This window comes from Panthera pardus, unplaced genomic scaffold, assembly GCF_024362965.1.
Source record: "Panthera pardus isolate Hobbes unplaced genomic scaffold, ASM2436296v1 HiC_scaffold_6, whole genome shotgun sequence".
NCBI lineage: Eukaryota > Metazoa > Chordata > Mammalia > Carnivora > Felidae > Panthera > Panthera pardus.
In genome coordinates, this window is record NW_026526991.1 from 20,894,121 (window position 1) to 21,124,532 (window position 230,412).

The 230,412-nt window shown below is 38.2% G+C and overlaps 3 protein-coding genes and 1 long non-coding RNA gene across 9 annotated transcripts; 1 reads left to right on the top strand and 3 right to left on the bottom strand.

The window, feature by feature from the left end:
- Positions 1 to 3,848: 3,848 nt before the first annotated feature.
- GAS2L3 (growth arrest specific 2 like 3) lies at positions 3,849 to 44,137 on the bottom strand. 2 transcript variants are annotated; one of them, XM_019446563.2, is made up of 9 exons: positions 44,017 to 44,137; positions 29,885 to 29,932; positions 23,740 to 23,908; positions 22,262 to 22,377; positions 20,261 to 20,402; positions 15,387 to 15,450; positions 14,317 to 14,455; positions 9,788 to 9,895; positions 3,849 to 7,878 (listed from the first exon to the last, which is right to left on the bottom strand). In XM_019446563.2, the coding sequence occupies exons 2-9, from the start codon at positions 29,906 to 29,908 to the stop codon at positions 6,565 to 6,567; spliced, it is 2,076 nt and encodes a 691-aa protein (XP_019302108.1). In that variant the 5' UTR covers positions 29,909 to 29,932; positions 44,017 to 44,137; the 3' UTR covers positions 3,849 to 6,564. The 2 variants fall into 2 exon arrangements, with proteins under 2 accessions (XP_019302108.1, XP_019302109.1); XM_019446564.2 differs by lacking the exon at positions 44,017 to 44,137 and adding an exon at positions 30,869 to 30,938.
- Positions 44,138 to 51,687: 7,550 nt separating this feature from the next.
- NR1H4 (nuclear receptor subfamily 1 group H member 4) lies at positions 51,688 to 125,888 on the bottom strand. Of its 5 annotated transcripts, none has more exons than XM_053895090.1 (10): positions 125,522 to 125,888; positions 108,313 to 108,444; positions 91,713 to 92,078; positions 77,229 to 77,381; positions 75,221 to 75,354; positions 73,049 to 73,147; positions 72,638 to 72,737; positions 68,855 to 69,001; positions 53,745 to 53,858; positions 51,688 to 52,301 (listed from the first exon to the last, which is right to left on the bottom strand). In XM_053895090.1, the coding sequence occupies exons 2-10, from the start codon at positions 108,389 to 108,391 to the stop codon at positions 52,063 to 52,065; spliced, it is 1,431 nt and encodes a 476-aa protein (XP_053751065.1). In that variant the 5' UTR covers positions 108,392 to 108,444; positions 125,522 to 125,888; the 3' UTR covers positions 51,688 to 52,062. The 5 variants fall into 5 exon arrangements, with proteins under 5 accessions (XP_053751065.1, XP_053751066.1, XP_019302106.1 ...); XM_053895091.1 differs by having other exon boundaries at positions 77,241 to 77,381; positions 125,522 to 125,885; XM_019446561.2 differs by lacking the exons at positions 108,313 to 108,444; positions 125,522 to 125,888 and adding an exon at positions 99,300 to 99,435.
- On the top strand, positions 123,855 to 159,620 carry LOC109265397 (uncharacterized). The gene is made up of 3 exons (XR_002079163.1): positions 123,855 to 123,981; positions 133,103 to 133,207; positions 159,356 to 159,620. It is a non-coding gene; the product is annotated as an uncharacterized LOC109265397 (long non-coding RNA).
- Positions 159,621 to 170,507: 10,887 nt separating this feature from the next.
- Positions 170,508 to 218,845, bottom strand: SLC17A8 (solute carrier family 17 member 8). Its single transcript, XM_053895300.1, has 12 exons — positions 218,131 to 218,845; positions 202,605 to 202,857; positions 195,136 to 195,254; positions 192,959 to 193,073; positions 190,808 to 190,895; positions 186,841 to 186,927; positions 186,107 to 186,246; positions 185,833 to 185,982; positions 184,706 to 184,838; positions 178,104 to 178,214; positions 173,629 to 173,756; positions 170,508 to 171,623 (listed from the first exon to the last, which is right to left on the bottom strand). Exons 1-12 carry the CDS (start codon positions 218,229 to 218,231, stop codon positions 171,279 to 171,281), a joined length of 1,770 nt encoding a protein of 589 aa, XP_053751275.1. The 5' UTR covers positions 218,232 to 218,845; the 3' UTR covers positions 170,508 to 171,278.
- Between the last annotated feature and the right edge of the window lie 11,567 nt (positions 218,846 to 230,412).

The window sequence follows — 230,412 nt, forward strand, 5'->3', positions numbered from 1 at the left end:
CTTCTCTTCTGTGAAACTGCAGCTCTGTTATTAATGTAAGTAAGAAATCCATAACTTCAAGGCCTCTCTTACTACTGCCCTCTTCCCCTCTCCTCTCCACAAATAAGCAGGTCATGTCTGCAGACTTCTTCACACCCTAATCTGATGTATTCTCTGGAAAAAATCTACTTCACAGTAGGTAGGTCAACAACATTAAGCTAGAGGTTCCCTTACACATACTGATGCTTATTGCCTTCAGTTAAGGGGGATTTCCTTCCCTCCCTCTTTCCTTCCATAAACATTTAGGCATTAAATACAGGCACCGAATGCAGGAGATGCAACTATGAACAAGTGAGACATGGAGTTCTCATCCTAGGTTTGGTCAGGGATTTAGATAAATGGGAAATTCGTGTTTGGTGCAATGTATTGACAGGAAAGATAGAAGCTGGGAAGAAAGTACACTGGAGGAATCCAACCCAGGCTTGGAGGGTCTGAGTTTCTGGGTGAGTGATGTTTACACTGTGACATGAAGGTTAACTGTGAGCCATGTGAAGGATGGGGGTGAGGGAAGGAATGTGTAGTCAAAAGAATAGTGGCTCCAATCTCCTGCTGAACTATCCTCTGGAGACACGGAACTATGCTCCCTTCTTAACTTGCCCTCTGAGCTTCTCTGATTTCAAAGGCTATAATTTTCAACAGTGTGGACTTTTTTTTTTTTAACTTCGAAGGAGACCTGAGAATTCATGAACTTCAAAAATGTTCTTGCTGATGCTTGAGGCAAACGGAAACTACTGCAAATTGCTGTTTAAGGGCACTTACCTTCCAAGGATGTGGAGAAATAGGAACACTGGTCCCCTGTTGGTGGGAATGCAAACTGGTGAAGCCACTGTGGAAAACAGTATGGAGGTTCCTCAAAAAGTTAAAAATAGAACTACCCTATGATCCAGTAATCACACTGGTGGGTATTTGCCCAAAGAATATGAAAGAAAACATGCATTCAAAGGGACACGTGCACTCCTATGTTTACTGCAGCATTATTTACAATATCCAAATTATGAAGTAGCCCAAGTGTCTATTGATAGATGAATGGATAAATAAGATGTGGTGTATATATACAATGGAGTATTATTCAGCCATAAAAAAGAATGAAATCTTGCCACTTGCAATGACATGGATGGACCTAGAGGGTATTATGCTAAGTGAAATAAGCCAGTCAGAGAAAGACAAATACCATATTATTTCCCTCATATGTGGAATTTAAGGAACAAGAGAAACAAGCAAAGGAGAAAGAGAGAGACAAACCAAGAAGCAGACTCTTAACTATGGAGAACAAACTGATGGTTACTAGAGGGGAGGTGAGTAGGGGGATGGGTGTAATATGTGAAGGGGATTAAGAGCACATTCATCATGATGAACACTAAGTAATGTGTAGAATTGGTGAATCACTATATTGTACATTTGAAATGAAGATAAAATTGTATGTTAATTACACTGAAATAAAAATAAAAATAAATAAGGCACTTGCCTTCATCTTACCTCAGTGCTTGGGATTAAAATTCAAAATGTCACATTCCACTCCTCTTTTCAATAAACACCACAGGTTGGCCTGTTCTTTCACAGCTATTTATTGCATTCCAGAGCACCCAGTACAGTGCAATGAATCACTGAAGAGATCTACATACACAACTTTGTATCACATTTTCAGGGCGGTGTAAGAGAGATCTATTTATTCCTTTTGGAAGAAGCATATGAACCCTGCTCATTCAGAGGACAATCACTTATTCTTAAATGTTGTTGGGTTTTCTTTTGTTTTCTTAATGAAGTTGCTAAAGCCATCTACAATGTAGTATCTTCTACCAATATCTACTTGCATTGCACTGCCAGGAAACTGATTTTAATTGCTAATTTTAGTATTTTGTGCTAGATTTAACTTATTTTTCTTTTATTCATTCATTCAGCAACATTACAGAGCACCTCAACTTCATCACATTGTCCTACATCCAGTGCTTTGAACATAGTTAAGAACTTTATAAATATTAAACTAAAAACATACTAATCTTTAAACCTATTCAAGCTTAGAATACTTAAAGAGTAATTCAAAAAGCATTAAACCAAGACTTTTCTCAGAAGAAATAAAAAAGCAGGATGTGGATCTTTAAAAAGATGCCATTTAAGTCCTACTTTCTTTATCACATTAACATAAAGAACAAATCGAATTTGGGGAAAAGTGTAAATAGGCAAAAATAAATTTATCCTTCAAATAATATTCAGTTAATCAATCCTAGTAGGTATTTTTATATTTACTGTCAATTTTCTTGAGCCTTAGCATCCTCCACTACAAAAAGAGGATTCATTAATTAATTTATTAACAAATATGTACTGAATGCCTATTATATGCCAGGTGCTGGTTTAGGCTTTGGGAATATAGTGGTAAACAAACGTGCAATTCCTGTGTTTATGGTGCTAATATTCTCATGCAGATAATAATACTAATCTCATAGGATTATTCAAAAGATTGGCTATTAATGTAATTACCTGTTTTGTGACTTGCAAAGTGCTTTGTAAATCCAAGACTCTTGAATGTGATAACTGCCTTATTCCTCGTTCTAGCTCCACAACTCAATAGGTGTTTGAGTGGATACAAGTGTAGCAACACTATCACATTTGACCACTAGAGGTCCTCCACAGACATATCCAACATTAATCCATTCTATTTATTATATTCACTCATTCCAGTATGATAATTTACCAAAAGTCATTTAAGAAAGTTGGTCATATTAAACAAAATTTATTATATGAAACACGAAGAGACTATCCACAAGAGGTTAATGATATTAACCCAGGTATCACACCATGCAGTAAGAACTGTGCTGTCCCTGGCTGAATGCTGCAAATTAAGAAAAACTATATATTGTTTTATCACAGCAGTCTTGCAAAAAGCAAACCACTTCATCACCATATATACTTCTTCTAAGACAAAGCAATGTCAACCTCATTTTTAATGACTGTATGGTATTCTATTTTATGGCTATACCAATGTTAGCATGTGCTATAGTTAACAACCTTATTGCTAAATCCATGCATGTATTATTTCTTCAAGATCAAGTATTGTGTTTTTTTGCCAGAATAAAACAGTGTATTTACAGGAAAATAACTATAAAATATCAGTTTACAATCTCAGATTTACTGGTAATTGTTTTTTAATGTTTTCCTAATATTTCCCCAAATTTCATAACCTCATGACTTTAAGTTTAAAATTGTACACACAGGTTTTCCTTACAAATAGTTAGGGAAATATAAGAATTTTGCCTAAGTGGAATTTTTTTGTTTTCTTTTTAGGAACATCACAAGAAATACATATTGAACACATATTGAACTACTTTTTATAATTGCTCTGATCATGAATATACAAAAACATGAGTATTTCAAGGCTATTCTCACTGTGTCTGAGTGTGTAATTAAAACAGAATTCCAGGAACTGGAAATTCCTCCTATCAGTAGCCTTCCATTAACACAATACTTGTGTAATCTACAGAACTGTGCTTTAATAAACAATAAATTATTTCTATTATCTCAGTTATCATTAAATATGAGTTTAGCCTTTACTGAGTCAAACTTCTAGGAGATACAGCAACTTAGGGAACAAAAATACTGCTATTTAACAGCAGAATCTTATAATCTCATGGGAGTACTGAAATGAATTTCATATGTGTAAAAAGGACAGTTTAAGTAGCAATAAAATCAAAACTATTCTCAAATTATGAGTGCTTAATATATGTGATTATGAGTGCTTAATATATGTGATTTCTCACATGAACCAAGTGATCAGAATGTATTCACAACACACAAAAAAGCAAATGGAGAACTCGTTTACGTTTAAATTTTAATACTTGAGAAAATATAAGTTAAAATCTGATACAAACACTGCTGCATAAGAAAATGTGCACAAATTTGGATTCAAATGGAGTCATATGTGAACCTGGATGTACAAATGTATAATAACCACTTATCATTGAGGGCTTTAAGACTAATAGATTTTAAAATCAGGTAGAGATAAATAGATTACAGAAGGAAGAGCAATTTTTTCTCAAAAAATTTCCCTTATCCATTAAGAATTGTAAACTCAATATGGAAAGGAAAGTTAGAGGTCACTTAATTTATCAAGGTATTTTGAAGACATAAATCTTAAACAACTGCTGTAAGCCCAAACAATCTAAAAATGATCAGCATTTCATTTTCCTTTGAAGATCAGTTTGATGTATCAGTCATGTTAACAAATTATAGCAAAGAAAAATAAAAACTCATTCCATCCTTTTTTGAAAATACATGCTATTTCTTCTGCCAGGTGCTTTAACAATTTAAGCTTAATACTCATTTTATTAAATATGAAATATGAAAAATCTTTTAAAACCTTGTATTATGAGTAAGAAGAAATGAAAACTTTCCACCTTCGATATTGTATTTTAAAAACTGTGAAAATGATTAGAAACACCAGTTTTTTAAAAGCATTTCAAAATATATTTGAAGAAAGTATCTTTCAGCTGTTGCTTATTTTAAAAAATCTTTATGTTGGAAGGGTAAGCTATATATAAATAAAAATTCATTCAAGATGAACATGACTGGAAAAATTCCCTACTGATGACGAACAGGGCCATTTGTAAATTAACTTCCAATTTAACAACAACAACAAAATTCTTGGAATTTGTGCCAGATGCCTGTGGGATGCTTTTATTCCTGATTACTCTCAACACAAAAGTTACTGTTTACATACTGTAAAATTTACTTGGATTCATAGGTTGGTTGTAATATCATATTTTTTTTAAGTTCTAGAAGTTACTGATAGAGAAGAATTCTTTGACCTTATGAGGAAATAAACTCCTTCTTGAAGGTAAAATTCTTCCTCGTTGACAGATACATTAAATATTTCCGATCACTAAAAATGTAAAGCTTCCAGCACTTCTTGAACTTGATTTCACTTTCCAAAGACGTAAATATTCCCTCTCAAGGCCCAGAGCAACAGAACGAAACCAAATATTTGGTGACTGTCTCTTGTAAGAAGAGAAACATCAATTATTCCAAAAATGAGCCGGCATATATCTCTGATTTTAACTATATTCCTCAGACAAAAGGTCACTTCATTTTATACAAAGTTTTCTTGCTTTATAATCTGTAGAATGTTAGTAGTCAACTTAAGATGCTTATCTTATAATTGCACCTTTGTATAAACCATTATTTTTCTTTAGACAACACATTCTAGCTTAAAATAGGGAAATACAAACCACAATTTTGAAAACAATAACCTATGATAACTGATAACACTATAAAGTTCATAAGCACACCCCCCAAACTTCTGAAAGTACATTAATACTTTTTTTAAATAGTCACAATCCCTTGAAAAATTATTTACATTTATCTTAGATCAATGGAACCTATGCGGTCATTACATGATGTGGATATGTTCCTTGGAGAATCTGCTTACAGAACCCAAAATGCCGCACATGTACTGTCCACTTGCCATTGAAAAACTGAAAGCAGCATGACATTATTAAAAAAAAAAAATAATGTAATTGAAAGGATCTACTTAAAATTGGCATTGTGCTATCTAAAGAAAAATAACAATCACATGAGAGAATTTTTATATAGCACCACCATAAGATTCTTTAATAACACCTTAATTTTAAGGCTGTTAAAACATAATTCTGATGTTAAAACATTATGTTAAAGTAAAAATTCATATCTGCACTCATAGGAAACTATAATAAAAATATTTTTAATATGCTAAAAGTTACTAAATCAGTTTCCCCTTTCACATTGCACAACACCCATCTAAAAGAGGTGTACATTTTATAATGTCTTGTTTTTTTACCAAATTTCAGTTTATATTTCAATATTTTGTGTTTTTTTACCAAAAATATTACAAATTTTTTACCAAAAATATAATAAAATATTACCAATATTAAAATAAGCCAGTCAAAAATCAAAAACCTGATTTGGAAAGCTTGAAAAATTTTAAGTAATAGGATTCTACCAACCCTAGAATAACGTCCAGCTAATCAACAGCAGCAGCCACTAGTACTTAGTATTGTTCAATCAGGCAATCCTGATCAAACAATTAAATTAGGTGCCTTTTGTAAGAAAAATGCCAAACCGTTGCTAATTTTAAGATGCAATAATTAATATTTAGAGCACCACTGTTGCCATTAGCCAGTATGTAACCTCCATATTTAATACACATTAAAAAATATAGCAACTATAATTATAACTCTAGTAGTGTTATTTAACTCTACATTTCCCTTAAAGGGCAGACATTAACAAAGATGCTATGAATTGAAAATCATATAAATGTCTATTATTAATAAGAACCTTATAGCAATTTTACAACTGTCCGCCTCAAAAGGGTACCTTCTGGTGAATTCAGAAATGTGAATTCTGATCCACCTTCCACCTCCATCCCCAACCTCCAACCCCCATCTTACTGTGCCTAATGTCTGAACCTACTTGGACAAACAGGAGAAATTTTTAAGATGTGATGCTAATACATTCACTCTTTGACTTTCCTGTTTTCTTAAAATGACACATTTGTGTTTACTTTCTAGGTTTCTTACTTCCAGTCATAACAAAATAATGGTCATCATCTTCCTTTTTCTTTGCAGTATGTTTTTTATCACCGCCAACTGCTTCCTTGCCAGATGAGGGTGGTTTCCTGGTTGAGGCTGGGGCTTTGGCACTTTTTGGAAGCCCTTTAGCTAAATACTGGCTCTTAGTGGCAGTCTGTGCTGACTTTGGTACAGTCTGTGTCTTGACTGAGGACTGGGGAAGACTCACAATGGACAGCGGGGTACGGCCAGGGGACTTCGAGGAGCTGGGTCCTATCTTCTGGGATGTACTTTTATTTTGAGGCTGCTTTTTGGCAACTGAAACCATATTCTTATCTTTCGATTCCTGTGCAGCTTTTGCAGGCACAACTGAGGATACCGAGAGTGGCTGCTTTAAATTCAAGGCTGACTTAAGTTTCTGTGTTGGCATTGCTCTTGCTTGTGGGGCTCCATCAGATGGCTGACACCGTGTTCCCAGACCTGCAGTTGTAGTTTTGGAACTAGATTTTGTAACTTTTGTAGGGGAATGGAATGAAGGGGAAGGTTTAGGCCTTACATGGATATTTGCTTTAGGGAGCTTTGGACCCTTTGATGATGAATCTGAATGTGCAGCCGAGTGAGATACTGCATTATCCCTGGAAGATACATGAGTGTGTTTCAAATGCTTTGGTTCAGTTTTTCCAGAAGATTTATTTGGCAAAAGTGCAGACTCAGGCACATCTCTGGGTTTCTGGGCCATAGTAAGCTTGACCTTAGGAGTACTGGGTGATGAGATGCATTTAGGTGCAGTTCTGGATGAAGCTGGTGAAGAAGTACTTTTACCTACTGGATTTAAAGAAGGAAGTGAAGACGATGCATTGTTTGAAGGCACTGGTGGTTTCTTTACTATGCCTTTTGAAGATTTGAGCTTAAGATGAGAAGACACTGCTGGAGTATTTGGCAATTTAGGACGGACTGACACAGAGCCCAGATTCCCTCCTTTTGGGGAAGATGCTGGCAGCAGCTCAGCCGGTGGACATGTCTGCTTTTCTTTGCTCCTTGGAATACCAACTGGTGTGCCAGGTTTTGATTTTTGTTTCTGAAACATGCTAACTGCTGACAAAGGATTCATTTCAGGAAGCTGAGGTGTTCTGGCAGATGAATCAGGTATACTTTCATTAGCAACTCCTTTTTGAAATGCTAGAATTTTTTGTTCTAGTGTAGCAAACTGCAATATGCGACAGGGATCATATTTAAGCAAAAATCCTTGAAGAGTATCCCAGCCTCCACCAACACGGACCATGACGTGTTTTCCATGAAGCATCTTTCCCCCAAAAGAAAGTAAAAAGTAAAGCTGTAAAACTGAAACGTTCAGTTACAATTCATTAGCAGTCACAATTTGTGACATCTGTGATCTATGAAATTCAGAGTACTTGCCAACAGCTTCACTATAAATTGACAGCCTATTCCTTACAATATTAAAATAATCAATTTAATTCATACTGAATCATGCAACAATATACGTCTTCTAATTTGTAAGAAAAATATTTGCACATAACTCGCATCCAAAAATCCAAATTACAAATATACACAAGTGTAAGGGCAATATTATTCAATAAAGAATGAAATATTGAAGGAAGAAAAGAGAGAAGAAAGATGGAGGGACAGGAAGAGAAGTGAGGACTTACAGAAAGTATGCATCACAAAAAAGAAAAAATAATTATGGGAGAAAGATAAAAATGACTAAAACTTGTACTTTAATTGTTTTAATGTTTATTTATTTTTGAGAGAGAGAGAGAAGGAGAGAGGGAGGGAGAGAGGGAGAGAGAGAGAGAGAGAGAGAGAATGAGCAGGGGAGGGACAGAGAGAGAGGGAGACACAGAATCCAAAGCAGGCTCCAGGCTCTGAGCTGTCAGCACAGAGCCCAACACAGGGATTGAACTCACAAACCGTGAGATCATGACCTGAGCCAAAGTTGGATGCTTAACCAAATGAGCCACCCAGGTGCCCCATGTAGTTTACAATTTAAATAAATTACTTTCATATACATTTTAGCAATTTAATATTGCAAAAACTTTGATATAATTTATCATTTATAAATATATTTATATTATATTATATTATATTACATAATATATTATATTATATATTACATCATTTATAAATATATTTATCATTTCTTCTTTGTATACAAGAAAATTTTGTATTTTCTGAGAGATTGAGGAAATAGTCTCAAATCACACAGCCTGGCCTGGCCTCAAACATACCAGGCTGCCCAACCCAAATGGTGTTTTTGTGCGGACAAGATGCATCCTGGGTCTGCCAGCACAGCCCCAGCTGATTTTCAGGCCCCTATCCATTCAGCAGGCAAATATTCTCAATTATTTGAGATTGCCCTGCAAATTTTAACTTAAATCCCATGCTCTGTGCACCATCACTGTATCAGACTGCCTTAAAAAAAATAAAGCTAATTAAAAAGTAGAAAATGCTTGGATGTGTTTCTATGTGAGTTGGGTGGGTTGTGAGTAATGATAACATATGAAATAACAGAAAATATGGATGGTGAAATTATCTTTTAAAAACTTTTATATTCTATTCCTAAATTGGGAATAAAAGAGGTCTAGTATCAGAAGTAGACAGAATGCTCAACAGGTGAAACTTCTCTTTACCAATAAAGGGGATGGCCAACCACCTGTAGGTTGCAGATGGGGCGAAGGAAGGGAATGAAGATGCATATCAGGATGGTGGTATATGCACTGATGCTGTGTCAGTGCAAAAAGGTTTTACACTTAAGACCCAATCTATACAGTATTATAAGCTTCAGTGTTTCTACTTCCTTTTCTTATGACTGATATTGAAACTTACTAGATGTATTGTTTTGCTTTTTTCTTCTCATGATGGAAAATTATGCCTTTTTAGAAAATATCAAAAATGGAATACATTACCTGAAGTATACAAATATTTCCCCCCCAAAATTATATTCAATGTCTGAGTAGTCTTAGCTATCCTGTAGTTAGGAGTTTGTTGTGTTCAAGGTATCTACCCAAACTCATTATACGCTCATGAAAGCAAGAATTCCATATTTTTCCTGTAGAGTAAAATTCTTCCATTAATAACACGCTCTATTCCAATTTTTTAAAAATTAAAAGAGAAGCAAAAGGAACTTGGTAAAGCAATAAATCCAATTTCAAAACAAGATCTGTATGTAAATAGAATGTAAATGGTGGACTTACTCTTATAAAGAGTATCTTATCCCCAAGTCGGTACCGTCCTTCAGATAAGTACTCAATAGAAAATCGGTGGGAACAACTACAAGGAGGGTCTTCAGCAATATGTTTAACCTAAGATTAAAAATAAACAAAATTTAGTGCTTGTGACAAAAAATATTTTATTTAAGATTAAAATGCAAGGTTATTTGATAAGAAAATCAAACTCAAAGATAAGAATTTAAAGACAGTTGAGCCATTTATCTCTCCTTTACCTGTTGACATATATTGGGATATGTTTTGTTTTTTTTTTTAAGTAGCCTCTATACCCAACCTGAGGCTTGAACTCATGATACCAAGATCAAGAGTCACATGGTCTACCAACTGAGCCAGCCAGGCACCCTGACAACTGTTGAGATTAGACATTAACTAATCTAATAAAAGCTGGCAGTGACAGTCTTTTTTTTTTCTTTTTTTTTTTAAAGTAGACTCCACACCCAACGTGGGGCTCGAACTTAGGACCCTGAAATCAAGAGTCACATATTCTACTGACTGAGCCACCCCCAGCTGCCCCAGTGATGAAGTCCTGAGTCTCTCTCTCCTCCTCCCACCCTACCTCTTTCCCTCCCCCTCACTCTCTCTCTGCCCAAGTGCAATCAGGATCCTAGTGCTTTCACTGACCACTGGAGAAGTTCTAAAAGTGTGTACAACAGTGAAGTCAATTCAAAACACATTACAACACATTAGGAAATACATGAATTCATTTTTAAGCTTGAATTGTTTTATGCCCTTGATTAATATATCTTTGTCAAATCAAAGACAGGCCACTCAGATAAAGCTTGAGTAGGAATTCTCCCTTGTTCCTTAACACCATGCTAACAGTGGAGGGAAATATCTAGATTCTTCCAAAGTTACTGTTTGAAATAAGTAGAGGCATATTTATATCTATTCACCCAAACAGGGTGAAATTCTAAAGAATTCAATTCAAGAGGCAATTTTTCTAAAAGTGCTCACTGTGTTTCAATAGTCTGCTAAGGAGATGAGAGTTGGAGAGAAATCCCTACCTCTATCCCTCAAGGAGCTTACAGATTTTTACCTGCAGTAAACATCTAAAAAATTACAAAAACTGGAATATAAAAAGAAATTCAGGAATTTTATATTTAAAATGTGGACATTATAATAAATTGATTAAAAATTAAAATATTTGTTAAGATATGTTTGATTGAAAAAAAGTTGCATATCAGCCACCATGGAAAATACTTTGTTTTCCTAAAATTACATTTTTGAAAAAGCAAGGCCATGAATATTTTTCTCAATTACTTGTCACACACAGCATATCTAAACAAACTCATTTAATTGAACTTAGGCATGACGTTAAACCAAAATCTCTTCAGATATGCCCAATTTAGCTGAGCACTAATAGAAATGTATGATTGTCTTCATTATCCACCCAACGTGAATAGCCACAGGTGGATTCACCAGGGCCTGATCAGAAGGGTCCAGAATTTATCTCCCTACATAATTCATTTAACAAAATAATATGATCATAAATAGAACTTATTTTCATAAGCCATTCAATTGAGTTTATCTTGTTCATAGCCTGGTATATGTGCACATGTGCACACACATAGTGCATGCATAAGATGGCTAAAAATAAAGTAAGTATGGGTAAAGAATTTACCATTATTAGAACCATTTACACATTAGTTAACCAAAGTAATCTAAAAGGAGGTATTTTTTTAGTCACTACTTTCTATCCATAAAGGTTTCATAGGCATACAGAATTATAGTTGAATACAGCACTCTAAATAATGAATCAGATGATAATTGTTCCTTATTTTAAACCTGACCCCAAGATTTCTATAGACCCCATATGTATAGGTGGACACTGAATGTATTCACGCAGCACATATATATTTGGAGAAATGTGTTCCTTTTTAGTTTTCACAAGAATGTGAACATGAAAAGTCACTACTTTCTTGAAAATATCCAAATACCACTTACATTCAGCAGTAAAGATTAGCGTTGATCCACAATCTAAATAAAGGGGTAAGCTTAAAAGAAATGAGCTATGGGTAAGAAGTGTTCTCTTCTGATTTCATCTATTGCATAATTAACATTAAAACACTAAAGGACGGGGCGCCTGGGTGGCTCCATCGGTTAATGTCCAACTTCGGCTCAGGTCATGCTCTCACGGTTTATGAGTTTGAGCCCCGTGTTGGGCTCTGTGCTAAGAGCTCAGAGCCTGGAGCCTGCTTCAGATTCTATGTCTCCCCCTTCTCTGCCTCTCCCCGGCTCGTGCTCTCTCTCTGTCTCTCAATAATAAACAAACATTAAAAAAAATTTTTTTAAGTAAAATAAAAAAAAAAAATAAAACACTAAAGGAAACAGCTAATGAAATTAAAATAATTTAAAAAGGTACTACTCTACTATCGATTATGTACTTTTCACAAATATTTTTCTTATTGCTATATAGTCTTCCGAAGGATCACATACAATGATTATTCTGTTAAGATAATGATTCTAATTCACCTACCCATTGACCTATTTGAGAATATTTATATTGCTTCCAATTTCTCACCATTATAAATAAACACAATAAATACTTTCATGCATTCTACTTTTTTATTCCCCTTCAATTACAACAAAAAGGAAAGAAAAACACTTTTGTGGTTCTTGATATCCATTTGTCAACTTGTTTTTCAAAAGTTTACATCATTTTCCATCACAAGTAGCAATCCCTAAGTATAGTTTTACCAGAATTTACCAGCACCAGATTTCATAATTTAAAAAAATTTTACTAATGAGGCAAATTGTGTGTCTTAATTCCTTGATTATCAGCAAGTTTCAACACTGTATTTTTCTCTTGTGTGAACAACAATCTTTGCCCATTTACCTTCTGGAAATGTTTTTCTTATCAAACTGTGCATGATCTTTATATAATAGGGAAATTAACACAATGTACTTCCTATTTAGTAAAAAAATATTTTGGGGCACCTGGGTGGCTCAGTTGGTTAAGCATCCAATTCTTGGTTTCGGCTCAGGTCATGATCTCACAATTTGTGAGATCAAGCCCTGCATTTGGCTCAGTGCTAACAGCACCAGAGCCTGCTTGGGATTCTGTCTGTCTGTCTCTCTTTCTCATTCTCTCTCTCAAAATAAATAAACATTTTTTAAAACTTTACCAATGTTTTCTTCTTTATCATTATTTTAAATTATATGAAATTGAAAATGTTTTACTTTTTACCTACTACATTATCACTGTGTAACATACTGACATTGGCAGTCATCAGATAAATCAATAATATCATGTAGGTAAACATATTTTGGCCTGGTAAAGAGTATTCAGGTTGACATTTTCTTAATCTGTCTTGCAAGGATATCCAAATGTCTTACTATAGACTTTTATTACATTAAACAAAACAATCAAAGCAACACTTTCTAAATGTTTATTAGTAATGACTTATTCATTATTTCTTTTTTAAAAAAATTTTTTAATGTTTATGTATTTTTGAGAGAGACAGAGTGTGAACGGGGGTGGGGCAGAGAGAGGCGGAGACACAGAATCCAAAGCAGGCTCCAGGCTCTGAGCTGCCAGCACAGACCCAGATATGGGGCTCAAACTCACAAACTGTGAGATCATGACCTGAGCTGAAGTCAGATGCTTAACCGACTGAGCCACCCAGGCGCCCCTTATTCGTTATTTCTTAAATAATTGTGTACATTAAGCACTTTCATAAATACTACAGTCTGAAAAAGACCTTAATTCTAAGCAACAGTGGAAGCAGAAAGAAATGTTTGCTACTCAGCTCACCTCCATCATTTACTAGACTACAGTCATTGCAGAAGACCCAGCCTGAGCAACTGCAACTCTAACTTCTACATGATGACGAACAGGTCAAGTTAAAAGGCTTTCCAGTTGAGACCCCTTATCTAAAAGTCTGCATATATTCTGTCTGGGCAACATTCACAAAAACCCCATCAATTTGCTCCCACAGCTATTCCTCCTATATTCTTCAAGTATCAGTGTACCATTTACATAGAAACCTTGGAAATCACCCTAGATTTTCTCCCTCATCAGAATTAGGATTCCTTCAATTCTACCTCTAAATACGTCCTATAATTGTTCATTCTGCTTCACCTTCACTACTGCTGCTTGAGTTTAGGTTCTCATCATCTCACACCTGGATTATTACAATAAAACCAATATAATCTCTACATGACCATGAGAGTAATCCTCATAATTTGCAAATCATATTATAATAGTAACATGTTTTAAACAAGAATTAATACATTCTTTGGCCTACAGTACCCTTCACGGTGGATTCCAGCCTATTTGCCTCTCCACTTCTCAACTACACATCCATCCCTTATCTTAAACAAGAAACAACAAATTACCTTTAACAGATAGTGCCCTAAACTCACCAGGGACTGGAAATTAGTACTGGTGTATGTTCTGAATAAGAAACATTTTCTTTTAAATGGAACATCACCTGTGGCAAACTATGAGACTTTGACATATCATAGTTGAGAGAGAAAATAGAGTGATTACTTACAGCTTCATGAAGTTCTTCATGCTGACAGCATGATTTCGGAATGCTAATGGAATCTTCAGGCCCAGAAGTATTAAGTAAGGTCTCTTCCAGTTCAATTTCTTTCTCAAGTTTTACTAATACTGGCGGCTCAATCCCGTATCTGGAAACCAATTAGGAGATCTCATTATTCAAGAAAAGTCTGACCCAAACATTTCCCTGCATATCATGACAGGTGATGTTTTATTTTTAAAGTGAAGTCCTTATGATTCTCTTCTACCAGTTGTTTCACTGGAACATCTGGAAATGCTTTTTAATGTCTCATGGACTGCCAAAAATTTAAGATATAATCACATCATACTATATATTTGTACTACTGGATGCTCCCAAATTTCAACTGGGATCCCAAAAGTCAGTGACCTTTAAAGTCAGCTCAAGAGTTAGGGTGACTGGGTGGTTCAGTCGGTTAAAGTCAGCTTGAGAATAAAGACGGGGCTGAGCCAGGTATGGAGGACACCAAGCCTCCACCTTCTTATCAGACCCTCTTTGTGTCCAGAGGATTTGTCTTGCCTTGAAGTGCTAAGAGTTTTACATGCTCTTACCCTATTCTTAGTCTAAAAACTTTAAGTAACTACTTTTACAGTTTAATATTAAATGAAGGCAAAGTATATGGGTGAGCAGATGTTGACACATGACACAGCTCACACAAATAGAACAAAGTTAATATAAAAAAAAAAGGAAGAAGAAGAATAAATAAGAGATTAAGTTATTTCAATCAAAAATTCTTTTCTTTTAGGGATGCCTGGTGGTTCAGTCAGTTAAGCATCCAACTCTTGATTTGGGCTCGGGTCATGATCTCACAGCTCAGGAGTTCGAGCCCCACATTGGGCTATGTGCTGACAGCATGGAGCCTTCTTGGGATTCTCTCTTTCCTTCGCTCTCTGCTCTTTCCCCACTCTTTCTCTCTCTTTTAAGATAAATAAACATTTTTTTAAAGTATTTTCTTTTATTTATAGAAATAGTGTTCTATCTAAAATAAAGTAGTTTTTAAAAAGTTTATAACATTGAAGTTCTGAAATAATGTGAATGCATACCTTGACACAATTCGACCAATTTCTAGAAGACAAAGATACACCTGTCTTGGGTCTTTGTGCAAAACTGTGAGAAAACAAGACCACATATTTTAAAGGGCAAAATTAAATAGGGAAATGTATTTCTGGCATGGAAGAAGTAAAAGAAAAGAATAATGAAGACACTAGGTTTACTTGTATGGAGACTTAGAAAAGACATTTTTATTTTCTCTACATATTATCATCTTCCATAAATTTAAAAAAAACTGGCTAACAAGAAGAAAATGAAAACTTACCATGTACCCAAACTTGTAGCATTTTAGGTCTAAACACCTAAGATCTTAGTAACATTAAATTATTATATTTCAGATCTCTCAATAAGAGATATTAAAAGATATATCACTTCAATTTTATTCTAAACTCTCTTTAGCTTAGGACTATGTGTTAATGACCTTCTCAAACTTTTTCAAAAACAGAAAAGAAGGAGCACTTCCTAACTCATTCTATGAGGTCAATATTACCCTGATACCAAAGTCAGACAAATATATCACAGGAAAACTAAAGACCAGTATCTTTTACGAATATAGATACAAAAATCTTCAATGCAACCCTGAAAAACTAAATCCTGGAGCAAGTGGGATTTATCCCAAGAATGCAAAGTTGGTTGAACATATGAAAATCAACCAATATAATGCACCATATTAATAAAATAAAAGAAACACACAATTATCTCAGTAGACACAGAAAAAGAATTTGACAAAATCCAATACCCTTTACTTGAGAAGAATTAGAAGAAGGAGGAGGAGGAGAAGAAAAGACTCAACAAACTAGGAATAGAAGGAAACTTTATAAATCTGAAAATGTACATCTTTGAAAAATCCATAGTTAACATCATTCTTAATGGTAAAAGACTGAGAATCTTCCTCCTAAGAATAGGGAAAAGATGAGGATGTCCACACTCTCCTCTTCTATTTGGAATTGTACTGGAGGTTCTAGGCAGGGCATGTAGGCAAGAAAAACAAATAAAAGACATCCATATGGGAAAGGAAGAAGAAAAACTATCTCTATTCACAGATGACATTGTCCTTTGCATCTAAAATCCCTAAGGAATTTATTAAAAAAAAAAAAGGCAAACAAGCAGGTTCAGCAAAGTTGCAGGATACAAGATGAGTATACAAAAATCATTTCACTTTATATACTAGAAATAAACAATCTGAAAATGTAATTTAAAAATAATTCAGTTTGCAATGCTTCAAGAAGAATAAAGTACTTAGGAATAAACTTAATCAAAGAATTGTATGACTTGTTTACTGAAAAGTACAAAATATTGTTGAAAGAAGATACAAATAAATGGAAAGACATCCTGTGTCCATGGATTGGAAGACATAATATTGTTAAGATGACAATACTCTCCAAAACTGACCTACAGATTCAATGCAATCCCTATCAAAATTCCAATAGCCTTTTTTAAAGAAATGGATAAGCTGATAAAATTCATATAGAATTGTAAGACAGAATAGCCAAAATAAAAACAAAGTTGGAAGACTCACATTTCCCAATTTCAAAACTTACTACAAAGCTACAGTTAAGCAAGACAATGTGTTACTGGCATAAGGATAGACATATAGACCAGTGGAATGGAACTGAGTGTCCAGAAATAAATCCAGACATTTATGTTCAATTGATTTTCAAAAACAGTGGCAAGACAACACAATAAGGAAAAGAACAGTTTTTTCAACAAATGGTGCTAGCACAACTGGATGTCTACATGCAAATGAACGAATTTAGACCCTTACTTCACAACATATACAAAAGATAACTCAAAATGGATCAAAGACCTAAAGATAAAGGCTAAAACTATAAAACTCTTAGAAGGAATAAGAGGTAAAAATCTGTGTGGCCCTGGATTAGGCCATAGTATTTTAAATATGACACCAAAAGCACAAGTAATCAAAGAAAAGATAAACTGAACTTAAAATAAAAACTTTCATGAATCAAAGGACACTATCAAGACAGTGAAAGGCAACCCAAAGACTGGGTGAAAATATTTGCAAATCATGTATTTGATAAGGGCCTATTATTCAGAATAAATAAAGAACTCTTACAAGGCAACCAAAAAAGATAAAAGACCCCCCCAAAAAATGAGCAAAAGATTTGAATAAAGATTTCTCCAAAGAAGACAAATAAAAGGTCAATAAGCCATGAAAAGATGGCCAATATCATTGGTCATTAAGGAAATGCGAATCAGAACCATAATAAGCCACCGCTTCACATCTCCACTAGGATAGTCATAAAAAACAACTAAATAACAAGATATGAAGGTGTGTTTCACCAGTGGGAATGTAAAATGGTGCAGTCACTGTGAAAAGTTTGGTAGTTCCTCAAAAAGATAAACATAGAATTACTACGTGATTCAACAATTCCACTTTTGGTATATCCCTGAGAGAATTAAAAACATACATTCACTCAAAAACTTGCATACAAATGTACATAGCAGCATTATTCATAATGACCAAAAAGAAAAAACAATCAAAATGTCTATCAGATGATAATGTATTTTAAACAATGCAGTATATCCACACATAGAATATCATTCAGCCACAAAAAGGAATGAAGTACTGTTGAATGCTACAACATAAATGAAACATGTTAAATGAAAAAAAGCCAGACACAAAAAGCCACATATGTTATGGTTCTATTTATACAAAATCTCCACAATATGCAAATCGATAGAGAAAGAAAGTAGATTAGTGGTTGCCAGAAGATGAAGGTAGGCAGTAATTGGGACTACTTGTTAATAGCTTTGAGTTTTCTTTTGTGAATGATGGAAATGTTCTGGAATTAATTAGTGGTGAGTGTTGCATCACACAGTGAATGTACTAAAAACCAGTTAAGTGTACATTTTGAAATGAAGAACTTTATGTTACATGAAGTACCTATCAATTTTTTTAAATGCTATCAACAAAACCTATTATGCTTAAAATGGTTAAGATGCTAAGTTTTGTTCTGTATACTTTAGCACATTAGAAAATTTTGTTTGATTTTTTTTAAAGGAACCCAAATGTTAACCTAATGGTTCAAAGATACTTAATGAAAAACAAAGTCAGAGAAACAAAAACCTTGACCATTAGAACTCAACTAAATGCACCAATACGGTAGTTGTGGATCATCTACCTTTCTTTTCTTGTCCTTAGAGTTAAAAACTCTAGGAAACTTCTGAACCCTAACAGAATAATGGTATATGTGATGAATAATATGCATACTGACTTCCCCAATGGAAATGGCAATTGTTCTTTGATTTATGAATATTATCTATTATATAACCCAAGCACAAAGTATACTCTTCCAAAGCAATAGCAAGGCCTTATTTTAATTTAAAATTCATACCAAAAGGAATGTGTCCTGCAATTTTTATTAAACTTGTTTCTCTAAACACTTAAAAGTACCTTAAAATAGCATGTTTGCTTTTTTAATTGTTTTCCCTAGCAAAATGTAAAAAATTAAGAGTCTTATCTCTGAAACTTTTAGAAAGTAAAAACATTAGGTCATCAGTTCAATGCCTAGAAATGAATTAATGTTACTGGCAGTGCTTTATTTAGTCTTATACTGACCTTCAGGACAGTCAGAAGATGCCATCTACTTAGAATGAGAAACATACAATTTTATATCCTTTCAGAAACAAAAATTAGAAAGTAGAGACTTCAAAGCATGTCCTCTTCCCCTTGATCTCTACAAGCTGTATAGGACATTAAATCAACCTCATTGTCAATAACAATCAGCACACCTGGATTAAAGCAGGGTGAAAATGAGGGTAAAATAGTAACTCATTACATTTTTTTTTAATTGTACAGTGGATAGGAATATCCAGAGACATATCAAATGGGTAGCAGTGGGAGCAGCCTACTCTATGTGCAGGCAACAAGGGTGTGCTCAGTGAGAGAATTTATTTTGTTCTTTTTTTAGTTTATTTTCTCAGTTTATGTTTGATATGAAACTATGAACAGATGGTTACCTAATAGCCTGAGTCTTTGCTTAAGGTAGTGGAACTAGTTACTCCTTTTTTTTTAAGTTCAGAGAATTTTAAAACAATAATAAAACCGTCTAAAAATTGGTTTGTTTTTTATTATCACCATGAACCAGCAATTCTAAACAATGTCAGCGATAAAATACTTGTCTCTACCAGGGCACATTACTACTCCCATGACCCTCGCCAACCCGTGGTACACTACTGTTCCTATCAAAACATTATCAATTCTATATGTGTATGTATATACATATAAAAATGCTTTGAGGAAATATATACATATAGTAATCTAAAACTTAGGTATCTAAGATACCTAACACTTTAGTCCACACAAATGCTTCTACTAACTTAAAGTACATGAGACAATATGTCAGTAATTCTTCAGTAGAACATGACTTTTTAAAATGAATTGTCAAAAACATGAATCCACTTAGATAATCAATTTGTCAGCTACTGTGTATAAGGTAAATCTAAATACCACCATGAGCATAAACTATTTGGCCTTCTGTTATTTCTATAATTATTCAGTTAAAAAGAAATTACTAATAATTTAGACTTTGTAGAATAATTCTCAATGAAAAGATTCATTAGTAAAGGATTAGTCCAGAACCTTCCCTTGAACAACTCATTTAGGAAGTAAAATATTTCTACAGCATTCTAAATATATGAGATCTTTAACTATAAATGAAAAGCCTAATATATATGGTTTAGAATCTGACTCTCCAACTGTTTTACATATATTTAAAGTATAAATTTTTCTAAGAAAATGAGATATGGAATTTGAGTCCTTATTTGGGGAAAAAAAAAAATTAGATGTGAGGCATACAAAAGTACCCTAATAAACATTAAACTCAATGATAACAACAACACTTACCTAAACCTTCAGATTCAAAGAGGTAAGTCTCATCAACCCCAATGTGCCTACACCAGTGAAGGAAGTTTGCAGTATTGTCTCTAGCAAAGAATGAACCTGAGACAGCATCTTTCTTACAGGGCACTTTTCTCATTGGAAAATTCTGGAAAAGGTGAAAGAATAATTTCAAAAATGCAGATCAAAAGTATTTTTATTAGATATCCATTATGATATTACTAAGTAAATGTTTGATGTATTGAATGTCACTTAAAAGTACACATTAGGAAGAAAAGATATTTTCAAAAATTATTTTATTTTACTTTAAATATATTTCAGAAGATGATTCCTAGAAAATCAATCTAGTCAAAACTAGCAGCAGGATTAAGCATCTCTAACCTCTTTCTTCTTAAAATGACACAGCAGTCTTAATTAAAATAAAAAAATGACAGTCTAATAATTCCAAAGCACATCTAAATGTCTCTCCATATGCAGGTAAATACAAACACAAAATTATTGCTATGTTAAAGGTTAATGTTATGTTAACTCAGTTTTGCTCATTTCCTTATCTGCAGAGTCATAAATATGGTTCTGAGTTTCTTGGAGAGACTGTCAAATAAGGAAGTAGTAACCCATTCTTAATTCAGGTTCTTTGAAAACTGATGGTCTAAGTTTTATAGAATCCTAATTCTTTGACTATCTGGACCAAGAATAGTTAGATAATCTTGCTAAGGCGGAGTGGTTTTAGTTCTGTTTTAAATTTTTACTTGAAAAAGCAATTTATGCATAAGATTTTTTAAAATGCAATAGGCACCATAGGGTATAAGTCTTTCTCCCACTTCTATCACTCAGTTCCTCTCTTTACCTAGAGCTAACCACTATTACCAGTTCCTTATATACCCTTCCTGTTGCTGTATTTTCCAGAATTAAAACTGTCTTGTGAGTTTTTGTAATTGTCAACTGAAATCTTCTCACTCACATGTTAACAAGCATCGCTACGCACAGAGTATACATATCTGCACCGACAGAATGCTACATAAACATGCTAGGCTGCAATATGATTTGTGTATGTGCACATACACACTTAACAGTAGGCTGTAGGCATCTTTTGGGGTGAAAAATAACAGATTAAAATAGTCATTTCTAATGAATGGATAATACATTCCACTCTGTTTAGGTACCATAATTAATTTTTAATAATTTCTTTATTGATAAGCATTTAAGCTGCTCTTAACTTTTTTGCACACTCATTTGTGTGAATTTGTGGTTATTTTCCTAGAATAAATTCCTGGGAGAATTACGTTATGTATCAAAAGATGTGCTTTATTTTCAGTGTGCTGTCTATCACCCACTGTCTCCCAGCAAGATGATACCAATTTATATTTCTACCAACACTGTGTGAGGGTCCAGACCCCACATTCACAGACCTCAGATCTCATCAGTGACCAATGTCTGATGAAAAGAAGAAACCTCATCTACTTCAAATCATGAATTTAGGGTCAATGGAAGAAAAATGTCTAAAAAAATTATTATTCATTCAACCAAATTATAGAATTTACCATCAAGACGATATATATATGGAGAATATGATGATGATGATGATAATGCTGATGATGGTAATAGTAATGGTAATAATAATAATAATAATAATGGCCCCAAACTGTGTGCCACGGACCAACACAAGCTTTTTTCTCATTTAACTCTCACAAGTGAGAATACTGTTCTCAGGAACAGCTAACTAGTTACTGGATATTAACTTACACTAAATGCTAAGCTAAATACCATCCATACGTTACCTCATTTAATTTCACCAAATCTTCACAAATAAATCTAACAAGGTAAATGTCAATACCTCCATTTTGCAAGTGAGAATATTTTTTTCAGATGCTCAAAAAGATTAGGTAAATTAACGTCTTGTAGATACTTGGGTGGAAGTTCACAACCTTTCAGACATGATAAGAAATGTACATAAACAAACTAATATGTACACAGGTATAAAGTCACTACTGTCAAACATGTTCTTACCCCAGGATCTTCAGAGTTGCATGTTTTCACCATGTTTTGAAGAACATCAATCAGTTGGCATAGTAGTACTCCATTATCAAGTTCTTCCAATAATCGTTCTGCCTTAACTTCAATACCTAAAAACATATTTTAAAGTTAAGATCTACTAGAAACAGTAAATTCAAACAATATGGTTAAAATTTAATTAAATGTAATTAGATTATAGCTGAAACACAAAACAAATTTAGATCAGACCAAATATTCACTCTTAGAAATTACCGTTAAAATAGGTAAACTACATGAAAGACAACTGAAACAAAAATATCTGTGATATAGAAGGAAAAATAAAATGACCATTTATTTCATTTTTTAAAAACTAGAGTGTTTTATTTTTCAATATTAACTGTTAATGTTAAGTTTTGATTCACTGCACGTTACTGCTTACACAAGAAAAATATTCTCTTTATATAAGATAGACATTGTTACAATTTTAAAATTATAGGTAATAACATAACAACCACCCAGGGAATACCATCTTTTCACCTCTCAAACCTTTCTTTAGAACCATTATTATTACTTAATAAACTTTAAAAAAAAATTACCAAATCATCAGGCTGATAAAAACTGTGCAGTTTTTTTTAATTATCTTGAGAAGGCCATAGATAAGCTTTATATATTCCTTTTCACAAAAACTTTGGAGTGCTACATGAAATTTTGCATTTAAAAAGAGAGCTTTAGGGGGCATGTGGGTGGCTCAGTCGGTTAAGCATCAGACTCTTGATTTCAGCTCAGGTCATGATCTCAGGGTTCATGGGATGGAGTCCTATGTCAGGCTCTAAGCTGACTACACAGAGCCTGCTTAGGATTCTCTTTCTCTGTTTCTCTCTCTCTCTGCCCCTCCCCACTCATGCTTGTTCTCTTTATCTCTCTCTCTCAAAACAAATAAACATTTAAAAAGAGAGAGAGAGAGCTTTTTTTCTGGAGAGAAAGTTCAGAGCACTCCTCAATTCTAATTGAGTAAAGAAATATGATGCCAGATATTCTCTAACCTGACACTTCCTCCTAGGGTTTACATGCCTCTACTCCTCAATGCCTCAGAAATAGCAATCATTTTAACTACAGTATATATTCTACTCAGAATTTCATTCCTTATATAAGATTAAGGTGGGGGAGGTCAGTAATATAGACCCCAATATCAGACCTATATACCTTAAAAAAAGATTTTAACATTAACAACTGAAATGTTAATTATTCAAAGATCACTACTGACCCCTTCTGTTAAGCCTCAAACTTCCTTACTATCCAAGTCCTAAGGTTCAGGGTGAATTGGAATATTTCCCCAACTAGAATGTAAGCTTGTTGAGAACAAGAATATCATATATTTCCTTCACTAAATTATCCCCAGGCTCTGGAACAATCACTCCCCATCAAAGAGTAAGATTCTCAATAAATATTTATTAAATAAAAAATACAATTTTGAGTATCTTTTCAGGCCTTACCTAACAAACCAGATAGCCATATTGACAGATCTTCTTGCATGGGCAACAGGGTGGCTTCATGCCTCACAGCTATCCACTCATCATACTGACAAACATCAGCCAAACCTGGCCCATGTCTGGGGGTCAGAGGACTCCGCGGACTTAGAGGCAGGTCTTCTCCAAACCACACCTAGAGAAAAACACCAACTTTTTTAAAAGTCAGCATAACTCACATCTATATTTAAATGATGAATTATAGACCATATATTATATACACATATACTAAACTGCAGCAATTCACAGAAATTTATAAACTAGAAGCAAACTATTAATCTAGACACTCGAGATATTTTCAGTATTCAATACTGTGGTAAATATAAGTAAATCCCTAATCAATGAATTGATATCAACCAACAGGATAAAGTCCAACAAATACCATTTTCCTTCACCTGCTAGCTAAGTTTAATAAGTTACTTGATCAGGGGTGTCTGGGTGGCTCAGTTAAGTGTCCCACTGGTTCAGGTCATGATCTCGCGGTGTTTCCTTCTCTTTCTGTTCCTCCCCTGCTCATGCTCTGTCTCTCTCTCTCAAAAATAAACAAACATTTAAAAAAATAAGTTACCTGATAAGACCTCAGCTTCTCAGCTCTAAAATGGGTTAAGATACATCTTTGTAGTGTCTAGCATTGGGCCTAGCAGTATTTGTTATACAATGGATAAATGAATGAATAAATGCATAAATGACATTTTATAAACTTCTGGTCATTATATAAGCATTATCTAAAAAAAAATCTAAATAATCTGATTTTTGCATGGCCCACAATCTAAGAATGGTTTTTACATTTTTTTTCTAAGTTTATTTTTGAGAGAGAGAGAGCAAGCTGGGGAAGGGCAAAGAGAGAGGGAGAGAAAGAGAATCCCAAGCAGGCTCCATACTTGAATTCCAAGTCAGCATAGAGTCCGATGCAGGGCTTGAACTCACGAACCATGAGATCATGACTTGAACTGAAATCAAGAGTTGGACGCTTAACCGACTGAGCCACTGAGGCACCCTGATTTTTACATTTTAAAATGGCTGTTATATAAGTACCTACATAATTTGTTATATAATGATGTTATATAATAATGATGTTATATAATAATGTTATATAAGTACCTACATAAGTACCTACATAAAAGCCTCCATTTTGCCTATTGGCTCATAAAGCCAAAAATATTTACTAGCTGGCCAATTCCTGGTTAAGAATAAAAATTGACAGAAACATACTGTCAATCCGACACTCACAAAAATTTGAAATACAATTAGATATATTTTAATATAATATTATTTAGAGAAAAGACTATCATCTCTCAACTCAGGAAGGGGTATTTGAGCCCAAGTGAAGTGATGAGGGGTTCTCACAGGAGGGAATCTTGAAATGGAGGATTAGGCCTTGAGTGAGATAAGAGAGTGTCCACACCTGGGAAAAGCCCTGTGCTCGGTATCAGAACCTGAGTAGGATGAGGGTGTCCACAGGGGAAGATGAGGGAACAGCCCAGTGCAGGGTGTCAGAGCCCAAGTGAGCTGAGAAAGTCATCAATACAGGGAGCAACAATGGGAGACTGGTTACATTCACAGGGATTTATCAAATGGGAGCCAGTTTTCTCACTGCCAAAGAAGAGAGGTATAACTCTTCTACGGAATGAGAGAAAACTAGAATGAATCCTATGATGACAGGAGTATCTTTTACCAGAAAGCAAAGAAGGGCTCAAAGAATGATCGGGACATACCAAAATGACATAGATGTTAGCGTAAAGGGACTTCTACTGGCTAAATCAAGAGCAATTTGAGCATCAAACAATGATATAAATGGATTATAACACATTGAGTAAAATAAAAAAACTATTCTTTCATATAGATAAAAATATATGAATAAACTTGGATTTTGATGAGGAATTAGATGTTTATATAGTTTCAAAGTACTTCCCCACAAAATGCTTATTACCAAGAGAAGAAAGAATAATTTTACAGTAGAGAAACCTGACAGATAGCAACTTAACCAAGTAACAAAGGTAAACACCATCAATAATGGGACAAATCAAAATCACATTCTACCTGAAATGATGCAATGAGAAAACACAATATCCCTCTGTGATATTCCTGACAAAGATGCATAACCTGAATCTAATCATGAGAACAGGCAAATTCAAACTGAGGGACATTCTACAAAATAATTGGTCTATAATATTCAAAAGTGTCAAGGTCATTAAAGAAAGCAAAGCGTGAGATACTGTTCTAGACTGAGACTAAGGGACATGGCAGCTAAATGTAGCTTGTGATTCTAAACTAGACATTATGGGGACTACTGGCAATACTTGAATATGGTCTGAATATTGATTGGATGGTAGTACTGTACCAATGTTAATATCCTGGCTCCAATTATTTTATTGCAGTTCTGATAGGAAGATGTCTTTATTTGTGAGAAATACACACTAAAGAATTCAGAGGTAGTGGGTCATTAGATTGGCAACTTATTCTCAAATGGTTCAGCAAACAAATACCTCTGTTCTACATTTAAAGCTACTTTTCAGGCTTGTGATTACTTTAAAATAAAGTGGTTTTTTTTTTTATGTTTAAAAAAAGAGGTATGAGTATAGGTAATACCAAGTGAATCTAGTCCTTTCTTGATTTTTAAATGTAGATCATTTTCCTGCTAAAATATATTAAACTTATTGAGGTTTATTTAAGGCAAGTCTTACTACACCAAATCAAAATCCACATCACCATTGTTAATCCAGACAAACTTTGGAGGAAATGAAAGAAAGAAAGAAAGAAAGAAAGAAAGAAAGAAAGAAAGAAAGAAAGAAAGAAAGAGCTGCTTTCAATCTCCTATGATGAGAAACAAACACATTAAAAAAAAAAATCCCAAAGGCAAAGAAAGAAAATGAACACAAGAGGAAAACAGGAGTAGTGAAACTCAATTAAAATATCCAAAGACAAACAAACAAACAAAAAACCCATAACTTATTTCAGGGCTGTTATTTCAGGAACTAAGGGTAGAGACTGGAGAATGAACTCCTAAATATATGAAGACCCTATAAAGTTTTAGGAAAAAGACAAGATGTCCTTTTTATTTGTTTCTCTGAATTCTCTTACAATTATTTCAAAGGGAGTATAGCAAAGATTTACTACCTAAATCTTCCTTTCATAAGCATGTCTTATTTCTGTTTATAATCCCAGAACTCAGTAGAAGACATAGCACATGGTACTAAGTCACATATTTGTTGACTAATTGAGGATATTAGCAAATGACTCTGTGTACCATCAAAATCAAGACGCATCTCACATTAGAGGGTATTTCATAGTCAACAGAATCTTATTTGTCTTTTAACCATTTGGCTGAGCTGGAAAAAAGGCATAGCATTTGCAAATGTTTGTCAAGGAAAGATGTGCATTAGTTAGAAAGGTGGTTTTGAAAAAAATCATCTGTGAAAATGGAGAAGTTAATATTAACAAGTCATTCTAATTTCTTGCCACATTAGAGAGAAGAATACTTGGATTCTCCTACTATTGCCATAGAAGATTCTATAATAACCTGGGCTGGTCAGTACCATATTAATGTTGTTAAAAGTTAGATGTAAATAGCAGAAACTGTCTGTGTAAAGGTTGTTCTCAAACATGCGAAAGCTGTCATATTGCAAAGATTCTTAATCCATAGGTAGTCTGTAGATGAACTTGAGTACATATATAAACAACTTACATTTAGGCAAAATTTTATGCCTACATACAAATGGGCCTTTTCTCAGTTCATAGCTTTTTGTCAAATTCTCAAAGGGGACTATGACACAAAAGAGATTAGGAACTATTGTTCATTTGTAGACTGTATGACTATTTACTAATCAGAATGAAGGATATAAATTAAAAAAGAGGGACAAGGAAGATCTTTTTTTTTTTTAAGTTTATTTATTTATTTTGAAAGGGAGGGGGTGAAAAGCAGAGAAAGGGAGAGAGAGAGTCCCAAGCGGGCTCCACGCTCAATCCCACAAACTGTGAGGTCATAACCTCAAGAGTTGAAATCAAGAGCTGGATACTTAACTGACTGAGCCACCCAGGTGCCCCAAGGGAAGATCTTAATGTATTAAATTAATAAGAAATCAATTGACAGGTGCCTGTGTGGCTCAGTTGGTTAAGCGTCTGACTCCTGATTTGGGCTCAGGTCATGATCTCACATTTTGTGGGTTTGAGCCCCGCATGGGGTCTCCGTGCTGACAAATGTAGAGCCTGGTTGGGACTCTTTCCATCTCCCTCTCTCTCTGCCCCACCCTGTCTCTCAAAAATAAATAAATTTTTCAAAAAATAAGAAATCAATTAATCAGCTATCTGATGGATGTCTCCTCTCTACAAGGCACTTATGAATATGCAACTGGCTTATATAATTAGCTGAGAAAGAGGTGAAAATCCTACAAAGTTCTCACATTCATCAGAGAGAGAATCAAAAAACATCCATGAGAGATGTCAAGGGTACTCTTATAAAGAAATAATAAAGATGAATCTGTAAAATCTGGATCAGAGAAGATTTCATAGGACTTTAAAACAAAACTCTGAAGAAAATTAGCAAGAAAATATTAATGGCATTAGAATAGAATGAGAAAAACATGATCAATGTGGCAATGATATAAAGCACACCATAAGGAATCAAGAAAAAACTGATGACATTTCTGAGACTTGGGTAAAGAGGTGAAAAGAGGACAAATAGAAATAATCAGATGAAAAAATGGTATTAAAAATGGTTTTGAGTAATGAAGGAGTTTTGAGCATCCTCAGTGTGGGTTTGAGAGGACTCAGAGGGCCAGAACAAGACCTTTTGGAACACTGCCATGGACTTCCAAGTCCCAGAAGGAAAAAAGTATAATAGAACTCTTTATTAACAGAGTGGAGGATACAGCTGCATAGTACACACAGGAGGGAGTATAAGCAGGATCATGTTCAGAGTTGCTAACATTTGATAAATAAATCATCTTCTCTAGGCTTCACTCACTGCCATCTTTCTAAGAATGAATGAATGAAAGAAAGAAAGAAAGAAAGAAAGAAAGAAAGAAAGAAAAGAAAGAAAGAGAAAGAGAGAAAGAGAGAAAGAGACAGAAAGAAAGAGAGAAAGAGAGGGAGAGAAAGAGAGGAAGGGAGAAAGAAAGAAAGAAAGAAAGAAAGAAAGAAAGAAAGAAAGAAGAGAAAAGAAAAAAATACTTTCAAGATACAAGTTTAATCTCCAGTTTTATATCTGGAGAATTTTGTTGTACCAATGATGCAACCAAATTTTGGAAGTGTCTACTATGCAACGTATATTCTAGTAGGCACTTTGCTCATGTTCCCTCATTGATTCCATTGATTTCCTCACAACGACCCTGAAACTTAAGTGCTATTATCTTTACCTTGGAGGTAAGGAAGCAGAGACTCTTAGAGGTAAAATAAGTTGCCAGAATCTCACAACCAAGAGTGGCAGACCCAGAATGAGAAATGATTGATTTTAAAGTTCTCACTTTGCAAGGCAAATTTTATTAATAGCTGCTTGCATCTTTATAGGTAGAATTTCAATGTGATTTTTATCTTTAAGATTCAAGCATGTTCTATTTATATCAAAAGAAAACATTTAGAAGAATATAGAAACAATATAGCAAATACCAACTCTGGACATCATTCAAATTTAAGATTATTCTGGTTTGTCTGTTTATCTTGCCTCCCCTGACCAAAAAGCAAACAAAAAAACACTAAATTTTAAGTTTTAATGCCTGGTCATTTACAGTCATAACAGGGCACAGAGACAACTGTATAAAATAAATAATTTATAATTCTTTTCATTGATAGCTCTTTTAATTACAAACACATAATAAATTGTAAGGAGAGGGAAACTACAACATATTCCAATTCTCTTCCCTCGGTAGTATAAGTAAGATGGACCCACAAATTCTAAGGAACTTTTGAGTCTTACAAATATTTAATAAAAAAGTTAAAATTAAAATCTTTTCAGAGCTAGAAAGTTAAAATATATTAATTCCTGTAACTAAAATTTGATACTTAAGAAACTAGTTCCTTAAACACATTTTGTGATAATTTTAATATTTTACTAATTATCATAAATTTATTATAATCTCATAATTTAAATACATATTTTTCCAAGAAAAACACTTACTTGAATTGCAGGTTGCATGGCCATCTATGTTGAAATGAAAATGCTTTTCTGAAAATAGAACAAAACATTAATATGCAAATAGTGGTAGCTTTCCTACTCCCCCACCTCCAAATTACGAGGAATCTGCTTTAATCTTCCATTTAACTGAAAACCTAAAACTTTTTCTTCTATTTGGAATAGTTTGACTGTAGGAGAATTCAATTATCACCCCTAGCTTCTCACTTACGAAAGTATTCCTCATTTAAAAGAGGAAAACCTAAAACACATTTAATATGTAGTTTCTGGCATTGATATCAAAGTAATTCTTGAAGCATCTGGCGAGTAAAATAAAACTGACAATAAAACTTAGCACATATAAAAGTCTCCCAAAAATTTCCCCTATAAACATAATGTAAACTGTAATGCAAACATAAATATCACAACTGATACCGAAGTCAAGATAAAGAGATCGTATAAGTTCATCTGGACTTTGTATAAAGTCACAGGCTTAACCATTAGCTTCTTCTGCCAGACAACAAGGTAATAAAGACAGACAGCAATTTTAACTATGAAACAATACTCAGGGACTTTCTATAATAATTCTACATAAGCTATTTTATCCATAAGGTGCTAAAGACAAAAAAAAAAAAAAAAAAAAAAAACAACCAGAAACAAAAAACAGCAATTTTAACTCCAAAGTACTATTTTTGAAATGTGTAAGAAAAAACTACAATTTAATTAATTAAGTTAGGTTAATAAAATTCTTTAATGTATTTTTAGAAAGGAAAAAAGTTGAAGAGTTTAAAAACACTCACAATAACATAGACAATAACATATAAAATTTAGGAATATTGATTGCTTATACGAGCATAATATACTAGTCTATTTTTTATTGTAAACCACCATTAAAACATTCTAATAAAAAATATAAAATGGTTTATAAAGCTATAATGCTATCAATTTCCAAGGAAAGTTATTTTCTCCTCTAAGATATACCAAACATACCACTTTTCTTTCAGGAATATTTCTGCTGGTACCAAAGTTGAACTTGAGCTAAATCTAACAAAAGTCTAATATTACATCACGTTTTCTTTGCGGGAAGGCAAAGGACAGCAGAATGTCCTTTTTGATGTCATTTTTCCTTCCCTCTACCATAGCAAAAGGCCAAAGTACAATTGAGCATTACTAATAAGCTTGTTATGCTTCCCACGAGCTAATTCAGTGGGGAATACATTTTCCTTTAGCATAAATAATCCTTTGTCCTCAACAAAGATCCACAGTAAGAAGCTTCCGAGACCATTTTTTAAAAATGCAGCAAAGAAGCTGCTCCCATTAAAATAAGGAGTCCCACATAATCAGACAAGAGCTTTAACAGTTGGAACTGCCAACCCAAAACAAAAGAAGGCCTAAATTATAAGGCGTGTGCAAATCAAGAACAGTGACACATTCACAAAGAAGCTATCACAAGAATGTTTAGTAGTTGCACTTTTTATGCAAAAATCCAACAGAATTCGTTTTATGAAAGAAATCAAGAATTTGTGCACAACCTTCAATCACTTGAACTTTAGCAGAAGAGTCTTTTGTATATATATTTTCAAAACATTCTTCTTGTATAATGCAAAGAACTACTTTTAAGATGACAAAATATGACCATCTAAATTACCTTTAAAAAGAGATTCTTTAATAAAATCGTACTCAGATAAGCTATAATGTATCTTCACATAGGAAAAATTATCACATATGCAAATATATATTTTATTGAGAAATTTTTATAAACTGAGATGTATCAGTAAACCATCAGTTAATTAATGAGTAGTCACCATGTCCCAGATACTAAGAGCCAGTTGTAGATATTTTCTAGTCACTTACTATTATCTTTCTAAACCATTTTTGTGTCTCAGGCTTTATCCCAAGAGTAGCATCTATTCTAGAGTTGGCCCCGACCCCAGTCTGCATCATAATTATGATTCTTGCTTCTCACTCATTTGATTACCTATTCTCCTCTTTTCTATCTTTCCCTAAAAGTCTCAATCTCTATTTTTCTCATATAAACCAATTATGCTGAGTCAGCAGCATTTTTTTTTTTTTTTGGGGGGGGGGCTGCATCTTAATTAGCAAATTATTGCCTTTATTTTGTTTTGTTTTTGTCTTTCTTCCTTTTGGGGGGAGTCTATTTCTATTCTTTGCCAACTTGAGGAAGTCCTTTCCCTTAGATTTGGGCAAAAAGACCTCTCATGTGACCAAGTCCAAACTATACTGTAACACTGCTGGGAATCATTCACAAGACCAGGAGCTTATCCAGAGATCATAAGGGAAGAGTACTATACTTAACCTTTAAAATCTGGGGAAAACAAAACACAGAAGGCACTCACCTACCTGAAACTTGAATAGGATTTGTACCTAACCCACTTACTCATCTTAGAAACAAGATCAGTCATGAGGTCCTTAAGATCATTTATGGTAAGCCTCTTCATACCAATTTGACTTCAGATCATGATTGGCAAAAATGCCAACCTGTTGAACTGATCCTTTGTCCCATAGCTGTAGGCTCTGAAACCGAGTACATGTTTATTCCTCACCCAGGTTACAAGATATGGCAGGAGAGCATAAAGTGGCAAAGCTCATTCCTGGTACAAATCAGGGGGCCAATTTAAAAAAGAATGGCAAAAAAGCAAAGAAATAAGGTAAGTTTTTTTCAGAAAAATAATGATATTAACTGCACCGTACCACATATCGTACTCAGACACCAGATTATTGCCAAGATACATAAGCTGCAGGGATATGGTAAATTCCAAAGTTGGGATAGTGGGATAATGTTTACTGCTGAGGAGAGGGAGGAAGATGAGATTGAGGAGAAATGGCTTTCAACTGTACTGGTAAGATTTTATTTCAAGATAAGTGGTGAGAACACAGGTGTTATACTAGTCTGTACACCTTTCTGTATGTCAAAAACCATGTCATCATTTTTCAAGGCTTCATTTAGAAAAATAGTTGTAAAAGATATCCTCTCTGATTTGTTCAGGGGGAAAAATGTCTTAGCTTTAAAATTTTGAGTTAAATATTTTCTAATTGCCTACTAGGGAAAATAGAAATGTTATAGTCATACAAAACATATTTCACTTTTTTAATGTGTTCTAAAACAACTCACCATAGAGACACCAGCTATAGTAGTAAAAAATAGCAGACACATCTGGTTTGAATTCCAGGTCTAGCATATTAACTATATGACCTTGGGATTCTTAATTTCTCTGATTCTCAGTGTTCTCATCTGTAAAATGAGATACCACCACCTCCTTCATATGGCTATTATAAAGATTAAGTGAGATGATACATATAAAGGACCTGACAGATAACTAGCACTTAACAAATTAGTTGGTATAATTAATACTGTGATGAGACATAATTATAGTTTACTTAACATAACTTATCAAATTAAAAAGAGATAAGGCTAATAACGCTCAGAAATCATTAAACATAATATGGATAACTTATTTTACTAACATAAATAAATATAGTTATAAGTGGAAGCAAAACCTATAAAATGCCCATGTCATAATTGGGAGGATACTCACATATTAATTTATGACTCACAATTCTCTTGGCTAGAATAAAAGTCTTTAGGAATTTATCTAACATAGGCCCTTTGCTCCATTCAGCCTATCTCCTCATTGTTCTCCCTCAGTTTCATTCGTTTCTGTGGCTATATTGCGGTTCGGGCTGTATGCTTTTCCATGTGGTGTATACTCATTCATTTATTCAACAAGCATTTACTCTTCCTCTGCAGTGAACTAGCACCATAGGCAAGAGACACAGTAATGAATGTAACAGACGTGTGACTGCCCTTACGGAATGAATACACCAGTGGGAAGGTTTAGAAAAAAAAAAAAAAAAGCAACCACACAAATGAATACACAGTGTTAAATCATGATAACTGCTTTGAAGAAAAGAACAGGGAAGGAAACAGCTACTTTAGACGTAGATTAAATGATTAGAAATGGTTTTGCTGGACGGAAAACATGAATTTGAAGAATGATAGGATTTAGCCAGAGAAAGAGAGGAAGAGTTCTAAGTATAGAGAATAATTTTTGTAAAGACTTTGAAGAGAGAATGTGGCACATACCTAGAACTGAAAGAAGCAGGTATGGCTGAAGCATGGAGAATGTGTGGCTTAGGATGGGGTTGAAACATTAAGCAGCAGCCCCATCACACAAGACCATGTTGAGGAAATTAGATTTCATTTTAGGAGCAGTGAGAAACCATGGAAGAGCTTTAACCAAGGGAGAGACGATCTAACTCATAGTTTCAAAAGAACTCTCTGAGGGGGAGAGAGGAGTATGGGAGTGAAATAGTAATGGGTTTAAGAGAGAAAGTGGGAAGGAAACCGAAAGGGGAGTGGGTAGAGATGGGGAAAAGAACCAGGGGAATCAATGAAAGAAGGAGACAAAGACAGGGGTAGAAACAGTGAGACCATATAGGAAATGGGAGCATACAGGAAATGAGGTGGAGAGGTGCCTAGCAGAGGAAGGGTTAGGAATCTACTGCAGTACTGCAGTAGTTTGGTGACAAATGATGGTGACTGAACTAGAATGTGGATAGTGTCTCTACTCAAGAGAAGTGGATGGATTTGATATCCACTTCAGTTAGAACCAAGACTTGATAATGGTTAGAAATGGAGAGGTGGATAGGAGGGATGTAAGGACAGAGTGAACTATTAAGAATGACTCCCAGGTTTCTGGCTTAAGCAACTGAGCAAATAGTTAGTGGGAGATGAGGATGATGGGGGTCTGAATAGATCAAAGCAGGGAACAGAGTACTAACAGGTCAAAAGTGCTGTGCTTTGGTCATGTTTAATTTGAGAAGTCTTTAAAGACAGCCAAGTGGGAGTGTCGATCTAGCAGTTGGAAATACTATTCTAGAGCTAAGAAAAAAGTTCAAGGAGGTAGAAATTGTCAGCAACTACTTGGGAGGTAAAGCCACTGAAAAGAATGAGATCATCTAAGAAAGAAATGGAGAAAACAGTGATAAAGGCCTAAGAACAAGTCCTGACAAAATCCAACATTTAGACATGAGAGGAGTTAGCAAAGGACATAGAGAAAGAGGAGTTGAAAAGATCCCTCATCTAAGATCATCTCAGCTAACCGGGCTTATAATTTATTACCTCCTCCCAGTAGCCTTCCTGACTGGTCTGAATTACTTCTGATTTTATCTTTAACTCTTGAATTCACATAGCATTTCTCAATCACGTCCTTTACACTGCTTCATACCATTTTGTATTATTTCTGTACATTGCTTCACCAACTATAAGTTCCTGGACTGCTGTTGGAAACAGTATTGAAAAAAGTATTCAAGCCTAAAGTTTAGGAAACATTTTTGGTAGGAAAAACTTCAAAATCTCTGGGGAAAACTGGGTTGTCTCCCTTCTCCACACTGCTTTTGTTGTAGAACAAAATGTGACAGTAGGTTAGAAGTGGCTACATAGTAGACAAGTATCTACTGGGAGACCATTTTTGGTATTCTTTATTATTTTCATTTATTATGTAACCTAAATTGATAAATGATTTTGCCTTTCACCCAGCATGTCCAAAGTGAAATATGTACAGTGGTTACTGGTTAAGGTACCAGCAGGTCAAGTGAGATGCCTTAGAATCACTAAGAATAAGAAAACGACTAAAAATGGTATATAGGCAAAGTATCCAAGTGAAAAGGACAGAATAGCTGTGCCAAGGGGCAAGGATTCTGGAAGCAATGTGCTACTCAGGAATTTGTATGCCTCAGTGGACAGTACATTTTTATTACATCTTAAATAAACTCCATTTGTGGTAGACAGAATAATGACTCCCCAAAATGTCTACATCCTAATCCCCAGAATCTGTGTGTGAGCAAGATGTGCTTTACAGATTAAGTAAATTAAAGACTTTGGGATAACAGATGATCTTGGTGAGTTCAATGTAATCACAAGACTCTTTATAAGAAGGATGCAGAGGCCAAAATCACTGATAAACATAGATGCAAAAATCCTCAACAAAATATTAGCAAACTGAATTCAACAATACATTAAAAGGATCATACACCATGATCAAGTGGGATTTATTCAAGGAATGCAAGGATGGTTCAATATGCACAATCAATCAACATGGTATATACCATGTTAACAAACTAAAAAATAAAAATCATATAATCATTCAATAGATATAGAAATAGCATTCTAACAAAACTCAACATCAATTTATAAGACAAACTCTCAACAGACTGGGTATAAAGGAAACACTACATATCAAAGGTCATATATATCAAGCCCATAGCCAACATCATATGGTCAAAAACTGAATGCCTTTCCTCTAAAATCAAAAACAAGACATGGATCCCTACTCTCTCTACTTTTATGCAACATAGTATTTGGCAGTCATAGCCAAACCAATTAGGCAAGAAAAAATAAAAATATCTAAACTAGAAAGAAATAAAACTGTCACTATTTGTACATTACATGATATTACATATAAAACACTGTAAAGATCACCAAAAAATTCTTAGAACTAATAAATGAATTCAACATTTAGACAAGAATCAATACATAAAAATCTGTTGTTTTGCCCCATGTCAGGCTCTGAACTGATGGCGCAGTGCCTGCTTGGGATTCTGTCTCCCCTTCTCTCTGTCCCTCCCCTGCTCATGTTCTCTCTCTCTCTCTCTCTCTCAAAATAAATAAACTTTAAAAAAAAATCTATTGTTTCTATACACTAATAATAAATTATCAGCAAGAGAAATTAAGTAAATAATCCCATTTACAGTGGCATCATAAAGAATAAAATACCTGGGAATAAATTTAACCAAGGAGGTAAAAGATGTGTACAAACTGAAAATTGTAAAACATTGATGAAAGAAACTAAAGAAGACACAAATATATGAAAAGATATTTCATGCTCTTAAACTAGAAGAATTAATGTTTTTAAAAGGTCCATATTACCCAAAGCAATCTACAGATTCATTGCAATCCCTTCCAAGATTCAAATGGCATTTTTCACAGAAACAGAACAAACAATCCTAAAATTTGTATGTAACCACAAAAGGCTCCAAATAACTAAAGCAATCTTAAGAAAGAAAAACAAAGCTAGAGACATCACTCTCCCTGTTTTCAAAACTATATTACAAAGCTGCAATAATCAAAACAGTATGGGTAGCTATACTTGCGATAAGTACAGAATAATGGATAGACTTGTGGAATCACTATGTTGTACACTTGAAGCTAAAGTAACAATGTGTGTTACATTACACTTCAATAACAACAACAACAAAAACAGTATGGTACTGGCATGAAAACAGACATACAGATCAATAGAACAGATTAGAGAACCCAAAAATAAACCCATGTTTGTGGTCAATTTTTAACAAAGGAGCCTAAAATATGTTATAGGGAATGAACAGTCTCTTTAATAAATGGTGTTGGGAAGGGGCACCTGCGTGGCTCAGTCAGTTAAGCATTCAACTTCGGCTCAGGTCTGATCTCATGGTTTGTGAGTTCAAGCCCAGTCAGGCTCTGTGCTGACAGCGTGGAGCCTGGAGACTGGAGCCTGCTTCAGATTCTGTGTCTCCATCTCTCTCTGCCCCTCCCCCCACTCGCACTTTCTCTGTCTGTCCCTCAAAAATAAATACACATTAAAAAAAATTTTTTTAATGATGTTGGGAAAACTGGACAACCACATGCAAAAAAATGAAACTGGATCACTATCTTACACCATTCACAAAAATTAACTCAAATGGATTAAAGGCTTGAATTTGAATGTAAGACCTAAAACCATAAAACTCCTAGAAGAAAACATTGGCAGTAAGATCCTTGACATCAGTCTTGGAGATGATTTTTTGGATCTTACTCCCAAGGCAAAGGCAACAAAAGCAAAAATAAGCAAGTGGGACTACATCAAACTAAAAAGCTGACGCACAGCAAGAAAACCAACAACAAAATGAAAAGGCAACCTATGGAATGGGAGAAAGTATTTGCAAATCATATATCTGATAAGGGCTTAATATCCAATTCAACTCAATAGCAAAAAAAAAAAAAAAAAAAAAAAAAGGAAAGGAAAAAGAAAAAGAAAAAGGAAAAGAAAAAGAAAAATCTGATTAAATAATGGTCAGAGGACCTTACCTTTACGGACATTTTTCCAAAGAAGACATACAGATGGACAGGCAGCAAGACATCATGAAAAGACAACATCACTAATCATTAGGGAAATGCAAATCAAAACTACAATGAGATATCATCTCACACCTGTCAGAATGGCTATTATCAAAAAGATGAGAAATAACAAGTGTTGGTGAGAATGTGGAGAAAAGGAAAACTCATGCACTGTTGGTGGGAATGTAAATTGATATAGCCACTATGAAAAACAGTATGGAATTTCCTAAAAAAAAAAATGAAAATGAAAATGAAACTACCACATGATCCAACAATTCCGTTTCTGGGTATTTAATCAAAGAAAATGAAAGCAGTGATTCAAAAAAGATATATGCACCTCCATGTTCACTACAGCATTGTTTACAACAGCCAAGATACATAAACAATGTAAGCGTCAACTGATGGATGAATGGATAAAGATGTAGTACACAAATACAATGGAATATTACTCAGCCATAAAAAAAGAATGAAATCTTGCCATTTGTGACAACATTGATGGACCTGAAGCGCATTATGCTAAGTGAAATAAGTCAGAGAAAAACAAATGCTGTATGATCTCATTTATAGGTGGAATCTAAACAAACAAACCAAGCTTACAGATAAAGAGAACAGATGGGTGATTGCCAGAAGTGAGGACTAGGGGGTGGGCAAAATGAGTAAAGGGGGTCAAAGGATACAACCTACAGTTATAAAATAAGTAAGTCATGGGGATGTAATTATAGCATGGTGACTGACTATAGTTAATATTTTATTGCATATTTGGAAGCCGGTAAGAAAGTAGACTTAAAGGTCCTCATCACAAGAAAAACAATTATAACCATGTATGGGGATGGATGCTAGCTAGATTTACTGTGGTGACCATTTTACAAGATATACAGATATCAAATCATGTATATTGTACATCTGAAACTAATATAACATGATATGTCAATTGTGCCTCAATAAAAATAAATACATTTTATTTTTAAAAAGGATGCAGAAAAGTCAGAGAAGGCAAAATGAGAAGCAGAGAGAAAAAAGGAGATATCATGATGGAAAAGAGGCAGAGAGGGAGACAGATTTGGGTTGTGTCACTGAGGGCTGTGACGATGGAGGAAGGAGTCAGGGAATACAGGCATCCTCTCAAAGCTGGAAAAGGGAAAGAAATGGACTTTCCCCTGGAGCCTCCAGAAAGAAGGAAGCCCTGACAATATCTTTTTTTCTTTTTTTAGCTCATTTCTGATTTGTGACCTCTCAAACCATAAGATCATACATTTGTGTTGTTTTAAACCACTAAGTTTGCGGTAATGTGTTCTAGTAGTAATAGGAAAGTAATACACATCTTAAGTGGAGAATGGAAACTGCACCCAGAGGGTCAAGACATTTGGTCTGAAGAAAGTGATACACATCCAGAACATGATTAGAACATATAGCGAGCCCATCACGTTTGAAGCAATGAGGAAAATGGCACCAGTTGTAAATAGTATGCTAAAATATAAACAAAACCAACCAAACAAAAAAACATGCAAAATTTATAGGTGAAACCCATTGTGCTATGCATTGTCTACCATCATCATCATCACTATCATCATCACCACCAAAGGGCCCTGCCTCTGTGTAACTGAGATCATTTATTCATTTACTCACTCATTTAACATTTACAAAAGCTTCCTGTGTTTACTACAGGGAACAGCACCAACATTCGCCAAGTTAAACAGGTCATCCATGATTCCTTCCTCTCCCACGCCTCCACCGCCTCCTTGAATCCCTCAGTCAAAACAATCTGTGACCATATCTTATTGCTTGTACCTCTAAGTTTTCTCTTCAACATCTATGGCCACCTCTCTAGTTCAAGCCACCATCACCTCTCTCTAGCTTTACTGAAACAGCTTCCAATCAGTCACCTTTTCTCCAGCCTTGGAAGTCTCCAACCTGCTCTTCACGTACTACAGCCAGACCGATCCTTCACAAACACTCATCTGAGGACACCTTACTACTCCCCTGCTTAAAACCCTTAATGACCCTCCGATGCCTTCAGGATAAAGCCCCAACCCCCCCCCCCCCACAAAGCTAACAAAGCTTTATAGGTTCCCGCTAGCCTCTTCTCTTGATCCTCACACTCCAGCTATACTGAACTTCTTTCAGACCCTTTGAGCATGCTCTCTCATCTCTGGGACTTTGACATGATGATCTATCTACATGCAACAATCTTTCTCCTCCTTTCCTCAAGACTCCCTCCTACCTATTTCCAGATTCAATTCCTCTAAGAAAAAAAAAAAAACACAAAAAAAACCTCATGAACTCCCTCCCCACTTTAGGGTACACAGCAATCAATACATGCTTCTATTTTACTCTATACTTTATAAAATAAGAATCTTGGGGGGGGGGAACATTCTCCATTTCTTCTACTACAATAATAGAAATTAGTGCTAAAATTAATACCAGACTTACTCCTAAATACAATAAATGTTGCATTTATCGCTAAAGGGAACATGAAACAATAATGAAGTAAATCTGTGGTACATGCATTTAAGGAAAAAGCAGCTTCCAAAACAGATGAAGACTCAAGAGAAAGAAATAAGATTCTTAGAGCTTCATAAAAAATCACGTTATTTGCAAAATTATAGACTGTTCATTTGTTGGGAGTCTTTGCTTTTCTATTTGAAATTTTTCTCTTGCAATGTTTCATAGAGATTCCACCTGAATAACTTAATTTTATGTTTGATAGAACTATTCATTTATCATAAAAATTTTTAAACAACTTACAATCAGTTAGCCTTTATATATGATAAACTAAAAGACTCTATGGAAAACATACACATACACAAACACTAATATAAAGAAATGTAAAAACAACATAAAGCATCTATTAACAGGAAGGTGCTCAAATAAGTTGCAGTACATTATTCAGCCACTTGAAAAAGAAAGAGATATAGCTACTGCTATGAAACGATGTCTATTATACGTTATGTGACCAAAAGCAATCTGCAGAGCACTATGCATGTTATTAGGATCACAATGTTTTCCAAATTGGGGGAGGGAAGGTGTGAAAAAGAAAAACTCCTGCACAAACAAGTTTTTCAACAGCCAATTTTATTTTTAGAATAAAAAATAGTAACAAGTCATCCATCAAGAAAAAATAAGTCATTATGTTTAAAATTCTATGTAAAAGGAGTTCTTCACCATAGCTAATATTATACTGTTACAGAAAAATGTATGGTGTGTGATAGTAGGCAGAAGTCTCTATTAGTCAGCACTTCAGCAATATCTATCATATGACTGATGGTCTTTGTACTATAAATTCCTAAAAGCTTTCAACATCAAAGATGAAATTAACATTTAGTGCATTCGCTACATTTTATTACCTTCTAGTTCTTTGGAAATTAGTGATTTATAAAATACATGGTAACTCTGTTAAAACAAACTACTCTGTAGCAAAGTAATAGCATGAGAAAACTTTTTAGAATGAGAAACACTGAAGAAATACAATTGTAATTACTGCCTTATCTTGTAAGCATGGCTTCTGAGGCATTTCTCTGTGGCAGTTAAATTTCAATTAAAAATGGGGAAACTGGCAGTGGGACAAACTTACTGACAGACTCAAGCTTCCTACTCTCTCAAATTCCATGTATATCACATGGTTCATTAGGTATGTAAAGGTGTATCTGATATCAAAGTATAGAAAGCAATAGGTAACAAGAAAGCAAAACACATGCACACATTCACGCAGACATACACAGACATGTTACTGTAAGAAAGTAAAATCTAACAATCCATATTAACCTTAATCCCTTACTTTCCTCACCAACAGTAGGCTTGAAAATATTATTGAAATAACTGAACTTTCTTCTCTTATCTCCAAACTTGAGATTTACAGGGGGGGAAAAAAACAGTAGAGGAGTGCTGCATAGTAAAAATATAGTGAATACACAAAAGCTAAATGGAAAAATACAAATTGGGAAACATTATTTCTAAATTGGCAAATTCTCCAAACACCACTGGACTCATTTAGTGTTTTAGTAATACCACATTTGTTACTGACTTTATTCTCTTATCACACACTTTGGTCTACCATCACAAATTATTTCATTATTTTTTTTTAATTAAAGAAGTGTTCAGAATAAACCTATGCCCATGGCAGAAATGAACCTGGGCCATACAAACAACTCTGGGCAGAGAAGTTATATAGTGCTGGGAATATAAATGAAGGGCGGTGTGACACAAAGAAAAGCGTGGACTGAATTCCAGGAGGACTTAGTAGGTTATTTGCTTTCTCTGAGCTTCAGTTTCCTCATCTATTACAGGGAGATAACATCAACTACATTACAGGATTACTTACAGGTTTAACAATAATGTAAGTTAAGCACCTAAAACACATACCTGCACATCCTAGGTAATAATGAGTCTGATAAATAGTACCAGTACTTAGTATGTGCCAGATACTATTTTTAATGCTTTACAGGCATTAAATTAATCAATGAATGAGAACTCATCGATGCCTCTGGCACTGCCTTTACCTTCTGCTCTCTCAGCCCTTTGGGTGTAGCTTGAAACTTTCAATACAAATTAAACAGCACAGAAATAATAATAGCTCTGTGCCGGGCACTGTACTAAACTATTTACATGGATTATTTCATTTAATCCTCATAACAACCTTTCCATCAATAAGGTAGGGAACTAATATTAACCTTCTTTCACAGATTAGGAAACTTATTTAGCCTTAGAAAGATTAAACAACTTGCCTAAGGTCACACACATGGTAAAACCTGATTTCAGAGCCTGAATGTTTAGCAACTCTGCTATGCTGAAAAGAAATATTACTTTTAATTCAGTAATGTCAAAATAGCAGAGGCATCTACTATCCAAAGTCGGTTGGCTTTTAACGAGCTTTTGAAACAGATGAGTCAGACAACTTGTATCAGAATCTACGCTAGAAAATTCTCATCGGTTTCCACTTTTTCATTCAAATCCATTCCAATCTCCTCCCAAAGAAAATCTGAGGTGGTGAGAATTCCAATTCTTAACAATTTAAGCGCCAAGAGAGGTGATCAAACAGCAGTTCACTAACTGCTGATCTTCTGAGAAAGTAGTTGTTAGCGCGCTTCATCCGAGCAAAACAAAACCCAAAGCGTGACTTGGACTGGGCCTGCAAAAAAAAACACCCCATCTCTTCACTTAAAGACTGGATCAGCAACTCCACCGTGCGTCCCGTAAAGCACTCTTAAATCCATAAAATTCAATCCCTGGGTTTGAAAAGATTAGTTAGGAACCAGGAGTGACTCCACGAGGAAGCAAGCTTTCCAAGTTCTCCCTGGATTTCCAGAGCAATCTACAAGTCTTCCCTTTCTTTTGCAATCCTCCCCCAAGGCAGCCCTCCAAGCTGAGGGTTGCAGGTGGGAAAGCAGAGCCCTGCCCGGACCAGAGAGAACAAGTAGGGAAGAAGCTGTAAACTTTGCCGGCAGGCAAAAAGGAAGGTCTGTGTCACTCTCTCTCCAAGGTCAGTAACTTCATTCATTCTTCCAAATGGTGGTGTTGAGGAATCAAGTGACCCTTATCTGTGCTACGCGCTTGGGGATAAGGGTGCCCCCGGAGACCCTCAACTAAACTGCAGGCTCTGATCCCTCTCTAGATTCCAAAGCGGAGCGGTAAAGGCGGATACCTCTTTCCCCACCTACTGTGTCTGCACCTGCCGTCCCCCCGCCCCTGCACACCTGTTGCCCCTCACGCCACACACAAGGGTCGGCAGGGGAGGGCAGGGGAGGGCAGGCAAAACTTCACCTTGACAGCCCCAGGGACCAATCAGACGACGCGAACTCTGCGGCGGGCCAATCGCAGAACGTCTTGGATCCCGCAGCCCCAAACAAACCACCGCTTGGACTCCGCTGAGCGCGAGAAGGTGGGGGGGGGGGGGGGGGTCCCTCGACCGGCTCCTGAGGGGCAGCAGCCCCTAGAAGGCGAGGGAAGGCTCGCGAGTTAAAAAGAAGGCAAACGGGGAAGTACTCACTCGCCCTGGCGCGGGATGGTCACTTCTTCCTGCGAGGTGACATCTCAATTCAATCTGTGCGGCGCCGGCACGCCCCTGACCAACCGCCGCCGCCTCCGCCTGAGCCTCCGGGCTCGCAGCGGTTCGCCGCCTGTTTCGAAAGGACCAATCAGAAGGCGGAGGGAGGGCGTGGCTGGAGGCCCCGCCCCGACCGCCGGGAGCACGCGACCGGCGCGCGCGTCTCAGTCAGCCCAGGGTGCCCCGCCTTCCTCCTCTTGGCGTCTCTTGGCGTCTCCCAACTCTGGTGGCCAAACCCCGCTTTTTTTTTTTTAATTTTTTTTTAACTTTTATTTGTTTTTGAGACAGAGAGAGAGCATGAACAGGGGTGGGGCAGAGAGAGAGGGAGACACAGAATCGGAAGCAGGCTCCAGGCTCTGAGCCATCAGCCCAGAGCCCGACGCGGGGCTCGAACTCACAGACCGTGAGATCTTGACCTGAGCTGAAGTCGGAGGCTTAACCGACTGAGCCACCCAGGCGCCCCGCAAACCCCGCTTTTCAACCGAAAGGCAAAGTGGCTCGGTCACGGAGCGAGTCCGCGCATCTGGCCCCTACGCGACCTCAGCAGCCCCGATATTTGTCCCGATAGGCATAAGAGGTGAGGCAGCATCGCCTCCAAACATCCTGAAGAGTTGCAAGGTAGAGTTCAAGGGCGTTGCCCTGAGTTTTATTCACATCTGTGAAGAGCCCTTACCAACCCTAAGCCACTGGAGATCTGGCTGTACTGAGGGCGCCACGGTTTCCGGAGACAAACTGTCACCCAGCAGGAATGGGAGTCGCTTCCTGACAGAGGTCCCTCTTCCTGTGAGGGGTTGGTGGTGAAAGATGGAGAGGATCCTGTAACTCCCAGTCACAACTGGAAGCAAAAAGAGGATGTTGGCTCTTCAGGAAACATACCAGGCAACGGAGTAAAAAAAAAAAAAAAAAAAAAAAAAAAAAAAAAAAATTTAACCGTATCACAATGAGGGACGCTTATTAGCTGCTGTGAGGGCTTAAATAACGCAGAGACTGGAGTTCGATGTAGCAATAAAGAGGTCTCTAACTGTAACTGGCTTGCTAATAGTGAAGAAGAAAAAAAAAAAAAAATCAATGGCCAAAAGCCTGGAGGCCCAGATCCTTCCCCTCTTGTTGGATTTTGTCAGGTCACGTCACTTCCCCGGGCCTCAGTTTCCCATCTGTAACGTGAGGGGGTTCCCCTGGAGTGAGGTTCTCTCTCTAGCGTTTATGCCTTCATTCACTCAAGAACAATGAGGAGGTTCTGCTGCTGCTTTGCTGAGGAGACTAAAATGAAGACAGTCCCCGCCTCCAAAGTGCTCAGCGGCCTGGTACAGGCTGAGTGAAGGTGTGCCAGAGAGGAAACCCCCAACGGTCACGGAGGGTGACCATCAGAGGTTCAAAAGGAGCTGAGTTTTGAAGGATGAATAGGAATCTGCCAAGAGCGAGGATAATTGGGAATAAGGAGTGCTCATCACGTTTCCAGGGATGTGAGAGCATCTGGAATGTTCTGGGAATTGTAGTTTTGAATGACTAAAGTTTGGGGATTGGGAGATGGGTCACGCTGGAGGCGTAGGCACGATGAAAGGCCTGGTAGGTGCTCAGGAATTTAGAATTTTTCTTGGAAGTCGTTTGGGATTGGCTATTAAAGGGGTATGAGGTTTCAGAAAAAACAAAAAACAGTTTCCAAGGATTTTTGAAGAATAGAATAAGACTGGCGACAATTCCCCCCCCCCCCCAAAAAAAAAAAGTTAGCCATCGCCTAAACTAATTCAAAAGTGATACAGCTGGAGAGGAAGAGGTCTCTGGAGATACCTAAGAGGCTGACTTATCTGGACTTGGTTACCATGTGACAGCGGTGCCAATCTAAGGAATGTGGGGAAAGAAAACTGCATTTGGGTTTCAGTTTGAAGTGTGGGAGGAACATGCAGGGTGGTTAGTTCTGAAGTGGTTTAAACTGGCTGATGCAGGAGACACAGATTTGAGAAGTTAATTCGATAAATATTATCGAGTACTTGCTCTGCGCCAGACTCTCCTAGCACAAAGGGTCCTGTTCTCACAGAGCTTACGTTCTGGGGTGGGTGGGTCAGATGGCCATTCAAACCTTGACAGTCTAAGTGGTAACTGAACCTGATGCCCTGGAGTGGTTGCTCCTTTTTGACTAAAGTTAATCCCAGAACCCTTTGCTCCCCCTGAGTGCAGCAGATCAATTTGCACAGGCCCTGCTGTTCAAATAAACACATGTTTTATAATGTTTCTGTTTAAAACTAAAGGACAGTTTGTCACGCGACATCATTTAGCCAAATTTTGAAGTGGAGTTGTAGCTTTAAGTTGGATTTGTTGGGGCCTAATATAAAAATCTGGCCACTTCTCTACAGAACTTTTAAGAGTTGTTTGACAAGTCGTTCGTTTTTTTTTTTCTTACACGCATACTATGTGCCTAAACATTTGAATACCACTTAATAAAAGTTGAAAGTATGTTGGACTCCTATATGTACTTTCTCTCCCTCATACACACACACACACACACACACACACACCACTTAGTATTTCTGAAGCACATACTGAAACTGGCAACAGGATATTTCATGCTTGCTTTCTTTTTATTTTCATTGTGTTTATAGCTTGTCTTGGTAACTTCTGTGCCTTATAAAGATATAAGACAGTGTGGAAGAAAGTGACTCTGCAATCAAAACGTCTATGCAGGGGCACCTGGGTGGCTCAGTCAGTTAAGTGTCCAACTGTCCAACTCTTGATTTCAGCTCAGGTCTTGATGTCACAGTTTGTGAGATTGGGCTCTGTGCTGACCGAGCAGAGCCTGCCTGGGATTTTTCTCTCTCCCTGTCTCTCTGCCCCTCCCCTATGTGCTCTCTCTCTCAAAATAAATAAATAAACATTTTTTTAAAAGTCCATTAAATCACTTTAAGCCCATATCCTTCACTGAATAAATGTATAGATTGGGTGAGGAGTTCTCTTCTAAATTCTTTGATTCTTGGTGCTTTTCCCTTCTGTTCCCTTCCCTTCTTGTGCTTTTCCCTGCTTTTTACTTTCTGTACAAAAAGAAAGTTCTGTTGCTTTCTACATCTCACTTTTACATTAACTCCCAGTTGGTAACCCACACCCTAAGTGCACTCACCATCTTACCTATCTTGATTTTAACACTGCAATTACTAATTGAGGGTTCCACTTAATGAGGTACAATCTACTTTCATGTGTAGATTTTCTAATTAGTGGTTGGGTTAATAGACATATTTTAGAGGTCCTTATTTTACTTGAAATTGCCATGGTTAGAACATGTACAGCAAGTCTCACCAGTCTGTGTCCATCAGATGACAAAGTCTATTATAAGTTATGACTTTGCCAGAATTATGAAGATGTACCTACTTTAAGAAAGTACCATGCTTGGAAATCTAAGTTTTAAAAAAAGTTATTACATTAGGAATAATCATTTATCTGACTAATCAAACATCTCTACAGAATACAGAAGAACCTTCAAAATCATATGCACCTTGGATGTTGAGATATGATTTGGCTTTTTCACGGCCCTTTCAGGGCTGGAATGCTCTAGTGCTTAAAATATACCATAGTTGCAAAAATAAGTTTAAAATGTATTAAGAACTTAGTGTGAGACCTGAAACCACAAGAGCCCTAGAAGAAAACACAGGCAGTAATTTTTCTGACATCAGCTATAGCAACACTTTTTTAGATATGTCTCCTGAGGCAAGGGAAATCGCAAAATAAATTGGGACTACATCAGCACAGCAGAGGAAACAATAAAACTGAAAGGCAACCTATGAAAAGGGAGAAGATATTTGCAAATGACATATCTGATAAAGGCTTAGTATCTAAAATGTATAAAGAACTCAGGCCGCCTGGTGGCTCAGTCAGTTAAGTGTTTCAGCTTAGTTTCAGCTCAGGTCATGATCCCAGAGTCATGGGATTGAGCCCAGAGTTAGACACTGCACTAAGCATGGTGCCTGCTTAAGATTCTCTCTCTCTCTCTTTCTCTCTCTCTTTCCCTCTCCCCACTTTCACTCTCTCTCTCTCTTTGAAATAAAATATATATACTCAAAGAACTTATACAACTCAACACCACAAAAACAAATGATCCAATTTATTTTTGACATACAGATGGCCACAGACACATGAAAAGATGCTCAACATCACTAATCATCAGAGAAATTCAAAATCACGATGAGATATCACCTCACACCTGTCAGAATGGCTACAGTCAAAAATACAAAGAACAACAAGAAAATACAAGAAATACAAGAAACAAGAAGTGTTGGCAAGGATGTGGAAGAAAAGGAACTCATGCACCATTAGTGGTAATGCAAACTAGTGCAGCCACTGTGGAAAACATTATGGAGGTTCCTCAAAAAATTAAACATAGAACTACCATATGATCCAGTAATTCCACTACTGGGTATTTACTCAAAGAATACAAAAACACTAATTTGAGAAGATTTACACACCCTTATGTTTATTGCAACATTGTTTACAATAGCCAAATTATGGAAGCAGCCCAGGTGTCCACCGATAGACGAATGGATAAAGATGTGATACACACAGAAGCACACACATGCACACTTACATATGTATGTATATATATGTAAGTATATACAGTGAACTATTATTTATCCATAAAAAAGGATGAAATCTTGCCAGTTGCAACAACATGGGTGGATCTAGAGAGTATAATGTTAAGTGAAATAAGTCAGAGAAGAGACAAATACCATATGATTTCACCCATTTGTGGAATTTAAGAAAAAAATGAACAGAGAAAAATGGAGACAAACCAAAAAACAGACTCTTAACTACGGAGAACAAACTGGCAGTTACCACAGGGAGGTTGGTAGGGGAATGGGTGAAATAGGTGAAGGGGATTAAGTGTTCACTTATCTTGATGAGCCCTGAGTGATATATAGAATTGTTGAATTACTATATTGCATACCTGAAACTAATATAACACTGTATGTTAGGTATACTAGAATTTTTATTTATTTTTCATTTTTTTAATATTTATTTTTGAAGAGAGAGAGAGAGAGAGAGAGACCGAGTGTGAGTGGGGGAGGGGCAGAGAGGGAGACACAGAATCTGAAGCAGGCTCCTGGCTTTGAGCTGTCAGCACAGAGCCCGACGTGGGGCTTGAACTCACAAACTGCGAGATCATGACCTGAGCCAAAGTCAGGTGCTTAACTGACTGAGCCACCCAGGAGCCCCTGGAATTTTTTAAAAATACCGTAGTTGTTGCTTTTTTTGTTTTGTTTTGTTTTCTTTTGATTGATTAGTTGTTTTGTTCTGCATTTTGTGGCAGCTGCTGTTGCATTTAATGTCTTGATATTTTTGGGTATCAATCTATGGATTATGTCTCATGTGAAGTACTGGATAAAATTTGGGGGCAATAGAAGTCTTGATTTATTCACAATCAATTAAACTACTCATTCAGCAGATAGTCTATTGAGAACCAACTACATTAAAAACAACATTAACCTTATCTTAAAGAAATGTATATTATTATAAATATATATAAGTAATTCAATGATATAAAATGTTACAATAACAACAGTTGTGATTAATACTAAAATGTTCTATCTATGTAGTGGGTGGAATAGTGTGCCCCCACGCCCAAATTCATGTCCATCTGGAACCTCAGAATGCGAACTTATTTGTAAATAAGATCTTTACTGATGAACTCCCTCTTCAATTTTGAGAATTTGCTAGTATGGCTCACAGAACTCTGGAAACAGTTTATTTACTATTACTGGTTTCTTATAAAGGGTACAACTCAATAATGGCCAAATGGAAGAGGCACAGGGTTGGGTATGGGGGTGGGGGAGAGAACATGGTGTTTCCATGCTCTCTCCAGCACCCTGTACCCCAGCACCTTGATGTGTGCACCAACCCAAAAAACTCTCCAAACCCATCATTTAGGGATATTTATGGAACATCCATTACACAGGCATGATTGATTAAATCCCTGGCCACTGGTAATTGACCTCTCCCCACTTCAGAGTATCGGGATGGGGTTGAAAGATCCAGCTCTCTAATCACAAGGTTGGTTCCTCTAGCAAACCTCTCCCCTTCTGAAGCACCTAGATTCCAGCCCCCCCCCCCATCACCTTATTAGCATAAACTCAGGTGTGGTTGAAAGGGGCTTGTTATGAATAACAAAAGATGCTCCTTTCACCCCTATTAGGAAATTTCAATGGTGTTAGAAGCTCTGTGTCAGGAACCAGGGACTAAGCGCCAATATGTATTTCTTATTGTATCACAATTAGTTTTCTACATGACAAGCATTATTATTTGCCATTACAAGGTCTTAACTACGTGAATAAATCCACACTTACAGGAGAAACTCTTAGCTCTCTTCCTTCCAGCTCATTTCTCACCACCTTCCGTACAGATGCCTTGTGATCTAGAAACACCAAACCACTCTCCTTTCCTAAACTGGATCTCATCTTTCACGCATTCAGAAATTTACTTCTCTATCTTAAGTATCCTTTCTCTACCAGCCCTCTTCCTTGGTGAGCCTGCAACTTCCCACTTGCTTTTCATTCGGGAACTAAATCCCTTGAGATGGTAGGGGCTGGTATCTTCATTTCACAATGGGGAAACCGAGGCTCAAGAAGGGTTGTGCACTCTAGATCTCTCCCCAGATTACTTGTGCTTTTTAACATCTGCACAACTCCCTACCCTTTGCTTTTGTTCCTGCCACCCCTTCCACTTTAATCCTCCTCCCTTTCACCCTGATCCATGGAAGTCCTGGCTATCTTTCCAAGCCCAAGGGAAATCCCACCTCCATAAGACTTGCCCAGTGAGCCCATAAAACTTGCCTCTGCACTTCTTTATAAACCCCTCCTGGAAGTTACTTTGTCCCTGTAGGGATCTTTACTTAATGGGGATTCAAGTTGCAGCAAGTGGAATCCAACTAGTACTAGCCCCAACCCATTCCTCTTTCCACTATGCTTAGGACTTCAGGGTTGCTCTAATATTTGAATACAAAAAACCTTTTGCATGCTAAGCAAAGCTTCATTTTGACTGACTTCAGGAGAAAGGGAGATATAAGCCCATTACTTACAGAAGTGTTTTATTGTGTTCACCAAAGGATAATGGGGAGAAGAATGCAACAGTATAACAATGAATGAAGGAAATGAAGGAATTCCTGCTCTGGGGGAAGCATACAACAGCTGTGCACCCAGCTGTAGGAGTGTTTTCCAAAAGCAAAACAAAACAAACCAAAAAAAAAAAAAAAAAAGATTGATTATACGCACTGAAGCCAATAGTGAGTACTTTTAAGAGAGAAAAGGGAATATTCCATCACTGGAGTTATCTGCATACTCTGGATTTGTAAATACTGCTTCAAGACCCTAATTGTGGAAAGGGTTTGCTTGAGGGAATACTTCATGTGAGAATCATTAACTTTTCTGTGTGCTATCTCTTTGAACTTCAAATGAAATAATCTGAGGGCTATTACAAATAAATGAATATTCACCAGGGCTTCTTCAAGGATTAGAAGAACACCATTTGTGCTGTGAGAGTTTACCCATCACCCCACCCGGGGGCCCCATATGATGTCATTGACCATTTAAAGAAATGAGTTTGTATATTTTTCAAATTTTGTTCTGGAAGAAAAGCCTGTTGCCATTATGCTCAGTTTATTGCCAAAATTGAACACAACTCTTTTATAAAATATATGCAACAAGGTAAGATAAAGAGCAAAATGAAATTTTCCCTATTTCAAAAGATAGAAGTGAAGAATGATCAGTTTGATTAGGCAAACAGGGCATGCCACTTAGAGTGAAAGAATCCCTGAAGCCATGTAAAATACAATGTAAAGAAAGTAATCCTATCTAGCTTCATATTTACAATGGTAGAAGTTACATAATTACTGCATAAATATTCATCAAAATTCTTGTGTGAAACCAGGTACAAATGAAATAAAAGAAAGTTATACATCAGATTTATATTATAAGGAAAATAAATCACTAGATGCTGTTGCTCCTGCAATGCTCATCACTGCACATCCCAGATTTCACAGAGAAGTGGGGTGAATTTGTGGTCATTTACTCTCCAAGACATCAGCATCTCGGCATGGTGATGATTGAATGTCCGCAACTCAGTCAGTCGACCCAGGAGACAGGCAAAGTGTTGGGGATTTTCAGGCTGATAAATCTTGCACAGCTTTTGTAGCACATCAAGCAGTGGTTCCTGAAGCTTCTCTACTGCCTCTCTGTCCTTTATGTATTGTCTGTCTGTTTTGAAGTTTAAAATAAGACGACAAAATAAAAAAGTGGAAAAGTATTCATTTGGCATAATAATAGCAATGGTAACTTTCTTGCAACGTAAATTACAAATGTGCACTTCTAAATGTACAAATAACATATTCAACTTGATGAATTTTCACACACACACACACGTATATATTCATGTAATCACAACTAGATCAAGATATAGAACATCTACTGGCCCACCACAGAAGCCTCTCTAAATTCTCCTTTTAATCCATGCCCCCAAAGGTAACCCATATGGTAGATATAAGCATCATTTCTAGTGGGTGTATTCTAAGTAGCAGAATTGCTAGGTCATAGGGTGCATATGTGTGTGTGTGTGTGTGTGTGTGTGTGTGTGTGTAGCTTTAGTATATATGGCCAAAAACTTTTTTAATTATAAGTTTTATGGTAAAAAAAATTAAGTAACAACTAGTTTCTGCCTCAATATTATATATAAAAATGGTTTAAGGCTAATATTGAAATATTGGAAACATCCTGAATACCCAAACATGGTAACAATTAAGTAAGTGATTGTACATTAATATGATAAATATGATGGATACATATATTTCAACAAAGTTTTACCAATATAATTTTTTAATGACATGGGAAAATAAACTTTAAAGAAAAGATACTATGCTCTATATTATGTTAAAAAAGATGTAGGGGCACCTGAGTGGCTCAGTCAGCTAAGCGTCCAACTCTTGATCTTGGCTCAGGTCATGATCTCACAGTTCATGAAATTGAGCCCCATGTCATTCCATCTCCACTCTGATAGTGCAGAGCCTGCTTGGGATTTTTCTCTCTCCGTCGCTCTCCTCCTTGTACTTTCTCTCTCTTTCTCTCAATAAATAAATACATACATACACACATACCTACATACATACATAAACTTTAAAAAAAGTAAGTTTAAAAAGGATGTAATTTCCTTTACTTCCCTGTTCAAATTTCAATCCCTTAGAAAAGCCTTTCCTGCCCACCAATTATAACATTCTGCTGCCACTTTCCTTCCTTATATCCTCATCTTTATAGTTGTTTTACCATTACCACCTCCTGAAAGTTATTTTTGTTTCTTCATTTATTGTCTTTCTCATCCTACTAGGATGCAAGCTCTATGTAGCTATATTTGGCCTGTTTCTTTACTGCTGTATCCTCCATTGTCTGGAACCATGTTTAGTACATAGTAGGTGCTCCAAACTCAATTATTCAGTGAAAGACTTTAATGTTTACAAGAAAGGCTGGGAAGAACTACACTGAAATATTAACAATGATTCCATTTGAGTAGTGGAATTACAGGCCATTTTATTTTTTCTTTATGCCTCTGTGTCTTCTACACTTTTCTTTAAGAAATTTTATTGCTATTATACTGGAGAGGGAGGAGAATAAACAAAGGGCATAAAGATAAAAACATAACAATAAAATTACCTGGAGAGAGGATAACAATTGCTGTAAGCAGAGCATACTCTTCTTGAGTCATTTTCAATTCTGCAACACTTTTATAAAAACTAAACATAGGTGTTATATACTCATCAGAGATACCTATGGGGGAAAGATGAAAAATTACAGAGGCATAGTTAAATTTTTGAGTGACTAAAAAGTGAGAAACTACAAACATATATACATGCACATGTTAATATTTATGCACAAATAATGTCTATATTTTATTTGTCCAAAGGCAGGTCATTGCAAAGAAGGTCAGTTAACAAAATCCTCAATATATAACTTAATCAGTGATCTGTGTGTCCTTGATTTCAGCAATGCCTTTATTTTAGTCACTCCTGTCCAACAATAAATCATAATGTTCTTGAATCGCCCAAAGAATCTCCCAACTTCACCATTTTCTGGATGGGGCATGGTTAATCTTTTTAATATTAATATCTATTGTGGGGAATAGGCTTAAGAATTCCCTGAGCTTGCACCAATGGGTTAACAAGGCTTAGAGCAGAAAGTGGCCACAGGGCAAAAGCGGCCCAGTGTAGAACAAAGAGTAGAGCAGAAATCTGCTTCCACAGGACTAAAGCTTCCTAGAATAGGTAAACAGGTGAAGAGGGCAAAAAAGACCTCCTCCCCACTGGCCCAACATGGCAGAGAAGTAGGGGGATCCCGCATCTCTCAAACAAAGAAGTTCTGAAGCCAAAGGACTTTGAACCCCAACAGTCTGGGAGGAAAAGAGACTGAATCTACCAGGAAGAAAATGGGACAACTTGAGAAACAATAGGTGGGTGATTGTGAATTGGGGAAGATAAAACAGGCCACATAGACATGGAGGGGAGGGATCCCCTTCTGCGGAGAGACAAAAGGCAGAGAAAGAGCAGCTGGGGAAGTGTAGGACTGTATCTGGACAAGAGAAAAACCTCGGACTGGGACTGAGGAGGGATCCTATCTCTAACTGCAGGGTTTTCTTCAGACTGCAGCTGGCTCCCTGTTTGTGCACCTGGGGAAGAGGGGAGCCAGCCCTGGGTTTGGGGGTAGATCAGGGGAGCAGTCTGCAGTAGGAGAAAGTGGCCCCCTCTCAGGAGCACTGTGGGAAAAGGCAAAGCCTGCCTGCATCCACCACCCCCAGTAGAAGGCAACCCTCCCTGAAGTGCTGCGGCACAGACAAAGTCAACTAAGACCACATATTGTGCCACACAGAGAGGTGCTTCCCCAGTGTCAGAGCGCATGGAGTGGGTCTTTGATTCCCAGCCAAGTCCAGGATAAGGGGAGTTGGTGGAGCGAGAAGGACAGCCCCGTCTGGGCCCATGGCACAGTGAGGATGACTCAAACGGAGTCCACCGGGTCCATGGAGAAGAGACTGGGGGATCACCATTCCCCCCCCCACCACCACCAAGGCAGGGCTTCAGGGATCATCCGAGAGCCCCACAGTGGAGGCAGGACCAGCCTACACCAAACCAAACCATGCCCCTCCACACTGGGTAACTGTGTATCTACTGGAGCAAGACAGACCCTGTTTAACCAGAGAGACAGCTCCTCTAGACCAGTGCTGCAGCATTGCCTGGATTAATTCCAGGTCAATTCTGGATATACAGATATATTCTCCCCGCCATTTTTCCTCCTTATCTCTTCCCTCCTCTAGGGTGGTTACCCTGGTTATTGGTTTGTCTAAACAGACAAATGAAATCAAAGGCATCAAAATTAGCAAAGACAAAGTCAAACTTTCACTTTTCACAGACAACATGATATTCTACATGGAAAACCTGAAAGGCTCCACCAAAAGTCTGCTAGAACTGATACATGAATTCAGCAAAGTGGCAGGGTACAAAATTAATGTATAGAAATCGGTTGCATTTTTATACACCAATAATGAAGCAACAGAAAGAGAAATAAAGAAACTGGTCCCATTCACAATTGCACCAAGAAGCATAAAATACCTAGGAATAAAACCTAACCAAACATGTAAAAGATCTGTATGCTGAAAACTATAGAAAGCTTATGAAGGAAATTGAAGAAGATACAAAGAAATGGAAAAACATTCCATGCTCATGGATTGGAAGAATAAATATTGTCAAAATGTCAATACTACCCAAAGCAATCTACACATTCAATGCAATTCCAATCAAAATTGCACCAGCACTCTTCTCGAGGCTAGAACAAACAATCCTAAAATTTATATGGAACCACAAAAGACCCCAAATAGCCAAAGTAATCTTGAAGAAGAAAACCAAAATGGAAGGCATCACAATCCCAGACTTTAGCCTCTACTACAAAGCTGTAATCATCAAGAGAGCATGGTATTGGCACAAAAACAGACACATAGACCAATGGAATAGAACAGAGACCCCAGAATTGGACTCACAAATGTATGGTCAACTAATCTTTGACAAAGCAGGAAAGAATATCCAATGGAAAAAAGACAGTCTCTTTAACAAATGGTGCTGGGAGAATTGGACAGCAACATGCAGAAGAATGAAACTAGACCACTTTCTTACACCATTCACAAAAATAAACTCAAAATGGATGATGGACCTGAGTGTGGGACAGGAAACCATCAAAACCCTAGAGGAAAAAGCAGGAAAAAACCTCTTTGACGTCAGTCGCAGCAATTTCTTACTCGACACATCTCCAAAGGCAAGGGAATTAAAAGCAAACATGAACTATTGGGACCTCATGAAGATAAAAAGCTCTGCACTACAAAGGAAACAACCAACAAAACTAAAAGGCAACTGACAGAATGGGAAAAGATATTTGCAAATGACACATCAGATAAAGGGCTAGTATCCAAAATCTATAAAGAACTCACCAAACTCCACACCCGAAAAACAAATAATCCAGTGAAGAAATAGGCAGAAGACATGAATAGACACTTTTCTAAAGGAGACATCCAGATGGCCAACAGACACATGAAAAGATGCTCAACGTCACTCATCATCAGGGAAATACAAATCAAAACCACACTGAGACACCACCTCACGCCAGTCAGAGTGGCTGGAATGAACAAATCAGGAGACTATAGATGCTGGAGAGGATGTGGAGAAACGGGAACCCTCTTGCACTGTTGGTGGGCATGCAAACTGGTGCAGCCACTCTGGAAAATAGGGTGGAGATTCCTCAAAAAATTAAAAATAGATCTACCCTATGACCCAGCAATAGCACTACTAGGAATTTACCCAAGGGATACAGGAGTGTTGATGCATAGGGGCACTTATACCCCCAATGTTTATAGCAGCACTTTCAACAATAGCCAAATTATGGAAGGAGCCTAAATGTCCATCAACTGATGAATGGATAAAGAAGTTGTGGTTTATATATACAATGGAATACTACTTGGCAGTGAGAAAGAATGAAACCTGGCCATTTGTAGCAACCTGGATGGAACTGGAGGGTATTAGGCTAAGTGAAATAAGTCAGGCAGAGAAAGACAGATACAATATGTTTTCACTCTTATGTGGATCCTGAGAAACTTAACAGAAGACCATGGGGGAGGGGAAGGGGAAAAAAAAAGTTACAGAGAGGGAGGGAGGCAAACCATAAGAGACTCTTAAATACTGAGATGGGGGAGAAGAGAAAGTGGGTTATGGGCATTTAGGAGGGCATCTGTAGGGATGAGCACTGGGTGTTGTATGGAAACCAATTTGACAATAAATTATATTTAATAGGAGGGCACCTGTAGGGATGAGCACTGGGTGTTGTATGGAAACCAATTTGACAATAAATTATATTTAATAAAAAAAAAAAAGACCTCCACAGCAAGGCAAAATTACCTGGAGCTAATCAGTAAAAACAAAAATAAATAAATAAATAAATACATACATACACACACACACACACACACACACACACACACACACACACATAAATGCCTTGTTAACCCTGAGATAGCATCCTCCATCTGTCTTATCCCCTAGACAAGTTAAGGTAAACAGACATGGCACCTGGCACCTGCAGTAAACAGCCGTCTGCTCGGTGCTGCAATTCTGTTTTGTATTGACTGAAATCCCTAATACCACATATCTTTGAAAACCCCTTTCTCTCACACACTTGAGTTAATGATCACTGTTTTATTATCTCTTTTTGCACATCCATCACGTTTGTAAGCCTTCTGATCCTAATAAATATGGAGCAAGGACCCTTACTCGGGGCTCTTGTCTCCTCCCGAACATTAGCCTCTCTTGTATTCAATTCTGTGTCTGCTGTCTTGCTGGACAAGAGAGAACTCCAGAGTCAAAGTTTGTGACAATCTGTAATTAAGGTATAGGTAGCATCTTAAATAATCAATAAAAAAAAATTACTGTTCTTAAGCCCAGAAGTATAAACATCTTGACTTAATACATTGGCTAAGATTCTTCTCAGTTCCAGTGCTTACTAGGGCATTGGTACTTGGCTGTTCTCTTCAAACTTACATGTCTAAAACCAAAGATACCATGTACAGAACTAAACTCATCTTCCTCCAAATCCACCTCTTTCCTGATATTCCCATTCTCAGTGACATATCTTTACCCATACACTTTCCCCTGCCTGACAACTGAGATTTGGCCCTCTCTCTAACCCAGTTAGGTGCCAAGTCCTATGATTCAGCATGATAACTCTCCCTAGGTGTTCTCTCTCCTCTCCACAACCTCTAGAATTGACTTAGTTTCAGTCCTTATTTCTTTTCATCCGGACTGCCTCCTCAGTCTTCAGTTTGGTCCCAGAATCTCAAAATTCAAATCACACCCTGTCTCCTCAATTTTTACAAATCTTCAAAAACTCTCAGTGGCTTTTGGCATAAATGTTCTTCCTTTTTACATAGGAAGCTCCAAGACCTGTACCCACCCACTACTCACCTACCTGATAATAGTAGTAATAGTAGGATCCATATTTATTGAGTACTCATTATGTATTATACACTGTTCCAAGCACTTCTTATGCTATAATTCATTTAATCTTCCTAATACCTCATGAGGTAGGTGCTGTGAGGTTATCTCATTTGCCCAGAGAACCACAGCTCATGATTGGTGGAAACAATATTCAAACCATGGATAGCTAGCAGGCTCCAGAGTCCTGGCTTTTAGCTGTCACTAAGCTGTACAACCTTTCTATCACACAGCCTTTACTCCAGCCATGTTTAGCCACTTGGATCTCCCTAAATAATTCATACTGCTCAGTTTTGTTTTTAAATTTTTTTAGTTCATCTATTTTGAGAGGAAGAAAGAGAGCACACATGAAGGGGAAGGGCAAAGAGAGAAGGAATGAGAGAATCCCAAGCAGATTCTGCACTGATAGTCCAACACAGGGCCCACAAACTCTAAGACCTTGACTTGAGCCAAGATTGAGAGCCAGTTGCTTAACTGACTGAGCCCCCTAGGCACCCCCACACTGCTCAAGATATTCTAGCTGGAATATCCTCTGTCTCCTTTATCTAGATGTAACTCTTCATAATTTAAGGCTCTTTTGTGTCACTTCCTCCACTCATTCAACAAGTATTAACTAGGTGCCTGTTCCTGTGCATGACTCCATTCCAGAAAAGTTTTGACAGGGGAATTACAGAGACAGAAAAAAAGAAGAAGAAGAAGGGGAGGGTGGGAGGAGGAAGAAGGGAAAGGGAAGGGAAGAAGGGGAAGGAGGAGAAGGAGGGAAGGATTGGGGGAGGAGGAGAAGAAGGAGAATGAAGAGGAAAAGGAGGAGGAAGAGGAAAAGGAGGAGGAAGAGGAAAAGGAGGAGGAAGAGGAAAAAGAAAAAAGACCATGGGTGGGCAGGGGGTGGGGGAGACTGATACGACTTATGGATGAATTAAAATGAGGATGAGATTCCCTGAATTGTTCCACACTAAAATAGAATGCTGTATCCCATCCTGAAGCAGACCTAGAGACATACAGCTTTGGTCAAACCAAAGTAGAATACATTTGGATTCCAGATGCTAAAGAGCATAATTATCATCTAATATTCTGCTTCATAGAATCAGAAAGTCTAAATCCTTACCTTGAGAATAATCTAAAGAGTCTTCCCAAACTGAATCCCTAGTCTTCCTCTCTTTAGTCAAAATGCCACACTTTTCTCCCTCCTTTGACTTTTGATTCTTTAATCTACCCAGTGGGCTCTCTTAACAACAGTGTCTTTGTTAAGCAATTTGGGTATTACATCATGTGGAAGATTCCAGCTTTTACAGATTGATCCAAATACCCATCACTGAATTAGATACAACTTAAAAATGTAGAAGGTGAAGTATGTGATCCTGGGAATACCAGTCCTGGTTTCCAACAAACATAGAGGTTAAGAGTTAGTGAGCCAGCTCTGAGTTTGAAATTTGACGTATGATTTGATCTTAGTCACAAAACTTAAACTCCATAAACCTCAATTTCTTCATTTGTGAAATGTGAATTATAACAATAAGAAGCTGTTATATTGTATGAGATAATATGCGTGGAGTGCTTAGCATAATGCCTGGTTAATAATAAACCCTCAATAAATGTTAGAGCAAATACTAATAATAACTATTATTGTTATTCAGGAAATTGGATTAATTTTACTTCAGTAGTTCATTTTAATCTCAGTTCATCTTAATTTTAGTTAGATTAAGCTCATGTACTTTTGTGTTTACAAAGCTACATTTTTGTTTTGTTTTTATATTCTGCACTTTCCTAGAGATGAATCCAAATTGGCCGATCAGAGATTTGCTTCAGTATTTTTCTAGGTGTTAAAGCTTAACTACATCTATATTTTCTTGGCAAGGGTGTTCTATTTCACTTTAAAAAAGAAAAATGGCAGTCTTTAGGCTTTCTTCAGCATTCAGGGACTACGCCCATCATATCTGGCTACCCAAAATAGTAATTCATGATTCTGCTATTTTAAAAAATAGTTTACAAGGATATAGGGATAATATTAAAGGCAGCTGATTTGAAAATATTTAAATTTTAGAAATTATCTTTGACTACCTAATTTTCTATTTTGTCTTTCTTTTTTTAAATTTTTTTAATGTTTATTTATTTTTGAAAGACAGAGAGTAAGCAGGGGAGGGGCAGAGAGAGAGAGGGAGACACAGAATCTGAAGCAGGCTCCAGGCTCTGAGCAGTCAGCACAGAGCCCAACGCGAGGCTCAAACCTACGAACTATGAGGTCATGATCTGAGCTGAAGTTGGATGCTTAACCGACTGAGCCACCCAGGCGCCCATCTATTTTGTCTTTCTAAATCCCCATTAACCTACCAAAAATGCTACCTTCATTAGCGACCTCATTATTGTTAATAGTTTTCAGGAAAAAAAAAAAGTAAAGATGTTGGTTATGATTGTTCATATTGTACATGTTCTACAAGCCAACAGTGAATATACATTATAAATGTAAGAAATAGAATGTTATAAAAATAAATTTCCTACAGGATAGATCAAATATAAATCTGCTTTTGGAATTAGAGTTAATAATCAGAATTAACCACAGCACCATCAACAAAGGGGTATTTTAAGTGTTTACGAACCAGCAATTTCTAACCTAAGAAATGTAACACTAACATCATTCTGAAGGGGCAGTCTTTTCTTGATTTCCTGCCTCCTCCTCTCTGGAGACTTGCTTAAAGTTTTGTTTTTTGCTCTTTTGCCCAATTAGCTGATTTTTGGTCACAAGGGGGGGCTATTTTCTAACTTAAGGACAAAGACTACTGTGGAAAAGTGCAAAGTTGTAAAAAAAAAAAAAAAAAGTTTGTTTGCACTCCTGTTTCTTGTTTTGCCTTAAAAAAAAAAAAGAGGTATGTAATTTATAAATTATTTTAAAATCAGAAATATTCCTTGAGAGAAAAACTATTTGATAGAATTAACTCTGCTATTTTCAGTTATTTTGAATGTAAATGTCTTTCATTTCCTAATTATCTTCCAAGTTTTGACTGGGAAAAAAATAAAGCAGAGGGGTGTGTATGTGTGATACAAGAATACGTATTATGTAAGAAAATTCCCACCCCTTCATTGAGGGAAAGAAGAGGAGAAAAGGAAAGGAAAGAGTGTGTGCTGACAAACAATTTCTGAGATTGATAGTTTGGACCTAATTTTAAATACCAATAAAATTATATTTGTCATGTCAAAGATCTATTTGAATGAAAACTCATAAACTAAAATTTATTTTTTTGTATTTATTAAGTTAAAAAAAAATTCCTGGTATTTTAAATACCTCTATCTGATATATTATAATTGGTTTGATCAAGATAGACCAAGAATCTTATTAAAAATGATACTATTTGCTCAAAACCATATAATTTGACATTTTTCTAGAAATGATGCCGCCCCATAGCATAGAAGTTAAGGTATAAGTCTCTGACATGGCACACAAAGCAATGTTTGCTTTCTGCTTTCCTTCCAAACTAAGCTCTCTCCATCTAACTACTCCATCCAGTAGTTTCCCTATGAACTAATGACTTCCACTCTTGGTTCCTGAAGCTGATTCAGGTCATTGTCTACACAGCTTATCTACCTCCCCCGACCCTAACCTAATGGCCATGTACTATGGCAAAGACAGATTGAAACTCCAGCCCAAGGTCCAGCCCCCCCTTGGTCTCATTTCTCTTGTCAGAGGTTGGTTAGTCAGTGACAGTACAATTCTGACCAATGCGACAAAGGGGAGTCTACTCAGGAGCTCTCAAGAAAGATTTCTACACTCAGGAAGAGACCATTAAGTTTCTACATTGAGTTTCTTTTTCCTTTGGCCATTGTTGCACCACATATGATGCCTGGAAATGCTCTGGCCAGGAAGAGAATCAGCCTGAGGGTAAAGCCAATACACCAAGAATAGCAGAGCAGAAAGATGAAAAAAGACCTATGTTTCTGATAATGTGTTGATCCCTTTAATTAACCAATTTTGCTGTCACCCTTCCTCTGGGTTTTTCATTTGAGTCTATGTCTTTACTTTTTCAGGCCATATGGAATTGGATTTCCTGTGATTGTCAGCCAAGAGCATCCTAACAGATAGTTCCTCTAACACATAAGATACATTTTTAATGTTTTCATGCTTTTGGGTCTGAAGTATAAGGTAGGATCCCTGTGAGGCTAGGACACACCATTCATTTTTCAAGGCAACATTCAAATTTTGCTTCCTCTGTGGAGGTTTCCCTGTCACCGGGAAGCATAATTATTTTCTCCCTTCTGTAGGTTCAATTCTATTGCATGTATCAGAATTCATATCTCTTTCCCATTAGAGTGTGAAATGCCATAAAAAATTTTTATGCGAACAGGAACTAATGCTGTATTCCCAGTGCCTGACACACTGCCTGACCACTAAATGGTGCTCCATAGATGTTTCTTATCCACCTCTGTATTCTCAGTAACTATCATCCTACTGGAGACATGGTTAAGAATAACAATTGTTTGTTAAATTGGGCAATATTATGTTTTGCTAGTTCTTTTCAACGAAGGTCACATAGTTCTGAGATGTAATGGTGGCAAGGGAGGCCATTAGACAATGGAAACATTTTCATGGTGTTAAGAGATTGGACCCTAACCTCTACTTCAACTGCTAAATTCTACCTAGTGAGTCATTTGTGCCATACTGTTGGCCTTAAGTAAAAAGCTGCCATCAGATTGGCAATTCAAAAAATAACTACTTTCAATATAAAAGATTTAATCTGAAATACTTAATAAACACTTTCCATTAGCCCTAGTGGTTAAAAGTTATCTGGCTAAATTAGATCTTACTGGTGCTTAGGAATTGCCAGTGTCTGGATTGTCAAGTTCCAGATTCATCTCAACAAAATTCACCAATTTTTGTATGACAAATGTGTGCCATGCACTATGATAACGCTGGGAATAATCTTCTAGCAGTTAATGGATTAATGGAAGGGGCAGATACATAAATAAATACATAATGTCCAATACTGGACAAGTATAAAAGGCTTAGGGAATACAGCTGAGAGCCATTGAAAAGGCTGACTCTTGTATCAATTTAACACTTTCTCTTATTTTGAAAAAGATTTTTCCTACAGTTTGAATCCCAAATTTTTCCATGCCAAAACTACCACATGACCACTATGAAAAACAAAATGAGAGGTGTTGAGAACTCCAAATTTTGACTTACACATTTACCTTTTTTACAAATATTCTGCCATTTGTTCTTTACATTTCCAACCCTTTTTTCAAAGTCAGTATCTGAACTGATAATCAGCTTACATCTTCTTCTTTAGAAAATTTACTTCTTCCAATTGTTTTCATTTGTTACCAAAGCTAAAGCAACGAAATCATATGTATTTAAAGAGCAGAGACATAAGCACAGTATACTACATGGAGCACAACTTACTATGCTACTGTAAACTAGTTACAACTCTACCATGCTAATAAGGATGTCTCATTTCTCTAACCTCCTTGATCCTATTTATCATTTACTTAAAACCAATTTCAAATTGCTACTCATTGCTTATACTTTCTCTCTCAACCAAAGGGCAGGAATCTGTGTTTTACTAGGTCTTTGTATTCCCTACTAGCTGATAGTAGAGCAAATATTAGGCCATGGTGAGTGAAACATATAGAAAGAGTACTGAGCTTTGAATTGAATCACCTGTGTTCATCTCTTGGCAATCTGCTGATTAGTTGTGTGTCTTTGGGCAGGTCAACCAGCCTCTCTAAGCCTGTTTCCTCATCTATAAAATAAAAGCAATAGCACCCACCTTCTGGGGCCACTGTGAATACAATAAGATGATGTGTATAAAAGGAAAGCATTGAAAAAATCACAAGAGATATTGTCATCCTGATAAATACAAATAAATTGAATATTTCATTTATGTCTGTTATGGGGATCAAAAAAAGACCAAAATATACCATAAATTTCAGTGGTTATTTATATTTGAAGTTAATAGAACAAGTTACATTGGTCTGTGAAAAGTTATTGCTCATTCCCTTAATGTTAAAATAGAAAATCATTCAATGTTAGCAATTATAGTGTTGTCATATTTTATCATATGATTATTCCTATTTTTAATAAATATTTTAGCTTTAAAGCCTAGTTTGCATAATACTACATTAGGAATAATATAATTGAGGCACTAAAATTATATGGAAACAACCCAACCACAGGTTATGTCAGATATAATGTTCTGAAGCTTCAATTAACATATATAAACACTGTAACCCTCATTAATTAAATGTATCTCAGGAGACAGTATTTTTGTGTATGTAATTGAGAAAATAATAGCAAACAAAAGAGTATGAATATGAAGAAAAAAAAGAAATTTCACATTGTATTCTTTAAAAACTTCTGTAGGCATAAACAGGGCAACTTTGAGATATTATGTTTCTCTAGAATTAAAGGTACAATAGAAAGAATATGTTATATTTGCACAAGAATAAAAAGTTATTCTGAAAGGTCATCTTGCAAGATCATGGTTCTATGTGGTGTGTGGAAGAGGCAATGTTCTGAAAATCCACTGGGAGAAGCAAATTCATAAATATTAATAAATGGAAGCATCATTATAGATAATAAAATATGAAGCAGCATGCAAGTTTGAATGGTTTTTATTGTTACAATATGTGGTTGATGTTTGGATAAAGTAATCTATTTGTGAACTGGAGGCATGCATATTTATTTATACAGTTCTTCTTATGGAAAACTTCATTCTTGAACTTTTCTGAAATTTGCAAAATCACAAGTTCTGAAACCTATGCTAATCAAGCAAGTTTTTTTCTTTTTTATTACCTATTTTTTAACCTGCAAGACCCTCACCATTTCTCACCTAGTTTTTGCACTGATTTCTTTATAGGGACCTGCTTCTTATCTCAATCCCTCCAAACTTTCCTTCATATTACTGCTCGAAAGATCTTTCTACAGTACTGGTATGGTCATGTCACACAGGCTCCGAACATTACAGAAGACTCCCCATTATATAAGAACTACATTAAACTACTTTTGTGGTGTTCAACATCCTTAAAAATCTAGCGGTTACCACATTTCACCTTCACAAATATTATTTTTAGCAATATCAAGGTATTTGTGAGTCCTCTACATGGATGCTCTCACATACCTCCTCATCTTTGCACTTGTAATTTCTATATTACTATAATTTAATGGATATATCTCTTGGAATGCCATTATCAGGCTTTTGTGGCTTGACAAGTTCCTAACCATGATTCACTTGTCAACTTTGCAAGCCTTTTCTGACTCACCAAGTAAGCTCACATAGAAAGGCAAGCACATCTTTATGCTTCTATTTCATTTTTCAATTTTATGCTTCTATTTCATATTTCAACATACATTCCTCATAGTCCTTATTACACTGCACCTTGATTTGGAATCCTTTGCTTATAGCTCTTTCCCACTAGTCAGTAAGCTCCCTGAGGACAAAGACATTTCCTCATCTCCATACCCTCAATAATCACACAGTGCTTAGCACAAAGTAAGTATTCAATGGATATTTGTTGATTGGAAAGATCTCCTTTAATGTGCCTATTGATCAGTAACTTATTTTCCTCTCCTAATCAATGGCCATAAAGTTTCAGTTAAGCAAGATAAATAAGTTCTAGAGATCTACTATACAACATTGTACCTATAGGCAACAATTCTGTGTTGTATACTTAAAATTTTGTTAAGAGGATAGATCTCATGCTAAGTGTTCTTACCACAATAAAAAAAAAAAATCAAGATACTCAAGGAGCTGCCTGCCTGACTGGCTAAACCAGCAATCAGAAATATTGATTAGTTAAGAGAAGGCAACCAGTAAGGCTTATACAACTAGATGGTGCCATGGAGGTTACCTGATTCAATTCTTCTCCCTTACTCCCAGCATCCTGGACAGATGGATGGAGGGACGGACGGACACACACACACACACACACACACACACACACACTGTACATTCCAGAACATGTAAAATAAAATCTGTCCAGGACAAGAATCTATATTTCTTTATAATACACTGTCTTTCAAAAGGTGAAAATCTCCAACAATCTATTTCTCAGATCCTTTCCCTTCTTTCCATTTCTTCTGGCAGCACATTCGTGAAACCTTTGCCTTCTGACTGGTGTTGCTGGAAGATTTGTAAAGCATGATGTTGATGTTTTTCCTCCCCTGCTCAAAAATCTTCAGTGTCTCCCTGTTTCTTTTTTTTTTTTTTTTTTAGTGTTTTATTTTTAAGAGAGAGAGAGAGAGAGAGACAGACAGACAGACAGACAGACAGACAGAAAGTGAGCAGAGGAGGCGCAGAGAAAGAGGGAGACACAGAATCCGAAGCAGGTTCCAGGCTCTGAGCTGTCAGCATAGAGCCTGACACGGGGCTCGAACCCATGAACCATGAGATCATGACCAGAGCCAAAGTCAGATGCTTAACTAACTGAGCCACCCAGGTGCCCCAGTGTCCCCTATTTCTTATAAAATAAAGAATAAAACCTTTAGCCCAGCATTCAAGGCCCTCAACCATTTGATTCTTTTTAAAAATTCTATTTCCCTTTAATGTAACCCTTAATCTAAATACACTCAACTATTCATTCTTCTTTGAATGCATAACCTGGGCTTTCTTGCCTCAATCCTTTGCTTGGGTTGGTCCTTCTTTCTTGTACCTCTATCCTAAATATCCACATCTAATACCATTCAAGGCCCAGTTTGCCAGTGAAATCTTCCAGAGCCCTACCAACTAGGAGTCACCTTTCTCTCAGTTCTCTTCCACATTTTTTTATAACTACCTATGTAAAGTTCATGTCTTCCTACTAGACTGTAAGCTTTATAGGAGAAGGAACACATCTGATTCCTCTCTTTACTGCCTCCATAGTAGCTTGCCCTTAAGTACATGTTAAACTAGTAAATCAATGATATATACAAATAATGCATATTTTAAATGTATATTCTTTAAATCTATCAATAATGATAATTATACTTTCAGTGTTTAAAAAAACACAATGACTATGGATGGCTGCTTTTAAAAAATAATTTCCAATTTTTCAATTATTTTTCTTATATAACAAATGCAGAACTTCCTACAAACTTTCCTTCCAACCTCTGTTCTAAAACACTGATTTTATAAGTACCTAAACTTTGTTCTAGTCTTTCATAGAAGGATACTTTGGGAAGAAATGATCTTGAGACATCATTTCTTCTCATTCATCTCTCCCCTCCCAACCCATATAGAAAGTATCTCAGGAAAACAAGCACTTATCCTATTTTAAGACTCTTCTAAGATAAACTGCACAGAATTCCAGGAAATGTATTGCAATGTCTCTTAACCCTTTCTGTCGCAGTATTCCTCCATAATAAGTTCAACTCATACTATTATTTCATTTTGTCTCTTGAGAGGCATGTAGCATAGTGGCTTAGACACACAGCTTCTGAAGTCAGACTTCCTGTCTGTCTCTGGGGAAGTTATTAACCACTCTCTGTGTCAGTTTCCTTATCGATAAATTTTGAATAATAATGGTACTTATTTCATAAGACTTTGCAAGATTCTGATGAAATCATGTATGTAAATTATTTAGAACAGTGTCTAAAACCTAATGATAATGATATATAAATGTTGCTATTAATAATTCTTTTTATTTTGCTTTGAATAGAGATGGATAATAGTTTGAGCCACAGTCTTTCATACATGAAGATTTTGAACAAGTGAATTTTTTTTTCGACTGAATAATCCCAACTCCTTTATGCTATGTTTTTTTTATCTAATTTTCCAAACTTCTAAAAATTCCTCCTTTGGCCCTTAATCTTAGTATAGGGCAAAGAGTATTTTTAGTATTTTGCTACTACAACAAGGACATGTGAAGCAACCCTCTAAAAGCCTCATCTAAGGGCACCTGAGTGGCTCAATCAGTTAAGCATAAGACTTGAGCTCAGACTTCAGCTCAGGTCATGATCTCACTGTTCATGAGTGTGAGCCCCACATCAGGCTCTGTGCTGACAGCCCAGAGCCTGGAGCTTTCTTCAGATTCTCTAACTCCCACTCTCTCCACCCTTGCCCCACTCACACTCTATCTGTCTCTCTCTCAAAAATAAATAAATATTTAAAAAATTAAAAACAAAAAGCCTCATCTATTTAACACATATCTTTTTAGAGTCATTCACCATACTAGTCACAATGCGAATGTAACTTTGCATAAGATAGGTAAGAAGCCTGCCTTCATGGAATGCTTACTTGCAGGAGCAAACTCTTTACCATTAACCAAATCACATACCGCTCCTCCGAATTCTTTCTTCCAATAGGTCAGCATGTCCAGCTGGAAGCTTCTTATTGAAAATCTCAGCTGAACGGAGGAACATAGCTTCTACTGCAGACCCTTTCAGCAAAGCAATTTGATCTTCATGGTCCAAAGTCTGAAATCCTGGATGAAGATGATAATCAAATCAAGTATCAAGGAACTGTGAATGCTATATAACAATATTTCATCATCATTATCATCCCCATTGATAAAACATTTCCTTAAAGTTATTTTGTAATTGTTTTAAGATTGGGTAGTCAGGTTGAGTCACTAAAAATCGATTTTTCTGTCCCAAATAGAAGCTGACTTTTATCTTATTGAGTAGTTGTACAAGTTGTACAAGTTGGGTAAAAAAGAACGTCCTATCCACACCAAAAATACATATAATGGCAGTGAAGGCTGATTCAAATGAAGTAACTCAGAAGTTAGAAGCAAACAGATTCTCTTTTAGCCATTATATTAGTCACATCTGGTGATACAGGGTCAACTCTGAAGAATGGAAGCCTCCACAGACCAGAAAAAAATCTTTACATGTATCCAGCCATGGGAAGGAATTGACAACCTGAAGGAATATAACACCACTTGGAAATCCAAAGTCCTTATCCAGGCTTGTATGCCACAGTCTCCAGCAGCCTCTCTGACATCATTTCCTCCTCTTCCTTTCTCTCACTCACTGTGTTCCAGCCACACTGACTCATGGCCCTGCTGTGAACATACAAGTTTGCTTTGCCTCAGGAGTAAATGCCCTTCCCCAGCTATCCAAATGCTTTACTCCCTCCACTATATGCAGAGACCCTATATTCAAGGTGACCCTACTAAAATAATACTACTCCCCATAACTCACTAGCCCCTATCTGCTTTATTTTTTTTTAATGTTTATTTATTTATTTTTGACAGAAGGTGTGTGATCAGGGGAGGGGTAGAGAGGGAGACAGAGAATCTGAAGCAGAGTCCACACTGTTAGCACAGAGCCTGACACAAGGCTCGAACTCATGGACACAAGCTGAAGTCAGACACTTAACCAACTGAGCCACCCATTAACCCCACTAGTTTCTTTATTTTTACTCATAGAATTTACCACTACCTGACATAATAAATTTATCTGCATATTTGTTCATCGTTTGCCACCTCGAATAGAGTATAAACTTCATAAGGGCAGAGACTTTGCCCGTTTTGTTCACTTTTGTATCCCCAGTACCTGGCACATAATTGATATCCAAGAATTATTTGTTGAATAATTGGATAACTGAATAAATGGGAAACAAACATAAGCTCCTATGCACATGTATACATACACATAACACACTTATGAAGATAAACTAATACCATCAGGGGCCAGGTGGCTTAGAAAAGTATTAAATAGAAATGGGAATTTAGAGAAGAGAGTAATGTTAAGGTTTAAGAATCACTATCTTAGGGGTGCCTGGGTGGCCCAATCATTTTAGGCATCCCATTCTTGATTTTTGCCCAGGTCATTATCTCAGGGTTCATGAGATCGAGCCCCGCATCATTTGTTGGGCCCTACTGACAGCATGCAACCTGCTTGGGAAATTCTCCCCCTCCCTCCCTCTAACTAACTAACTAACTAACTAAATAAATAAGTAAATAATTCAACTTAAAAAAAAAAAAAAGAATCACTATCTCAGAGCTCCTTTGAAGGCAGAAGCCATTCCTGCAGGGTCTCCAGCACCCTGGACAGTGCCTGGCACAGGTCGTGCACCATGAACTACAAAATGAAATGATTCATCTCTTTAACCCACACCCTTTCATTATTGGTATTATATCACTATTACTGTTATTTTTATTAATGTTGTCATTTCCATAATTATTGTTAAAATATTAATTTTAACTATATTACTAGTACTGTTAAAATTTCTTTCTCAGGAGTTTTGGTCTTTTATTTCCTATTGTATTTTTTTTCCTTCTGTTTTCTCATTTTTAAAAGTTTATTTTTAAGTAATCTCTACAGCCAACATGGGGCTTGAAACTCACAACCCCAAGATCGAGTCACATGCTCTCCCAACTGATCCAGCCAGGTCCCCCTGCTTGACTCATTAAACACACATTAATTATACTCTTTCCTCCCCCTCAGGAACTAGTCTAAGCACCGGAAATAAAGAGATGTGTTAGATATTGCTGTTGCTTTCAGATAAGCTACCTTTTATGAACAAGATTTTTTTCTTCAATTATTTTGTGGTTCAAGACCAATAGACCATTTGAACTGAAAACCTCTCTTTTCACAAACAACCAAAAATATATTTCTCCCTTTCCCAATTCCTCCTCCCACACCTTTCACTCTTGAATAATCTTGTTTTTGATCAAGATTCCCCTCACCTTAATTAGCATATAACAAATTAAGTTCCTCTTTCATTGTAATAAAGAAATGAGAGAATATTAATGTTAAAATGAAAATGAGAACTTCCTCCTCACATTTTATGAGTTTATGTAGGCTTATGTCTATTCATGACACTTTAATAAAATAATAGCATGATGCTGGCCAAAGAAGACAAATTAACCTAATTAAAATCTTACATCAGAAGTTACCTTCTATAATTTAATATTACAGTGCTGTGCTGTTATACAAGGTATTTATTATACTCTTCCAGTGCCCGGCTAGCTCAGTCGCTAGAGCATGAGACTCTTATTATACTCTTCCAGATCATAGAATTCTATTGTACTAATATATTTTTAAAACACTGAAACAACTTAAATCTATTGGCTGAGATAGCATTGATAATGTAGCCAAAGGAATTGGGAAGCTGAGAGATAAGAATCTTGAATTCCAGTTTCTGTACTGGCCCCATCCAAATGACTATAGATAAATTCCTCTCCCTTGTCCCACAATATATTGTTCAGTAAGCTCTATTGATTTTTGAATCTCTCTTCATTTTGTTTCCTCTTCCATCTCCCAGTGCTGTTGCTTTATTTCAAGCCTTCTGCCTTGACTGATGCAGTAGCATCCTAAATGATCCTCCTGCCTCTGGTCCCTCCTCGTTCAAATTCATCTTATACAAAATGGAACAAGTCATATCTGTATTAGCATAAATCCCATCACTTCCCTCTCAATATAAACAACAACAAAAAACCACCAAAAACTCTTTACCATTCAGGGGATGAAAATTAAATTCCTTACTTAAGCCCTTGTTAATCTGACACCAACTTAACCTTATGCCTAACCAAGGAGTCTACCACATTATGCTGTGGCCACATTGAATTTTTCCATCTCTAATAATCCTATTTTTGTTCATGCCTCATTATATTTTCACAAGTAGATCTCTTGTCCTGGAAGGTTCCTTCTATTCCATACCACCAGGACAACTCCGTTTTCTTTTAGACCCAATTAAAATATGATTTTCTTTGAGGTCTCCCTGTCTTTCTCAGGTACAAATAGCAACAACTTCCTCTCTGTTCAAACAGCACTTTGTATATACTATTTTTATTATAGCCTTTCTTAAATCACTTCCCTTGAAGGCAATAGCTACATACTTAGTATAGAATAGGTATCAACAAGTGCTTGTTAAATGAATAAATGGATGAATGACAACTTCACAAAGTCTCAATTTCTTAGTCTATCAATCTGGAAAAATAATTATAAGTGATTTGAAATATCCTATCTGGCTCTAACCATTCATGTCTATAGTAGTTAGACATATTAATTTAAATCAGATGTGAGATAATTTCTACTTTATGACCAACAGACCTGACTTTCTCAGTGTCACAAGAATATTGCACAGTATAGCATATACATGTAAAAAATACCTGGAAGTTTTTTTGTGAATTCTACGAGAATCTGTACATGACTGGTAGCCATTTCAGTTAAAATGAGAAAATTTTCTTCTGCACTGAATTCTTCTTTTAACTAAATTTTAAGAAGAAAAGCAAATGATTAATAAGTAGATAAAAGGATAAATCAACACAAAATCATTAGACTAAAGAATAAGATTTGGATAATAAAATTTAAGATCGAGCTTATATTTTTCAGTTCCTTGGAGAGAAATTACTATTACCAAGATAGATATGAAACGTCTTGTTCTTTGTCTAATGCTGCTAAAAGTTTAAATGCATAACTTAAATTCTCAGCTCTAATTATTTCAAAGTAACAAATTCATATATAATTTATATAGAAAATATTAACTTTCAACCTATGCATTTTTAGATATTTGTACGTACAATTTTATTTGTTATTTCCTGAGGCATCCTCTGTTTGCTATATGAATCCATAATATAATGAAGAAGATTCTGTTGATCTGGGGTGAGTTCAGTTTTCTCCTACACTGGCAAAAAAATAAAAGGTATTAGGGAGGGTTGTTATAATGCACTTTTTCTATATGCACATTCATCTGGAGTATACTAATCTCAGAAATTATTGATAAAAGCCCTAAATATGGCAGGAACTATGCACTCTGATACAGTGTGCACTGTAATGGCTTACTCTGGGTCCTTGGTCAAGCATATCACAATTCACTAAATGGGTCCCAAATTGTTCATTTTTCTATCTGTAAAATAGGGATAACAAAATATTCATTTCATGTATATCTTGGGGATAAATAATAGTCTAGATCTGAACCCTATCAACCCCATTCATAGAGAAGTTCAGTGAAAGTTCAAGGGTTAGTCACTAATGAAAAGTTCCCACATATAAAATAGAGAATCCAATTAAGGGCATTCATATAGGGCAGGAGTTGACAAACTATGGCCCATCTACCAAATCTACCTGACTCTACTGGAACACAACCACGTTCATTTGTTTATGTGTTATATACACTCCTTCTACACTAAAACAGCAGAGTTCAATAGTTGTCATGGAAACCTTGTAGCCAAAGCCTAAAATATCTGACCGTTTACAGAAAAAAAAATGTTTACCTAGCTCTGAAGTAGAAAGTCATCAATCTGGACAATTCAGATGCCAACTATCACTTTCTCCTTTACTAGCACATTTTGAAGAGTGTGGATAATTGTGTCAGCTCTTTGCTTCCTTATACCAAAAAGTGTTATTGATGAAGTACTATGGCAAAATAACACTTTGATATAAAATTATTTTTTTCTCAAATGAATGTAAAATACTATACTTGGAAAACTAAATGTGGATGAAGTTTTCTTTGTTAGTAGTACAATCAATATTAAGAAGAGTGTGACTTAAATAATCATGGATTTTTGTTTTCTCAACTAATGGCAAATTAAAGTTCCTCCATATACCCTGTGGATTATCACAATGTGTTTAGTTAATCATCCAAGATGCTGTTCCTCTATTTTGTCTCAAGTTGTTCAAAGAACTTCTTGCAAAAGAAATTTGAGCATAAGAAAATTGTGAGTTCATTGGGAAAGGCTTCCCTCTGTTGTTCCACAGATGTGTATCCACCCAATTTTACCCATTGATAGGGACTAATCAGCAAACCTCTACTGAGTACATCTCCTTCCCACTGTAGGCCTCCCTTCTCAATGACAGGGAAAAGAAAAAGGTCATCAAAACTCAACCTGAAAAATCCATTCTATACACTGAACTAATTCTACTGGCAACCTCTTGGTAGTAGGAGTGGAATGGAGCCAGAGAAATGGAGAGCTTTCACTTTTTTACCTGATTTACTGCTATTATTTGAGTTTCTAGACCAAAGCAGGTATTACTTTCTTGATTAAAAAGAAAACTATTTAATACACAATTGAAATGAAATTCTGCTTGTGGCTGTGGCTCTAATTTTAAAGCCTCCCAACCAGATCACTGATGTGGATAACAAAGGCAAAAGAAATATAGAAAAAATTAAATTTCCTTTGCAGCCCATTGACAAGTACTTGGGACAGGCAAGGTGACCTTCCTCCAGGAACTCAACTGCCTCAATGTTAATACTTCACTAGAGGCAAAAGGCAACCTTTGCTTGACATTAGCCCGACCTCCAGGATCCTGTAAGTCTTCTTTAACATATAAAAATCCCTTTGGAAACTTCCTTTATCTCTACCCACCCCCAAAGATATATGTTAGCAATCAACCTCCAAGCATTTGCCCACTGATATACATCTGAAGGGTCTCATGACAAGGGTTTACTAGACAATATAAATGACCCCTGGAGATCCTGGACACTTGCTTACAAATTCCTTAGAGACTAACCTTATCTCTAACCCTCTCCCAACTTGAAAGTGTATAATCAATCATTTCTCATAATCCCAGTGCTGCTCTTTGTGCCCACAGGTCCTGTCCCCATGCTTTAATAAAACAACCTTTTTTTGCACCAAAGACGTCTCAAGAGTTATTTGACTGTTCACTCCCAAGCTGCAACATTTCACATTAATCACTACATGCCAGAAGCTCAGCTCCTTCTGGCTTTAGCCGACACCATTGCATGGTATTACCCTGCATGACTTAGTCGTCGAGGTCACTTGTCGCAAATCTCGACCTTCACTGTCTTCATTAATGGTCTGATCTGCATGCTGCTTCACATTTTTTCTTAGTCGTTTAGATTTACACTGAATTTCAGTTAACAAGCCTGACAAAATAAAAAACAGAGACTTCACCATGAAGTTCTAGTGGGTGTGTGGTCATGAGGCAGCTGATGTGTAGTCTGCTCACATCTGTGCAATTTGGCACAGAGCTAATTCTAGCCCTTTTGAATTTTAAGACTTGGACTTGAACAAGAAATTTATCCCTCTGTGAGTCTCACTTTCTTCACTTGTAAAACAGAAGTAATATGTACCTAAGAGTTTTGTGTAGATTAAGTATAATTGGGTCTTCTTTAAAAAAATGTACTTTATATAAAGAATTTGTAATACCAAAGCATTGTAGAAATGCAAGATATTCAGTAAATAAAAAGGGAACGACACCCTCCCTATTCCTAGTCTAGTGGACCCTGAAAGCTAGTGTTTCACAACTAATACTATTCTCATCCATGTTTATATAACTGTACCATCAAAAGCATATTCAGTTTCACATTAAACACACATAAGTAAACATGTGCTGTGTAAAACAAATGTCAACATCCTTCAGAGAAAATTTTTAAATCTTGTTAATTTTCAGAACTGTATAAATTATTGAGAACATAGAGATGAAAATAAGTCAAGGGGACTTTGAAATTTTCTTCTGAATAATTATGCAATATCATCATTAATTTACACTTAACAGAGCTATAAAAAATAATGCAAAACAATCTTCCATAGTCCCATTTAACCTCCATATTCTCCAATGTTAATGAGAAATTCCAGGAATTTCTTTGTCCAGGGCATTTATTTTACAAGATCAGATGAAAGCTCTGCATCTGTTACTGGACAAGTTTGTGTTCATAAATAATATGATAGACTTCTATAAGTGGAGTGTTGAAAAATGTCCTCAGTGCTTCCGTTGGAACAAGTTCATATTTAAGTGATGAGCAACATGAACCATCCAGTATCAAAGTAAGCGTTTCCATTGCAGGATTGGATTCCAGCAGTCATCCCTCTTGCAGTCTCTTGTTTCATATGCTAAGAGGAGATAGTGATCATCTACTATAAAACTTTCATCCACCAGAGCTGGATTATTTACACTGACCTATTTTTCCCCCTCATGCACACATTATTTCTCTGGGTCCATCCCAGTTGCTTGTACAGTTTGGGAACAATAGAATTGGAGTCACCTTCCAAAGGCTTTTATTCCATGTGGCATTCCCTCCCTGAATGTTATCATCCCCTTGGTGACATTTGTTTGTCATTTGTTTTTTGAGGAGGAATGGACCATATCTCAAAATCTGAGTGGTCTGTAGAATTTGCAGAATGAAAAATTAATACATTATATACTAGCATGCATTCCAAATTGATGAAGATTATGGTTCCTCACAAAGCCAGCAGTTAATACAGTGTCTCTTTATCAGATCAAAGGGCCAAATTATATTAAAACTCACAGTAGTTAATTTCCTGTGTAAACCTATACAAATTGGTTCAAAGCTGCACTAAGAGAAGAAGGACTACTAATAAAATGACTTGGTTTAAAACTCTATTTAGACAATTCAGAGGCAGTTATACTTTATAAAGCATTCTTAATCTTTCCCACAACTGTGAATGTTTATGCTAATTAAACAATAAGAAAGATATTAAATCACATTTGGAGAAAACTTTTAGACTGCTATCATTCTTGGAAGCTACTGTAGATTAATGCCACCTCACTCCACATATGATTCCTTGCAACAATGAATAACAAAAAAGTGTTTCAGGTGAACAAAATGCTCTTTAGCTGACACTTTGGACAATTTCAGTGGTTCATTACCCTTTTCAAGAACTTTGATGGCTTAGTAAATCCCTTCTTTAATATGTGAAGTACCATTCTAATCATGTGAGTTACCTGCCATCTGCCTCCTTAGATTTTTAGTGGAATTTAATTGCTTGATGTGAATACCTGTATACATACATTCAGCCAACATTCCCATCTCTTTGCATTTCCTTAGGCGACACTCTTGGCACTTTCTTCGCATGTACATGTCCATCACACAGTTGCCCCCATTTTTACACTTGTACACGGCATTTTTGGTAATGCTCCTCCTGAAGAAACCTGTGAAAGAAACACAGAAAGGAATAAAAAACTATCCTAACAATTTCCACTCAGAAAAACATATTAGGATTAAGGGATGCCAGAACATTTTCTCAGGAACCCCTGGCAAACACCCAGGCAATCTTCAGGTGGACTGGTGACAGATAACTTCAACTGTACTGTGACTTCCAGCAGCCTGCTGTTTTCAATCTCTATCTCAAAGATAAAGACATGTTTGAACTGTAGCCTCTCTTAGAGAAAATCTTGCTTTTTTTTTTTTAAGAATGGTTACTTTCATTACATCTTTACTGGAAGACCATTGTGTTCCAGTGAGCTCTAGATGCTGGTGGTCCGAAGGCGAGTAAGTCATCCCTGCCCTCTTTGAGTTTACAGCCTAGTGGAGGGCAAAGCCATGCAAGCAATCAAACAAGTGAAATTAGGTGTTCTTGGTCTGTGCTGGGGCAGAAGAGGGAGGGAGAATGGTCCGTTCTGGGTGAAGAGATCAGACTTGGAAGCAAGTGTTGCGCTAATCCTTGCAAAACAAGTTGCTGTTTACCAGGCAGACTGGGAGAGGTCACATTCAAGGTTTCAGTTCAGTTCTTAACATGCCCAGCCTGGTGCAGTAATACAAATGCCAACCTTGATTTAAAAGCAAACACCTCCCCTGAGATGGTGGAGCCACCATTGCCAGCCTGCAACAGTTAAGCTGCAGGTGGGGAGGAAACACAAATGCCTTTCTTTCAGTTTCTTTTTTCTCCCACTTTCTACTTTTACTCTTCATCCTCCACCTGGCTAACCATAATTTCTGACACTTCCAGACTCAAGGTGGAGTGTGAATAAGGAGAGGATTTGCGGAGGCATGGGAAGAAGTGACAGGAAAGTGCTTTCTTGGCTGGCTTGTGCCCCGCAAGTTTCTGAAATTGACTCCTTCTCTCTTGGAGTTGGGTTCTTTAGAGAATGCCCACCACTGGGATCCATTCCTTTGCAAGTCCTCAATGAGGACAAATACATCTCTATTCTAGCCCAGGGCTTCTATCTCCTTCTTCCGCATGTAGGAATTTGGCAATTCACCACCATCCTCTGTACTCTGGGTCCCTCCATGTTGCCTTGTCATGAGCTGATGATAATGACCCCGTGCCAGCTTTTTTTGGTCCAGCAAACTGCGGGGAGGAGAAATCTCTCCCACTTACCCATAAGCAGTCAGCCACCATACCTCCTGCCCTTTCAACTTCTCAGGTGAAAGTCAGATGCCAGTCTCCTGTGTCCCTCAGCCATAAGGGATACGTATCAATCTCCTCAAGGGATCCTGTTGAAGACCCTTTCATTGCGCCTGGGGCAGGAGGGCCTCCTTACTGTATAGATTACACCTGAGAAGGGTGGGACACATTCTCCTAATTCTCACAAAAGTACCATACTTTCAGTGGTGGTCCCCAAGGCAGACATCTGTATCCCATCTGCCCACTCCTTTGCAATGGGGAATGGGATCTATAGCACACTAGTCACATGCTCCAAAATCTTTAAAGAGTGTACTCTAGAATTTCCAACTCCTGCACACTTCATACCTCAAACTAGGTGAGGTTTTAACCATTTCTTGACTACTGACTGCAAGATGGGCTCACTTTGGATGTAGCAACTAGTGCCAAAACTGAGATAGCAAGAGCCTTTCCTATTTTAACAGACTGTCAGAATAGCTAACATTTATTAAGCACTCACTAGTTTTTGTTCTATTTCACCTGTATTTAGTTATTTAAACTCCATATCAATTTTATGATGAAGATAATATTATATGTCCCCATATTACAGAATGTGGGAAAATGCACAGAGAAATTAAGCATTTTGACCATGATCACATGGTTAATAAGTGGATTAGGAGGATTCAAACCCAGGCAGTCATGGACCAAAGGCCACACTCCCAACCACTATATCATAATTGTCTCCCTTAGGTTACAAGAGAATAGAATAACAATATTAAGTACCTACCACCTGAAAGCTACATTCTCTAACCTGGGAGACGTCCAGATAAATAAGACAACCCTTGTCCTCAGAGTTTCCAACTTAGAAGACAGAGAAGAAGTACATTTACAGCATAATATAAGATAGAGTGATAGGATAGCTAATTAAGTAATAAATAATTGGAATGTAGATGAAAAAGTGATCATTTCAAGGCCGCATTATATGCTTATGAACATACTGTCACATTCAGAGGAGGCAGCAATTCCATCACAGACATGGAGATTTGTACATTTGTTATGACAATTTTTCCTGCAGAAGGCAATAAAAATTTCTTCTAGTAAAATAAATATGACAATGTCTCAACACCTAGAAATCAAGTGTCTTGAGAGGAAAAGGCATTATAGAGTCTAGGAATGGCCCTGATTAATTCCAGTTAGGGGAAATCAGAGAATTCAGGAAGGAGTAGAATTTGAGCTGGATGTTGAAGAATAAGTAGAGTTTTGAAACATGGACTGTGAGGGAGGAAGCACAGTCTGGGAAATGAGAAAAGGCAACAAGTTATGGAAATTCCAGGGAAGAGTGGATAGTCTATTTTGGTGGAAGGGTAGAATGTAGGGAGAATTAGTGAGAGGTGGGTGAGGGCATGTAGTGGGACAGAATATAAATGCCCTTTAATGCCACAATTGAGTCTTTACCGTGCAGAAAGAGAGAAACCATTAGAGGATTTTGGAAGAGGGTGTGACCTAATCTCCATGTTGGGAAGAATCCTTGGTGCAAGGTGAAGAAAAGTGGACCAGCCCAGAGGTTATTAGTGCCTGAACTGGCTGGAGGGTGAGAAAAGAGAAGAGGAAAGGGAGGAACTCATGACTTGGTAACTAGTTCAACATAAAAACAGAAGCAGAAGGAAAAATTAGAGATAGCAAGGTTAAAAAAAAGTCATAGACTTGCTTGTGAAATTGTCAGCTGGTGTAACTTTCAGTAGGAAAGATCTTACCATTTTCCTAAATGTCAAATCCAACCACACAAAGTCTAAAAAAAGATTTTGTGCTTCAGATCAACATTGATATTGGGAGTGCAAATACCAAAGCATGTATTTTAAAAGAGACTCTAGGCAAGGGAAGGAAGGAAGGAAGGAAGGAAGGAAGGAAGGAAGGAAGGAAGGAAGGAAAAATGTATTTCCTGGTACCAAATAATTGAGCTCAATGACCATATTAGTCGACCTGAGTCAGTCTTCCACAAATATTCAGCCCTTCCCAGGAATGATTCAATTTAAAACCACCATAGATACTGATAGCTCAATAGTTAACAGAAATAAACCTCCTTATTCCAAGATGAATCAAAGGAACAGTGCTAAGACAATTCTGCAGGTTTTTTTTTTTAACTCTGGTATTAACTGAGAAAGAAATCATTATCATCTCAATAGCTGAATTAATTAGCTTTCACTCTTAGGTGGCAACACAATACTATCATTATATCACTTAAATATGGGTACATATACTATATTTATACTTATGCAAATCATCCATACACATACCTCTGCCTCTATCTTGTGCATATTTAACAATGCCCAGAAAAGTCATTTGAAAATGAATGGAAAGGAAATTCACTGAGGAACAGAGGCTTCCTGGTAATGAAAGATGAATAGACAGACCTGGCATTGCCATCTGAGGAATGTGTAGTGCTGGGGGATTCCTGGAGAATGTCTATAGGATAGTAAAATGGATCCCTCAAATATGCATAATATTGCACATTCTGCTTCTCTGCTTCTTTATACAGATATAACTCACATACCATAGCCTATTCACAACTCCTATATACATATGTGTAAGTGTGCACACATATGTGCACACAGTGCACATGTACACATCAGACTCTAGTGACAGTAGCTACCCATTACTTTGAAATCAATAAAATATTGGCTGTTTAAAACTTTGAGGGTTCCCACACGTTTTACACAGCAACAAATGCACAGAGCTGAATAACTAGTGATCTCTACATCCAATATGGCTTAAATAGAGTCAGGCTTTAGGTCTATCTCGGCACACTGTAGAATAACAAGGACTCCTCCACCCTCTTATATAGAACTTACTTTGTATCAGGCAGTGTTCTAAACACTTTGCTTATGGTGATTCATTTACTATTCATAACAATCCTATGAAATAGATTCTATTATTATCTCTCTCTCATAACTAAGGAGACTGCGTTACAGAGAGATGAAGCACTTGCTCAATGTTCTACAGATAATAAATGGTGGAACTTAGATCTGAACCCTGATAGGTTCAGTTCCAAACTCTGTGTTCTTAACCCCTCTACATTAGGCTGTCTTTCTAGTAAGGAGTTCATATTGCTAAAAATGGTCTTTAGACATTAATCTCCCCCAATCCCACACCAAGTGTTAAGTGCTCCATGGTTTCTTCTCTATATCCAAAACTGTTCAAAACACCCTATTCCCCTCCTCCAACCCAGGTGTCTTTTCCACCACAGATTCATTATTAGGAAACTATGCATTGGCCACAAACTAGAGAGGAGGGAGCCGATATAAAAAGGTAAGCTTTGGTGTCCATCACACAATTTCTTAAAGATCTCAGTGCTTCTCCTTGAGCTGCTTGCTGAAATTTTTAGAACTTGATAATAGACTCCTGATCACCTAGTAGGAGCTGTTTCAGACTATTATTTTTGAAAAAGCAACCCTCACACTTCTGAAATGAAATTGATGAAAATTATTATTTTTTAAGCTTTCTTTTAATTCATTAGTTAACATACAGTGTTATATTAGTTTCAGGTGTAGAATACAATGAGTCAACACTTCTATACATCACCCAGTGCTCAGCATGACAGGTGCACTCCTTAATCCCCATCACCTATTTCACCCAGCCCCAACTCCCTCCCTTCTGATAACCTTCAGTTTGTTCTCAATAATTAAGAGTGTTTCTTGGTTTCTCTCTTTTTCCCTTTGATCATTTGTTTTTGTTTCTTAAATTCCACATATGGATGAAATCATATGGCATTTGTCTTTCTCTGACTGACTTATTTCACTTAGCATTATACTCTCTAGCTTCATCCACATTGTGGTAAATGACAAGGTTTCATTCTTTTTATGGCCAAATAATATTCCATTGTATATATATCTATACACCACATCTTCTTTATCCATTCACCTATTGATGGACGATACTTGGGCTGCTTCCCTATCTTGGCTTTTGTAAATAATGCTACTATAAACACAGGGGTGCATGTATCCCTTTGAATTAATGTTTTTTTTTTTTATTTTTTTGAGTAAATACCTAGTAGTGTGATTACTGGATCATAGCGTAGTTCTATTTCTAACTTAAAAAAAATTTTTTTAATGTTCACTTATTTTTGAGAGAGAGACAGAAAGTGAGCAGGGGAGGAGCAGAGAGAGAGGGAGGCTCAGTATCCGAAGCAGGTTCCAGGCTCTGAGCTGTCAGCACAAAGCCTGACATGGGGCTTGAACCCACAAACTGTGAGATCGTGACCTGAGCCAAAGATAGATGCTTAACTGACTGAGCCACCCAGGTGCCCCTATTTTTAGCTTTTTGAGGAATCTCCACACTGTTTTCTATAGTGGCTTCACAAGGTTGCATTCCCACCGACAGTCCAAGAGATTCTGTTTTCTCCACATCCTATCCAACACCAGTTGTTTCTTGTGATGAAAATTATTATTGACTAGTTAATGCTAATAGTAATTTTAAGTTTTTCCCCCTTTAATCTGTTGGGGAGCCATACACAGGCAAAAAAAATTCATCTGACTTTTCCAACACTTACTTTTACCAACTACAATCCCTACTGACTTTTTTTCTTAAATAAATTTTTTAAAGGACTGACTTTGAATTACTTGGGGAAGTTGCCTAACATCCTTTCAAAGTAGTCAAATCTACAAACAACTTAGTAGCCAAAGGACATGCATCAAACTTCTATACTCCCTTCAGTCAAAAATACCACAAAGTAAGAAAAGTTCATGAAATAGCAGTCTCTAAGAGTTAGAGTACAACTCCCTCAGTGTATCAAAAATGTTGATGAATCTCTGAAAGCTAGGAAACAGAGTAAATTTATGAATAAACATTGCCCAAGACAGGTGAAGAATGTAGGATTAGGAGTAATGGAGGAAACTCCAAGTTCAGATACAAGATGCTCATGGCCTACAAGCATTCAGAAGGAGTCCTGTCCTAAGCCAGGAGTTAGCTAACCACAACATGAAGGGAAAATTCCACCCCTTGCTTATTTCTGCATGTGCTGTAACCTAAGAATGGTTTTTACATGATTAGCAGTTGGAGAAAAGAATTTTGTGGTATGTAAAATTTTTGACAAATTTTAGTGTTCATAAATAAAGTTTTATTGGAACACAGCCAAGCTCATTCATTTATATGCATGTCTGCTTTCACATTACAATGACAGTCAAATAATTGTGACAGAGACCTTAGTACACATGAAGCCTAAAATATTGACTATCCGGCCCTTTACAAAAAGTTTGCCATCCATCTAAGCCATGGATGGTAGTAGTATTTGCACGCAGTCTCAAGCAATGATATAAACCAGAGTGGGAGGGCGATGCTCAGGAGGAATGGCCTAGAAGACAAGGACTGAAACATTCTATCCAACACACATCTTATCCTCCCTCCAGATTGCTAAAAGCAGCCTGCACAAACACAAACAGCTTCCTCAGAGGGGTGAACAGGGAATCTCAGAGACTCCTTAATGACATGACTGTCCTTTCTAAAGTCATTTGAGAAGTGCCTTTGTGGGAGTTTGCCTGGAAGGCAACTCTTGAGTCTATTCCTCCTTTCACCTTAACCTATTAATAGAAGGTACAGGGTCAAAGTGTAAGACACTGCAAGGCAAGCTTCCACAAAGGCCCTTCTTAAATTATATATTTTAATGCTCTTGTATATCACAATTAGAAATGAAGACACTTAGATGCTTCATTATTTTTTAAAAGTGATATGACTAGTGATTGTCATTTCTATGTGTGCAAGGGGCTAACAACCCTACTTAGTTACTCAGAGGATGGTCTATTTTGGGGTGCCTGGGTGGCTCAGTCAGTTGGGCATCTGACTTCGGCTCAGGTCATGGATTTCACAGCTTGTGGGTTCGAGCCCACGTTGGGCTCTGTGCTGACGGCTTGGAGCCTGGAGCCTACTTTGGATTCTGTAGGATTCTGCTCCTCCCCCACTCACTCTCTGTCTCTCTCTCTCAAAAATAAATAAACATTTTTTAAAAAGAGGATGGTCTATTTTGTACACAAGTGAGTGTTGTTCAATGATTCATAGTTGTGAGTGCTTTGGGAAAGTATATTGGTGGAGAACACCAGGAGATCATTCTGTCAAATGACCAATGGGTTTAGATTCACCATCATCTAGATTTCATTTGGTTTTCTCTTTGTTGGTGTGTTTTTTCCTTAAACACAGAACCAACTTTTGAAACACTCATTTTCCTTGCATATGCTTTAGTGTTGAATGTCTTCAGAAAGTCACTGACAAAAGGATACAAGGAAGGACAGCACAGAGGGCAAAGTATAGCTCAGGAGTCCTGGAGATTTGACTACCCATTCTACCCCAATCTTTTATAGCTGTGAGGCCTGGACAAGTCTCTGAGTGTTGGTATCTTTATTCGCAAAAAGGAAATGATAATACCATCTACTGGAGCCATTATAAAGATAAATGAAATAAACAGTCTATAACAGAATGCCATAACAGAAACAAAGTCATTATTTTCCCCAATTTGTTTGAGCCCATTAATGTATATTTTTTCAATAATTTTAGCAATGTTAATATGAAAGGATAATTTATTGAGTGATTCCCAAGTATGCTTTGTTCTTGCTCCTGTTGTTTTTTGGGGTCTGTTTTTTTGTTTTTTGGGTTTGTTTTTTGTTTTGTTTTTGCTGCTTTGATTCCTCTCTCTCTCTCTCTCTCTCTCTCTCTTTTTGCTTTTCTTTCCCATCCCAGGAGGAGAAAAGATAGGTAGCTATCTTTCTACATTTACTTAATAAAACAAAAGGTAAAGTCCCTCTCTAAAAAAAGAGATAACTGTCACATAGAGTTTTTTTCAACCCCTCATTGAAAGGGTTATACTTGATCATCTCAAAGATGATAGAGGTGGAGGTCAGCGCTTTTATTGGGAAAATGAAGGGAGGGGTAACAATGCTCTGCGTTAGCTTGCTTTTACCATCTTTAAGAGCCATATAGACTCCAAGGTAGGCAAACTCCAGGAGTTGAAGGCTTATGCCAACTAGAGGGTTTTTTTAGTCCTACTTTCATATTTACATATTGCTTATGTATTTAGTTTAAACATTTTTCCTTGTTTAAATGTAATTTTTGTCTTAGGTTTGTCTTGCATCATTGCTATATATTTATTTGAAATTTCCATTTTTGCCCACTGGAAATCATCATATTACTATTTAAGGATGTTCTTTTTGATACTATTTCGTTGCTTTTATATTTTTTAATCTTTTTTTTTCTTTCTTACTGTTTTCTCTTTTTGTCTATTTTACATAAACTGTTTCCTTGCTTTGCTTTAAAATGGTGATGAAGAGAACTGGAATTTTGTCTGTTTTGTTCACCATTGCATCTCCTATGCTTAGAATAGTGCCTGGCAGGGGCACCTGGATGCTCAGTCAGTTAAGCGTCCAACGTCTGCTCAGGTCATGATCTCACGGTTCGTGGATTCGAGCCCCACATCATGCTCTGTGTTGACAGCTCAGAGCCTGGACCCTGCTTTGGGTTCTGTGTCTCCCTCTCTCTGCTCCTCCCCCACTCACTCTCTGTCTCTCTCTCTCTCTCCCAAAAATAAATAAACATTAAAAAAAATTTAAAAAGAATAGTGCCTGGCATATGGTTGCTGAATAAAGAATTGAATTAATGAATTCAAACTCTCAGGAGCTGGAGACTTAACTAATTAATTAATAGGAGGAGAGATAGTTTTGAAGATAGTGTATGATCAAAATTTGGGAGGCCAGATGAATAGAATAACAATAATAAAATTGTAAGAATTCACCAATAAAGCAGCAATAACTAAGGCTTACTGAGCACTCAAGTGTGCCAGGTATTGAGCTAGATATTTCAAAAACAATGCCTCATTTTTTTTTCTTCACAACAACTCAATGATAATAATAATAAGAGTGGACATTTACAGAGGGTTCACCATAGACAAGTACTGTGTTAATTGCTTTACACACATTATCTTCTTCAATCTTCCCACCAGCCTCTAGGTGCCTACCTCAAAGGGATGTCCCAAAGATTAAATGAGTTTGTACATGCAAAGCCTCCAGATAAAGCCTGCACATAATAATCATTTAATATATCTTATCTATGAGCAGCATCACCATCATCCTCCTCTCAAGGTCTTCCTCCTCCTCCTCCTCTTTATTATTATCCTCATTTTATAAGTGAGAAGTCTGAAGCCCAGACATATTCAGTAACTTGGAACAGCTGGGAAGAGAATCAGCCATGGGGGAAGGGTCGGATGATATCCAGGTCATCTGCTGTCAGAATCCCACTCTTGTGATTTTTTAAAAAGTTTTATTTATTTATTTTGAGAGAGAGCGAGAGTGGGGGAGAGGCAGAGAGAGAATCCCAAGCAGACTCCATGCTGTCAGCACAGAGCCTGACCCAGGACTCAAACTCATGAACCATGAGATCATGGCCTGAGCCGAAATCAAGAGTCAGATGCTCAACCGACTGAGCCGCCCAGGTGATTTTTAGAACACTTATTACAAAATGCTTCCAACGCAGTAAAATAGCATAAGCCCCACCCCCTTGCATCACATTCTAGTTTGACCTATAGAGTTCATTAGGGTTATTATCAGATCTCATAAAATCAGACCCCAAAGTCAAATAGGATTTCAGGAGGTTTGTGTGTGAATCAGGGCACCTCAGCCCTGACCCATAAACAAAGTGCCCACTGCAAACACTCTGCATCTATTCTACATACCAGAATAGTTTCTGTAACTATTGAGTCTTTTCTACAACTTCAGAACTAAGTCAGAATGTGTTCGAAAGGACAACAGGTTACCCATTTACTCATAAAATGCCTTTTTATTTTTTTTATTTTTTTTTCAACGTTTTTTATTTATTTTTGGGACAGAGAGAGACAGAGCATGAACGGGGGAGGGGCAGAGAGAGAGGGAGACACAGAATCGGAAACAGGCTCCGAGCCATCAGCCCAGAGCCTGACGCGGGGCTCGAACTCACGGACCGCGAGATCGTGACCTGGCTGAAGTCGGACGCTTAACCAACTGCGCCACCCAGGCGCCCCATAAAATGCCTTTTAAGATTTCTTTCAATTTCTCATTGGTAGGTGCAGACTCCTGGCCTGGAGATGAATGTGACTGACAGTGACCTATTTAAAAATGCGGTCATTTGAAATTTCCAGTCAGATGCAGATCAGTTTTGTTAGTTGAGGCTTGAAGTTTGAATCAAAATTCATCCCCAGACATTAGCACATTTTCGTATGTTCCACTGATAACTGGGGGAAAAGAAAGCTCTTGATTTAATCTAGTGCTGAGCAAATGGCAGTCATTGTCAATGCGTTATACTTGTGTTCTTGCAATTATACTTTTAAAAATGTATTGCAATGACTCTCATTGATGCCATAAATATCTACAATAAAGCATACATTAAAATTAAAATATTTCTAACAGAAACAGATATAGAGACCAATGAAATCAGGATGTTAACCATGATCTTTGCTTTGTTTTTAAGTTTTTAAAAATTTTCTCGTGTGTGTGTGTGTGTGTGTGTGTGTGTGTGTGTGTGAGTATCACAAGTCTGACAGATCTGCAGTGAAGTCTTAAAGGAAGAGAGCTCCCAGGATCTTTAAAATATAAAAATCTGGGGTGTTGGGTAGCTCACTCACTTAAATATCTGACTTTTGATTTCAGCTCAGGTCATGATCTCACAATTCCGTGAGTTCGAGTACCACATCAGGCTCTGTGTGGGACTCGAGCACAGTGCCTGCTTGGGATTCTGTCTCCCTCTCTCTCTGCCCCTCCCCTGCTCTCCCTCTCTCTCTCTCAAAAATAAATAAACTTTAAAAAATCTTATAAAATATAAAAATTTAACTGAATTCTACAAAGACCCTGTTAAATTGATATTATCATTCTTTGCATATTGGAGGCTCAGAGAAGCAAAATAGTCCATAAACTAAGGATTGGCTAGCTGGATATCCACTGTACCTACTTCTAATCTATCATACATTCTCTATCATAAAGGCAAGACATTGGACACAATCTTTCCCAGACTCCCTTGCAGCTAACATTGTGCATATGATTTAAGCTCTTCCAGACACATGCCCTTATAAGACTGTTGTTTCTGCTGGCAAGTAGGATTGTGGAATTGTGCAGCAATATTGGGTTCCAGCTGCTAGCTTAGAGGATGTTGAAAAGCAAGACACAGGGCCTTCATCATGCACATGTACAGATTTAGCTGGCACGCCATGTCTCTAGAGCCAGTGATTATGGTGGAGGCAGCTTCCTGGTCCCAAGATGGCAGCTAAGGTGGTGTCTTTCTGGAACCAACAGTTCTGTGTTAGCTTCCTGTTTCCCCATCTTGTTGACTATAGCAATGGCCCGGGCAGGCCGGTTCTGCAGTGTGTGCACTAAGCATCCTCTTGGAGACTCAGCATAGAACCTGCTCCTCTGCCCTTCCAACTTCTTCTGCATTCATTCCTTACTGCTTGAAGTTTTGGTTTCTGTTTTATTTCACTGAACTCTGACCGATATATTAAGTAACTTGCATACTCAGCCAAGAATTACAGAGCCTAGATTCAATGCATGCCTGTGAACCCCCAAAGTTCACACACTCTCTTTGATGGAAAGTTAAAGAGTAAAACTGACTTTGTATCTTGTAAGCACAGACATGCAAGGGGTGCCAGGTGAGGGGACTGGGTTGGCCAAGCTGTTAGGCCTTCCTGGCATAGGCTCCTGCTTCTTCCCCTTATACTCTACCCTATGCTGTGAACCTCCTACCTATCCACTAAGCCAGGATCATTTTCATTTGTTTCCTCAGGAGAACATATACAGAGCACAAAGGAGCTCATTATTGGTTTTTAGTCACCACAATCTGAGCCTTCAGATCCCAGACACTAAATTTCCCCAAGTTGGGAAGGGTAAATTAAGAAAGAAGAAATTTAAAAAAAAGAGTCAAGACATATATTAGATACGTGAAAAGCCCTGAGTTCTGTCCTTCCCCTCTTCACGCCCAGACTGCATCCTGGGATGCTTGTATTGAAAGATTATAGAAACTCCATGTCATTCAGGAGTTCTAGAACAGAAAAATTCTTGCACCCTTCCCCGGAGACAGCCCGGAGAGGCACCAGGTGTTGCCTGCACACTGGGTGGCAGGGGAGCAGATGAAATGGCTTCATGTTTTCTCTGAGCAGCCAGGTCTTCCAGCACGACACTGCAGGAGCATCGGGAACCCACCCCACCTGAGTTGCAGGACAGCAGGCAGGCCAGACAGGAAGGAGGAGTGTACTCAAGACCCCGGGATGGAGCCTCAGAGACTTTTCCCACTGATCACCGCAGACCAGCTAGAACAACACCCAGCAGATGCTGGACTGTGTTAACAACACTGGAGACCAGAGTCCCACCTGCAGTGCCCAATACCTCCCTGACCCTGGATAATCACAGAATTTAGACAAAACCCCAGAGAAATGTGAGAGGTTTTTTTTGGTGGGGGTGAGGGTGAGAAGAATAATCCTAAATTAAATGAAATAAAGGCTCCACAAGGGCTTGAAACTGAATTCAATCCAGCTACACAAAATGAGTTTATGTTTCCTGTATACATGCCCTGACTCTTGTGCTCTCTCACTATATAGCTTCTAGTTAATAGGCTGATACTCACCCTCAAGAGTCATTGGTCCAGAACAAGGTCAGCAAACTACAGCTAGGCCTATGAGCCAAATTCGGCATGCTGCCTGTTTTTTTTTAATTTCCTTACCTATTTTTGTAAGTTAAATAAAGCCATGGCTATGCCCCTTCTTTATGTGGCTCTGTTTGCAGAGTTGAGTAATCGCAAGAAAGACCGCTAAAATATTTACTCTCTCTTTACAGAAAAAAAAAATTGCATACCCTAATGTAGCACACGGGCTCATCCTGGCCCCATCTCATCTCCTCCCTTGCACTCTGGTCCTTTTGCTCGTACCACTGGGGCAAAGTCTCAAGTCAAAATCAATGAAAAAGCTCTGCTTTTTTTTTTGCTCTTAAAAATTATATCTACATCCAGCTCCAGCTTTTCCTTCCTGAACTTGCCCAAGAACAACTTCTTTTTTGACCACTTTTCTGTCCCCTTCTGTCCTATGACCCTGCACTTTCCTGGTAGCCCCCCCCCCCCCATCTCTGGCTTTCTTCTATACCCTTTAGGGGATTCTCTTCCCCTGCCTGCTTTTAAAGTCGGTGTTTTTTAGGGTTGTCCTAGGCACACTGGTTTCACTCCAGTTACCCTGGATGCCCCAGATTCTTCTCAGGAGGACCAGGTTTCTCTAAGTGCTCATCTGTAAGGAGTTGAGCCGACCCAGGTTACTGACTTCAGGAGTCTATTTCCTTGGCCTAGACAATACCAATACTTTGGCCACTGAATTAGTCAATACTAGCCTTGACCAAATAGCTCAAAGAGTAGAATGATCATTTAGTAGGCAAGGATTAAAAGACATGGTAGCCAAGTGGTTAATAGCAAATGCTCTGGAGTTAGATTCATAAGCTATGCTTTTGAAGCTCCACCTCTAATTAGCTGTGAAGACTTGAGTAAGTTGATTAACTTCTTGTGCTGCACTTTCTTCATCTATAAAATGGGAATGAGCATGAGAACTAATAAGTTTACTACTGAGGTATAACAAATACATTATATAATAAAGTATTATTCTCCTTGATCTTAATTTTAAGAAAAGGAAAAGAAAACAACCTTAGGCTCTGGGTGGCTCAGTCAGTTAAGTGTCCGACTTCGGCTCAGGTCATGATCTCATGATTCGTGGGTTCGAGCCCCACATGGGGCTCTGTGCTGACAGCTCAGAGCCTGGAGCCTGCTTTGGATTCTGTGTCTCCCTCTTTCTCTGCCCCTCCCCCACTCACACTCTGTCTCTCTCTTTTTCTCTCAAAAATAAACATTAAAAAAATTAAAATAAAAAATAACAACCTCCCACCCCTATAAAACCCACAATCCATAAATTCTTTTTAACCATGTGTAAGGTTATAAATAGGAAATAGTTTGTTTATATATAAGCTAAATGCTCTAAAAAGGCTTTTCCTAGAAATCTGTAACAGGTAGGAGCAGAGGAGGAGAAAATGGGAACTTATCTGGAAAAAGGGAAGAATCCAGTCTGAGATATCTCAACAACCAACACAGTAAAACTTGAACAAGGAGAAAATGACCAACCAAAGAATCTTACCTTTGCACCCCTCACAGGTCAGCGCATTATAATGGTATCCAGATGCTCTGTCTCCACAAACAACACATAATTCATCCCCTTTTATTCTCCCCGTTGTTGTACCCATTCGAGCCTTTTTTGTTACAGGAATCTCTGCTACCTCAATCTCTCCCTGGTAAAGAGTCTCAGCTGGCATTCGCCTGAGTTCATATATTCCAGGAGAATACCACTCTTCAGGCTGCTGGGGGTAGAAACCCAGGTTGGAATAATAGGACGATGAGGAAATCTGTGGTTGAACTTGGGGAAATGGAACATTGTTGTATTGTGAGTATGGTTCCACTTCTAGATTCTGTCCCAAAGGACCTGCTGCTTGTTCTGTTAGTACACCTGAACAAGAGTAACAAAACTGGAATTAAGAAGAGACAAAAATTTAACTATATAAATATTAACAACTTTTTTACAGCCGAAAAACACCGTAAAAAGGACTTAATGACAAATTACAAGCTCAGAACAATATCCACAACATAAAAGACAGACAGAAGACTCATATCATTAATATGTAAAGAGCACTTGAAACCAATAAGAAAAATTCAACAGCCTCATGGAAAGAAAAGATAGAGAATATAAATGGACTGCCCGTTTTTAGAAATACAAAGTGTTTTTATAAGCATACAAAAATGCATTCACCCTTACCAATAATTAAATTTAAATTTAAATTTAAATAATTCTCGGATAATTTCAGATGTGTGATGCTTTAAACCATGATAGTAAACATTTTTCTCTTCCTCCCTTTGGACTTCCCTTGGTTAGTCCAATATATAAACTGCAATATAAAATATGATCATGTTCATCCTCAAATGAGTAAAGGTTAAAAATGCTCGACAGAACACACTCTTAGAAAAGCAAACATTCTTGGAGGGTAATTTTTCACTATCTTTCAGCATCTAAAACTCTAATACTCTTTTAACCCAGCAATTAGACTGCAAGGAATTTTTTATTTTATTATTTCATTTCATTTCATTTCATTTCATTTCATTTCATTGAGGGAGACAGCATGCAAGTGGGGGAGAGGACCAGAGAGAGAGAGAGAGAATCTTAAGCAGGGGCTTAAGATGCGGGGCTTGATCCCACAACCCTGGGATTATGACCTAAGCTGAAATCAAGAGTCAGATGCTCAGCTGACTGAACCACCCAGGCACCCCAAGGAAATTTATTTTAGAGATAGGTTTGCATCTGGGTGAAATGTTTCTGTAAAGATGTCCATTTGCAGGAACATCTGTAAGAACTATAATCAGAAACAATTTAAATAGCCACCAATAGGAGTCTGGTTTAATGAATTACACGATGTGATGCACTGAAATACTATGTAAATATGAAACAATGATTTAGATCTATATGTATTGATAAAGAAAGGTTTCTGTGATGTGCTACTATTTGAAAAAATTAAGCTACAGAATAATGCATAGATTTATGTGGGTATTGAAAAAATAATGTGTGTGGTGTATGTGTGTGTGTACAAGGCAGATTTCTGTATGATACAGAAGAAACTGGATGATGGGGACTGGAAAGTGAGATTGTTGACTTGTTCTTGGGATAGGAGGTTGCATAGTATTTACACTGTTTGTACTTTTGCCAAGTATATTTGTATTTTAATCATTATTTTAAAAAAAGGAGGGGCTTTAAAAAAAAAAGAAAAGAAAACAATGCAGTGCCTGGAATTGACTATGGTTCAAATACCAGTCCTGTTACTTATTTTCTGTGTGCATGTTGGCAATTTATTTAATGTCTTTAAGGATCAAATTTCTCTTCATAAAATAGGGAATAATACCTATCTCATTAGTTTGATGTAAGAATTAAACAAGATAATGCAGGCCAAGCACTTTGCTAAATGTTGGGCACACAAGGAGTGCCTGATAAGTTATAGTTGCCATTAAATTATTATTAATAATAATCATTATTCCTACCACCATTATTACAAAATGAGACTTTTATCTATAAAACCTCTAGGTATTAGAAAACTATCAGGTTGTGAAACTGCTTCTATTTCCTAGAAGCATAAACTATGACTCTTTAGAAAATAAAAACATTTAAACTATGCAAAGCACTAAAAAATTTAATAAACACAAATAAGATATGAGAGTGTACAAATGTGTCTGATTCTTCAAAGCATAGTCAGGCAATCCTAGACTGAAATTCCAACTCCATCTCCTATGAAGAGCGGGACTCTCAGGCACTGATGAACCCCAGTTTTGATAGCAGCAAGCCTGAGATGAAAATATCTCTATCAAGGGTTTTGCTGAGGAATGAATGACATAATACAGATTCACAGTTCTTCACTGGAAACTCTTGCTGTCATATGTGTTTTGGAATTCAGAATTGTTTGTGTTTTGGAACAGAATATAGTGCTATTTTTCCCAGCGTGGTCTGGGACAGAACTCAGAATCAAACACAACACTCTTTTCCAGAGTGAAATGTACACATATTCTTACTAAGGAATAAAAAAATGCCATAAATATCCTCACATCCGTTCAGGTCAGGTTTTGCCACCAAAGAAGTTTGTGTCAAACTTTGGATAAAACATTTGGTTTTTAGAGCATTTGGAATTTACAATTGTTGGTTAGGGACTGTGGATCTATGTATCTATACATGTGGAATATTTTGTGCGGTGCTCAAAAAATGATTGTAGATGTGTTGTTATTACTGCTACAACTACTACTGTCAGAAAACTCTTAGAGCTTCCCTCCTAATGCCAGGCACTTGTGTATTTTCATCTCTCTCTCACAAAATCTTAGGAGGTGAGTAACATCATTATCCTTATTTACAAAGGAGTAGCCTGGGGCACAAAGAAGTTAGGCAACTTTACTCCTACCTACCCGAATAGCTAAGATTTGAACTTTGGTAGTCTGACTTCAAAGCATCACTTGTCTCGGATAATTTCAGATGTGTGATGCTTTAAAGCATGATAGTAAACAGTTTTCTCTTCCTCCCTTTGGACTTCCCATGGTTAGTCCCTTCAATGCCTCTGCTTGCAAGTAAGCTGCAACCAGGTGTGCAAGGCTCTGCATGATCCTACCTTTTATTTTCCAGCCATTTCTCATGTTTTGACTTCTCTATTCCTTGAATGTATTGCTGCTTCCAGACTCAGGACCTCCCTTCTCCTCACCCCTACCCTTTCCCCCTGCCCCCCGCCCCCACACGACTCTTTCCTGAGCCTGGAAACTTCTGCAACACAGCCATCCGCTCACAGAGCTTCATCTCACTATTCTCCGCTTATCTCTAAATTTATTTTTCAGTATAAGCTTCTCTTGGGAAGTCTTCCCTGGCATTCTGCTCCTGGGCATCCTGAATCTAGTTACATGGTACTTACCTATCCTCTCTGGGCTGCCCTTTGCTCATCTGTAAAGAAAAGACTTCATGTTGGATGACCTTATAGTTCTTTATATCTAAAATCTCCATAAGTATATGACTAATAGCCTATAGGCATAAGAATTCAGGGATCTTCTACAATGGCAGTGGGGAATATATGCATAACAAAAGTTTGTTAAAAAGAATGCTTTCTGCATTGACTCAGAAAAAGATTGCTGAAGCACAAAGTATACACTATCTGGGCAAAAATTAACTTCCTGTCTTTTATGCCTGACTTCTCCATATAAAACTAGCATTGAATCAGTATATCTGACAGACAAAAAGTTTCGGCAGTGGTGCTTTGTCTTATTACCACAAAATGGAAGAGTATGAAAATATGATATTATCACAGCAAAAAGAAAAGATAAAATATAAGCAAAATCCTGATCTATTTCATAACCAAATATGACTAAAATTTGTAGAATGAATAGGTTTGAAAAGAACTGAGAAGCATTAAAAGCATTAGTTTCACTTACACTTATTCCTAGATTTTGTCCTCCAACTGATCTTACCCCAAGTCAATTACCTGTCCCCAGACCCAGCCCCTCTCTTTCTGTAGGTCCAGCAAGGTTGAGCAATTTGCCTGAGGTCAAACAACCAATTAATGATAGAATCTGGATTTTACAAAATCCAAGGAAATGTGTAGTTTTTTTCTCCTCACGTGACAATTGCAAGATCTCTGAGCACTGTTTCAATAAAACTAATATTATTGTAATCAATAGACACAATATACTCCCAAGTAAAGTCAGAACATGGAATCAGTGTCAAATGTCTTTGGAATCATTTCAAGTAAAATGGAAAGTTTTCACAAAGACATTGATAATATTACATGAAAACAATGAAATGTAAGAATATGAGAACAGCACATCATATTATTAAATAATGTTTCTATTCTCAAAGCACATCCACTTCTAGTATTTCAGTGTCCCCACCAAATCTTGACAGAGGAGAAACAATCAGTATGCAGGCAACTTATAGTAAAAAACCCAGCGTGATCAACATAACCCAAAATAGTGAGATTAGAACAGCTTCCATCATGAACTCACTGACAGGCTTCAAACAACTGCCTAACATTTTTCTTTTTCATTTTTTTCTGGGACTATTAACACCCAACCTTGCTATCTCATGGGTAATTCTGAATATAAAATAAAGTACTTGAGAAAATGTTTTGATATGTTGAATGCCATAAAAAGACATGTTTGCTTCTAAAAGAACCTAGCAAAATCCTGATTTTAATGATAGTTGACTGACAGTTAATTAGTAATTATTAACACTTAGTCTGTTTTAATAACATAAGTTATAGGATACTTCTTTCATTTATAAATATATACTGAACACTTGTTATTTGACAGGAACTGTGCTAGACTCTGAGGATACAACAGTGAACAAGATAGAGATAATACAGACACAAAGGCCCATCCCTTCTCTGTGCATGTGTTTGTGTGTGGAGAGATGTCAAGGGACAAAAACAAGTAAATGAATACCAGAACTTTGTGATAGGACTTTTCACATCAGATGTGGAAGGGGCAGAGAGGTAAGTCAACTTTAAAATATGCTTTCTAAAAAGGTGCATTTATTTCTACTTTAATACAATTTAAAGGGAATATATATATGTATGTGTGTGTGTATTATACATACATACATACATATATATGTATTTGTATGTACATATATATGCATATATATATGTACATATGTATGTATATAACACATATATTTGGATTTATCAGTGCTTTTCTGGAATCAGTCTAACAAGGAGAGGGACAATTTGGATTCCTTTATGACAGGGAATGTTCCCTGAGAGTTTAGAAAGAGCTTTTAAATGACAACACATGAATAGACATCAGGGGAGTCTGAAATCCCCTGCAAAAGGAAAGCAAAACTCTTTTGGGTAGAGTCTTTAGCATTTAATAGTTTTTCTAAAGGAGTAGAATCTGACCGAATTTTGTGAGATGATGGAAATGTTTTATACCTACCAATATGGTAGCCACTAACCATATGAGAATGTGGCTAGTGATATTGAGAAACTGAGTTTGAAGTTGTATTTAATTTTAAATAATTGAAATTTAAAAATTTGTGGCCACATGTGCCTAGTGCCTACCATATTAGACCATACCTCTCCAAGGAGTGTGTGATTGAATCCTTGGGTGCCCAAATGGGAGAATCAGGTTCATGTAATAATGATGGCACTTTGCCATGATCTCAGTTTGTTTCTGAAGAGCCTGGAAAGCGTTCACATTATATCCATTATTTTACTCCTGGCACTATTTTACTCTTGACCATAGTAAACATTTCATGACTGCTTGTTAAAATGTTTCATGCATGGAAAAATTGCCTTCTATGCCTTCCTTTATTTCCTAATCCAATGTTTCTTAACTTAGATGATATGGCTTCATTTGTAAGCTGTCTGCCATTCCTGGCCTTTGTGATGTTGGTGCCTTTCCCTGGCTTGCCAGCTGACCACCTCCTCTGTGAGGCCTGTCCTAGCTCCCCTCGATTAATCTCCCCTAGAATTAATCTCACCTACTGTCTGTACACACTTCTATTGCAGCGCTTAGAAGCATGGACTATTGTTTGACTTGTTTACAGGCTTATCTTCCACGCTAAACTTGAAGTTTAGTGACATACAGGTTTACCAGGGCCCTTCTGCATGCACAAATCTGGATTCAATTCACCTGCAATTTGCTAGATGTATGAATTTGGGAAAGACATTGAACTTTTTTAAGCTTCTCTTCCTTCCTTTATAATGTGGAATAAACAACCTGGGTGAGAGGTTGTAGTACAGGTAAGCTAAGGCAAAGAACATAAACTGCATAGTGCTGGATATAGCATAAACATTCAATACATTTTTTAAAATTTTTTAATGTTTTATTCATTTTCTGAGAAAGAGAGAGAGAGAGAGAGAGAGAGAGCGAGCAGGGGAGGGGCAGAGAGAGACAGAGGGAGACACAGAATCCAAAGCAGGCTCCATGGCCCGGAGCCTGATGTGGGGCTCAAACTCATGAACCATGAGATCATGACCTGAGCTATAGTCAGACATTTAACTGACTGAGCAACCCAGGCACCCTTCAATACATTTTTTATTGTGTGGTTAGCCAGTGAACTCTTTGGGGAATATATTAGGTTATATTCCTCTCCTCTTTTTTTTTTTTTTTTTTTTTTCTCATTCCTGGCACCTTACACACAGCCTGACACAGTACGCCTAATAAATGTCTCTTAAATGGAAATAGTGGAAAATTTGCTTCTCCTGCCTTTCAACTAACTTCCTAAGTACAATGCCAGTCATTTTTGAACATCATATTTAAATAAAATGTTATGCTGCCATGTCTACAATCAGAAATAGGCTCAAAATTATAATTATTGTAAAAATGATTAGAGTTTCTCTTTTAACTGAAAATTTAAAAGGTAAGAGTCTGTTTTGAGAAGAATATTAAAATAGACAATATTACATTATCAGTCTATGTTTTAATTATAATCTGTGCTTTGCTTCAGAGAAAACAAACAGCCTAGGCCTAAAGCTGAACTCTTTACTCATCTAATTTTCCACAGACTTGGGAGAAATCAGCTGTGAAACTAGTTCAGTACATCGATGTTTCTCAATCTCTTTTTATTTTTCTCACCACAACAATAGTTTGAAATACATCTTATATCATGACCCCTGTATACACATAAACATATGTAGAACTAATTGAAACAAAATTTCTATGAAATAACACTTACCCCTACTTCTTGAAGTACACTCTGACATTTCTATTCTATTCTACTCCTATTCTATTCTAGTCTAGTCTAGTCTAATTTTTAATACTGGTTATAAGCCCCAAATAGACTTCATGATCCACTGGGGTCTAAGACATGCCATTTTTAAAACACTGCATTAAATAATGCACTTCAAAGTGTTTTTTCAAGTGTCTACAGGCATTATTGTTAGAACTGTCTAGTGTTTAACTTGAAAAAATCTTGCTCATTTTACATAATATTCAATGAAGAATCTTAAGAAAAAATACTTAGATTTTATCTCAATGAGATATTCACCTGCCTCGAATCCTAAAAAATCACCCCACCCCAACTTCTCACCCAGTCTTCTGGCTCTGACTGAGACATCTTTGACATAGATCTGTTGCTAAAATCTCAAACAAAAGCCCCCACACTTGCTCAGCCCAGTTGTGTAAATTTGACCAAGACCAATTGTGAACAGTATCCTACCTTTATCAGGCTTCATGCTCATCATTTCCATGACAAATCTTGATGATGTGTGGCTATGGCGAGGACTACTTTGAATTGGATATTCTAACCCCTGAAACTGCATTACCATTCTTAGCTTATTCACAGCAACTGAAAATGAGACCAGGTAAGGAGTGACAGAGGCCAGAGGTTGTATGGTTTACTGATTAACTTCATTACAGAGCAGAATATTTGTAAATGTTTATGAGAAAAGTCCTCGATGCCAAGTTGCCTAGTAAACTGGAAACCAGTCTCTTGGCTTAATTTTGGGGAGTACTTTCCAGTTTCAGAACTTAATATGTAGAATAGATTTCTGGTCAGTGGCCCTAAAAGTGGATTTGGGATCAATTGACATGCTCTAGGTCTTGACATTTGTTCCTATCAAAAGACTACAGAATAATTTAATTTTATGATGTCAGGAAACAATAAAGCATAATGCTTAACAGTATAAGGCCAATTGATCTGGGTTTATATCCAGTGTTATTGGTGGAATTGTGTCCCACCCCCCACCAAATTGGTATGTTGAAGTCCTAACCTCATCATGTGACATTATTTGGAGAGAGGGTTTTTATAGAGGCAATCAAGTTAAAATGCAATCATGAAGGTGATCCCTTATCCCATATAACTGGTGTCCTTATATAAATGGGAAATTTAGAACAGAGACAGTATGAAGAGACACAGGGATCTACAAGCCAAGGAGAGAAACCAGGAACATACCCTTCCCTCAGCCTCCAGAAAGAATCAACCCTGCCAACACCTTGATTTTGGACTTTTAGCTTCAGGAATAGTGAAACAATCCATTTCTGTTGTTTAATCCACCCAGTCTGGGACTTCATTAAAGCATCCTTAGCAAACTAATACATCCAGACTCCCTTGGTACTCACTAGCTCTGTGGACCATGGACCAATTCCTGAACCATTTTCTGCCTCCATTTCCTCATCTATAAAGTGGGACTTATAACCATAAAATCTCATAGAGTTAGTATGAGGATTAAAGAAGATAATATTGATGAAATGCTTAGCACAGTGGGTGGATACATTACATTGATGTTATGATTCTTCATCTTTGGACTCAGGTTGTAGGGTGGCTTGCTTACTGAGTAGAAATAGTTTCTACAGCACAACTGGTGGATATCAAGCTTGTGACTGTTGCTTATTTTTTGGAAGAGAGGGCTCTAGAATAGGAATTGGTAGGACTAGGGTTAAGCTCACATTTAATGCAATCAGACACCCTGTATAACCTTAGGCCAGTCTCTCAGCTTCTCTGGGCCTCATTTGTCTACATCAACAGATGGTAAAACATAGATAATAATTCCTGCCCTACTTCCCTCATAGACTTGTTGTGAAGATAAAAACGCAATAAATATGAAAGCTGTTTCAAAGGCAATAGTGATCTGTACAAATGCAGTCATCATTGCCAAGACATTTCAACAGCTTTCACGTGTTTACAAAGTGGTTCCACATGCATTACCTCATTTGATCCTTCTCACATCCTCTGAGGAAGGTATTATATCTGAGGCCCACTATCTTCTACCCTATTTTACAGACTCTACAAGGCAGTGACATTGAGTGATTTATCTAAAGTCATGCAGTTAGTGAGGGATGAAGTTAGAACTTTACCCCAGGTCTTCTGACTCAAAACCCCGTGGTTGAAAAACTGAGGCACACTTGCCCTAGTTGCCAAGAAAGGGGAAAAGAGTGATAATGCATGGGTATGTTTCAGTTCAGCTTGCCAAATCACTTACCATTTGCAAAGCTATTCTCACTCCTCAGTCTACTTCTGATTTCATTCTCCTCTCCTCACAACCCCAGAACTATCCTTGCCTTGAGAGGATCCTGGGTGGAAGAGCTACCCAAAGGATTTAACCAGGACAAATTATCTCTGACTTTTCAATTTTAATAATTCTCTACTGACTTTTTAACTGGTCAAACAAATGGGCTTCTTGCCCTCAGAAACTGCTATACTAACAAGGAAATGAGTAGGACAATTTAGCTGATCGGGGAAACAGTTGTTGCTGAGTGACATTCACACACAATATTCTCATAATAAGGCTGGTTGGATCCCTTTGCTTCTTTCTCAGTGATGACCAACTGCCTCATGTTATTTTTTTTCTAAAAACACATTATTCCCCTGCTGTTCTGTGCACTGAAATAGTAACCACTAGTCATATATGGCTACTTAAATTAAAATTAATTAAATTAAATTAGAATCAATTCCTCAGTTACGCTCGTCTTATTTTAAGTGTTAATATGTGGACAGTAGCAACCGCATTGGACAACGTAGATCTAGAACATTTCACCATCACAGAAAGTTCTATTGGTCCTATTGCATAAGGTACTTGGGAACAATGTGAATGATACATCCTTCCTGGTAAGTCGGAGAATGAGCTACGAAGCCTTGAAATTAGGTAGTCCCAGGTTTTCTGAGAACTATCCTTTAGAGGAGACTTGACCAATATACTCTGGGTGATGTAATCTCATTGGAAAGACCTCCCCTGAGAAGGCGAATGTGAGTGTTCTCTTAGCCTGGATCCTTAACCATCCAATTCTAATTCCTTGTCTTGATTATATTTTGGTTTCCACTTAACTACCTATGGAACTTTAAGCAGATTATTGAACTTTTTAAATCTCCATTTTCTCACCAGTAAAGGAGAATAGTAATGGCATACACCTCATAGGAGTGTTGTAAGAATTAATATTAATGGTGGGGCACCTGGGTGGTTCAGTCGGATAAACGTCCAACTTGGGCTCAGTTCATGATCTCATGGTTCATGGATTGGAGCCCCGCATCGGGCTCTGTGCTGACAGCTCAGAGCCTGGAGCCTGCTTTGGATTCTGTGTCTCCCTCTCTCTCTGCCTCTGCCATACTCGTGCTGTCTCTCTCTCTCTTTCTCTCAAAAATAAATAAAACATTTTTTAAAATTTTAATAAAAAAATAAAAGAATTAATACTAATGGCAAATAGTTACAGAGTACTTGTGATGTGCCAGGCATTCTTCTGAGAACTTGATTAAATAAAGCAAGTCACTTGCATAAAGTTAAAGGACCACATACCAGTAAATGACAGAGATGGACTTGAATGCAGGAAGCTTGCTAACTAATATAGAATAAGTATGATATCTGACATATAGAAAGCACTCAAGAAATAGTAGCTGTTACCATTAGCACAATTCTTTTTATCCCTGTAAGTGTAAAATTTTCAGTCTGATTTTATATTCAACCTTTCTCAGCTTGGTTATTCTGATTGCCCTTGAGATTTGTTTCTTAGCCTACAAGGTTGAGCGCAAGGCCCTGGATGGCAATGGAGTCACCCACCAGTTAGCCACTTTGTAATTCTTCATCCCACTGCATGCCTTCTCCAAACTATTCAGCCCTATCAGAAGAAGCACTGTTTTGTCTACTCTATTTTGTAATAAGGAAAGTCCCTGTCAATACTTCTTTACCATCTTCCATTTCTAAACTCCACCAACAAGGGTTACCAGATCTGAGATTCCTGGGAGTGCAAAATCCAAAGCCATAGTGAATTAGTAAAAACTTAGATATTGCATAAATCTGCAGAAAAGATATGGGTAAGAAACAGTAGTGACACAATATTTACATTACACTAAAACAAAGCTCCCGATTTGTCTGAGCCAATGGTATCTTTTCATCTTCTGTAAACTTTCAGCTTCAATTTACCCATCACATCAGAACTACATTCACTTTAGTTGAACTCAGTGAGATTAAAAAAAAAAAAAAAAAACAAAACCTGAAGTGAAATGTCAGAAATATTCCACAAAACTGCATCTTAAGACCTTTAATTGTATTTTAAAACATCTGACTGACTCTGTAACACCTGAAAGATTCTTTTAATTTAAGCAAAAGACATAAGCAAGAATAAGATTCTAAAATGAATATCTTTTAATAAAAATAGAACTACCCAGGAGCACCTGGGTGGCTCAGTCAGTTAAGCATCTGACTTCGGCTTAGGACATGATCTCTCAGTTCATGAGTTCAAGCCCTGTGTCTAGCTCTATGCTGCCAGCTCAGAGCCTGGAGCCTGCTTTGGATTCTGTGTCTCCCTCTCTCTCTGTACCTCCCCTGCACACACTCTGTATCTCTCTTTCTCTCAAAAGTAAGTAATCATTAAAAAAAATTTTTTTAATAAAAAAATAAAACTACCCAGAGAAAATGGACATAAACAGCTGAGGGAAGCACAAAGTAATGACAAATAGCTAAAGGAAAGGAATTATTCGGGATATGCCTCCTGCCACTTGCTGATCCTCATTCAAAATAGGGCTTTGGAAAGACTATTAGATACAAATATAAAAATTAACATAAAAACACAGATTCCATAGCTATTGTTAGCAAACCATAATACCAAGATGAGACAGAACAAGTGTTTCCTTCCTTAGGGCACCTGGAAATTTATTTCCATGCTGTTGGGTTTTGTTGGCTCCTTGAAGATTCTTTGCATTCAACAATGTTAAGATAAATAGCACTTCCTTCCCTTAATGAGTAGGGTGGTGTTTATCATTTCAACAATTTAAATAGTAACAACTACCTTGAAAACTCTGGATTAATTATGTTGTGTGATGCCTTCAGATTTACAAAAACACTTTCAACACAGCCATTCAATTCTCCCAACAAGCTGTAATGTGTCATTATTATCCCCATTTACAAGGGAGAAAACTAAACTTCAGAGTGTCTCAATTGCCTCTTAGACTTTATTTCTTTAAATTTCATTGCTTATTTCCACTCACAATCAGTGAACTTTTCCCAATATCACTGAGCCAAAAGAACCAGAATTCACTGCACTAAGAACATTAGATGTTGGAGCATAAGACAGTACCTTCTCTTGCTTATGCTGTCCTATTGTTAGAATGCTTTTTTATTCATCTGAAATTTTGTGATTTTTTGAGTTCTTAAGGCACAGTTTGGTAAAAGAATACATAGGTTTTATTTAACATACTATTCACCATGTCAAACTGTGGGAAGCTGTGGACTTTGTCATGATTACCTTTTATTGTGCACTAATTGCATAAAGATCCTGCCTTCTTCATTCATCAGAGAAGCCTTTCTCAACCCACTAAATTAATCTTTGACCAAGTTTCCTGGCTTATAGGATGTCCCAAAGGAAAGGAGACTTATCTCTTTTAGGTCACCATGTCCTTCCATTCTGAGTCCTATATGTGGATTGAGTTACCAATGAGCTAGATTCCCATCTGGATTTGTCAGGGATGTGTGGTAGCAGAATAAATTAAACGACCTCAGAAAGTGATTCCAGTCTCATCTCTACAATTCCATTCTGTCCCAGCTTCTTTCCTTCTTTTCTGCAAGAACCAGTTTAAGAAAACAGAATCTATAAAGCAAATCTGCCCCATCCCCCCTCCAAATCTTAGCCTTCCTTTGAATATTTAAACTGATTTAGCAGAAAAATCACATTAATACTGTATGGCAGACCCCTCTGGTGGCGGTGTCACATCCTGAAGCCCACCCCTCATTTCAGCTGTAGCCACAGCAAGTGATCACACATGAGCTCAGACTCACCTCATACTTAGTCTGTCATTTAAGGATCATGCTGCATATCTTTTTGCTTTCTGCTCAGAACTTCTCCAACACCATAGGAGGGAGACCACTTGGCCTGATTCCACTGGGAGTAATAAAGGCACAACCCACAAGTGCCAGGGAGTTCATGCCCCCAGGGGTGACCCTGTTAGTAACTGCCCCAGTCCCTGGTTCCTCAGAGGACAATCCTCTGTGCTACTCTCAGGGGAATCAAGATCCCCTTGTCCACAACAGGGACCCTCATAACTCATCTCATGTTGGTTTTCCTCTGTCCCCGTTTCATGACTCCAGTCTTTGATTTCTACAACCCAGGATCACCTCTCACATAAACTGCCTGTGCGCAAGTCCTTGCTTCAGGCTCCTGTCTTCAGGGTAACCATTTATACATGAGGAGATGCGCTCCCATCACCTTACCCAAAGCTTCAGAGAGTAAGGGGTCCATAGCCATCTCTAGAAGAGGCTGAAAGTTCTCACTGCAGAGGTAATTAGTGTCACCGGTGCCCATTAGTGAGTACTTATCAGTATTTGCTATATAATCTTACCAGCACCTTCCCACTGTCTTAACATTGGGATTTCATTATGGCCTTTATAGTAACCTGCAGGAAGGAGGACCATGCCCAAGGCCACCTTAGAAGTCACGTCATGTGCCAGATAAGTGCCACTGAGTCCAGGTCACCGCTTTCTAGCACAACTATAGCAACTTGTGGATTCAGATGTTAAAACTAGACAGTGGTTCTAGAATTCCCCATCTAATCATCTCCTTTTACTCATGTTGGTTAATGGGGATGCAGGGTCCAAAACCAGTTGTCTAGACTCTTTCAATGACCCTAAATAAAAATGAAAAGACAAGGCCTTAAAGTCCATTGCAGACGTTGGGCTTTTGCATTTACTATTTCCTCTGCCTAGAATGTTCTCCTTGGCTTCTTGTCTTTCAGTCTCAGCTCAATTGTCAACTCCTCAGAAGCTTCCCTTGGCCACACCAGTTAGAGCAGTCCCATCCTTCCAGTTACTGTGATATCACCCTGTTTTATTGTTTTCATAGCACTTACCACTACCTCATGTTATTTTGTTTATTTATTTATTTGTATGCTTATTGTGAGTCTACCCTCCACTAGGATCTTGCCTGTCTTTTTCCCTGCTTTATTCCAATGCCTGGTATATAGTTGGTACTCAATATTTGGGTGGAAGAAATGATAGCTATCCATATGCTATACAATTAACCTCACTTTCCTTTGTTGTAACAACATGATAGCTGGTTTTCATTACACAGACCATTGGAAAAGAGTTTCACTCTCCAGCTAGTTGAGTCCATGGGTTAATACTTCCGAGTCTCTAGCATATCTCAAAATCCAGGAGTGGTGAGTTAGGCACTGTGGGTTACTCATCCATGGGCCATAGTCTTTTCCCTGGTGCTCTGAATCCTAAGCTCAGGATGGGAAGCCCAAAGAATCCAACAGGCTCATCAGGAGACAAAAGAAGACGGGAGGAGGAATAAGGAAATTAAAATGAAAGTCTCCAGCCACCGCTTTGGTGTACCTTTAGCTCAGATATGTTGTGTGGAGTGAGACTGAGCTCCCAGGAGGAAAGAGATGTGATAAAAATGCTTAGGGCCAGCTCTAGAACTTAATGGAGAAAAGGAAAGCATGTCCCAATGGCCACACTGGATATTAATTTACCAGGAGAGAAGACCAGATGAAGATTTGAGGAAACTGCTCCAGTCAGGAATAACAGCTGTGCTGGTGGCTTATGTGTCTTATACTATGTATTCTCAGAAATCTTAAATGACTGTGTTAGGAAACAAATTAAGAATGTGGTCTAGCAAAGGAGAGCTGGAGGAAAAGCAACACTGAAAGCATGAGTTACAGTGCTTCCTCAAGCAATCATTTCCAGATGCTTCTAACGTGACAGCACCTTCACAAATTTTTCTCTATCTGCTCACATCTTTTTCACCTCATGGCTGATGAGGTGAGCCTTCAATCTAATAATGTGCTTTCTCAGAGATCCTACCATGCAATCATAAAATTTCAGTGAAGTGAAAAAATAATCTTAAGTGGAATTTTCCTTAGTCTATGATATACATGTACAGTTTTAACTATCCTGTGAGTTCTGATTAGTAAGACAAAAATTATAAAGATGTCTATGCAGGTTGTTTTCAGGACTCATAAAAGGGTAGAACAGAAGTAAATGGTCATGTAAATGGACATGGAAGTAGGCACCGTTGTCTTTGAATGCATCCATAGGATGAAGAAACGCCAAATGGAAGCAATAAGATACAGCACTTATGTCCCAGAACTGGCATTTCATAAATAATTACTGCTGCCTTTGGTCTCTCTGAGAGTTACTGATAAATATCTCTTTTTCTCCCTAAACCTCTTTTCTCCTTCCCTTTTATTATTTATTAGTTGGTTCTTATTTAGCAAGTGCATACTAGGATTAGTAAAATATGGTCACTGCCCTTAAATGCTCTTATACTGTATGGTACAGGTAGATATGTAAACAGGTAATACAAATAATGACCTCTCCTTGGAAATGACCCGCTAAACCATTACACACTAAGATGCTAATGACTACTGGGTAATAGCATAAGCTATTAATTAATATTGTTCAAGGTTGTCTGCAAACAAATAGGCAAGGATGTCATGCCTTCAAATATTGCATTTTGTGGAATTATAAATGTTTGCATTTTCACTATCAGAGTCCATGGTCCATACTTTAATGTAGAGTAAAAAACTGGGAGCATCCAAGCCTCCCAGAAGGGCTATTATACAGAAGGGAATTATTTTAAGAGTGGCAGAAAGCTTCCCTGCCCCATCTAAAATATTGCTGCTGTTGAGTCTTTGCTGATGTTCTCAACTGAAACTATAATGAGAAGTTTTTTCATAAATGCATAAAGTGAAGCAATATATCATTTTATGGTATCATCTAGTTACAGATCTACTGAAAACAACTTAGTACAGATTGTCCTCAATCCAATTTAAATGACTAATCATGACACTGTGCCATATATCCCCCAGCATGGGAAGAAGAGTAGAAAGGAAACTTATTGCAGAACTATAACCTAAGCAACCCCAACCTTTTATAGGTATAATATTAAACCATAAGAAGCATGATTTCATACTCTAGTACATGCTATAATACTATCAGAATTAGCCTGGAACAGGAATCTGTTTCTACTCCCAGCTCTGTTAATTATCTAGCCTCATGGCCTTGAACAAGTCACAAAGCTCTCTTGCCTTGCAGCCCTCAACTATAAAAAAGAAGACCATCAGGCTCAATAAATCCAAGGTGTGATCTGCCTCTAACCTGGCATGGTATCTAATGTTTATTGAGTACTTAGATGGAACAAAAACTTTTCTGGGTTCTGTTGGATTCATCATCTAGGCTTTTTTCTCATGTATTTCCCAGTTGCACTTTATTTTCACTTATATTCAAATGAATTTGACAACTTACCAAATAAATTTTCAGAAAGAGAAAATTCATCCGTGACAGGTAAGTGGGAGTGTTCGATGAGATTCATTTTTGATCCCATCCAAAGTTCTATTTAAAATATCCCTTTGTTACAGTAGTCTTCAAAAGAAAACTCTGAAAGACAAATAAGTAGTAGAGTTTGAGGAAGGGTGGGGGCATAGATATTTAGTTAAAAGAGAGAGGGAGAAAGGGAGCAAGCTTATACACAGAATAGCAAATGGATCTGTTTGTAGACATTTTGCCAGAGCCTTTCTGTACATATCTATTCTCAGTATTTATCATTTTTACCCCTCATTTGAACTTACAAATGACCAGGATATGTGCTTTCAAAAGAGATACTCTGTAATGGATCTGGGAAAACACCATATGTTTTCATTTAAATTTCAGCACTTGAGAAATTTGTACAAGATTTGATGACATTTTGGTTGTGTCTTTATTTCTTTTACAAGTAGAAAAAAACGGAAACAAATAGAAAGGCTTTGATTAAAAATGGGATAAATCAATGACTTAATCTCTTAAACCTTATTCCTAAGTTGAACAGGTATTTCCAGACACAAAAGTGATTTAAGACCATTTCCTTCTGGAATTTTCTTTAGTAGGCACTATAGCAGCAAATGAAAAATTCACAAAATGTTCTCACAGGATCTTAATTTTTGCTTTTTAGAGAAAATTTCAGAGGCTTGCATTTTTCACTCTCAGGGTCTATCATGGTCTTCTATTTACATGGGATAGAAAAAGTTATGGTAAAAGGAAAAATAATGGTAAATCTCACCAAAGTGTCTGAAGTTTCATACTGAGTAATGTCCAGAATGAATCCAAGAACCCAAGGGAAGCAATGTCCACTTTTAGTTATATCTTTAGGCCTTCCTTCCTTCCTACCTTCCTTCCTTCCTTCCTTCCTTCCACTATGTTTCCTACTTTCCTGAAGAGATAACTTGAAAGGTCAAGTAATGAAAAGTTATACAATCAGAATTTCTTTTCCAAGGCTGTTTTCTAAGGATGATTTTTTTAGACCTTTTTATCATGTCTCTACTAAGAAATCATTTTGTTTACAAATAAATATTTACATTTGCTATTCAGGAAGAGCATATAGAGTTTCTGTTGGACAAATTTATTTCATTATAATGTCCCTACTATTTATGTCTCTATTTCTTTCTCTTTCACTCAGCAGAATGTTCCAGTTCAAGCAGAAGTGAGTTTCAGATACACTAGGCTTCTGGTAAGGTAGTCTACCAGACTATGCTGATGCATTCATTCATTTATTCATGCTTGCAAAAAACATTTACTGAGGATTTATTCTGCATTAAGCTCTGGGCTGGATCTTTGGCGCTAAAATGGTAAAAGAAAAAAAAAGTATCCACGATCTATGACATCAAGCTTAATAAAGAGATTAAAAATAATCACACATCGGGGCACCTACGTGGCTCAGTTGGTTAGGTATCCAACTTTGGCTCAGGTCATGATCTTACAGTTACTGAGTTTGGGCCCCGCATCTGGCTCTGCACTGACAATGTGAAGCCTGCTTGGTATTTTCTGTCTCTGTCTGCCTCTCCTCCACTCTCTCATACATGCTTGCTCTCTCTCTCTCTCAAAATAAATAAATAAACTTAAAAAAATCACACATATACACAGACAATTACAGATTGTCATGAAAGCTGGTGATAAAGCCTAAGATCAGTATGCTCTAATAGAGAGGTTGGGGCATGAAAAGGTGCCAAGATAGGGAAGTAACTGATGAAGAAGTGGTTTCAAGGGCAATTTTTATAGAGGGGTGGCTTCAGAGGCAAGAAAGAGAGAGAACCTCCTGCTACAGGATACAAAGCCCACTGTGGGAATGCAGACAAATCTGGGTCCATCTGGTGAACCAATGGCATGGCCCTACCAGAATCTACTCTCCAGAAAGCTAAGGGACCTGTTGGGGGGAAAAAAACCCATTCTAAAGTCAGAGGGAGCCAGGAACCTTCATCCTAAAGCAAACCTTAGTCATTTCAGAAATGTGTAATTCTCAATGTAGCACGGTTTGGCCAAACTATACTGGATTCAAAAGGCCTTCCTGCCACCCTAAGGTGAGAGGGAAGGCTATAAATAAAAATGAAATCTAGAAGCATTGAAGTATAAAATAGAGGTAGGTCCTTCCAACAGAATGCAACAAGTAGGAGAGACTACTCATTCTCATGCAACTCTGGCACATATCACAGTGGAACTTTGACCCCAAGAGGACCAGGGCCTTTCTGGGGCAATTGTGAAATAGCAGCAGCACCATAGGTATCACCATAACCCATGGAGAAGGAGAGGAACTGTGACTGCTGGTTGGGCACTACTCTTACTCATGGACACAAGAGGTAATGGAAGAGACAGCCAGAACAAACCTGATCATGAACAAACATGAGGAGACCCTAAGGCACTTCTGAAATACTTGGACTCTGATAGAAAGCTGAAGGTCCTGAGTAATAAACCAGTAAAAGATGAGTTGTCACTATTTATAAGACCTCATTCATACTAACAAGCCAGTTGTGGACTAGGAAAATTCAACTTTTAATATGTGTGTATGAATTGTTTAGGTAATATTCACTGTGTATATATTAATATATAAATTAATTGTGTATAATCATTATGTATATGTGTCTGCATATTGTATAATAAATGGATTGAAAAGCCTCCCCAAAATTCAAGCAGCTATTCTTCTAGATAGAGTTCCTCCTCTGGAATAGGAAATTCCACAGTTTCCTTCCCATAATAGTTTTCAGGAACCCACAATATAGAGTTAGGAATTTCTCCTAATTTTCAATCCAAATGTATACTCTGTAATAACATAAGACCCTTTTCCTCTGGTCTTTAAAAAAATCAGGGGAGATTTTAGTTCTTTGACTCTTCCCTTACATTTCCCTCTGTGCTATGTTTTTCTCATATTTGTCTTTTTCAGCTTTCAGTCATGTTCATCAAGCTCCCTCATACCACATGATAGCTCTGTAATATTTTCCAGGTATACTCATCTTTATTTTGGATTCTTATATTTTCCTTCTTATATTTTACTCTGTATGTTCATATAAACTTGGTGTCTTTAGTTCAAGTGCCTGGCACATAATAGGCCCTCAAGAAATGTTGGCTCAATTAAATGATCTGTATTAATTGCTTCTCCCACTTAGTTCCGCCAAATTCCCTGCCATTTGGCACGCTCTTCCTGGAGAAATGGTACAAGATAAGGAAGAGGTTCTCCTATTATTAGCACAAAGGACATAATTTGTCAATCTCTCACCCAAATGAAAGTCCAATTCCCCAAATTCTGTAGCACTTGAGTTATTATCCCTGGCTGGAGATCCACAATATGGGTGCCCCTGAGTAGCTAACAAGAGAGCCCTCTAGAATCTGGAAACAGTTGGCAGAGTCTGCTCAAACCAGATTTGTTGGGTTTATGATTCCTCAAGGGACTTAAAGAAAAGGACACTCTTTAATTTTTGAAATGGTAATGCAAGCATATGGTAAGCAATTCAAACAGTACACTGAAAAATTAGTCTTCCTTCTAGCTCTGTTACCCATTTCCGTTACCAAGTTCAACTACAATGGCCAGTTTCTTGTGTATCCTTCCAACACTACACCCACTCTTAGCATAAAGGGCCCTTAAACAGTGCCTTAAATCAGGGTTTGGCAAACTATTGCTCACAGGCTAACACTGGTCTGCCATCTGTTTTTATACAGCCTGCAAGCTAACATGGTACTATACTTTTGGATGGTTGAAAAAAATCAAAAGAAGGATATTTCATAAGACATAAAACTTATATGAAACTCAAACATAACTGTTCATAAAGTGTAAGTGGCACATAGTCACATCCATTTGTTTATAGAATATCTATGGCTTCTTTCCCCCAGAAAAGAAGTTGGGTAGTTGCAACACATACTATATGGCCCACAAAGCTAAAAACATGTATTATCTAGCCCTGTGCAGAAGTTTGTTAATCCCTGCCTTAAACAAATAACAAAATAAGAAATCTTTTTAAGTAAGTAAATACAGGCAAACTATGAATAAATGTAATGATTGCCTTGGGGGTATAAACTCACTTATATACATCTCATAATAGTACGGTCTTCTTAGCAGCTCCTTACTAGGACTGGCGACTTTAGCCTTACCTGGTTTGTCACGTAATGAGCATCTACCATGTCCCAAGCGTTTGACAATTGTTTCCACATATATTATTTCTTTAATTAGGGTTACTTCTATGTCCTCCTTTCTGTAATATTTTCCACCCCCTTGTTAGGGGAAGAATTGCAATGGAAAGCCTAAGTCCCAGGAGACCCCACACCTTAGCTCTGCAGTCTTTTTTCCCCTCAAAACCTCCCTTCCATAGAAGGAGTCATATTTGTAGGTTGAGAATAAGCAATGAGTATTCTTTACACTAGTGGCCTCAGAATAGTTTTTGTTCATTTATCTCATATAAAATGGTTGAAAAACAATATACTCCATCAACACATTTTTTGGTTTATATCCATAGTTTTTCACTTAAAAGTTGCAAAAAAGTTAACTTCTGACATATTATAAAAATTGACATTTTATGTGTTATTACATTATTCTCAACCCTATTCAATTACTCTTAAATCTACTCTTAAATACCACACCAACTTAATATCTTCCCTTATCCTTCAAAGAAACACTCCCTTATCCTAAAAAGTGTTAACATCTGGAAAAAAATTTTTTATCATTCCTGTTCCTCTCTGAGTTCACATTTCATTCCACTAGACTGCAGAATCTTACTCCAGCGTAGCACATTTTAATGATTGGATGTCTATAATTGATTATCATATCATACTTTTCTGTAACTAAAACATGCACATAAATATGAATTTAAAAAGTCTAGTGAGCTTAAGATTTTTAATGTTTAAATAATAAATATTCTGGATTGAGTTTATTACTAATTATTATCAGTGTCCATTTCATCAAAACTATACCTTGCCCATTAGGCTTTCTCTACAAATAGCATGGATCTTTCTCCTTGGAGCTAAAGAGCACAGGTAGAGAAAGTCTGTTGTGGATGAATGAGCATGCAGATGAGAAAGGAAGTCACCACTGTCAGGCACCAGCCACACAGCCAGCAATGACTAAGCACAGCATTAAAAGAACACCTCCTTGGGGCGCCTGGGTGGCTCAGTCGTTAAGCGTCGGACTTCAGCTCAGGTCACGCTATCACAGTCGCTATCACAGTCGCTATCACAGTCCGTGAGTTTGAGCCCCGCGTCGGGCTCTGGGCTGATGGCTCAGAGCCTGGAGCCTGCTTCCAATTCTGTGTCTCCCTCTCTCTCTGCCCCTCCCCCGTTCATGCTCTGTCTCTCTCTGTCTCAAAAATAAATTAAAAAAATTTTTTTTAATTTAAAAAAAATAAAAGAACACCTCCTTAGAAATACAGTTAAAGGTTCTGTTTAAATACTGAACTTTAAGAAACTATAGACAGAGAACCTAAAAATTCTCTGGAGTTAGTAATAAAAATGCAGATCACAGAAAGCCATTATTTCTATTCAGATAAATTCATGTGTGTGTTAATACACAAAGGATTGAATTTAGAATCAGAGCAAAGAAAGAAAGATGTCTGAATTTGCACACAGACTTCCCTACCTTTCTGTTTTCCTGAAAAGTTAACATTTATTTTTAAATGAAAGTATTTTTAAAATAAAAGAACCATTGCAGAAAATTCAGACAATACAAAAAAGCATTTGAAAATGCCAAATTGCATTCTATAATCTTTTTTTAATCTACACTCCCAGCAGCATTCGGTAAGAGTGCCTGCCTTTCTCAGCACACCTTCCTTCAACAATCTTCGCTAACCTGATAGGTGACGAATCCTATCTCACTGTATTAAATTGCATTTCTTTGATTATCAGTAAAGTTAAAAAAGACTTTACATCTTTTTTTCTTTTTACTTCTTTGTTTTGAGAGAGAGAGAGAGAGACAGAGAGGGCATGTGCCCATGAGCTTGGGAGGGGCAGAGAGAGAGGGAGACAGAATCCCAAGGAGTCTCCATGCTTTCAGTACAGAACCCAACACAGGACTTGATCCCACAAACTGTGAGATCATGACCTGAGATGAAATCAAGAGTTGGATGCTTAACAGACTGAGCCACCCAGGCGCCCTTTTACATCTTTTTTGTCTATATGTGATAGTTTCTTTACATTTTCTGTTTATGTTCTTTGTCATTTTTCTATGGAAGTGTTCATCTTTTTTGTTGACTTATAAGAGTTCTTTGCATATTGAATGTATTCCTATTCTGGAATATCTGGAATATTTACTACAAACATTTTTATTTGCTTTTAATTATCTTCACCTGAAAAGTTTTTCCGTTGTATGTGGTTAAATATATCAGATTTTTTAAGCTTATTTTTATTGCTTTTTATTTTTAAGTTTATGGTACAAGGTGAGTTTTCTCAGAATTGTTTGTTAAATACTTTTTCCCACTGATCTATGCTCCTTTTATTGACTCTAAATTTAGTTTCCCATTGATCTCACAGTTCTATCTTGTACCAATATTATCCTTCCCTATTAAGGTTCATTCTTTTTCAGTATTTCCTAAGATACTCTCATCTTTTTATTCTCTGTAGTAAATAATCATATCTTGTGTCACATTCTTTTTCTAAAAAGTTTCTTTAGGAGTTTGAGATGGTACCAAACCTATATATTTAGGTAGGAGGATTTACCTCTTTATAATATGCAATTTGCTTTTCACGGGCAAGTATGTCTCTATTTACTCAAATGTGCTCTTATAGCTCTCAGTTTTGTAGATTTTTTTCCATGTATGCCCCAATGTCTCCATGGACACTCCTCTGTCATTTATCTTTCTCCTCCTCATGTGGTAATTAATGAGTTAGCTACATCTGTCATCTTCCCCACTGTAGCACAGGATTGTAAATTCGAAGAAGGCTGGAGTCACAACTTATATTTCTTCTGTGCCCTCCTATCACACCTGGTAGTGCTACACATACACAGAAGCAACAGCTGTGGTCTAACAGAGAATAGGGATGAGACGTGAGATTAGGATGGAGAACTATGCTGACCTTCCCTAGCTTCATGTATGACCTGGGACTATTCACTTAACACTTCCTTCCCCATACTACACTCTGAGCTTCAGGTGAATGAAAACTTAAAAGTCTAAATTATAGGGCTGCTGTAGAGATTAAAAGGTAACCCTTCATAAGTGTTTACATATATGTATGGGTGACATGTACACAAATGTTCACTGCATTGTTTCCAATAGTAAAAAATTGGAAACAGCATATATGTCCATCAACAAGACAATGGACAATAAATAGTACATGTATAATGCAGTAAGTATATTCCTAAATGCTATACAACACTTAAAGCGAATGAACTAGGACTATCCATATGTATTCATATGGATCAAACTTAAAACATCTTGAGCAAAAGAATCAGGTTACAGAAAAATACAGTTTGATAAATGCATATAAGTTTAAAGATATGCAAACAATGCTCTATATTACCATTGATACTCTAATGCAGGGGTCAGTAAACTAGGATTCATGAGCCAAATGCAGCCTGCCAAAGATCAAATTTGCCCTTTTGTTTACATATGTCTGTGGCTGTCTTCATGCAACAATAGCAGAGTTAAGTAGTTTTGACACAGTCCATATGGCCTGCAAAGCCTAAAATATTCACTATCTGGCCTTTATAGAAAACACTTGTGATCCCTGCTGTAACCTCTAGAGACACGTATGGAAGTGTTGAATCCACATTCAGAACAGTGGCACAGAAAGACTGGGTGGGTACATAAGGGAATTTCCACAGCATCTATAATACTCTCCTTAAGCTGGAGGGTAAATACAAGGAGGCTGATGATATTACTCAATTTTTTGCATATGGGAAATATTTCATTATGAAAAAAGACTGAATGAAACCATGTATGTGAAAAGCTTCCTCATCTATGAAGTTACACAAGTTCATACAGGATTCTATCATTCTTAAGGCTCTGAGGAGAAAGTATTCCTTTCCGTAAAATGTTTGGGGACTCTGTGTCAGTGTGGAGCTAGTGGAAATGCTGAGCAACACAATGAGATCTATGTTCAAGAGTACTCTAATGAGAAGGTGGCATGGGCAGGGTAAGCAGTAAAAGGAGGAAATTTGCTGCTGAAGTAAGATGACTTTATGCTTAGCACAGTGGTGTCTGGATGGATGGAAAGGAAGAGACTTGAATAGAGCAGATATAAAGGAGGAGCCAGGACAGAAAGAAGCCTAATGATTCAAAGTTTAAGCCTTGAGTATTTGTGGGAGCAGGGATAAAATGTTTATTTTACTTTATGTTTATTTGTATGGTGCTGCAACCTAAGTCTTAACTTAAGGACCCAGGAATAGTTTCAGAAATGGTATGCACTGTTTGTTTTTAATGTGATAAGACACATAGTGACTGGTAACTTGGACTCCCACTTTCTAGTTATCAATTTTTACTTGTTTAGATCCTGCGTGTGACAGGAAGTTCATGGTATGTAGAGCTTTTCTGATGCAGCATAAACCATGTGCAAGTAGAGATCTTGGAAAGACCCTGTTCCAATTAAATAGCTTTGACTGTGATTTAGAAGAATCTCAGTTTTCAGAAGATGAAGATAAAAACTATTTATATATGTTGGTTCCCTATGAATTCTACACACCCAAGGACACAGTCCTTGGGGACATTTTTCTCAGATGAACCCAGTTGTTGATGACAAAGTATACCTTTTGTTAAAAATGTAAATCATTCTTAAATAGCAGGGAAAAAGTAAACTTTTTCTAGCTATCATTATTTCATGCCCAGGGGAAACCCTGGATTTAGCCCAAAGTCTGGAAGAATGTTCTTAAGAGAAAGGAGCTCTAACGGAGCTCCTTAAAAAAAAGAGAGAGATTTATCTTTCCAGGAACTTGGTTTTCCCAGAAGCACTCAAATTTAAGTCATTCTTTTCAGGGTAAAAATACAAATTTAATTTAAGGTAAATAGATCTTTCTCAAAGTCCACAGAGATTTATAGGACAATCTGTGGCCAGTACCAACCACAGGTCAGGCAGGATAACTGCAAGTCAGTATGGCCATTGTGACTACATTATTCTGAGAACGATGCCCTATAGGAACCAGACCATATTTATTACTATCAGAGTAGTACATATTTGGGGAGATATAGATTAAAATAATATCTACCATACTATGAGTACTCAGTATATGGTAGCATCATCCATGCTATGTTATCTCATTTAATCTATAATGAGCCAAACAAATATTAACATACATACTTTATAGATGAGAAAACTGAGGTTCAAAGAGATTAAGCAAATTTTTCAAGCTCACACTGCTAGTAAAAAGCAGAATGGGGACATAAACCCACATCTAGCTCTAAATTCATGCTCTCTCGTGTACTCTCCCACCAAGACTGTCACTAACCACTTACCAGCCCCTAGTAAGGGTGAATCGGCAGTTCTGCAAGGTCACTTCTGCCTAAGGCAGTCAATGTGTTCATATGCACATATTAATGAAGTAAGCCTATACAGGGCTTGCCCATTATATTGTTTCTTCTTTTGTATTTCTAAAGTACCCACTTAAAGGTATATTTCCTTGAGGCATTGTGAACCAAAAATACTTAAGCCAACCAGACCTCGACAGCCCTTTGAGTTTCTGTGCTCTGGAGGTTACACAATGGTGCCTATAGAGTGGCTGAGCTTTGGGGCGCTCCCGGGTGGCTCAGTCGTTTAAGGGTCTGACTTCGGATCAGGTCATGATCTCATGGTGTGTGGGTTCGATCCCCACTTTGGGTTCTGTGCTGAGAGCTCAGAGTCTGGAGCCTGCTTAAGAATCTGTCTCCCTCTCTCTCTTTGCCCCTCCCCAACTAGCGCTCTGTCTTTCAAAAAATGAAAAAACGTTTAAAGAAATAAAAAAGTGGCTGAGCTTTATTTCCAGCTGACTATAAAAGTTGAGGCCCTGAGAGCCAAGAACTTGACAGTGAGTACCCTTCCATTCTGTACCTGCTCCCTGCTGGTCTTGCTCAAACTCCAGACTGGCTTCTCAACTACCTTCACTAGCACTAACCTTCAGGAGTCTTTGATACCACTTGGTACCTCTTCTTGTCACAGTTGTAACTCTGTCTTTGTGTTTGTGGTGAGTGGTTGTCTATCTCCCCCACTGGACCATCAGCTCCAGGAGAACTCACATTGGACCTCCAGTGCCTAGCAGACTGCCAGGTATGTATTAGATACAAAATAAATACTTACTGATTGAATGAATTAGAGGGTGGACAAATAAACTAACTGCACACACATATGAAAAAATGAATAATATACCTTAGTAGATAACCACCTTTAGAGTCCATCTTGTTTGGGCCACAGGACCATTAGTGAATCGAAATGTACAACAGCAACACACATAGAAACTGAAGAAGGATTTTTTTTTTAATCACATACAAAACCTGACAACTAAGGCTGCTTTCTCACAATGAAGCCCTCATTAGTGAACTGTATCCATTCTTGTTGGAAATCTCTTAACTATTTTAAATGCAAATTGACCATCCCATAAAATAGTTTTAATAATTCTCCCAAATCTCCTTTTGTTAATTTCTCTTCCCTCAGAATTATCAGAAATAGTTTTGTGTCTTCTTAATGTTTACTCTTCGTAGTCAAGAAAGCTGTCTCTTTTCCTCCATAATCTTCTATAGTCAGAATGGTCAAGAAATTATTTATGCTTTCTCTATTACTGACCTATCATCTATTTTCCCAAATAGTTCATTAGATCTCCTAAAATTTTATGATTATTATTTATGTAAATTATTTGTTATTTGTGAAAGTAGACACCATACATTCTTCCATTCTACACTCCATTTTGCAATGTTAGTTTGCCACTACCCCTCAACAGATGAAGTCTATTCTCCAGCCCTCGAACATGAGCTGATCTGGTACCTTTCTTGACAAGTAGAATGGTGAACACAATGCTATGAGACATCTGAGTGAGACCTTAAGAGAACTTTGAGCTTCTTTTTCTCATCTAGGAATGTTGCCCCGAGAGTGGCACACTATGTATAGATGCCCTCAGATACAAAACCTTTAGGACAGAGAAGTCCAGATATCCCAATTGTCCCAGCTGACAGCCACATCAAAACTATAGGCATATTTACAAGGCCATCTTGGACCTTCCCTTCCAGTTGATCTTGTATCTGAGTAAGTCCCTGCAAAAATGTCAGAGAACCTACTCAGCTGACTCATAGAAATATGAGAATTAATGAATCATTATTCTTTTAAGTCAGTATGCTTTTGGGTAGCTGTTAACAAAGAAAAAAATAACAGATGTAGAAGCAGTACCTGTAAGAGGGAGGATGTAAAAACAACAACACAAAAAGGGCTAAAACATGTGGCCTTGGCTTTGGGATTAAGGGTTGGGCAGAGCCTAGAAGGGCAGTAAGGAGACTGCTTTGGAAATTGGAAGAACAGTGAGAAAATTACTATAAGAAACTGCAAAGGGGATGGATCACTTTTTATAGTCATGAAAAAATTGGCAACACTGTCACCTGTGGTAACTTGGGAGATGGAGTGTTTTCTAATAAACTTGTAGACCTGATTGAGGAGATTTCTAAGGAGTATAATGAATGTGTCAGTTGGTGTTTTTAGCTATACATGATAAGGTCCATAAAGAAAGAGATGAATTAATGAAGGCACTGTTCATTTTCAAGTAGAATTTAAAGTAAAATGATGCATTCAAGACATGCTAAGTTGAAAAGTAAGACTGTTTTGCATTTTTGGTCTCTCCATCTGGCAGAAGATTCTCAAGTAAGAAATGGACAAAGGGTAAATATCAAATCATGGGTGTGGCTGTAAGATCCTTGCTAAGAGTTCAAAAAATTTAAGGAGGTGCCTAATAGATATTCACATCTAGGTAAAAAGGCATTCTAGGTAAACGGGCATAATCCCGTTATCTCATAGCATTGTTCCATAATCGCTTGACATGTCCAAAGTAGAAAGAAGCCTGTCTCAAAAAATTATGGATGTAGGTTTTCAGGCACAGAGTAAGTCCTAAAAAGGCTCATAATAAATCCATAAAGTGTTATGCAAATTGTTCTAGTGAGACCAATGCTATCTTGAACCAAAAGCTGATTTTGCATTTTTTCCCATTACTGAATGAAGTCTATTTCATCAAGTCTATTTCATCACCCCTTTAATGAGCTGTTATTATTACAACTTTCTTTGACCAATAGAATTGTTTGACTTCTGAGGCTAAGCCTCAAGAGACCTGTGACTTCTGTTTTCACCCTCTTGGAATGATGGGCTGAGGCCACCATGCCATAAAGAGGCCAGGAATGAAATACTCCAGGAGAAAGAGACTTGGTCATTCCAAGCATCCCAATCAACAGCCAATATCAGAGACTTCAGTCATGGGAGTAAGACCTAGTTTATCTTCCAGTTGAAATCAGTTGCATGATTGAGCCCAGGAAAAACCAGCAGAAGAATCACCTATCCAACCCATAGAATTACAATAAATAATAAATCATTATCTTTTTCAGCCATTAAGTTTTGGGGCAGCTTGTTATACAGTATTAGATAACTGATTATAATCCCCCAAATGAACAATATGGCATGCTGGCTTTTGTCTCACTGGTATCTAAAGAAAGTGAGTATTTCCTTTAAAGTAATATATTTACTCTTGGGGCACCTGGGTGGCTCAGTCGGCTGAGTGTCCAATTTTGGCTCAGGTCATGATCTCACAGCTCGTGGGTTTGAGCCCCACATCAGACTCAGTGCTGACAGCTCAGAGTCTGGAGCCTGTTTCGGATTCTGTGTCTTCCTCTCTCTCTGTCCCTCCCCTGCTTGTGCTCTGTCTCTTTCTGTCTCTCAAAACTAAATGTTAAAAAAAATTTTTTTTAATAAATAAAGTAATATATTTACTCTTTAAAAATGGTATCTCAATGTCAAGTTCCAATGTCAATGCCAAGTGAATTCATTTACTCACCTATTTATTCAGCCAATATACATTTATCAACCCTGTGTCAAGCATCAGATATAAAGACAAAAAAAAAAAAAAAAAAAAAAAGAAAGAAAGAAAAATCATGATCCTTCAGGAAGCTTAGTATAAACATCAGTCAAGGAAACCCAATTAAAATAGTGTGGGGGCTGCTATGACAGAGGTAAGCATAAGTCCCTTCAGGAACATAAACAAGGACATTCATTTATTCAACATTCATTAATTCTCCACTATGTATCAGACTTTGATTTAGACCTTGGAACTAGAGTGAAAGATGAGAAAGAAAAAAAAATCAGTACATTCTAGTGCAAGAGATGGATAATTGAAAATAAACAAAAAGTGAGATTTCTACTAATGATAATAAGAAAATAAAGGGGACAAGTGATAGCACGATGCCATCGGACACTGTTTTGGACAGTGGGAACCAGGAAGAGCTCTCTGAAGAGTGGAAATTTAAGCTGAGAAGTGGAGGATAAGCAGCAAAGCTCCAAGGCAGAGTGGTCAGCAAGTTCTGCGAGCCAGGCTCAGGACACTGGAGGACAGCAAAAGCCCAATGAAATGAGTGAGCAAAGGGAGAGAACAGGAGGTGAGGTCTGAGAGAAGACAGCTTTCATATGGCCTTGTTGACTGTGGTAAGCAGTTTGGATTCATTCTAAATGGGAATCACTGGTGGGTGTGAAGCATGTGACTAGGAAATATTTCTGAGGGTGGAGGGCTGCCTCTTGAATTTAATCCTGAGTGGGCACTAGACTAGGAAGAAGGCATGCAGTGGGATGGCTATAGGAAGGGAAATAGCATGCTGTGTGCAGCATTGCAACAATGCTAGTGGATTCAGCTGGCATCAGTGGGGGAAGAATGACCTACCTCTTCAAGACATAGTGTCCAGAAAATTGACAATTCCTTTGAGGGAAAAAAAAATTAAAGCTTTGTACCTTGTATCATTCTTACAAATAAGTCTCAGGTGGATTAAAAACTTTAAAATTATAAAACTATTGAGAGAAAATATAGGAAAATACATTCATGACCTTTATGAATGTAGGGATTAAGAAGAATCTATTAAATAATAAATAAGTAGTAAAAGAATAAATTTGACTATGTTAAAAGAAAAAAGAAAGAAATCAAGACACCATAAACAGAGTTAAATTTAGGAAACAAACTGGGAGAAAATGTTTACAGCATAAATAGCAGCCAAAAATTAGTCCAAACCATACATAAATAACTCCTATAAATAAAAACAGAAAGGATAAACAATCCAAGAAAGAAATTGGCAAAGGATATAAAGAGGAAAATTCACCAACAGGAAAACAAAAAGCCAATAAACATACAAAACATCTGAAATTAATTAATTAGAAAAATGCAAATTAATGTTAACTAGACAGCATTTCCACCTATCAGATTATCAAAATATTTTGATAATATGTATTTTTACAGACTACTAGTGAGGGCATAGGTTTTAGTCTTTTTGGAGGGCCCTTGAGCACTGTATATTAAAATAAAATACAATTCTAATACTTAAATATGGCTCCTGGATAAACCTTTGCACACATGCACAAGGATGTTCATTGCAACATTGATTCTGTTTAGAGTGGGAAGTAAAATCTCAAAGTTTATTAGAATTTTATGTTGAAAAATAAAAATTAATCAAAATCTATATTGCATTCACACATATTAATTTTTAGTCACCAGAACTCTGTTGTAATACTTGGACCTAACAAAGAAAAAATATGTTACTCTTTCTATGCATTATTTCACTTTGCAACCAAGTTGCATTATATTATTAGCACTGTATTGACACAAATTTATAAAAAGGAGAGAGGATAAGAATAGAAGACACTCCTTTATTACAAAAATTGGAAAGGGGCAAAGTGAGGGAGAAACTAACTGCCTGTGGAGGGCACAGGGATTAGAGAATGATAGCGTAGGGAGAGAGAAGAGAAAGATGGGTTGGTATTTTTATGTAGAGACGTTTGCCTTCCCATGCAACTAGGTAACTAAAAACACTCGTATAGTATGTGGCCACATCTCCACTGGCAGGAAATAACACCACAATAGGAAATAACTGGGAAAAAGAAAATTGGTCCTATTTCTTTCGGCCCCTTCATAATCTATGTTGCTAGGATGTAAGAGGAAAATGAGACTATTAGTGAAATGAAGGGGAAACTCTTCCTATCAAGAAAAGAACACATGCCTTCATGTTTTCCTTTATTCATTCACCTGAGGACAATGTGAGCCTTTTAAAATCTATCACATGGTGATGTGTATTCTCCAGGCTTTCATAACCTGCAGACTCTATGAACCAATAGCAGTGCTGAGCTCCTCTTGGACATCCCTAATCACAGCACCATGGTGGGTTCGTGGAGTCTTTAATTAAGATACTCTTAACTGAAATCTCCAACCAGCATTCCCAGACTGACCTCTGGGTTAAAGCAAATAGTGCTGAAACTTTCCACTTCCCCTACTCATGGTGTAGTCACTAGAAAACACCCTACGAGGCTTTGGGAATCTTCACAATTGTGCTATGGCTAACGCATCACCTCTGTCAGCTGAACTGCTTGCAAGCAGATCCTCCTCCTCTCCCATAATTCCAGATTTCAAGTTTTCCCAGCCTCCAACAATGTCAGGGGGGCAAGGAAAGGACTTTGGAGTCAGACTCCATGTTCGGGACCTGTTACTTCCTAACCATGTCATCGTGGGTAAGTTATTTGTCTTCTTTCATGAGGCGCCTGGCTAGTTTCAGTTGGTAGAAACGTGATTCTTGAACTCAAGGTTGTGAGTTCTAGCCCCACACTGGGGGTAGAGTTTACTTAAAAAAAAAATGAGTTGTCCTCTTTGAGCCTCTGTTTGCTCATCTGAAAAATGAATATAAGACAAAATTCAAGTAGGCTTATTGTGAGATGGGAACAGGCAGTTTTAGTAAAGCCTGTGACCTGTTAGTAGACACTCAAAGCCAGTTCCATTACAAACTCATGAAGACACACACACGTTTCTTTTCCTTTCCTTACAAAGTACTCAGGGCCTCACAACTATAGGGTGTTCCATTACAATCTGACCAGATTTGGGAGGTGTAGAGGTGTGGGAAGACCAGATTACATTACTTCACCTCTCCAACTATGGTGAGAGGGCAGAGGAGCCTAGAGAAAAACACTGCTGCAAATAGTGAGGAAGGGTCTCAGGACAAGAGTGTGTTGTCCCTAGCTGGTACTTATCAGCTACCTTCAAGTTGCATCAGCCACATTGCAACATTCTCAGCAAAACAGAAAAGTCCACGGTGCAAATGGCATAGGTCCATAATTTGGAGTGGGGCAAGGGGAGCAGTGACTCAAAGATGAAAGTGTCTACCATTTCATAAAATCACAGCTAGAAACCCAGTGATAGTTCCCTCAACATCTTTCTCTACTTCTCTTGTTAATACTGCCGAAGTCCTTCTAAGGCAGTGCCAGTGACACATCAAATATCTTTAAAACTCAGGTGAGTTTCCCAGAGAAAGAATCCAAAGTGAGTCATGTGTATCCCCTCCCCCCTTCTAAATAAAAACTCAGTTAAAAGAAATGATCCAGGCTCACCTTTCAGTTGCTTAATTCACTGTGGCAGTAAGCAGACAATGAGATGCCTTGTCTGTAGATTCAAACCTTGGACACTTTTAATATTGAAGTTCTTCCTAACATTTTCCATCTTTTTTTAGTATTTCCATCTGATATTAGTATGATAAATGGAGAGCAGGTTTACAACCGAAATCAAAAGAGAAAGCTTTTAAACCTACTCTTCTCCTAGGAAAAACTTTTATTTTAATTAAGAATGGCTTAAATATTGTCCTGTCCCTAGGTCCCAAGTCATTTGATATTAGCAATATTCCCAGACTCACAGCAAGATCTGATAAATCACCAAAATAGAGCATAATATACAGGTCAAATTGTCTATGGAATCAGAACAGAAAACATTTCTGAAATTCACAGTCTCTGGTGATTCTCCTGGGTGACCACAATGTTTAAAAGATATCCCTAAATAATTTGTCAATAAGGTAAGCAACTGTTAGACCCATTAACTCCTGCTGCTTTTTGTTTGTTTTTAGTTTCTGTTTCTCTCCCTTCTTGTTTTCAGGATTTTACATCAAACTCTACTAACAGAATTCGTTCATCGACCACACTTCTTAACGTTAAAGAAAAATTTTAAATGATAACTTCCCCTCTGTTGCCTTGAGATAGACACCCCCTCCCAGAGGAATTAGGTACTCACTTGGATTGTCTCAGGTCAGAGATGAACTTTCAAGGCCCTGGGAGGATTCTGAGTCCAGTCTTCCTTCAAATCGCAGCAATTCTGCTACAAATGTTCAGAACCTGGGTTTGCATTGGGGTGAGTCCAGGAGACAGTGTGGTGAGGAGGAGGAGGAAGAGGGGAGAGTTCTAGTAAAAGCTGTAGATGATCACAGGCGGCCTTCCGGCTCAGCAGCAACATCTCTTCCTTGGCTCTGTGCCTCATGAACACAGATTAGTCATTAACAATCCTTTCCCTGATAAATGATATAAACATAGAAAGGAACCTTGGGAGAGCCTCGAGATTCCCAGGACAAACTCCCAGAGCTCCAGAGTAGGGAATGGGACCCAGTCGAGGAGCCCTGAAACTTGCCTTTTAAAACATTTCTCCTCAGACTGCCTGCAGGATTCTGAGAACCCAGGTTTCTGCACCAAGGCCTTAAACTGGAACTGTCCTCTCCCCTCCCCCCATCCCCAATTTCTTTTAATAGCTCCACCACCTCCCAGGGACTGAAGTTAGCAACTGAGCCTTCTTGACCCTTCCCTCTCCAGGGCCTCCTATATCAAGTAATAACAGATTCATGTGGATTCTATCTTTGGAATGTCTCTTATTTCCAGCCCACCATGTTCCTCTGCTAATTTGGGCCTACCACAGTCTCCTTCTTGAAGAACGGCACTGGCCTCATATCTCTTTTCCTCTTTTCTTTCTCTGCTTTCCAAGTTGCATAGCGGCATAAAGCGTGGGCTCTGGTCAGATGCCTACTTGTTTGTCACAGCCCTTGGCAAGACACATAGCCTCTCTGAGTCTTAGCTTCCTCATCTGGAAGATGGAAATGGAGTATTTCATGGGCTGTGGTGAGAATTACTTGCATAGTTAAAAATGTGTAAAATGTTTGAAAAAAAAATACCAGCAGGCGCACAATAAATTTTAGCCATTATTATTTCTTTGCTTTATCAATTGAACTAATATTGATTGGTTGTCTGCATACCCTGTACCCAGCAAGCACCCTGCTAGATGCTCTTCTAATCAAAAACCCCCAATGGGTTCCCATTGACTACAGAATAATTTTTAAATGCTATGGTTTGACATTTAGAACCCCTTCCACCGTCTGACAATCTAGCCCTAATCTATCTTTCTAGCATTTTCTCACATCCTGTCTCTCCATAGACCTTAACTTCTTGCCTACATATGCCAAGCTCTCAGACCTCCATGCCTTTGCACAAGTTCTTCCTTTTGCTTAAATCACCTTCCTTTCATATCTTCATGTCTGCCAGGCCCACCATAATTGCTGTGTTCTCCCTGAAGCCAACCCCATTCTTCATCTGTCTCTATGCTGCCCACCAAACCCTCCTCACTCTTTATTTGTAGTTCCCTCAATGTCCCTTAATTCTTCCAACCTTGTCTATTAATGTTACCTACTTATCTCTTTTACAAGAACAAAATTTCTAAAGGACAAGGACGGTAGCCAACTTGTGTTTGTATCTGGTCTTAGCATAGTACCTCTCATAGCAAAATGGTTGCATAACTATTTGTTAGCTAAATCAATGAGTGAGCTGAGAAAAGAACAATTTTCCAGAGTAGCACACCTGTGCACACACATGGGTGTGTGTGTGTGTGTGTGTGTGTGTGTGCGCAAGCACCAGTGTTCCCAGTAAAGTTAGTAGAAGGTCTACATTAAAATCTGTTAGGAATGGTAGATTTTACTCCTCTTGTTAAATAGCATGTGTTAGTCCTACAGGTTCACACTCCTTATGCCTGTGGACTCCCTATATACTGAACCATGCCCCCAGACACACCCCTCATCACAAGGAAGAAGAGAAACTTAGCCCTATAAATTACCCCCTCCCATTTGGAGAGTCTGTGGTGACACTCACCCTGCTCTGCAGCTCTGGGCTGCCCGAAGGACTCCTGCATGACTCCCAAACCAGTTCTTCGTGGATGGCAAGAGCCTATGCTATGATTTCATTCTCCCCAGTAGCAGTGGAAGGTGATGGTGGAGGACACACACTCTGGAACCTATCACTTGTGTCCGAATCTCAGCTCTGGCACGTATGAGCTGTGTGACCTTAGACCTTAGGATTTTATTTAACATCCCTAGATCTCCTCATCTGTAAAATGGACATATAATTACTACCCACTTCACGGGGGTTATTATAAAGATGAAATCAATTCATATGTGCTACATGCTAGTACATCTAGAGAATCTGATACCTAGAAATGCTATCTAAGCATTAGCGATTATTGTTTTCCCTAGCATTTCATACTATCACATCTGCCCAGCTGGACTAGAACTGAAGGAGCTCAGGTGTCTTGAGAGTGAAAGGTATTGAGAAGAAAATTTCAGGCAAGGGTAACGCAGCAGCAAAGCTCTGAGCCAGGAGGTAGCTTGGAGAATCCCATGAAGTAAAAGAAGGCCAGTGTTTTTCAACAGAGTATGGAGGACGCATGAAGAGATAGGGGTAGGGGCAGTAGTATGCCCGGGAATGTTTAACAGTCAGCTCTCAGGGAGGTGAGTACATTTAAAGACACATCCTCATGTTTCGCCTTTTTAGATATAACAGATGTGTAACATGTTTCACAAATAATAATAAAACATAAAATTTTTGTGTATTGTAAATTCCATGTAGCCAATTGACTCTCACAGAATGCTTTTAGTTAGCTTGCTGAATTCTCTTGTATTGGTAACTGGTTTTCAACCATGATTTAATAAATGGAACTGCATTCTAGTCCACTGATGCTTTCCCTAGTATATTTGCTGTCATGAAATCACGTGTGCGACGTACTGTTGAACTGTTACTGTCACACAAATTATATTCATTAAACTGTACCCTCTTTCAGCTCCAACATATATGTTGCATCACTTAATCAGCGATGCAAGCAGCTTCTTTGATGAATCAAATAATCGTTTTCAGACATCGGAAGACATTTCTTCATTTTTGGGTGTGTGCTCCTCACAATGTAAAGCTACAAGCATGAGGTGCTTTTAAGTTTAATCTTTACTATTAACATTTTATACTCAGCAAAATTTTCTCTAAAGGGCCAAAAAGTAAATATTTTAGGTTTTGCAGCCACATATGATCTCTGTCAGATTTTTAAAAAATATGAAACTTCTTATTTTGCAAGCTGTACAAAAATATCCGTGGGCCGAACAATCAACAAAGCAATGAATCAAGTCCTGATTTATAGATTTTGCTCATTTCTGTGGTGTAAATATTCTCATTGTAGCCACACTATCAACAAGATGTTACTCAACCCAAGGTTGGAAAGAAATGTACAGTGGCACATCATTATTTAGTATTTCTACATTACAGATACAACAGATGGAATTAACCACAAGGGCAGAGATAATTGTAAAATATAGTAAAATAACTAGCATGTGATGAGTTTTGAGTATTTATTACCTCTGTTTTTAAAATGTATTTAATTGTACATTTATTTAATTTTTAATAATGGCTATATTTAACAACCAACTCAAAAAGCTCCTGAAAATTTACCAGTTGTCTCTTATGAGCTGGGACAAGCCAACTCAGCACATCACTGGGGGCATGAGGGCTTCTTACATTCAGTCCTTATTAGTTAGAAGCTAGGAAGTATTACCTCCATTTTACAAATGAGGAAACCAAGGCTTAGAGATTCAGTGACTTGTCAAAAGCAACAAAGGTGGGCTTTAAACAGCTTTGTTTTCTTCAAAGCTGATCTAGTTTCTCCTATACTTTATTCTACTACTAAGCCAGGCAAAGTGAGATCAAAATATTTATGAAATGCTTATCAGAACTGGGATATTTTAATTAATTGCTGAATAGAATACAGATGAGGGAAGTCATTAACATATTGCTAGTGATCAATTCTGGTATAGTATTAGGTATGCAGCAGAAAAACCATTCTGTCACAAAAAGATCTCTATTCATAGAAATTAATATTTTTTGATTAATGCTTTGGCTTCTTTATCTGCTAGAGGATTCCTCCTTTTTTTAATTGAAAATTCCCCCCATCTACCCTAATGAATGAGTTTCTCACAGATCAAGGATGATAAAAGATCCTGAAGCAAATGGGAAGCAGAACAGCTACACTGTGAATATTGTAGCAAGGGTGCAACCTAACCTAGGGACAGGAGGTGTGTGTGACACCACAGTCAGAGAACAGAGACAGGGCACTTAGCTTCACAGGGCAGTGACCACAGGGGGGACACTGAAAAGCACAAAAGGAGAGAAGGAAAGAGAGCATGGATAGTCGAGTTGGCCTCTTTCCCCACTGGCTCACTCCTGGATGTGAGTGTGAATGTCTGTCCCAACACTGAACTGGTCTTAGCAGAAGTGTGTGTGCAACAATCCTTATACTACAGCCTTAAATAACTTCTTTTCTCTGGTTAGGCACCACAACCCTCAAGAAGCTATGCTCTCAAACCAGAGAAAATTTCTAAGACCTAGGACAACATGGTAGGGGCAGTGGCAAAAGCATGGGCTAATCTAAAGGTCAGGGACGTAGGTTTGAGTCCTGACTCTGGTTTTGTCATATGACCTTGTGCAAGTCAATCTCTCGATCTTAGTTTTCTCCCTCCAAAATAATATAATAATGGAAAACGATGTCCACAACATAGGGTTATTGTGAAAATCAACATGAAATATCGTATGAAAATGCATGGTATAAAAACAGCAAAGGGAAGCAACTGCCAGGCACCATCAGATGTGAAATCTTCTAGAAACTGGAAACCATACAAGAGTCTGACCCATCTCTCTGCCATCACCTTTTTTAAGTGACTCCCTAAAGTCATGGGGTCTACATTGCGGAGATAGCCCTCTTATAGATGGTGAAGAACATAGCTGAACATTTATCTGAACCCAGACAACCAATCTTAATAATCAGAACCTTTTAAAAGTAAAATATTCATAACCTGTTTTAAGATGTAATCCATGAGAAAGAACATTACTATATTGTACTTAGGAAGTCTCAGGTTAGTTTCTCCATTCATCCTAGATCAAATGCACTTTGCTTTATGTATCTTCCTTGCCCCCCCTTTTTTGGAGGAGTCCTTTATTGCTGTTGTTATTGTTTTTAATTCATAAGTAGCAATGGTAATTGTAGAAAAATAGAAAATACGTATAATCATAAAGAAGAAAATAAAATTCACTTATATTCTTACAACCTATAGAATCATAGAATATACTATCCATACTGATCTATTTCCTTCTTAACTTTTAATGCAAATAGATATATCACAACTTCTCATCTCATAAAAATGATATCATATGGTATATACTGTTCTGAATCTGCTTTCCTCCTTTACTGTATCATAAATATTTTAATATCACTAAATCTTTTCTTTTACATATAACATAATTTAATGACAACATAATATTCAGTTCATATATATATATATATATATAGCCCTCAATTGACCAATTGCCTACTATTGAAACTTTCACTTGTTTCCAATTTTCCTCCATTATAAATAATATTGCAATGATCACCCTTTGTACCTAAATCCTTAGATTCTAAATCCTTAAAATCCTTAAGATTCTACAGTAAACTTAGCAAACTGATTCCAGAAAGATTGGGCCAATTTATAGTCTCCCAATAGGGTCTAAATGTGTCTATTTCTTGCCCTTTGCCAGCAAATGGGGGCCTTGTTGGTTCTTCTCTTTTCCAGAGGAAATGTCCTATGTGATGCCTCCCATCCTCACTTACCCCTCCCAGTACAGAAGCAACATGGACATTGCAGCAGTGTCTTTTGAACTGTGTGACATGACCCATTAGTGGTTCATAAAATCAAGTTAATGGGTCATGACCAGCATTTATTTGTTTTCAATGAAATAGAGCATTTGTTTAAAATAGTATAGCAAATATCACCATTGCAAGTAGAAAAGTATGTACCAATTACTGGAGCTTTTGTTTCACTTACACATGTACATGTTGATGAGGCCTAGATTTCAATATAAAACAGTTGTAAGATCACAGCGTAGATCTAACTAAGCACTGGTTAGTCAAAAGATCATAGAATCCAGGCTGATGGGGTATAGATTCAGGGCATAATTTGGTGGGGAAGGAAGCAAAGGGAATAGAGAAAGGACACACATTCCATTTATATTCCCTGGTAGGAAAGCTATCTTTCTTCAATGGGGAGAAATCTACGTTATTAATGGAAATGTGATAGAACTCTCAGAGGTACACAAAATTAGCTACTTAAAAAAGTGTAACATAAGTCATGGTTTTATAGTAGGTGAAATTATAAATTTCAGGGTGGGACAAGTAATCTGTACCTGTATCTTCTCCACATATTTCTGTCACATTATGTCTATAGTTTTAGATCCAGGGGCGCCTGGGTGGCTCAGTTGGTTAAGCATCCAACTTTGGCTCAGGTCATGATCTCACAGCTCGTGAGTTGGAGCCCCACATCAGGCTCTGTGCTGACAGCTCAGATTCAGATTCTGTGTCTCCACCTCTCTCTGCCCCTCCCTTGCTCATGATTTCTCTCTTTCTCTCTCTCTGTCTCTCAAACATAAATAAACATTAAAAAAATTTTATAGTTACAGATCTGCCTCTGCTTATTCCACCAGTGTTTGGGGGGCAACTCACCTTATCTCTCTAAGCCCCAGCTTTCTCACCTACAAAATGAGGATATTCAACCAGATGACAGCCAAGGGCCCTTCCACATCTGCGGTCCCAGGGATCTGTGCTGTGCTGATCCATTACAGCTTTCAGTGGCCCATTAACAGGAGCTGTTAATTGCATGGCTGTTCATGAGCATGCGATCTATGCAGTCATACAGGGTCCCTCACTTAGAAGGCCTTGTGCTTAAGTTGAATGCTTTATTGTCATTGTTTTGAAAATTCTTAATAATTTTTTGACAAAGGGTCTCATATTTTCATTTTCCACAGAGCCCCACAGATTACATAGCTGGTCCAGTCTATTAAGTCAGACAACATGAAGTCTTCCTGATAGGAACATGGAGTTCTTTCCTCCGGCACTGCTGGGAGATGACGCAGTGGCTCTCAACCCCAGTGGATAAAGTACAAGCTGCTTAGAGGGTTTATGACTTGCAAAAGTCTGCGGTGCACTACAAACAACACATAAGGGATGCTGTTTAGAACTTTTGTTCTGCCCAAGGCTTGTGTTCAATTGTTCCAGCCCCAGCTGGAGTGGATTGTCCAAACCGCATTCAACTCTTACAAAAAATAGTCTTAAAATAGGATGACCCATTTAATGCCATGTGCCGCTCTACGGGTTAATTGGATGTGAAACATTCACAGCAGGTTCTCAATAAAAGATATAATAGAAAGATGAAGGTCAGTGTTGGGCCTGAGTACTATATTATGTCCAACCTGCATTTTAAACCCAGAAGCTGCTAAAAAGATGATTAATAGGTAGAATAAAGAAAACATTTGAGGGCATGGTCCATTTTATATTTGAAAAGGCCCCCATCTGTTTGGGAAATTCAACTGATAGCTCAATGGTAAGCTATCTTTCTTCAATAGGGAGAAAGCTACTTATCATCAAGAAGGCATATTTTCAGAACTTTATAATGGTGGTGACATTGTATTTACACTATTCATTTTGTTTTTCCAGGGACCAAATATAGACCATGACAATAGAACAGCATCAGATATGGTGAAAATCATAATGCTGGTCTCCTTACAAAATCATGATACTGAAACAGAAGAGGCACACAAGGTACTTAAAATGTCTGTCTTTACACATAGAACAATCATTTATTAAACATCTGGTTTAATAAAGACTTTGTTCAACCTTTGCAGAATTCCCTAATCAGCATGGTCCATGTGAAAATGTTATCTATTTTCTATACCCTCAAAGCACTCCATGTTCACCCCCCTCCATGCACTTTTTATTCATTATTGCAATTGTTTATTTCCTCATCTGTCTCCTTTACTAGTTTGTAAGCTCCTTGAAGGCAAGTCCTGTGGTGGTGTTTTTTTAGTTTCTCGATCTCTAGTCCTCACACAGCACCAAGCCTATTACAGGTGCTCATAAAATCTCTACAGTTAACTAAAAGAATGAGTGGCACATTATATATGAAGAGCTTTTACAAATCAATAAGAAAAAGGTCAACAACACAAAAGAAAAATGGGTAAAGTACATGCAAAGATGATACATATAAGAGATTGCACAAATGACTGTTAAACATATGAAAAGACTTTTTTTCTTCAAATTTTAAAATTCTAGTTAGTTAACCTATAGTGTAGTATTGTTTCAGGAGTAGAATTGAATGATTCATCACTTACGTATAACATCCAGTGCTCATCACAAGTCCCTCCTTAATCCTCATTGCCCATTTAGCTCATCCCCCCGCACCCCCCCCCACACACCTCCCTCTAGCAACTCTCAGTTTGTTCTCTATCGTTAAGAGTCTCTTATGGTTTGCTTCCCTCTCTTTTTTTCCAACATATAAAAAAGACATTTAAACTCAATCATAATAAGAACCATAGTAAAAGACAACAAAGGATATATAAATGGCTGATAACACATAAAAGACATTCATATTCAATCATAATAAGAGAAATTCAAGCTATACTGAGATATCATTTTTCACCCATCAGATGGGCAAAGATAAAAAGAAGTTTGCTAACATATCATGCCAGTGAGGATGAAGAAACAAGTACTTTCACATATTGCTGGTGGGGATGTATATTGGTACAATCTCCAAGTAGAACAGATTGCAAGTGTATATAACCTTTTACCCAGTAATTCCCCTTCCCGGAGTCTATCCTAAAAGATACTCACTCAGATGTGTGAAGTGATACTTGAACACAGTGCTAAATTCACCTAGTATGCTCCAGATGTACTGTACTGATGATTAAAATATTAAAATTCTTATTTGTTGGGAAACATAGCTGTCCTGAGCCCACCCAGCCGCCTACTCCTGCCCTGCCCATCCAGCCCCTTCCCCAAACCCCAGACCTTGCTGCAACCAGGCATTTCAAAAGAACAAACTGAGGGTGGATGGAGGAGGTGGGTACAGGATGGGCTAGATGGGTGATGGCTATTAAGGAGGGCACTTGGTGATGACCACTGGCTGTTGTATGTAAATGATGAATCACTGAATTGAATTCCACTCCTCCAATCAACATTGCACAGTATGTTGGCTAACTAAAATTTACATTAAAAAAAAAAAAAAAAGAAGTAACACCTGATACTGCAGGGGCCTCCAGGACCATGCTTCAGCACTGTGGCCAGCCTCATTCTGATTGATTGGTGCTTGTGCTGTAAGGGTTGTTATATATTTGGATAGCACTCCTATGTCCAAGGCTGTTCCCTGAAGCATAGAATGCAATAGCAAAATTTGGGAAACAACCTAATCAAAAGCTAACATTTATTGAGAGCTTACTATGTGCCACTCACTGTTCAAAGCACTTTACATTGATTCTCATATTTAGTCCTCACAACAGGCCTAGGATGGAGGTACTGTTATAATTCCCATTTTATAGATGAGAAAAGGAGGCACAGAGAAGTTAAGTAGGTTAACATATAGCCAACATCATATACTAATCAGTGATGAACCAGAACTCTGTCAGGGTAGTCTGATTCCAAAGCCTATGCTCTTAAAACAAAATGTGTTTCAGTAGAGACAGGTGACATTAATTAGGGTATACCCATGGAATAGAAACTTATACAGCCACAGAGAAGAATGGGGAAGCTCTTTTTTTTTGTAATGTTTATTTATTTTTGAGAGAGAGTGTGTGTGAGCTGGGGAGGGGCAGAGAGAGAGAGGAGGACAGTTTCCCAAAAGGGCTCTGCACTAAAGGCAGAGACACTGATGCAGGGCTTGAACTCACAAACTGTGAGTTTATGATCCAAGCCAAAGTTGATCACTTAACCAACTGAGCCACCCAGGTGCCCCAGGGAAGTGCTTTATGAACTCATAATTGATATAGCATTCAAGCTAAACTACTCATTGTAAAGAAAGTACAGAAAAATGTGTGTAGTACTTATCCAATTTGTGGATACACACATGTGTGTATATGTATTTAGATACATAGACATATATATGTATGTATACATATATGTGTGTATACACACACACACATATGCACACACATAAAATCACAAATTGGATACGTAGGATGTGTCTGAAATGATATATAAGAAACTGGTAACACTGGTTGCCTGCTTCTGGGGGACAAGGTATTAGGAAAAATGTTTGCTGTGTGTACTTTTTGCACCTTTTGGATTGTATACTATATGCACATACTGCCTGTTTTAAAAATTAAACTGCAAATTAGTGTTTTAAATGAATGATATGTACACAAAGATTCTGAGTCAGAAAGTCAAAAGGGCTTAGAGAGAAATAGGAAAGGTGCCCAGGTGGTCAGAGGTGAGTGAGATTACACCCTTCTGGTCATCAGGCAGAGCTGAGCCTTTAAAGAAGGGAAAGTTGTGAGGATATTCGGGGAGTGGGGGAGGGCAGCCTGCTGTGGGGCAGGTAAGGGGCCTGTGATGAACTTTAGCACTCAGTGAAGACTGTGTGTCCTCTCTGGATGTGAGTACATGCATAGGAAGCCAAGATCTGGGTGTGAAGGGTCTGGGAGGAGCCCCTGAGGTTGAATGCAGATTAGAAATCAGCCTTTTGTTGCCCATTCTAGGGAAGTTCAGGGGAACATAAACTAGAAGTGCCCAAACTTTGTCTTGTCTCACATCCAGGGCTGGTAAGGAGTTAAGCTGTGGAGCCATTCTCAAAGGACTGGACAAGAAACAAAGAAGTAATTGAAGGGTTGGTGGAAAATAGGGCTGAGGAAAAATGGTCCAAGGAGCTGATATTGTTGGTTCTGAAGGAGGACAATTACTGTCCCCTTCTTGACGACACATCATTGTCATTGGGAGGGTGACCAGCTGTTCTCTGTCACCACAAAGGAGACAAAGAGGAAAAGGGTTTCAACTGTAGCATGAGCAATCTAAATTAGATTCAGAGAAAATCTTTCATCAGAAAAAAATTAAGTTGTTAAACACTGAGGGAACAGACTCCGAGAGAAGATATGGTATCACTATCCTTCCCTCTAAATTAGACCTAATGGTGTAGAAGCCAAGCTGCACCTGACTCAGTCATCGTTTGTGTATCCAGTGTCTTCATCTTAAGCTGTGGGCAGCAACACCAACCTCATAAAGTTGTTAAAAAGGTTAAAAGAGAGCCTGTGTGTAAAGCATTTAGAACAAGGCCTAATATACAGTAAACACTGAACGATAGCAGCTATTGTCCTTCAGGGTAAAATAGACAGTGTCTACTAACCATGAAACTCTTCAGTGATTTAGATGGTCACTTGGGATGGTCCCTGGTGGTCTTTTGAATTCAAGCAAATATCCCAGTGCTTCAATGGTTTTATGTCCACAGCTTTATAAGGAAATTCTAACTTTTCTGGAATAAATAGTAGACCATTCATCTCATCTGCTTTGGTTGTAAAGAGTTCTGATGTCAACCATATTCCCAGAAGTCACATTTAAACAACCTCACTCTCTGGGGAAGTGCAGACCACAGTTGTTCAAATATTTTGAATTGGGACCCAAATAGTAAATAAATTTCATACCTCAATGCAGACCACAAATGCACACACACACACACACACACACACACATTCATATATGTGTGACTGAAATAAAAGTTCATAAACAAAAATGCTTAGGCTTCTATGTGTCATCTATTCTGATATTTTCTATTTTATTTTATTCTAATTTTTAAAACACTGATCTTGACCCACTAGATTGATTTCATGACCTGCCAATGGATTGTGACCCATAGTTTGAAAAACTTGTGTCAAGTCTAAGAGCATTGGGCAAGTTTCTGAATTGTTCTGGGATCTACTAGAACAACTATAAAAAGAAGATTAAAGTATCTATATCTTGGTGTCTTATGAAGTTTAATTTAGAACATCAAATACACTGGACTTCACTTTTATTTAATAGACCCTCCTCAATTAAAGTTGATAATGTCATTAAAATGGCTGCCACGAAGGCTCTGCAGGCTTGGGTCCTGGCCCAGAGCCCATTTGCTGTTATTTGGTAGGTATCCTCCCAAGTCAAGGTGCTTGGTTTCCTCTCTGATAACAAATGCTCATCAGCAAACCAGAAAAGAATCTAGAACAAGGTGAGAGGTGGCCACAAGCAAGAGACCAAAGTTTTCCCCAAAATATGAGAGGACTCTGTTTAATATGAAAACCCAGAAGAGAGTGAGTGTTGGGGAGCTGCAGAGAGAGGTAAATTGTGTCCTCTTCTTTCATGTAAAAGGCAGGGTAGGACAGAATATATTTTAGAGGGAAAAAATCTGTTCCAAGAGGCAAAAATACAAAAAATAACTAAATATTTTGTTTCTTGAAGAATCCATGCTGGGGCACCTGGGTGGCTCGGTCAGTTAAGTGTCTGACTCTTGATCTCAGCTCAGATAATGATCTCCCAGTTTGTGGGTTCAAGCCCCATGTCGGGCTCTGCACTGACAGAGTAGATCCTGCTTGGGATTCTGTCTCTCCCTCTCTCTGCCTTCCCCCTCCCCAAAATAAATGAATAAACTTTAAAAAAATCCATCTTGGGTGTTGAAAAAATTACTGGAAAAAGCTCTTCCTTCAACTACGACAAATGAAAGAACTATCAGTGCCATTTGAAATAAATTGTCAGAAAGAAAGAATGGGCATTTCACCCATAAACACGTCCCCTTTTACCCGGTAGTTATGATTCCTTGCTTTGAACCCCAAAAAACTAAATACAAACAGTTTTCAAATTTTGTTTCTATCATGTTTATAACTTCTTATCATGAGCTGTGAAGCAGGATATTAATGGGATATATGTGTGTTGTCCCTCTATTCTCCAGTCCCTCCAGAAAAGCCACCACTCTATGCAAGTAGATAGATCTTGTGCATTTCCTTTTCTTTGCCTACCCACCCCCATGGTCCCATATATCCAACTGGGGAAAAAGTAGAAAACCCCTGAAAGACCTCTTCAAAAATATTTTAATGGTAACCTGAGAGGAGAGAGAGAAGAGAAGTGACTTGTGGGCAAGATTTAGAATTTTAGAGATCCTGACTGAGAGGAATATGGTGCCAACATTACCATCCTCCAAACATAAATCAAAATAGAAAAAATATTAACCCATAACATCAATAAAAAGAAATCCAGTTAAGGGTGCCTGGGTGGCTCAGTTGGTAAAGCATATGACTTTGGCTCAGGTCATGATCTCACAGTTCGGGAGTTCAAGTCCTGTGCGGGGCTCTGTGCTGACAGCTCAGAGCCTGGAGCCCGTTTCAGATTCTGTGTCTCCCTCTCTCTGCCCCTCCCCAGCTCATGCTCTGTCTCTCTCTGTGTCTCAAAAATAAACGTTAAAAAAAAGAAATCCAATTACATTTAGATTTCTTTTGATCAATAAAATGATTTTTTTGTAATATCAATTCTTCTAAAAGTGTGTGTGTGTGTGTGTTTGTGTGCACCCAAGCCCCTGCATTGCTAATACTCTAATTGACTATTCAACTCTTGGGTTTATTTAACACTTAGTGTTTTAGAGGAAAGATATTCTCAAGATTGTAAAGTAGAAGATTAGTAATAACTCTCACTCTGCCATGTGTAGTGAGGGGACTTCCAAGAAATGACTCCAAGGGGTTTCTAGAAAGTCTGGGCTTGAGGCCCAGGGGTTCCAAGCCTTGCCAAAGATTCAGGCACCCTGCGTGTGGTGCAGAAACCAGTGAGCTGCAGAGAAGGCCCCTGCAGTCTGGGACAATGGGTAGCCCCGTGGTGAACACTGTGGATGGTGTCCCATAATTGATGAAGTTGTACTATGTATAAGAGCTTGACACAACACTAGAGTAGAACCCCAATAATGACCAAGACTGATTATCGTGACAGCTTGGAAGAATGGAAAATAGGATTATTTTTCACACACTTGAGTTTCTCGCCAGCAATTTAAACTTGCTCACTCCTGGACCTGACATCTTAGTGACACCTCTGCAGATGTGGCTGAAATCTTTCTTCCTGGACCATGGAGCCTATGGCCTTTGAGAACACTTCTACCAATGTCAGGCAATTTTCTCCCCTGGTCCAGCTCAGCCAATTAGACTTTATACCCTGGGCATAAGTTGTCAGGTTGGTGTCTTACAAGCAAGACTTGAGCAATAGGCAAAAGATGAGCTGAATACCTATACCCATCTCTTGGGTTTTACATTTCAGAAATGAACTCATACTCCCAATACAATAATACATCATCATCTGTTATATCGAAAGGATATACGGCAAGGTGACACTTTAGGGAGACACATCTCACTAGAAAATGAAAAACTGTTTCAGACATAAGATGCTCTCAGCCCATCCCCCCCTTTCCTATTGGTAGGCAGAGGAAGGGAATGTGTCTGTATCAGATTTGGGGATCAGATATCACAGATGAGGCTGAAAAGAGTGAAAGCTTTGTTCTTTTAACAAAGCCCATTTTCAAAATATTGTCCCTCCCTGCTACTATACTTATCAAAGAGAATCAGATTGTCATCAGAATGAGGCCCGGTATCATTTTATAAAGAAAGTAGATCATTACTCACTGGATTTTAATTACTAGGTTTCATTTTGTCGATGCCACCTCCTTTCATTTTTTTTCTCCTAAAAGATCTCCTTGGAAGTTTCTTCCATCCTTTCTGATTTTATGATTCCATATCTTATGAATATTAAATACTTGGTTTATTAACATTTTTTCTTAATTGATTTTTAAAATTCAGTGCTAAGCATCAGTCTCTATAAGTCACTTTGGTAATATCTTCTCTGTGAATCTATAGTCATTGGTTAATACAACCAATCATGGGCTTTTTCATTAGTGGATAGTTTATTAAAGTGTTATTCTTATAGCGTAATATTAAAGCATCTATCCACAAATGTGGGCTTCCCTGGGCTCAATTGCTAAACGTACTATATTGAAAAAGCAAAGCTACTATCTACAAGATAAAATGAGCAGAATGTGTCTATAACAATCACATATGAAATCTAAAGTTATAATCGGAGCTGGAGTTCCTCTTCTTCCTCCGAAAAGGTAAAATGAAATAAGATGGAGAAGGTAGTTATGAAAATCAAATCAAACAGATCTTCAGCAATAGTAGAAAGGGGAACATGTGAATTATCATTCAGACCAATGAGGGTATTGGAAGACTGGACCCCTCATCCTCAGGGGCAATGTGATATTAGAAAGATTTCCAAATCAGAAAACTTGATGCATGGTGTAATGAGGATGAGTACAGTTATGGGCACAAGCACTCCCCACTTCACCCTAATTCATTCATTCATTTATTCATTCAATCATTCATTCAATACATATTTATTGAGCCCTTGGTCTGAGCCAGTCATTGGGCATACAACAGAGCACAAAACTGATACATTTCCTATCTTCATGAAGCATATTATCTAGTAAACTCCAAATCTACTTTATATAAACAAACACCATGAAAAAAATGTGTAAAAACAAAAGCAACTGAAACAAACTTAGACCTCCCTGACTGCAAATAAGAATCAAAGAAAACTAGACAATCATCATCATACTCATTATGTCCTGACCTGCCATTTTACATATAATTACCCTAGTACTTAAAAAACTTTTTAAAGTAGATCCTGTTACCTTCTTTACAGCTGAGGATGCTGAAGCAGGCTAAGGGACTTGCTTAAGCCAAGAGCTAGAAGGTAGCCACAAGACCCACAACATTCTAGTGCCACACTCTTTCCCTGTACAGGGATGTCTTCTCTGGGCAGAGGGCTTTTCCTGCAACTGAAAAACCAGACTCATCATATTAGAATAACAGAAAGAGGCCTACCTAGAGCATATTAGCTTAACTCTTCATAGAAATGCTTCATAAGGATTTATCATCTCTTTTAGAGATGATATTAGATCATCTATTAGAAAAATAACTGTTATATATACATCACTTCTGTTTCTTCTAAAATACTGCAGTTGAAGATATCATCATTTACCTTACCTCTATTATTAAAGACCACACAATAACTTGTTTTGCCAAGCTTCCATGTTTTCTTACATTAGATATATAACTCATCATGGTTCCCTTTTTGCTCTAGCTTCTAGGAACTTCTAAGCTTAAAATGTCTGATTTTACTTTAATTCACTCATTTGTTCACTCAACAAACATTTATGGAAAATGATTACTTTAGTGTGATTATCTTGTCCCTGCCTCAAAGGCTTTTGATTTCCTTTTTATCTTTATTGTAATTGCTTTTCTATTATATGTTTATTATAATGTATTTTATTACATGTGTTTTTGGGAGTAGGAGAGAGGGTATAAAATGTAAATGATTGACAGCTAAAATGGTTTTACTGTAAAAATGATAGAATCTGGGATACACTGTAGTAGCTGTGACTGAGAGCACAGGGCTTAGGATCTTATAGTCTCTGGGTTCAAATCTTAGTTCTGCCCCACTCACAGTGTAAACTGAGACAAAATACATTTTCTGAGCCTCTGTTTCATAAAATGGGACTAAGCATTCCCACACAAGATGTTTCTAAAAACTAAATAGGATAATGTATATAAAGCATCTAGCACTGCATGGCACATAGTGTTTATTAGTCACTACTTGTGATTAAAGCAGGTAAATACACAACAAATAATTCTACCCATAAATACCCAGTCTCTGAGGTAGGTTGAGGTTGGTTTCCATGGAAAATAAGTGGACATTTTTAAAACCTCAAAATTTAAATTAATTTTAAACTGCTTCCCTTTGGTCCTCTCCAAGATTCTCGGCAATGTTCCATCACCCCTGGTTGTTGAGCCCTCTTGTCTAATTATAAACCAAATTCTGGCTTGTTAGCAGAAAAGATTTTCTCAGGCTCTGTTCTATAAACAATACCAGAAAAATCACAGATGCTTTGAAAACTGGGAGGGCCCTCTAGTCTGCAGTTTTTGGGGTTTTTTTTTATCTTAAAGATCCCACAAATGAGTCTGGCTTTAAATTTTGTGTATTTGCTATCAATAAGCACAGTACCTTATACTTTCCTCTTTGATAACATGAATCACACTTTCTTGTTTATGTCCATGTCTGCCTCACCCATAGGAAACGTCTTGAGGGTGGGTAGTATTTCCCATTCCCCATTCATCCCCAGTTCCCAGCCCAGTGGCAGGCATATAGTAGGTGCTCAATAAATATTTTCTGAATCAATGAACGACTTACCCAGTTAATAAAAAGCTGCATTAAGCCAAGGACCATATCTAATACATTGTGTTATCTTCCCATAGCACCTATCATTGTGAATGAATGAATGATCATTTAGCTGAGTCCACTTGAGATACAAATAAATTTTTAAATAATAATCATTTAAATATATATTTTTTAGCTTAAGCCACAAAATAATAACTTTTTAAAATCCCAGAATCAATTTTTGGAGAATTTTCAAAACCACGACCAGCATTTAAGTTTGGAATTCTTTGTGACTATTTTCATCAAAATTCTCAAACAAACCTTGTGAAGAAGTTCTCACAGTATTCTGGTGTGGAGTCTTGGTGTTGTACTTTTTCTCCTAGTGATAGGGGAAGCTGGGACAGAGAGGGGTGAATGGACTCTCCCAAGATCAGAGTGAGTTTAGTAAGGTCTTCAGCTGGAGCCTGGGTTGTGTTCTTCCTAGAACTCAGGTCTACTTCATATCTAGAAGATGTGAAAGAGGACTGCCAGGGGTTCATTCACTATGAACACCCAGGAAACTATAGAGAAATTACTCTCCAAAGTTGGGTTCAAGGACACCAAGCCCATGGAGGGTGATTCTGAGTGCCTACATCCGTGAACTGTTTCACTGTTCTTTATCATGCACATTATTGACTTGCACATGAAACTTAACCCCTTCCTAGATTCTAACCCATACATAAAACCCAGCCTCACAGAGGCTTTCTTTAAATGGCAGACCTGATAAAAATTTGGAGAGTCTAGATTCTTTGTCAAGTAACTTGGTACCCCTCCCTTTCTCCTCTTCCTCATACCTTCATTTACCCATGCAGAGAAATATCCAAACTCCTTTTATCCTACCTTCTCTTCCTAGACTTTGCCCTGATGCTTTTATTTTTATACCCAACTAACTCATAAATATATTTCCCTAAACAATACACTTCCCTTTATAAGAAGAATCTTGTACCAGCTGTTAAAGAATGATTTTCACCACTTGGGCAGAGATTCCTAATTATTTCCCAATATCCATTCTCCTTTCATAAGCTTAAAACTAGAACTCTTGAATTTTAACTGGGCACATGGACACCCAGAACAAAGACTTTCTCAGCCTCCCTACGTGCCAGGTGTAATCATGGAACATAAGCAGAACTAACATGAGAAACTTACTAGTATTCCTTACAAGGAAGGAGCATGTCCTCCACTTTCTTTATATCTGTTTCCTATTGGATGAAATGTGGACATGATGGTGAATGCTGGAGCGGCCATCTTGGACCACATGAGGAGGTTGTATGTTGAGAATGACAAAGCAACAAGATCAAAGGAGTCTGGGTCCCTGCCAATGCAGAGCTGCTATTTTAGTCCTAAACTACTTAAACTCAGACTATTGTGTGAGGGACAAATAGATTTTTCCCTTGTTTAAGCTACTTTTATTTTGGTTCTTCAAGGCAGCCATTAAAACTATATCCTGCCTAATACACCTCTTTACACAGATATTGGCAAACATAAGCAACATCAGTAAGTACTGTGACAGGCATTCTAATCAGATTATCCATTGGAGTAAGCCCTGCTCATTTCCTATTGCTTTTTTTGTTTTCCTTTTTCATGTAGACTCATTCTGCCAACTCTTATCAAGTTGACAGATCTCTATTGTTTTGGTTATAAGTAAAAAGCTTAGCATTTTATATGAAATGGAATTTTTTCAAACATTTCCAATTAACACTGCATGCTTCTGAGTTTAGCATTAGTTTACATTTAACTTAAATTTAAATTTTCTATTTAAATTTTCTATTTAAATTTCAATAAGCTTAAAACTTTTCTTTAAGATTGTGTCCTTCTATAAATGTTTTAGAATGAAATCTTCAACTATGCAGAGAAAATATTTTTTAAACTCCAAGAAATCACTAATCAATCATATTCAAGAAATTTTAAGGCTTTGTCATACTTGTTTCATTTAAACTTTATGTATATTACTCTGTGACTTGCTTTTCCATTCAACACCAGGCTCTATTTCATTCATTTACATTCTCTTTTATAATTATCCTGCAATGTAGCCATCCTCCCATTGATGAACATTAAGGTTGCTTTCAATTTTTCACTATTCTGATCAATGCCAAAATGAGCATTCTTACGTTCTTACATCTTAATTCCGGGGTCACAGGTTCAGATGTTTTCTAGGATATGTCCCTGGAACTGAAATGGTAGCACTATAGTGTATGCACACTTTCAACATTAATAGACTTTACTGAATTGCTCTCCAAACTTGCTCTACCAATTATACTCTCATTTCTCTACATCTTCACTGACATATGATATTGTCAGCTGTTTTACTGCCAATATGATGAGTACCAAATGGTATCTCATTTTAATTTTCATTTCTTTGATTACTAGTTAAGCTTCTTTGACATTCAGTTTTGCTATTCTGTGACTTGCCTCTTAATATTCTTTGCCCATTTGATTATTGGGTTGTTTGGATTTTTCATTGATTTGTAGCTAAAACTTTACATATTTGGAATCTTCAATTTTTCTGGTTACATGCATTACAAATATGTTCTCCTTATGGGCTGTCTTTTAACTTTGATGCACAGAATTTGAACACTGTAATGTTGATTCTGTTTTACTATGTATTGTGCTTTTGTCCTGATTAACCATACAAATATCCTTCAATATTTTATTCTAAAAATTTTTAAGTTATTTTTTTCAAATACAGGTCTTTAATCCATGGAGAAATAATATAAATTTGAATTAAAAATGTTTAATACTGGGAATACAAAATTATACCTTTTTTGACAATTGAAAAATTGGCAAAAGAAAAAAATTGTGAAAAAGTAGAAATGACACCCAAAGTATCCACAAAAAAGATCAGAAGTAGCTGAAAGAATTCTGTCATATGTATTGTTTCTTTTTATGTAATTTTAAAGTATTCCCTGGATCCTTTCATCCATTTCTCATGCAACATATAAGCCTCAGCTTATGTATCAAGCTCATTTTATGCCCCACTCCAGATCTGCTCATCCTCACATATCCTGCAGCCTTGGCCACTTGCCCTTCTTCCCAGGCTGGAGCAATCCCAGAGATGGCTCACATCCCAGCTGCTGCCACCATCACCTCATATTAGGTTATGATCCCACATCTCCAATTTTCTCATCCTCCCTAGAGATGAAGGCTGGGCTTAAGCACAGATTCCTCTGCGCCAGCTGTAAGGGAACTGCAGCAGGTCCAGGGTGCAGCCCCAACCTACTTTTCCCAGCAAGTGTTTGCCCAAAGTGAGAAACTCAGTGCCCTGTCGGGCAGGCTTTTCCCAAGGAGCAGAAGATGGAAATAGGTTTCAGATAAATGCCATGCCCTTATTCTTCTTCCACAGTGGACTGTTCTAAGAAGCAATGAATCCATGTGACCACTCAGATGTCCCACATTAGCTAGCAATGTTTTCTTTAAAAAAAAAAAAAAAAAAAATTAACGTTTATTTATTTTTGAGCCAGAGAGAGAGACACAGCATGAACGGGGGAGGGGCAGAGAGAGAGGGAGACACAGAATCGGAAGCAGGCTCCAGGCTCTGAGCCATCAGCCCAGAGCCCGACGGGGGGCTTAAACTCGCAGACCGCGAGATCGTGACCTGAGCTGAAGTCGGACACTCAACCGACTGAGCCACCCAGGCACCCCTACTAGCGATGTTTTCTTGAGAAGGTGTGCCTAAGCTTGGCAACATACCAACTTGTATTGCTTTCCCTCGTTCTCTGCCTTATTCCCATTTATCGCTCCCTCTTGCATTCTTAGGATTGCATCCTATTCTCCAATAAGCACTGGCATGAAAGTTTTGCTTCATACTTTCTTTTCCACACTAAGAGAGCTTGCCTAAAATTTTCAAATGTGTATTATCCATCAGTAACTAAAATTTATAATTTTTATTAAAACTAGTAAGCAGTTTTGGATTTGCATGTATGACCCATTTCTAAGGCCAGGAAGTCTACTGGAGAACCTCTAGGAGAGATTTTTTTCCCTCAAAAAAACAGAGAGCCACATAAGAATAAAGCTCTCATCTGCCTTCAAAACCCTCTTCCTTCCCACTTTAAATGTGTTATGTGGAAACCTGAGGTTTGGAGCTTTAGTGGCCATCTTGAAACTGTGAGACAGCCTTGGGAATGGCAGAGCTGAAAGGTAGAAAGAGTATTGGTACCTGATAACATCTCTGAATCCCTGAACTAACCCTGGAACAGACTATCTCCCGACTTCTTGTTCTATAAGATGGTTCTATAAATATCATCACTCTTAAGCCATTATTGGGTATTGTGATGTTTGCAGCCAGTCTCCCTAAACAACGCAGACATCATCTACACACAATAATTGGAGCAATAGGAGTGGATGAGACCAGCAGAGAAGGCCTTGGGTAGGACTCCAAAAAATGCCAATGTTAAAAGGACAGACAAGAGAGAACAGAATCCACCAAGGAGTGTTAGAAGGACTAGCTCAGATGTTAATAATCCCAAATAACAAAGGCAAGAGTACTCATAATCTAGCAGCACCACAGGGAAGAAATGTAACTGAAAACTCACAATTTAGCTCTTTAATTGCAAATCTGTTTAAATATTTGGCCAAGATAAGGTGGAAAACAGGAACCACAGGTTTTTATCTAAATAAATGTTGTTGTTGTGTTGTTTTAATTATGGTAATTTTATTCTTTTTTTCCCCATCCCATTATCCCCATCAAGAATTCGAATGGAGTCATTCACTGATAGATAAAGTGAGTATCTTCAAACTCCTTGCTTAAGAGTTTCCTATGGGTTTGGGTCATGAAATTCAGTCAGCCCTGGAGAAATAATTGCCTGTCAGCATGAAGCCAGGCTGATGAGTAATTCTGACAATATCACACACCAAATTAGTGAACTGGCCAACTTCAAATTTCTCAACTAGCTACTGTTTCTGCCAAGTTTTTAATTGTGAATGGACGTGATAAGGTTATCCCTGTCTCTTCACTTAGAATAAATATTTGTAGACTCACTGACATTGCCCTGCCCATATAATGCATTTATTCTGTCATTGTGTTAATGGTGGTTTAAGGATAAATACTCTGCTAGACCAAAGCATAAAAGATGAGATCGGGAAATACTTCGTGGGAGATAATAGTGCAATTTTAGAAATTTTTAAGGTAAACTAATTTAGCACTAGGAAGAAGAAAGGGCCTGGGAAAGAACTCTGGAGTCAGAGTTGCTGTTGAATTTCAGCCCTGTCACTTGGAAACTGTGAGAAATTAAGCAAGTTGCTTGGACTCTCTGAATCTCAGTTTTTGCTCTGCCAGATGGAGATAATATCAACTCCATAGGGTTGTTCTGAAGACTAAATGGTGTCTGAAAAGAGCTAGCACAGTGCCTGGCTTATAGTACATTTTAATGAATAACTAAAACTCCTAAATCAAAACATTTACAGATTGTTTTTAATATTTAAGAGATTATTGAGGCTAAATATCTATTAACTACATTGCAAAAACATTCTCCCAAGCAGCCTTAAATTTCTTAACTTGTATATAGTGTTTTTCTTTGGGCAAAAAATTTCCACGTTTATGTCGTTGTGTCTGTCCACTTTTTTCTCTTTATGGCTTCTGTGTTTATGTCTTGCTTAGAAAACCATTCTCATTTTCCAGATTTTAATATGTTGCCCCTTATTTTGTCCTAATACTTGAGTAGTTGCATATTGCAATAATCAAAGATTTTGTGTTAGATTATGACCTAACTTTTTTTTTCAAAATCAATATCCAGTAATCTCACTCTTCTATTGAAATGACAACTTTACCAACTTTACCATAGATTCAATTCTGTAAATGTATACCTCCGTTTCTAAACTTTGTCATCTGTTTCATTCATCAATTTATCTATTTCCACATAAGTACTACATTGTTTCCATTAATACTGCCTTATAGTATGCTCTAGTATCTGGTAAGGCAAGATCCTCATTATTCTTTTTTCTCAAAATATTTTTTATTCTAGCACAATTTTTTTTTAATCAGATGAATTTAAGAATCAATTTATTAGTTTTCTTCCCCCCCCCCCCCAAAAATCCAGCTGTAAACATTATTGGGACTGGATTGAATTGATATGTTTATGAAATTCAGTCTTCCCATCCAGATCTATTCAAAATGTCTTTTGTAGCCTTTAAAAGAGGTTTCTGCACATTTCTTGTTAGGTGTATTCATAGACATATTTTATAGTTTTTAAATTATAAGAACAATTCTTGTTAGGTTTTTGATCCCCATTTTATAGTTTTGTTGCTAAGATAACAGGAAGGTTTTTTTTTTTTTATACTTTCTAATTGGTCATCACTGCTATACATGGGAAAGCTATGGTTTCTAGCTTCTTGTGTGATCAGGTGTGTGCTCTTCTGAATCTTTATATTAGTCTTACTAGTTTTTCCACTGGTTTTCTTGAATCTTTAAAAACAGAACATCAGATTTTTACAAAGAGTGACAATTTTATCTCTTCCAATCAAATATTTATACTTTCTTCTTTTTCTCATTATATTGTATGTTTTAAGCTCTCCAGTATAATGTTGAACATAGTGGTGATAATTGGCCTTTTTGTCTTGTTTCTGACAGCAGTAGGAATTTTTCTGATGTTTCACCATTAGGCATAATTTTTTCAGATTCTACATTTGCTGAGAGATTTGATGAGGTAGAGGCACTGAGGGTCATCAAATACCAGTGTCTATCTACTTGCATCTGTTAGCAAATAGCTTTTCGAATGCTGAAGCATCCTTGTATTCCTGGGATAAACCCTACCTTTTTGTGAATTTTGTTTCTACATTGCTTGATTTAATGTACTGATGTTTTGGTTTTTTCCCATTCATGTGTCAGTGGGTGAGCATAAATTTTCCTTTGTGTGTGTGCTCTCTGTGATAGTTGTTGAGTTACTGTCTCTCAGCTCCAAACCCACCCTTCTATACTTTGATTTGTGAGGCTAGAACTCTGCAAACCGTATTTCTGCTGTCAGCTGGCTTTTTATTAGGTTCCGACTAACAAAGGAGACTGCAGGGCTAGAAGAGGAAGAGGGGATTTACTCCTTCCTGACAGCTTGCTGTGATATTCCTGTTTGCTCCATTTCCTGTGTGTGGTTTCCTGGCAACCGCACCACTTCTTCACCCAGGCAGCAGCGGTGCCTTCCCATGGCAACAGCTGAATCCAGACTGTAGTTTTATTCAATACTTGCAGAACCAGCCTCAGCATGTTCCACACCCCTACTCCACTACATCCTAGACACCAGCACCAGTGGGACAGCAGCCTCTCTTGAGAGATCTGAGTTTCAGTTCAGGGGGACCTCTTCCAAACTTCTATATTTTAATAAATTTAAGTTCTTCCCTTTATTTCTTCATGCCCTGGGGTGGAACCTGTTTTTTTCAGTTGCTACAATTCTGATACCTTAGAGTTCACTTTCTATTCTTTCAGTTACCTGGGTAACAATTTTACATCTAGTTATCAATTCTTTCCATTATTTTATCATTTTTTCAATAATTAGCAAGGTTTCGGTCTCCTGACTAGACCGTCACTCATCTGCTACCCTATCTGGCTTTTGGTAGGGTCTGCTAGCCTCTTTGAATGAGTTGGAAAGCTTTCCTTATTTTTTCATCTGTTCCATGAAGTTTAATGAAACTCTCCTATAGATACTTCTGGGCCTGGTGCCTTTTAAGAGCTATATATTGAAACTAATTTTTAATTTCTTCTATATAGTTCTATTCAATTTTTCTATTTCTTCTTGAGTCAATTTTGGGAATCTAGATTTTCCAAGAAAAGCATCCATTTCAACTTAATTTTCAAATGTGTTCCTATTAAGCTATTCACAGTATTTTCTTAAAATTCAGTTATCACTCATATTTTAATTTGCCTGGTTATAGAATATTAGATTCAAAATCAAATTCCTTCAGGCTTTTGAACATTTGGTCCACTGTCTTTTAGCATTCTGCCAATGAGAAGTCTGTTACCACTTAGCTCTTTTCCCTTTTGTAAAGAAAGCTTCCCTTTTTCTTTCCTTCTTTCTCCCTCTATAAAAGTTTCCTAATTTTTTTCTTTAGAGTGAAGGAAATTCACTCTAAAGTGAATTTTAGAGTGAAGAATTTTAGAGTGAAGAATTTTCAGCAGATTGATTTTGTTGCAAAAAATTTTCTGCTTGTAATTCTCTGTAAAAATGTGTCTATTTCCATGTAACATGTCTATTCACTTCTAGAATTTTTTTCTGTTGTTTTGATAATTTTTTATTATTTGCCTTCTCTGGAAATCTTATCAGATGAATGTTGGACCAGCTTCCATTCCTGCCCATGATAGGGTAATAGGGATTGAATTTATGCTCTTGCTTTAAATGATTAGAAAACTGGACAAAATATATGAAACAATGGATGTTAGACATTGGATAATAGAATTTAGGACTATCATCTCTAAGAAAAGTGAAACAAATTAGGTGATTGTTATGATTGGCCCAGCTTACTTTGGGGAGGCAGTTTCCAGGCCATAATGCAGGGAGGATGCTGTGAAACAGAAATAACTTGGCAATCTTGTTAAGTTGGGTAGTTCAGGGAACTACCATTGCTTAGCTGTCAGATAGCCAAAAATTAAAAAGTATGATCTCACTTTCTGTTGGCAAGACTGTGGGAAAACAGGCACAGAGGCCCTCATCATGCTGGTGGGAATGTAAACCAGTAAAACTCTTCAGGAAATATATCAGGCAATATATTACAAAAGTACATATGTACTTACCTTTTGAACCAGCAATCTCATTTCTAGAAATCTACCTTGAAGATACACCTTCAATTATATATATTCATCGCATCATTGTTTACAACTGCAAAAATATTAAACGATCTAAATGCACATATATAGGGGACTAGTTAGTTAAACTATGATACATCCACATATGAGAATATAATGCCACTATAGAAAAGAATGAGGAAGACTATGAGATAATAGAGAGTAATTTCCAGGATATTGCCAAATGAAAAAACAAAGTATGAAGAATGTAAATAGTATGCTCTCCTTCCTGTAAGAAAGAAAAGTATATAAGAAAATATATTTCTGCTCATTTGATAAGAAGAATTAACCAGAAACTAATGCGATTGTCACCTGTGAGGCATGGGTGAGAGTTGGAAAGAATAGGGGAAGAGAAATGGGGTGATGGGGTGAGAAGGGTAATGACACTTCTCTGAATATACAATTTGAGTAGACTTGACTCTTAGAATCACGGTATGTTTCATATGCCAAAAGACAAACAATCCATCACCACCAACTAAGATGAGCGTATGCAGAGAGGAAGGGAAGGGGAGGACCCAAAATGGGATGCAAACAGTAACAAGTGAACCGAACCATGATACAAGTGAATAATAGAGTCACACTTTTTTTTGACTCTGCAAAGTCAAATCAGAGTCCAAACTAGACAGCCAGAATGCACTGTACCAGCCTTAGACTGCCTCATAGTAGGCTCATACCTAATTTTGTTATGTTTTTCCAATGCTTGTACGTCTGGAGTCCTCTGACTGTTTCACTGATGTTCAGCTATTTGTCATCACCCTAAGTGACATCCTTAGTTAACATCTGAAGAAAGCCATAGGCTTAGGAAAATGTTCATTAATGTTTAGATTTGGCTCTTTTTTTTCCATTTTAGAAAATTTGGGGTAGGAGGATGTCAGGGGGAAGGGAGGAAGAGAGGGAGAGAGGGGGAGAGGGGGAGAGGGGGAGAGGGGGAGAGGGGGAGAGGGGGAGAGGGGGAGAGGGGGAGAGGGGGAGAGAATGAATCTTAACCAGGCTCCACACTCAGTGTGGAGCCAAACACAGGGCTCAATCCCATGACCCTGAAATCATGACCTGAGCTGAAATGAAGAGTCAGATGCTCAACTGACTGAATCACCCAGGTGCCCCTAGATTTGGCTCTTAGTTTTGGAAATATCTGCTATTGGGATCAAGACCATTCCCTGCCAAATAAGGGGTAGAGAAAGAAAGAGATTGATTGGCATAGGGTTGGTGGAAAAGAAAATTCTTCTTTTGTGAAATAAAGAGCACTATGGTGGATGAAAAGATTTCATAATCATCAGTTTCTACATGATTTTAGAATGTTCTTCATGCTGATTAACAAAGATTAATTATAGTTAGCCTTTTCACTTTAATCAAAATTGGAAGAGAAGTAGGCACAGGTTTTAAAAGCCTGGTGAGACATTGAATATGTGAGTGCTTAAATGATTCACTGCTGAGGACCTGAACTCCCAGCTTATCAAGATGTGTTAGGTATAATACTGAGAGATAATCAATAATCAAGAAGTCGTTTTTTTTACCTTTAAAAATATTGACCTGCTGATTTCATGCTCAACAATTTCTCATGAGGAAATCATCAGAGACACATGCAAGTGTTTATGTACAAAGACTGCAGCATTATTTTTCATAGCACAATAATGGATGGTACCTAGATGTCCAACAGCAGAGAAACAGCTAAGGACATTATGTTACAGCTATACTGTGTCATATTATGCATCTATTTAAAATGTTTTCCAAAAAAATAATTAAAAAATGTTTTCCAAAAACTTCTAATGAAATGGAAATTCTCAGAATATTAGAAAACAATGCTACAGGGAAGCTTGCCTTCATAATGCTGCCTGCAAACAGAAAAATTCTGGGTATCAATAGCTCAGAGGTATTTTCATTATGTTAAGTTTTTTTAAGTAGGATAAATATGTGTGTGTGTATATATACTGCTTTACATGTATATTTATATATTTTTAGTTTATGCATACACACACACAGAAAAAGAGACTAGAACAATTAATAAGGAAGGGGGAAAATGACTAGATGGAAACATCAAAATTTTAACAATGTTTATCTTTAAGTAATAGGAACTTTGGGTAACTATTGTTTTCTTACTTCTATTTTAGATGCTTTCCAGATATCCTGCAGTAAACATGAGTTACTTTTGGTAACTGTTTTTCCTATTGCTCAAGCCAATAATCTTGGAGCTATCTCAATCCTTTTTCTCTAAGGTCCCATATCGAATCCATCAGCAAACCTGTCAACTCTACCTTGAAAGCAGTACTGAATCTGTTCACTCACTTATCATCTCCCCTTTTGATGGTCCAAATTACTCTCATCTGGCACCTGAATTTCTGCCACAGCCTTCTTTCTGGTGTTTTGATTCCACACTTACTCTCCACTCCTATCCTCCATCTTTAGAAGGGCTAGGAGAGGGGTTTTAAGAGAAAATTATGGGGAGTAAAACAGGGTCCCGTTTACAGAACAAGCCAAAGTCTAAAGAGGAGCATTTCTAATGGGGGAATTCCAGGAAAGCCTGATACATTTCAAGGAATACTAGAGTTTGACATTGCATATGAAGTTATGTTCCTGTTCTGTTCTTAAATTGCACACCCATCTCCCATTATCAACTCAAAACACACAATGAAAATCGTGTCTCCATATTGAGAAAGTAGGAAACAAGAAAGATGACAAATGAAGAGCAGGAAAGAACTGGAGAAAGAAGTGACTGACAGGAATCTTCCAAAAGCACTGAAGTAGAGCATGGAATTTCCCACAGTAGGTGTGAGGAAGAATTGAGCCATTTAACTCCCACAAGAAGAGAAAAGGGACCTCAAAAGTCTGGAGAACTTAAGTACATCCACTCAGGCAATTATGTTACATTAACACAATATCAGGGAAACAATGGTTTGGACCGATGTCATTTCCACATTGCTTTCTTTTTTTTAAGTTTGTTCGTTTATTGAAAGAGAGAGAGAGAGAGCATGCAAGTGTATGAGAGGCAGAGAGGGGGAGAGAATCCCAGGCAGGCTCAGCACTGTCAGCGCAGAGCCCAATGCAGGGCTCAATCTCACAAAATCATGAAATCTTGACCTGAGACATAGTCAAACACTTACTGACTGAGCCACCCAGCCACCCCTCTGCATTGCTTTCTAATTGGCTTATGTGAATATCTCATGAGCAGAGGCAGTGCCTCATTAATATTTATATGCCTGACACCTACCACAGGACCTGCCACAAAACTGGTGTCAGAAAGTCATAAAATTAGTGGATCAGCAAATTAGGAAGGAAGAAGGAAGGGAGGGAAGAAAGAGGGAAGGAAGTAAGGGAGAAAGGAACAAATAAGGAAGAGAGGGAAGAAGGAAGAAGGGAGGTAAGAAAGAGGGAAGGGAGGGACAGATGGAGGAAGGAAGAAGGAATGGATGAATTTACAGATAACAATAAAAATGACTAGTGCTTCTAGAGAATTTACCATATCAGGTGCTATTCTAAGTGCCTTCATGTACTAACTCATTGACTAAAAATTAGAATTCAGTTCCCCCTGGCTTTCTGTACCTTGTATATTTTCATTATTAGTGTCACCAATGATCAGATTCATGGTGCAAAGAAACTCTCTAATGAGACTGATTTTAAAAAGCAGATGTCCTTAATTAAAAAAGATGATGCTCATCAGAGCTGTTCTTATATAAGTTGTCCAGGTGCTGTTGGCTTATGAAAATGCGTACGAGCACCAGAGGTTAGAAATGCTGAGGGATGTCCTCATTATTCCATTATATGAACAACTAGAATTGACAGGCTAAGTCAAAGCAAAGTAATTATGCTGTTAATTCAGGTCTCCCCAAAAGCTGCTGGTCTCGGCAGTTGTCTTAGTTCACTAATAACAAACCTAACAGATTTGTAAATTTTTCCCAAGGGTCTTCGAGTTAATTCTCTTTCGTTTAGTCATTCAATAAGTATTTCCTGGGCCTCTACCTTGCACAAGGCACCATTTTAAGTGCCTGGGTACAGAAGTAATGAGAACTCTGTCACTGCTCTGTGGAGTTCACATGACCTCACAACTGGGACAGCAGAGCAGTAATCCCCACTTCACAGAAAAAGAAGTTATGGCTCAAAGAGTTTAAGAGACTCTGATTATGATCAGAGATAATGACGCTAGATTCTAATTCTTGCTACTTAGAATTTAAAACATGGGAGCTTATATCTCCTTACATAGAGATAAAATAGTTTACAGTATTTTTGTTTCTCCTCAGACTGAGGAATATTCTACCATGTGTCACACACATAGTGTGAAGGTAGAACCCTCTAGTCCCTTGTGGCAGTGTTGCTTAGAGGATTCAGTGGGGAGGTCCTTGGTGGGAAAGCCGTAGGCATCCTTGATTCCTTTCTTTCTCTCAAATCTCTCAAAAAATCTTATCCAGAACCCAGTCACTTCCCTCTGCCTCCATTGCTGCACTCTGGCCTAAGCCATCCTGATCTCTTGTCAAGATGTCTACCGTCCTTGTTCCTCTTTACTTTCCTCACCACAATAGCCAGAAGGATGCTTTTAACATGGAAGTTGGATCTTGTCACTTCTCTGACCAAAACCCTAAAAAGACTCCTCCATTTCACTGAGACTTAAAGTCAGCCAGCATCCTTACAGTGGCCCACAAGGCCCTACACAGTCTGGCCCCTATTTTCACCTGACCTCATCTCCTTCATTCTCCTCTTTGACTCTTGCTGTCTAGTCACACTGACTTTCCCACTGTTTCTCAAACCCACAGGGCCTGTTTCCACCTCAGGCCCTTTGCACTAGCTCTTCTCTCTGCCTCAGAGTTTCACCCCAGATATCTTCATCTTCAAGTCTTTGCTCAAGTATTATCTTCTTAGGGATAGCCTGCCCTGAGCACTCTATTCGAAATTGTTACACTCTCAGATACTTCTGAAATCTCCCAAACTCCCTTATCTTGCTCTATTTATTTCCCTTGTCACATTTACCACCTTCCAAAAAACCCTATGGATTGTTTCTATATTATGTTCATTGTCTTTCCGCTTCCACAAAGTTGGGAATCTCTCTTCCTTTTATTTATTTATGTAATCCCAGAAACTAGATTAATGCCTGGCATATTTAAACACCAAGCATGCATAATCATTATTATTACTATTATTTGTGAATGTCAGGGGGCAGGAATTAAGACACCAGACTTCAGGGAAGATGAGAATTTTTCATAGTCAAAGATAATTAGATTTGAATCCTAGCTCTGCCATTTACTTGGGGCCTTGAGCCAGGTACTCAGTGTCTGTGACTTTCAAGTCTCTCGAATGCAAAAAAGGGAAAACTATTACCTCACAAAGTTTCAGGATTGATGAAATGATGTAATATAGAGAAAGTATCTACATGGAGTCTGCTTGGGATTCTCCCTTTCTACCACTCTCTGCTCCTCCCCCAACTCATGTTTTCTCTCTCTCAAAATGAATAAATAAACTTAAAGAAAAAGTTTTTGGTGCAATCAGAACACAATTAATATTGACCCTCCCACACTGCTACTCAAGTAGCAATTTTGTTTTACTTTGGCCAGATTCTTACTTAACAGCATGGCTTTGAACACAGTCCTTCCCCTTTCAGTCCATACAGCTATATAATGAAAGGGTTCGTTGAGATGTTCTCGTAGCCCATGACCACTACCAGCTTGGAGACTTCCACGGGGACCAGTGGGAACCTTGGGCCTCACAAGACATTGCTTCACCTCTTTCAATGAGTTAGCTAATCTACCTCTGTTCATTACCCAGCCCTTTAAAAGTCAACAGATAATAACAAGAGATAAATAAAACCTTTGTCACTTACTGCTGCCTCAGTTCTATGCAAGTGAGATGCCAAAAGGAATTGCAACAGGAACCTTTGAACAGGAGACCAGTCAAATGGCACATGCTGATAAACTTGTTTAGAATGCAGTTTTCCACTGGAATTTCTCAGAATTAGCCAACTGCACTAACCAAGACCCTTCTAGACAGCTGTTTAGACTAGTTGTTCCCAGACTTCTCACCATTGGACATCCCCTGTTTTCCCACAACCTCCCCCATATAAGCCCAGGTCTCCAAAGTTCTTTCTACCAAATAAACTGATGTAGATGTATCAAGTGATAATGCCTGTATTTTTTCCATTAGTTGAACTAATAGTATGGTCAAAGACTTATGTTCATGGGAACTTCCAATCAGCATGAGGTAGACATATTTTCAAGCTGCATGGTTATCCTTCAAGCCGCAAAGAAATGGTGATATTTTACACAGCCTGAGCGCCTAATTTGAAGTCTATTCATCTGTTCAACATATATTTAATGAATACCTGTTATCTGCCAGACACTATTCTAGGTTCTGCAATAAATATAGCAGTGAACAAAATGCACAAAAATTCCTACCCCCATGGATTTTGTGTTCTAATGAAGATAGACAATAAGAAGAAAAATAAATAAAATCTACAGATAGCATAAATTCTAAGGGAAAGCAGGAAGGAAGGTGGGATGCTCAAAACATGGTAGGGGGACAGGGGTTTTCTCTTTCATGGTGAGGTTGTTCTTTTTAATGGTGAGAAGGTGACATTTGAGCAAAGATCTGGAGGGTGTGACAGAGTGATCCCTTGAGGCATCTGGGAGAAAAGGAACAGGCCTGAGGAGGAAGCATGCCCAGCGTCTTTGGGGAGTAACTGAAAGGACAGCCGAGAAACAGGAGGCAGAGGAGAATAGATCTAAAGAAACTCAGAGTTTTTGCTCAGGATCAGTTTTTACTATTTGTGAGAAGGGAGCCATTTGGAGGGTTTTGAGAAAAGCAATGGCTTGGACTTCTATTTAATGACACCATTTTAACAGTTGTGTGAGGCAATGGGATGTTTCCAGTAATACCCTTGAAATATTTAAAAGGGCTCCTAAGGGGCACCTGACTGGCTCAGTAAGTGGAATGTGTGACTCTTGATCTTGGGATTGTGAGTTTGAGCCCCATGTTGAGAGTAGAGATTACTTAAAAACAATATCTTTTTCCAAAATTCCAAAATTGCTTTGTTAAAAAAAATAAATAGGGCACCTAGGTGGCTCAGTCAGTTAAGTGCCCAACTCTTGATTTGGGCTCATGATCTCACGGTTCGTGGGTTCGAGCCCCACATCAGACTCCACACTGATGGTGCAAAACCTGCTTGGGATTCTGTCCCCCTCTCTCTCTGCCCTGCCCCTGCTTGATTTCTATCTCTCTCTCTCTCAAAATAAATAAACATCTCCCTCTCTCTCTCTCTGTCCCTCCCCCACTCACACTGTGTCTCTCTCTCAAAAATAAATAAACATTAAAAAAACTTGTTTAATAAACATTAAATAAAAAAATTTTTAATAAAAATAAAAATAAAAAGGGCTCATGAAAGTAGTAAATGCAGAGCTTAAGCATTAATAATAGCCAAAAAGTGGAAACAGCCCAAATGTCCATCAATTGATGAACAGATAAACAAAATGTGGTATATCCATATAGTGGGATATTATTTGGCCATAAAAAGGAATGAAGTGCTAACACATGCCACAACACGGATGAACCTTGAAAGCATTATGCTAAATGAAAGAAGCCAGTCACGTAAGGCTATATACGATCCTATCTATACGAAATGTTCACAATGGGCAAGTTCACAGAGACAGATAAAGTAGATTAGTGGTTGCCAAGAGATGAGGAAAGCTGGAGTGAGGAGTAACTGCTAATGGGCACTGGGTTCCTTGGGGGTGATAAAAACACTCTGGATTACATAGGGACGTTGGTCGCACAACTTTGTTAACATGCTAAAAGCTCCTTTAGCTTCACGTTTTAAAGGAGGGAATTTTATGGTATGTGAATCAATCTCAATCTTTTCAAACAAAGGATTTCGCTTTTTGGAAACCAGTGCCAAGAAAATGACTTTCTCTCTGCTCTCTGCCCCACTGTCCTCCCCTCAGGTAACATGCAGCACTAAGTGAAGTCAATTTTGTGAAAGCAGTCAATTGAAGTCACATGCGAGACCCCAGGAGTGACCAGCAGAAGAACCACCTGTCTGATCCCAACCCAAATTGCTGACCTGTAGAACTGTGGGCCATTTCATAGTTTTGTGTTTCAAAACCACAAAAAACCAAAAGTGATGGTTTTCTCTGCAGTGATAGATAAGTACTACAGAAATCTTTGGAGTTTCAAATAAGGTGTGAAATAACATTTTTATCGTTTAAAGACCAGTTTCATCCCAAATATACTGATGAATCCATCCATAAAAACCATGGTCTTCAGGGGTGCCTGGGTGGCTCAGTCAGTTAAGCGTCTGACTTTGGCTTAGGTCATAGTCTCATGGTCCGTGGGTTCGAGCCCCATGTTGGGCTCTGTGCTGACAGCTCGAAGCTTGCAGCCTGCTTCAGATTCTGTCTCCCTCCCTCTCTCTGCCCCTCCCTAGCTCACACTCTGTCTCTCTCTCTCTCAAAATTAAATAAACATAAAAAAATTTTTTAAAAACATGGTCTTCAAGCTTTCTAAAAAAGATAAAAATATTATAGCCTTCATTAGAGACAGTGCAGCTTACAAGTCTATGCTGGGTCACAGGGGTCTTAGTCCCTTCTCTTCAAAATGAAATCTTAGCCTCAAGCATATTAAAACCATGTGAAACCACAAACACTAGACCAAAAAAAGAGCCAAAAGTCATTTGACTCTTTACCCTATTTCAGCTAAGAATAGTATGAGAAAAATTCTGATGAAAACCAAGATAGCATTTTAGACCAGAATTCATTATGAAATGTGTTTCTAAAGAAGATTAAAAAGGAAGTATCTGTGAGCCCTAAACTGTGGCGTTTCGATTCTGTGTTATGCTGAAATAATCAAGGAACCATTACATCATTCTTAAAAATGTGAAAGACTGAAAGATGATCTTTGAACATACAATCTTGGAAACAACTTGAAAACAACCAGCACTGTTAAAATATAAAAAGCTATTTTGTGAAAAAATTCTGTAATTAGTAAAAGCCAAGATGTTTGCTCTTGCTGTGCATAATTATTTGATCTGCAGAGAAATGAGATTCACTTTTGTTATATAAATAGCATTATTTTTTAAATGGTTCTTTAAGTGATAATATTTAACCAGGCTTTATGGCTATTTATTCATAGAACCTCATAGTACTTTCCATTAATTTCTCAAGGATGTTAACATTATCTTCCTGGGGTGTTCATCATCATGTTTGATCACATATTTTGGTCAGATGGTATATGGCTTGACAGAAAACTATGCATAATGATTTCAAAATGAGTTTATTTCATTCCAATGTCTTATAATCATCTTATATTTCAATATCTTATAGCAAGGGTGGGAAAACATGGAAGAGAAATAATTTAGAGAAGTTCTTGCCCCACCACTCCAAGCCAAGTTTGCCCACTCAGTGTAGGACAGCAGAGAAAGAAAAGAAGGGTAGAAACAGACAAGAAAGGAGAAAGGAGAATCCAAGTGAAGTAAGGGGAAATATGATAAAAAATAAAGAAAGGAAATTAGATGAGGAAAAAAGGGGAGATGAGAAGGCCAGATCCTTGAGCAAGAGAATTAGGCTTTCACAAACAGCATGTCAAGCAGTGACTACCCAGCTGTTGTGTAACTATTAGGGTTCCTTCAATTTCGCACCTGTAGCTCATTCTGGCAAATCTTAGCCTCTTTTGGATCATGGACATCTTTGAGAATATGATGACAGCTATAAAATGTAGATAGATCCTCTCTCCAGGCAGAAGTGAACATATACACTTACCTTTTACTTCACATTTTCTGGGGGGTGTTCTATAAAATTTGGTGTTCTATCCCTAATTGAGAAGTTTCCAAGTCTCATATCAAGGCACTTGGGTAACTACCCCCACACCAACATTACCTGGAACCGCAGTGGTTTTACCTGGCTTCAGGATCCAACCATAATTGCTCCTCTTTCCCTGTGATACTCTCTCCACATGAAATTTGTGGCAAGGTGAGCGCTTTGCTAGAAAAACTTGGTCTCCTCCCCCAGGAGTAAAGGAGGCTACTTCTACTCTGCCACAAGCCATGACTGAAAGGCGGTGCTATCCACCCTCATTTGAGAAATTTAAGGAAGAAAGGAAATAGATTCACCTGGCAACAACTGCTAAGCCAATCTGCAAATACTACAAATATGGCTGAAAGAGCTGAAAGTCTCTTAAGTTGGTGGTATGTCTTAATTATTTGACTGAATTCAAACTTTATTTCACAATCCAGACATTAGGAGTGGAGATGTGTATGTGGAGTGATAAAGTTAATTCATATATCAGGACCCACAGAATGAAGGCAGCCAGAGTGGCCCAACCCACACCCCAAATCTAAACCTAAGTCAGCCTGCACATAGAGAAAAAACACCTGTCAAGAAAACCTAAAATACACTAATCACAGTCCTGCACCTCAGCTTTAGCTAGCTGACCTTACCCTGGAAAGTACAACCTGCTCAACTTCTAGGAAAATCCCCGACCTCCTAGCCAATCATGCCCTGTTTCCGTATTGCCGCCTTTAATGCTCTATAAAACTCCCACTTGCCCCAAATCCTTCGGGAACAGTGTTCCACGGCTTGTGAGGCACTGTACTGCCTCCATGGGCTGTTTTCCCTGGGATAAAGGACATGAAACTCATTACTAAATTGTTTTAATTTTTAAAAAATTAAAAATAAAAGTAAATTGTTTCATTTTGTCATTTGACAGGATAGAAAGACAAAAGGGGAAGGGAAGGGAGAGATGAGAGAAAAATGCTATTACTTTGTGCTATTCCTGTTTGAAGTATTTTCAGGCCCTGGAATTTTAGTTAGCTATTCTCTTCAAGTGTAACTAATAAAGAAATGCATTTCAAAGCCACCTTGAAACTGTTTTTCAGGCAGCCACATTTTGCATCGTCTGTTCTGTTGTCACTGCTAATAAATTTAACTGGTCACTTATTGAATGATAAATAATATAGAAATGGAAAGTCAGGTTAATTTTCCCTTGAAAATATCTCTCACAGGTGAGGTCAAGGATTTATAATCAACAACTATTATTTAAATAGTGAAAGTTTAGAAATTGCCTAAAACATCTAACAACTGGCCTAGGCACATAAGATGAAATAATAATACCAATTGGCCACTTTAAAAATCATGGTTTCATCTGCAAGGATGTGGAGCAATGGGAACTCCTATTCATAGATAATGGGAAAGTAAACTGACATAACCAGTGTGGCAAAATGTTGAGCAGCTTCTTACAAGCTTACACATCTATGCTATGACCCAGCAGCCCCACTTCTAGAGAAATAAAAACATGTCCACAAAAAGACAAGAATATTTATAGCAGCCTTATTCACAATCACCTCCTCCCCCACAACTGGAAACAATCCAAATGGTCTTCAATAGGAGAATGAATAAACAAATCTTGTTATATCCACACAATACAGTATTATACACGTATAAAAAAAGGAAATGCTGATAAACACAGTAACATATATCAATTTTTAAAATAGTGTACTAAGAGAAAAATGGTAGGATTTGGAAGAGTTGATTCCATCTGAAGCTCAAAAATAGGCAAATTTAGTCCACAGTAATAGAAATCAGAATAGTGATTACCAGTAGGAGTGGTATGCAGGTGTTATGTATGCATAAGTAAAAATCAGTTCATGTATAAACCTAAGATTTGTGCTTTTTACACTATGTACATTATATCTGTAAATCATTTTAAAATCATGTTCTCAGGGCGCCTGGGTGGCCCAGTCAATTGAGCATCCGACTTTAGCTCAGGTCATGATCTCGTAGTTCACAAGTTCGAGCCCCACATCGGGCTCTGTGCTGACAGCTCAGAGCCTGGGCCCTGCTTCGGATTCTGTGTCTCCTTCTCTCTCTGCCCCCCCCCTCCATTTGTGCTCTGTCTCTCTCTCTATCAAAAATAAATTAAAAAATATTTAAATCATGTTCTCAAGGAATATTTAAAGACATGGGAATTTATTATACCAGGTTAAGTGTAAAGAGCAGGACATAAAACCATTTACTGTAGTATGATACCAAATTATTCAAAAATACATTATGTGTAGAGGAAGGACTGGAGGCATGTGTGCTAAATGGCAAGAATAATTAAATCTGCTATGATACTAGGGTAATTTTTATTCCCCTCAATACATTTTTCTGTATTTTGAAATGTTTCTACAAGGAGCATATATTACATATTTTAGGGGAAAAAAAGGTTTTCTAAGCATTCTGTAACTACCCTCCCCTCCCCATTTCCATTGTTCTGATCCTGGCTCTGCCCTCATTTCTAAATTATTATAACAGACTCCTAACTGATGTCCCAGACTCAAGAGTCTATCTAGCCCAATCTGCTTCTCTGGATATTTCTTCCTTTTTAAAAAATAGAATTCTATCTTTGTGCCATGCGTGCAATATTTTTTCTTCCCTTTTACATTAAGATTTATTCTAATGTCTACATAGAAAATAAAAAGCCCACCCTTTATTAAACCTATACATCTAAGATTCTGTCATTACCATGACATTGAAACTGCTCTAGTCAAGGTCACCAATGATCTTCATGTTGATAAATTCAATCATCCATTTCAGTCCTCATCTTCCTTGATCTTCCTTTGACACAACTGATCACATCATAACCCTAAAACCATCTCTGAGCCATACTTTCTTCACTTGGCCACTAAGTTCCTCTGCCCACCCCCCAAAACCCTCCTATCCCCCATGTACCCATCTCTCCTGCTGATTCCTTTTCATCTTCCTGATGGGTCTGTGTTGGAGCATCCCCAGGGCTCAGTCATGTTCAAATCTTGATTATCTCATCTGGTCTTGTGGCTTAAACTACCACTGTATGATGTGATGATGACTCACAAATATACAACCTCAGATCTGACCTCTGCCCTGAATTTCAGAATGTGTTTCCACTGCCCATCTGATATTGCCACATACATATCAATAGGTAAGTAAAATTCCAAAATCAAACATGTCCAGCTTCCTGATCCCTTCCTCACCAATCCTGATCCTCTTCAGTCTTCTCTCTCTCAGTAAATGTTCCATCTTCCTTCAAAATATCTCTAGAACCTGACTGCTTTAAGAACCTGGTGTTCTTTGAATATGACAACCAAGTGTGTTCCCACGTGAGGGCTTTTGTACTTGCTTTTTCCTATTCCTGAAACTCTTTGCCCAAATATGCTTCTGACTTGTTCCCTCACTGCTTTCATTTCTCTGCTCAAAGTTCATTTTATCCCTGAACACTCAATATAACACAGCAACCCCTACACTCCCTATCTCATTTACCCTGTTTTATGTTTGTTCTTAGCATTTACCACCCTCTGCTATACTGGATTTACTCATAAACCTGCTGATTTTTTGTGTCTGCCCCCTAGAATATAAGCCCCATAAGAACAGAGACTTATTTTGTTAACTTGCTTTCTATTCCTAGTGCCTGGACCATTGTAGGTACTCAATAATTGACATGCTGATTATGAGTGCTAAATAATTGAAGGATAAATGAATGAATGAATGAATGATGCACTTTCTATTACCATGTCAGGGCTTGGTGGGTGGCCTCCACAGAGAGTGAGTGGGTGGTTATTTTGATGGGGAAACAAACCCTAAATGTCAATGGCTATATGCCTTTCTCTTAGTAAATTCCCACTCCTCACCCCAAGATTCCTTCAATTTCCTGTATAGGGGATATAAACCTGACCACCAGTGTTTTGGAAACTCCACTCACAAATGCAGCTGAAAACTTTCAGTATTCAGTCTGAAAACTGTTAATTAATTTCTCTGTGTTTAGTAAGTTTCATTCATTCATTCATTGGACAAATATTTACCAAGTACTGTTCTATGTACTTGAGATATATTATCGGTGACCACAATAGACTAAAATCTCTACCTTTGGAGCTTGTATTGAGCTACCATGGGTGTCCTCGAGTCCAGAGATTCCCTGTCCAGAAGATAGAACTACTACTGTTTTTCCACTGGGTACGGGGATAAGCAGTTTCTTGGTTGAGCTGGTCAGGAACAGACTCTGGAGTTACAACTGCTCCTTATATACACTTCCAGCAGGGTTGCGAAATCTGGCAACTCTCACTTTCAACCAATCCTTGTGTTTTCAACCCCCCTCCTCTGACCTCATTATACCCACTCTGTCTGTGCTCCAGAGGTACCCGGGGCTGGGGCCTTCAATTCTTCAGCTTCCATGGGTGCAGTAACTCAAAATAGCTTCCTTCTTATTTCACTCGGTTCTGCTGAGGTCAGTTAAGACTGACATATCCCCATTCAACTTTCTAAATGCAGTTTTCACCTCCTTTCTTTTGTGTTTGTATTGCCATACTTGGGGTGCCTGGGAGAAATTCAGTCCTGTGAAACCTGTCTCCACCCTACTCCCCAAAACACACACCCAGTAAGCATTGGATTCAGCCTTTCCATGTTACTGTTTGTGTACCCAGGGAAATAGGGAAAAGGTAAGGACCTCTAGTTCTTAATCTCACTTCAGTCCAGCAGTTGGTGAGATGAGAGATCTCACTTGTTCATCTGCTGTTTCACCTGTCCCTGTGCTTGGGTCTAAACTGTCATAACTCATTCCATCAGCTGGTTCATGTCTCGCCGAAATAAGTAGGACACTCTCCTGACTTTCAGAATCACCATTGTCTGGAATTACCACAGCCAGGAGAAGCAGTGGAGAACAGAATAAAAATTAAGAAGTAAGATTAAAATATGGCCATAAGAGCCTTGCTTTTAAGTTCTGCCCAGAAACACCATTTACTTCTTAATAAATGCTTGGGAATAGATAGTTGAACCTTCCTCATGGGGTTGCCATGAAAATTAAATGAGATCATGTATGGAAAGGCCTTAGCATAAGGTCTGGGGCATAGTAACACATGATATCTAAAGAAAAGTTCAGTTTCTCTAGTCCTTCAAATTGGTCCATATGGTTATTAACTCAAGTTTGAATCAGGCCAGAATCTATTCTACTCTAATGAATTGATATCTTTATGGTCTCTCCTGGAGGGGGCTCAAAACTCCCTCCCATTCAGGATTTCCTTCCTATAACCTAGTTAGGAACTTTCAGAATGCCACATAGCAGACTCATATCATTTATGGAACTTGGGGTTAGGAGACTAATTCAACATGCCAAGTAAGAGTTCAAAAGACCCTGAACCTGGGTCACCTGGGTGGCTCAGTTGGTTAAGTGACCAACTCTTGACTTATGCTCAAGTTATGATCTCATGGTTCATGAGTTCGAGCCCTGAGTTGGGCTCTGTGCTGACAGCATGGAGCCTGCTTGGGATACTTTCTCTCCCTCTCTCTGCCCCTCCCTCTCTCTCTGCCCCTCCCCAGCTTGTGCCTGTGCATATGCGCTCTCTCTCTCTCTCTCTCTCTCTCTCTCTCTCTCTCAAAAGAAATAAACATTAAAAAAAGATGGGGGCACCTAGGTGGCTCAGTCGGTTGAGTGTCCGACTTCAGCTCAGGTCATGATCTCACAGTTAGTGAGTTTAAGCCCCACATTGGGCTCTGCTGACAGCCTGTCAGCACAGAGCCTGCTTCATATTTTCTGTCCCTCTCTCTCTGCCCTGTCCCCGGCTTGTACTCTCTCAAAAATAAATAAACATTTTATAAAAAAAAAAAAAAAAAGAAAGAAAGAAAGAAAAAAGACCCTGAACCTAGGCTAGAACTAAGTGGCAGATGTAATTAGTGTTCACTCAGTAATCCACATGCTCCCCTTCATTCCGCAGCCACCTCTGAAGTTAGGTTGGGACTATATGGCTAGTGTAGGTCAATGGACTAGAAGCAGAGATGACAGTGTCATTTCCAAGTGGGGCCCCTTTTGCATGGTGATATCAGAGGTTATATGTTCCAAATGGTGAACTACAAGATGGTGAGTGGAGAAAAAATAAATCCTAGATACCTGAGTGACTGTCTGAAACAAGTTTCCAGTCTAGTCAATTAGTATACATAAGAGAGAAACAACATTTGCTGTTAAGCCACTGAGATTTGAGACTTATTACCACACTATCCCTAGGGAAATGAATCAGTTCAAGAGAACTTGTGAAGATAAAATTAAAAGAGACTTCAGCGTCCATTAATGGTAGGCTATGTAATTCAGATGAACCTTCACACTAGAAAAGCTGAATAAAATTTATTTATTTTTTAAAATATCTGCTCAACAGCATTGGAGACTCATCATAGAAGTGAAAAATTACCTGGTTACCATCTGGCCATCTGGACAAAGATAAAAATCCAGAGAAATAATCCTGACATTTGAGGCCAGGGAGCATTTGTTAATTATAACAAAGCCAGTGTTTGATAGCTGAGCAGTTTGATGGCTGGGTATAGAAACAAAAGTTGGATGCTAGTAGAGCACGGTAGTATGGGTTGGGACCACGAAGTTTTGTACTCTAGGAGTAAAGTTGAATTGAAACTACTGAGCATTCATGCTGCCTGTAGCCCAGCTTCAAATCATCTGGGTGGCCCAGAAGATCTCAGACTTTGCAACTGGAAAGTCTTTGGGCTCTTGGAAGAAGCAAACAAAAATCCTTTCTGGAGAGGGAGAGAGAAAACCAAAAGGCATTATTTTAAATCTAAAATCATTTCTACAAACAACTTTTCAAATACAATTTTGGATACAGACCGACATAAGGTAATGTGAACAAGAATTAGCAAAACCAACAGAAAATGGAATCACATGGTCTCCAGATATTGGCACTGATCAGACTTTAAAATAATTATCTTACTGCTTTCTAGAAAATAAAATACAAGATTGAAAATTTCAGCAGAGAACTGGAAATATTTTTTAAAAGACAGCAGAATTTTAAAAGAATCATTAGAAGTTCTAAAAGTAAGAATACAATAACTAAAATTAACAACACAATGGATTGTTTTTTTTTACCAGATTAGACCTTGCTGAAGAGAGAAATAAAGAACTTAAAAATAAATCAGAAGAAGATATCCATGATGACACAGAAAAAGGAAAAAGCCTGGAAAATATCGAAAATGTAGAAGAGATTTAGAAGAGACTGTCCCATACACCGTCCAGCATCTATTTAACTGGACTCTTAGAAATTGCACAGAGATGAAGCAAAAGCAATACCAGAAGAGAAAGCAGCTAAAATCTTCCCATAATGGATGTAAAACATTGAGCCACAGACTGAAAGCAAAATTAAATGGATTTGGCAGGGAAGAAAGAGAGAGAGATTTACTTTTTTAAAAGTCCAAGGTGACTCCAAGATTTCTAGCTCCAGCAAAAGCTTGATGTGATGAGCTAAGAAACACAGAAGGAACAAGTTTGTTGGGGTCAGCAGGAGGCAGTGTAAAAGAGAAACAGTAGGTTCCAATTTTCATCTGCTGAATTTAGCATCTATACAGGGATAGGAAATGTGTCATAATTTCTTGAATAATTTTTTTGGGGGGGTCATATTTAGGAGTCTCCAAGGCTTGCAGTCTCTAAAAAGGGCCAGTCAAACCTTTCTTGTGTCAACAATCTGACACTCTCAGGTTTTCCCTTCCCTTCTGCTAGAAGCTATGGTTTGCTTTCAAGGGCTGATCTACAGATGGATATTGCAGCAAATTGTACGACTTGAAAACTGTATCTGCCTGGTGTTCAAATGTAATTACCTGTACAATGCAACCCTTGGAAAACCCATCACAACAAAATAATGTGTTTTCATTTTTAACACCATGATCCAGAGCTTCATAGGGTTTTTTCTGAATATTAGAAGAGCAAGTTACAGGAACCCTACATGCTTTGACTTATCAAAATGTGGACTTTCTGCATATGACATTGACCTTAAATGATGGAGCAAACACAACTTTGTATTGCAATCTGTACTACTACCTTAGGGATTGTCATGAGTTTTTTAAATAGTTGTTTGACTTTATTAACAGAAGAAAAAATAAAACACTGGCTACCATAAATTTCTCATTTTTTTTTTTACTTAGAAAACAGCATGAGTTTCACAATAAATTCTGGCTTATGGATGAAAATTATATAGCATGCTTTTTCTTCAACAGAAGAGTCCCAAAAAAGGTTGCAAGATGATAGCTAATGTTTATTGAGCACTTTCTACATGCCAGGAACTGTTCTATGGGACTTACATGCATTCACCCATGAAATACATTTAAAAGTATATAATAACATAAATTATATACGATGATATATTGGATATTATTTACTAGAGAGTCAGGCAATTCCTTTTTACTCTCAAAATTATTCTTTTTTAAAAATACACTACAACTCTGCTAGTACAATAAGGGACCAGAAATGTATATAGAAGAAATTACAAAAAACACTTTATAATAATAAGCTACAAGTAAAGCTAATTTTTTCTTTAATATTATATTTTTCTTCCAAAAGTAGAAATGAAAATTTCAAACCAATAAACAGGAAAATAATTTTATTTTCAAACAATCCTTTATGCGCCAATTTAAATTTTTTTTAATGTCATTAAATTTTGAGATTTATCCAGAGAGTATCCATGCTATTGCCTTATGTGATCAAAGATGAATTTTTCAGCACTGTTGGTCTAGTTGTCACAGGTGTTTTCTGTCATGCTCTCATTTCATTTCCCTATATAATTACTGCCATATTATTATGGTTTTCCTCAGTAACATTCCAAATACACTCATTAGGAATACTTCAATCATAGTTGTGCGTAGTTTGATCAAACTTCCAAATATGACCAGCAGAAATGTCTAAAGACATACATTTTTTAAAACAGAAGACTCTTTCAAGAGAATTTTACCTAATAAAACACGTGAACCAATTTCTTAAATTACTAAATATCTTAAAGATGTATAAGTAATTTGGGACATTATTTACTTAACTAAATTCTTGATATTTTGAAGGGTTGAAATTCAGCCAAACCCTTCTTTACTTCTTCTCAACCATTCGGGACACCAGATTCTTAGAAATTTAGCCATCTTATTCAGCTTTTTCCCTTTTCATTGTTCCTTTTCTTTCTTTCCTTTTTATTTTCTTTTTGTGTTCTTTTCTTTTCTTTTTTATGTTCTAACCTCTCTCTGAACCCAGGATCTTTGAATCCAGCCCCTGCTACAATGACAATGCTTTCTGCCATAACAAACCAGATGTTGATATTCTGGGCATCATCTGGGCAGATGTTTCCCATTCTCCATGCCTGCCAAAATAGGGAATTATCCACAAGACCACCCTCTCCATTTTCAGTTTTCATTATTAAAAAAAATGTGCCTTCTCTATACTGAGGTGAAAACTTCTTCCCCAAGACTGCCACCTATTTTGGACCCTGTGAATCTCAGCCCTGGCCCTCAGACAAATCAATATTGTGTTGCTTTAGCTTTCTTAGTTGTAAAATGAAGATAATAAATGTATGTCATAGAGGTGTGGAAATGAAATGAGAATGTTTATAAAGCTCCTGGCACGATGCAGGGTCCCCATGAGCAATAGCCTTTATTAGGAATAGGAAACCCTCTTCTGCGTGGCTGCCCTCAGAAATGTGATGACAGCTCTTGTTTTCTCTGCTCCAGGCCAAATATGCTCAATTCCTTCGATTTTTCTTTGCATAGCATGGTATTGTCTCCCTTATTCTTCTAGTCATTCCTTTCTGAATAAGTTCAGAGCTTTGAGAACTGAACTTTGAGAACTCTTCTTTGAGAAGAGTCTACTGACAATCCAAAAATATTATATTTTTATACCCATTTTGTCAACTGAGAGCAAGCTCCATACCCATAAGTGTCATTGCAAGATATTTTTCTTTTCTCTTCTCTATTGCTGGTCAGGTTTCCTTTCCTCCCCCTCCTATCTCCAGTGTCCCCATATTGACTCTCCGGCAAGCCAGGCTATGGGGAAGGTAATAGGTATGGATACTTTCTGGTTCTAAGGTGAGGAGAAGATGGAAGTGCCCTTCAGACACTAGGCTGTGTCTGAGAAGTTTCCCTCTTCATTCTGGTAGGATGTCAGCTCTTCCTCATCGAGGGTCACTCCTCTCTGTCCTCTCCATTTCTCCTTCTGGACTTCGCAATTCTGGGTGGTGGCACCATAAGACATCTTCTTTTTGGGACTTGCAAAACTCTCATGGTTGAGTTCTGTCTCCTCAGCTAACTCATCTTGGTCAATGATTCCACACTTCTCCTCAGAGAGATTCTCAGGGTCAGCCCATTCCTGTTTCTCCCCAGAAGCAAAGACCCCATAGAAGATCACGCCACTGTAGTGCACCAGGGCAGCTATGAGGAACACATTCTGCCATTCCTCACGAGTCTAAACAAGGAAATACAGTACCAATTAATGTGTTTTAACCAAAAATAGAATTTTTTTTAAATTTATTTTGAGAGAGAATGATATCAGGGGAGGGGCAGAGAGAGAGGGAGAGAGAATCCCAAGCGGGCTGGTGCACTGTCAGCACACTACCCGATGCTGGACTTGATCTCACAAACTATAAGATCATGACCTGAGCCGAAATCAAGAGTCAGGCACTTAACCAACTGAGACACCTAGGCACCCCTTAACCAAAAATAGAGATTAACAGTAGGTTCTAGAGGCTTTCACTGGGACAAAAACTCCTGCCCACCCCAAAGGCAATGCTGTGCATCTAGGAAAGACGTAAGTCAGAAGCATGCCCAGGAGCCAAACAGAATTTGAGTGTTTAGAAAATGAATGTTAAGGGAACGTCTGGCTGGCTCAGTTGGCCAAGCAAGTGACTTTTGATCTTGGGGCCATGAATTTGAGCCCCATGTGTGGTGTAGAGTTTACTTAAAAAAAAATTTTTTTAATGAGTTAACACTACAATGAATATAGAAATTACAGACTACAGTACATGTGCTTTTTTTAATTTATAAAAATACTTTTTAATATAAATAATATGCAAAAATCCATGCAGCACCATTTCACAGGTCTTTTAAATATACAATGTGGTTTCCCTTCACATGGTAGTTTAAATTAAACTTGCTTTAGAAACCACCATTTTAAATATCAGACATCTCCTTCTTGCTTGCTGTTGGATACATAACAATATTTGAACCATGAAAATGCTGACTCTTAGCTGTCAATAACTTACTTATAATCATATTTTCTGTGTAAATACAGTAAATCAAAAAATAATGGGAATTTGTGTGTAAAGTTAGAAGAAGTTGGGGCACCTCTGTGGCTCAGTCTGTTAAGCATCTGACTCTTGCTTTTGGCTCAGGTCATGATCTCACAGTTTGTGAGTTCAAGCCCCACAATAGGCTTTGCACTGACAGTGTAGAACCTGCCTAGGAATCTCCTTCTTTCCCTCTCTCTCTGTCCCTCCCCCGTGCTCTCTCGCCTGCATGCGCACTCTCTCTCTCTCTCTCTCTCAAAATAAGTAAAATAAACTTTAAAAAATACATAGTTAGGTGAAGTTAATATCTGAGATTTATTAGTCATGTTACCCATCCCATGATCTCATGAACAGTGAGGAAGAACCTAGATCTTCTGCCTCTAAAATCCCCAAATCCACCTTCATTTTCTATCAAAAAATAAGAAAAGTTAACCTACACTTTCTCCTCCAAGAAGCTGGAAGATTTTCTGAAATCATATTAGTAATAGACAATCCAACTAAGAAAATAGTTGAGTAAAAACTCCATAGAATCAAAAAATTCTTATTTGTGGAAGGCAGCATCCTAAAACCTTTTCAACGACAGAGATTAAGAAACCATGTGGCCCGTGATTGAACTCTGGATAGATCTGGGTTCCTCCTCTATACCCACCCTCGTCTGAACACACAAAGGCTCAGTAATGACTGAGTGCCACACCCTTGTAGTTCTTATGTAGGGCCATTAATGTATTGTTCATTTGCTTCATAATAAGGAAGTCTAACAGCACTAATATCTTTACGCTGGAACATGCTAAGTAATAGATGGAAACAGGCTATAAAGTTTAATTGCTTAGAATTATAAAGCAATCTTGGGTAAATTATTTATCCTGAGTTATTGCCTCAGTTTCTTCTTTGTGTCTCTAAATAGTCCTTATGATGATCGCTTCCCTCCCCCACGCCCCCCAACACATGCCCCTTTTACTTCTCTGTTGAGAAAACGTGGAAACAAACATCAATCAGCCCTATTGCCATCAATAAATAATAATTTTTTTAAAAAAATAAGAAGGAAGAAAAAAAGAACTTCAAATGACTCAGCCAAGGTCAAGGACATACACATTTACAGTCTGGGGCAGGGCCTTGAGGTCTCAAATCTGTATAGTACTTCAGTCCTCTGATACTGCAACCCACAGCCCCAAAAGAGAACATTACCTTGTGCTTGGTCATTGCACCGACAATGAGGGGACAGACCATTCCAGAGAGAGTTCCCACTCCATTTGAGATCCCCATGAGAATGCTGGCATAGCGCGGGGCAATGTCCAGGTGGTTGACGTTAAAACCTACAGTGAAGCCAAAACTTCAAAATCAGAGTCAAGAACATTTTGGGAACTACACAGCTTTTCCCAACTCTCATCAATCTATTTGGTTTCCTCTGTGATATGGCCAATGGATACCTCTACCGAGAGGGCTGGGTTGAGGATTGTCAGGCTGTGTCTGCACAACACAGAAAGATGTGCTGTGACTGATTAGCAATGGCTCCCATGGGTTCTCCGTGGGGAGAATTAGGACACCTGTGCTTGTAAGTTTGGAACTCCAAAGTAACCGTGTTTGGGGCAATACTGAAAAATTGAACGGATCACACTTAGAGGAAACAATCACACTGTTTACAGTTTGATTAGAACCAGATGGGACCTCATAATACCCTCCTTCCCAGTCCTCAACTCACTCCCAAAAGGCCACCCAAGGTAAGCCTGTCTTAGATGTTGCATGGCACAGTGGAAAAGGTACTTTTTTGATAACAAACAGTTGCACAAACATTGGCGGAATCCTCTGTAACTTACAAGAGACTTTCACATAATACTTGACCTGGAGTCTGTAAATCTGGATCCGAGTATTACTTCTACCACTTAAGTAATTTTTAGGCCTTTGTTTTCTCCTCTCTAATATGGGGATAAAATGACTAATGCACAAAGATGCGGTGAGATGAGCCTCAGGAAATGTGTATGCAAAAGCCCTTGGCAAGCAGCTAAGCTCTGCTAACCAGTGACCACTACACCTGGGACTCCGCCCACTGCTGCCACTGGGCTAAGTGTCTCCCTCTTTTGAGGTCTTGTATCAAAAGATAATGCTGCTAGGAGGGGTAAAATAATAAGTTTCCAACACCTCACTATTTACCTGTTTATCAATAGAGAAGAATGAGTGGAATGAAGGGGGAGGAGTGAAGACAGGGGAAGGGGCTCAGTTCTGAGAGAGGAGGCCACCAGCCCTGGGAACCAACTCTATCAGTAGTGCCCAGGCGTGCATTCTAGAGTTGAACAGACCTGCCTCCGGCAGCTCAATTGAGATGCAAACCTGGACAAAGGATTTAAACTTTCTGAACCTCTGCTTCTTCATCGATAAGCAGGAATAATCATTCTTATAAAATTGTTGTAAGAATTCAGTTAAATAACATATGTTAAATACATGGTACATACAAGTAAAAACCAACATGTATGTTTCTTATGGGTGGTTACCCATCTGTATCATTTACCACCATCTTCCCTGAACTGGCAAAGTGCTTGGTACATAGTACACACTTGATAAATAATTATTTAGTTACCCATTTGAGCCATTGAAATTACAGCAGGGGATTGTAGGTTTTGTTTATTCATGTTTTTGTTTTCCTTTGTCTTGCTTTTTAATTCTCTATTCTGTGCAAAGAACCTGAAAATAGGATTTAAAAAAAAATTTTTTTTTTCCTGATCTGGCACATTAGTTGTTTTTCCCTACCTCCATTCAGGGAGAATTTTGAGAAAAACTTTTCTGCAATAAATATACCTTCCTTTCAGATCCAAGTGGCAGACCATCAGCATATAAAACAGCTGCAAGATTAATTAATCTTACTGTTGATTTGCAAGCGATAAACACTTTATTAGAAAAGAACCCAGAGATAAGAAGCAATTAATATGATCGTTGAGTATTATATTCTGATACAAAGCCTAGGCATCTGTGCTCAGCTAAAGATAATGTGAGAAAAGCCACTTAGATTTCTAGTTGCACAATCCTGGTGTTTAGAAGAAAAAATTCATTGAGAAACTGAGCTATTGATAGATTATTTTGTAGTGGATTAAAAAAAATACACACAAGCTGAGAGAGTCTGTCTTCTCTACATAGGACATTTTTTAAAGTATCACCCTTCCTAATCTCACCTGTCTCAGCTCTCTTGTTGATAATCAATTCCCTAATGGTACCTCTCTTCCTGGCATCCCAAACTCCTTATAAAGTTGGCAGATAGTAGGTCCTGAGGAATCACCATCCACCCAGGGCCATAGTCCTTCCCACAGTGTCACTGTTGGGTCAGATAAACCTTCCCCCCACCCCACCCCCATCCTAGCTACTCAATTTATGTGGGCAAGTTAAGTCACCTTTCTAAGCCCCAGTGTCTTCGCTCTGGTAAAATGGATATAGCAAAATCCTTCTCATAGACTTGTCAGGAGGATTAAAGGAGATATGTCAAAAAGTTGCTAGGATTGAGTAAGTGCTAAAAAAAGAATGGCAGAACTGTTTTTTAGTATTTTGGGTTTCTCTCCTTCTGATCATGGCATAATTGGCAATCCAGGAACAATGTGAAATATTTCATTACTGCTGAGGACAGGATATGAATCCCTTTCGCATCATAGAGCTATCAGGGGAAGTTGTTCCTCAACATCTACTGGAAATAAGTCATGATTGCCCTATCTTTGCTGCTCAAAGTATCGACCAAAGATCAGCAGCAGCAGCATCACTGAGGAGCTTGTTAGAAATGCTAAATCTCAGGCCCCAACCTGAACCTGCTGAATCAGAATCTGCATTCTGTAAGATGCTAGGGTGATTTGTGTGGGCATGAAAATTTGAGAAGCCCTTGGCTAAAGTGTATAATAACTGAACAACACGATTCACAATACTGAATACTTATTAATTTTGTTGTGCATCTGGCACTGCTAGGGGTTTCAAACACTTTATTTCCACTAGAATGTAAACTTTATGAGGACACCATCTGATTTTTTCCACTGCAATATCCCTTGTGCTGAAAACAGCACCTGGCTCATAGGAAGTATGAGCAAATGCATGAATTATCTGAAGTTCATTGCAATCTCCCAACAACCCTGTGAGGTTGTCATTATACCTCTCCAATTTCTGAGTGAGGAAACCAGGGCTTGAGAATTTAAATGAATTAGCCAACTTTTCCTTTTATAAGTAGCAAGTAGTAAAGAGAAACCTCAAAATCAGGTCTATGCAAGGGCACCTGGATGGCCCAGTCAGTTAAGTGTCTGACTTCTGCTCAGGTCATGATCTTGTGGTTGTAGGTTTGAGTCCCACATTGGGATCTGTGCTGACAGCTCAGAGCCTGGAGCCTGCTTCAGATTCTGTGTTTCTCCTTCTTTCTACCCCTCCCCCACTCACAGTCTGCCTCTCTGTCTCAAAAATAAATAAACGTTAAAAAAAATTATTTTTTAAATCAGGTCTATGTACCACCAAACCCAAGTTCTTGGTTGCAAGCTACTTTTAAAATAGAGGGTTTCACCCCTAATTTTACTGTTTAACAGCTCTATTAATTTGAAAAGATCACATCTTTATTTTAGGGTAGTTTAGAAAACTAGAGGTTCCATATTTCCCTGTCTTGGGACATTCATCCTCTGATCTTTCAGGCAGCCTGGAATGGTAAAAAGAGCACGAACATGGAGACAGCCAGAAATGCACTTACTTGTTCCTTTGCCACCAATTGTATGCCAGTAGAAAAATACCTACTTTTTCTGAGTTTTAGGTACCTCATCAGTAAAATAGTGGTATTATCCACTTCCTTCACAGTGCTGTGAGATACACATGATATTTGTAAACTGTTCTGTAAGTGATCACTGTCAGTGTTACCGTATGTTTTAAGGGTAAAAAACAACTAAATTTTACTTTTTCACCCAGTTTTGCATAGGGAGCTTCTGACGCCTGTAAGACAGGGCATGATAGCACCCTGACCTGTCACACAGTTGGTCTCTGCTCCTGTAAAACAAAGAGACTGATGCCACCTAGGGTAGTGTGAGAATTACACAGAGGGCTTTGAACAGTCCCAGGCACAGAGTTGTGCTTGGTCAAAGTTAGCTCTCACTGTCATCATTATTATTCTTACTATGTACTCTCGCCTGTTGGGAAAGTCACTTCCCCTCTGCATTTCCTTCTTTAGAAAATGAAAGCCATGGAGAAGACAAAAGCTTCTAAAGACGCTTTCCACTCTAAAAAAACTTCTGACTTTATGGGACTATGTCAAATGACTACATCATGTGACTTTTGAGCTAATATTAGCCATCTCTAGTTAGAGGGAGGATAGAAAATCAAGAGCCTCTGTGAGGAAGAGTGACCTGGTCCTGAAGTATCGAGTGGCACTTAACCCAGGACACATGCTTGTGCCTCTGCCCACAGCTCAGGGGCGTTGCCTGCACTTTATGTCTTCTTCAAAGCAGGGAGGTAGGGGCAATTCCAGCTTGCCTAGGCTCCTAAGCCTAGTCCTCAATGATCTTACAAAGTCATTCCCACATGATGAAATTCTCTAGCCAGTAGCCTGCTCCTTGGGAATGGCCTGGCTACTAAAGGAAAGTAATACAATATTTTTTTCCTTCCTTCCTCCCAAGACTTGCTGAATCTGTAGAAAAGATTTGGAAAACCAAAGGACACCTCACCTGAAATAGCAAAGCCACTAAATCCTACAGCAAGCACCAGAAAGGAGATGGCTACCCCTTTGGTATGGGAAAAGCCAACCACCAGGAGTAAGGTTGCCTCCATGCCAAAACCTGCAAATGCAAACAGCAGGAAAAAAAATATTGTTTTCATGTCAGTCAGCTCAGTTCACAAATTTATCAAATAAGAATCTATTCATATTTCCATGGACCTAATTTTTTAGTATGTACATTCTGGCACATTGCTTACAATATTACCTGGGTGCTTCATCACTACATGACTACGCTAATATTACCCCAGTGTTCTGTGAGCCTTCCAACATGTGTCCTGGTGCACGTTGAATACTGAGAAGTTCCAGCACATTCCAATGATGCCCCTGGGATGGGGGATGTTTACTATCAGTTGCTTCATGGGTAGTTGCCCCTGCCATTTCTAAATACTAAAACTCTCTTATATACTGTCAGTGATCCCCTCTTTGGTTATGTAAGTTATGGCCTCTCACAGAAAAATACAATGACAACACTCTAATATATATCACCAGAAATGACCAGAACGCTGTAGAGAATATCAGAAACAAAAAGCAGATCTTCATCTCTTGTAAAGCATAAGGCAAAAATTTTCCCTTTCAGAAGTTCACCAAGCTCTCAAGCCTCTTTATAAAAGCCATGAGACATTTGCACAGAAATAAAGCAGAACAAAAGTACTTTCTGTTCCTTTCATTCTAAATAACTGAATCCAGTACAATAAAAAAGGATGAAGAAGTTATGAAGATGTTCCTTCTCACAAAACACACACCACACACATACTCACACACACATGTACACACACTCGAGTTCAGCCAACAGCAGACAGAAAGAAGATGTAAGTGCCATTTCCAGGTATATGAAGTGCCCTGGGGTACATGAAGACAATGATGCTTCATTCTGGAGACTGTCTGCTGATTCCAGACATCTCCACCCGACTGTCCTGTAGTCACCTCAAAGACCATAACAGATAGAATTAATCTATCAACCTATGTTTATAACCCAGACTTTAGATTCAGACAAGCCTGGGTTCTGGTTCTACCACAAAACCACTAATTATGTGACCCTGGACAAGTCCCTTCACCCCTTAGGTGCCTCATTCTCAAAAATGGGGTTAATGATACAACCTTGTAGGATGCTGGAAGAGTAAATAAAATTGGGTATGTAAGGTATCAAGTGCAGTCCCTGTCACATGAGCACAGCTCAAGTCAACCAAAAGTGGGATGCCTGGCTGGCTTAGTCAGTGGAGCATGTGACTCTTGATCTTGGGTTTTGAGTCATACCCCACATTGGGTGTAGAGATTACTTAAAAAAAAAAAAAAAAGACTTAAAAAAAAAGTCAACCAAAAGTCAAATGTTCAAATCACAGAATCATCTTGGACACTTCTCACTCTTCCTCAGCTTTCACATACAAATCTGTAGGTGTCAAATGTGACCTCTTTTTATCCTCCTCCGCTGTCTCGGTCCTGGCTCCCACTACTTCTCACCTGGACAAATTCAATAGCTCCTTTATTGGTCTCCCCACCTCTTCCTCTGACCCGTTCTCCACATCACTAGCTCTCTAAACTACACATTGACTCCATTGCCCTTTTGCTTAAAACTTTTGTCAAGGGTCACACGTTATCAGTATAGCACTTATAATAAACCCTCCTGCTGGTCCAGGTTCATCTGCCAGCCCTCACCGCCCTGCCCCTGCCCCCTATAAAGCTTTCTGTTGTAGTCGCATAAATCTATGAGCATTTCCTACTCACAACACTGTTTCATCCCCCTGACATATTTTTATAGGCTCTTCCTTTGCCTGCAATACTCTTCTCCAGCCACTTATTTCTCTTTTTCTGGAGCAACCTTACCATCCTTTAAAGGCCATTTCAAATATTACTTCTAGGAAGCGTCTCTGACAACACTGCCCTTCCCCACACTGGTGAAGCTGACATCTCCTTTTTATTCCTCATATTACAGAAACTTTCAACATTGCTTTGTAATTTTTCGTTTATGTTTCTGGCTCTGCCACAAACTGTGACGTTATCCAGAAAGATACCAAGTATGTAGCACAGAGCCTGGCTAGCATGTAGTGGGCACTCAATAAATAATGGTTAATGAATTAATGTAAAGGGAAGAAAATGAGACCCGGAATCAAGACAGTTAGATTGAAATACAAGCTAAAATACCTTTTGTAGAACTTGGTGAATTGCTTACCTTCTGAGTTTGTTTTCTCAAAACTATCATAGAAACAGAGCAAGCATCAGTAATTGTTTTAGATGGCCATTCAAAGAGAATCAGATGAAATGGGGAACAGTGGTGCTTTTCAACTGGTGGCTTTATACCACTACTACTTGTTAATTTTGTTTCAAGATTTTAAATTATACATAGGGAAAAATTGCTAGTATTTTATATACTAACTAAAAGTGCTTTTGAAGTGGCCCATTTTAAATAACAAGGCATCTTGCTGAAACTTTTTTTTAAATTTTATTTATCTGTTTTGAGAGAGAGAGAGAGGAAGAGAGAGAATGTGCATAAGCCCACAGGGGAGGGGAAGAGAGAGAGGGGGAGAGAGAGAATTCCAAGCAGGCTCCACACTGGCAGCGCTGAGCCTGACACAGGGTTCGAGCTCACAAACCATGAGATCGTGACCTGAGCAGAAATCAAGAGTCTGACACATAACCGACTGAGCCACCCAGGTGCCTTTGGCTGAAACTTCTTTTACCTTAGTACTCTAGACAAAGGTTGTAAGGAAAAATTAATTCCCCCAAAGAATTAGAATGGAGACATTTTGTGAAAAATAAAACTTACAAATGACACACTGGTTCATCTATAAGGGGGAAAAAATGATCTTTGCCAAATAGTAGATTTCCAAAGGACGGGGTGGGGAGGTGGGAAAACATTTAAGAGCTTAAATAGTTTCTGTCTATAGTGAAAAATGCTAGAGATAGGACGACTATGTTCCAGGAGCTTAAGGATAAAATTTGAATGTCAGAGGTGATCAAAAGACCTTGAAAGTGAACCTATTCAGAGCTGACCAGAAAAATAGAACTAGGATTTAAAGGTCTGAGAAAAATGTTCACTTCATATTAAAACAATCTAAAGTTCACACAGGCAACCGATGGAGCCAGACTAGAATTTTTTACCTCAGTCACACTTAACAAGTACCATAGAGGGAAGTACAAGGATTTGACATCTGTTTTCGAGGATCTTGGAAATGTGCCCTGACTGAGAATGAACTAGAACAGACCTTCATGTCTTAGGTGATCTGTGTGTTTTAAATGATTCTAGCAGCAAACATCCCTTGCCTATGGAAAGAAAAGAAAGTGACAGACTCTAGCAAATGTGCGATCCTTCTCAGATGAGAAATGTCCTCTATATTTCTTCTTAGAGAGTATGAAACCAACTAAAATTACCTATAAGATCATGCAAGTGCTTCATTATGTCCAAATCAATCTGGCTTGTTCAATGATGGCACAAAACTCTCTCCTCATGTATTTATTTCTAGTCTAGCATCTTCGTATATAAGCAAAATAAGACAACGATTTTTTAAAACATTCTATGTAGAACTCACTGGTCCTGCTATTTCAAAATATAAAATGACATGACAGGATATGCAAAGAGGTTTTGAGGGTTTTGTTTTGTTCTTTAAGATGGGAGAGAGGCTAGGGAGGTTCTATGTTTGTATTCTAGTTTTGGTGGGGTGGGGGGAAGAGATCTGCTTTCAACAGTCACTTTGTTAACACTTTAAAATCTTTGAGAATTCTCACCACCCCTCCTCCCAATGCCAACACTATCGATTGTGGAGGATCAATGGGTGAAGTGATTGGGGCAAAATTAAACACAAACAAGACATTCCTATAAAGTATGTTCAGAGTCTCCAAGACATCTGGCTTTAGAAAAGTTTGTACAAGTGGAATTGAAATCCAGAATTTTCTTTCAAATTCCAGGTTAAGAGGTTGCATATTTTTGGCCATGGGAAATACACTTGAATAGCAAATACTTATTGAATGCCTCCTTAGAAAAACTTCGATTTTGTTAGTGTCTTAAACACAGGAGAGGAAAAATGCATTATGTACCAAAAACCTTCTATAGGTTGGATCCATGCTAGGTGCATATTTGTACATTGTCTCATTTAACATTTGTAATAATCTTTGAAAGAAAATATGATTATTCAGATTTTAAAGAAGAAAGTTGGGCTCAGAGAATTTAAAAATCCACCCAATTTTCTCCACCTCCATTGACACCACTTTAGTTCAAGTTACCATCTTCTCTTGAAAGAGTAACCAAAATAGCCTCCTAACTGCTCTCCCTTCTTTTACTTTTGTGTTCTACCTTCTATTCAGATTTGAAAATATAAGTCAAATCATGTCACTTTCCCTGTTTTAAACCCTCTACTTGCTTCCCAGGGCATTTCAAATAAAACACAAGCTCTGCACGTGTCTACAAAGCCTCCCAAGATCTGGCCCTCATCAAGCATTCTGGTCCCATCTCCTGTCACTCTCCACCTCACTCCTTAGGCTCCAGCCATTTTGAATTTCTTTCCCTCTGCTCTCTAACATGCCACATTAATGCCTGCCTCAGGGCCATTGCACATGCTATTACTGCTGCCTAAAATGCTTTCCTGCAAGAGGTATAATAAGGTACCAATCAAGTGTATGCATGGGCAGGAGCAGTCACTGGAAGCTGATGTAGACTTCACAAGAAGGAGGATGAACTCATGTGGAAGGATGTGTGGATAGGACTGGGTGAGAAGTGAAGGTGAGCATAACTCACAGTCAAGAGCAAGGGAGTAAGCAAAGTCAGAGGTGGAAAAAGATATCCAGGGCCTACTGTGGAGGGCTATTCAGCTGGAGTACAATGTGGTAATCAGAGGAGTGGCTCCTGTGTGAGTTTCTGATTGCTGCTGTAACAAATTATCACAAATTTACTGGCTTAAAACCATACAAACTTATTACTGTATAGTGCTGGAGGTCAGAAGACTGAAATGGGTCCTAGAGACCTAAAATCAGGATGTTAACAGAACTGTGTTCCTTCTGGAGGCTTTAGGGGAAACTCCATTCTTGCTTTTCCCAGCCTCTAGAGCCCACCTGCACTCCTTGGCTTGTGGCTGCATCACTCTGATATTTGCCTCTACCATCATATCTCCTTCTCTGGCTCTGTCCCTCCTGCCTCCTCTTATAAGGAACTCTGTGATTGCATTGGGTCCACCCAGATAATCCAAGATCATCTCCCCATCTCAAGGTCCTTAACTTGATCACATCTGCAAAGTTCCTTTTATTATATAGGGAAACATAAGCACAAATTTTGGGAATTAGAACATGAACATCTTTGGGGGACCATTATACTGTCTACCTCAGCTACCTTGAATGCAGTGCCTCAGAGCTTGACCTCTCACCTTCCAGAGAGCAGATCCACACCTGCCAACCTTCAGTCTCCTATAGAGAAGTTCACATCAATGGCAGGGCCAAACATCTCTGCCTGGGACCAACAGTCAAACTGCTGGAAGAACTGATGCCAATAGGCTATTCCCAAGCTCCCTGGTCAGACTTTATACCTGAAATGCTGTTGGATCAGATTATGCCTGCTCTTGCGTAGCCTTCATATAATCTTCACTTTTAAGTGGTCCTGACCCATATAATCTAGAGTGACTGTCCACCCCTTCCCTCCTTTCCAACTTAATATTGCAGCTGTGACCTTTCACCCATAGATGGCACTGTTCTCCACCTCCTGCTTGCCCATCCTGACCCCAATGCCCTGGAGGAGTAGCTTCACTGACTGGGACAATGAGCTCAGAGATCTTGCACAGGATCTGCCATGAGCAAGTCACTTTATTTTACCCCAGTTTCTTCACTGTAAACCACAGTGAGGACATAGCTTAGTGTCTAACACAGAAAGCATCCAATAAATCCTAATTTAAACACAAAAACAAAAAAAAGGTTTAAAAAAAGTGGAAGGTTTAAAAAAAGATGAGCAGTTATAAACATTGTAGGGGTTCATGATTACCTTTACCTCCCTCTTTAGGAAAATCACCCAGCTTCTAATTTGTCTTTGCAAAATCAAAACATAAAGCAGAAACTAAATAAAACAGAAAAGAGTTTGTGTGTGTGTGTGTGTGTGTGTGTGTGCGCACGCACATGCATATGTTAAGAAAGAAGACTATTCAGAGGAAATATTTTTCTTGTATTTCTTACCAAAACCTGTATATACAGAAAGGGATAAACTGTATATACAGAATAATTCTGTATATACAGAAAAAACTACAAAAGCAAAGGATTATGTGTATGGGAGAATATATGGGAAGGATAAACAATAAAGATATATCACAGGAAATCAGTTTGCTTTGGCTTAAGAGTAAATGAAAGAAACATTTCTACAGTTGGAGGTGAGTACTGATCTATCAACTAAGTTGTCCTATTTCAGGCTGCACAAGCTGGATGACCAGTTAGCAGGGGTATGATGGACACTCAAGTATCTGCTGGGGGATGGATTTAGGGGCCTTTAAGGTCCTTTCTAATGATTATACAGAACCCCCAAAATATGCTGTGCAGTTCATCTCATTCTGTAAAGGCTACTTAAGCCACCTATGAAATCCACAGTACCTCCACAGTTCATGATTTTTCTGACAGCAGTTGTGGTCAAAATTTTTCTGCTTCTTAAATAATCAGCCAATTGTCCTCCAATCGGCACAATGATGGTCATAACCATGTGTGGGACTGCTGACAAGAGACCCACCTGGAGAGAAATAAAAAACAATGAGCTATTTTTAGCTGCTTCAGACAGATGCACTTCCCCAATTCCTTGCCCACTCCCCACCAAGTTTAATCATCTAATTATATGAGACCCAGATAGGCCTGAATTTTATAATAAATAATGAATGAGTGAATGATCTTAAGTATAGACCTGTCTCTCCCACCAGACTGGAAGCTCCTTGAGGACAGACCTGACTTCTTGTATTCATCACAGAGGCCCCAGCACCTGCCAAAGGGCCCAGCACATAGTAAACACTTGGCACAAAGTGAGCATTCATGGATGGCTTCATGGATGGCAACCACTATACATATATATATATATATATATATATATATATATATATATGGCTCCTCCATGGTCACCCCGGACAGTACCTGGGCTATGAAAACATCTACCTCTACTAGGCCGCTGTTCTTTTCCTGTAGGAAGGTGGTTAATTCTTTCATAATGATGGCTATGTTTCACCATCTACACCTTTCCTCCCTGAAACGCAGACAATCTAATCACAGTGGCTGGAGACATTGAAGGAGGTTTTTTCTAAACCATACAAGCCAATGGTTGTTATTGCTATAACTACCATTATGGAGAGTAGGGTGGTCTGCAAAACAAGCTTTAAGTCTCTTACTGCTACTCACCAAGTACATTATAAGGGGAAAAAAACCTTCTTGCCTTCAAATCTTTTTATTCTTACCTAATATGCAGTTCATGAGTTTAGCTTCAAAAAAGCCTTTGAGATAGAATAGAACATAAATCTTTAAAAGCAGCTTAAAACATCTTTGATCCTTACAAAGAAGAAATTAAATAGCTATGTATACTGTGCCCAGAACGTACAATTTGTCTGATCTCTAGGGTATTAGGTGTCACAGAACTGTTATGAATTTTGATCAGCAATTTAATTATTTTATCATGCAAAGATTTTCTCAGTAGAAGCAAGAAATTTAAGGTTAAAGAACATTAGAAGCATCTATGTGTTTACCTTACTTATTGCAAATCCAAAGACCTCTTCAAAATAAGCAGGCTGACTTATTAACAGCAAATAAAAGGTCCAGCTTCTGCAAAAATTTGCCACAATGATTGCATAAACTGGCAACGATGTGAAAAATTTTTTCCATGGTGTGTTAAATTTCTAGAGAGTAAAAATACCAGATTTTTAGTGACTATATTGACATATTTTTTTTTCTTGAGAGGACAACACAATCACTAAGAGAAGTAGAAAAGAGGCAAGTCTTCATCTGTCCATCTCTACTTACACTGAGACTAACCACGTTGGCTCCTTCTCCTATACTTGTCTCTATGTAGGTCCTCTCCTCACTGGATATTGTTGGGTGAGCAGCGGGACATTCATAGGCCTGCAGCAGCCAAAATGTGTACCAAATAATCCCAAACATACCTGCAGTAAAAAACAAAAGGCTTAATGATATGGTTTCCTGGCCTTTTGTCTCTAAATTTTCCAAATCTCAAAATATTGCCATATAGCATGACGTTCATCTAGAAAGAAGTATTTCTTTGCTTTTCCTGTTGTTGTTGTTGTTGTTAGCTTGTATTTAAAGAAAAGTAATATTATTCCCATTAAGAAAGTAACTTTAATACAAACATTAAATGAATCATAAACAGACAAGTATTCCACTTACATGATAAACTTGTTTTAATAATCTCTATTTTCATATAGTAAATTCTTTTTTTAATGTTTATTTATTTTGACAGAGAGAGAGAGAGAGAGACAGAGCAAGCATGGGAGAGGCAGAGAGAGAGAAAGAGATTGCCAGGCAGGCTCCATGCTGTCAGCGCAGAGCCTGACGCAGGGCTCAGTCTCACTAATGGAAAGCTCATGCATGACCTGAGCTGAGATCAAAAGTCAGGCACTTAACCAACTGAGCTATACAGGCACTCCATTCATACAGTAAATTCTTAGCCAATCCCAATATACAATAAAATTCCATCTCTATGAGTCAACCATGGGAACTCATAAAGTCAAATTACTCACCATAAATATAAAAGACAGAGGCCCATCCAATGTACTGTACCAACACCCCAGCCAGAGGCATGGCAATCACTGCCCCCGCATAGGAACCTAGAACAAGGAAACATGGATGGAAACTTAGCAACAGTCACTCATGCCGCCTCAGGTCATCTCGAGTTCCTGCTGAGATGATGAATCGAATGGAGCGAGAGTCACAATGCGCTTGTGCAGAAGGACAAACTCCCAGGGTGCCTTACCACAGGGCTTCCAGCAGAGAAAGATCACCAGGTGCCCTTTAACTACATCCAGGTACCATGGAGGAATGAGACAAAGATTGCTTGGGCACAGCAATTTGGAATTACATGAAAAAATAGAAAAAAGCGGTGAGAAAACTCTCAGAGAAATTTGAAAAATTCAACCAGGTACAATATTTTTTTTTAATGTTGTTTTATTTTTGAAAGAGAGAAAGAGAGTGTGACCAGGGGAGGGGCAGAGAGAGAGAGGGGGACAGAGGATCCGAAGCCGGCTCCACACTGACAGCTGGGAACCCAAGTCCGACACGGGGCTCGAACCCATGAATCATGAGATAAGGACCTGAGCCTGAAGTCAGACACTCAACCAACAGAGCCACCCAGGCCCCTGGGAGAGCCACCCAGCCACCCAGCCACCAGGTACAATATTATGTACTGAAGACAGCAAGCAAAGGCACAAATAGATCTGCCTTTCAGAGTTCACAGTTCAGAAGAATTATCACCTAGGTCTTTAAATGAGGGACTTCAAGCTATTAAGAAATCAGGGTTTTTAGAGTCTTGATTTTTTTTTTTTAATCAGGAAACAGTTCTATTCCAGGATGGCAGTGTGAACAGGATGGCTCCTCTCTCCACCTACCTCCGGAATGGGCATATGTTTAAGTTTATTTCTTTGTAAATACTTAACCTTGTAAATACCTATATGTGGATGTTTGTCTTGTCTAGACAAGATAACAAAAGCTAGAGGTCTGGTGTCCACTATGCCCTACAGCTCCGTGATATCTGCTGTAGAAACATGAGCCCTGAAAACTCTTAATCAATATTAACTGAATCAAAGAAACAAAAAAAATTACTACCTGAAATTCCCTCTGGGCTGTGAATGAAAAAATTCTTGCTCTGAAAAAGTGAGTAGCAACAAGATATTCTATATCTCAGACCTCAGTGCTAAGGAAGACCTTCAGGAAATGGGAGTTCAGGGATCTTCCCAGAGAAAGAGATTAAATTCCATCTTTCCAAGCTGGGACTGACTGGCTAGGAAAGGCCCAACCTGGAATCTCAAATCTGAGCATCATGACACCTGAGGGAGCCTCTCAATCTGTGGGAATCATTTTCCTCAGATAGAAGATGGGAATGAAATCTCCATCTCACACAGTCATTTTGAGAATCAAATAAACTATGTCTGTGAAGATGTTTTGTAAGCTGTAATTAGAGCTGCACAAACGCCAACTATTATGTTACTGTAATGTACAGAATGACAATGCATTTTTTTTCAACCTCATACTTCCTCAAACCAGGAAGACAAGCATTCCAAGGCAATTGTTTAGAAAGAGCTGCAGGTCTAACTCTGCTGTGGGTGTGGAGAAGGTGGTCTTTCCTGGGCCAAATTTCCTGGAAGTGAGGGGTAGGGAAATGCTAGGGATAGGGAAGGTCAGGGAATAACCACCACCAGCTAAGATGCATTGGATGCTTTGTGTGTGCCCTCTACTAGGTTGAAGATTCTAGACCCAAGATTGTATTTAACCCTTTTTTCAACCTTTTGGCATTGGTACCAATATCATCCCCATTTATGGGAGAAACCAAGGCTGGGTGAGGGGAGGTAAATTGTCTGAGGTCACACAGGTGTGAGTGATAGGAATCCAGAGTCTTTATCCTTAACTATTTAATAATTCAGTCCTGCCTCCTCCACTTAAATATGCCCATTATTTCCTCATATTAGGAAGCATTCTTTCATGGAGGACATTTTACACTTGAAACTGTCCTTCCCTGTCTAGTAGAGAAACTCTCCCTCATCCTTCTGGACATGGCTGAGCATCATCTCCTGTCATGCCCACAGCCTCTGAGCATACCCCCATGGGGTGTACCACCAAAACTGCCCTAGGGGAGCTGACTGTACCTTGATCCTTCTGTGGGCTGGCTCCCCAGTTCTGTCCTCACTAGCTGGGAGAACCTACTTGACTCGATAGTTCCTAAAGTCCCTGTCAACTCCAATATTTTTTGTGTAAGAACCGATTAACCCCAAATCTGGGTTTCCTTCTAATGACATTTCTCTTTGGCTGTTCTTTCAAACCAAGGCTACACCTTAGCCAGGAAAAGTAATAAAGCCTATGTCTTTGATCAGGTAACTTTCCTTGAGAGTCAAACCATTTCTCAAATCAGCCCTTTGAGGGTTATAAAGACACTAAGAATGGAGAGTGGCAGCTAGTCATTCTTGCTTTGCAGGCAAATCAAAATGAAAAACCTTACAAATAAACCATCCAAAGAAAATAAAGTCAAGGATCTGACAGTTCACAAGGTCAAAATCTTATATTCTTCTAGAGCTAGCACAAGGTCAGTAGTGGAAGGGGAGATGATCCTGAACTACAAGTGAGAGGAGAAAAATGGTTTCTAAGGACAAGAGAGGCTAAAGATACAAAGACATCTCGACCTTGCATGTAGTTCCAAACTAGGCATAAAATAGGTACATTGGTGAATATTCACACCAAAGTCCCAAAGATTCTATATTATTATTATTATTATTATTATTATTATTTAAGGAGGTAAAGAGAAAGAGCAAGGGAGAAATAAAAGATTCACAGAAATTAAGAGGAAACTTTATTTCTCTCTTTAGCTAAGGAATACAAGTTAGTTTCTCTTAGGAAAGGCACACTAGCTTGAAAAACTAGACAGAACTAAATTCTGATCCTAATTTTGCTGAGTCCCCATTGTAACTTTCATGGCCTAAAGCACTTTTGTCTTCCTGGGCCTCTTCCCACATAAAAAAAAAAAAAAAAAAAAAAAAAAAAGAAAAAAAAAAAAAAAAAAATATATATATATATATATATATATATATGAAAATATATTTTACAACTGTGTTGATGGTGTCAGCATGCACTGTCCTTGTTCAATTATTGAAGGTAGACCCTTCAAACACCGATTATTTCAGAAATTCATAGAGGGCCAGTCCCCAAAACATGACCTGGAGTGAGACAACCTTAGCAAGGTGAAGTTTGGTGACCCAGGAATTAAAGTCACATCACTACTTAAGGACCACTAACATACTTTCAGGTAAGATGGATGGCCTCCATTTTCATCTGGAATGAAATGGCAAAAATTAATTAAAAGACCTCTGTGACAATGTGTACATAGTAATGCAGTGAGGAATGTTCTGAATTAAGAACCAGGTGGTACAGGGGTGCCTGGGTAACTCAGTCGGTTAAACATCCAACTCCTGATTTCAGCTCCAGCCCCACATTGGGCTCTCTGCTGTCAGTGCAGTCTGCTTCAGAGCCTCTGCCTCAATCTCTCTCTGACCCTCCCCCCATCAAAACTAAATAAATGAATGTTAAAAAAAAAAGAAGAAGAATCAGGTAGTCTAGCTCCCCTTCCATACCCCGTGTAAACTTGGATCTTAATTTCTGTTCAATGAAACTAAACTATAAACTTTAATTTCAGTTTCTCCATCTGTAAAAAGAAGAGGAGCAAAAGGTTTGATGATTCTCTCTCTTCTGCTTTTGATCTTGGCAAATATCATTTGTTGGCTAATTCGACTACCACATCCTTCTTTTTTACCTTTCTCTACTAAAGGTGCTGGAAAAGCTAGCTTTTCCTAGCTGCCTCTGTAGATGATAAAGCATTGATGCAATTAGGGCCAATGGCGTCACTTTGGGGCTTCTATTATGTGAAAAAAATAGACTGTACCTAGTAGGATCTTTACTTGAAGTCAAAGCATTCCTAAGTAAAACTTGCTATTCTAATACACTTACCACAAAAAGAGGTTGTGGCCAGTCGGCTTCTCTCCAAAGGTGGTGCCCACTTACTCCACATCCCGTGGCAGGCTGGGTAAGTCACACCCTGGCAAAACAGTTGAAAACAGACTATTTTATTTGACCCCAGTTTCTGTTTGTTTAAAATATAGATCCTGCTTCTTTAAGACAGGCTACAACATAAAAGCCCAATTCATAAATACCAAGTAGCCTGTGTCAGCTATTTTAACTCACAGCACAGATGCTGAAATTTGAATATCAGTTCAAATGTAAGAATGGTGGGGAATGGGGAAGAGGTCTTTATATTTCATATTATTATAGAATATCAGTATAGAAAGGGACTTCTGCAATCAGTTGATCCATCCCCTTATTTCAAGATACAGAACCTGAGGTTAAGCAGCATTCAGTGACTACACTCTAGTCTTCATGGCTGTTAATAGCATATTCTTTCCACCCATCATTATTTTCTAAAATGCAGTATATGTCCCTCTAGTGGGACTAGAGTTAAATTTGAGTTGCTACAACAACCTACATTTTTTTAAGTTTATTTATTTATTTGGAGAGAGAGAGAGAGAGCACAAGCAAGGGAAGGGCAGAGAGAGAGGGCGAGAGAATCCCAATCCACATTGTCAGTGCGGAGCCCCAATGCAGGGCTCAAACCCACTAACTGTGGGATCATGACCTAAGCCGAAATCAAGAGCCAGATGCTTAACCAATGGAGCCACCCAGACGCCCACAACCTACGTTTTTTATCATAATTGGTGCATGTATATTCTAACAGGTTTTAGAAAAAAATGTAACTGGCACATCAAACCCATGATTTCAAAGATATTGTTGCTTATGATGAGGTTCTTTTGGGGTGTGGGTTTTTTTTTAATGAATTGATCTAGGGAAACACTGTAGGTAAATAATAGTACAAATTGTATATGGATATGACAAAAGTGACAAAGGCTAGAGGTGAATGACTGAGCTTGGGAAACACTGCTCTACATCAGGGCTTGAGAAACTATGACCTGATTTAGCACACCATCCGTTTTTGTACTACTCATGAGGAAGGACTAGTTTTCACATTTTTTTTCTCAACTCACATTTTTATTTTCTTATTTTTTATTTTTTCATTAATTTTTTTTTTAGAGGTGCCTGGGTGGCTCACTTGATCAAGCATCTGACTCATGACTTCAGCTCAGGTGATGATCTCATGGTTCATGGGTTTGAGCCTCCCCCCCCCACCCTCTGTTGGGCTCTGAGCTGAGAGTGCACAGCCTGCTTGGGATTCTCTCCCTCCCTCTCTCTCTGCCCCTCGCCCCCCACGCTCTCTCTCTTCCTCTCTCTTACAAATAAATAAACATTTAAAAAATTTCTTTTAAAATAAACTTTCTTTTTAATTCCAGGACCGGTAACATACAGTATTATGTTAGTTTCAGTTGTACAATATAGTGATTCAACAGTTCTATACATTACTCAGCATTCATGGTTTTCAAGCGAGTAAAAACATTGAAAGGAGAATAATATTTCATGACATGTAAAAATCATATGAAATTCAAATTTCAGTGTCCAAAAAGTTTTATTAAAGCTTGGCCATGCCCATTTGCTTACATATTGTCTCTGGCTGCTTTTGTTCTACAATGGCAGAGTTGAGTAGTTGCCCCACGGAACATATGGCAAAGTCCAAAATATTTACCTTCTGGCTCTCTACCATGCTACCTCTTTCTCTGAGTTAAATCTCTGTGTAACACTACACCCTGGAAATTTACATATTTACATATTTACAAATTTACATATTTATTAATAAATCCATTTAAATTGCTTTAGCGGAAAGGGACCCTGCGATGTGAACTAAAGGATTTGGGCTGCGGTCCTATCATTTATTAAAGGAAAGAGGTTGGATTAGATTATCTCTAAGATCATTCCTGGCTCATCTGAAATTCTGCACTCTATGAAATGGTTCTTTATTGTGTACAAATTTGTAATCACGCAAGGCATTTTCATTAAAGTACTCATAACTGTAGTCAAAACCGGAGAGTGAAAATAGCAGGACAATGTGGAAGACTGGAAAACTAAGCAAAGCAGGTTTTCTTCAGAAGCTGAATTTTCTAAAGGACCATACTTTATCTAGCAATATCAAAAACCATTAAGGAAAGAAACTCCTACCTCCACTAGACCTTGCAAAATTCTGACACCCATGACACAGCCGTAATGCACTCTGGCTGCAGAAGGGATGAACATGTTCAAGGTTGATGTTAAGAAGATGGCAGCTCCAAAGACCCTGAGGGACCAAAACACTGTATTAGTGGGCAGGCCCACTCATCGATGTGGTACTTTAGTCAAACATCAGGAACGAACCTCACCATGGAAATTAATAGAAAGAGAAATAGATGTTATGTTAGGATCTGGTATATCCCAAGCTGTACTGTTAGGCTGCTTTCCTTTCCTTTCCTTTCTTTACTTTGATACCTGAGCTCATCCCTGGACCAATTACAGACAGGTTTTTGGCAGTATAGGGATGCCCTTCTTGAATGAGGTCCTGAAGCTGGAGACTGACCAACAGGAGGTGAGCTTGCTGGAGATGCACCATTCTGCTTGGTTCTACCCAACTGACTCACTCTATTACCACATGACATCTGCACATTTGGATTGTGTCTCCTGCTTCGCAATTCTGCTCTGACTTTACTACAAGGCCACCCTACCTAAAAGCATGCTGTGTCATAAGATTAGCCAAGCACAAAAGAGGCTGTGTAACTTGCTGCCCAGTGTCATTTGCCTTCTTTGCCCTGCCTGGACCAGACTGTTCTGGGAAAAGAGATCAGGCAGCATTTTCTTCCTTTCTCACACATTAATGATGCCTCAGCACTTTTAACATGCTGGGAAATATTATGTGTGATTTCTTTTTATGGCAGAAGTGTAAGCAGTAAACTCGAGGACCGTATGAGCCAATATTCTATCACTTTTTGAAAAGAATACAATAGATAAGTGACAATGAATGAAAGACACAAATTGACAAGAACATAGGTAAATACAGTCATGCTTGTACATATTTAGATCTTATGGTAGTGACTTTCAAACTTTTTTGACCTTGACCTATAAAATAAAATATATTTTATATTGCAACCCAATACATAATCATATACACAAATGTAACTAAAACAAGTTTCTCAACCACTACTTTGTGTGCAATGAACTAAGATATTTTCTATTCTGTTTTATTTTATTTGATTATCTTCTATTCTATTTTTCTCTCTTTTCTTAGAAAATGCTCATTGGTAAATCACTATATTGCTTTCATTATCATCTAATGAGTTGTGTTTTAGAGTTTGAGAAACACAACTTTAGAAAATGTACAATTCATGAATTCCATATATGTACAAATCACACAGGACATACAATTGGAAAGAAGCTGGAAATATTTAGTACACTCCTTTTCTGCTACATATACACCCTACATCTCCTCCAAGTGGCCATCTTCTTCTGCTTGAATACCTCTACTGACAGAGAACTCAACTGCTCCTTGAGGCAGCTCATTACATCTTGGACACATTTAATTTCTCAAACAGCTATTACAGAATCTCAAGGGCACTGAAGACATCTTGCAATCTAGAGGCAAGCCCCTACTACCCACATGACAAAACCTTTATGGTACAGGACTACATTAACATAGTATATAGGATCACAGAATATCACTTGTCAGAGAGAACTCAAACACAATCTAAACCATGCTTTATATCACAGATGGGGAAACAAAGACCCAGAGAAGGAAGAAAAGTGACTCAGTAGAGGTTACCAAGTGAGTTATTTAGGGCCCAGGAACTAAATAACTGAGTCTCCTGACTCAGATTCAATTGCTAATTTTACTACATAATCACTAAAGGAATTGAAAGATAAATTAAAATTAGACAAGAAAGTAAATAAAAGGAGACTCTTTTTTTTTTTAATTTTTTTTTTTCAACGTTTTTTTTTTATTTATTTTTGGGACAGAGAGAGACAAGCATGAACGGGGGAGGGGCAGAGAGAGAGGGAGACACAGAATCGGAAACAGGCTCCAGGCTCCGAGCCATCAGCCCAGAGCCTGACGCGGGGCTCGAACTCGCGGACCGCGAGATCGTGACCTGGCTGAAGTCGGGTGCTTAACCCACTGCGCCACCCAGGCGCCCCAAAAGGAGACTCTTAAGAACAGAATCATATGGGATCAGTATCTGTGAACCACATCTATTGGAATGCCTCCTGTCTCTCATTCTGCAACTCTAAATTGAGAGCCAACTGTGCAGATTTTGTAAAAACACAAAATCATGTTATGATCTGTACTGCATTCATGTTATGTCAGTTTGTCTTACCTGTTAGCAGCAAACTTATTTGAAATGAAACCACCTGGAATTTGTGTCACAATATAACCCCAGAAAAAAGATCCATGGATAAGGCCCACTGTCTCTGGATCCCAATTAAACTGTGCTGTCTGAAATGAGAAATCAGATATAGTTATGTTTGTAAAAAAACATTTGGCCATCATTTTTCAATGATGATCTTACATAGTAACCCCACAAGGCCCTTCTTTCCTTCCCTTATCCAACAAATATTTCTGGAGGGCTTCTTAGATGCTTGGGATATAGCAATGGATGCAAAAAATTCCCTGTTCTCAATGAGCTTCCCTTTTAGTGAGGGCAAGGAAAGATTATGTACAAACTTAAATACACCCATATGTATTTAGTAATGATACAACTTTTAGGCCATTGAAAATGTGAGTCTCCAGGGCTGGACTCCCTTTCCTTACTTTCTTCCCAAAGTAACTCATTCTTTTCAGACTCCTTGAAAATGTCCCTTCCTCTGAAAAACTCCCCAACTTCCTTTTGAAGTGGTCACTTTTTCCTGCACTTGTTCCACAGACCTCTGTTCTTACAGACATGGCCACTGCAACATGCTGTTCTCAAACTAGCCATTCACACATACATTTCCCACACCGGTGGCAAGCAACTCTAAGGTGGCAGCCGTGTCCTTTTGACTTTATAGCCTTAGCACCTAAAATAAATTCCTGGAAGGTACAAGTAAATATTTGCCAAATGAGTGAATACATGAATGGTTTCATAAAGCATTGGGGCACCTGACTGAGTCTGTACAGCATGCAACTCTTGATCTTCGGGTTGTAAGTTCAAGCTCCAGGCTGGGTGCAGAGATTACTTAAAAATAAACTCTTAAAAAAAAAGCATTGATATCAAAATGTAAGGTGTTCCTATTATGGAGGAAGGGTTCTTAATTATCAAGATAGTATGCCTTATAAATTTTCATCGGTTTGTTTTCCTGTCACAAGTTGTTACGTATTTATTTGCTCATTTATTCAACATTCACCTAGTGCCTCCTGTGTGCCAGGTCAGGTGCTAGATAGTGTAAATACTAACTCAAACAAGAATTGCCTTCGTGTTGTAGGAGATCACAGTCCATGTAACACTGGCCTGTCCTCTATGCTGTATTTCCCATTTTGCCAATTCAGAAGTTGAAGTTTAAGAGCAAAATGGAACTGGGGTGTCTGGCTGACTCATTTGGTGGAGCATGCAACTTGGGGTCATAAGTTCAAGCCCACTCTAGGTATAGATTACTTTTAAAAAAGAATAAAAAAGGGCGCCTGGGTGGCTCAGTCGGTTAAGCGTCCAACTTCAGCTCAGGTCATGATCTCATGGCCTGTGAGTTCGAACCCCGCGTCGGGCTCTGTGCTGACAGCTCAGAGCCTGGAACCTGCTTCAGATTCTGTGTCTCCCTCTCTCTCTGCCCCTCCCCTGCTCATGCTCTGTCTCTCTGTCTCAAAAAAAAAAAACAAAAAACAAAAAAACAAAAAAACATTAAAGAAAACAAAAAAAGAATAAAATGAAAGTAACAATCATTAATTCAAATTAGCTCAGTAAATTTTTATTTTATGCTACTATGTGCCACACATTGTTCTAGGCACTGGAGAAGACAGTGATTGCTGTTCACAAAGATGCCAGTGAGGACAGAAGATAGTAAACAAGTACAGACTGTGTTAGATGGTGATCAGGGATGAGGAGAAAAATAAAGCAGGGAAGGGAACAGGGAGGGCTGGATAGGAGTGCAGTAGAGTGCAATTTTAGACAGAGGAGCCAGGGAAGGCTTCTTTTGAGCAAAGCCATAAAAGAGAGAAGGGAGCAAATCATGCTTTTCATTATCTGAGAGAACTTTCTAGGCAGAGAAATAGCAAGTGTAAAGGCCCTAAGTTTAGAGGAATAGCAGGATGTCAGGATAACTGGAAGGTAATGAATGAAGGACAGGCGAGTAGGAGTTAAAGTAAGAGAGGTTCAAATGATGAAAGGCCCTTTAAATCACCATAAGGACCTTGGTTTTTATGCAAAAGGAATGGAAACCATTGGAAGCTAGGAGCAGAAGAGGGACATGATTTCGTTAAGGCACTGTCTATATATTTCCTCCCTTCATTCTTATACCTGGAGGTAATTATTGGCTCTTCTTTTGTAGATGAGGAAATTGAGGCTTAGAGAGATTAAGCTACTTGCCCAAGGTCATACAACTAGTTATAAGGAGAGTCAAGATCAGGACCTCTTATCTTCTTGACCCAAAAAACAATGTTTCTTTGCACTACTTGTAGAGACTTGACTTTCTTACTAAGAAGTAGAGATTAGACTTCTTTGCCATTCATTCATGGAATAACCCAAGGATCCAAGACAGAGGGATCTGCCTCATCCAGAAGCTAATTATCACTCACAGTGACCTTTGCTCATATTTTTCTCTGAGGGAATGGTGCTTAGGTCCATTCTCCAAAGGAGATGATACATGACAAAGAGCATGTAGGCTTTCTGAGAACTGATTTTCATCATCTCTTGAACCCCATTAGAATCATAATGGCCCCATGTATGCACCATTACTATAAGCCAACCACCTTGTCAGGTACTGTGTTAGGTGAAGAATGGCCCCCAGATTTACACACAAAATCTCTGGAACCTATGAATGCTGCCTTATTTGGGAAAAGGGTTTTGTGGATGTGATAAAATCAAAGATCTTGAGATGAGTTATCCTGGATTATCCAGCTGGGCCCTAAATCCAATGACAAATGTTCTTATAAGAGAAAGACAGAGAGATTTGAGACAGAAGAGGAGAAGACACACAGCAAGAAGCTCACATGAAAACAGAGGTAGGAATTAGAGTTATGTGTATGTATGTTAAATACGTAACAACTTGTGACAGGAAACCAAGGAAGCCAAGGAACACTGGGAGCCCCCAAAGATGGCAGAAGCAAGGAAGGATTCTTCTGCAGAGCTTTCAGAATGAGTGTGGCCCTGCTGACACCTTCATTTCTTTTTTTTTTTTTTTTTTTTTTTTTTTTGATAGCAAGAGATGGCACGCGTGTGTGAGAAGGGGGAGGACAGAGGGAGAGACTGAATCTCAAGCAGGCTCCATGCTGTCAGCACAGAGCCCGACACAGGGCTCCATCCCACAACCCTGGGATCACGACCTGAGCTGAATTCAAGAGTCACTAGGCCAAAGGAGCCACCCAGGTAACCCAACACCTTCATTTCAAATTTCTGGTCTCCACAACTGTGAGAGAATAAATTTCAGTTGTTTTAAGCCACCATGTCTGAGGTAATTTGTTACAGCAGCCTTAAGAAACTAATATAGGCACTTGATATATCAGCACCAAAGTAACTCATTTGATCTGCTAAGTAGGCCTTTTATTCCCATTTTACAATGAGGGTCAGCAAAGAGTTGCTAGAAATGCCAGGTTCCTGCCTCCTTGCTCACATTTCCTTCAGACAACATTCCCCACCCCTGCCCACCATCTCAGCACCCTGGGCCTCCCTACTCCTGAGTGGCCAATCAGGCTCTCTCTGTCTGTCTCTCTCTGTCTCTCTGCACCTCTCTCCAATCTGAACCCAGAAACTGTACTTAGAAAACATCGAACACTTGAACTGAAAACAAGTCTCATTGGAGTCAAGGCCAACCAAGTACATCAGGTCCCAGGCAAGGCACTTCAGCTTTCGAGTGCAGTGAGAAGCCATGGAAAAGGAGAGAAGACAGTTCATGGAGAGGTCTGGGACAGTAGAGCATACTCAGAGAGAAGCAGATTAGGGACCATGTGGAACAAGGAAGCTGGAGACCTGAGCTAAGGATTTCCTAGTTCCCAGTAGGGTCAGCTCCACTGTCTTCCTGGCAGGGCCTCTGTTTATGCCTTGGAAAGAATTAGGTAAAGACTACTTTTCTGCCCCTCAGGAGGACAGACTAGATTTCAGTCCCACTGCAGGGCACAGACCCCACTGTCCAGGGCACAGACCCCAGTGTCCAGGACACAGACTGCACAAATATATACATCAGACCTGCTTTCTGCTCTTCACTTTCCCCTACAGCCCTACCATAATTCCCTTTTTAACTTGACCTGGTTTCACTGCATTTCTACTCCTTGCAACCAGCAATTCCTGACCAGGACATAAGGGCAATTCATTCAAGGTCCCAGAAGTCAAGTTTGAAACAAGGTCTGGCCAATTCCAAAGCCTATCCTAACTCTTCAGGACTCATGCTTCATGGGAAGGAGTTTGGACTTATCCTGAAGGTGAAAAGAGATGATTGCAAAGTTTCTCAAACATCAGTCATTTATTGCTTGCCATATGCCAGACGCTATTTTAAGTGATTTGCATGTTTTAAAATTCATAATTATTAAACTAAAAATGAATATTCACACATCAGCTAAAACTACGCTGTGTACCTTTGGTAGAATATACGACACTTATTTGCGAGAACTACATATCTATACTGCTTACTTCTCTCTCTCTTTTGAAAATGAGTATTTAAAAATATTTTAGTAAAAAATATCTAGTTTTATCCCCCATAAAATGAAAAACCAAATAAACAAAAATGCCAGCTATTTAGAGCCTTTCTTAAAACAGTGAAATCTTTGTCATCAGGTTGAACATGTTCACCTGATATGTAAGCTTTGTTCTGTTTGAGTGAAAGGGAAACGCCCTGCTATAAATTGGATTTGCCATAGAGTTTCCAAAATGTTACAAACTCCTGTTTTTGAGACCAGAAAAAAATGATGCAAAGCATATTTTAGATCTCAGTCAGTTTCTCTGATACTCCAAAGGGAAAACCATAGACACAAGAGAGCACACACTAGCATTGTTCCTTAGGTTTATCAAAATGTCTTTTCCATATGCCTCAAAGCAGATTCTGTTGACCTAGGCCTATCTTTCCAGGCAACAAACAAATGCAAACCAGCATCTCATTTGATCTGGGCCTCGGCAGACAAGTTTTAATTAGCTGGCCTTGCTCACAAAAGGCTGGGAGAATGCATGTGATACACATCTGAAACTTCACTAATATACGTCATCCTTTATTTAAAAAAATGCATGGCTTGCCCCATCACACTTCTACTGCACTCCCTCCCCACCAAAAAATAAACAACTAGCATATCCTTTTAGAACAAATTCAGCCGTGGTATCAAAAAGAGGCTAGAAGACTCTCCATTGTGCTCTTTTCATCTGGCAGAATAATCTCTTAGCTAAAAACAAAACAAAACGAAACCAAAAAACCACACAAACTTGCAGAGCCATCTAAAAGACTTCTTTCAATGGATCAAAATCAAATTTTCCCAAATCAGTGCTTGGCAGGAACTGTTCCAGGTAATGCTAATAGATGTGGCATGAAAGAAAGTGCTCTACGGTAAAGTCCGGGAAATAATGCATACCATGCACACACATGCCACACACACACACACACACACACCACAATTGGAGTTCTCACAGGACACAGCACAGTAAAGGCCCCCATTTCATATAACACCTTCTTCACAGCAGAGCCAGCAGAACAGTGATTTGCCAAACACAAGTTTGGGAAACTCTGATCTAAATGTTTCTCCACTTATGGGCAAGGACCAGACAACTATTAATGCCTCTCTACAATCTGTATGTATTTCCACATGAATTATTCCAGTGTGTGTGTTCAATACAATGAAGTATGTGTTTATTGGGTATCTACTACACATACATTTTCCTTTCTTTCCCCATAGCCTCCATACTTCTCTAGGCCCACTACTTAAGAAGCAAGCCAGATTGTATCTTTCCAGTGATTCATAAAAACAATGCTTTTAAGTCACATCAGAGTATGCTTGCTTATGACTACAACAGCTTTGGTTTGAACTGTGCCTCCTACTTCCGCTCACTTCTATCCCAGTCCACCAGGAGATCACTGGCTGGACAGCAATTATTCCAGAGTGGATTTGATCATACCACCTTTCTGCCTAAAGCCCACCTACGACTCCCTACATGGTTTAACAGGCTTTACCTGGCCTAACCCTTATTTACCCGGGTGTCTCCCTGTCTTGATGTTCACTCTAATGCTCTACTATATTAACAGAGGTCCTCAGCCTGGAGTCCAAGGATGGAATCCTGTTGATCTGTGAACTTGGATGGGAAAAATCATCATTTTTATTTTGACTAACTGCTAGCTGAAATTTAGCATTTTCTGTGATCATGAATGTAGGCAACAAACCACAGTAGTTATCACTACCTGTGACTCTATCACTAGTGGAAATTATAAATCTGTTTGCATCACAACTGTCACCACTATCTTAAACTATGGTTTATACTTCAAACTTCAAAGCTACAGCAATCGTTAGACCCATTACTAGATTTTATCATCTGATGTGTTCATAAAGAAGTCCATATGTCTCTATATCATGAATTTTATTTTTAAACACTTTGAAGGGTGCCTGGGTGGCTCAGTCGATTAAGCGTCCAACTTTGGCTCAGGCCATGATCTCATAGTCCATGAGTTTAAGCCCCACGTCAGGCTCTGTGCTGACAGCTCAGAGCCTGGAGCCTGCTTCAGATTCTGTGTCTCCCTCTCTCTCTGCCCCTCCCCTGCTCATGCTCTGTCTCTCTCTCTGTCTCAAAAATAAATTTTAAAAAAACATTAAAAAAAATTTTTAAATACTTTGACATGTGTCCTATTATAACTAGTTTCCTTTATAATCACATGCATTTTATTGTAAGAATTTAAAACATTGTTTTGACAAAGTGTTTAAAAATCTACCACAGGTTGCCAAAGCGGCCCTGGCTTTGCACAGAAAAGATGAAGATGAAGATTTCTATCTCAGTTCCCAAACACCATCCCCTCTCTCTCTCTGTTTCTTTCCTTCTCTCTCCCTCCCTCCCTCTTCTCTCGGACAGTCTTTAACACATGATATGTTCCTTTTTCTTCACTCTTCTTCCCACCCCACCAAACACTCTTTGTCAATTCCTCCTTATCTTTCGAAGCCAGCCATCACTTCCTCTTTCAAAATATCAAAGTCTGGTGTAGAGTTCTCCTATATGACACCCAGCATTCTGAACACCTTTAGCTTAGCACCAACAGCTATGAATTTTTTTTAAGTGTACTTATTTACTTTGAGAGAGACAGAGACAGTGCCCGGATGGTAGGGGCAGAGAGAGGGTGAGAAAAAGAATCCCAAGCAGGCTCCACACTGTCAGCACAGAGCCTGATGCAGGGATCAAACTCATGAACTGTGAGATCAAGACCTGAGCAGAAACCAAGAGCCGGAAGCTTAATCAACTGAGCCACCCTGGCGTCCCAAACTATGAATTATAATTACTTACTTGTACATCTCTATGAGGGCAAGGGCCCATCCTGTGATGTTCACCATTCTATTCCCCTCACCTTACACAGTGACTGGCAGGTGGTAGCCATTCTAGCCATTCTACATTTTTGTCATATCAGTGGAAGAGGTGCATGCTTTCTTTCCTATAACAAATCATTTGCACAGCTATGGCCAAAAGAGCCCCCACCACATTCTGACCTGAATTTCTGGTTTTCCATCAACATATACAGTGCTGTTGTTGACCATTTCCACAATGGCAACTCCAAGATTGCAGCGAATCCCAAAGGAAATGCAGAATCCCAGCCCACTCATAATGGCAATGATGTAACGCTTGGGGATGCCACAGCAGTGGCAGTTGCAGAGTGGGGGCCTCTGCCTGGAAGTCTGCACTGGCCTTCCTTCTTCATTCAGCTCAGTGTTATCTTCTTCATCATTGGTCCCATCGATTTTTCTACAGTGGAAGAAAAATGGTCAGAGAAAAAAGGCCAGGATTAGAGAAAAAAGTAAGTGTACTAGTCACAAAGAGTATACCAAAGAAGAAAAAGGGAAACCCAAAGTAGGATGTGGCCTGAATTTCTAAAAGTTGTTGTCATTAAAATAAATGATAATGGCTAAAATTACTGATATTCTGGATATTGTATTGCACTTTTATGGGCATTAAATTATTTAAATCTCATAACAACTCCATGATGTAGATAGTGTTATCTTGCCATTATACAGATCAGGAAACTAAGTCATATTAGGTGGGATACAAGTCAAGTCCAAGTCTGTGTCCTCAACAATATGCTTTACTGAATTTCCTGCTGGAAGAGTATTGACAGACTTCAACTATATTGAATGACCCAGCTAACTATCACACTTGACCTTCAATTTAGTGTCACCTAAAGTTTGCTAAAAAGATACACAGTGGAAAATCAACCCATCTGCAGATTCTTTTCTTAGCTAGAGGTAGGGAGGTACATTTTCTCTCACAACATGTACCCAGTTGGTTGTATATCCTTTCTTCCTAGGTGGTTCTTCTAAGGAGGTGATCCTTTGGCACCTTTTAACCGGATGGTAGGATTTTTCATTGACTTCTATAGGTTCAGATTATGTTATGTCAGTTATAGTGAATTTACCCTTTTCTCAAAAAAAAAATAAATAAAAAGTAATTTGGCAAACTGAACACTATGTCAATTATAAAAGGAGCTATTTGTATCTTCTTATATATTGTAACCCTTTTGAGGATGTTGCCATGGCCTAATTAATGTTCAAGTTTTTGTAAAAATGAGCAAACCTTGTAAGTTTCCATGAATATTAAATTCAGTAATAAGTAGCTAATACAATGATTAACAGAATAGATTGAAACACGGAATAATTTTCCCACCAATCCGTAGAGAATATGATCTTGGAAGCTTCTTAATTCTCAAGCAAAATCAGGTCTAAAGTATATGTATAGAGAAACAAGTAAGCTAGATTCAATTCAATTCATCAAGTATTTATTCAGTGAGTACTGTGTGTCAGGCACTGTGCCAACTGTTAGGGAACAATGAAGAATGTGACAGGTTCTCTGCCCTCCTTCATCTCTTAAGCTGATGAGGAAGAAATACACATATACAGGGAGCTATAATTACTGGAAGATGCAGGTTTTATTGAAATCAAAGTGAAGAGCAATGATAAAACAAGGGAAGGAACTTTCAATTTTGACTGAGCTCAGAGTGGTAGCTTAATAAATGTGTGCACACTGAAGAAACCAGAAGAGAACTTCAACAACCTCTCAGTGTACCTATCTACCTAACTGCACTTATACTAATGTATTCTACCTTTTCTTCAGTAATTATCCATGCTTCTACCCAAGGCCAATCAGATCTCACACCCTCTCATCTACTCAAGGATATTGTTCCAGAAATTCCCGCTCCAATATCTCATCAATTATTTTCTCCTCTCTACTAGATCATTCTTATTGTCTACAAACATGCTCTTATTTTTCCCACCTTAAAATTTAAAATAAAAACACTTTCTCCTCCAGCTACCTCTCCCTCCCATTTCTCATCTTCCTTTTTTAGAAAAATTGGAAGTTACTGTCCTCAATTCCTCTCCTCCCATTCTGTCTTGGACACACTCCAACCAGGTATCCCCCAACCTGTCCAAGAAAATTGCTCTTCTTAAGGTCATCAGCTCATTCCAATGGTCCTCAATCTTTGGTCGTCATGTAGCCAGCCTATCAGCAGCACTTAATACAACTGATTACTCTCTCTTCTTTATTTTCTCTCAGGAAACCACACTCATGTGCTCTTCTTCTTAATGCTCTGAGTACTCCCTCTGTTTTGTCCCCTTAGACTGATTCCCTACTTCCTTGACCTATAAGCACTGGGATGCCCAGGACTCAGCCCACAGATCTCTTTTGTTTTCTATTGATACTCTATAGATGACCTTATTCCATCTGTGGGCTTTAGATACAATGCATATGTTGACAGATCCCAATTTTCATATAGAGACTTAATTGACATCTCCTTGGACACATAATCAACATCTCAAACTTAACATACCCAAACTGAGTTTCCCCCAAAAATATTAATTCCTAAGATCTTTCCCATCCCAAGGAATGATAATTTTGTTCCACTGGTTGCTCAGGCAAAAATCTTGAAGCCATCCTGGATGCTTCATTCCTTCTCCACCCCATATCCAATCCAGGAGCCAGTGTGACTTAGCTTGAATATTTACACTTCCACTTACTTAACTGTGTGACTTTGGCCTAGTTAACATGTCTGGGCTTCAGTTTCTTCATCTGTAACCTAGGAATTATAAAAATAGTTTCTTCTTTGTGGGGTTCTGCTCAGGATTGTCATAAGTGGATTATTATATTTAGATCATGTAGAACAGAACTTAACACATGTAAAAACTCAATATATACCAGCTACTTTTATTACATTAATCCTCACAAACATTTAATAGCCCATTCTGATAGATTGAGCATTGATGCCATGTATTGCCATTTACACTGATGTCTAAGAGTCCCAGGACTCTGCATAATGTGCAGCCCCAGTGTTCTCCATGAATTTCTGGCATCAGAACATATATAATTTGAATAGCATGGAAAACTAATGCTCTAATGTTGACAGAGAGTTACTATAGTACTCTTAGTATTTGCTAAAACAGGGATAATATACAACCACACTAATATTTGTATAAAGCAAATTCAGTTCTCTCTCCCCACACTTTCATATCATGATTTCATTATGGTTAAAACAGTTCAGTGAGACATAGGAAGGCTAATACTTCCATTTGGCACAAATGTAACTCTAGTCCAGAAAGCAGGAGTGGATTGGCCAAGACCACACAGCCAGAAGAGGGTAGAGGCAAGGTGGAAAGGTTTTCTCCTGACTATCAGGTCTCCTGGTTCCCTCTCATGGATGTTCCCAGCTTGCCAGGCTATGTTCTGCCTCAGTGATCTTCCTGAGTCACCTTGCCATCTACATTCCATGACTTTGTGGCCCTTGCCCAAGCCACCCTGAACAACCCAAGTAGAGGAAAGAGAATGGACTCTGGAATGAAAGCAACTGAGTGCTATTTCTCCCATGTGCTAGCCTGTGACTTTGGCCAAGCCACTTGAGCATTCTAAGCAATATGCTGGTATTAGTTTGCCAGAGCTGCCATAACAAAGTACCACACACTGAGTGGCTCAAACAACAAAACTTTATTTTTTCACAGTTCTGGAGGCCAGAAGTCCAAGGTCAAGGTGGATCAATCCTTGGTAGGATCAATCCTGGTCAATCCTTGGCAGGATTGGTTTTTCCTAAGGCCTCTCTCCTTGGCCTGCAGATGGCTGTCTCCACATTACCTTCCCTCTGCATATCTCTGTGCCCAAATGTCCTTTTCATATAACACCAGTCATTTGGATTAGGACCCACCCTAAAGACTAATTTTAACTCAATTACCTATTTTGTTTGTTTGTTTAATCTTTGTATTCTTTTGTTTGTTTTATCTCTGCATTCTTTTATTTATTCTTTTGCTAAGCTTTTAATTTTGACTCCAGTATAGTTAACATACAGTGTCATATTAGTTTCAGGTGTACAATATAGTGATTCAACAATTCTGTATATTACTCAGGGCTCATCAAGATAAGTGTATGCTTAATCCCTTTCACCTATTTCAACCATTCCCCCTCCCACTCTCCCCTCTGGTAACCATCAGTTTGTTCTCTATAGTTAAGAGTCTCCCTCTCACTCTCTCTCTTTTTAATTACCTTTTTTTTATTTACTTTTTAATTTACATCCAAGTTAGTTAGCATATAGTGAAATAATGATTTTTTTAATTACCTTTTTAAAGAGCCTATCTCCAAAAACAGTCATATTCTGAGGCACTGGGGGTTAGGACTTCAACATATGAATTTGGGGGGAACACAATTCAGTCCATAACAACACCCATTTCTAAAATGGGCTAATGATCATAGCTATCTCATAGGGTTGTTTTAGTGATTAAATGACACAATATGCACGTAAATTATTTAGTGCAGTGCCTGGTACATAAAAGAGCTTTTTGTAAATGGTAAGTACTACTATTATTGCTAGTAATAAAATTGTTACAAGCTATAAGCTTAGCATTTCTCTATAATCAGTCACGTGCTTTGGATGAAGAGTAACACAGACTAACATTTTAAGGCACCATGGAGTCTTGAGGAGCTTAATTAAAGACAATCCCAGCTGATATGCTCTGAATGCACCAGGATTTTGGCTGGAGTACTACCTTCCCACAGGCTGCTTCCCACCAAACACTGAACACAGAAGGGATAGAAGGCAGGCCCTTTCCTGCAAGAGGTGGGACGCCTCTGATGGGCAACTGGCTCCAGGACTCCCCATTGGTCTTACAAAATCTTCTAGTACTGGGGTGTAGTCTGAGACTCTTTCTACAAAATCTCCCCACCCTTTCCCCTACACAGATAGCATCGCAGTCCAAATGCTCTCCCAGCCCCCCTCAGCTCTTTCCCTATTTTCCCTTAGAGAATCTGTTCCTGTCCTAGCATCTCCTTCTTGGAGGACCTGAACCAACACAAGCACTCTCTGTGTGCATGATGCCATCTTGGGTGTCCTGAGAGTTTCCAGAGAGGACACAACAGTATGGGGGACAGAGAGAAAGGAAAGAGGAGTGTGGTAAACAGGAAGATATACCACAAGGAAAGAAGTGTGGGCTCCCCAAGTAGCAGGACCTATAGCTGCCTCACCTCAATTGAACCACCTCTTACAGCACTCCCCTGAGTTGGAGATAGGATATGGGGAGCTGTGGAGAAGAGGCCTGGGCCCTGGGTCCCAGTTTCCCTTGCTTAAAGTACTAGCAGAGTCACCAGACTTCAAGCCACCATGGAACCAGACCCAAACATGGATCACCCCCACTAGAGGGACCTCCTGAGTTGTATGTGGGTCCTTTGCACAATCTGTTTGTGGCAGGAGGGGCCCACCCATATCAACTGAAAGTTCATTTACACCAGGCTAGGGCCTCAGAGTGAGGTTTGAGTTGTTTTAAAAACAGTTAAATAGTGGAACAAAGATCTATTCACCCTTGCCCAGAAACGAGTTTGTTTGTTTTTCTAAAGAGGAGTGGGGTCAGAAGAGTAAGAAAAAGGGACTCCTTTCTTCGGAAGTGGAGAGCTTTAATTATCCTAAAGAGCTCTTTATCATATTAGGTTTTTATGTGTTTGTCTGCGCTTGGTCTATAAGATCAAAGAATCTTCATTCTTGCCAGGGCAACGTCTGCCTTGTTGTCTCTCCAAATACAGAGAGCTGCTATCTGTGGGCTGCTGGCTTCTTACACGCTAGAGAAGTACAAGCTCACTGTTCACAAACAGTTGTCCAGTAAACAGCTCAGCCCCAGGAGTCTAACTGCTTACTTACTTAAGAATTCAAATGTATCCAGTAATTATGGAGCAGGTTTGGTTTGATTTGGTCTGGTAGGCAGTAAGGTCAACATTTGGAGCACAAAGCAAACAGACTTACAGATCATTTTATGACTTTTAAAATCCATTCACTTGTGGGGCGCCTGGGTCGCCCAATTGGTTAAGTGTCCGACTTTAGCTCAGGTCATGATCTCACGGTTTGTGAGTTTGAGCCCTGCGTTGGGCTCTGTGCTGACAGTTCAGAGCCTGGAGCCTACTTCGGATTCTGTCTCCCTCTCTCTCTCTCTCTCTCGCTCTCGCTCTTGCTCTTGCTCTCGCTCTCGCTATCTCTCTCTCTCTCTCTCTCTCAGGTTCTCTCTCTCTCTCTCTGTTCCTCTCCCACTTGCTCTCTGTCTCTCTGTCTTTCTCTCTCTCTCTCAAAAATAAACAAACATCAAAATAAAATAAAATAAAATCCATTCACTTGCTCACTTATGGTAAGTGTTTATTTTTTTTAATGTTTATTTTTTGAGAGAGAGAGACACACACACACACACACACACACACAGAGCGTAAGCGGGGGAGGGGCAGAGAGAGACGGAGACACAGAATCTGAAACAGGCTCCAGGCTCTGAGTTGTCAGCACAGACCCCAATGTAACTCAAGAACCACAAGATCATGACCTGAGCCAGTCAGACCCTTAACCGAATGAGCCACCCAGGTGCCCCTGGTAAGTATGTATTATGGGCTGAACTGTGTCCCCACGGTTCCCACCTTCAATTCTTATGTTGAAGCCTTAACCGTCAGGACCTCAGAATGTATTTGGACAAAGGGCCCTAAAGAGGTAATATGTTGGACTTGGAGCCTCCAAAACTGTGAGAAAATAAATTTCTGCTAAGTTAGTTACCCAGTCTCTGGTACTTTGTGACAGCAGCCCAAGCAGACTAATGTGGTACTCTAATTTACCTTCCAGAAGGGTCACATTTACTTCAGACTGGTTTTTACACAATCATTAAGTTGCTATTCTACTGGAAAAAGCAAGGGAATTGAAAAATATCGACTACACCCTTCACTAGTACAGGGTGAGGTATTATATATATGTGTATATATAATATCTCCCTTAATCCTCAGAACAATCTTGAGAAGTAGAATTTATTCCTCTCTTACAGCTTGGGAGACTGAGACTCAGAACATTTCAGAAACTTGCCCAAGGGGTGCCTGGGTAGCTCAGTTGATTGAGCATCTGACTCTTGATATCAGCTTAGGTCGTGATCTTACAGTCCTAGGATTGAGCCCACCTCAAGCTCCAAGCTGACAGTGTGGAGTCTGCTTGGGATTCTCTCACCCTCTCTCTCTCTCTCTCTCTCTCTGCCCCTCCCCCACTTGAGTTCACTCTCTCTCAAAATAAATAAATATTTTAAAAAACATTTAAAAACATTTAAAACACTTAAAAAGGAAAAGAGACTTGCCCAAGAGTCACCTAGCTGCAGTGGGTGAAGTGAAAACACAACCCAGATTTGATATCAGGCCTACTTCTAGAATGCTGCAGGACCTAACCAGAAAGCACCTTACAAATATCAAGTGCTTCACCTAAGTAAACATTTTTAAAGGTTCTGAGAAGCAATACTGAAGAGGGATTGAAGGAACATGCTCTAGAGTCAGACAGTCCTGTGTCAAATGCTGAGTTTGGTATTTATTAGCTGTCTGAAATTGAGCAAGTTACTTAGACCTCTCTGAACATAACTATTGTGAGCACTAAATGAGATAAAACTTATGAAGCACTCAGTATCATTCCTAGCACCTGATAAATAATCATGAAATGATAACTTCTTTTTTAATGCCTTATTTATTTTTGAGAGAGAGAGAGAGACAGAGTATGAGCAGGGGAGGAGCAGAGAGAGGGAGACCCAGAATCTGAAGCAGGCTCCAGGCTCTGAGCTATCAGCACAGAGCCCAATGCAGGGCTTGAACTCATGAACCATGAAATTGTGACCTGAGCCAAAGTCAGATGCTTAACCAACTGAGCCACCCAGGCACCCCATGAAATGATAAGTTTTAAAAAAGGGGGGAGGGATTTAAAATCTGACTCCCAGAGCTAGTTTGGGATTTGAAATAGGATCTCATGAGTGTGGCTCTCAGGACGTCAGATTCAAAAAGATCTCAAAATAATGCACCTGGTCAACTCCTACCCAATCAATAATGTCATAGTACCTGTATTTTTGTAATTTTTCAAATTAATATCTCCCTTTTCCAGTAGACTATAAGCTCAAAGTCAGGAGCCAAGTATCCTTAGCACCTAGCACATTTCCACAAATTTTGAAGTGTTAACTTGTTTTTATTTTTCTCCAGGTAATTTCAACCTTTCCTGTCCCCTCATTCAAGGAGAGAGTCAGTTCTTATTACCTAATCAGGACCTGATAAGATAGATCGTAAGGAAAAAAAAAAAAAAAAAAAGACTTGGTCTCTATGGCTTTTTTATTCCAAAAGCCTAGGCTACAGGTGACAAACTGACAGCTCAAAGGCCAGTCTGGCCCACAGACAGGTTTCAGTTTATGGTTTGGTGTGTGTATGGTTTTTTTAGAATTTGGATTAATTTCCAGAGTTTAACGTTTATTTTTATTTTTGAGACAGAGGGAGACAGAGCATGAATGGGGAGGGTCAGAGAGAGGGAGACACAGAATCCGAAACAGGCTCCAGGCTCTGAGCTGTCAGCACAGAGCCCGACGCGAGGCTCGAACTCACAGACCACGAGATCATGACCTGAGCCGAAGTCGGCCGCCCAACCAACTGAGCCACCCAGGCGCCCCTAATTTCCAGAGTTTAAAAATCAGGACAGTGCTTCCAAATAAAAACAAAAATATATGTTCAAATCTTAACCTTCCAGTGCCTGTGAATATAACTTTATTTAGAAATAGGGTCTTTGCAGATGCAGTCAAGTTAAGACGAGGTCATACTGGATCAGAGTGGGCCCTTAGCCAATAACTGGTGTCCCTATAAAAATAGGGGAATTAGCAGATAGACACGGAAACTCTGGGAAGAAAGCCATGTGACAACAGACACAGAGACTGGAGTGATGTGTGTCTACAAGCCAAGGAATGCCAAGGACTACCAGCAGCCTCCAGAAGCGAGGAAGAGGCAGAGATAAATCCTCCTCAGAGTCTTCAGAGAGAGTGTGGTCCTGCTGACACCTTGCTTTTGGACTTCTGGCCTCCAGAATGGTAAGAGAATAAATAAATGTAAGCCATTCAGTTTGTGGTGCTTTGTTATAGCAGCCTTAGGAAAAATTAATGCAAGGGGCATTCTCCCTTGAGACAGGATTTAACATCCTGGCAAAGGCCAGAAGAACTAGTTCTAATGAGCTACTAGTATGGCTCTCAGAGGTTTAGACAAAGTAGAGATGCCAAGAAGAGCCTGGCAATTTCTCTCTCGTTTAAAAAGAATAATTATGTACTAATTTCTAGTCATTATTGCACTGTGGGCAGAGATTGGCCACTCTCACGTTTAAAAAAAAAAAAATGACTCAAGAGTTTCTTGTGGGTCAATAATTGAGCAGAGCAGACTGTTGAAGTGGATTTGACTATCAGTGACTTCTGACCATGAATGACTTCACCCTTTGAATAAGAACATAAAGATAGGGACCAGGAGAAGTCAGGTCATGGTTTAATAAGCATGTCCAACATCATTCCTCTTGCCATTCAGATTCATTTCAAAGAGAGAATAATCAAGGCCAGAAGAATATTCTTCTTTGGGTTCAGGGGCCCACTTTCTCTCCTTTCCTTCTTTGTCCGATAAACCTAAATTATAGGCCTATTTCATTTTTTAATGCCTATTGCAGTGACTACTAAATTTGAGTGGCCCATATAGATGAATTAGTGAGGATTAAATTAGCTAAAATTTTGAGGTCTGTTATTTAGAATAAAAATTCATGACATATTTTCAATGTCAATCAGAATCGTCAATAAATAGGTGTCCCTTTAACCGTTTTTGTTTTTTATTTTTTCAAAAAAATTTTTTGATGTTTATTTATTTTTTTTTTTAATTTTTTTTTTTAATGTTTATTTATTTTTGAGACAGAGAGAGACAGAGCATGAACGGGGGAGGGTCAGAGAGAGAGGGAGACACAGAATCGGAAGCAGGCTCCAGACTCTGAGCCATCAGCCCAGAGCCCGATGCGGGGCTCGAACTCACGGACCCGTGAGATCGTGACCTGAGCTGAAGTCGGAGGCTTAACCGACTGAGCCACCCAGGCGCCCCGATGTTTATTTATTTTTGACAGAGAGACAGAGCACGAGCAGGGGAGGGACAGAGAAAGAGGCAGACAGAATCCGAAGCAGGCTCCAGGCTCTGAGCTGTCAGCACAAAGCCCAAGGTAGGGCACGAACCCACAAGCTGCGAGACCATGACCTGAGCCAAAGTCGGACACTCAACCGACTGAGCCACCCAGGAACCCCAACTGTTTTTGTTTTTTAGGAGAAATGCCAGAACTATTATGGCAGATTGTAGAGAAAGGGACTGAAAGTCTCAAAAAAGGAGATATGCTATATGTATTTACTAGATAAGGCAGAAAACCCACAAGCTAACTATATTCCTCAGGAAGCCAGAGGAACCACATTCCATTTACCAAGGCAATAAGGAATGCAGGGTCATGGGGCCATCAGCACCAGTGAGCCTCTCTGCAGTGGCTGTCCTAGGCAGATCCCGTCTGACAGCAGGGGATACTGTTCCAGAACTGGGCTCCCCGGGGCAGTCAGAACACTAGAATCTGGCAGTAGCAGAAGCCAATGGCAGCACTTCAAGATCAGAGAGAAGGATAGCAAGGTCAGAATGGTGTTTGAGGGGTCTGACTCACAGCAACTGACAGACAAGAGGATGAACACAGAGTACAGACAAAGTGTGAGATGTTTGGGCTGCTCATGAACACACATCACAGACCTTCCCTTTGGAAAGGGAACTGAACGGTCAATGGACGGCTGGCTTGGCTGGTGGATATTAGCCAGCTTCTGCTCTCAGCCGCCCGGTTCTAGAGCAGTGGCACGTGGAGTGGCCATGGTAGCAGAGCTGGAGACTGTGCTTGGGATCCCACTCACCAAGACTGACGTGGCTACCACTGCTGTCAGCACCAAAACCAATGCTGAGTCCCTGCTATGGCACAATCCCTCAGGAGAAACCAGCCTCTTGGTGGCAAACTATTTATGTCTGACTCCTTCCGTCTTGGAAAGAGTAGCAATTCATCTTGAGTGGGTGGGGCTGACATATATTCCATATATGAGCCTGCAAGTCTTGGCCAGTATCACTATCTGAGGATTCACAGAATCCTGATCAGCCAACATGAAATCCCACATAACATCACCTAAGATCAAGACACCCAATTTATGGCAAAGGAAATATAGCAGGGGGCGCATAACAATGGCATCCACTGGACCTACCACAAGCTGCAGTGTGCAGAAGGGTAGCCTGCCAGAGCTGAGGAAGCCTCTTAAAGATGCCACTGAGGTATCAGTTCAGAGAGGAATGCCCGCGAGGATAGAGCACCATCCTTCAGGATGCAGTATGTTCCATAAACCGATAGTTATTGTAATAGTGCTATGTCCCCAACAGGTGGAATACACTGGTCTGAGAAAGAAGGGATAAAAGTAGAAGTAGTCCATTTATCATCATTCCCAGTAACCCACTTCTGGAATATTTCACCTCTTCAATTTTAGACCCACTGGGTTTAGGAGTTCTGATGCCCAAGGAAGAATTCTTCCACTTGGGAATGCAATGAAAATTCTATTAAATATAGTTATAACTGCTGCCCAGTCATGTTGGTGTCCTCAGGCCAAGACCAAAAAGCAACGCCAAAGGTCACCATAGTGGCATGGCTGACTGGTCCTGAACTGGTCCTAATCCTCAGCAGGGACAGCCCACAGTCAATGACTGACTGATGCAGAGACATAAAAGACTGGCTCTTTTGCTTAAAGGGACAACTCAGTGCCAGTTATGCCCCAGATCCTCCCGCTCCGACCCCTGTGCAGTACCTAAGATCACATCTTTGCTTGGTGTTCTCCTTTACTATCCTGATTTACTCCCTCCCAACTCCACCCCCAATAAATCATATCCTAGACTCTCCAAATCCCTGTTTCAGGCTCTGCTTTTAGAGGTAGAAATGGAGCAAAATAAAGCAGGGAAGAGAAACAGGGAATGGGGAAGGGGGGCTTTATCTTTAAATAGGATGGTCAGGAAAGTCTTCCCTGGGAAGGTAACCTTTGATGAGAGACATGAACATGGGAGAACAAACCATCAGTCTATTAGAGAGAAAAGCTTTCAGGGTGAAAAAGATAGGGTGCATCATCTGGCAAAAGAGTAGGTCTGGGAAGACAGTGGGTCTGGGGAGTTCCAATAAAAGTGCAGAGTATGGCTGGAGCAGAATGAGGCAGGGAAAGAAGGCCAGAAATGCCAGACTTCTCAAGTTCCCACAGCCCATGTAGGGCCTTGAAGGCCATTGAAAAGATGCTTGCTTTAACTCTGAGAGAGGTGGGGAACCGTGGGGAGGTTTTGAGCAGAGGAGAGATGTGATCTGACTTTGTTTTTCTAGAATTACCCTGGCTGCAAAAGTGGAAGCCAAGCTGCCTGAGGTTTTACAGGCAGAAAGTAAATGATGTCACAGCAATTAGAACTGCGGGCCGGGCCCACCTGACCTCAGAGCCTGCTCTCACGCACTTGTGTTTATCAATGGAGCACACGGGGCATGTCTGGTGCATATGTTGAAATCACAGGCACTGAGTGTTGAGGATGGACACAACACCCAGGGATTGGTCCATCTCTTTAAAGGGAAGATAAAAATATTTATAAGGAGAGTAGGCACCCCTTCAGTTTCCCTTGGGGGAAGTCTTCAATACTACATACTACAATTGATTAGGAGAAAAGCCCATACTTGCCATAAGATCATTTGGCAATGATCTTATGCCAGCGTTGCTGGCTACGCTGCGGCCCAAGTGACTCCCTAAGCCTACATGAGTCATTAAGTCTCAAGTCAGTAAGTGGGAAGAGCAAAGACACTTAGGTCACATAGTGTAATGAGTAAGAATAGTGGTCATGGAAGGTCTGGTCAGAAACCCAGCTCTGCCACTTATAGTCTGTGTGACCTTGGACAACTTACTTAACCTCGCTGTGCCTCGGCTTTCTCATCTGTAAAATGGTAACCGTAATAGCCCCACCCCATAGGGTTTAATACAAGTGAATGAGTTTACAGTGCCTGGAATATATAATGTTTGCCACTATCATTTTATTACACATAGACAATTAGAGGACACTCATATTGTCATGGAAGTTGAACAAATCTACATGTCAATTTCTAGATGTTAACTTCCAAATTTAATGCCTTCTATGTCATCTGTTCTAATACTGGACTATAAATAAATGTATTCTTTCTTCCTACGCTTCTGAAATATTATTGTACTTTTAGCTGATTAAATTGTCCAGCTCCTTTTTATCAATAACTCTTCCAGGAGTAACAGGAAGGCTAATAATGCCTGACTGTAATCAGCGCCAGGTGCAAACTTCAAATGCTTCCCTATGCATTTGCCACTCCCCTGACTGTGCAGAATGCTCAGTAATTAAAAAGCACCCCAAGAATTCCATTTAGATGATGACTTCAGTATCAAATATTACAAGACATCAGTGAGTTATATACTGCTTGGTAAGTTAGGAAGTCAGAGTTTCTAACTTCCAAATGTTCTTGTTCCTTACAAAACAGAAAACAGTTTCTTCTGATTTTTTTTCCCCATTGGATTCTGCCAACTGGTTTTAGGTGAAAAATTAGCAAGTGGAGGGAATGGTCATTATATACCAGACCCTGGGCAAGGCCCTTTGTATATAAATACCTCTAAGACAAGGTCAACATCGAGTGTGTGGCAGAGTTGGTCTCGCTGGAGGAGCCCTAATTCTGGAGCTTTGTTCAACGACTGCTAGAGCTTAGGGTAAACTTGGCTTGCTGGTCAATTAATGCCTGTTTTTTGTTTTTTTTAACCATCCTCTGTCAATAACTTCTTTCTAGAATCACTGAAAGAAGAAGTTCTAGTTTGGCTCTATTTTTTCTCAAGTCACTCTCCAATTAAGACAACAGTGGTAACATCTAGCATGCATTTTAGTGCATTCTGCATCTCTAGCCCTGTGTTAGCCATTTTTGTATTGTGTCATGATTCAGTTCCAAGGAAACCATTCAGAGTCCTAAACACATAGCTTTGTTTAGGGCTGAGGTCGCACAACTGGGAAATTATGAATTTTGTTCTATTCCTAAGCAAACCAATCTGGCAAACAAAAAGATCTTCAAGGGGATCATCCAATCAAACATAGCAAAACCAGTTCTTACAATAGTCTCTTACCAAAGAAAGTGATTAAATTTCAAAAAAGCAATTCAACTTAACTTTGGAAAGAAAATTCCTAAGTACTTCTTTGTCAAATATTTTATAAACTAAGGTACAGAGCCTGGTGATTATAATGGTGATCGTAGTCAACTCTGGTTTTTATGCCTGACTTTGTCAGATTCCTTTGTCATTATACTTGAATATGCCAATCAAGACACTGTACCTTCTTTTTCCATTTTTAATCAAATGAACACCACCACAGTAAGATGGACATTACCTGGGGAGTGTGCAACACAAGGATAAAACATTCTTCAAAGAAAAAGTCATTATAATCATTTGCTATGTTTGGTTGGTTTATCCTGCTGTCAGCTAGGTTTTTACCTATACACGATAATTCAGTGTAGGTCTAATCGAAACCTTTTCATTTTTAACTTTTAAATTAATGAGGGGCTGACCCCAGCTCTCTTACTAGGAAAGCTCATCAAGAGTGATATAGTGGAAAATTTCATAATGACAGGAGCCCCTGTGTTATAAAATCCAAGGAATGGAATGCATCTCTGTGTGACTAGGAATAGTCCTTTGAATACTAAATTTTTTTTTTCATTGAAGAGATAACATATACAAGTTAAAAGGAGATGCCAGATGGCATTTCACTCATTAGGATTAGAAATAATCATTCAAACATATAAAAATCTTATCAGGAGTATTTTTCACATTTATTTATATCAGAGGGATTAAAGAAGTTGTCTTACCTTGTACATAAGGACTGCTTATTAATTCATCTATAAAACCTAGAAAGGCATTTACTATGTCTATAAAAAAATCACAAATTAAAATGTCACATCAATTCATTCATTTGTGGCACACTCTCCTTCTAATAATAATATATTTAACTTTAAAAAAGATTTATCTTTTTGGTTTGGACAAAAACATTCACTTTAATGATAGTACATAATATTTTCCCATTGTAACCATGTAAGGCTTTTTGTCTTAAATACTAATTTTTAAAGATACTTTCTTTAAACTACTGTGTAACTATTCTTTTCTTTCAAAACCACACAATCAGCAACCCCTCTAGTTTATATAACAATCTAAACACATACTTAATTTTGATTTATGGTGAAAAATTACTAAAAATTATTTCAACCAAAAGTATACAATATAAAGTGGTTCCTGATTTTGTCATTATTATTGAATTAACATGAAATATTATCTCCCTATACCTCTTCCAATTGAATGCCAAACACACAATACGCAATATCACCATCTCTGGTAAGTACCAATATTACCATATAAGCAGAACGCCTATCTCGGTATTTTCTTAATTCAACCCTATACTTTCGATGCATCTTTTTTTTTTTCCCCTCCAGACGTAGCGTGTTGAAGCTGGAAGGGGATCCAAAAGCCATCTATTCTGACCTACCCACTCCTCTTTAAAAATGTGGCTTTTAAAACATGAAGCAAAGCCTCTCAAACATTGGCAATGTGAAACTACTCAGAAATAAACCTAAAGTTTGCATTCAAACTTTACCTTTGTAAAATCCCCAACGAATCTCCCACGGCGTTCTTCACTCCTTCCTTTCCAGGTTTCAAAATTTTTTCTTTGAAGGTATCAAATGCTTTAAAAGGCATTTTGAATGGGTATGGGGGACCTCCGAGCACTAAGAGTCAAGTCTCAGAAACTGTCATGCTTTCTCATTTCCAGCATGGGGACCACTCTGCTTCCCTCGATGAACACCCTGAAGTCAGTTCTCATGGAGGTAACTACTTAAAATCAAAACGGAGATGAAACCCAGCCCAGATCTTTCAAGAGGAGACAAACCGCTCCCCCTCCCCGCAAAAAGAGGCCAAGTACTGTCTGGCTGGGAATTCAGTCCCTTGAAAGCTACAAGCTCAGCAGCAGCCTGTGGCGCTGTCTCTGGCAGCCACTCTCAAGCTGAGCGCAGCCTCACTCCCTCCCTGGGGCTGCAGCTGGAGAAGCTGAAGTGGGCTTCAGCCCACGAGGTGTCCTGAGACCAGCGACAGCAACTGCAGCCTTTCTCCAGCCCCTCCTGCTTCTTCTGACCACATCCCCCTCCTGCCTCACTCAGCCCGTGGCTCTCACGGAGTGATCCTTTCCAAGGTGATGCTATAGTAACCGGCACAATACCTGCCCCTCAGCCGCTGGGGCTTATTAATGGGCTCTCAGCCAGAGCAGACACCCAGGGTGGAGTGTATGAAGCATTTACAAGTCCTCTGCTTCTCTGAGGTCTGGCCTTACAGACAGGCTCTCAGCCACCACATGATGCCTTTTATGCCCCTCGTGGGAAACATGAAACAGTTTTTCTGCCAGACACTAGTAGGGATGTGGTCCTTGGAGGGGCGCTTGCACTCAAGCAGGCTAAAGGCAAACATCTAGGAAGGCATTTATTTTCTCCTGATCAACAGAGCAGGATCCCTCAAGGTGTGGTGTGGGGGTGCCATTGGGACCACCTCACTGAAGGTATCTGAGCTGGTCCTAGTACCTGCTTAGGCTTCTTCACTGATCCTCACTGTCCTCAGGAGAAATCCACATTCTTTATTCTCTATCATGGCTCACAAGGCCCTCCATGGGACCCCAGCCTTATTTCTTATTACTCTGCCCTTCATATCAGCCCTTTACTGAATTCATCAAGCTCCATGTCGCCTCTGAGTTTTGCTCAAGCTATATCCTCTGCCTGGGTAACTCTCCTCACCCTTTATCTGGGAAATGTCAGGGGATTCTTAAGTCTCACTGAGACGTCTCTTCCTCTAGAAACCCTCCTAGGCAAGGCGTCCCTCCTCCATGCCTCCAAATCACCTGTCCTCTGCCCCAGGAGGACCTGCTCCATTGTGGGATATAACCTAAAAAGTTGTTGGACTGGGGTTAAAATATCACGTTGCTCCCCTGTTTATGGGCAGCAGCTAATGCCTCTATATACGACGCTGTCATGAAGAAGCAGCTTTCGTCTGCAAGGTTCCAGTGCTCCAATCCCCCAGCCTGCATGTGCCTGACAAATCCTGTGTTTTAGCCTTTCAGATACCCCAAAAGTCATGTCCACAGGACTAGTAATTGCCAACTGCAAGCTGCATTCCAATCCTTCTCCAAGGTTTGAATTAAGTTATCTAAATCAGAGCTGGATCCTTGGTAGGTTAACTACTACTATCAATAATAACTATTATTATTATTATTATTATTATTATTATTATTATGGCTTATATTTTATTGAGTCCTCTCTATGGTCCAAATTCTGTTAAGTATTCTTCATGTACTATCACAATCTTTCCAACACTGTTTTGTGATTAGTAACTTGTTTTTCCCAATTTTACTAACAGGAAGCTGAGGCAAAGAGGTTAGACTTGCCAGGTTTGAGATCCAAACAGCCTGGCTCCAGCCATTCTCATCTGTCTCTCTGTGTGTGTGTCTCTCTTCCTCCATCACACCCTTCACATTGCCTCCTCTGACTTTATGAGGTATGTTTTGTATATCTGATAGTTCATCCATTGCAAGTGGACAATGATGTTTAGCAAATTTACCAAGTTGTGCAACCATCACACTAAAGCACAAAGCAGATAGAACTTGTCTATCACCCCAAAAAGATCCCTTATACTCACTGTTAATCCCCATCTTCCACCCCCACCCCCTGTCCCAAGGCAACCAGTAATCTACTTTCTTTATCTCTAGATTTGTCTTTTTTGGACACTTTGTATAAATGGAATCATACAATATACGGTCTCCTGTTCCTGGCTTCTTTCACTTAGTATAATAATTTTGAGGTTTGTCCAAGTCACAGCTCATATCAGTAGTTTGTTCCTTCTTTTTTCCTTTTCTGTGGAATATTCAATATGTGGACTTACCACATGATGTCTATCCATTGACCTGTTGATGAACATTTAGGTTGTTTCCAATTTCTGAGTACTATGCAGAAAACTGTCAAGAATATACCCATGCAGGTCTTTGCGTGGACATCTTTTCCTTTCTCTTGGGCAAATACCTAGGAGTGAAATTGTTGGGTCATATGGTAAGTATATGTTGAACTTTTTAAGAAACTGCCAAATTATTTTCCAAAGTGGCTGCATTATTTTATATTCCCACAGTATGTATGAGGACTCCCACTTCTGCACAACCTCACCAATATTTGCTGTCTTTTTTAGTATAACCATTCTAGTGGGTGTGCAATGGTATCTCATTGTGGTTTTAATTTGCATTTCCCTGATGACTAATGATATTGACCACCTTTTCATGTGGATATTGCCCATTTGTATATCTTCTTTGGTGAAATTTCTATTCACATATTTTAGCCATTTTTTAAATGAGATTTTTGTCTTATTATTGAGGTGCATATATTTTCAATCCTTTTTCAGATCGTTTTACAAATATTTTCTCTCAGTCTGCCATTTGTCTTTTCATTTTCTTCATGTTGTATTTTGAAGTGTAAAAATGTTTAATTTTGATGAGGTCCAATTTATTTATTTTTTCTTTTATAGACTGTGCTTTTGTTCATATATCTAAGTAATCTTTGACTAGCCTGAGGTCTTGAAGATTTTTTCCCGTTTTTTCCTTTATAAGTTTTACTGTTTCAGCTCCTTACATTTAAGTCTATGATCCATTTTGAGTTCATTTATATATAATGGTGTGAGGCGAACATCTAAGTTCAACATTTTCCATGTGAATATCCAGTTGTCCCAAAACCATTTGTTAGAAAGGTTATCCTGGATTTATTGCTATCCTTGGCACCTTTGCAAAAAAAAATCAGGTGAACATAAAGATTTATTTCTAGACTGTCAATTCTTTTCTATTGACCTTCATGTCTACCTTTGTGCCAGTATCACACTGTCCTAACTATAGCTTAATATAGAGTATAACAAAAATTCCCGTCAGCCCCATGCTTTTAAAAGGCATAGTTTCTGGCCACCAATCTTGCCACCTATAAACCCTCAAGGCTGAGAATGCTAAGACCCCAGCACATCACACATCTAATCAATCCACCACCAAGTCTTTACCCATTTCCAAAAAAGCTCACTTGTTCATCAAAAGCAAATACAATCAAAATATGACAAACATACCTTCTTGCTATGGAAAGCATCCACTGGTAGAGCTTCTAACCTTCTTCAGTCCCCAGATACTCTTAGGTACTTATCTCTTAGAGCACACATTGGAAGCACTACTAGGCAAAGACCACATGACCCTTCTTTCTTAAGGGTCAAGTATTTATCTAAATTCAAGTCACTTAACATATAGTATTGGTTCCAGGAGTACAATTTAATGATTCATCACTGCCGTATAACACCCAGTGACATATAAAACCCAGTGACGTAAAACACCACATATAACATCACAGCAAATGCCCTGCTTAATGCCCATCACCCATTTAGCCCATCCCCCCACCCACCTCCCCTCCAGCAACCCTCAGTTTGTTCTCTACAGTTAGGAGTTTCTTATGGTTTGCCTCCCTCTCTGTTTTTATCTTTTTTTATTTTTCCTTCCCTTCCACTATGTTCACTTGTGTGTGTGTGTGTGTGTGTGTGTGTGTGTGTGTGTGTATAATCTTCTTTATCCATTCATCAGTTGATGGACGTTGGTTTTTTTCCATAATTTGGCTATTGTTGATAGTGCTGCTATGTAAACATTGGGGTACATGTGCCCCTTCAAATCAGTATTTTTGTATCCTTTGGATAAATACATAGTAGTACAATTGCTGGCTTGTCAGGTAGGTCTACTTTTAACTTTTTGAGGAACCCCCATACTGTTTTCCAGAGTGGCTGCCCCAGTTTGCATTCTCACCAACGGTGCGAGAGTGTTCCCTTTGCTCATGAAACATACTTAAATCTACAAAAGTTTCTTAGTGGTGATTGAGATAGTTGATAATGGTGATAACATTTGTGAAGTAGTTTTTAGGTATCAGACTTTAAGCACTCAACTCATTTAACCACCACAATGACACTCCAAGGTAGGCACCATCATTATATCATCTACAGATGAGGAAACTGAGGCACAGAGAGGTTAGGTAAACTTGCTTAAGTGCACACAGCTAAGAAACTAAACAGAATGGAATATGGACCCAGGAAGCCCGGAATTAGAGCCTGTACTCTTAAACTCCACACTAGAACTGTTGATAAGACAAGAAAATAAAAAGCCAGACTTTAAAGAATTGAGGCTCGCTCTGGAAAGCAGTGTGGAGGTTCCTCAGAAAATTAAAAATAGACCTACCCTATGACCCAGCAATAGCATTGCTAGGAATTTATCCAAGGGATACAGGAGTACTGATGCATAGGGGCACTTGTACCCCAATGTTTATAGCAGCACTCTCAACAATAGCCAAATTATGGAAAGAGCCTAAATGGCCATCAACTGATGAATGGATAAAGAAATTGTGGTTTATATACACAATGGAATACTACGTGGTAATGAGAAAGAATGAAATATGGCCTTTTGTAGCAACGTGGATGGAACTGGAGAGTGTGATGCTAAGTGAAATAAGCCATACAGAGAAAGACAGATACCATATGGTTTCACTCTTATGTGGATCCTGAGAAACTTAACAGAAACCCATGGGGGAGGGGAAGGAAAAAAAAAAAAGAGGTTAGAGTGGGAGAGAGCCAAAGCATAAGAGACTGTTAAAAACTGAGAACAAACTGAGGGTTGATGGAGGGTGGGAGGGAGGGGAGTGTGGGTGATGGGTATTGAGGAGGGCACCTTTTGGGATGAGCACTGGGTATTGTATGGAAAACAATTTGACAATAAATTTCATATATTAAAAAAAATAAATAAATAAAAATAAAAAAATAAAAAAAAGTAAAAAAAAAAATAGGAGACACCACTAACAGAAGTGTTTAGATGACAAATTATATGTGTTTTATTTACTTTTCTTTTAAGACATATATATGCATAGAGTAAAAACAAACAAACAAAAAAACCTAGAGGAAAAAAGTGATTAAGAGAAGCATGTTTAGAATATTACCAATGACAAAGGAAGTGGTAACAAATCTCATCTGACACTACATCTTATTAAACACTATCAATGTGTAAAAAGCTTGTAAGATAATAAATATATAACCAAATTTAAAAAAAAAAAGAAAAAAGAATTGAGGCTCATTTTATTTATTCATTTGTTATTATTCTTGAAGGTCTCCTATGTGGCAGCCCCTTTGAGGCACTGTGATAGGCTGAGATGTGATATTCCTCTTGAAGAAGCAAAGAAATCAGAAAAATGAATGAGTCCTTTCAGTGTAGTGAGCCCCGTGTATGGAGTTATGGGAGCACCAGCAAGGTCTCCTCCTGTGCCTTGCTGATGGGGAATAGAGAGGGCTTCCTAGATGAGGAGGATGATAGTGTAAGCATTCAGGAATGAGCAAGAGTGAGGCAAACAAGAGGAAAAAAATGTAGGAGCAAAGATTTACATGAGAGAGCATGAAATCTGAGGGAACCGCGTATACTTTCAGAGATGGGTGAGTGTGCCATGTGGTACAAAACAGGGCCAGAGTGAAGGTCTTGAGCTTTATAGACTTTAGTTATTAAACATGTGATCCCCATCTCAAAACATCAAATGGTGCAAAGATATAGGAGATTGTGTGCAGAGCAGAACCTCCGGAGGGCCATGAAACTAAAACTTTGGTCCATTTTGGGATATGTGGACTGAACGTTTACTAGAAAAAATTCTAGCCATTGACATATAGTAGATGACTTCCTGTCATCCTATACCAAAAAAAAGCCTCTTCCATTAGAGAAAATATTAACTACGACATCTTTAGAAATAATAGCCCAGTAACCCCAATTCCTCATTCTCAGGGACGAGCACAAAAATTTCTATTTTATCCAGCACTTACTTCTCTCAATCTTTAAACATTTTAAATTATATTGTTGATAATTATCATTTGTACTTATAAAATGATTTTTTCATTGCATTTCCATATTTAACATTCATTCTTCTATTAGTCAAATTTGTATACAAAGCAGTTTCAAGTATTTAATCTGATTCTCACAACGACCCTGTGGAACACATAAGCAGATATCAAGACTCGATTTTGCCCAAGGTAACCTGGCTATTAGAATGTGGAGACCTGGGGGTAGGTCCTTACACCCATTTCCTGAGCTTGCAATACCACAGTACACAGTACATTGTGATCTTATAATCCCATGGGTACTAAAGAATGCCTTTAACATAACTCAGGAAAGATGTACTCTGAATCCTTATGCCTTCAAAAATGTCACTGAGGAGTGCCCGGGTGGCTCAGTCGGTTAAGCATCCGACTTCGGCTCAGGTCATGATCTCCCAGTTTGGGAGTTTGAGCCCTGTGTCAGGCTCTGTGCTGACAGCTCAGAGCCTGGAGCCTGCTTCGGATTCTGTGTCTCCCTCTCTCTCTGCCCCTCCCCCACTTGTGCTCTGTCTCTCTCTGTCTCTCAATAATAAATAAACGTTAAGAAAAAAAAAATTTTTTTTTTAATGTCATTGAGCACCTAACTATAGGTAAGCTTGTGGAGCTATTGTGGAAATTGTAGAAATAAATAAGACTGGGTGCTGGTTTTTAAGATTACAAACGAAGCTGTTGGCTTTCACTAAAAAGTTCCACTAAAAAGAAGGGCCAACCAATAATAAAATCAAGAGAAACTGACATAAAATACTGATGTACTAGCCCCGGGATTTATTTATTTATTTATTTATTTTTTTTTTTTGCCCCTGGATTAAGATTGCCACTATCCACCCAAGCCTGACAAGATATCCTTTCTAAGGCTAACAGGGAACTTTTAGCCCATTCTGTAGTAATTGCTTCCTTATTTGTCTTTTCTGACCTGAGTTTCCTGATATCATTTCATTCTTACAAAGTAGAATGATAAAGTATATATGACAAAGTAGAATGACAAAATAGATATTATCTCTCCATCTTAAAAATCAGCAAACAGGCTGAAACTCAAGAACTTGTTCAAAGTTACATGGTTTGTGGTGGAGCCAGGATTTAAACCTCACTACAAATGTTCATTATACCATGCTGCTTCCAGAACACCAATAAAGCATTATTACTCCCATTATATTTCAGCTCACTGTGAGTTGGGTACTAGAATTCAAATAATTTAGTTCTATGTTCCTAAATAATAGGAATATAATTTTATACCATTATTAAATAAAATACATCTCCATATACTTTGCAAACATAAGGTGGCATGTATGGACACCCTGGAAACATAACAAGTTCTATTTTTGGTTCATCATCGTAACTGCCTAAATATTAGGTGTCATTAACTTTTTTCCCAGTTAATGAAAATGTAAAAGAAAGTCAAATAATCAAAATATAGAATTACAGGATGTCCACATAGCATAGAATAATTTCTTTCTTTCTTTTCTTTCTTTCTTTCTTTCTTTCTTTCTTTCTTTCTTTCTTTTTTTTTTTTTTTTTTTGGTAGGCTTCACGCCCATTGCAGGGCCCAACAGGGAGCTTGAACTCACAACTATGAGATCAAGACCTGGGCTGAGATCAAGAGTCAGATGCTTAACCAAGTGAGCCACCAGGTACCCCTGCATAAATTCTAAGTGTTTCACATTTTTCATAGAAGAATTTATTCATAACATGAACTCCTTATTTTTATGAAGCACTTTTCATTCTTAACTGCTGTTTTGAGCCTTGTAACTACCTAGAGGACCAAATAGCAGACTACCCCCACTTTACCGTTGAAGCCAACGGCATGGAGAAAACAAATGAAGCACTTAATTCTTTTGAGGTACTGGGCAGAATTCCACTAGAAATCACACCCATAGTCATCTGATGGCTGTCACTAGATGCCTTTAACTATTTATCATTTCATCTTGGAGAAATCCATTCCCCACAGCACCCAGCATAAGACACTTAACTATCAACTCTCAAGTCTATTTTCTGGCTGTAAAGACCAGAGAATTTATTTTTCTTTAATATGTGTTATTGCCTGGACACTCTTGAGTATATATTGGTTCAGACTCAGTCTGGTGTCCCTATTTGTAAGTAATTGGGAAAATACTGGTTCATTTCACCCATGGAAAACACTTTCCAGTTCTGCTTTATACACCATGAATGGTAGCTTGAAAAAAAGATTCAGTGCTATCTTAGGTCGTGTCCAAGGCCAAAACATCCTAGGAAATCTGATAATTTATTAAGTACAGTTGCATCATAATGCAACCTAAAGATGTGAGAGAAAGTAAAATCAGGCAGGATATTTTGAAGAATTTTTCACCACCTTCACCTTCAAGTGCAGATGGAACCAAGTGTCCAGATAATTTCAGTATATGGAGCAGCTAACAGGGTTCATATTTAGGACATAAAGAATCAAAACGGAACAAACCTACACACATTGGAGACATATTTCTTGTGAGGTCCTATCCTTCTCATAAATTAAATACAAAAAGCCAAATTTTCTTATCAGTCTATCACAGCCTGCTGGTGTTCAAAAAACGTACCTGCAAAAGTGCCAGTGTCATGGACCATTAATTGGGAGACAGTGACATCTTCTGGTAGTTTATAGACTAAATACATTTATGCCAGACAACTTTTTCCCTGGAAGCCAGCCACTGTTTTAAAGGAATAGATTTACTTATCTTTTGGTATACCTTTATTGTATCCATAAGTGTGAATCATTAAATTTCTGAAATGAATGAAACATAAATTAGCTAAAAATGACATTATAGCTCACCTGCTCCTTGCCTTGTCATCCCTAGGTTCATCTAATATGGAAGGTTTTAAGCAGCCAATGTTAATTCCACTTTTCCTGGTAATCAAAAGTCATTTAACCAGACTTTCCTTAATTCAAGCATTTTTCATATAATCTTAAATTTTAAAAACCAGTGCTCTATTCCCCTTCCCAATGTAACCAGCTTAATTTGGGGAAATACCATCCCTAAATAATCATTTGATAGCATCCAAAACAATTTTAAAAAGGCACTATGCAAGGCTGACCTCATATCCCATCTCTGGGAAGCCTTCCCCACTCCTAGTCTAGGTTGTGCTTGCCTCCTGCGTATATGTCACATTACTATCCTATAATTGCTTACTCCGCTACCTTTATAACTATAGTGCAAATCCCTTGAGGGCAAGGCCTATTATTTCATAACTATTTGTGTCCCAAGAATCTCACTTTGCCAAACCTATAACCTATTTTTTGAAGAATGAATTCAAACCACGCTAGGTGATGTGTCTGTTCTTCTTCACACAGATACTATTTTAGAGGCCTATGTCCATCATAAGGAAGATGAGGATATCTATTGAGCAGCTACTATGTACCTGGAGCCTTGCCAGATATTTCACACACTTTATTTCATTTAATCCTAATAAGCCTGCAAAGCATGATCCTCAATTTATGGCTGGGAAAACATATTACAGTCAGCTATCGAAAGAGACAAGATTTAAACCCATTCATTCTGTGTGTTTATTTATACACTTATTCCAAAATGAGAATTTCTAAAGAAATGATATAAAACTTTGAAGAAAAAAAAAAGGAAACCAGAACAAAGGAGAAATAAGAATTTAAAAAATCAGATAAAACCAGAAGGTAAACACTGAACAGTGCATACTATCAATATCCTATACATTTGCTACAAGTGGACTGCAAATTTGGCTGAACTTCCAAGCTGTTAATATGTGATTTTTTACATTATTCAGAGACATTATCTTTTAAAGGTTAGGGCAAACCAGTTGCTTAGAAGCACATTTACTCCTGAACTGAAACCTGAAATTTCTCCTATGGGTTCTCAAAGAAACTGTTGTATGTTAGAGTGAACCAGCGTCATCCCTGGCATGGATGTTCAGTTTCCCTATACAGTCCAAAACTAAGTGTGGTAAAGGAACTTGATGTGTAACCAAAGGTACCCCAGACACAAAGGCCTCCATTTAGAGGGCTTAGTTTCTAGAGAATTGGATTGATTACTCAATATATGGCTTCTTCCGTAAACATTTCTTAAAAGTGAGATTTTAAATGCTGGACAATAGACTTAAAGGCTTTCTCTGACAGGTACCTGGGGCATGGATATTATTGCTGATTAAGGGCAGGTGCATAGAATCACTGGTGCTGGGGAGAGAAAGAACATCCCTTCTGACAGTGGAGCAGTCTAATGAGGATATTGTTTCAGGGAGAGGCCTTTCCATCACTTCACAAGAGTGATCTTAAGAGTACCTACTGTTAGAGACAAGATTTTCTTAAAAACAAGTTTGGATCTGTTTCAACACATGAACAAACGTATAAATCATGCCACCTCCTTACAGCATGAATGCTAGAATTTTAGCTTGAAAAATTCTAAAAACATAACAAAAAAGCCTGCCAACTTTATCTGGCTCCAAAGTCCTATGCACTCTGTATGCTTCTAGTGTGTGCCCATGCAAATGCCCCATATCAGACTTTCATTTAATCACTGCATTTAGAAAACCTGGCAATCTTAAGGACAGAGACTTGGAAGAGACCTGAATGAATGTTGATTACTATATTCAGACTCTAGACATTAAAGTCTCAGTTTCATTTACTTATTTATATGAAAGTCAAACACTGGCTTTCCTAACAACCTAGGCCAACAAAGGAACATATGCAAAAAGTAGAAGGAAAAAAAAAAAGATAAAAATTGGAACTGCATCAACTAGGTATAATTAAAGTAGCTAAACCATATTTCCCCCACAAGCACATTTCAAAAGAACTTTTAGAAGGTTTTAATATAGGCTAGGTATATAAAAATCAACCCCATTAACACTTTTGCTAGCAGCAAATATGTATCATATGGCCCCATTTTTAAACGGCTTAGTAACATATAGTTGTCAGATCACTACCTTGTACACCTGAAACTAATGTAACATTGTGTCAACTTTATACTTAATACAAAGATTTTAATAATATTTTTAAATGTTTAAATAAAATGGCATAGTACTTTCAGGATCTATCTGTGAGTGAGGTCAGAAGGCAGAACCCACACCAGGTATTTGAATGAGGAAATTTTAATAAAATAATTGTTAACTAGTAGAAGGTGGTTAATTAATTAAAGGCACAAAAGAGGCCTGAGTACAGAAGTAGCAGTTGCAGGAAAAAAAGGAGCTACTACCTCTAGGCTGAGAGGAAGTGAAAAAAATTAAGTAACTAAAGACCAAGAGAGGCTCCCTTCCCCACCCCGACCCCCACCCCCCAAGCTGAGTGCCAAGCTTCTCCGGAGAGGGTGTGGTTTCCACAGGAACTTTCAGACTGCCAGTATTGTAGAAATTTGTCAGAGTTCATGAACCACAGAGTGGGAGACAGCTGTTGAGTTTTCATGGAAGTAGATCCCTGGAGCTGTTCCAAAGGGACAGCAAGGTTGGGAGAGTCTAACCCCGCGCACAGCTGGAACTCTCCTGCTGGGCTCCTGAGCTCCAACAGTAAATTAAAACAGAGAACCAGGACCCAGAAGTGAAGTGTCTTCTTGATGCTCTTGCTTTGCAGGGCCACTTCAGGGCCCTCTATCAATGAAGACTAACATTCTGCTAAGCTCACGGAAGAGAGAAATTTATAAGGTCCAGGCTCCAGCATCACAAAGTAGGACAGAAAAGGTTGGATTTGGAGCTGGGAGATGGTTAAACTGATAACTGCCATGGTTCACCCCTATGGCTGCTTAGCTTCCATATACACCTACACTATGTAATACAGTAGCTACTAGCAACATGGGGCTACTGAGTATCTGAAACGTGAGTAGCCTGAATTGAGGTGTGCTAAGTGTAAAATATATACTGGAGCTCAAAGACTAGGTATAAAATGTAAAATATCTCATTAAATTTTATATAAATTCTATGTTGAAATACTTTGGCTTTGAATTATTTATTCAGTTAAACATTAATTTCACCAATT

Excerpts from the sequence above, each read along its gene's own strand:
- GAS2L3 (XM_019446563.2), bottom strand. The coding sequence starts at position 29,908 with ATGGCCATGCAACCTGCAATTCAA. Across the intron at positions 23,909-29,884 it reads CCATGCAACCTGCAATTCAA|GTGTGGTTTGGAGAAGACCT; the intron begins GTAAGTGTTTTT and ends GTTTTTCTCTAG. Across the intron at positions 9,896-14,316 it reads ATGAAGAACTTCATGAAGCT|GTTAAACATATTGCTGAAGA; the intron begins GTAAGTAATCAC and ends TTTTAATCTTAG.
- NR1H4 (XM_019446561.2), bottom strand. The coding sequence starts at position 99,408 with ATGGTAATGCAGTTTCAGGGGTTAGAATATCCAATTCAAAGTAGTCCT. Across the intron at positions 75,355-77,228 it reads GGCTGAATGTATGTATACAG|GCTTGTTAACTGAAATTCAG; the intron begins GTATTCACATCA and ends TTATTTTGTCAG. Across the intron at positions 69,002-72,637 it reads ATTCACAAAAAAACTTCCAG|GATTTCAGACTTTGGACCAT; the intron begins GTATTTTTTACA and ends ATCTTCATCCAG.
- SLC17A8 (XM_053895300.1), bottom strand. The coding sequence starts at position 218,231 with ATGCCTTTTAAAGCATTTGATACCTTCAAAGAAAAAATTTTGAAACCT. Across the intron at positions 186,928-190,807 it reads GGCCACAACCTCTTTTTGTG|GTTCCTATGCGGGGGCAGTG; the intron begins GTAAGTGTATTA and ends TCCTTGTTCTAG. Across the intron at positions 185,983-186,106 it reads CCAACGTGGTTAGTCTCAGT|AAATTTAACACACCATGGAA; the intron begins GTAAGTAGAGAT and ends TTTACTCTCTAG.